Raw genomic sequence first — 288358 nt, 5'->3', positions numbered from 1 at the left:
CTAGAATATGGTAGACTGTACTGTAGAGCTAAGACACCAGTATTTCACCTGGCCTCACCTGAAGTTCCTAAGTCCTTTTTGTAGATCCACACCTATATTCACAAACATTGTCACTGGCAGGGAACAGAGTGGTGTCTTGCCACTCAAAGAACTGTGACTGTGATAGCTACACAGTCTGCTTTAAAGCAGCATTTAATTTTGGTGATTCACAGCCATGGTGTTTATAAAATATAATTCTGATCTCTCTCCCCCTCCTCTCATTTTCCTCTGAAATCGATAAATATTTTATCATGTACTCTATCTGTCATAGACTGCAAAATAATCTCAAAGCCACACCAGATATGATATCTGTAAATCTCAAATATTCATTTTATCTAGAAAATTGTTTTGTATACAAGAAGCAATCTAACACTGAGGTAAACTTTATGAAGAAATCATAACACTGTTTTAGCATGTTGCAAATGCTCTGTCAGAGTAACTTGCACTGACTCATGGAAGATCTTTTGTGGATGACTGGTTCCTCATAAAACTTTGGTAACTAGGTCCCAACTGGAATACGAGCCGCACTGTACTCTTCTTCTTGATGATGCACTCTTCTTCTTGATGATGCAGAACATCAAACAAATCCCCTAGACGCTCGCCATTACAGGCTCAGTATCTGTCTGGTGGTGGTCATGGAGACAAAATTGTGGGAACAAAATTGTAGAGCAGAGTCAGTGTGAAAAAGGGTATCTGAATACAAGAAAAATATGTAACTAAGAATGTTTGCTAGTGCATAAGTGTCTTAGATTTCACAGCTTAATTCCTATTTAAAATCTTGCATTGTAAGTGGGTGATTTTCTCCATCCGGTACAGTTATAGATCTTCCCTTAAAGGCTTTTTTCTGTGGCAACTGCATACTGAGTCTCTGTCATCAGGCTGAGGTACAAGTTCCATTCCATCCCGTATTTCAGGTTTGCTGGCTTGCCGTTTGGCATATTTCTGAAATATGTAAACAACATTTAAGAATGCTATAAGCATGAACGTATAATTCATGAAACAGAATTTTCCTCCTCCCTTCCACTCAGAAGCTTACCTTTTTCCAGGCTCCTTATGTCATTGTTTACAACCTGTTTACAAGGTGCCTCTATAACACACCTACTAATGGGCTACATTGCCTCTGAAAACCTCCTTTAATGTTTTCCCTGTCCTGTTATTAATGGTAATTTGAATACTGTCATTATTTGTGCCTCTAACCACTTCATGCAGATAATGCTGTCATTTTTGTACACTGAACAGTTCCAAACATTGTGTCAACCTGTGGCTGCTGAAGCTGAGATCTAACTCTCAGCACAGCAAAACAGGAAAAAGAAATTAGTACTTTCAGAGAACAGAAGCTTCTTTCACTAGAGATTTGCATCTCCTAGGGAAGCAATTACTGTTTGGCCTGCTTCACCCCTTATCGCTCTACTAGCCATACTGCCGGAATTTCTTTTCTATGTATTCACTGTTCTGTAATACAGTGGAATAGCTCATGATGGGATAAGTAAGAAGGGAAAAAGGAAGAAAGCTGTGTACAGATTATCTCCTATGTATATTAGAAACCACATACCAAGTGACACTGAAAACAGGTCTGACTGCGGATGGAGGCAAAAAAAAATATTAATCTGTGATTCTGTAAAACAACTATTATGTCAGGTTGCATTTTTAATGAAGTAAGTTTTAGCAAAGCTCTTCACACTGATCTGTGAGTAGTATGAACTGTGTCTGCTATTGAAATAAGTAAGGACTGAATATTAAATTTGTAGTATTGATAGCAGTAGCAGTTGGGGGAAAGTAATAAGTGATCTATTGTACTAACCTGGAGCACTTTATAATAGTAACAGTAAAGCCTGTGAGGCTGAAGTAATTCTCTTGCCATTAACTGTCCTTCTTTAGCAATTTTTCTTGCTTTTTCATCATTTTCCTGGAAAATTGAGATGAAACAAATGAAAGTTACTCAAAACCTGGCTGCTATCAGAAGTTTGATATTAAAGGGGCTATTCAAATCTGAAACTTTATGTGCAATTACTGGTAGTCTGCAAAGGCATACTTTGAATTGCAGGGTTTTTTAAGCTACTGGATTGCTTTTATGGTCACAACTGGTACCTTAGGGCTATCAATAACAACTTCCATGAACAATCGTACAATTTTGAAAACTCGGTTGATTACTGCTCACTGTTTTGTCCAAGCCACAAGCCTCTTCAAAATCAGGTCTGACATCTCCCAGACATACTTAATTTTACAGAAGACAAAGCCACAACTGTTGTTCTCTGATATGCAATGCAACTCAATGTCTTCCTTTTAAAAATAACTGCTTGAATTCATGAACTTACTGTCAAGTTTTTTAGGTCTATATTTCAAAGCTTTTAGTATTCTCATCTGATTCTGTAGGAAGAATTACAGTACTCTCAGAATAGAAACTTTTCCTATGTTTTTTAACTTAATAGCTAAATTTAAAGCACAAATGGTGTTTTCAATCACACAGTTATATCGGTTTGTTTGGTTACAGAATCCCAGCCTCTCATTCTGAGCATGTTACAGAGCAGCAATTTTTTGTACATTCAAACTGAATATGTAATGACTTCTGTTCTAGTCAGGACCTAAAGAAATCAATAGAATCTACTAACTAGTATCTAGGATTCTGTGTGTTTCTTTGAATATTACCTGCATTAGTCAGTATTCTAAGGCTCTGACTCATGAAACACTTCTGCGCATACCTAAAATGCACTCAAGTATTTCCTTGAATAGAGATGGTTACTTGAATTAAGGCCTCCCATCTTACACTGACAACAAAATGTACTTCCTTTATCCCAGGATCTCAACAGAGTTCATGCAAAATATGTACGTGGAAATACAAAAAGAAGAGAGTATTAAGATAAATTGTTTAAATGTTTATCACTTTGAACTTGAATTAGTAACAGAACTTACCTTAGCCCATTTTATTTTCTCTAGCAAGTCATCTAAGTTTCTCTTAACTGGAACATAATGTTTCCAAGGTTTTAATCCAATATAAAAGTGTTCGTAGTACTGGGAATCTTGCTTCAATACTAGGCTGTCACCCAACAAGAGGTATGGAAACCTGTAAGCTGCTACAGTCCCATCTACATTCACTTGGTATTTGTACTACAATATGAAGATGAAGGAAAAAAAAGATGAAATGTTTTGAATTGCAATAGGAATACTAACTGTATAAAAGATTATTTTCATTATCATTATCAATTCTCATCTTCAAACCTTTTTCTAGTGTTAAGCAGGTGTAGTTTCATGGTGTTCTGGATAACATAATGGAAAAAAGATTTGTTTTCAACCCCAGACTGACAGTCAGGAGCATTCGTGTCACATGAACTGGCTGATGTCACTTCTATTAAAGTGTCCTGGGACAGAGGAAGGGGTAGAGCTGGGAAGGAAGTAAAACTAATCTATACTTAAATTCAAAAAGTGTAAATTTATTCTGACTTAAAATTGTATTATTATTATGTAGAATAATCTGAAACATACTAAAAGTAATCATGCATGTACTGCTATGGCAGATGCTCTTGACTGTTACAGCATTTCTGATATATTAATCTCTGTAACAGAACTTCAATTGTCGTATATTGTAATTGGTTTTTACAGGACTCTATCCCCTTTACTTTTTATACCTCTGTTGCAGTGAAGTTTGTGTGTTAAACCACAACAAAAACACCCACCTATTTTTCTAACTTGTTACTTCAAGGACTCCTTCTGACATCCATAATGTACTTACAATGGACACAAGTTGTGTCCATTGTTTTCATATTTATCTCAAATAAAAGAAACCTTGATGGTGAGAAATGAAATTTCTCAATCTATTTAAAAACAAAAAAATCTCCAAGAACTCTCTCTAAGGGTCTCCATGAAAAAAGTATAGTGGCTTTCTTTAGAAGTATGTCACACTATGACTTTGATTAGAGATGGTCTGTCTACCCCACCTGAATCAGTGTTCCCAGTGCAGCAGAATTGTTTTTTTTACTGAATGGAATTAGCAAAAGTAAGCTTTGTCTTTTCAGTTGGTAAGAACTTGACAGCAAAATTAATCCAAGACTGTAATTTGCTTGCTACCTTAAAGAAGTCAAAGAAGCCCATCAGCTGAACCTTTCCCAGCTCTTTTTCTTTTTCTCTGAAGAAGAAATATCCTGTTATTCCAGCATCTAGTAGTTCTGGATTTTCCTTGGATAACTTTACAAGATGGAGACGTTCTTCTCGGCTGTCTCGACCTCTAAATAAAGCTCGCTCGGTTTTGTTTTCCCAGAATGGGCCTACCAGTGATAAGGTAAAAGCAAACAGTAATGAAATGTTCATGATATGTTTAGTGCAAAGGAAGAACCTGCTACGACAGTGGCATTGCACTCAGAGACATGGTAAAACAGACGTGATTTCTCATAGTGACTCTATAATCACTTACTAATGACAGGGTTTAAACTCCCAGTTCTGGCCTGAATTTTGGGATGAAAAACTGAGTCACTTATAAAAGGAAAATCAAAGAATTGCTTTTCTACTCAAGAATTTTATATTTAAATAACTTGAAATATCTTGAAAGCTACATCAGGGATTATAATCAAATTATGTAAATAAAATACTAATAATTAGAGTAATTCTTCATCCATAAATCCTGCCACAATAACCAACGAAGTAAAATCCACTTCTGTTACCCAGAAATTTAGTTAGGTCTTTGAGGAATCACTTATGATGACTTAAAAAGGAAGAAAAATGGCTATACTGTGTCCTCAAGACACTTTGCAAGAGTCTGATCTCTGCTTACTGCCTACTTTTAAAAACATTAAGTATGTCCCTCCTCATTCTTCTGCTGGAAGTTTCCTTGAAGGACCCACTAGAGTGGAGTAGGCTCTTACTGTCTCATAACTGGAAAAGCAACTGTACTAAATCAGTAAACACAGTGCTTCAAACGGATGATTTAATTAAAATATTTAATTTAAAAACTAATAAAGGAAAGAGAAACTGTGAACTATTCAAATAAAAAGAAATACCTCCTCACTCAAGTTTTACTCCTTAGGTATTGTTTATGCCATTTGTCTGATCCCTAAGTATTCATGAATTTCTGTGGGGGGTAGGAAGACGCCTCTCAGTAAAACTTCCTTCAAAGCTAAAAAAAACGATTCAGAAGATCCCACTCTCAGGTATTTTTTTATGCAGCAGTATTTTCTTATTTGAAAGAGGCTGCAGCATAATGCCAGTTTACTTCTTTCAGGATTCAAATACATTTTTATGTAAACAGAATGTTGGGCCACACCACCGTCAGGAAAAAGATTACTATTTGATTAGAAGGAACATATTCAAGTCTTTTACTGAGGAGAAAGACCTTTTAATTATATTTGCTTTTCTTTTGACAGGTCACAATAGATATCTTCTGGGTATCTTTGTTAAAATTCACCATTATTGTAAACAGGACTTCATAATTTTGGCTCTAAATCCATATTAAGCACCTGCTTAGTAGCAGTGTTGAAAGTGTTTACAATCTGTAAAGATTAATCTGCTTGTATTAAGAGACCTCCTAAGCCACTTGTGAACTGAAGACCTGAACACGTTAGTTGAATGCGACGTGCTTCTTTGATGGAATTTACAAATTCTTTTTTAAAATCCATGACCTCTAATTTACCTGTATTTCCTTGAATAGAAAGGAGATCATTTGTGACTCCACGTAGTGTTTCAAGAGTTGAGTGGGTTACATCATACGTTGGAAGGACTATATCTCTTGAATCCACAGAGCCACACCATGAAATGACAGGTATGGGACCAGGTGTATCATTAGCTTTCCGATACTCAACTGGCCAATCTCCAACATTAAGATAAAACTCCACATCAGGAAGACGAACCTAAACACATGCGCAAGAAAGGACAATAATATAAAGATAGAAGCTGTTTGTCACTCTTAGATATATTCCTCAGTTCTTTTATGTCATGCAGATTCAATAAATCAACTACATAGTTAACAAATTTAGCTGCGCTTAAGGTACGAATTTCAAATTTCTGCCCCACAAGCAAGTATGAAAGGGACACACACAGAGGCCAGGGAAAGGCTCGCAGACTCAGGCCTTAGCCCCTCCTAGCAATTTCATTACTATCAAGCTCAGTCCCTAAGATACACTGTCATCTTGATGAAAAAACAAAAGTCAGATCTTACTTCTGAAGATACACCACCAAATGCAGTATTGCCATACTAGAACAGGACTTAATAGTCTTAAATGATCAAAACTGATACCTTTCTTGCCAGTGACAGGAACATTTCATCAGAGAACATTTTGAAGTCTGTATACTTCCCTAATGAGCGACGGTAGATGTGATTATTGAGAATTGTGTAATGAACAATAGCACCTCTTGTTTGACTGAACTTTGTTGGGATTTCCTTAAGCATTCGCTGAAGGTCAATGGTGGGAAAAGAAATGAAGTCCTTTGTAATCTGAGGTTCTTGGGATGGACAAGACATAACGTTCTGCCAGATCTCAGGGTCTTCTTCAGGACAGTCACAATACTCATGATAAACTGGCCCTGCGGAAAACAAAGCACTGAGAGTCTGTATCTGTGAGTCTACATCAATCTTAATTCCCCAAACACACTGGCATATAAAAGTAGACATTACAGTGCCTTGACATTTTTTATTCCAAGTTTTCTAAAGTTTTCCTGGGAAATCATCCTCCCTACAACATTTCTGGGGTTTAGCAATGTAATTAAGAAAACAGAAACATTCTTCTCTTTTCAGAAATCAAAATACTAGATTTTTTTGTTATCAGGGCAAAATTCATCTGCAAAATGAAGCTCCATTATTGTGCTACCTGCCTACCTCATAGGGTATTCAGAATTCTTCCAACTGTCTGTAACTATGAAAGCTCAGGTATTACAGTTTCAATTTTAGTCTGATTCAGAACTTTGATACAGTAGTCTTTACCTCTGGCTTAAGGTGTTTTCTTTTATGTAGAATCAACTATTCTTTCTGTCCTTTTGAAGCAGAGAGATTAAGTATAAGCAAGAGCCTCATTTTGTGGACTTCTAATCAAAACAGGTTCTGTCCTGTGTTGTGTCATAGTTTCATGGCTGCTGGCAAATGTGCACCAGGAAAAAGAAGGCATACTACTATTTGAGGACTCATTTCTCATACTACTACTTGAGGACTCAAGTTTGAAAACACTTCTAACTTTAGGAAATTTTATTTAAAAAACCATGACCAGATTCTAGTTAGAAGAAGCAGTAGCGATCTGAAACAAGAGTCTTCAAAGAAATAACTTTATATTATCTTTTTCTTTGCTAAACAGCTGTCCATTAGAGAGCAAGTAAAGGAAGTTAGATATTCAGATCTGGAATGAGAGAATAATTTGCCTTGTTTTCCCTGCTTTTGATTAGTTCTTCCATAGTACAGCCCTGCACTGAATTAAACTGGGCTAATGGAAAGGAAGTTAAATACTGTCTGGTTAAAGAAATATTGTCTTTGTTGTTATGAAGGATCACACTTTTTGGAAATCACAGACATTTGAATTATAAAGTGTTGGGAACAACACAAACTCCTTGCTTTTATAACACAATCTTTAAGTGAATACCTGCTTGAAAACAGTAAAAATACAAACACTGCTCTCTTATTCCCTACCAAATCTGAAGAGATCCATTTCCTTATGCAAGAGGGAAGAGGAGTTGTCCAGACACATCAACTTAATGTTGGAGGCCATAATCTACATGCTTATGCATCTAGGTCCTGTAACTTGGCAATGTACAGAGATTGTCGTCGCTTACTTCTTTGTATAAGGAGAACATTTGTGAGGAGACTACAAGAGCAAGGGCAAACAAACCTGTAATTTCCCACCTCTTCCTCTAGCAGTAAATTAGCCACAGCATTTCTATAGCTACCCTCATACATTACATTAAATAAAAAAAAAATGCCCCTACCTTTCAGAATATAAGGAGATTGAGCTACATGCTGATCACCATAAAGTATTTCAATTTTTAACCCTTTTCTGACACTGCCATACATCCGATACCGCATGAGAAATGTGCCATCATTTCTATCCAAAGGGCGAGGGGTGTAAATTCTAGTGACTTCTTTTGGAGAAAGTGCTTTAATTACCACTTTAAACTGTGTTCTTCCTGAAAAGAGGAAAATAAAACCAGATAAAAGCATTTTAAGCTACCAGAATCACATATATGAAAAAAAGGTGAGAGCAAACGCTACTGAATTAAGTCCATAGAATTTAATTTAACTTTGCACTAGAAATTTTTTTATTGTACCAACTTGGTAAAAAAAATTTCCAGTAATGGAAGATCATCCTACCAAATTTTCTTGATCATCACATATCTAATAAATGGAAAACCTGTAGATGGAGATAAGTTAAATAATGATTGCAAGATAGAAAGAAAGGCTAACAGTATTCTGAAGCAAAGATTAGGTTTAATACTAATTTTTCAAGTTAGTGCTCTGAGGAACAATCATTTCCTCTAGTGTAAGAAAGACAGGAAACCAAGTTAAAATAACAGGAGAAAAGAATACTTGCCAGTTTGTGGAAAGGCAGTTGCAGCATGCAGGAGTCAGATACAAATTGTTCACCTTTGGGCTGCAGCTGACTGTCTTGCAAATTTAAAGTCCCAGCTACTGAAAAGCAGGGATAAGAGAATGATAGAGATGTTTCCTGGACATCTGTCTGACCTGTGCTTAAAGATCACCAGCATTTCATCATTAATGCACTGTGACTTTTTAAGTGGGCATGGAGTATTTGTGGACAACACAAGTATGCACGAACATAAATCTGTTATATTCCCTTATTTCTCTCACAAATGGTCATCATCAATTTTATTCTTCCAAAAAGAGGGGGACAGATGTTATAGTCTAAGCATTGCAAACCAAAAAAATATAATGAATGTTACCACAAAGCAGTATACAGAAAGAAACTGAAAAAAATCTAGATGAAATCAAAATGTTACTAACAGTCCAATGTGTCCTGACAGCACTAAATAATAGAGATGTTACGGTTAATTCTATACAATCCATATTTTAACATCCTTTGCATCTACAAATAAATGCGCTGATGTGGTAAGTACAACAGTCATTTAATGATCACGCATGTCTTCCTCAGAACACTGGATCCTGAAATTGGATTCAAGTCAACTACTGTGCAAGAGTCTCCAGATTAAATTAGAGAGAACCCTTATGATTTCAGATGTGTATTTCCTGACATGTCGTGCCTCTTGTCATGGTTTAACCCAGCTGGGAGCCAAACACCAGGGAACTGGTTTCCTCATTGTGTTGGGTTTGTACGTGTCAGGGTTTTGGTAGCAGGGAGGGGGCTACATATGTGGCTCCTGCGAGAAGCTTCTTGAAGCTCCACTGGCTCCAAGTTGGACCTGCCTCTGGCCAAGGCTGAGATGACTAGTGATGGTGGCTGTGCCTCTGTGATAATATATTTAAGAAGGGGAACCTGAGAGGAGAAGGAGTTGTGAGGGAGATGCCTATGCAAACACCAAGGTCTGCGGAAGAAAGGTGAAGGAGGTGTGCTAGAGCAGAGACTCCCCTGCAGCCCATGGTGAGAGGGCAGGCTGTGCCCCTGCAGCACATGGGGGTCGCCAGTGGAGCAGATGCCCACCTGCAGCCCGTGGAGGACCCTATGCCAGGGGAGGTGGCTGTGCCTGACGAAGGCCATGATAGTGTAGAAAGCCCACGGTGGAGCAGTTTGTTGCTGGGAGGACTGTAGCCCACTGCAGGCACCCCACACCGGAGCAGTCTGTGAAAAGCTGCAGCCTGTGGGGAGTTCTCACATCAGAGGAGTTCATGGAGGACTGTCTCCTGTGAGAGGAACACCATCCTGAAGCAGGGAAAGAGTGGGAGGAGTCCTCCCCATGAGAAGGAAGGAGTGGCAAAGACAATGGATGATGAACTGACCACAACCGCCACCCCCTGCTTCCCCTGAACTGCTGAGGTGGAGAAACTGGGAATGAAGTTGAGCCCAGGAAGAAGGGAGGGGTGGGGAGAAGGTGGTTTTAAGCTGTAGTGGCATTTCTCACTGTCTTACCCTGATTGGAAAATTAAGTGTTGGTGGTATTCAAATTAAATTGATCTTTTTCTTCCCCTAAGAGTCTGTCTTTTGCCTGTGACCATAATGGGTGGATCATTGCTCTCTGTCCTTGTCTCAGTCTCCGACCCTTTTGTTTTACTTTATTTTCTCCTCCCCAACCCTGAGGGGGAAGGAGTGAGTGAGCTGCTGCACAGTGCTCAGTTGCCCTCTGGTCTCATAAATGGTCTGCATGAGGACAGTGTAGAGCTGTAATCCAAATAAGAGGAAAGATACATTTCTTCAAAGGTGAGTAACAATTTCTGTTCTTCATTCAACTAAATACTACCAGATGTCTTAATGCAGGAATGAGTCCCCTCTTTTTGAATTAGGCAACGGATCCCATGAATGACTCTCCCGAAGGAATGGACATTTCTGCCTCTCAACGTCACTGCCAGCCACAACCACCTTTTTCAACTTGCTTTAAAATAGCCAACTTAAGCCAAGCATCCTCTCCCTATGACCAGCACCTGGTAGGTATTTGGATGAAGTAGCGTTCAACTCCAGAGTATGTCATGAAGTAGAATTGCAGAGAAAATAGTTTCCTGTTGGTATTACATCTTTGTCTCTTTCTACCCATTTTATAAACCAGCATTTTAACTGGGTATAGAGATTTCCTACCAGAGAAAACAAAGTTTTCAGTTACCATAAAAATGAGTGAATATTGAGAAATCACAAGTCAAATACTACTGAATGTGATCTCCTTGTCCTCACCTACAGGAAATAACTAAGTGGGTGTTTGTTCCCAGCTGGTTATGTACTTACTGCTGTAGAGATACACCTGGATCCATCTAAAGGATACGTTAGTTTTAGTTGGTGGCAGTATAGATGCAGGAAGCATCTGATAAGGAAAGAATGATCTGGTAACAAAACTCTCTGGAAAAAAGCTAACCCCGCTAAAAGAGAGGGAGAAGGGAGACTAATATTTAATGCAAGTACAAATTACTCATTGGAGGCAACAGAATTTTTATGATTTAAAACATTCATTGCATAATGGGGCCAGGGCCTGTAAGTACTACTACAGTATTTAATTGTAACAGTTTTTGCTGATTCCTTTTTTTAAAATTGGAGGAAGGTTACCATGGTACTTCCACTCACATTTTTCTGTTTCTCTCTGTTTCTTATCAAAGAAATGATAAAAGAAAAATGTGTCCTTGTTGAATCATTACTACTAGTACTCTGTGTTACCCTGAAAACCTGTCTGGGACAGTGTTTTAAGTACAAAATAATTTTCCAGTTCTGAAGAGAGACTAAAATAGAGACACAGTCAAAATGGGACACTTTTAAGAAATCCAGATGATGAAACTTGGTTTATTCATTTTCTTTTTTCTTGTGTAGCTTGCAAAAGAGATATTCCATGCATGGATGAATGAGTGAAGAAATGCAGGGATGGAAAGACAGAAAAGGTAACAAGGTACTGATTTATGCAAATTGCTAGAGATGAACAAAAAAACAGTCACCCTATTTCTGACATGTATGGAGAAGAACAATTAAAAGATCTGAAAAGAAGGTTTTTTTCCTCAACTGTTTTACTGAAATCATTGCGGGTTACTTTCACAGGTGGAAATTGTGAAATCAGTAGAGTCAATGAAGAGGCAACTGGACAAAACAGGTTCACTTAGCAAAATGGGCTCCTTTGAACTACTTTAACAGAGTCGGATGTGAGGGCATATATCCAGGAACAAAGAAATACAGGTCATGGTAGGAAGTTTTGTGTGTGAGCACCACAAAAGCCCAGGCATCATGGTCAACAAAAGCCCTGAAGGGAGGTCCTGCAGCGCTGCAGGTACAAAGGTGAGCATAACCAAGATGCACTCTGTTTAGCGACACTGAAATGAGTGCTGGAAGAAGTGTGCCACTTCAAAAGTATTTGTTAAAACCTGCGAGAATACCTGGGATGCTTTGAAAATATTTGTTATCAGAGTACACTGATCATCTGAAGAATAGTTAACAGCTGACTCTGTCATAGAGACATGGTGAGCAGTTGTTAAACCTAGGGGAAAGCCTAGCAGAAAAGAAGGTAAGGTGATCCAAGTACCCAAAGAAAAAATCTATGCTGTTTATATTAAAAGTTCTGTGTTTTCAGAAGTGATTTTTTAATCTTTGGAATAATTTTTCTAGGGAAAGAGTGAATTCCACATCATTTCACATCTTTCTAAAAAGACGGGCCAAAGAATTACAGCCTGTAGGTTGAAATCACTGTGTGATGTGCAATGGTGCACATTAATTCTGATTAGACTTGACAATCAGAAAACTCATCTGGATTTAAAATCAACTATTTATCCTATATAAGTTTCAATCTGGATACCAGTAACTACTGACCTAATCCTCACAAAACACAATTTAATAGGTTTGGACAAATTTTACCAAAGGGGAAGCCTTAACTGCAGCTCTCCTGCTTTGATGGCAGTATTCTTGTTTGTGCAATGGAGGTGATAATGTGGATTTATTTAGCTATCCCAGCAGGGCTATTCTGAGGTGTATTTAAGTTTATATTGGAAAGCAGTACCTTAATATTATGAATTGCAATTCTTACTGACACTTTACAAATAGAATTTGAGCATTCACAATAATTTGAGAACTGAATTTTATAGCCTGTGTCTATACATTAAACAGTGCTCGTGCACTGGAATATGATCAACTGTACTGCTAAAGTGTTAGAGGATCCTTCGCACTCTCTTAAATAATTCTTGGCACAGCTCAGCAGTTAGCGTGGGCTGAACCAACAGCTCTTCCCTGTCGGCAGCACGCGTGCATCGCCTCGGTTTGGAGGCTACAGAATGTCATGATATGAATGGAGACCGCTCCATGACAGATGGCATCATAACCTGGGAACATTCCAAAGAAACTTAATTTATTAATATAAATACTAACGCACTGAGGTCAAAACTAGATTCTTCATACCCACATCCCATCAGCTTATCTTGGGAGGATTTAAACTAGCATGAGAATCCAATGAGCTTCACACCTTTTTACCTTTAGTGACTGTTTGAACCCAAGGCTCTCCCTGTGTAGCTGAAATCAGCCTCTGTTTTGCTGGCAGTGAGTGTGCAGTTGCATTCTTCAGTGCAATTACGAAACTGTGCTGCAATCTAGCACCAAGTTGCAACAGCAGCTGGAGAAGGTCCAGACTTGAAGTATCTGGGGTTCCGTCAGACTGAAGACATAACCGTATAATACATGTCTACTCTTTAATTTCACAAGCAGCAGCCTTCTAACTACAGGACACTAAGAGGCCATGCATACTTGGTAGATATCCTCTCAGTACCATCTATATGAATAGTAAGTAATACACAGCAAAATAACTAGCTCTACCCTGTACAAAATAGAAACAGGATGCCTACTGGGTGGCTATCTCAGGGTTATCTTCATTATGAAATCTGTGATGCAAAAGTTATTTTTATTCTAAATGAAAACTATTAATACAGAGCATGTGGAATTAGCTTGCAGCAGAAAACAGCTGACTGGCAGCATACCGCTGGACTGCGAGAATAAACCCCAATTCCCACCCTCAGAAGAAGTGTCACCGGATGGTTTGTGTGTGTGCAGCGTCAACAAGAAATGAAAATTACTCCTTAACGGAGCAGCAGTAGGGTAACGGGGCCCAGAGGGCCGTGCTTACTGAGACAGAAATTGTGAGCAACTGGTGTGCGTGCAGCGTTAAAGATAATTACATTAGCCGTTCTGAGCAGGGTACTGGCACTTCTTCACATCCACTACCTCGAGTAGCACCGCTTTACTTTGAGCTTCCTGGTTTGCTGCTGCAGATCACATACTGTTCAGGGGAGGCGATGGGCGAGACGCAGAGCTCGACGGAGGCGTCCCTCGGCTGTACCAGGGGCCAGGAGCGGTTTGACCATGTGCGCCGCTCACCACCGGGCCGGCGTGTCCCGGGCGATGCGGGAGGGCGGCGGCACAGCGCCCGCTCGGGAAGGAGGGAGGAAGGGAGAGGGCAAGAGGGGAAGGGGTGGGCGGCTCCGACCAGCTCCTCCGCGGACATGGCAGCCCCGGGCAGGGTGTCCCCCCCGCGCCCCCCCGCCCAGCAGCACACACATGCACGGTACCTGGCGGGGAGCGGGAGAAGTTGTGTCCGGCCGCGCTGACCGCCTGGATGTGGAAGTACCGCACGGGCAGGGTGAGCCCCGCGTCCAGCCCGGGGCCCCACGCCAGGCTCCGCTCGGCGCTAACGGGCTCCGTGGGCTCCGCCGGCTCCGCCGCCCGCAGCAGCGGCAGCGCGGCGCCCAGCAGCAGCGGCAGCAGCCCCCGGCTCCCCATCGCCCCGCCGCTGCCCTCGCCGAGCCCCGCCGCGCCGCCCTGGCCGCGCCCGCTCGGAGCGGGGGTCCGGGGCCTCCTCCGGGCCTGCGCGGCCCCGCGCCCGCGCCCCAAGGGCGGCCGCCGCCTGCTCCCCGCCCCGCGGGGCCGGGGCCGGGCCCGGGGCCGGGGCCGGGGCCGGCGGGAGGCGAGGAAGGGCCGGGCTGGCCTCGGGCGGCTGAATCCGGCGTGGCCTCCGCTCCTCCTCCGCCCGGGCCGTCCCGCGTGGGAGCCCGGGGAGCCAGAACCTTCCCCTGCGAAACCCGTGTGCGCCGGCCGTGCCCTGCCGGCGGGGCCAGGCTGCCCGCCCCGGCAAACGGCCCCCGCTGCCGGCACTGAGCGCTGCGCAGGCCCCGGCTCCGCGGGATTCCGCAGGGTCGCGGGAAAGGGGGCAGAGCTGGTGTGCGGGTGAGGAGGGAGCCCCAGGGCCCCTGCCTGCGGGCAGGCTGCGCTGAACCCAGCGAAAAACCCAGCGGGCCAAAGAGGATTTTCCCTCCCTTGTCCTTGGGCGCTGTGCGGCCAACTAAAGAGCAGATGATTTCTCTGTGTGTGTGTAGAAAACGCGTTACCTGTGTTTTAGGGTACAGTTCAGCCAACAGCTGGACAGCTGGTCTGGAATTTAAAGAGGAAAAGATCATATTTCTCTAAATCTTGTTGTTACTGCCTGTATCACCTTATGTACAGACAGAGATTGCTGTAAGAGAAAAAAGAATGCATCATTTTAAATTCCTCCATGCTATTTCTAGGATTTCATCCAGTGACTTTGTGACTGTATTTAAAGTGAAAGATAGAGCAGCGACCCTGTTGGGATGTACTGGCACGTCGTTCCCTGCTGCTGGGTCACCTTCCAGTGCCAGGGAGGAGGCCGAGCTCACCCCCTGAGCTCAGCCCAGCGCCCTGCCCCAGCATGGCTCAGGCACGTACCCATGTTCAAGAGCTGAAGGGAGCTCTTGGGGCCTGTGGGTGAGGCACAGCAGGTGGCCCTCCTCACTGCAGTATTGCTTGGTGATGGGGAAAGAGGGATCACGGTATCATTCGCTAGAAAGTGTAAAAACAAGGTAATTTAATGGATTTTAAATGGTGGAATATGAGTGAACAGGGAAAACCTCCACTGATTTGTCTCCTATGGTTGCTGCATCATTTTTATTACAAGTTTTTGCTGCTACTAGGAAGTATTTCAGGGTGTTAGTAACTGGGGGGGCTTACAAGGCTGTAGGAGGATCAAATCAAGTTTCCATGCAAGTCTGGATTTCCACATGCAAAACAGTGAGAGTACAAATGAACGCTGCATGTTTTTGAATAACATGAACTTCAAGTCTTTGTGCATACAGACCATGAAAAACAGGTTCCTTGAAAGGGGAATTATCAAGTCTGGTTTCCTCCTTGCTTTTGTCTTTAGTCTCCTCAATTCCCTCACTTCACATAACCACAGATCTCCACTGACATCCCATGTGTGATACTCCCAACAGGCAGGAGAAAACACGTCTAATGTTAATCTGGAGTTATGGAGGTGCTTCTTGGCCAGGTAGTACATCCCTGGCTACTGCTCTCGGTGCAGGGATCAGCAAGGGCAGGTTTTCTCTCTGTACCAGTTGGGAACACATTTGAGAAGAAGGTGACTTGGAGGAAGTCAGTGTGGGTTGACCAAGGGCCAACCATGCCTGGCTGACCCAGTCGCCTTCAGTGATAAACTAGTTTCTGCAGATAAGAGGAGAGCCGGGAACATCATTTACCTTGAATTTAGTGAAGATGTCACTGTCTCACACAGCACTCTTGTATCCAAGTTAGGCTGTTATAGTCTGGATGGGGAGGAACCCAATGGGTAAAAAACCATCAGGATGCTTGGTTGAGCTTAGAGGGGTTGTCTCTACCTGGCAGCTGGTGACAAGGGGAGCACTGCAGGGACCTAGATGAGGCTTGGGATGAGGCAATGGAGGGCTCCATCAGTGGGTTTGCAGATAATGCCGAACAGGCGGACTAGTTGGTGTGCTTGAGGGCAGGGCTGCCATCCTGAGGGACCTGGGCAGGGTGGAGGAATGGGCCATGAAATTCAACAAAAAGTCCTGCACTTGGGTGCCAGGAAGAGCGAGGTGAGGCTGCTCCTTGGGGAATGGGGTTGAGGAGCACAGCACCATGGCTGGCAGCAGGGCTTCACCACATGGCAGACAGCATCTGGGGCACCCAAGAGGCCACATCACCCATCAGGCTTGTGGGGACAGGGCAGGGCTGAGGTCAGGCCGGGATGTCAATCTGCAGATCAGGATCAGGCCCTGTGAGGGGAACCGGGGTCAGGCACAGCTCTGGGGTGGCTGCAGGGCCCTGGGGAGGTCAGCCTGCAGGTGGGTCTGGGCTCAGCGGGGCCCATGGCCGGCCGTACAGGGCTGTGGGGAGATGGAGACCAATGTCCTACAGCATTGCTGGGGCAGGGACTGATGGCTCCAAGCTGGGCTGAAATGGTGTCCTGGGCCGTGGTCAGGGTGGTGGGAACCCTGGGGAGGCGAGGTGGGTCAGGGCCTGTTGGTGCTCCTGGGGCCTTGTCCCTGGGAAGGAGCCACCCCTGTGCTGGTACAGGCTGGGACCAGCTGCCGGGAGCGGCTCTGAGGGAACAGCCCCGGGGTCCGGGTGGGCAGTGAGGGGGGCATGGGCCATCAGCAAGTCCTGGCAGCAACAACGGCCAACGGCGGCCCTGGCTGTAAGAACAGCGGCAGAGCCAGAGGGTGAGGGGAGTCATTATCCTCCTCCACTCAGTGCTTGTTAGACCACATCTAGATACTGCATCCAGGTTTGGGCTCCCCAGTACAAGACATCAATAAACTGGATCAAATTGAAAGGAGGCCCCTGAGATGGTGGAAATGGAGCACCTGGACCTGTGAGGAAAGGCTGGGGGAGCTTCGCAGAGGGGATGGACCTTACAGAAGCCCCCAGTGCCCCTGGGGAGACCACTGAGGAGATGGTGCAGGGCAGAAGGATGAGAGATGGCAGAACCTGAAAGAAGAGAGGCTTGGCCTGTAACATGTTTCCTCCATGAGGACAGTCGGACAGAGGCACAGGTTGCCCAGAGGCTGTCCATTCTCCATCCTAGAGATTTTCAAGCCCCAGTTGGATGAAGCCTTGAGCAGCCTGGTCTGACCTCAGAGCCAACCTGCTGTGAGCATGAGGTTGGAGCAGAGACCTCCTGAGGTCCCTCCCAGCTTGAGCTCCCCTGTGATGAAACCACAATTTCTGTCCCTTCTTTCAAATGTCATTGAGATGTTAGAAAGGTCAAAGGTCATCTGGGGACATGAGTGACCTAATGGGTGGACAGAGTTCTAGATAGAAACACCACCTTAGCTCATAAACCATGTTTCCTTCTGAAACCAGGCCGAGGGACTGCGTCAGTGAACTCAGGTACCACATATACTGGCTGTAGTAATTAACGCTGAAAGACAGTGGTGAGTCTCGCACCCCATCACACTGCACATAGACAGCCAGGCTCCACTCAGGCCTAGTTCCAGCTGAAGTGATTTTCACGTGGAGCTCATCACCTTGTAAAACTACTCATCAAACACTACCCTTGGCCCCTACATGGAGTATTGGCTCCTCAAGGCAAGTTGTAGGTATATGACTTGCTAAGGGATTAACCCGTCTACTGTAAAGATTCTACCGCTGATGGAAAACTATTTGTGTAGTAGAGACTTGTCAGCTGGTCGGAAAGGAGAAGGCAGCCGTGTGCACTCTCTGCACGAGGCAGGCCTGAGCCATGCAGCGAGCGTGACCGATACCTACAGCTGCGTGATGGACCCAGGTTGGGTGCCTCCCTTTAAATCTATGGCATTGTTTGCTGTCAGCACCCTGGCAACAATACCAAGACGCTGGATTTTTTTTTTTTTTCCAAATAAACCATCTATAGCACTCACAGTAAGTGAAAAACACAGTCCAAACACATTTTTTCATCTGAATGCAGAATTTATTTCAGAGAAATAATTTAAAATACGAAAATCCTATAAATTATGAACATTTATAGAATATACTTCTGCCAAAGAAAAAGCTTGGAAGAGTGAAGGTGTCAAAATCTGGCTCTGCTAAACTGAATGGAGCTGATCACTATTCAAAGGGTATTTCTCCCTGTTTTCACACAATTGACTGTTTCAGAGAATACCATTATTCAGCGTAAATACTAGTTTACAGATCCTTAGTAGGCTGCAATCTTCCACAACTGATTTATGACCAAAAGCAGCTTTTACTTGCTTACATTAAACCAAGCCACTGGACTTCCTGTACATACATAGCATAGCAAATGGAAAAAAAAAAAAAAAAAAAAAAGACAACAAAGTGAGAACTTAATCCAACTTCTGTTGAACAGGTAGAAAATAGTTACAAATAAAAATATTCTAAACCATCCACTTTAGTCAAGAAAAATTATATTACTATTTACTTCCTTTGTAAACATTTACTTTATTATTCTATACCTTATGTAGGCTGGTATTCCCAATTTTGGGATTAACATATTTTGCAGAAATGTACAGCAGCAGAAATTCCTCACTGATACTCAGCTGGTTTTACTGTCTTACTTTATGGAGTCCTGTATGTATAAAATAGAGCCATTTAAAGAAAAACATCATGTCTCCTTAGAATACCACTTTTTACAAGATTGCAATTATACAGTAGTCATTTCCTTCCACCATAGGCTTATATCCTTCCAAAACAGGCATGTCATAGAGATCAATTCTGACTATAAATAGAGTTTATATTAGTCCTTCTATGTACAACAAAAGACAAATTACCCCAGTATAAAGTAATAATACTTATATATTGATACAGATTTGAACTACAAACCCACTTCTTTAACGAAGTTTACAGTATAAAAAAATAAGGATACCAGTTACCTTCTATATTTTCATCTTTTAGTTTCTTGTGGATTAGTCAGTGATACAAGCATTGCTTGTTTTGTGTAAAATATATTATTTTAAAATACCGGTATACGTCCTTCCAGTTACAAAAATATAATTATGTCCTACAGGAATCTCACTGAATTAAAAAGTGTATCAAAAATATGGATCATCATTTTAGACCATATGTGAATTTAGAAATAAAGTAGAAGTAAATGCAATTAGTTAAAAATACTATCTTCTCGCTCAGTGAGCCACTTCTGATTTTGCATAAAGAAAGAGATCGAAGCTTAGTTAGAAATTTAATGGCCAGGGACAAGTTTTGGCTACTGAGTAATAATACTACATTATTGGTGTGGCTGACTGGAAAATGTTCACAGCCGTGCAGTTCAAAGGATAAACAGTACTGTGGTGACAGCAGGAACAGTTGAAAAATACCAAGAAGGGACAGCAATTTAGCAAAGGCAAAGAGCATTTCTCACGGGTTTTATTTACTTTGTATGTAAACCCCTGCCAGTCTGTATGGCGCAGACGTGACCCAGGAGGTGCCCTCTCGGGCTGCTTCGGGTGGTGCTGCCCTGAAGGAGCCCAGCGGCTGCAGGTGCCTCACCCCGAGAGCGGCTGAGCAGAGGCAGCGGGGGAACTTTGGGGTGTAACAAGTCGTCGTTGTTATGGTTGTCTTCCCACTAGTAGGACAATTTAGGATTCAACCTATGAGGTTTATATAGGAAACAAATAGGGTAAATATTTTTACCTTTTGTGTGGTTTGAAGAGTCAGGTTATTAACCCAAATTAACCTGTTCCTAAATCAAAGCAGAAATCTGGCCATTCATCTCAACTGTAACCAAAACTGTGCTGGTTATGAATCTCCCATCTCTGAGAAGAACATTTCCAAGCTCAGCTGTGTTTCTTAACATCCTCGGGAATTTCAGTGAGTTTTCCAGTGCTGTGCCCTTTGCTGAGCTGTTTCCTATGCACTAGCAGCACTTGTGTAACTCACATTGCTCACTGCTCTTGCAGTACTGAGGAGAAAAATCCCGGTGTGGCATCCACATCAAGTGCATGGTAGAACAAGTACCACCGAGGACACTGCTGCTATGTTTCCCAGGAATGCAGAAAAACCAGAATATGCTGTAAAAATTGAACAGGTTTCATTTTGTGGGAGTGAGATAGATTGGCATTATCATGCTTGATCTGGTAAATGACAGAAACTGGAGAAAGAACAATTTATTAGCAAAGTAACCTCCTGGTTTTCTGTTAAGTCTTGTAAGAAAAAGTAGCTCACACTAGAATTCATCCATTCCAGCACGGCATAGCTGGCAAGAGCATAAGCCACTGCTTGGTGACTCAGAAGAAAGCCATCTCTGGAGCTACGCTGCCCAAAGCTTCACAGTTGTTTACCTTCTATTATTTGAGGAAGGGATTTTTTAACGTTCTTTTTCCCTGCTAGGAGAAACAACAATGATGAAGCCCATATTTAATACAGAAGCTAAATGCTCAGCTAACATAGCATGCTAACTTCTTTAAAACTAATGAAGTTGTACCAATTTATAGCAGCACAAGAACTGGCTCAAAGTATTTTCCATGTTTTCGCCTGCCCAGGAACTCCTGAGCTGTTGTGCCATTTTAGTACCACGGGCCCTTCATAGCTCTGATTCTTTATCTATCTCATCTAGGTAGTATTCATCATCGGTGGTGGTATCACTGTCTGAGTCCGAATAAGCTGCTGGGTACTCCCGGTAGGTATCAGTCGGCTCTCGGGGGGATGAAGCAGCTGATGACATTTTGCTCCCAGCAGAACTTGAGCTCAAAAGCTCAGCCCTGTTTATAGAAGGGGGGTCTCTATCTCTGAGAGCACCAGGGTTATTAAGAAAGCAAGGTCTCCACAATCGCCCTTCTGTGAGTGACCTCTTGATATTTTCCAGGAAAGCCAACTGTTGTTCTTTGCCAAATATACCAAATTCAACAGAAGGATACATCAGATTTCTAGTGCTGTAACATTTTTCATCATCCGATGCCCAGTTTTCATTTTCATCACAAGACAACAGCTCCGAGTAAGACTTAAATCTTTTCCCATGTATACCATCTTTTGGTAGAATATTGCTTCCCGAAGCAAAGGTCTCATCAGAATCTCGAGCACAAATACCCTCAGAAAGGTGACGCTCACGCTGACTTTTGGCATGACTCTTGCGCAACTGATAGCTCTGTAAGTTAGCATTTTTTAAGCTAGCAGACTGAGAGGTATTTTGACACTGACCAAGCACTGTCTGGGAAGTCAAGTTTTGCCCTGGACATATGTCTGCCTGCAAGCAGCTATTTACATATGTGTTTGAGTTTTTGTCAGATAGAAGAGGCAAGGGAGGACTGCAGGCATGACTGCTAGCTCTTCTTTTCTCATCATCCAGTAGGTCTGATGGAGCAGCAGTAGGAGAGATGGGCTGGCTTTTGCTTTCTAACCTGAGATCAGGTGTTTGGGAATTCTTATTTCTTGTGGTTACTGCTTTATCTGGAAATAGGGTTGTAACATTTGGCCTATTTTCCACATTCACTGTATTTTTGGGGGGACTGATGGCTTCCTTCCGGGTGTATGAGCTTGTAAAGGACTTCCAGTTGCTGTTCTTAACAAGCAAAGAAGGGTCATTCTGATTTTCAGTCTTCTTATTCTTAGCTGTTCTTGGTCTTGTCATATTCTTATCAGGGTCCAGACTGTGATTCTGATTTTCATTGTCCAACTGCAGGAATGGCTGATAAGAATCCACTGAAATCAATGAGTCAAGAGACATGTCAACCTCTGAAGAAGTGGCACTTCCATCATTCTGTGAAAAAATATTACTTATGTGTGGTTTGGGGGGTAAATTTTTACTTGAAAATTTTCGACTTGTTTTGTAAACAGCTGCCAGTTTATTTTTAATTGAAGGTCTGTTTTTCCTTTTTTCTATATCTTTGACTTTCTCTCTTGCGCATTCAAAGCGAAGCTTGTTCTCATCTTCAGCACTCTGTGTTGTCTTCTGATCTTGTGTAACCCTGAGGACTTTATCTTTACAGTTAATGTTCAGGCTGCCTTCACTGTGCCTCTCTGATTCCTGCAAACCACTATAATCTTTAGCTATACAAGTACTCTGTGAGTTTTGCTCTTTCTTAATTTCTGAGTTCTTTAATTCACCTGTATCTGTGCTAACCACCTCACCTAGCTGAAGTAATGGAGCAGCACTGGAAGCTGTGCTTACCTCGGATGCTTTGTTCTGAGACTTTGAAAGTACTTTGCTACAAGAGTTGAAATCATTTGCATTTTTTCTTGAACTGCCAGCCCTTAATTGCAGTCCACTACATTTATTATTATACAGAGGGGTGGTTTGATGTAGGAAATTTACTCTCTGTTTGACTTCAGTACTATCCCTGTACTTGCCTTCCCCAGGAGGAACGGGCACATCAGCACGCTCTGTGTTACCTTTCCCTCCAAGGGAACTCTTCCCTCCTGGGTGGAGGAGTAAACCGCTCAGATTTTTATTGGTGTTTACTTCAGGGGGCTGACAGCAGTTTTCAGAGTTTCCCTTCTGTATAATATTTTTATTTGTTGAAGTAGAATACAAAGGATTTTCTAAATGTCTGCCTGGCTTGGATGGGATTGATAAAGCGGACATTAGCAGTGTGGTTGTTTGTAAAACTTCCTTTTCTTTTAGGCATATTTCTGTATTTTGGCTGCTTGAAGCATCAGAAATGCCCTTATCTGACTTAGCCACTATTGGAGTGGATTGTGGACCACCAAAAGAAATTTCTTTTGTTACCATGTCAGAAAGCACATTTTCTGCTAATGAAAGATCTGAACTATCTTGGCTGTTATGTACCACACTCACTGACTTTGAGCTACATATCTTCTCAGAGTTAGGAGATAAGTGGGAATTCTCTTCTTCACTATCAACAGCAGTTCCTAAGTTCTGAGGTGTGACCAGAGATGAAGATACTTGGTCAGAAGAATATGAAGGCACCTCTTTTTCCAAAGTACTGGGGAAAAAAACATTTGCTAAACTCACATGACCTTCATTTTTCTTGTTTTGTATTCTTGATGACAGAGTATTTTCTTTGGGACAAGGTAGATCTGCATCCTCTGGATTATCTCTAAAGAGGTTACAAAATGTTCTTGAATGCCTCCGTGGTAATGTGTAATAAATTGAAACTAGTTCATGATACTTGACATGATCTTCATCGACACAAACTGTAAAAGTGCTCGTAGTTTTATATTTCTGCAAAAAATTTCCCCTCTCCTTACAATCTGAAAACACACAGGATTCTCTTCTACTTAGATGTTTACATCTGTCTGTCAGTTCGACTGATGTACTACTACTTACTGAATTACTAGGACTTTTGGTTAAAGTACTGGGGTAATCTTTCTCTTTGTTACTTGTAGCAACATTTAATGATGGTGAAGTTAAAAAGGAATGTTTTTTGTCTAAACAAGACACATCTCTTTGATTAGGATAAAAAGCATCAGCTCTCTGTGGAGTTTCAGACCTTAAATAATTGCATGTTGTTCTACTTTCTCTAGGTAAAGAGATGGGTGTACCTGACATAATACTGCCAGCAATGCTGGCTGATTTTCTAGGCAAAGTATAATAAATAACAAGTGGGTCAGGAGATTTGAGGCTGTTTCTGCTAGGGGAGCCAGTAATGCTGCAGCTACTGGTATGTCTCAGCAAGTTGTCTTGCTCATGAAGCCTTTCAACATAAGGTGAATTACTCCTTATTTTTCCACTTTCTTTTTCAAGGCAAAAATAATTTAAACTATGTTCAGAGGTCTTAGGGTCTCCATCAAGTCTATGCATATAAATATTTCCAGAATTTCCATTTTGTGGAGAACTAGCAATGAACTGTCCATTACAGTCCTTAGTAAATAAAGTGCTTGTATTTTGCAGTGTTTTCTTTGAAATCTTTTGGGTAACACCTGTTCTGCTCACTTGAGCTGTTTTTCCACATTCTGCTCGAGATTCAGTAACGGTGCAATTTACTGAAGAGCTAGTTAGTGTTCCTAAACATTTAGAACTGTCTTTATGAGAAAGTGCTTGTGGAGAGCTTTGTGAGGAGCTAGATGAACAACTGGGAGGACAGGACAACATGCCTTGACAGTTTGCTAATTTTTCAGTAGACGGAGTGGAAGCAACATTCAGCAGTGAGGACTGTCTCTTTGGAGTAGCTTGGTTAATGGCTTCTGCACTCCGATTATCCTGTTTGATGCTCTCTCTTTTTGCTGCATAACGCAGATTATGTTCCCATTCTTTCTGACTTGGAAGAAGAGGTTCCTTCCTGCTCTCATCAGCTGGCAAAATGCAGGGAGGCTGGCCGAACGCACTGTTGGGTGGGCGATTGTTTTCCTTCATTTGTACATTTCTTTTATCACTGTTTGATGTATACATTTTTGCAATATCGCCTCTGGCAGTGACTTGGGTTTGTCTCTTTGATCTCATTGTGTTAAAGAGAGATGCATTGCTTTGCAACATGGCAGAAGTAGGGCTGTTAGAGGGAAAACTCTGAGTGTTGATGTAGTTTGTATCTGCTTGTTGAGGAACTGACTGTAACGGCATGTCTTCACCTGGCAGTTTCATACCTTCAGCCTGTTCTAGTTGTGTAAAGTCTGCCTTAGTACTTCTTTGTGTAACGACAACTGAATTCCTGTTCAGTCCTATAAGTTTTGTTTGGTCCTTTGAATTAGGAAAGACTGACTCATCAGTTCTGGTACTAGATGAAGAAACTGAAGAGTTATAACTTAGCCAAGGCTGACAGCCCTCGGTGAATTCTGAACAAGTTCTATTTGCACTTCTCATTATCCTTCTGATATTTGTATTTTCTGGAGAATACATGTGAAAATCGTTCTGTAGGCGCTGTGAACCAAACTTGGCATTTTTTGTATGTGGCAACTGCTGGTCATTTAAATTAGCCATAATAATTTCAAAGCTGGCATCAGGGGAAATAAATGCTTCATCACTGTAGTACTGAGGAATATCAGCCCAAGAAGGAGAGCTGTCTTCTCTTCCATAAGGAGAATTCTTTTGGTTTGCATACAACTTGCCATGAGAAGCATCTCTGTAGTAGGATCTAGAGAGATTATTTTCTGATTTGTATAATGGATAATTTTCCCAGTTATCAAAGGGCAACAGAGAAGTAACTTTGTCAGGGCAACTAACTCTACTAAAGCAACTACTGCTTGAAATAGATCTTCTGTAGTGGTGTTTTGAGTGGTAACATGCATATTTCTTGGTTTCTTGCACAGAACTAGGATATCTACCATGGTCTGGAGCATGAATCTCCATCAGTGATTGGGTTCTAAACATTTTTTCTTGAGTTGATGTTTGTCCAGGAGAGTCTGGTGTGTTGTTCCACACAATAGAAGACAGAGGAATTCTCTTTGGGTTCTGTCGACCAAACCTTGGTACAAAACCATTGTTGCTCTCCCTTGCCAATGGATGTTGTAAACTAGATGCTGATAGCTGGTCAGAAGATACTGATGATGAACATCTCCGAAGGGAACATACAGAGTAACTTCTGCCAGCTGTATCCCTGTTCATACAACTCTTGTGCCTAAATCCACTGTTCTGTGTTATGGAAGGAGGATATAAGCTACCTTCTGAAGACCGTCCGAAAGAAATGGAAGACAACCTGCTGCTTAGTAGATGAGGATTTCCATCGACTGGATCACCATAATTATAATCTTCTTGAAAGGCTGTCTGGCGCCAGTTTATATATGCACTGTGTAATTTCCTTGGTCTGACGAAAATCTTGTGTTCATCTTTTGCTCTTATTGTTCTCAGACCATCGGGGAAAAATGTGCTAGGCATGTCATTCCAGTCATTTCTGTGTTGACCCCTACTAGCAGTCTGCCTCTTTGGAGTAGGGAGTGCACTACTGTACTGGACATTTGATGTACTGCTAGTAGTAACTGTCCTGTCCACTGGGTCTTGGGCTTGTTCCTGGGCCAGCTGGTCATCCAGGTCATTTAGAACTGCACAGGGAAAAAAAAGATACTTGGTTTTGTTTTCTTTAATAATCTTATATTTATGTTTAAAATTTTCATGTACTACATTAATAATTAGAACTGGTTTTGAAGGGAGTCAGCTTCTCAGCTTTCATAACCCTTCCCAAATCTCTCATTCTTCCTCCACAGGACCTTTCAGCAGTCACCCATTATGACTACAAGGAAAAAAATGTGCTGCTCCATGACTGATCTTAAAACTGCTCTTTATGTAAATGTTAGTCTTTATAATATTTAAAAAAAAAAAAAAAAGCAATTTGAAGTCTGAATTCTTACTAATGCTGAATATATGTGTGTATAAACTTTCCAAATCTAGTTTGTAAGCAAAACAATTCCTGAAGAGAATTCACTAGGCAAACATAGACCTTTCTGTATGTTCACAAAGCACAGTTATAATGTGACTGTAAGAAACACAGAATCCTGCAAACCATCAAACATGTTCAGTAGTCTGACATGTTAACTGTTTTTTTTAATTCAGAAAAGAAATTCTCTCTATGAAATTGTAGCTTATTACTTTAAAATGAGCACTGAAAATGGCTTTGAATAAAAAGGGGTAACAAAATAGGTAGGAACCTGTGATTCACTCTAGCAACAAAGCTGTATTTTTATATATAGACAGTCTCATGAACTGGAATTAAATGCTATACAGCTCAGTTAACCAAAATATTCAGTCATAAGACTGAGTGACAGAATTGTATTTGAAGTATTTCTATTGGCAAAAACAATTATGCCTTCACTAACTGTATTCTTTTTGTATTTTGAAAATAGCGCACATAAGATGTAAACACAAATGGATACGGCTGTTGTGCTACAGCATTTCCTAATCCATTTAAATAAAAAAGATTGACTGATCAGTCACTGCAGATCTGTGTTAATAGTACATAATCATTAAGAAAGCATAGCTAGGTATGTATACTTGGAATAAAAGGTGATACAAAGGTACTAAAATTTTCCATTTTTCTAAGTTTCTCTTCAGCACTGGAGAGAGAAGACTCCTGAGAGAGTCAGTTTAGAACAAGAAAAAAGATGAGTTGTTTCTGAGTCTTCCATTTGGAGGACATCAGCCAAGCTACGTACAGTTCTCCTCTGTCAGTGGGCAAGTGTGCACAGTTATCACTGACACCCAAAAGCAGTGACAGGCATGTGAGTTTCAGAAGAACCACTGTCACCATGCAGTGCTCTCCTCTTCCAGCGACTCACCGATTGCTTCCCACTCATGCTTTCAATCTGTGATTTCTTGTAATTTTGGGTAATAGAAAGTAATATTCATGGGCAGTTTTTTGCAAAGAGCTGAGAAAGTTTATGGAAGAACACCTCTGTACTCCCACAGGCTGGGTCTGATGTTGCCTCTCTTCCTAGCAGTGAGAAAAAAACCTGGTGCTGCTATAAGGGCTCCCAGAAAGCTACCTGAATACCATAATGCCTCTTGGTTCTGTGGTCGGAGGCTTCACAATTCATAAAACCAGGCCCAGTAATTCATCATTATCAAAATTATGCATGCAGGAAACTGGGATGAACTTCTTACATAAGTGTATGTCTGCATCTAAAGGATGCAATATGGACTCCATTCAGAATCAGCAGAGAGAAATGTATGCTTTCAGGGTGTGATTTTTCTGAACTGGATCAGTATGAGATGAAATGCACTCTAAGAGTGACCAGTGACACATCTTGAAGTCAGTGTCGGAGTAGACATTCTGCTGTCAAAGCCAGCAAAAAGTAGCCACTATGCTAGAAAGTAATGAGCTGTATCTTTACAGCCGATGCTTTTGCAGAAAATTCTCTGAACCCAGTCACCACCATCACTTCTGGTAACAAAAACATCAGAACAAAGTAAGGACACACACTTACCACTGAAAAACTCCTTCTCTAGCTGTTCATTCCATTCCTGTGTACTTTTCTCCATCATTTCATTTTGGTTAGCATCAAAAGAATGACCACTTGTTTCAGTTGACATTGGGGAATTACACATTTCAGCCTGTTAAAAATTGTAATGCAACATGATTTTAGTTCTACACGTGGATTAAAATCACGCTTCACGTGTCACAAGTCACACAGATCAGTAAACTCTTTGTGGGTCCATTAAATACTGTATTATCAAAATATACAACTGAGGATTGTAAAGTTGCATACATTTTAGAGACTTTTACACATGTAATATGGAGATTTGCTCATCTTGTCCTCATATTGTAGCATGTTTTAGATACATGAGTTATAATAACCTTATAATAAGGGACATAGTTTACAAATTTTCCATATGTATCCTTAATGCATTGTATCTCTTAATTTAGTTTTGCCTTATCACTTCTTCCTTGACAGCACATTTTAAAATTCACACACGGACCTCCCAACAGAGATTTAATAGTTCAACACCACAGCCAATTTTCGTATTGCAAGACAGCACTTTAGGGGTCTGTGATAAATTACCTTAGCAGTGGGATAAATGTCATCTGAGTTTAGGTTACATGTTAAGGAGAGGTTCCTACCCATCCATATTTCTCTCAGCTCACAGTCTCAGATGGTAGAAGTGCAGACAACTGCTGAACTGCTGTTATTTTAGCTGAGACTCTTCCTCCTTTTTTAAAATAAAAACCCTTACTAGTTTTTAGTTCTCAATATTCATAATTTTTTACTTGTCTAGCTATTCTAGTCTATTTGTATAACAGGCAGGATTCTCTGATAAGATCTTTGTTCAGTCATATATTAATATAGATTATCCCTTTGTTTTTGAAATATGAGAGAAGAGAGGTGGCCAATTTACCTCTTCTATACCTTTGATTATATACTGTATACCTTCTTAGTCCCCTCTGTGGTTATACCACACAATTGAAGAGGAGGAAAGACATGTTAGTAATACAGAGCAATAAAGTAATTAAAATAGCAAATACCATCCTTGGAGGAAATCTATTTATTTCAACAGCATGCATTTAAATTACATCAGAAATAAATCTGTTGTTTCATCCTTAAATTGAGCTTGTGCTTATAAAAATGGAACATTCAGCCAAAAAATAATTTCCTACTGTCAAAATTTACATTTACACACTAATTCTGTGCATGGAAATGTTGCAGGAGAGGCTGTAGCTTACTGCCTGGCCATGTCCGCTACTCTTTTTCACCCTTGTACAAATGAAAAGAAACAAAGTAAATATACTAGATTATTTATTCAGTGTGAGTCTTGACCTATTTGCATGTTGGTTACAGTTGCCAAAATATGTGAGGATTTTGGCTAAGAAATTATCCATGCAATTATTCCATCATGAAGGGAGAACTGAAACCTGATCAGAGCTAGACTTAGGGTTTACCTCTGAAAACTTTAGACTTGTATAGTTAACAAGCTCATTCTACTGCATTCAACGGGTTCACAACACTGACATTTTACTCAGTGTTTAAAACAAGAACTACAAGAATACTGTTTAAACAGGTGTTATATCAACAGCCTAAACAAAGGGGACTAGTTTTTGAAAAATCTGCAGTTTAAACATTGCTGACCATGAAGTGGATAAGCTACTTACCGTTGCCATTTCTTCCACTTTTGAAGATGGGCTAGCAGAACTGTCATATCTGTAGGCAGAAGGATTTAAATGTTGGCTTTGAAAAGGAATGTGATGTAATTTTACCAGGTAGTAAATACACAGCAGTTTCTCTTTAACAACTATTGAGAAGCATCTGAAAAAAGGTTGCTTGATGAAGAATCCATCCTTCCCCCCGCAAATTATCCTGCTAACAAAAAAATGCTGGGGAAACGTACCATTCAGTTTGGCCTTGTGAGCTTGCACGTGTCGTAGGTGCACAGCCAAGAATGAACTCAACCTACTGATATCTCAGTGTCTGCAACAGCCATAAAGTGATTGCTTCAGTCCAGTGTTATGATAAGATAGTATTACTCCTTTTTCCAAACAACAGTGATTTAGTAGGTACTACAAATAGCCAAAGTTAACTAGTTGTAAATCTGTAAGTGGTTTGCATCTGCAGTTCTATTGTTTTTCTCTTCCATTTCACCCTGTTCAGATGCAGAGCTGTGCTCTGCCCCTGTGAAGGAGACAGACAGCAGATTGTTTTCAGTGTGAACTTTGGAACTTGATGCTACTCACCCGAAGCAGCCTGTATTTACCAATTTTAAACACATGGTACAAGGCTCATCTGCTTTCCTAAGCTATATAGGACTTGCAAGGGCTTGGCAGAGAACTGGCTAGAGCGTTTGTGAGTAATGCAGTGGTTAGAACAAGACGAGAAGCCCTGAACATAAAAGGTATTCTGTTCTACGGGGTGACTTGCAGACATACAAATACAAAATAAACTAAAGAAACAAGAACAGGACTTGACTTCAGTAAGTCTATTTGACTCTGCAGATCCTTATTTTATAACTAAGCAAACTCAGTCCCTTCAAAAGCCCTGAAGGAAAGTTGTTCGGCTTGTGCTTATTGCCAGTTCTTCCTTGTCTCAGAAACTGTTTTTTCCCAGGAAGTTAATTCTTGAGAGAAAGTGAAGTAGGGAAAGACGGTTCTGCTCAGTCCTGTTTGTCTCAAAGTCTTTTTGAATGACCTTGTTCTTAGGCTCTTAAAACCTTCCTGTGCTCAGGCAGACTACTTTATTGTGCTTCAACAGCAAGTATAAACCGGCTTGCTGGCAGGTTCCTTGTGGCCCAGCCTTTCCTCCTGAAGTGCTTTGTCATTTGTTTGCAATGTGCTTGCAGGCAGGGAAGAACAGTTGAAAGGTGCAATTTGTTTTTGCTTCTGTAATTGTGAACTGTAAAACCAGGATTCCTCTCTGACATGGGGTCCAACTGAAACCAAAGGAAACAAGCCTGTTGACCTCAGTGGGCTTAGGATCCAACCAGACAATCTGAATCTGAAACTCCTAATTTTTCCTTGTAGGAAATGAATATGAAAGGAAACTGAATATGAACAGCCATTAATTCAGTGGGTTACCACTCCCTGTGAATGAAGTTTACTGCACCAGGACTCAGATATGTATGTAGCTCTTCCTTTAAACTAAAATAATGTTACATATGTTCTAGTGCTTCTACAACAAATTAAGAATGAAACTTACGTTTCAGAGTTTTTAACAATAATTTCCTGCAAACCAAGTTCAATGAAGCCCTGCGGATTAGCAAGTTACCTTAATTTTAATTATATGCATAACAAAAATGTAAAAGCCTTGTTAGAAGCTCTCTTCTTCAGCTTTACTGTGCAAATCTGCTCTACAGTTCTTCCCACTTAGTGCTATGCTTGGTGTTGTGTTAATTGCTCCTTGCACTGAAGCTACACGAAGTAGACATGTTAGTTAGAAATGTCTTGTGATAGTCAAGGCAAAAATTAAATTTTCATTTGCACCTCTGGCACTATTCTAAATTTCTCCATGTCTTTGTTGTCACTGTTCTTTCAGAAATAACTGGTCATTGCATCCTGCTTTGTTTTCCTCCCTGCCAACTTATACAGACAAGGTTATTTTAATCTTTTCTCTATGCCAATGTCTCCATTTCTCAAACTGCCTCACTATTTTTTCTGAACTAAGTTTTTCAGCATTTCATAATTAAAGTTTTGCTTACTTTCAGAGAAATACTGCTTAATTTTAAGAAAAAGTAATTCGGTTTCTTTTTTGGTTAAGGATATTGAGCAATGTTTACATTATTTTGCACACACATGCACCCGCACATTCACACATACTTGTAAACATTATCTATTATTCATAAACAGAAAATAAGTTAAATTAATGCTCAAGTTCAGAATTATTTGCCATCAGAAAAATACTGCTCACTATGAAAAACAAGAAGTTATATTTTATACTTTTTCACTTATATACATATGTATATTTTTTATGACAACTGAATGTAAGATTAAAAGATGACTCTACTTACTACTATCACTACTGGTAACAATAATATAAATCCATGAATTAAAATCTGCTGCCAATTAGTATTTTCACTGAGGCACCTGTCTTCCCCAGGCCATCTCCGAGTTGTCTAATGTCAGATCGTAATCTGTTTTCTTCTATACTATTCTTATCAGTCCTACATAAGAAGCCAGCTAAGCAAAAAACACATAACTCAAATATGCTGAAAACACAATTAAACAGCATTTCTTTTCCAGTATGAATCACACTTACGTATCAGAAAAGAATAAGGATGAATTCAAGAACACCGAACACCTCTGAACCTAAAAGTGATCGAACACTTCACTACCTTCAGACTACAGTTACAAACCTTTTATTAGCATCTTCTGTATCTCCACATAAGCATACTCTTTTTTGCAGGATCCATAATTTATTCTCAAAGCAAAACACCACCGCAGCTGATGAAACTGTCTCTCCAGTACAGAAAGGACCCTCTAAACAGCCATTAATATCTAGCTATTTAAAATCTTCTTCCAGTTAGTCTTATTTACAGGATTTACAGTGCTGCCTCCTATTGTATTTCACTAGCTCTCCAAAATAACTCTACCTGGTGAGAGGCAGATTATTTCAGTGCTTTGTCTATGCATAAAGAAAACCACATGCCACGGCAACACCTAGAAGAGGGTGGGGGAAGTTTTCGACAGAGAGGCGTGACTAGAAAATGTAGCAATCAGCTCAGTTACACGTCAGGATTGACTTGTTTATTTTTCAAGCTGTGTTCGGTAAGAAATCAAAGGCATCTGAGCCTGAGATACGATAGATTTGCTGTGGAAAAGCCACATAAACATGTATTAGGAAAGCTGATGCAATGAGTAGGTAGTTTATTTTTTTGCCTTCCTAAGTTAAGAAATCATTTTAATGCTTAGATTCTACAGCAAAGTCTAGACCTTCGCTTATGCATCAGCTACCTAACCATGCACCAGAAAAAAGCACCCTTGAAATCTGAGTTTGTTACAGAAGTGCCCCTTTACTCTGCAGGGAGGGCTACGGGCCAGTGGTGGTGTGTCCCAGCACAAGGGGCATTACTATGTCGCTGAAGGAAGAGGAAGGACTTGACATATATGGAGCAGTGTTAAAACTGCAAAATTCTTTTTTCTGTGCTGTGTTGCTATGTAGGAGAATTGTGACCAGTAAACATCTACAGAGTTAACCTCACAGCCTCTATTCAAACCTCTCCTTAAATCTCCTACTGCTTTGATACAAACACTCCACAATGGCAAGCTGCTGTGCTATAAAACCTATGTATCAGACTAATCATCATTTCTTTAGAGGCTTGCATTCCCTACCATTGTTTATTATAGCTGTTCCATGTTTTAGCGTCATGCCACCTAGGAGCCCCAGGCATGTACCAGAATACCAGCGGGAGACTCACAGAGTGAAAATCAGCTCTTTGTGCTAAAGATCTTGCAGCTTCATGCTTAGACTTCACAGCCCTAAACAATGCACCTTTACCTATGATTGCCAGTCCCAAGCATTACCCTAAAATGCACACAAAAATAATACTGTTTCACTCAGGAGATACTGACATTCAGGACCACACAGGACAAAAGTTAAGAAAGAACAGTCAGCCGAACTAGCCCAAGCATAGCCCCCTCTTCCCTCTGAGCAGCAGCTTTAACCCTGTGGCTGGCAAAGGAGAAGGATCCTCTTCCCACAGCAGCTCCAGCGCTGAATATGAGGCCATCTTTGGTTCAGATCCATTTGAAACCAAAGCCCTGACAAAGCATGATAGACAAAAGCACTGGAGAGCCACCCTGTTTGCTCGGCTAGAGCTAAAGCTGCAGGCCTGCCTTGAAGCTGCCTCTGGGCTAGAAACGGTGGGAAGTGATGCCACAAAGCTGCCCGGGGCAGGTACTCTCTACCATGGCCTGGGAAAGCCAGCTTTCCTGTTATATCACAGCCATAGGGCTCCAGATCCCCATGTGCCTTACACCTTCTCCTCTTGAGAGTGAATTAAATAGGATGCATCCGCTGCTAAGTCTAGGGGATTTCACAGATTTAAAGCTTTTATGCAGAACCTGAGCAAAATAGATTTAGCCAAGAGACTTTACCTATTACTTGCCACTTAGTCCTCATTCTTCTGACACAGAACAGATAAACTCTCATTACATGACCAAGTAAAATTCCAATCTTCCCAGTGAGGTGAAAGACAATAGACTGGAAAAATAATTTTAACAAAGTTTTCTATGCAAAACACAGAACAATTCATAGACTTTTTTAAAGCTGGAAATAACGTGTGTTCTGATTATAGCTTACCGTGGTTGCTTCTGAGTCTGGTTTTTCCTTGATTTTCTAAAGGAGAAAAGCCAAGCAAAAGGTGATCTGAACCCCAGAAAGGAAGCTGAAGTGTTCTTTTGTGCTTGAGGATTTGTGCAGGATGACATTTTAAATTCTTTATGATCTAAAAATATTATAAAAATTTGGTTTGTTTCAGTTCTTACTAAATACAGTATTGAAGTATACACAAAAAGTTATGTCTTCATAAAAAATTTTTTTGCTTACCTTTATGCCAGGAAAATCCAGTTTTACTGACATTTTTGGACAGACTATGACACATGCTGGTTTATAATGACTAACTAGAAGACTAAGAGAAAGATAAACAGCTCTGAAGTTTCAAAAAGTAGTAATGATTTTGGGTGATGAATGTGAGATAAATGAGGCTGATTTTCAGAAAGTAATCAGCACTCAACCATTTGAAAACCAGAGCTATTTTAAAATATGGGCAAATTAGGTATTTGAAAATTGAGGCACTCAATCATTAGTCACTTTCTTTTCACTTTTGTAAGAAATATAAATATGACAACCCTGGCTATACAATGGCTTAACAGACTGTAATATAACTACATAACGGTATGTAGCTACATATATGTAACTACATAACAGTAATTCAGACTAACGTGTCTTCTGTATCATACAATTCTTTACCATGGGATTCTCATGGGCACTGGAGTACATTTTTTCCACTACAAACTACATATCAGAACTGTATTTGAAATGCAAGATATCATGAATGATTTCTTTGGGAAGGTTATGATTTGATTTCTTCAAACGGAACATAAAGCCAATCTGCCTGTAGAAGCAGCTGGCAACTGGCATGAAGGAGAGGATGAGTATTGCTCACAGATTAGGGAAAGAAACCATGAGGTCTGCTATTAAAAATGTCACAGGAACCAGAAACAAGGCTTCACTTGGGAACAAGGCACTGCGTCTTTTTTTTTAACCATTTAAAACATCACATGCCTGAAACAATACAACAGCCTGAAGATGGCTTATCCAATGGCTGTAGGAGAAAGCAAAACCAGAAATGAGAGCAAAGTGTCACTGACAACAACAGCAAGGGGTGAATAAGAAGTGAATAATTCATGTTATGTGATTTAAATCCTGTGTGCAATACATGGCTTTCACTTCAGTGACAATCACTGAATGCTGCATCCTTTACCCCTTTCAGAGCCTAACCTCTTGGTGGCTTTGTTTCACTTGACAAGGTGACATGAGGGGAGTCCTAATAGCACTCTGCTGTAGCCAGGATGGTCCAGGGATGTAGCCAGAGCAAGGCTTGCGGGTAGAAGTAGTATCTTTTATTAAACCAACTTATACAGTTGGAAATATTAGACAAGCCTCTGAGCCACACAACCCCTTCTTTGGATCTGAAATAGAAACAGCAGCTTTCAAAGTTAAATACCAGACAACAATTACACAGAGTTTAGTTAGCTAACACATCAATTAGACCATCTCTGAAAGAGAAAAATAGCAGATAGCTGTGGACTAGTGGGGCTGCTGAGGAAAAATAGTCAGGAAAGACAGAGATCTGTTATGTCTAGGTCTGTAGTCTCAGGTAAATTAATAGGGTTTCACTTTTCTTTTTAAATACATGAATACTTCCAGTTGCTATGAAGCACAATAGCAAGAGCTCAATGAAACACATGCAGAAATGCGAATGGAATAAAAACATATATTACACGTGAAAACTATCTGGATGGAAGATGAAAAAGTACAGAATGCCATGCTTGGTACAGAGAAACGGTGTTTCTCGTGCATGTTAATTTTGGATGGGCATCAGAACCTGTGAAATGAGATCTCCAGAAGTTGCTTCCCAGTCAGCCCAACCTTCCAGGCATTGTCACCCAATCTGGTAATCAGCACTGGCATGCCTTTAACCCAGTGTTACCAGGAAAAGTTTCCCACTGATACAGTCAAACCTCTCTCACCCAAACCTAGGTTACCTACTTATTCCAAATGTCATTTCGGTGCTTCTAGCTTCTTTAAGAAAACTAGGTAAAAATGAAACAGGTTTTGTACAAAGTAAACATTACTGCTTTGATTGGAAAACCACCACTGTATTTACTATAATTACAGCAACTTCATCTTGATTAAGAAATAAATTTTTTACAGTGAGGTCAATCAATCATTGGAACAGCCTCCCCAGGGATGTGGTGGCGTCCCCATCACTGGAAGCTTACAAGATGCGACAGGGTGCTACGTAATCTCATCCAGGCCCCCCTTCCCATGGAAGGTTGGACCAGATGATCTTCTGATGTCCCTCCAACCTGGGCTGTTTTATGATTCTAACTATGGGATAAGAATATCAGGGGTTTTCTATCTTGACTCCCAGCTGCACTTTTAAGAGAATCTGCTTAAAGAAACATAGTCATTTTGAAAATGTATCTTTGGTAAAACTTTGACATGAAAAGAAACTCAATGCAATTTCGGAAACTTCTCAGCTATTAAACTCTGAAATGCTATAGTCTTACATTGGTTTGCTCACTATTATCATGCAGATAAGGAAATGGAAAAATGCAACTCACTGGTGTTTTTGCTCTTCCTTAGCTGATGCTCTAATGGAGGCTTTAGCATTCTATTGACATCAATGTAATTCTGAAATTTTTTTCTTTGTATTTCTTCAAACCATTCTCCAGTTACTCCCTGCAGCACTGTTCCAGACTTCTTTCTCTTCAGAAGTTTGCTAGAAAGGAGAATAAACCCCACAATTTATTTTTAATCCATTTTAGATATTACAGGAACATAATTAGAAACTCTCCCCGTTTTTCATTTAAGTATTTACAGTGTATTTCTAAATAGAATGACTTTTTAAAAGAAACAGTGGGACATGATACATTCACAACAATCACATAAAAGTTTTAGTGACAGCAGAATTGTCTCGCTCAATGAGATTACATGACCAGGTTAAGTGGACGACTCACATGCTTGTATTACTCTCTGCCTTGAAGAAGTGCTTCCTTTTTCCTTACAAAAATGATGTAATAATTCATAAGCATTATAAAACTAATTGAAAATAAGATTAAATTCAGCCAATAATAAAATTTGAATAAATAATACTCTAACAAAGCAATTCCTGAAATATTTATTCACTCATTTAAGCAGAAGCAATAACAAGATTATTCTGATTTTCAAGAGGAAGCTCACTGTGAGCTACCCACCACACGTTTTCCATGTAAAGGAGAATAATAAGTTGTGAATTCAGCTAACAGGTATTCAAGCAACATGTTCAACGAGTCTATCACATTTTCCCCTTTCCTTGCTGCATAGTGATTCTGCCTGTGTTTAATATGTATGGAATCAACTAACAATGAACATGAATGTTCTGCCACACAGAGGTGAAGCCTGAACAAGCTACACACATGGGGCTGCAACCGAAGAAGATGTTCAGTAGCAAGTTCAGATTTTAGACCAAGAGGTCACGGGAATAAATAGTTTATCTGGACATAAGAGAACAAGGTACAGTTGCAAGGTGTCAGAACAGTGCAACAGATATGTAAAGTTACTTGTTTTCAAATTATATTACACAAGTGCCTAAAGTACAGACGCAAACACAGCAAATCCACACACCCCAACTGATTCTGATGGCAACAGAACATGACTTTGTGCACAGCCTGGAGATGTAATACCAATGTTTCAGCAAGGCTTTCATGTAAAATCTTCCACCTTAATCAGTGGTAAAAACCCATGTCTAAGAGTACAGATGATCTCACAGAACATTAATTATTTCAGTTATCAATTTATACAAAACCACACATTCTCTGAGACAACATTACTTTACAAAACAAACAAAATTAAGTATCTAGTCTGGAAACAGATGTATTTCCATCTGGAATTTATACAGGGTATACTGTCCATACTAGCAACTACTGTTCATCAGGTGGCATCTGGAGAATAGGAAGGCAGGAGAGAGACATTTTTGGTAAATGAGTATTTCCCTTGAAGAAGATTACACAGACACAAGTAGTAGCCATTTGAAATATACTACCACGGCAAAAATGTTAATCATCACCGATATTGCCGCACCATGGGAGTGACTAAACACCACAAACGCCATCCGCGGCACGAACAGCCTAGCAGTAATGTGAAACAGGAGGAGGCGATGAATAAAGTGCTCTCAAGCGCCAACTTCATGACCTCACTGCTGTGGCCTCAGCAAGGGGGATCCAAGACACCGGGAGGAGTAAAAGCACACAGAGCCAGGCATGAGGTGCTCTGGGCGTGGCGGCAGTCACAGCGACTGCCCGGAAAACAACCCCACAGCAGTTCTGCTCAAGTCCCGAAAGCGGACCCCTCTGCTGTAACGCAGCCCTGTGGCCCTGTGAAGCGGGGCCCGCCGGGGCCCGCCGGCCCCCCCCGGGCGGGCCCGCCCCTTCCCGGCCTGCAGCCCGCGGGGCCAGGCCCAGGCGCCCCCTAGCGGCGGCGGCAGCCGCGCTCGGCCGCAAGCTGACGTTGCTCACACAGAAACACCTTCCCTTTACATGTCTGCATTCCAGAGAGAAGAGAAAAATACAAAACCCCACACTCTGACGTCGACCGTATCAGGCTTCCCGTGAACACGCCTTTCACTGAAAAATGTATTTCAAACCTTGCACAAACACTGGCATTAATATTTAAACACCGTAAAGTCTTTACTGGTACATGCTTGGCATTATCTGCAGTCATTACCTGTGAATGAGCTGCTTTTGAGTTGTGCTGTCATCCCCAACTCACGAAAGAAACCCTTAAATTGCTTGTGTGCGTTTGTATTTACACGCACATGCAGGCCCATATATTGAACCCCATATATATAGTTATGTGAGTACCGAACGTAAATGATATGTAATATGTAATTGCAGTATCGCATGACTATTAAATACTTCTCATTTGCAATGACTGCCAGCCAAACCACATTATTTCCCTATATACCTGCTCCGTCAAGCCTACATGCCCTCTCATGATACTAATGAACGACAGTTGTGAACTAGAAGCAAAGCCCGTCTCAAGAAACAATTACAGAAGATGGTATCTGCACTCAGTATTGCAATGAACTTGCCTTTGAGGCAGCGCTATTGTTACTTAGATTGCAAATTATACATTGAGACACTGCTCCGTGGGAGTGTCAAAACACCTCTAAGCCAAATGTACTCATCTTGCTTCCCTGTCTGTTCCATTCATCCTTCCTCCTCGTTTCTCTACAGCCGCTTTGGACACGCAGAGCCACTACCTTTTGAGAGGACACAACATCATTGTGACTGGGAAAAGTACCTGTAAACTGTTGCAGGATTAAAAGCAACTCCATTCCCAGGATAATTTACGGGACACTGCTCCACAAACTGGAGCAGGCAGCAATCCTAAATGACCTCACAGGCTACACCTTGTTACCTTTTCCCATCTATTATCCTGCAGAGCATCTAAACTAATGAATCACTCGGGAGCGATTCCTTTGCACTGTTTTTAAAAACATCTCTTCCTTATTGGCACAAGGATGTCCCAGTATTTCTTATACAGACATCTCCAAGGAAAAGTTAATCTAAATGTTTGTATGTACTAGACTTTCATGTCTCAATGTTTGTATGTACTAGACTTTCATGTGGGTTATCATAAATACTGTGAAAAGACCTGTACCCTCCCCCTGCCACTTCCTGTTAGGATAATAAGGAGCTTTAATTGCTACTGTAAGAGGAAAGGTATTTTCTCTACCATCTTCATCCTGAATATAAAGCAGATGACAGATGTATAAGGTAGTAGAAACTGGGTTGCCAAATAGGAGGTCTGGGGACATCTCTGCTGTTTGCAGGGGACAGAGGATTCAATCCCACTTTTGCCAAAGCAGAAATTATGATCTCTATTGATTTCAGCAGAAGTAGGATTTGGCCCTAAAGGACTCTTATCACACACCTCACAGGAGAACAGACACACAGAAACCACCGAGCACAAGGAATTGCACCAGGTGAAGGGTAAGCAGACCAGTATTTGCTCATTGGATCAAGCTCTCAGTGTCTGAGAAAACAAGGCTGAAAGGATTGCATATAAAAACAGTGCCAAAAGCATTAGATAAAAACTACAGCAGGCCAGATAATTTGCAAAACCAATTTCCTAAAATGTATGTCTTTACTCTGTTTATATTCCTTACTTTGTCAGTGAGAAAAGGGTAGAGATGTTCAAAAACAGTGCCTGAAGAACCAGTACTTTCCTAATTTCTTTGCTTTAACTTATCACCTTCCCACTGCTTTATACATTATGCCACACTGGCGAACTGTGCATCTCTATGATTTCTATGGCCAGTTAATTTTCTAGAAAACTCTAGCTGTTATCACAGTCACAGGTAGTTCTAAAATGCATATGCAAGAATATTTTCTTACTTATAGTTCCTTTTAATTTGGTAAAAATAATTTAAAGACATACTTTCAAGTTGTCATCTTATTTGAAAAAAAGAGGAAAAGAAGTATTACTGACAAAAGCAAAGACTACCACAGCTGAAGTAATTTGAAAAAATTATTATCTGCCATTTCATATAAATATATGATAGCAATAGCAACAACGTTTTGCTTTCCAAGGAGCCAGAGAAGCTCCTGTGGCAGGTTAATCCTACCAGGAAGAAAAATAACGATATGCAGAGCCAAGATACTCTTTCCTAGCACATCAGACACACAATAAATCTATTTTCAAAGGCAGTCCTTATTCTTAGTAGCTGGTATATTTTTACTCACATTAAATAAATCTTTTGTTTATGTTTCTTTCTTACTGTTTTCTGTTTGGCTAATGTCAATAAACAAAGACAGCTTCATTATTACATGTAAAACATTATGCAGAAATATGTGAATCAGAGAGGAAAACTGACTCTGATGTTTTGGTTGTACACACTACAGTGTAAAAAGATCTAAGTGAAAACTCACTTTTTTTTTTTTTTTCCCCATTGGCTTTTGTATATGTAAAATTAAGCATTTCTGCAGTAATTCTCTGAAAAATCAAGGCCTCCTCTCTTTTGATGAATAAAATATGTTGGTAATAATGCTTGAATCTAACCTGCTAGGTTGTTGCTAAACAACCACTCAGATTTAATTTTCTCTTCCCCCAAAATACTGGTCTTCTATTTAAGTTTTCATCCTTTTAATTATTATTACTGCTGCTGTCATTTTTATTATTATTATTCCTTGATTTTATAATGCCCATTAAGCCACTAAGTAGCCTTCAGAAGACAACTTCATTTGTCTGAGCATGTGACCAATAAAACTAAAGATGTGTATGGGCAAAGAGGATGTGCCACAAGACGGAAAACCAAAGAACATGTTCAGTGTTTCCTTCTGACCATGACCCAGATACCAATAAATGTAATGGAAGGACTTTCACTGTCCTGAACAGTCATCAGGTTGGGCTGCTGGAGAGTCACCTAGTGGTGACATCCCTGGATGGAAGGGATTAACTGGAAGTGCCAAGACCGGTTCACCTGAAGGACTGGGGAAACATTTCACAACCCAGCACTGAACTGTACGGGATGTGTTTTCAATCCCACTTTGACAGGCTCATCAAGTGTCCCGCTCACAATTATCCCTAAATATTTAGGTTCCAAAACTGTGCAAAGCCAGGAACTGGAAGCAGGGAGAAAGTGAAAAAGGAATTAATCTTCTCCATTTTCTCTTCCCAGACTGTATAGTTAATAGGCAGAAGTATTTTAAACACAAAGATACCACTTCTGCACATGATTTTTATACCTACCCTATAGTACCCTTTCAAGCAGCAAGTAGGGCTACTTAAGCAGACAGCTGCAAATAGTAAGTGTAATTTTGTCACCAGAACACTCTTCTGACAAAAGACAGATTCACACATTAAGTCCAGTCATGTGTACCAGGGACACAAGCAGGGAATATGGGAATTAAAGGCAAAACATCTTTTCTGCCCTTACTGAAGTTCCACCTTGTCCGCTCATGGGGAAAATCCTTCCATTTCCACCTCTATTATTCTTAATTAAAAAGTAGAAAAATCACAAAATCTGATATTATTACATTACCGCTATTCAGCAGAATTATTCTTTTAAATTAAAGCTGATCACTTGCTTTGCGATAGCCTAATACAGTAGCAATGTATACATTCATGACACACAATACACAAAGACAGCAAGACTACCAGCATACACGAAACACTCTCATCAGACTCCCACTGTGCATTGAATACTTCTTTCCACTCTATAACTCGCAATGTCTTTTGTGTCTACAATTTTTTAACTTAAGCACCCTTTGTACAGTGGCTAAAAGTTACGTCTTTTCCCAAAGCTTTAACTTCTTATATTAAACTATATGAAATTAATATACTGCAGATTACTTGCTCTAGCTGCTGTTTTCCCTCACCAAGTCCAACACATCATTTCCCCTTGAAGCTTCTGTCTGTTCCTCTCAGCAAGTGCACAGACTGACACTTCCCTTCAAAAGAGAAAACTAGGAAATGTGGTAAGGGCAAGGACAAGGTTCATTCTCATGCTGACCACATAATTCCTCTCTGCTCTGACAGCGGAGGTATCAGTTATTCTCAGTTAAAGCTCAGAAATCAGGAGCTCAATGACTTCTCCATAAAATTAAGTTTTTAAAGCAAAGAGCATTGAAAATTGAGATCACAGGGGCTGAGGGTGATTGATCACCTATCTCAAAACTGTAACAATGCCTCAAAACATCACTTTTAACAGGAAACTATCTCTTTAGCAGCTACCCTGGGTTTACAGTGAGAACATTATTTCAGCCCTGCTGGAACAAATCAAAAAGGCTGTAAGTATGCATCATTTGAGTTTATATGTACTTAGAACATGAAAGATTTTAGTCCTTTGGGCAGCTGGTCAACAAGTGAATGAGGTGCAATACCGCTGGTAATGTCACAATTGTCGGTGACTCTCCAGCTCGGGCTGACTTTCTGACATTTCCTCTGCAGTGACTGCAAAACAAGGGAAAGCTCCACTCTGAGAATGTTTTACAGATGATTTACAATCTCTCTGTACAGGCTGCAAATGACAGGTCAAAAAAAAAAGTGTTACTTTATTATGCTGTCAATACTAATGAGGCCAGGTGCAAGGTCCTGCATATGGGTTGGGGCAATCCCATGCACAAATACAGGCTGGGCAATGACTTCATTGAGAGCAGCCCTGAGGAGAAGGACATGTGGGTATTAGTGGATGGAAAACTGAGTGTAAGCCAGCAATGTGCACTCGCATCTCAGAAAGCCAACTGTATGCTGGGCTGCCTCAAGAGAAGTGTGGCCAGCAGGTCAAGGAAGGTGATTCTCCCCCTCTACTCCACTCTTGTGAGATCCCACCTGGAGTACTGCGTTCAGCTCTGGGGCCCCCAGCATAAGAAGGACATATGGACCTGCTCAAGAGGGTCCAGAGGAGGCCATGAAAGTGACTGGGGGGCTGGAGCACCTCTCTGATGAGGACAGGCTGAGAGAGTTGGGCTTGTTCAGCCTGGAGAAGAGAAGGCTCTGGACAGCCCTTATAGTGGCCTTCCAGTACTTAAAGGGGGCTACAGGAAAGATGGGGAGGGACTCTATCAGGGAGTGTAGTGACAGGATGAGGGGTAACAGCTTTGAACTGAAAGATGATAGATTTAGATTAGATGTAAGGAAGAAATTCTTTCCTGTGAGGGTGGTGAGACACTGGCACAGGTTGCCCAGAGAAGCCGTGGCTGCCCCCTCCCTGGCAGTGTTCAAGGCCAGGTTGGACGGGGCTTTGAGCAACCTGGGCTAGTGGAAGGTGTCCCTGCCCATGGCAGGGGGTTGGAACTAGATGATTTAAGGTCCCTTCCAACCCAAACCATGCTGTGATGACAATGATGATTAATAGGAATGTCCATTAGCATTAATACAGGATAATAGATGCAGTGGATATAATTCTCCATGCAAAGATTCTGACTTGTTTGCAGGGATAGATGTAGTCTTGATCCAAAAACATCTCATAACAGGAGTAAGTTTTGGGGTCCTAAATTTCTGTCCTGGCAATCTTACATGGAAATACAGGTATATACCATGTGTGCCACATGATGGGTTGGAAGGCTAGGGATCAAGTCTTCTTAGGTCTCTCAGTAAATCTGAAGCTAATGATTAACAGGAGACATATTTACTCTTCCAGGGTAGAGCTGCTAGTTGACTGTGAGAGCTTTTATAAATATTGATAGCATGCAAAGAGACAGCCATCTATGCAAGTAATTTACAGTCAGCTATGTATTATACATTTTACTGCCTTACAAACACATGCAGTGCAGATGCTGTTTCTCATGTTACTGTATGGCTTTCTTTATGTAAAACCTTTCCTAGGTAACAACACAAGGGTAAAAACAGGAAAACAGACACAGGCCAGGTAAGAACTCCGAATGAGGGGAACTGGTTTCAAATGAAGATCAAGGTCTCATTTCTGCAAGCAGGTTTGTGTATGATATCCCATGGATTTGGACAGAGCTCTGAAATTGAGAGCTCCAATCCAGTCAGGATTAGACATTTGTTTGTACAGAGCTAAACTTGAAGCCTAAGGCTTTCAAAATACACCTCTGCAATCTCAGATAACTGTGCAGAGTCTCACACAGAGCTGAAGCAAGATTCTGGTCAACAGAAGTAAGACAGAAGGTCAGAGTGTACCTGCACACTGTGTTAATGTAACACTACAAAAGCCTCATTTACATTGCTTTAAGTTAAGGAAAGCAGTCATAAGAATGAATGTAAGCTCTAAAAGCTGTCACAGTGGATGTTTTTCATCTGGAAATATAGTGCTTATATATGTATATAATATATACTTGCACAGATCCTCTGCTATAGTAGCTCAGAATCTCATAATTTATCACAACTCTTCCACTGGAAATAGAAATATTACAGTATAATAATACTTCCACACTGCTGCAGCTTTGCTTGGCTGCAGTTCTCTGTACTCAAGCCCCTATATCTGGAAATCCAAAGATATGGCAAGCAGAAGTACTGACATTCCTTGATTATTCCAAACACAAATTAAACTGTGTGTAAACAGACTGTATTTTTCATCATTTACTCTTAGCTTTTGTTTTGTGGTTTTGATGTGTTTGCTCACAGTTCGTATGGTACCAGTACACATAACTATTTATTTCCATGGTAAGACTGATAAAAAGAATATAGCTTCTAGTAGGAGTTTAAAATGCAGGCACTGAAATACAGATTATTACATTTAAGAGCATTAATATAATAATCTAGCTGCAAAGAAGGATTAGAAATACATTTCATGTGAACATTTAAATGCACAAATCCTCAGGAAAAAGTCCTAATTTCCCCCTACTTACTTTAATGCATTTCTCACATGAATTATCTAAGTTGTGAAACTTTTCAGACTGTCAGCTCCAGGGAATTAAGTCATTTTTCAATTTAAAACAAGTACAGAAAATGCTGAACTGAGGTCAGTCCTTAGTCTATATAGTCCCATGTTAAAGTTATGCAGCACAGAAGAAAATGGGGTCTCTGTGCCCAAAGCACCAAAACTCCATTAGGCCAAACTCCACTTGATTTGAAAACTAGATTCAGAGAGCAAAAAGATTTTAAAGGATGATTACATTTTCTGTGAAATTCAGTATAGATAAACCACTGACAAAAACTACACTTGAAAGAAGAAAAGGAGACAGACGCATGTGACATTTTTCAAATGCTGTCAAAACAGTATCTGATACAACCCAGTGAACGTCAGCTAAGTCTTGACATACAGCGCAGCAAACCTTGTTCTCAGCCATTAGCTAAGTCTCTACAAGAGCCACATCTACAGGAGGTGCAAGTGCTGCATGTCTAGATGGACCCAAGAATCTGAAGTACCTCAGGGACCAAATCCAGCAAAACTCCTCCAGCGTGTGGGGCTTCACCATGGAAAGCGTGCGTTGCAGCCTTTGACAGGATTACAAGACACATGTAACCTGAACATACCACGGAAGCACAGATGTGCCAGTACCAGGGGAGATGATTTCAGCCACTTTGAACATGAATCAGACATGGTCCTGTGCAACACTTTTCGTCTTTGTGTCATAACCAATTTAGTATTTGTGAAATATGTGCAAGGACTTCAAGGTGTTGGGATGCAGACAGTGTGTAGAAGCTGTCAGCACCTGAAAACATTTTTGGGGTCCTTTCAAGGCTGCTCACTGCAGAATGATATTAATTCCTTTCCTTACAGCAATGATAAGCACTGCGTGTTATATTTCACTGGCATTACCTTCCAGAGTCCCAGTGACTCTACTGCACACGCCACTGGCTTTACAACCAACTTTTAACAGACATACACAAGAGAAATGAGCTACAGTAAGAGTGACCATACTTCACTGACATTTTCAGCATTTCAGACAGTTCTCTTCTCCATGCGCCTCCATGACTCTTTGCTTGCTTAGTATAGGGAGTTGTCTTCTTCCACCTGATGGCCATTTCCAGTTTAACTAATGTCAATTATTATTTTAACTTCTGCACTTGATCTGGGGAGAAGACAGAGGGTGTTGAGAACATAGAGACATTACTATTGGAAAGGTCAAACCTGGGAAGTGCACAGACTTCCTACAAGGTGCACAAGTCCTTAACTGGGTCACAACTCCATAGAAAAACTAACAAAATTGGACTGTTCTGCAATAGTTATTCCAGAATAACTCCCCATATTGACTGTCTACTCAGTAGTTAATGCCAGCTTGCACTGCTGTGCTTGACCTATTTATTCTTGAAGCCTGTTCAATTTATCCATATAGACAAAGCTCAAATAATTCTACTTTTGCCATTAAGATTGAACTTAGAAAATGTCTTAACATTACTTAACAGTAAGCCTTGGCTTAAATCTCATCAGTTTCAACAAGTATCTTCTTTTTGGCAGCCCTAGTGACACCAGAAAGTGGGCTAGATAATAATTACAATAATAATCATCATTATTTTCATTTTTATAGTATTTTGTCACTTGAAAATGCAAACATTAGTTTGAACCCTGGCACAAGGCCTGTGTTTGAATGACCATGGGTGAAAATGCCCTGAGCACATCCTCCCCGCCCCTGCAGGTTTGGCCACCATGGCCCAGGGCCAGATTGGAAAGAGCAGAGCTGATGGCCTTGGAGAAAGCTGTCATGAAGACAGCCAGAGGCCTCAGCAAGGGCCACCCCTCCTTCTCCTGGGAGCTGCTTTTAAACAGAGGGTGCCCTACTGGGCCTTGCCCCAGCTACAGCCCCTGATGCGTCCCCAGCTCTGTCTGTGCACGGCCACTGCTCCACTGAGCCAGGCCTTGACCCCTGGGCTGACATCCCAACCTGGCCTCAGCTCACACACCCCACACCTGGCCTGCCCAGCCTTCGCGGGACCATGGCTGACCATGGTCACTGTCACTAGGTCTGACCCTGGTGTGACTTCATGTCTTGACTTTGGCCCTGCATCCTCACCACAGCCCTGCCTCGTGATCACCAGGCTGGGGTGGACCTGGTTACCCTCACCAGGCCTGATCCCAGCCCTGGCTCAAGCCCACGGCCTGGCCACACCACTATGGCGATCACGCTGGGGCTGCCCCCATCTGTCTTGCTGGGGTAGTGGGATGGTGGGACAGGCCCTGGCAGGGAGGCCTTGCCCTGCCAGCAACATGGGGAGTCCCTGTGGCCCCAATAACATGAGGAAAGAAGAAACACATTCAGTGTACTACCAGACAGGCTCTTCTGGGTCTCATTCTGCCACCGCACACACTGTAGAAAACCCTGGGCTCTCAAACACAAAGAAGTGCAAAACTTTGGAGGAAAGGATTGACCTTTCATTGACACTGAAATTAGTTAACTATGAAAAGACAAGACCAATGAGCTGGCAGCAATGCCAGTCTGGACCCTGCTCTGTAGATGTAAAACCAGAATTACACCACAAACTTCGGTTTAGTTACACCACAAACTTCGGTTTAGTTAGCCCAGGAGCACAGGGCTAAAAACCAAAACAGAAAATGGCACATGCTGTGCCCACCGACCCCCAGCTGTAACCACCTGCTCTTTCTCTGCTCACCTGAAGCCTTGGTCCTTGACTCCAGGCCCCACCACAAGATAGGATTATTAAAAAACAGTGATGAGGAAAAAACTTGATATGCAACTTAACTAACTGCCTTTGGCTACAGTACTCCCACTCGAACAAGGGCAGACCCAAGGTGGGATTATTTATGACAGTAATTGTTTACCAAACCAAGTAAAGGTTTTTAAATCACAGTCTTTCCTGCCATTTCCCCTTCTATTTACACTTCTTTAGCATATTAGTGCTTCAGGGCTTCAAGGACCTGTTTTCATAAATGTTTACAAACCACTAAACATGCTGGTGGCACAGTATCCGTAGTAAATAATAATAGTATCTCCTCCACAAACAAGACACAATAGAGCACTTGTGCCCTGAAACATTCCGGGTGGAGTATCACTTATGAAAGAATTTCTTTATTAATGCTTTGTTCAGGGAGGGAGCTCCACTGGAACGACAATATACCCAAGTGATGCTGTCCTGGTATCCTGCCTGCTCCCCTCACCCATGCATCTTATGGGTATTTTGGGGCTGATTCTAGAAATTCTTTGTAATTATAAGGAATTAGGCCCATAATCTAGATCTCTAACACCCAAGAAATGTCCTTAATCTCTAAGAGGTTGCAAGAAGATCAACAGGACTACTATTGTGAATAAGCCAAAATGAAGGCTGCAGTGTCAGACCCCTCAAACTGTAAGCAAGACAAAATAATTGCAGCACCAAGAAGGTGCTGAGTATGTCTGCACCTCTGCAACATATGCCTTCCAAGGTTCTGAGTATAGGAGAAGGTGAAAAAATACATTCCACACACAGCGTTTTATTCCTACCTTCTATTGTCAGACCCATGAGAGCAAATGTCAGCCAAGAGAATACAATAAGGAATTATTTGTAACAAATGATCTGCCGTAAGGCAGTAAGAACAGTTGTGTTCCTGTAACAAATAACTATGTCCAAATGATTTGTTGTAGATACTGTCTAAAACAAAGTAAGGAGAGGATTCGCCCCTCCCACAAAAATCATGTGTTGTTAATGGGTCACCAAAAATGAGTGGTACTGACTGTAACCTCCCAATTTATTTATTTTGCTTTTCATCTTTAAATTTTAGGATAAATTAAAACAAACCTCTGCTTTGCTGCCATCTATTCTCATTGCCATAGATCTATAAGACTAAATCTACTAAATAAAAAAAGCAAAAGCATAAATCAACCTGGAAATAAGCAAATCAAATTAAAGCGAAGAGAATGAGCGCTGTTCTCTCCCAAAAGCTCCATTTCCCTTTCCTCTTGTTTTCAGTTCTTATTCAGACAGTGTTTGATGCCTAAGATATGTCCTAGAGCTGGTAGTTAATTTTTTTCCATTCTTCCTACTGAAAAAAGAAAAAAATCCTTACACAATACAGGCATAGTCACTTCTCAAAACATGATTTAGCAGGTAAACTGCTATTCAGAGAGGTAGGTTCAGTTCCCTGTTCAGTGGCTCAGTCTCAGTTTTTTCCAGTGTCTTATTTGAAAGTGAAGATAACAGTATTTCCCTTCTTCTCAAGGATTAATAAACTAAAATGACACAAGGCTATTGTATGTAGTCATAATAGGATCATTATATAGCACAGATAAATCTCCTAAATAAAAGTTAATAATTAAAGAATTCAGAGCTCTTCTGCTCTTTTGAATACATTCCCTATTTATCCGTAGCTCTTCTGCTGTATCTCCCAACTGTTCATTTTTTGGACAACATGCAAATGTACCAGCTACTTGTTTCCATGCCACAACACCCTACCTGCTGCGTCTTTTAAGTAGTTGGCTCCATGTCTCCTGGCCCCTCTCATCTCAGCTGCTTTCTCTGGGCCCTGGTCCTGTTCAGTGGTGGAGGGGCATCTTTGCGCCCAGTGCTCAGGCAGTCTGAGGCACTGGAGCCCCGAAGATGACAGGAAAGACACCTGCTTGGGCACTGTCCGTCTCTCCACACTCTGCAGAGGGAGGAGCTGCCTCGGAGATAAAAGGCCGAGCTCCACCTCTGTGTTCCATTGCTTCATGGGCTGCCGCTGCGGAGCCTTCCTGCAGGGAGTGCCAGTCCCTCTGCTGCCTGCCAGGCTCAGAAGTGCTGTCCTGGAGAGATGGGAAGCAGGCAGCCTCCCTTGTCACCCTGCCCATCGGCTTCTTGGAGAAAGGACAGAAAAGAGAAGCACCTACAGGTTTGTTAAGCCTTTAGGACCTGGGGCTCTGCATGCAAATATCAGCTGTCAATTCTTTTTTTAATTTCTGTCCCCAGCAGCTGCAGAACAAAGCTTGAGAAGAGGAGCTGGGTGCACCCCGAAGCCTTGAAACCAGAAGTCGAATACGACCTGGAATGTTTTTATGTCATTATTTTCAAGCCTATTTCATTTAGCGTGGAAAGTTGACCTGTGTTGTATCCTTATGGAAACTTGTTAGTGAGCCACTGGAACATGATACTGCCCTCTGACCATGCTGGATTTCTCCCTGTCTCCTCCTGGGCATCTAACTGTGATTTAAATATTTGGGAGAAGGAACCTTCTTCCACAAGCATCTACAAAATCATCAGATTCATTAACCAGGCTTACTAAAATAGCATTTTGTGACTTGAGTTGGACTTCTGTATTAACATTGCAATTATTATTACGGAACAATGCATGTCTGTTGATATTGACCCTATATTCCATTTTTTCTCCCACACCAACACTTATAATAAATGAGGTTTTCTCCGAGTTGGTATTATGAATGAGACCGGATTTGATGAACAACAAAGAATACTGAAGCTGGGTGTTATCCAAATCCAAAACTAATGTGTTTTTTTCTTTTAAATTATTAAATACGTGATTAATAAGTTTCTAAATTATTGTTAGTATATAAGTCAGTAAACAATCATGTGAGTTATACCAAAGCTGACTGCTGCTGCTTCTCTGAACCCGTTTTGTGGGAGGAGTCAGGTATGGCTGGTTTGCTGTTGCTGTTCAAAGGTACTGCTGAGAGGAGCCACGAGAGGGCACTGGAAAGGAGAAAACAGGCAAAAAAATGCAGTCCTGGGAACCAGTAGCCCAGGGCACATCAGGAGCTCAGCTCCCTCTCAGTAGCAAGAACAAATAAAGGTCCAACAGGTCACACACTTCATTTCTGCATAAAATGGAAAGCAATACTGAGAGATCTTCCAAGCCAGGCCTAGAGGTTTGGAGCCTGCCAAGGGAGCCGAGAAAGGGCTGGCGGTACCCAGAGGGTGTGCTGGGGCATCTGGAGGAATGGAGAGGGACAGCATAAAGTGGGGCCCACAGCTACATGAATGTGCCCAATTGGCCACATAAGTCACACATTCCTGCTCCACACAAAAGGCCACAGAGAGAAGAAGAAAGGGAGATGAAGAGGGGTTGTATAAAGCAACTAACTTTTTACCAGAGAATGCCCCAATACGTGTTTAATTTCACGAAGGCGTGGGCTGTCTGAGTGAAGAGAGATCTGGTGGTTCTATCGAGTTTCCAGTGTAGGCAAGCAATCAGAATAGAAAAAAACCTGTATTTGTCCGGAAACAATTACGGTTACATAGCTGAGAGCTCAATGCACTTGAGGAGGAATTTGAGGAGGTCAGTATTTCCTGCTGCACTGCAATACATTTGTGTTTATGTGAAAATCAGCTCCCTCGAATCATGGTTGTCACTTGTTGGACATGATAAGACATGCAGGATGTCAAGATTCATCTTTTGATCTTATTTCTGTCTTTCAAAAATTAACTGGTATTTACATTTTTTTAATATAAGAAATGCAGCTTGTAAAAAAAGAAAAGCCCATACCTGCATTTTGATTCTGGAGTTGTATCTGGGAACGGATTTCAAGTTTTCTTTGATCTTTTAAGAGATTTGCAGACAGTTATGTGCTTGTGTATTGGGTCTGGCTGAACTGGAATCGGTTTTCCCCTATAGCAGCCCTCACGGTGCTGTGGTTTATGCTGGGAGCTGGCAGGGTGTTGATAGCACCCTGGTGTTGTGGCTGCTGCTGAGCAGTGCTTACACAGCACCAAGGCTCTTTCTGATATTTCCCCCAGTGGGACGGGGTGGGCAAGATCTTGGGAGGGGACACAGCCAGGACAGCTGACCCAAACCGACCAAAGGGATATTCCATACCACATGACGTCTGCTCAGTATAAAGCTGGAGAAAGGAGGAAGGGGCTGGGGTCACCCTTGGTCCTCCGAGGCAACCACTACGGTATGGGAGCCCTGATCCTGAGAAGGCCCGACATCGCCTCTTCATGGGAAGTAGAGAATAGATCTGTTTGCTTTTGCTTCCGCGCGCGGACTTTTGCTTCGCTTTGCTTATATTAAAACTGCTTTTGTTTCACCCACAAGGGTTAGTTTATCTTCTTTCCCCTCTTTACCCTGTTGAGAAAACAAAGGGGGGGGGGGGGGGGGAAGTGATAGAGCGACTTGGTGGATACCTGGCATTTAGCCAGAGTCAAACCATCACAGCTTGCTCGTAAGACATCAAACAACATGCACAAAATCAGTGCAGTCATTAAGACCTGACTTGTGGTCTGCCAGCAAATGCTTCATTCCTTGTCAATCCAGTCTAGATTGGTCTATACAAGGACATGCTATACTGTAAATAAAGATGGTCACTGAGCAAACTTGACCAATGAGCCCACTGGTTATTACTGACTTGCTCCCAGTCGTGCCCAGCTCCAACTAGCTTTATCCAAAACCACGCTCAAGAGCAGTTCGGGGGACAACTCACTTCAGTGACTTCATGCAAAAAAGCAGTATTGATGAAACTGCTTCTTCCACTCGACAACATCTTCTATATGCCTCATTTGATTGACAGCATAAATCAAATAGCTTCAAAATCACACTTTGAAAGCATCCCAGGACTGGGCTGCCACAGTGCTCAGGCATTATTTTAAAACTTTTGAACCGAAAAAATGTGTACAAAGTTAATTTTCAAAATAATAGTAATAAGAATGATAGAGAGCCAAGGGGGCAGGCACATGGGACCAAGAGGAGCAAATGCAATTTTGTATAAAGCCTCTGAAGCTCACTGTGGTCATATAGGAACTGCAGATTTGGCCCTCCAGGGTGATCACTGTTATTACTTAGATTGTAGTAGCACAGGGCAACACCACACAGACTGGAATCTGTCTGCTCCTGATGGGAGTCCCCTGGCCTGGAGAGTTTACAGTCTAAATTAGACCAGGTAGACAAGTGGAGTGAGAAAGAAAGTACTTTTATTAGGCTCAAGAGAGAGATTAAGAAATTTGCCCAAGGACACATACAAAGCCTTTGACAGATCTAGGGTTTAACCTAGATTTCAGTATGGCACCTTGATCATACACACTTCGCCTATCTTCTGCTCAACTTCTAGATACCTCTTCAACTGAGATTTAAAGTAGACTCGATCTCAGTAAAACATCACCAGAAACATCCTCTTATACCATGTTTATTTTGACTGCTTTTGCATAGAGACCACTTTCTATTGACAAAGTCCTAAGTACACAGACGGAGAAACAAATACAAGTTTTGGGGCAGGTGAAAGCCTTGAGTTCAAGAGTAGGCTATTGCTTCACAAGCCTCTCTACAGCACTGGAAGCCTCCCTGTACTTGCTTTGGCTTTAGTCTCACCCAGAGTTAAAACTTACAACTATCCAGCCACGTAATTCTCCACATCTAGCCAAATATTCTTTTTTTTTCTTTTTTTTTTTTTTTTTTGCTCATAATGGGACACATGGAACAGCAAGTAATCAAAGAAAGAGAGGCAATGCCAAATTATGGAAGAAAGAAATCACTAAACGTAACTCAGTCTGGGTTCACATGCTGCAGAAAACTAAAAAAAGTTTTGGGTGCAAGTCAGTGTTGACACATAATGTTTAACCATAACCATCATAAAACCCACTTGACTGAAATAAGAAATACACAGTACAAAAATCCACTTGACAGAAACGTTACTCATTAACATTCCTTCTACATCTTACATGAAAGCATTACTTGCAAAAAGTGCCCACTTGTGAATCCGAGAGGACACTGCCTCTCGCTTGCAAACTATCCACAAGGTACCTCAAGTCTCATCTAGAGGAAGAAATTATAACCTTTAATAATAAAGGGCTCATTTTCCCAGCAAAAACTTTCATTAATTCCTGACCTTTGCTTTCACTATCTTCACAAATAGCTTTGGTGATTGCACACAGGGGAGATACGAGCTAGAAACAAGGTCGAGGCTGTTCTATTTCTTCACATGGCTCATATAAGATGCTGTGACTTGTGTACCTGAATGCGGAGGGAATTCAGTTAAGTCACTTGAAAGGGTCTTGCAAACCACCTTTCAGTCAGGTGGGTGCCTGGCTTGGTTTCCGAAAGCTGCCAGGATCGGCTCCGAGATCTGCCCGGGAGCCGCAGAGCCGCCACGTTTCCCTGCAAGCTCCCTCATACTGCCCCGTTGCCGTTGTCTCCCGGGAACCGGTGTTTAGCCTACACCCCCGCCAGCGACACGCGGAGAGGCAGACGTGGCCTCCTCCTCCTCGGGGAAGGCGAGGAGCCACGGGGAGCAGCAGCCGTGACTCAGAGCCGCCCCTGTCACAACACGCGTTTCCCAAGCCTCCCGATGCTGCAGATGCCGGGGACGGGCGGCGCTGGCGGGCGGCACTCCCGCTCCCCCGGCGCCGCGGCAGGACCGCAGCCTCCCGCGCAGCGAGCCCGGCCCGCGCAGCCCCGCGGCCGGCGCAGCCCCTCCTCCGCGGGGCGGCCGCCCGCCGCCCCTTTTCCCGCCCGCCTCAGCGGGGCGAAGCCGCCGCGGGCTCCGCCGCCCGCCCAGGCCGGGGCCGTGCGCCCTCCGCTGCCCCGCCGCATCCCGGCTGCCCCGCCGCATCCCGGCTGCCCGCTCCGCGCCGTGCGGCGGCCGGGGGTTAAGCCTGGTACCTGACTCTGTCCTTCTCGGCCCGCCGGAGCTCCGAGTCCCTCTGCAGCACTTCAAAAACCGCCCTGGCTTCCTCCTCGTTTAAAAAACTGAGATCTGGCCCCTGAGGCGCTGCGGTCATGGCTTTGCTTATCTCCAGGCGGGCGGGCGGAGGCAGGCGGGCGGCGCTGACCCCCTCGGAGCCTGGAGCGACACCGGCATGGCGAGCCGCGGGAGCACCGCACACACCGGCACCCCTGGCACACGCTGCCCTCTGGACGGCGGGAGCCGGCCCGCGGCCGCGCCGCCCCGTACCGTCCCGCACCGCCCCGTACAGGGCTGTCCCGCCCCGTACCCTACCGCCCCGTCCCGTCCCGCCCCGTCCCGGCGCGCATTGGGCACCAGCCCCCGGAGCGAGCCGGCCCGCAGCGTCCTGCCGGTGCAGGCGGACAGGCCGATAGCCCTGCAGAGTGGAGGCAAAGTGGTAACTTCCACGGAGGAAGAACGGGGCAGAGCTTCATGTTTACTCTCCTTTAAGGTTTTCCCGAAGAAAGAGTAGAGACCAGAAGTCCTTGACCTGGGCGTTAGAACCACATCTCAGAAGTGACTTCACCCTGATTTAACTCTGGCGGCTCTGATGCAGCTCAGCTCTGTGCTGGCGGCAGCAGCACAAACAGGTGTGTTTCTCCAGACTACATGTCTATCTAGTACGCTGTACTAGTTGAATTGTTAGTAAAATCTCCTTTGAAATTTTTCTGTCAAAGAAGGGCTTTATTCAGGACCAAACTGCAGATGCGAGCACGGCTGTATGGAGAAAGAAAATTAAACCCAGTTTTTGTTTATGTAAAAGCGAGTCAGTGGAAACGGCACGGCAGTGTGCCACAGGAGCGGGGCTGAGCTGCACGCAGCCGCCTTCCCGCTCCGTAGTGGGCTGACGTGGGGCCACGGAGGAATGCTTTCCCACTAGGAAGTCGTGCGGTGCATGTGGAAATAAGGACCTTAGACCACAGCGGGAATAACAGGTTGCAGGATGTGCCTTGTTTTGGTGTAGCTTCTGGCATCACGAGTCTGGCCCAAAGAGAAGCTCACATGATTCCTGGTTACCAAACAGCAAAAACAAGGCTATGAAACAACTGATGAAAAAGTGATGAAAGCTATGAAGAATTGTGATGTCTGAAGATGTCTAGAGGAGGTGCCCGCCACAGATAAAAAATACAGTGAATTTTTAATAGGATACAGGAGATGCTTCTGGGTAAAGTCTAAGCATGTTGTTTCTCAAATCCATCACTGGTGCATTAGGAGCTTACAGAACTTCTCTCTAAAGGTGAACGCCCTGTCCTCCCTGTTCTGTTGCACTGAGCATAGTGGAGTGACTGTTTTACCAGGAGAAGCTGAGTGTGTGGAGCTTTTCTTGGGACTCTCCCAGGCAGTGGATTAGACATCACTGTCCCTTTCTGCCTGGCACCTGCAGGGTATGGGGAGCAATTGCTCACAGCGCTTCTGCATCATGCTGGATCTGCTCCCAGAGCAGAGGGGAAACACGATAACATTTTTTTCCATACATCCATTGCAATGAACCTCATCAATGCCCACTCTTGCCTTAAAAACAATGTTTTATCTTACTGGTGAAGTTGTGGTTTTTTTAACTTCTTATGCAAGCATTCAAGGTCAGGTTAGACAGGGCTGTGAGCAACCTGATCTAGTGGAAGATGTCCCTGCTCATTGCAGAGGAGTGTTGGACTAGTTGACCTTCAAAGGTCCCTTCCAACCCAAACCATTCTATGATTCCTTGATTCTATGATAAAAAATACATGCATACAGAATACATAGGAAAGTTGTACATGTTCTTAAGAGTTTGGAAAGGAAGTTACGTACAACAGGCCTTACAAAGAAAGGGTGACATTCCCCCATAAATTTGGTGACTTTGTAATTTTATCTACCCTGCATGTAAGTCAAGAGTGGAGTTTTATTTCTAAGTTTCTGTCATCTTATTTCTTCATTTCTAGCAATCTGATTAAGTGGCCTTTTTTTTTTTTTTTTTTTCATCACCAAAATGGACGTTAGCATATTTTCAGTGCAGAGGGGAGCAGGGACAAGATGTTCATGTAATATATGAGCAATGTATAATCTTTCCGGTAATCACAAGTAATAATTTTTTCGTTCTATACAAAGTCATGGAATTATTTAGAAGAGTGACAAGTATGTACCCTAGTGGTTTTAGAGAGTTGCTGCCAGATATCACGGTGCTTATTATTTCAATGGCTTTTATTCAGATTATTTAGAGATTCGGGCATAGCCATCTTGTATGGTAAGAAGACCTTCATTTTACACAGCATCTTTGGTGTGTCATATCAGCATTACCAAATGGGTGTTGAATCATGACTAGAAACAGCTGCTATCTATGGAGTCTTCTACCAGAAATTTATTTTGTGAAAAATAACCACTTCTCTGTATCTCTCTTCATTACTCCACCTCACTTTAAAGTTTATGTCTTTTTCATATATGAATCATGATGGCAAGGAAACACTGCGTGTATTCCAGCATTTAGATTCTCCAGCACCTGATGTATTTTAATTTCTGTTGCATAAACCTAAGACAGGATACATGCTCTAACTTATTTTCTGTGATTTTTAGCTAACAGCTGTTCCAGAAAGATAAAGAAGTGTTTTCTTGTAAATAAATAGCATTTCTTCTGTTTAGAAACCTGAAACAGAGTGCCAAAATAGCATATAAGAGGCTGCAGACATGAGACGTCTATTAGTAATGTTAATTGCCAATGCCACTAAAGAGGATGCTGACACACATACCTTAATTATAGGGCAAATTCTTCAAAAACTGCATTTCACAAATACTGTTGTACTAATGGGTGGTGTTAACTCCACTTACTCTCAGTGAAGGATTTCAAAGTGTAGGACTCCAGAAAACCAGAGGGACTGTTTCTAAAAGTTGATCTGTAGCTAGGGAATTGAGGGGAATGTGGAGGAGGGTTGGTTGAATCTTGTAGCAATTGGCCTTGAGGCTGGTATCAGCTTTGAGGCCTGGAAGAACTGTAAGGTCTTGTCTGTTCCTGTTGAACTAATTACTGTGTAAATTGTCACACAGATTAGTGAAGGCTAGTTTAATTAACTCCCTGTGCTAAGTGAAAAAGACTTCACGCAAGGCGAAGAGTATATATGAAGCGTCTTTCATTTAAAATGTATTAAATCTGCTTATTGTGTTTGAAATAAATATTTCTAACACTAACCTAGGTCAAAAATAGTTTGATCATATTACTCATAAGAACAAAAGCAGCGCCTCTCCCTCTGTTTAACAAGCCCATCATTTATTTCCAGTTTAATAGTCATTATTGATTTATGTGTATTAAGTTAACAACTAGATGTCCCGCTGAGTTTCAGGGGGTGTGATGGCTTGCGGTGCATGCCACAGTAGACATTTCCAACTGAGCGGTGCATTTCCACTGAGCAGTGAGTGTCCTCCAGGATCTGTCACTGGGCCCTCAGCTCTCACTTCAAAAGAGCTTTGGACTTTCATTTAGTCATTTTAACTGTGAAGTGGAACACTTTGAAGATTGCCTGGACGTCAACATCCAAATACTGCTCATGTTATTATAGCCGTTTGCTTGCTGCACAGCCTCTTGTGAGGCAAGGAGGGAGCCAGGACCGGGCTGAGCAGGTTGCAGAGTGTAGGCCATTGTTGTCCACCCTGAAACCGCCAGAGGCGGCAGGCCTGCTCCCACAGGGAAAGCTAATCTTCAAGGCACACCACATTCACAAGTCACATCTTGCAGCCTGTGTGGCTGCAGTCTGCTCCTTCTCACAATGTCCTCAAGCATTTCCTCTCGTCGACTCTCCCATTCACCTGCTTTTCTTTTCCTCCTAATCCCTTGAGTGTTAGCTGCTCCTTTCCCCCACTTCTAGACTCTGCCCTGCCAACATGGCAGATTTCCTCACCTTACAAGTACTGCTTGTCGCTGCTGCCTCTAGTCCTAATGTCTTCCCACCCCATACGTTGTCTATATAAACTCAGGTTTTTTTCAGTAGAGGGTTGTTTCTGCTGAAATAGACTTGTTGACCCCTTAGAATGGCAAAAGGGCAGCATGGCAAAATACGATCAGTTTTTTGCCTACCAGAAGAAAGGTAAGAGTGATGTCCCCAAATTGTATCAGCACTGGATGGCAGCAAGGAAAAGTGGCCATGAGAGACATCTGAAATATTGGCTGCAGTATGCCTCTTGCACTTTGTGACTCTACTCTCAGTGCATTTGCTGCTGCTTTGGACAATGACTCGATGACACCACTTCATCTTGCTTTTTGCTTATGACTGGCTGTCTGTCCTTTTACCTCCCTTACTATTAGGATTCAGTTAATCACTAATTTCATTTTGAATACTCATTGGGACTGCACCTTCTCCAGACTGGAGAGAAGATTGTGAGCAGGATCCATCACGGGACAAGACAGGTTGGGATTTTAGGGGGTTGCTGTAGAGGGCTGTGGCCTGGAGAGGCATATGAAGAATATGGTTACAAGTATATATCTGTAGTATAAGACCACTGCTTGGACTGGGAGGGGGAACATGTTTTGTTGAAATGATGCACAGTTTCTGCTTTATTGTAGGTCTGATATCTTGACTCTCTGAGCCACAGTTTGGCTAGTACGGCATGTAACACCTGTGCTCTTGGCAGGAACTGTGTAACCTCTTCCTCCTTAACTAACATGTGCATAAATGTAATCACCAGACGCCAATGCCTGGGACACGGCAGAATTATGCATTTAATATATTAAGGTTGTATGCCAGTGCATGCAACCTATTAAGACAGGCTTGAGTAAAGGTTAGAAGAACCAGGCATGACTAAACAGTAAGGAAGACATGTTATTAGAAGCAAGAATCAACCTTCAAAACACTGAAGTCATACTTAAACGAAGAAAATAGAAAAAGTCATATGTGCTGTCTGATAATATATAAAAATAAAATTAAGCAGACCAAAAAAAAGAAAGCTGGGAGAAGCAATTTGCTAAACGACTCCAAACCAGTACTAAATCCTCCTTCAAACACATCAAGAAGCTCATCAGGTTGATCAATGATCAAGGTATAAAAGGAGCACTACAGAGAGCAGAAGACCTTTTCTGAGAAGAAACTGATGTTCATTGTGAATGAAACTAGGAAGACCCACATGCCAGAATACTTTTCCAAGAAGAGGATCTGACTGAAACTGAACTGACTGTAAAAGAGGTTATGTGACAAATTGGCACGATGAACATTAACAACTCACCAATACTAGAAGTTATTTCATCCAATGGTTCTAAGAAGATTTACTGTAGTCTGTAACTGCTCACTGTAGTCTTGATACCTGAGGACTAGAGTGTAGCAAATAGATACCAGCTGTAAAATAGTTTTCAGAGAGAATCAAGGGAACTATGGGATTATACAACAGACTTCTTGGGCAAATTTGTGAAAAGAGTAATAAATGGAAGAATGAGTAGTTACTTGGGTTCATACAAGTTACCTCAGAAGAGTCAATGTGGCTCCTAAAAAGGGAAGTCCTTTATAATCCTCTTTTTGAAGGGTGTCAGCAGATATCTGGACAGTCAAATTGATCCAATCTGCTTGGACTTTTGAAGACTTTTGACAGTACCATCTGTCACTGTTTGAGCCCAGAGAGCAACTGAGCACCATGCAGCTGCTCACTCCCCCCTTCCCCCTCAGGACTGAGAAGAAGGAAATAACACAAAAGGCTCAGAAATTGAGATACGTACAGAGAAGGATGATTCACTCATTATGGTCATGGGCAAAAGACAGACTTCGCAGGGAAAGAGAAAAGAACATCAATTTAATTCAGACAATAACAAAACCAACACCTAACAGACAGAGCAGGACAGTGAGAAGCATTACCACATCTTAAAAACACCTTTCCCCCACCTCTCCCTTCTTCCTGGGCTCCACTTCACTCCCGATTCCTCTGCCTTCTCCTCCCCCAGTGCAGGGGGCAGGCAGGGAATGGGGGTTATGGTCAGTTCCACTGCTTCTTCCTCCTCGGGGGAGGACTCTTCACATTCTTCCCCTGCTCCAGCATGGGGTCCCTCTCATGGGAAACAGTCCTCCACAAACTTTGTCTGGTGTAAGTCCTTCCCACTGACCGCAGCTGTTCCCGAGCTGCTCTGGCGCAGGTCTCCCCCATGTGTTGCAGTCCTCCCACCACCAAACTGCAACAGTGGGGGCTTCTTCTTCCCACAGAATCTCAGCCTTCTTTGGGCCCAGTCACTTGCTCTGGCATGGGGTCCCCCACGGCCTGCAGGTGGGCATCTGCTCCACTGGTGACCTCCACGTGCTGCAGAGGGACAGCCTGCCCTCTCACCACGGGCTGCAGGGGAGTCTCTGCTCGGGTGCACCTCCACCGCCTCTCTCCTTCTTTCTTCCACTAACCTCAGTGTTTGCACAGGTGTCTTTCTCAAAGCTCCTCACAACTCCAACTCCTGCTGCCAGGTTCCCCTTCTTAAATACATTATTGCAGAGGTGCAGCCACCATCGCTAATTGGCTCAGCCTTGGCCAGAGGTGGGTCTGACTTGGAGCCGGGGGACGCTTCGAGAAGCTTCTCACAGGAGGCACCCCTGTAGCCTCCTCCCCTGCTACCAAAAAACCCGCCACACACTCAAACCCAGCACACCATCATCAACAGTTTCCAAGGAAATTTAGTAGTCATGAGATTAAATCAAAGGTCCTTTTATGGTTAAATAACAGGTTACAAGTTAGGAAGCAGAGGGTAAGAGGACGAATTACTTATTACAGTGGAGGAAGGTCACCACTGGACTTTGCAGAGCTCTGTTCTGGGATCTGTGTTGTTCATTACACTCTTAAATGACCTGAAAAAGAAGTTAGTAGTGAGGTGAGAAAGTTCGCTGTTGATATGAAAGTTTGTGATATGAAGATATTCAGGCTAGTAGGAACAAAGGCAGACTGTAAGGGACCACAAGAGGCCTTTGTAAGACAGACTGACTAAGAAATATGTGTGGAAAAAAAAATGCGAGTTTCACATATAAGCTAGCTTTCACAGGTAAGCAGTGGACTCTGAGCTGGCTATTAACATTTAGAAGCAAAGTCTTTATAAAATCCATAACCTGTGAAAACATCAGAAAAGCAACCCAAATAATAGAATTTATTAGGAAACAAAAATAAAGCCATGGTTTGCCTACAGCTTATATATGAATATGAAATTATGTATGGAATATAGATTATATTATTCATATACAATAGATTAATCTATATATTCTGAATATATATTCATATATATTCTCTATATAGATGATGGAATTAGAATATGGAATTCTATGTATTCTATATTTCTCTATGACATAGAAAGAGTGGAAAGGAATTGACTTTGGTGTTTCTTCAAATACAGGAATGATGGGCCATCAAATGGAACTAACAGAAGCTGACTTTAGTGCAAACAAAATGAGATGAACTTGTGCAACTCCTTGCCAAAGGATTTTATGGATGCAAAAGTCTTCAAGGGGAGACTGTAGAAGCAGTTAAAAGAGAGATTAATTCAGGATTATTTCATAAAGAAACCACATGGGAAAAACTCTGAGCTGAGAATAGACACATTTTGAAAGTACTTCATGTACACTTGCCTGTTCTCATTCTTCCTTAGGCATTTGCTTACGGCTACTCGTGGCAACAGGATACTGAGCTACATGGACATGTGGTCTGAACCAGTATGAGCATTTGCATTTTCTAATGAACGTACCTGGAGAGCATGTATGTGAAACCTGGGGAGATGGGCTCACAGCAGGGTACCATTGCTTCTGGATGGGCTGCGCATTGAACCAGATGTGGAGCCTTGGCTGGGAATTCTTTGAGAACAGTAATGCCTCAGTGTTAGAGATCTGCCTCTGGGATTTCAACTGCCACACAGCTAGATCCATAACTGCAGTCATGAATAAGTGTTTTATGTGGCTGCAGGGGCTCCTTGTCTTAGATAAGACATTATTCAGGTTTTTTCTTCTTTTATGCCTTCTGTTCAGCTGTTTTTCTAACGTGATCATGACCAGCTGCCATGAGATCTTGGACTGGCCATTCCCAATTTCCAGATATTTACAAATACTACTAAATGTTATATCCTTGGCAGACAAACAGATCCCTTGTTGATACCAGACATTCTCCACTGTCAAAGTTTTAAAAATATTGCAGCTTATCAACTACAGCTGACAAAGGGGTATCAGAGTTGAATCAAACTGGTGTCAAGAGACAAGGTCATACAGAGGGATAGGTGAAGCTGCTCTGTATGATGGGACAACTTTATAGGATTGAGAGTAGGCCAATTCAAATGACTCGTGCATTTTTTACATCCAAACTGCTTACAGGAATTAGGTTCAAACTCAAAACTCCTCTAGTTGTACCTTAATTCCTTATCAGGCCAGCTTTCTTGCTTATGCTAGACTCGGGCTCATGTGAACCAGTACATGAGGAATATATGCAAGGCATACAAGGTCAGGTCCAAGCTAACATGACAGTATAGACATAGCTCAAGTGTCCCTGTCCTTCCCTCTGCACGTGTTGTTATATAAAAGCTAGCCTAAATCTGACTGCTGCATCATAAAGCCATCTATAGCCCCTGGAATTGCTATAGCTGTGTAGAGTCATATATCTGTTCCTTCTTCACCAGCAAACTGACACCATTTAAGAGCAGCCAACATGGCTTTACCACAGATACCTAGCTGCCTTCAGTGATGAGATGACTGCTTTGGGGATGAGAGCTGAGCAATGGCTACTGGTTATTTTCACTTCAGCAAGACTATCAAGACCATCTTTGGTTGTATCCTTGTAACTACACTTGAGAGATAGGGACAGGATGGGTGGATATAAGGTTGAAAAAAATGACTCATCCATCAGGGTCAAAGAGTTCTGGTTACTACTGAAAGTCTAACTGTAAGACAGTTAGGAGTAGTATTCCTCTGAGTTAGATACTGAACCTGGTACCATTCGACTTCTTCACTAGTGACTTGAATGATGAGATGGAATGCATCCTCACTACATCAGCAGGTGACACTAAATTGTGGGCAAAAGATGGTGTGCTGGAGGGCAGGGCAGCTATTCAGAGGGATCTCAACAGGCTAGAGAAATAGCCTGAGAGAAACTTCTTGAAGTTCAAAAAGGCAAGTAAAAAAAGGCAAATAAAAAAAGCCAAGTAAAGCTCATCTAAAGCTCTATCTGGACATGAAAATGACTATGCCACCATACAGTTTAGGGACTGGCAGGCTAGAAGGCATTCTTTCAGGAAAGGACCTGGGGGTCGTGGTGAACAACCCAAACATGAGCCAGCAATGTGTCCTTGCAGCAACAAAGGCTAACTGCATATTGGGCTGCATTAATAAGAGGGTAGCCAGCAGGCCAAGGGAAGTAGCTATTCCCTGTGAACTCAAGAGGCTGTATCTGGAATATTGTGTCCAGTTTTGGACTCCCAAATATAAGAAACATTAACATTCTGGAGCAAGTCCAGTGGAGGAGCACAAAGCTGACTAGGAGACTGCAGCCTGTGACACATGAGTAGAGGCTGAGAAAAATGGGTTTGTTCAGTCTGAAGAAAAGGTTAAAGGGATCTAATTGTTGTGTACAACTTTCTAGTGGGTGGTTACAAAGAGATCTTCTTGGAGGTCCACCACAAAAGGACAAGGAGCAATGGACGTAAATTGCATCAGAAAATTATTATTCACCATTATGGAAAAAAAAAAAAATAGAATCAGAATGGTTTGGGCTGGAAGGGACCTTAAAGATCATCTGGTACAAGACCCCTGACAAGGTCAGGGGCATCTTTCACTAGACCAGGTTGCTCAAAGCCCCGTCCAGCCTGACTTTGAACAGTTCCAATGATGGAATCATGGTTGATTCAACAGTACAGCAGGTTGTCTAGGGAGTTGTAGATACACAAAACGTGACTGGGGAAGGCACTGAGCATCTAACATTGAAGTTAGCCCTGCTCAAGCAGGGAATTCAACCTGATGACCTCCCAAAATCAATCTAGATTATTTTATGCTTCTGTGAGTCCAAGTGGTTTATAGCATATATGTCACACTTAAATCTTTGAAAGAGAGATTTGAAGAGATACATAATGCTTCTGTGTACTGACTGCAAGATGTAAATGTAACCCATTGTGAGAAAGTTTGTTTCATCATACACATCAGCTCTTCTTTTACTAGAGAATAATAACCAGATTATCAGAGATAGTAACTATCAGCAACAGTGATTGGTGTCTTTAGATTCTCATGATTTCCAGTGTTGGGTGAAGAAGAAAGGCAGTAAATCTTGCAAAAATTATTTCTTCAATTTTATTTTAATATAGAAAGTTAAAATAAATGAAACACAATAAAAATCACACAATCTGGAGTTGCATAACAGAAAAAGTTAATGATATTTTTAGTTAAATTCTTTGAGCTAAAAGCATATCATGCTTTGTTTAAACCCTGAAGCAAGTACAGTTATTAATGCTGCAGACAAAACTCTTGTTTTATTTACATGCTCTGTTTAGGAGGATAGGGTACAGCAACTATGTTACAGCAAAATCAGAATGCCTCTCTAAATATACCAGGGGAAATGAATACATGTTGTAGAGTGAAAATGCCTTCCATTCCAGCTAAGAAGCAGATTGTCTAGAACTTGATTATATCACAGATAATGCTGTGATCTTTTTCAGTTCTTAACTCCAAGAGTGCTTTTATTGCAGGAGGATCACTAGGATAAGGCAAAATCGTTACTCTTCTTGGTTTGCATAAATATCCCTAACAGTGGAAATTGGAGGAGTAGCCCATTCACATCCTTCTTTTAAATATCAGTGACTATTGATGTTGTCAGATATAAATATAGTACATCAGAAGAACAAACTTAAAGAGTATTATTGACCAAAAAAATATTTTACCCTTGCTTTGTTTATAGCAAGCAAGTTCCACCTGGAAGATCAAGTAAAAGACACATTTGTACTTCAGTTCAACTCACTAGCTAATTCTCTTCTACATACACTGACGAGTCTAAATATCTTCATCTGCCAGAGAAAGTATTCATTTTACTAGTTGTAAACACTTGTAGCGTAGACAGCTCCATTTAAATGAGTTTGCCTAATTACCTTTATTCTCAGTGAAGAAAACCAAATCCTTATAGTACACGATTTATCTCATTCTGAAGTAGACATCTAAAATAGGTCAGATGAATCATGCCTTAAAAGAACCTCCTTTTCTCCATTGAATATAAAGGGAGTCTAGCATGACTAGCTCTGAATTGTGCACTGTATTAGTCTAAAGTTAGGTAAGAGGAATCCCATCCCACCTGTTTGTACACTTAGTACAAGAAGAATACCAATACAGTATAAAAATGAACAAACTGTCCCCAGGCTTTGAAACAAGTTGTTTTAACCTTGAGCAATTCAGCTCTTAATTTAGAGTTTGATTCAACTCCCATTGAAGTCAACAGCTGTATGCTTTAAGAGGAATTTAATGAGGCTTGTCAATTATTTTTGTTTACTCTCTCATCAAGGATACTTAACTAAATTCAATGAGAAATGGATACCCAATGCTTAATGAGAAAGGATATTCTATAAATACAGGTTATACTTTGAACAGGATTTTTTTGTAATTTTTTTTTTCTTCCATCTTTTAAATTAAATACGTGAGCAGTATAGATACATCCTTAGTGATAAATGTCTTTAATAATTCTGATTCAAGGAACACCAGAAAGTACAGATGTTATTTCATTCCACAGGATGATTAGACCTTTTATTAACATGTGTAATATATTAAAAAAAGTCCAGGATGATGTTACTGCTCTGTTTAAGTGATGACTCTGAAACTTTCTTTTTACTGTCTTTTTGTTGTTGTTGTTAGTTTGTTTTTGAGGAGTTTTGCAGAGCTCCTCAGTGCTGGACAATAGGCATATAGTACTATTTATAACACAGAGTACCATGAAGTTGTAGTTGGAAAGTGATAAAAACTTTAAGAGCCTAGTATAGGTGGTGAAAATGAATGACTATCTAAATGAACCCACTGAAGATTCACCATGTGGCCTGGGTGTAATCTGATCCTGATCTCAATGTGGTGAATTGAGGAAACAGTGGGCATGCGCTTACATGACTAAGACCGTGATATGTAACACATGAGCCTCTGCTGGCACTAATGGGAGAGATGAAGCCAAATGATGTGCGTTCTCTTTCCTCCTTGCTGAATTTATGCTAAATATCTGATTGGTTTCACAGTTCATTGATTTGCATGTGCAACTGGTACAGGAGTCTTGAAGGAGGGGAGAGATGGTATTCTGTCAAAAGAAAGAGTTAGCATCTGAGTGAGATTTACAAACTCTAGTGTTAAATTCTAAACTTCTATTCTGTGATTCAGTTTCTATTTCTACCTGTAAGCCTGTTTCAGAGTCACACAGGCTTGAGATTCCGAAGTCCGAACACTACCAGGAGCTGTGGGAGCAGTGTGGGAGAGAAGGTTATCTTTCCTGCATTGTGCATTACAGGTTCCCCAGCCAACCCTTGTTTGACAACCCTGGTGCAAAGGCAAAAGAAGTAATTTGGAAAGATTCTTTTAAACTTATTAAAAACTGAAGTAGCAACTCTGCACATTAATAACAGGATTAAATTAAAAGAACTGGATCAGTATGGGAGTGGCCGAAGGCAGAGGACTCTCTCCAGTGCACCTGGTAGTAAAAGAAGAGGATTTAACTAGGTGGGGAAATATAAGCAGCTTTGAGAGGTTAGAAACAAACAACGATGCAAAATTGAATGTCTTCACTTTTATTCTCCCCACCTCCTCCTTGTGGCATGAGATTTTTGCTAAACAAGCAGTTCTCCTGTAGACTAGCTCTGCTGTGCCATTTATAGCTTTCATCTGTTCAACATCCTGGCTACCTTTGACTGCGGCATCAAATCCAGCCGCTTATGAATAGTTGGTCTGTGTAAGCATGTAAGGGAGAACTGTGTGCTCTGCAGAGCTCTTTAATGGTGAGTACTGAAGATAATAGCACGTAATGCTAGTAGGGTAACTTCAGCACCTTTGGTGCTCTCCTCCCAGGTAAATCTGTGCTTGAATTGTTCTAATTGTGTTAACCTGTATTTAAGAAAATTTAGTGCAGGCTAACTGAATCTCTGGGTCCTGAAGGGATGCAGAATTAAGAAGTCTTTCCTGTTCCAATTGAATTAACTTCATTAGTAGTTTTTCTGCAAATTATCCTTTGTTAATGAACCTTGCAGTCTTTGTATTTCATACTGAAAGAAACATGACATTTGTGTGCATTAAAAGTAACAGTGCTATGTAATCCATTACTCTTTTTTTTTTTTTTTTTTTTTTTTTAAATCAGGAATAATGAAAAACAGAGAAATTGTATCAATAATCCACAGGGAAGGTGTTAGAGGCTGCACATATATATTAATATAGCTACAGCATTTCTGGTAATTTTTGGTACAGTGACATGGTGAAAAATTTATAGACGATCTCATTTTCCTGTAATGCCATTCATAAATTTTGTCTTATACAGCTCTATTTCATCAGACAAAAGAATTACACACAAGTTTTATAACCCTATAAAGATAGGATGAGTTCCACTTTCTTAATTACTAGCACAAAAATCCTAGTAAAAGTATTTTGATGGCACAAGAGCTGTCAAAATAATGTACTCAGTTTTAGCTTCTTGTTTTGTTTACCAGCTCACATGAGCTACTTAAAAGCCTCTTTCTTAAGAGCAAATGAAAAATACATAGTCAAGATGGCAAAGCCTTAGTATCAGCTGGGTTTTATCTGAGATTTGCATGTTCAGTAAACAATCAGGTTCATCTACTCTGCTGGATTTGATGGTGGAAGTGTTACCACGTGATCAGCATGGCAGCAGTCATTACCAAATTAGTAAAACTGCACAATAAAGATTTTGTGCCACATGTAGCATGGATACTCTATCTGGTATCACAGGCTAATTTGCAAGGCCCTGCAGGTCCTTTGATGCCAGTCCTATGGCATTATAGGGATCCTTACATAGTGGTGTTGGTATACCTGACAGCATGTTTTTGAGATCAGTTGCTGCCCCAGGAAATAGAAAATGGCCCTGGTAGGATTGAGTACCTTAATCTGGCAGGATTTTAGCATGTTAAAAATCAACGTGTTGCATTACCTGGGTGACACACTATTACTCAGCAACAGCAGCAGCTGCCAGCAGCAGTGGAAGTAGTAGTATGACTCCCAGTTGGACAAATAATTTATCTGAAGGGAGTTAGGAGCTGCTTATCACCTTTAACTTCTTTCCCTTGTATGGGCAGCCTCTGGTGATAGTAGCTACTTTTTGTATGATCTTAAAAATCATGATGTTGTTAGCAGCTGGACATGCTATTCTGGGGATGGGACGAACAGTAATGAAAAAACAGTCCATTTCTAAGGAGAAGCTGAATCCTGTTACCAGAAGATCAAAGCTTTTCCCTCTCTCCTTTATTTCCTTGGCACTGTGATGCTCAGCAGAATATGCTTAAAAAGGAGGCAGAAATAATTCTCTGAATTTGCAACTAACCTATGTTATGGATGATTAGGTCAGGGTAGCAAATATACTTTTTCATTCAAACACCTTCTCATTCAAGACGAGGAACAAAACCATTTCTTCCTCCATGCCCTGATGGTGACACTTGTACCTGTTTTCCATCAGCCCTGGTGACAAATCTGTATTAATGCAGGACAATGAAAAGACTTTGTCAGCCAAGGCCAAGGTAGTTTGAATGCTGTTGCAGGCTGACCCTGGCCAGCAGCTGAGCACTCACCCAGTCTCCTTCTCACTCCCACCAGGAGGGATGAGGGAGAGACTTGGAATAGCAGAAGCTGAAAACTTGTGGGTCAAGATAAAGACAACAGGTGAAGAAAAGCTGCATGTGCAAGCAAAGCAAAATAAGGAATTAATTCACTACTTCCCATTGTCAGGCGGATGTCCATCCGCTTCCTGGGAAGCAGGACCTCATCATGCATAACAGATACTTGGGAAGACAAATGCTTTAACCACAGAAATGCCCCATTCCTCCTCCTTGCCCCAAGATTTTATTACTGAGCACAATATCATATGGCATGGAATATCCCTTCAGTCAGTCTGGGTCGGCTGGTTGTGTCCCCTCCCAGCTTCTTGTGCACCCCCAGCCTACTTGCTGGTTGGGCAGAGTGGGGCAAAGAAAGAATGATGCTGTGCAAACACTGCTCAACAACATACAAAACACTGCTGTGTTATCAACACTGTTTTAGTCACAAATGCAAACCACAGCAGTCTAGCAGCTGCTATGGAGAAAGTTAATTCTATCCCAGCCAGACCCCAAAAAAGTGGTGATCATATTCTGATGCACCTGCAGCAAAAGTCATCATGAGAGAAGAGGAACACCTGTTCTGGAAGATGTACCTATAGAGGAGCCTGATGTGTCTGGGGATGGTATACCGCTATATCCACCTACAAATCAATTAAAAGTACATAACATGATAGATGTTTGATTGATGCTTATCTGGGAGAGAAGCATACTGCTACACCCCATGTTCTCTCCATTTCTCAAGCAGAATAAATTCTAATTGTACCTATGTATATGTTTTGTCTGCATTCAAAATTCAAGCCATTAAACACTCCAGCTTGATGGACCCAGGCTGGGTTCCACTCCTGGGTAAACGTGGGAGGAAGCTGGCAGGGAAGCACAAGGCCAAGGGTGTGGGGAGGAGCCCAGCCTGGGGCACGGCTTCACAGGTGGGGCCGATGCAGAGGTGTTTGGGCCAGGACCAGGAGTGGCTCCACTGCAGGGGTGTAGTGAGGGGTGCAGCCCCAGGCACAGCTCCAGAGGTGAGGTAGGCACGAAGACATGAGGTCCAGGGAGGGGTGGGAGAGCAGCATGTGTGCTGGCAAAATGCCCAGATCCTGGCTCTGTGCCTGGAAAATGATAAAAAAGGAAACCAGGAAAGGACCTACCAAATGACCTTATCTGGGAAGCCTAATTTTGGCTCCCGTGTGGGCTGTGGTGATACCTTGCTGGTGCACGAGATGGTGGAAGCAACAGAAAGGGCCAAGGGTGGAACAAAACAGGCTCTGAGGAAGGCAAATGAGATTGAGTAAAGGACTAGGAAAATTCCAACTGAGCTTAAAGTCTGAAGATAAAGCAAAATGTTAAATTGAAACCTGCAGCATCCCAGGCCCAACAATCACCAAGACTGATGACTAGGAGGAAGGGTAGAAGAAACTGGTGGAAAGGATGGTGAGACAGCTGTGGAGAGTCTCATAGATCACCTGCACAGAGAGGCAATGCCGAATCTGACAAAGCCTACTAGTGCATAGTTAACCCAGCAACATATTTGGAATAACTTTGAAAGAGAAGAATACTTTTGATTATGTCATTGATTTGTGTCATGAAGTTAAAGTATTATTGACCTAGTTGTAGGAGGTTTCAGCTCCACTCTAGTGGAGATCAAACCAGAGTGACTCCTAGAATGGGGAGGGAGGAGGATGTTGATTTGGTTGCATGAGATTCAGACTGGGTGAATGTATGAAAGCAACCAGGAAGTTAGAAAGGGCAATGGAGAGCGCTAGTGCTGTGGCCTGAAGGGGAACCCAAGAGGAGTAAGTTTTAGTCACTGGTTTACAGCCTTCAAACCTGCTTTTGGATTTTTGATACACATTACTTAATGACATGTAATTCTTCACTACCACTGTCATGAAATTATATAATTCTCATTTAACAGAAACCAGTAAACATGGAGTTTGTGTTTGTGCCTACAGGGATATCCCTTCACTACAGGGTGTCACTTCCCACTCAGACGAGGGACACAAGTGACTCAGATTCACAAATCCCCAATTGGAGCAGACAACAAGTCTCCAAGTCCAAACATTTATTAACTACCCACAGTGTACTAATTGAACACATGATAATTGGCTAAGTATATAGCAAGTTGTGGCAAGCAATACAATATGCCTTGCACTGCTTAATGGGAAAGGGAAAAGAGGGAGAGAGGGAATGGGGAAATACAGATCACTGGTCTGGGTTTCTGTGCTGATCCCACCAGCGGGGGTTCCAGGAGGCAGCTGTCTTTTTTGTTTGATCCGTCTTCTTTGCTTCATGGCACTCTCCAGGGCCCCCCCCTTTCTTTCCGCCCCTTGATTTATACCCACTTTCCTTGGGTCTGTCCGCTAGGTCAACCCACATACTAGGTATCCCATGTATGGGGAGGGGTAAGGTGTTTCATGGGATGATGTAATTAGCATGATAATGTTAACCCTCGTTAGCATATTGAGGGGTGTTAACTTTAATATGCATTTCATGGATAATGAAGCAAAGGTCATTCACAGGACAGATGGCCCTTGAAATTTGTCCAGGTGCCCCAGAGCAGGGCTGTCCTGTCTCCACAGGACTCCCTCCTTCAGCTGCATCTTCTGTTATTTGGGCAGCCTTATCAGCTTCGACCTCCACAAAATGCATCCTGTGACTCAGAGTTTTGTCTTGAGAGTGTTTGAGGCATTCCTTCGATCAGCCTCAACTTTTGCTTTCTCAGGCTGTTTTTCTTAGTTTCTCGCAGGCCTGGTTTCTCATCTCTCACACAGGGATAAAACAAAAAATAAAATCTGGTACTTTCAATTCCACATGGAGCAGAAATTCTGAACTCAGACCTATCTGGAAATACAGTTAGGCTTCTGAATGTGGAAGTTACTCTCCTGCTGTCACATGTTGTTACTGTGTTAGGAAGCAGGACTTTGGATAGATGATTTGCACAACCAGGATATGCAAAGAAAGAATGGGTATTTTTCTTCCAGTGAAAAAGATCCAACAAAAGATGTCTGAATACTGTCTAGCTGCTTGAGTTAAGGGTAAACACAGTTTATATATACTGAGGTATCTGCAAACTGGCTGAGTGACTTTGTTAAATGGGGATCTGCTTAACCATACACTTCATATCAGTAATTTGTTATTAACTTTATGAAAAAGATCTTGCTCCAGTGCAAAGTGACTATAAATTGGAGGCATTGTTAATAACAATTCTACTGTATTATGTTCATGTAGTGATAGTGCAAACTATTGTTCAAAGTACAAGGCAGTGGAGCTATTGAGGATTTTTCTTATCTTCTGCCTGTTCTTCAGTCCCCTGAATACTACTGTTACTTTCCTCCCACTCCTTCTAAATTGTCTTCCTGATAAAAAGATAAGCCTCGTATTTCTAGTGCAACTGCATGTGATTTTACTGTAATGCTGGATTTCTAGATGATTTGAATCTCTTTATTCAGGGTTTTTTGATTCTATTACGGGGGGGGGGGGATTGTACTGTTTAGTCTTCTGTTTCTCTGTCACCATGATATGTAGAAGCTTTTGTAGAAGACTAATTACATCAATTCATCTCACTAAATGTGGTATCAATGCAGGTATCCATTTAAACATTTGTGAGTGATGTCACTTCAACAGCTGTAGAGCTTGTATAAACAATCTACATATCCCAGTATATAGCTACGTCATCGATATTGTAGGCACCAGTGAGGCAAAAAGCTACAGTGGTATCTTATAAATTACAGTGGAACTTTATTGCTCTAATTGGAAGTTCTTGGAAGACCAAAATGACAAATTACTGAATAAGGGCATAAATACTGTAAAAGTATTTTAAAAGAAACTATCATATGCCACTGGTTTTGAAGGATATGTTTTTGAAGAAAGCAAAAGTTGGGTTTGTTTATTTTGAAACTCAGGAGAAGAGGGGAACTCATATGTCACAAAATCAGGCCTTGAGTCAGAAGAAGGGTCTCTAAAGCATGCAAATGTATGTGATATAAACAAACACAGCTTCTATGTCTGAACTCTTTACTGAAAAACTGTTAATGTTGAATTCTGTATGAGAAATTACTTTAATACTGGTATCTTGATAACTGTTGATAGGAGCCTTCTACCTTTTGGAGACAATCCAGCCTGTAAGGTACCTTCCCAACTTACTTTTAAAGGCTGCATTATGATAGTAAAATGACACTCTCAAATGCTTTTGGGTTTTGTTCCTCTCTTGTCATAATCTGTTCTTTCTCCTTTTATTGTTTCTATATTTACATGCTGCAGAGATAAAATGATGTGATTAAGTGATCAGGGTAATAAACTGAGAGTTTATGTTCAGATAATGGTCTCCTACTGCTGAAGAAAGTAATGAAGTAAATCCAAGACATTTTAAAGTAAATTTAAATTATTGGAGCAAAATTTACACACTGTTAATGTTGATTTAGACCACAGAATATGAAGGAAAATTAAACTTCAAGGTTTCCAGGGCAGCTTCCATCTATCCAGTCAAAAGTTAATCCAACACAGTAATGTCAACTGAGATACTTCAAAAATAATATACTGTGAATGCTTCTTGCACATTTAAGCTGCTAAAGACAACAGAAATTGTGACAAATTTACACCTTTACAACCTTAAAAATCTGCAGCTCATCAGAAATTTACCTCACAGTTTTAATACTCTGAGTACGGCGCAGCAGAAGAGCGGCTGTGAGCCCCCGCTCCTGCCCGCTCCCCTGCAGCCTGGTGCTGAGCTGAAGAGTCAGGGAAATGCATTGAATTTAAGCATCCCATAGCTATGTTGGAAAGCAGGGTTTGGGGCCAGGTACTACGAGGAACCATTTGCCTGAACTCTTCAGAGAAATGCTTTGCACAGTAGAGATATGAATTGATAGTTCCTAATATGGTTAGCCTATCATTCCTTTTTTTAAAGATACAATTAACTATGTCTATCACAGGATTTACTAAGGCTTTTCTGTCTTTCTAGAAAATGTTGAATTTCAACAGCTTATTTTTCACTACATTGTTTTGAAATTTGAATTGATGCTCATGTCCTTCATAAATTATAGTATATCTCCAAGGTTTTTATTTGGCAAAGCACATTTCTCCATACTGGCCAAGAACTGACACAGAATCTGTTCATCCTGTACAAGGATTTTTGGGGGCCTGAAAAAATGTTATTACCTATTCTGACCTGTAGCAGTTGTTTTGCCTGCCTCACAACCTCGAGGACTACGAACAGCTTTTGAAAACCTATCTGTGACACCAATCTGTCTCCCCTGTTGCATTTGTTGCCCATTGAACCCCTCCCTGGAGCCACAGTAATTGGATTCACTGCAGAAAGGCATCCACGAACAGGAAGTTTCTCGTTAATATTACTGCAAGGAATGGGGTGGAGTGATTAGAACAAAGATGCAAAATAGCTGCGATCAAGAGCGAGGATCAAAGAGAAGGTGATGAATGGGCCGTTTTGGTTGTTATTGCCTTTGAAAGGTGACTGAAGGAAAACCAAAGCCAAACACACACAGAGAAATTGTTTTAAGTTAAAGCTATTGGTCTGGATTGTCAGTCCACCAAGTTCACTCGTGCTGCACTGGTTAAAACAATTCCACATTAGGGAAAATAAAGCTTTTTCTTCTCCTCTATGAGAATATAAATAGCAACTAAAATGCCTCTTCCTTTTTCCTAAATTTAAACAGAAATCTTTCACTGTGTATCTTGGGTATTGTCGTCTGTTTTTTAGTTCCTTTTCAAGCACACGTGTGTTAGGCAAGACCTGTCTTTTATGTTATCTTTGTATCTCATTCAACAGCATAACATGCCATATTATGCTGATACATATTACGCCAATTTTTATGGCACAACAAACAGCAAGCACAGATTTAAAATGAAACACAGGAACAACAATAAATGGTAGGAAGAACAGAAGCTTTTCATTACTCCAAATTTGAATTAATATTGTTTTTCTCTGAACCCATCAATGCTATCCTGAGCACAGAGGCAATGCTGGATGAAAGGACACATTCTTGTCATGGTGTGCTTCTGCGAACACTCAGTGTGATTAGATGTGCTTCTTACAGTTTTAGTCACCCCTGAAAGGAGCAACTTTCTTTCCATGTCTGAAGTACTGCAGAGTGAAATATAAGCCTTGTGGACATCTACAGCAAAACTCCAGTGAGGACAATGTTTTGAGTTTTAGCTGTATTTGGGTTGTTGTGTTTAAAGGGATGCAAGTGCTCTGGGTCTTCTTCTAAGAGAAGTTAAGCTACGTAGATGTTGTCTGCTTCATTTACCCTTTCTGTGCAGTGAGGTGCTACTGTCCTGACATAAAGTTTTAGATGGTATGGAAAATCCAGACTGAACAACACAGGTTGATATGAATGAACGCATAGTTTTCTTCTATGCCAGACAATGAAAGTCAGAGCACAGAATATTTGCTTTCAACTGACACGCAGTATAAATTCTTCATAACCTGTTTACAGGCTGGAGATTAGAAAGCAAAGTACTGTTGCTATTAAAGATCTACATGTAGCCATCCAGCTGGAAAACATACACATAAACAGCATAATGGTAAACAGCAATAGCACTGGGGCTTTTGTTGCATTTTAGTTGCTCCTATTTGTCCCTCATGGGATAATTTCTAGCTAGACAGACAGTGAATGCCTAAATAAGAAATAAATCAGTTTCTTCCTATCTCTCAGTTTTTATGGGTTTGTAAAAATAAAACTCAGAGCCCGTCTTTGGTATAAAGTTGGGATGGTTGTTCCCAATGTACATAATTTCACCTTTATTTACATTGAATTTTAATTGCTGGTTTATTACCTAGCCAGTTATTCTACAGTCTTCACAGGAAATCCTTTGTCACACTGGATAACATACTGTTGGGAGCAGCAAAGCTGTTTTGCAAGGAAAGGTGAGCTGGCAGAGCAGAATGACAAGGCACAGTCTCACAAGGCCTGAGCAGGGTAAGCAGAGCAGGTCCTGTGGTGGTCACCTAGCTCAGCCACATGTCAGAGACTGCCAGACACGCAAGCCTGTGGTGGTCCAAGTTCAAGCCAGGGAATCAACTCAGCACATCAGGGACTGTGTCCAGATCAGTGAGGTGCATGGACATGCACAGGCAGACTTGCAATGTAGCTCAAAGTCCAGTACTAAGGCTTTGCTTCCTCCTTCCTAACTCCATTTTCAGATCACTTCCAAATATGTTGAAAATCATGGGCCAGAAAAGACCTACAGATTGCCAGTGGTTCCTTCCCTTTACTCTTCAAAATATTTATTTATGCAAGAGGCACTTATAAATATAGCTTAAATATTGTTCAGGAATATTTGATTTGTTCCTGTGAGCAAATTAGGAGACTGCCAAGTAACATCTGCACAGACAAGTGCATGGTTATCCATGTTTCCCTGGAAGCCTTGAACCTGAGCTCTGTGGTAGGAAGTTTATGCTGCCAAACGTTACCGAGCAGCACAGCCTGTGCTTAGACTGAGAAGCTATGGCTGTCAAGCTTCTGAATCTGGCAGGAGGAACCAATCTTCTGTACAGCTGTGTAAAGCTCTTATGGTTGGGTTTTTTTGGGTTTGTTTGGGGTTTTTTTCTTTTTTAAAATGAATTGTTAAACCTGTATCATTTAAGTCTGAAATAGGGATGCTAATTTCATTAAAGAATATTGAACATTTTCTGAATCAGATCCAAAAAATAGCCACTGAAAGTTTAGGCTTTAACTTTGCCTGTGAATCAACGACATCTGCTGAAACAACCTGATTCTTGAGTGTTATTGTTGATGCTAAAATGATTTTAAGGATTGCTAAATGAAGTGAAACTGGAATACTAATCTGCTGAGAGGCTCAGTGAAGCGTTTCGGGTCCATGTTTTCACATGCCTCTTATTGAGTCTTTACATTTAGTGAACTTTAAACTCTTTGGAGGGGGATGTGGGACAGTCCCAGCTTGTAGGCACTTAAACATTGTGTCTGCAGGTGACTGGAGATCTTGTTAATACAGCTAATGGACTCTAGAGGGGGATTCAGATGACTAAATGAGATGTGTTTTTCAAATTGAACCAAGTAGCAATAAAGTTTCCAGTGGGATTGAACGTAAGCATTAAGTGCCCTAGGGTATAGAAGCATCTGTCCAAAGCTGGCAGATATGACATGGGGCATATAGTAGATCTCTAACCTTCTGGAGAAGCAGCTGAGGCTCAGGCAGGATGTCTTAAACCATTTCAGATGACAACACAGCAACTGAACCAAGCCCCTCCATTTAGAGGTCTGAATGGATGTATTTACACACTGGAGCTGAATCCCACCCCTGGTTCTCTAACAAAAGTACCCAGAATCTTCCATTTAAAAATGTTGGGGTTTTTAAAAAAGTTTTTCTGGTTTTGCTTTTTCCTGTGTTCTTCCAATCAGCAGTAGTACAGAAATGTTACTGTTAGATTCAGAAATCCAATTATTCAGGCACATGGCTGTATCCCACCCATCGTGAACTGATCTTCAGTTGGGAAATGTAGACAAATCTGCACAGTTTCATCACCATACTGCTCCCCTGAAAGAAAATCTTACACCCTTTCCTTGCATTAGAAAGTGTGTAGATGAGGGATTTAGTGCAGCAGCTTTTCTGTCTCCATTTTTCAGAATGCTGCGATTGTGCTGGTTTTTGGAGGTCACTTGTGGTTACTCATGCTATACTGACAGTTTCCTTTTCAATCGAGTCTTGACAACACCTTCTACTTAAGAAATCTAGTACTACTGAAATACATAAAGCATGAAGAAAAAACTATTTTTATGTGACTTTGCAGTTATATATGGGATGAATTTGGTTTGACCACTTTACAGTTCGTGCAGCTTTTATCCATATGGGCCCACACTAGGTTCCTACCAGAGCACAAGTATAGGGATTGTCAGTAGGAGTGGTTGAGTGGTATGGACATGGGCATGGGTCTGGTCTCACCTCTGTAAACAGATACTACCAAGAGGGTTTATCTTCAATTCCCTTTTGCCCTCCCACATCGCTTTTCTGCAAGTGACTCCCAGCCCATGTCTCTTCTCTAAAATTGGTCTCATGGCCCATTACTATCAAATATGCGTCTACTGAGTATAAAAATGTAAACCAAATTTAATTTCTGCAGACAGAAATATGCAGATAGATAGGGCAGGCTGGGTGGATTACATTTCACTGCCACACAAAGAGGTGTTATTAAGTCATCATAACCAGGAGAGAAATGGGCACCTCAGAATTGAGTAATATACCTTATGAATAAACTACAGAATCAAAATAATAAACTATGACTCTTTCTCCGAATGCAAGGATAATCTAACATATAAAACCAAGGATAACAAGGCATAAGTGCCTGCCGCATAAAGGTGCAGTGCCATTTTTTACATATCTGTCAAACTAAATATATTGTACTGTGCTAATGGGCTGGGAAGAACAATACATTAACTGTCTCCTGAAATTACTCTGAAGTACAATGAGCCATAGAACTGTGCTAAATGCAAGTCTTTTTTTTTTTTTTTTTTTTTTTTTTCCCCCATAAAGTTATTTTCTAATTAAAGGACAGCATTTAAGTGTGTCATTTTTATATTAAGCCTCAGTAGCACCATGGTGTATACCATTCTGTTTCGGAAATGGCGTTCTTCCAAAATGTGTGATAGTCTGAAAGGTTAACTAATCTTTTGTAATTTGATTTGTCAACTCCATCTGAGTCAGGAAATTAGTTCCGTTTGCGAAAGAACTGTCAAACGTGTTCAAAATTAAACACATATTTATGGAGTTCCTTGAACTGGAATAACAGCCTGTGCCCTGAGCCTGTACAGGGATCTCAACCATTATGAAAAAAGGAGGCTTGATTATTTAATAGTTCTTTTTAGTGTGTATCTATTATGATCATAGTTTGAGTCATTTTTATTTCTACAGGTCTGTTACGGCCCCTAGTGGTTTAGATACACCTAAACATCATCGTGGTCCTGGCACCAAAAGCTCTGAGAAGCATAAAGTGCTACAGGGCAAACTGTAGGAAGCAGTGAAGTGACAGGGCCTGCAGAGCCTGGGTGTGTTTGACAGTTCTGTGAGTGAAAACAAGTTTCAGCAGACCTCGTCAAATATTTCCTGCAAGATTTGTCATGGTTATAATTTTCAATAAAAATTGTTGTTGGCTTAAAGGAAAAATGTTTCAATTTTGTATTTGTCTTAACCTCCATCCTGCATCTTTATTTAAAAAAATCCTCTACATAACATTTTGAAGAGACAGCTTGTTTTATTTAAAGACTGAAAGTATGACACAGTAAATCATCCATTTTTTAAATTACTTTCCATTTTAGAGGTGCTCACCTTGTCTGACAATCTGAGTGAAAGCTTTTACCTTGACTATGAAAGTGTTCTCTTAGGCCAGGGCTTTCATCACAACTGTTCCTATGTTCCAGTGAGCTTTCACTAGCAAAAAGTTCATTTTGAGGGCCCTGCAGACTAAATAATGAATATTAGAATCACCAACAGCAGTCCTCTAGATCACAAAAAAGTCCTTTGTCATTCCAGAAGAAATGTGTTTATTCCATCTTATTAAAGAGTTTTTGTCCTAAAGCATCCTGTTGTATCATACAATATGATCCAATGCTTCCTGACCAACAGTATAAATATTCTTTGATGTTTCTAGATACTTGACAAGCTGGTTTTGCTTCTGATTTTGAAGAAACTTAGTTAATTTTTCCCCATCGTTGTTTTTCACATACATCAAGGTTTTTTTAAGCATCATGGCACAAAGTTTAATTTTACTGTGCAAACTTGAATTTGTCCTTTAGAGGGTGGTTTTCATTGAAACATTTAGTAAGTTGGTTGCTGTCATTCTGATCCATAGAATTGGCATTTAGTCAAAATCCTGGTAATCAAGAAAACAGCAAAGCATAAGTCCTCTCTCCTCCCCCACTTTTCCAAGTCTGTTTCACCCCAGGTTTTAAGAGGATAACAGGCTTATAACCTGCATCTCCCAAAAGAATCCCAATTTGGGAACATTTCGAAGGACAGTTTTAAGAACTGAAGGCTGCTTCCCTAGAGGTGGCTACTAAATTGTCCTAGGGCCAAAGAGAATGAGTGAAGGACTGGATTGAAGTGGGCCATATTTCTCTCCATGAAGACATATTTGTCCTCTGGTAGGCCTGGGCTTGAAAAAAGACACAGCTGTTTTCTAATATTATGTATGATACTTGGCCTTTTCAATATATATTTAGTGATGTGGAAGGAAAAGGCAATTCTAGAATTTTCTGTGGTAGGAACATTTAAATCCAGATACCTCTAAGAAATCTTTCAAAATTAACTCTATGTTGCTTGTGTATGTCTGTATTGCCAAAGTTGCAACCAGTAGTTTGTTCCAAGAGTTTTTAAGCTGGATCAGGCATTCATGTTTAGAGTAATAGTATGACTACATTTTTCCAGAGCAGAATACATTTTGGAGCATTTACATAAAACCATATTCCTGCAATGTATATACTTGATAAAAGCATTTTAATTTTATTAATTCAACAAGAAGATTCCATAATGTCATCTTCAAAATCATATTTATTTTATTGTTGGGAAACAGCAGCTCGTTATTAAGAGGAAATTACAAGCTCTCAATTACACTACAGAATATTCTTGGTTGTAACTGACAATATTTATTCATCACAAGCTACCCATTTGCTCAGACCAGGAATTACTGAAACAGAGTGTTTCTACTGTGTTTTTGAAAATCAAGTTTAACTTTTAACTTTTAAAATATAATTTCTTGGGTGGTAGCCCTTTTATTGTAGGGCTACCCAATATAGGAAAATCCAATTCTATGGGTTTTCTTAATTTCTTTTTCTTGTACTCTGTCTTTTTTTTTTTTTTTTTTTTTTATCCATTACAGACATATACTGTACCTCCTTTTTAGAGTTGCTTACCCTGGGTCTGCACAAGAGTGCTGAAATCTCTCTTTTAAACTGACAGCACTGATTTTTTTCAGCTTGCAGTGCTCAGAGTAATACTTCTAGGCTGAGCTGAAATGGGGTCCTGAGCCCATGGGCAGGGGTCAGGAGATGCCCTGGGGAACACCTGGAAGGGACAGGAAGGTCCAATAGTGCCCTCAGGGCCCTGACACCTGCCTAACACACTCACCTCTTCTCTGAACAATTCTGGCCACCACACCTAATAATGATTGTTTAAAGTGTTTTTTTCTTTTTTCAAGTAGGATTATCATTTTTCTATGTCATCCTTTAGACAGATAAAATTTCATAATAATTTCATATAGGAACATTATTTCTATTAAAAATAACATACGCAAATCTGACTGCCACTTCCATATTTTTTTCAAAGCAGTCTGAAGTTACATCATAATACTGCAAATATTATATTGAAGATTTGTTCTGTTACTGTGGGTGTTTTCAAGCTTCCATGGCTTCCATGTCTCATTCACAGATACTGAAGCACAATCTTCAGATGAAAATTCTTATATTCTTTCCCTCAAATCTCCTGAAGCATGGCAACTAAGCCTTAAAAGATAAAGAGTGTCAAGAGCCTCTCGGTTGAGGAAATTCTCCTAGCACTTGTTTGTTTCATTGAGAAAGCCTTTAGTGGTATTTCATTGACAACTTGTACTTCTGGGGTTACTTCCTCTGGTTTGCTGATTTTTTATTTAGTGATCAAGATTATGTGGGAAAATGCAAAGAAAACAGATTAGTACAAAACAGTCACAGATTTAAGGGAAACTCCAAAGCTGAACTTAAGCACACACCATGTTACTTTTTTAAAAAATGAAATAAAATCAGCCTCTAGTTATCTTAAATTCCTGTAGAGAACCGCACATGGGGTACATGACATGTGAACAAGAGCCTATGAAACAGCATCAGGTACGAGAAGAAATGGCACAGCAGGAGTGCAGGGAGTGATGCACATGCAGCAAGTAAAGAGATTAAGAAAACGCAAGAAAAAATATAGGTAGGAATGGAGAACTGGCAGAATTTTGGTGTAAGGACAACTGTACTAAGTCCATGATGTGAAGAAATCCCAACAGAGATACAGAGCAACAGCAGTGTGGTACAACTCATAGCCCTCGTAGCCCCAAGGATTTGTCAAGGGAAAATATAAGAGATACCAAAGATTGTGCACCATTGTCAACCATTTAGGATGAATCCAGAAAAAGTGATGAGGGCTTGACCATTAGAGCACAGCAAGAGTTGACTGCTCCCTAAAAGCCAGGAGCTAAGTCTGGTAACACAGCCCCTGAGTGGGAGCTGGGCATGCTCATGGGTGGCAGCTGGTGTCTACCAAGAGTGCAGCTCATCAGACAGGTCTGTAGTGATAAGGCAGATCCAAGGTCAAGCTGGGAAATCAGTTCTTGGGTCAGGATAAGGATCAGGACCAGGTCTGGTGGCCATAATCAGGGTCAGACACAGCTGTTGATGATGGGGCAGGTCCTCAGTGATAAAGCAGATCCTAGGTCAAGCCAGGAAGCCAGTCTGCAGCTCAGAGTCCCAACCAGTGGCATTTATGACCAAGGACAGGCATGGCTGCGGCGGAGCTGGGGACTACCATGACAAATGACATAACTCAGTCATGGCCTGAAGCTGCAGGGTGGAGCTGGGCCAGGGTATAGGGGGAGGCCTCACCTGAAGCTGGTCAGGCGCTGAGGCCCCTTGATACTACATGCCCCTTGCCCTCCTTGTCACCATAACTAACCCTGCCCACACACATACATGTTTGTGCTTATGACTAGGAAAGACTAAGTATGCATGAGAGTGAAATCCATGGAACCCTGCCTAGACACATACATGTTTGTGCTTATGAGTAGGAAAGACTGAGTATTTGTAAGAGTGAAATCTATGGAGAATGACTACTACTGAAATATGTCTTGTTTAAAATAAAAAATGGCCGATGCCTTCTCTGTGGTCTTGTATAGAGCCTTGTTACATTTATTGTTATAGCCATACTCCCTTCCTTCATTTCTCCAAATTGCAAGTAAGCAACCGTGCTTGAATCATTTGTTTGTCAGCTCGTCAAAACAAATTTTTCTTCTCTCTCTCACTCTTTATTACTCAGAAGGCTCTCTGGTTTTGCCACAGTTTTAGGGATAGTACTATAACAAGAAAACCGACATAGTCTTGCACATTGTAAATAAATCAAATTTAACATTGTATAATTTGTTCCTGTATAAAAGGGAAACTTTTACAAACCACTGGCTGTTTCTCAGGCAAGCCCCTGGAGGGTGAGAGGACAGCAGAGAAAACAGAAAGGTGGCTCCTGGGCCTTTGCAGGCTCCTAGACCTCCAGAATGGGGCCAAGAGGCTCTCCAGCATTTTACCTTCTATTGTGGGACATGGCACAGGCTGCTTTTGACTTTCTGTTTTTCCTTTCCTGGTATATGAACCTCTTGGCTAATGAGCAAATTATTAAAAAGCATTGGAAACATATAAGCATAATTAACAGTGTTTTTCATGACAGCAGCATTAGAAGTTGTTTTAGAAATAGAACAGCAAGGTATTATTTTCCATATAACTTTTTTCATTGAGGATTTATGTCCATAGTGACTCACAGACCACTGCTGTTGTTCTGCTATGAGAGAGATGAGCCTGTAGGCAAAACATAGACCAGATGAGCAAAGACAGCATGTTCAAACACAACACTTTTACCTGTAGATTTATTTACAAAAAGGTTAAACTTACTCTAGTGCTGCAACAGCAGGAATTCTTCACAGGAGGGTTTTTGTTTGTTTTTCAATTACAGGCAGACAGATACGCTTAAAGCGGCAGCTGAAACCTGCGACAGTCTGTGTTAGACTGGGACCTTGTTTTGCATGTCAAGTGCATGTGCTCTAATTGTGGGAAAGGTGTGCCACCCCCAGAAGCACATCCTGCGGGGTGGAACAGCATCTCCTGCAAATAGTTTTTCACCAGGTACTTCTGGAAAAAAACAAGTTTCAAGACTAAACCCTTCAGTATCTTTCCTTATTCATCCTGACAGCAAAAAACCTCTTAGAGAAAACCATTGCATTCAAAGCTGTGCTGGGAAAGAGAGATCCCATTGGGGCACATTGAATGGGGATTATCTAGCCCTTCCTGAAATGAGGAACTTAACATATTTTAAAGGGAAAACGAAAATTTCTATGATCACAGGTTTCCTTGATCTCAGGGAGGAGGGAAAACATCTTCAGTGATACATTCAACCCATGTATGGCAAAAGTGAAGCTAATTAAGAGACACTCCCTTTTCCCTCAGCTTCCTGGAATTCTAAACCCTCATCAGAGACAGTAATTATTTTGGGAGTCTTTTACTATTCCACTCATCAACGTGTTTACTTCCTTCTTATGACATTTCATAAATATGTTTGTAATTCTTTCTTTCTGATGAGACACAGTAACTCTGCAGCCTGGTTTTGTTTCTGTGTGCTGATGAAGTGCTAAAACTGACTCAGCAAATGGTTTCTGACCTTCGAACAACCGCAGAGCCATGCAGACCTTCCCTTCAGGGAGGGGTTAAGAATCTGCACACGTAAAAATAGCATAATATAAATTTGGGGTTTGATTAAATCTAGTTATTTGGAGAGATATGTGCCTCTTAGAGAGACCACTCTTATACCACTGTGTAAAACAACTCTCTCTGTTTGTAGTTTTTCCTGTGATAGTCTGCCAACCCTTTGCATAGTTCAAGGCTCTGAGCCAAGGCCATTAAGATGTACTACAGCTGTATTATGAAGGGTCAAAATACACATCAGAGCTTAAATCCAGCATTTTAAAGGCAAAGCCCACCATTTCTTTCAATTGCTTTTTAGTATTTTAAAAATTTGTCATTTTTTTCCCTTGTAATGAATTAGCAAATAAAGTATTAACAGACTTATCACTGCACTCATGCCCTTGCCCCTCCAACACTGTATTTTAGGGGACAAAATTTATGACAGTACTAAGCACATCCTCCTTTTCTGTTAACTGTGTTAACTGTTTTCTGTTCTGTGGGCTTTTATTTTTCCCCCCGTTTTATAATCTCTATTACAGAGCTGCCTGCTGTGCCAAGATCATTTTTTTGGGTTATTTTAGACGAAGCGTGATTTTTCTTGAACTCTTGCGCAACCGCCGGCCCTCCCCCGGGGGGGAAGGCCGGAGCCGGGCCGGTCCCTCCCCCGGCGGCGCGGGCGGGTGACGCGCTCCGCCTGCGCCCGGCCCCGCCCCGGCGGCCGTGTGCGGCCCATGCGGGGCGGCGGGGGCAGCATGGGCCGCGCCGGCGGGGATGGCAGCGGCGGGCCGGCGGCCGTGGACCCGGTGCGCAGCTTCGAGCGCTGGAAGAAGAAGTACACGCGGCGGACGAAGAGGCTGCGGCAGCAGCGCAAGGAGAGGAAGCGGCCCGAGTGGCAGGTGGAGCGGGAGGGCATCGGCCGCCTGGTGCAGCGCTACCCCGAGGTAGGGCAGGGGCGGGCGGCTGGTGCTGCCGGGCCGGGCCGGGGAGCGAGGGGCTTTGCGGGGCGGGGACGGGAGGGCACCCGGCGGGTGGGCATGGCGGGCCGGCGGCGGGCGGAAAAGCGGCTCCTCTCCTGGTGTGGGTAGGGCTGTGAGGAGGAGGGCAGCGGGGATCTGTGAGGTGGGGGGGTCCTGGGCAGGGGTGGGGAGCCCCCCTGGTTGGCACGGCTCTTCTCTGACTGTTGGCGGTGCCTGCAGGTAACGGGTTTGTTGGGTGACGCTGCTCAGTGTCAGGCAGAAGGGCTTTCACCTCCAGGAGGCAGGGATGACCCTCCATTCCTTTTCTCCCCCTAGACAGAGGCGGAGGGGACAGTAAGCGCAGTCCCCGTGGCAGTGGTGGGGGTGGCTGCGGGCAGGCCCTGGAGCCGGGGGTAGCGAGACCCTCGGGGGGGCAGCGGGTGGTCGAGCGCAGTGACGGGGAGCTTGAAGCAGGTGGTGGGAACTGGTGTAACCAGTGGCGCCTGGCCCTTCGAGCAGGCAGCGTGGGGGGCTGGCTGCTGGAGATGGGACGGCTTTGTCTCCATAGAAGATGCCTCGCAGGCGAGAATCACACTAGAAGGGTATGTTGTTTAACCTCAGGTTAGAAAATAGGTATTTGAATATTAAAGCCAGGGTCAGTGGTGTTGCTTTTGTCACCCAGATCCCCTGGATTCCTCTGGGAGATGGCCGGCTTTTGAACCATTCTGATTAGCTAAAAGTACTGTAATAGTGAATAACGGCTTAGATGTGCTCAGCCTGTGGTGTTGCTCTATGTCCTGTCAACTTTTGCTGAGTTTGGAGCTACTGCTGGGGAGGAGCATGGTACAATAGTTGTACTTGATTGCGCAGCACTCAGCGGAGCTGATAGTAGAGACCTTCTGGTGGTTGTAATTTGATTGAGCAGAAAGTCATGAGAAGAGGTATAGAGGAAACACATCTCTTACCGTGAAGAAGTTGTGATAGTTCCTTTGGTTAAGATTCAGCAAGGCAGTATTCTGAAGCTTCACACAACCATTGGCTTTACTGGTTTAAAAGCAAATATTGCACTTCCAAAGATGGTCAAATGACTGTTTTGAATCACAGATTATTTTTAAGGAAGAAAAAAAGAAAGAGGACTTAACATTCATTATTTTTCTGATAAAAGTTAAGATGGTGACTACATAAATGATTAATACATTTTGCTGGATAAATTTTGAGTTAATTGTTTTGGTAATATCTTTCTACTCACTGTAGAAATAGAGGACTTAGATACCAACTGTGGGAGTAGATTACTCAAATTGTTAGAAGTTAGTATTTTTGAGGGGGATGATCTCTGGTAGGTTTGTGTCTTTCACTGTGGAATGAAAGACTTCCTGCATTTCTACAGTACTGTTGGACTGCTTGTTATGACCTACACTTTGCCATTTGCCTATGCACGGTCTCTGGAGGGTGCATGTCTGAGCAAGAGAGAGAAACGGAGTTAAAGCAACCTGGCAGAAGCAGTGTACAGAGTTTGTGAATTCTCAGGGTAATGGGCTTATTGTTTATATACCAAATTGCAGTGTATATATACAATAGATTGCTCTGTATTTCTGTGTATTTGAACACAGACAGGGAGATCTGTAATGAAATTAATTTTGCATATTGTCAGGTCTTAGTAGTTTCTAGATTTGATAATAGCTTGCATTTACTTGATATGCCATATGTAAATTAGGCTGCTGTGTTACTTTAGGGTGCTGTGGCAGTATCTAGCTATTCTTTCTCTCTTGTTTTGAAGTCCTTTCGCTAGTCATTTAATACTCCGTGCAGCAGTCTCATAGATAAAGTGGTCGAGTTCAGTGGATAGCTTTTCTTCTAATATGGTAGACGTGTACAGAAGCTTAAATAGTATGTTGCTCCTGTGTACTGAAATTATATATATATGGCATGGGTATATTGAGAGGCAGGATCAGGATCACCAGAATCATCAACTGGAGGAGATGCTGGCTTTTTGGAGTGGATTGCAGCTTCTATATCTGTGAGACTGAGTGGCCAAAGATGCCCTCTATTCATCTGCCATTTGCCCTTAGTTGATCTGGATTCATTTGAGGAAGATGATGACAATGGAAAAAAAAAATCTAATGGCAGCAAAAATGCTTGAAGTAGAAGATTTGTCTTGGCCATTCAGTCTTGGAGATGAAGTGGCAGAAATATTTTGAAAAATGATCTCTGGGAAACCAGAGAACTCTCCACTTGATGCTGCCTTTGCCTCTTTGTCCTCCCCATACACAGTGTATATGTTCTCCATATAGTTTTTCTGTATTTATGCTCTATGCATGTATTAAATCCGTACACACATCCCTATCTATTACTTTAGTTCATATGGGAAAATATTGCTTTGCTATCCATCATACCACTCTACGGGAGTGTATCCTTGGCAGATAGTGAGGTATGACTGTGTTGCTTATAGATGTATATAAGCGCGGGTTTAAGAGAAACATAAAAGCAGTGAGTTACTGAAACTGCATTCTTTAAGGGAATGATGTAACCCCTGCTTTTCTTTAGTGAGGTCAGTATTCCCTTATCATAAATTTTAGGGTGGTATATCTGGATTGTGGTGGGTAGATGTAAAATTCTCAGACTTCTAAGTTTAAATAGTCCTCATTCTGATTTTCTACAGTAGTCTGTTCCTCTACTCCTAGCCTAAAATATTTTGCGTAATATTTAAATGCAGTCACTTTTCCCTGTAAGGCATCCTGTATATTTGATCGCCAGTCAGAGCCGGACCTGGGGATGTTGATTGACAGCTGTCTGAACAGGAGACAGCAATGTGCCCAGGTGGCCAAGAAGGCCAATGGCATCCTGGCTTGTGTCAGCAATAGCGTGGCCAGCAGGGACAGGGAAGGGATCTGACCCCTGTACTCGGCGCTGGTGAGGCCGCCCCTCGATTCCTGTGTTCAGTTTTGGGCCCCTCACTACAAAAAGGACATTGAATGACTCGAGCGTGTCCAGAGAAGGGCAACGGAGCTGGTGGAGGGTCTGGAGCACAGGTCGTACGAGGAGCGGCTGAGGGAACTGGGGGGGTTTAGTCTGGAGAAGAGGAGGCTGAGGGGAGACCTCATCGCCCTCTACAGCTCCCTGAAAGGAGGGTGCAGAGAGCTGGGGATGAGTCTCTTTAACCAAGTAGTAAGTGATAGGACAGGAGGGAATGGCCTCAAATTGTGCCAGGGAAGGTTTAGACTGGATATTAGGAAGCATTTCTTCACAGAACAGCTTGTTAGGCGTTAGAATGGGCTGCCCAGGGCAGCGGTAGAGTCCCCATCCCTGGAAGTGTTTAAGAGTTGGGTCAATTATTTCCACAGATGCTTGCATTTATTTGCTGTGTATATGGCTATCTGAACATGTACGGATGCTTCTGTGTCACCAGTGTACGTGTCTGCATGTGCATCTATTCTGGGACATGGGTTATAATTCTGTGTCTTTGCTGAGCTTGGGGCAGCATGGGTAAGGAGTGAGTAGTGGGAACTTGTGTTTGTGTTTATAGAGGTTGAAGAAGAGAGACTGGCAGTGGTCAGGCATGTGTCCATCAGAATGAAGCCTGGGTAAATGTGTTTGTATTGGGCTAGTTTTGGGGACTTCTAGTCTCACCTCTTCTGTGGTTTTGCTGTTCTCTAGCTCCAGGAGTCTCCTTCCTGTGAACATACAGGTGGATGCTCACTTAGCTTTCTATCTTCAGTCCTTCATATCTCCTTTTCTGGTCCTTTACAAGGTTTTCCACTGGGTTTCCTGCATTTCTTCCCTATTACCCTGGACTTGTTTATAGTGGGAGTGGGGATTGTGAGGAGGTGCCATGTGCTTGGATCTTCAGGAGTCTTCAGTGAGTTCTGCATGAGACAGATCCCTTTTTTGGGACTAGGGAATTTGAAAGCTCTTCCGTAAGCTCCTGTCTGTGAGGGGCAGTGGCTGGGGTCTCTGGCACGCAGAGTCTGGATGGGTTAGGTCTTCAAGTGCTTCTGTCATCCCGCATATGGATGGAGTAGGGGTAGCATGGCTGTTGGCTGCAAGAGTTACATGTCTTGCCCTCCCTCCTAGAGTATATTGTTTAGAATTTCCAGTGCAAGAATGACTGCAATTGATAGATTAAACAAGGCAAAATTGAACAATAATGAAGAGATCCTTTGTTACTGATTTTTTTCCTTGTCATTTGTTGACACGTGATGGCGAATGTGTGGCAGCATAGATGGAAATGTGAAAGTTATTTTCAGTGTGTTCAAATCCTGGGACCATTTTCTGTGTTATGTGTTCATAGTGATGTGTTGATCCAGCAACTTTGTTGCCTAACTGTAAGGCTGTTGATGAACATTCTTTTCCATCCAGTAAGGCTGTTGATGAACATTCTTTTCCATCCAGTTGTGCTAATGACAAGCATCAAAAGCCTAACATGTGCTTGAATTCTTTTTTGATGTTAGTAAGAGTTTTCCCTCCTGTAGGCGTTGTTTTCCTGTGCAGACAGTCTCTTGGTTGAAATTAAACTGAATCCATCTCTGAGTTGTGATCCTTTAACATGCAAAATTATGACTGAGAATTAGCCCAGTAAGCAATGCTGCATACGATATATAATATCTTCAAAATTATCAAATAAATTTGGCAATATTTGTAAGAAATTCCAATTTGTAAAAGTTGAAAAAATAATGATGATTTCTGATAGGAGTATTTCCCTCTCCCATAAATGTTCTAGCTTAAAGTTCGTGCTTCTCAGTACCAGTAGGTTTATAAAAATAATTCACCTTTAAGATTTGTAAGTGTTTGGCAAAAGTTTAATTGCTGTACTAGAACACAGTGCCTACCTTGCAAGAGCTTTGTCTTGAAATATATCAAAAATGGGTTTTAATGAGGGTGTTGTTATCTTTTATCTAGAGATGAAATTCAGACATTTTTTTTTTTTACTGGAGAGAACTAGGCTGAAGAGAGTAGTGTTATCTAGGTATAAACCCTCAGTTTTCTATAATAGGCAGTGCCTGCAGAAGGCTTGGTACTTGAAGTAGATATAAGGCTGATCTGACAGCTCAGTAGCTGCTCATTTGAGGCCTTCTCTGGAATTATCACAAGTTGTCAGGAATGCCTGAGGACTATTTTTCTTGGTCCCTGTTTTGAGAGATTTCTATTTAGCAGTCTGTTAGAAATAAACTATACCTATTAGAAATGTACGAGTTGTGTAAGCTTTGAGTTTGATATTTGGAAATCTCAGTTTATGGATGCTAGTCAGTATGCATTCAAAGCTGTGTAGTCTACCTTCCTCTTCATCTGCTCAGGCTTTATAGATACAGTAGTCTTTTTTTTTTTTTTTGTGAGTTCTGTGGTTTTTTTTCTGTCCAGGTGCTATTGGTTGTTGTAAACTTTGCCAGTGGAAGCTGTCTACATCTTTTGATAATCTTCTATCTGCTAAAATAGACTTGGAGGTATTACATTTTTCTTAAGATCTCTACATGACCTCTGCATATTTCTGTAGTGCACTCAAACACATGCTTTTGGTTGTTTTGGGTTTTTTTTGTGTGCATGTGTAATTAACAGCTCTCAAGTATGCTGTAGAGGTGGATGCTTACACAGAAGTAAATTAGTAGGTGTCAGAACACCGAACTGCTTTTTTAGTATGTTTTGTACACTGTAGGACAGCTTGAAAAAAATTAAGTATACCAAATGCTAGAGGTTCGTGTATCTGGTGAGCTTCAGGACATAGGTGGACTCTTTTTGTCCCAGTCAGGTAGATGCAGGATTGCTGCAACTCTAGGTGCCCAAATCTGGGGGCTACAGAAGTTCTGATTTTTGGTGATACTGTATGTATGTGAAATGCTTAGCGTAATGTTTAGTTGCAAGTTATGTCAGGCTTGTGTCACGCTGCATTGTAGAAAATTTAGACCTTGCTTGCATACTGCAGTATCTTTTTAAAATGTAATTTTTAACTTTTTTTTTTTTTTTTTCCCCCTGAAGAATACTGCATCCAGTTTGGACCCCTCAATAAGACATTAATAAATGGATCAAGTTCAGTGGAGGGCCACTGAAATGGTGGGAGCTGGAGCACTTGCTCTGTGAGGAGAGGCTGGAGGAGCTGGGCTTGTCAGTCTGTAGCAGAGATGGCTTTGGGGTTGGGATGGGGACCTTACAGAAGCCCCCAGTGCCCCTGGGGAGATCACTGAGGACATGGTGCGGGATGGAAGCACAGAGAGACAGCAGATGGAAGTTAACACCTGAGAGGCTCTGCTTGGAACACTTTTTCCCCATGGGGACAGCCAGGCGGAAGCACAGGTTGCCCAGGGAGGCTGACCAGTGTCTGCCCTTGAATGATTGCAAGACTGGACTGGATGAAGCCTTGAGCAGCCTGATCTGATTTCAGAGCGGACCTGCTGTGAGCAGGAGATTGGAGCAGAGGCCTCCTAAGGCCCCTTTCAGCCTGAATTGTTCTGTGATGTCATGATGATCTGAGCTTTAAATTGTGCTGTTAGCCTGCATGGTTATAAACAGTTTCTGGTAGAAGAGCGATTTGGCTTAGGTCAAACTAGTATAGATTGCTTGACCAGCTAATTTGGATCTGGTCATGCTGTTAACATAAATATGTAGCAGTTCAGTAACTTAAAGAATGCTATTTAATTTCTCCATTGTATGATCATAAGCACTGATAAAACTTACTTTGTTTCAGATAAATGCAAGTGAAATTAAAAGATTTTCAGATTTTCCATTGTCAAAGAAAACTCTAAAAGGTGAGTACAAAAGTTTTTGGAAAGTAATTTCATCTGAACATTTTTTTTTTCTTTAAACTAAGTTTTAGATAAGTATTGTCATGTACAGTGTTTTCTAAATGAAGGAATACATCTCTGGACAAGACAAAAATAAAGTGTTTGGTTGTCTTTTTTTCTTCCTCTCCTGCACTCTCTCTTCTCTTCCCACACTGCAAATACTAGGATTGCAGGAAGCTCAGTATCGTGTGGTAACGGAGATACAGAGGCAAACCATAGGTTTGGCTTTACAAGGCAAAGATGTACTTGGAGCTGCAAAGACTGGATCAGGCAAAACCTTGGCTTTTATTGTTCCTGTAAGTAACTTGCATCCTTCCATTTGTACTTAAACCAAGTTAATCTGGGAAATACTGGATGTCAAACAGCTTAGGTTAATAGATCCTGGGAGAAAAGTTGTAATTCAAGTGATCTAGATGTTCCGAGAAAGCCACCATACTAATTTTATAAAGCATCCTGAGGTTCTGAAAGAAGTGTATTTTTGGCCCTAGGAATATTCTGACACTTAGAAATACCATTTTGATCCTTACATTAGTAGACACTGTGTCATTTAGGAAGTGCTTTGTTTTTCTCTCAGGAATCTGTTTTCCTGGTGCAGCTCTTGTTGTCCAGTTCTTTTAAAATTTAAAAACTAAGTGTATGAAATAGAATGGTAAAATTTCTTCAGTTTCTTAGACTTTTTTTAGATGGTTTACACCCCTTTAAAATTTTAGTATTAGGACTTTATATAGCAAACTTAAGATTAGTGATTGTAGACTTCCATTTCCTTGTTGTCTTCTGTGAATTCCTTAGAATTCACTTCTAGATATAAGTGGGAAAACAGGATGAAAAGCCGTCATGAATAACATGCATTTGACTTTGAATCAAAGTGTCATGCTCTGCATTTAATGTCTTCAAGTTGAAAATATAATTGAGACTTTTGCTTAAAGTGCATGTATAAATGGATACAAACACCATCATGTTATGATTTGATAAATGGAAAAATAAATGTTGTTTTGATGATAATTTTTTTTTTTTTGTTTAGATGTTACTTGCATTTGTGTGAGTGTAAATTTCTTTGGAGGCTATTCTGTCAGTAACTGTGAGAACAGTAGTAGGTGTTTTGAATACCCTCTCTAGTTGAGAAGATTTATGTTTTATGCTGAAGATTAAAAAAATGTATGTGGCTTCAAAGGTCATCTTGTGAACCTGAGAAGCAAAAGCGAGATTGCTCAATTAGTAAGTCTAGTAGTAGAAGTACTATGTTTTACAAGCCTTATTTTTAAACAGTTTTAGGGGACAAAAGTGATGGGTGGAGTAGGAGAGATGAAGAATGAAACAAACAAACAAATTGTACAAAGATGCTTAACAGGCCTTCAGTATTTCAGAATGTTTCCAGTATTCATACCTATGAAATTTTTGTGTTAGGATTAGCTAAGTGTTTTTGCAGTGTGAATTCATAAGAGGAGGAATAATCCTGGTCTGAGGTGTATGGCAACTTTAGTTGGAATGCTCTGTATATAGGATGTGTGGGTAGTACTGCTTCAAGTCTATAACCAGAATTAAAGCTGCAATAATTCATTTTCTTCTAGTTGCTCATTCTGTTTCTGGTTCTCACAAAATCTTAGGAGCAAATACGCTCCTATTACATGTTTTTCTACATGTGATTTCTATTCTTGTATAAATGAGTAAGACTTAATTTCCAGAATTTAGCAGAGTAGGATTAATTGTGCAGCAAAATGCTTACGATTTACCACCCATTACTATCTATCATAGATTAGTACTGGGGAACTTTGCTACAGCAAGTATCATTACCATCAGTTAAAATTGATATATAATCAAACAATGTGAAATGTATATTGATGTTTCGTTAGGTCATTATTTTAATTTGTGTGGCTTTATAATTTTTTATGACAGTTTTTGTTACAAATTTGTTGTTGTTACATATTTTCCTTCTGAAATTTTTATAATGGTAATATGGTAATTTTTTTCAGGCTTTGGAACTCCTGTATCGCCATCAGTGGACTTCAGCTGACGGACTGGGAGTTCTGATAATATCACCTACCCGGGAACTGGCATATCAGACCTTCAAAGTTCTGCGTAAAGTGGGAAGGAATCATGAGTTCTCAGCTGGTCTTGTCATTGGAGGAAAGGTGTGTCCTGTCTTGGAGTCTGCTGTATGGAAGCATAAATGAGTGCTATATTAAGTGCTAGTTTAGGAAGGAAACCCTAGAAGAGAAAAGTCAGGGAAGAGTAGTTAAAGGGAATCTGTCAATGACACACTCGTTTTCCTGTCTGTGCACTCTTTTGTCTTTTGAAGCTTTTGCATATTTACAGTCATTCCAGGTTAAATGACTAGATGAACCTTCCTGCCAAGCCTTCCAGGATGATCCTGAATTTAGATTGTTCCAGAGTACTTTCTGCTCAAGTCACAAGTGTGAGCATGCTGAAGAAATTGTGATATTTATGTAGAAAGAGCAAAGGCTGATCCTTGATTATTCTTTCTGAAAACTATCAATAGGTTAAGCTGGCCTGACTCTCACTGGTGCTGGGCTTCTTGTGTGAACAACTAGAGCTAAACTGGTTTAATTCCTTTTCAGGATCTGAAAGAAGAGTCTGAAAGAATCCACCAAATAAATATGCTAATTTGCACTCCAGGACGGCTTCTACAGCACATGGATGAAACTTCATATTTCTATGCATCTGATCTGCAAATGTTGAGTGAGTTTTTCAAGTACTTGAAAGTACTCCAAAACGTTTTGTAATGGTTCATAATTGTGTGGAGCGCTTCCTTGGTTAAAAAGTTTATCCTAGTCATGGTATGTAGATGAAATGTCATTTAAGTTTGCACAGACAAATTTAAAATAGGAAACTCCTTTCTTGTGTGTACTTTCTCTCAAAGCGATTGCTGAGCGTGTCTTCCTTTAGCGTGATAAGAACAAATAGGTGAGTTAGTAAGGAACCCAAAATCAAACGTAGTGTCCCATATAATCCTTTAGATCTGTCTTGGCTAATACTGGCCTTTCCTTTCTGGCTATGGCTGTCATGTTTTTCCCAACATGATAATTAACTACATGAAATGTCCATTATAGTGTGTGTATTTTGGGCCAGTTCTAGAAAACACTCTTCTTTGAATTTTAAGACAGAGTGCTGTTCCTTTCATTGATTTGTTAGTATAGTTAACATTTCTTTTAATATTTCTTTTCATTCTTCCAACCTGAACAAAAATTTCAGTGTAATGAAAAGGTTTGCCTCTCTTGAAGAATTGTGCATAATCTTTAGCATAGCTTGAGGAACTTAGAAGTAATTAAGAAGCTAATGAAGCTGATAAAATGTGAAATTATGCTTGCTACACTGAGTACAATTCATGGCAGTTAGACAAGAATTGCATTAAATGTAGGCCCTTTTCTTAAAGATTTGTCTCTGTGCTACCCTCTTTATTCCCTTTGTTTCAATGGTAAATTCAGTTTAGGTACAGGAGAGTCTGTTTTGCTCTGTCATGAATAGTACAGCACTGTTTAATATTCCATGCTTCGTTTCAGTAATAGAACAGGAATTTTTTAATTTGCAAATTGCTGAACTGTTTACTTGCAGTGTGGATCTTCTGTGCTTCAGCATGTGAAACTGAGGGCTGTGGTGCATAGATTATGGGAAATGCTATGACTTATATTGCAGTTTTTTAAAAAACATTTTATGGAGTACATGAATATCTAAAGAGAATCCTGTCATATACAATAATTAAGTTAATCTCTGCAGTTTTAAGTAGGCGTGGATTTTTGTACCATATGGATTTAAATGTATGATTATGTTTTTTAAAAAAATTAAAAAAGCTAAAACCAGATTTTTCTCAAATCTATCTCTGAATTCAGTTCTTGATGAAGCTGATAGAATTCTAGACATGGGGTTTGCTGATACAATGAATGCAATCATAGAAAACCTACCTAAGAAACGCCAGACCTTGCTTTTTTCCGCAACACAAACAAAATCTGTGAAGGATCTTGCACGACTGAGTCTGAAAGATCCGGAATATGTTTGGGTTCATGAGAGAGCCAAATTCAGGTATGCTGGGGTAACATTTTTTTGGGGGGGAGGGTTAAACAGATGATGATCCTTCTTAAATGTTTCTCTGACTCTTGGTTCCCTGAATCAGAAGTTACCTCGTGCATCCTCCTCCTTCCTTCCATGCCTGATCCTGTTGTGTGCCTTCCTGAAAGCAAGGAATTTCCAGATAAGGGGATACTAGTTCTGACTGATCCATTACAAGGAGGCTGAACCTGCACTTTCCTTGTGGCTCCTCAGGCACCTTCTCAGACTTGAAATTTTTTCCTTCAGGAGCAAGACTCAGAGTGGGTTATAGCTTGGGTGTCAAGCTATACACTTGTAGTGTCCTGTGTGTAACAGCATTCACTTCTGAATTTCTACTTCTTTTGTTGTTTGGCTTCCTTGCCTCCTGTGTGTGCACATTTATTGTGCAGAACCACTAGATGTATTGCACAGATACAGTTCTTGATAAACTTGGCTTTCCAAGGAAACTCTACCCTATTGGGAAAGTGCAGAATGACAGTTGTTTGTATATTCAATGTTAGGTGCCCAAAGGAAAGCATGTGGCATTAGTCCACGTGCAGTAAGTCTTGTAGCTTCCTCATGTGCTAGGTTTACTGTGCACGTGCAGGTGTCCAGCCCCATCTGCACAAAATAAATTTGTCATGCCATACAGTTTGGATCAGAATGGGAGCCCCTTGCTAGAAAAGAAGTATGTGGTCTGCCAAGCTCAGAAAATCTAATGCATCACTAAAGAAAAAAATGTAATGTTGCTTTTTGGCACATTTTTTTTTTCTCTTGAAATGTAAGCAAAGAATGTTATTTAATATTTTGCATTTTTGTGGGCTCAATCAACTGTCAAATTGCTTATAGGGTCATAGAATAGTTTGGGTTGGTTGGGAGCTTAAAGATGATCTACTTCCCCCCTTCCACTAAATCAGGTTGCTTAAAGCCCCATCCAACCTGGCCTGATCATATATGATTCTTTTTCTGATCTTCTATGAAATATGCATATATTTCCATATGTAAGATGCGGAAGAAAGGTGAAGCACAGTGATAAAAATGGCTTTCCAAAGAGCAAACGAGAAATCATCAGCAAAGTGAAAAGTAGAACCAGGTAGAATATTGAGCCAGTTCTAACTATTTGGTTTGATTATCTCTGTATTGTACTGCAAATACCTTTTCTAAATCACTATCAATGGCATCTTAAATCAGCATGATTGCCAGAAGAAATTGTGTGGTTAATATCCTCTTAGCAGAAGAAGGTGTTCAAGCCTAGTATGTCGTCTTCATTTTGAGGACTGACTATGCATCTGTTTCACAAATCTTGCATTTTTTGTGAAGTATATTTTAATGTACATTTAATTTTTTTAAATATTTAGGAGAGTGCAATTAGATAATAAACTGAATCCAAAACTGGAAAGTATTAATTTGTTTTAGAATTTACTGCCTTAGCATATAATAGGCTATTGCCTTACAAAAACAGTTTCCTCTGAAAGACTTACAAAGTGAAAGGTGCTCAGGCGTAATTCAAATTGAATAGCAGAATAAAAACAGGTGCAGTGTCTTGTAATTTCATCCTCACAAGCGGCCAGCTTTAGTAAAGTAATTTTGAATATCCTTGTTCTGTTTAGGATGAAGCAGAGGGATTGTAAGAGATGCACATTTAGATGTATTTCAAGGGCAAATATGCCAAAGAATGTTTTTTAATTTTATTTTATTTTGTAAAGAACAGAAAGGTTAGTTAAGATGACAATTCAGAGCTTTACAAAGTCATTTTGCATGTCAAGGTATAATCAGTGCAAGTACATCAGTGCTCTTTTTGTGCATGATTAGATTGTGCTTTGACATTGCCTTAAGCACAAACGATACTTTAATAGGATTAATAGACAAAACTGCATTTTAAATTAAGGCAGTTTGAATGTTGCTGCTTAGACATGGAAAGAGTTTGGTTTGCTAGTAGTAAATGAATTTAGAAGTAATGTCAGAAGTCATCTGTCCCTCCCCACTAGCTTTTACTAAGGAAATTGATTCATCTTTCAAGAGCAGCTTTCTAGTGAAGCTGCTAAGACTTGTTCCTCAAAGTGGGAGAACTTTCCATCCTGACTCGTTTTTTCTCCTTTTTCTGGGTATTTGTCTGACACTCTTGACTTAAAAGAAAGGTCAGACAGCTCTGTAGATATTGTATGCCTATGTATTCTTTCTCTTCCCTCTTTTTCTTTCTCTTTTTAATAGGAACCAACAGTATCTAAAGGTACTTTTTGGGTTGTTTTTTTTTCAGTACCCCAGCAACTTTGGATCAGAACTACGTTGTTTGTGAGCTTCAGCAAAAAGTAAACATGCTGTACTCTTTCTTGAGAAGTCACTTGAAAAAGAAGAGCATTGTGTTTTTTGCAAGCTGTAAAGAGGTATGGCTATTCCCCTCCTTTCTCCGTAACATTTTAAAACTATTAAAATGAAGATATTCATGTAGATGTCAAGGCACCAGAGAGGTGAGATTCTGGACTAATTTGCAACAGGAATTGGGGGAGGAACCAAACATTACCTACTCCTGTAGGCATGTCATGCAGGGCCTGGCTACTGGGAAGCTCAACAACCCAGGCTTGATGCAGGAATGTCCTAGAGACCTCAGTGTACTCAGTTGTTTTTGTGCTCTACTGTTAAAAATTAATTCTACAAGTTATGTCGCTAAGGGCCAGCTAATTCAGTTTTGTTTGGTAATACGTTTTGTAGTTGGGTTACAAAGTCTTTTAGTAGTTGTGCCTAGTTTCTTTACTAGCTTTTAAATCTGCATATAAAAAAAATTATAATTGTGAAATAGTGCAGGGAGAAGTTTTTCTTACGGTTATATAAGAAATAATCCTTCAAATATCTATTTGTATAAATGTCCTGGGACTGTGTTTTTGAAGTTATTTGTATATGTGTTTTTATGGCACGGGTCATTATTCCTCTAAATACTGCATGTATTGAATATTTTACAACATACAATGGCCTAGTAAATATTCATTGCCGTTCTTCCACTTGTGCAAGGTTACAGTACTTTTGGTTTGCAGTTGGCTGGTGAGTACAGTGAGGTGGTAGGCTTAGTTGTACAGAAATTCTCTGGGCTGCAGTTGTTCCTGCATTTTTTTAAACTATTTTCCTAAAAAAATATTAGATAGCTGCCTGCTACAAAATAATGCTGTGTCATGATACTGTATGTAAGAGTAAACAGGCTGCTTTTATAAGAGAAGCTGTCGAAGCTTGAAATAGTAAACCAAGACAGTGTAGACTGCTTTGAGTTACCTCCGGTATTGTCTAAAAGCAGTGCTTCTGGTGGCCTTTTGGTTCTTTGGTCCCTTGCACACAACCCTGCCCAAGTTGTTCTTGCTGTTACCTACTCTGGTTCCTTTTAGGAATGCCGTTGAAGAGCATGCCACTCTTGTGCCACAGTTCACTTCCTCTTTTAGTACCCGGGTGTGTGACAAAGTCTCAAAATAGCCTATCTTATCTCTGATGTGGAGAAAAGTATTTTATTTGATGTGCTAAGTCAGTTACTATATACTGAATACGATTTTAAATTAAACATTGCATGGTAAAATTTTTCTTTGTCCCCTGATATGTTGGGTAGGTTCAGTATCTGTTCAGAGTCTTCTGTAAGCTTCAGCCTGGTCTTCCTGTGCTGGCACTCCATGGCAAGCAGCATCAGATGAAAAGAATGGAAGTCTACACTTGTTTTGTTCGGAAGAAAGCAGCAGTACTTTTCGCTACAGATATTGCAGCTCGTGGCCTGGGTATGTACCCACAGAAGCAATAGTTACTCACAAAGTGATGATTTAATGCTGTCGAGACTTTATCAGACTTTATGCTTTGAAGACCAATCTGATTTGTAAGAAATGAAGCTTTGTTAAAAAAAAGAAATAGTAGATTGCTTAAGAGCTCATTAGGGTAGCTCAGATAATAATAACTTTTGCGTTTCTTTGCTGAAGGAGCCTGCTTCATTTGTGGTTATTTTTTTCTTTTTATCCCAGAAAGACCTACGTTGTCACTAGTTTTGTAATGGTATTTGTTACTGAGGTAGTTGGTGGAAGCTGTCTTTGTAGACAGTCTAGTTTTTCTAGCCATGCTCTGTGACAAATATCTGGAATGAGGGAAAATGGAAATAGTGATGTATTTGCTTACTACATGCTGTAAGGCAAGATTTCAGCATTTTAATGATGTACCTGTATCCTGTGGGTTATTTCAAAGGATATGAGAAATTACTAACCTGCCAGTATGTGGAAATGAAAACCTGAAGAAATTTTAATGTCTGAACTATGAATGGCATTATGGGACTGTACTCTTAAGGTGACAGAAAAATAGATGAGGGAAAAGCAAGATTGTTTTCACTTGATTTTCTTGCCTCTGGCCATTACCTGCTGAATTATCACAGAATCATGTAGGTTGGATAAGACCTTGAAGATCATCCAGTCCAACCATTAACCTAACACTGACAGTTCCCAACTGCACCATATCCCTCAGAGCTATGTCAACCCGACTCTTAAACACCTCCAGGGATGGGGCTCCACCACCTCCCTGGGCAGCCCATTCCAATGCCTGACAACCCCTTCTGGAAAGAAATGCTTCCTATTATGATTTACTTTACATTTTCAATGGATACTTTGGATTTTTTTTTTAAGTACTTGGAGGCATTTAGGTATGACACAAGACTGTTTTCAGGAGTCTACTCATTCTTCTTTCAGATAGCAAGCTCCATTGTCCAAAGTGTAAGGTTTTGTCATTTTGTCTACCAAAGGAAGAAAGATGTTATAAAAACTGAAGGTAGAAATGAAAACTGTTTATCTTACCTTCTACACTGCTGAAATCTCACTAGTGAGGCTCCAGTGTGGGAATGGTTGGTTGGGTTTAGACTATAGGTATAACTGTGGAACGCAACGTAGCTAAAGACTTGGTCAGGAAGTCACACAAACTTACTCCAGTGCAAGGCATGTTGCTGGGTGAAGTGCAGCAGTTAAAAAACGCTTATTCATAATTTCATTCACATGCAATGTTGACTTCTTTGTCAGGTTTGATCAACCCCTCCCATCTTTGAGGACTGTGATATTTTTGTACATGGACAGCTGAAATAGTGCTGTCTCGCCACAGCTAACTTCAAACCCTGGTGGTGTAGGATATTGATACTGTAGGTGAAAAGTAGGTCAGATGTTGTTATTTAATTAAATGTAGTGGTGTTCTATCATCTGTGTGACACAAAGCATGTCTGTTCTTGTCAAGTGTGAAATTATGTTCCATTCAGTGCACTGTCATAATTTAGGAAATGAAGACACCATTAATTTTAGCTTTCTTTGATGAAGAGAATGATTGTTTATGATATGCTAATACATGCAATTAATTTTATTTTTATTTCAGAGGTTGCACCCAGTGTCTGTAAATTGATCTAAATGATAGTTCTTATAGGAATTAATGCTCCATAATAATATATTGTTCTTGAATAGGAGGATTTTGAGTACAGTGTACTTAAATTTTGACATATTTTTTCACTACACAGATTTTCCATCAGTGAACTGGGTCATTCAGTTTGATTGTCCAGAAGATGCAAACACATACATCCACAGAGTGGGAAGAACAGCCAGGTTTGTTTTCACTTTTCATTAAGATTTTAATGTTTAAAACTAGGGACAGATCATTGGCTAAAGTCTCATTTGAAAAAAAAAAAATGGGAAGATGGGCTGTTATCATCAAAAGACCCCCTTGATTACTTAAGAGTAGTGGTTTGACTGAATCATTTCTTAGTGAGCTTCAGAGACTTCTTAACAGCAGACAGAAAAAAATCCCCCCAGTTGTTTAATCTGATCAGGGAAGATTAATAGAGAGGAAGCAAAAACTTCTTTTGCACGTGGCAGAATTACCTCAAAGGCTGAGCTGATCATATTTGTGGGTGGAAAAGCTTGGTTTGCTACCACCATTTGTAGATAAATAAAGCATTAGGCTGTAGATCCAATTTCTTTGTGTAATTGAAGACTCTTCAAAAGAATGGAAATATTTCTTATTTTAATTTGCAAAGGAAGAAATCAAATAATTACAGGTTAAATTTTTAATTTTCTAAGTCTTCTGTAGAATTACATTCTTAGGGATAGCCTTAGTTAAAATACTTGTGGCTAAGCCTTTATGTCAGAAGGGAGTTACCCAGATACACTGTTGAAAACCTGGTCCTTGATCTCTGAAGTAGGTTTTTAAGAGAAACAGGAGCTGTTACTGTGTATATTTCAGTAGATCAAAAACTTTATGCAATTATCTGAAGAATGAAATGCAAGACCTGGCATTATATCTTGCACATAGTTTAATTTGTTTGTAGTAGGGTTTGCAGTATAGGCGGTTGTCAAACCTAATGACAGAGCAGTTGCTTAGAATAGGACTTCAGCACTGCAGTATAGGAATTTGAAATCTATCTTCCTGGATCAGATGGCATTAAACTTTGACTGTAATAGGAGTGTGTAGTTCCAACCTTCCTTTAGAATATGGAAGTTCTAGCCATATTTTCATGGTAATTGGTAACATTTCTGCCCCATTGTGTCCTGTGCTCATCATTTTCCTCTCTACCTGTTATAATAGAAGGGAATAATAAATTTTTAAATGCTTTCAGAAAAAAATGTCGGCAAACAAAATCAACAAATATTATATATAATTAGGTAAAATGTAGGTATTTGGCTAAATTCAAATCTACATCTAATGTCATGCATGCCAACTAAGAGAAAAGCGTATAGTCTTAGTTTAGAATTCTGAGGTTTTGCTCTTGTTTTTTTTCTTTTTTTTCTTTTAATCCTGTATGGCTTCCACAGAAGGCTTGTAATTTTGTCTTTATGGCATACTGTCATCTTGGAAGGGAAAACAGTATATTTGGTACTGTTTAACTGGCAGTTTCTAGGAGGCCTGTTGAGCGGTATTGCTGAGTTAAAGCACCTCCCTGGAGTTATAATCCTTAAACCTTTTCCCAGTTCTTATTAGGTGCTGAGAAGAGCAATTGTAAGTATGTTTAGAGAGGGGAAGGAGCTACGTAAAGACAAATAACCCTCCTTTTCCATAGTGCTTTTAATAAAATGTCACTCTGACGAGGGTGTTAGCCTTGTAACCGAAGGGTCTGTCTTCAGTGGCCTCTTAAATACAACCTTCTGTGATTGCTTGAGGGACAGATGTAGACAGAAGATTGGGGAAAAAAGGTTGGTCCTGTAGGCCATGGACTGTGCTGGATGTCTGCCCCTTGTTTCACCAGGCTGTTGTTTACATTTTCTTTTACGTGAATTTTTCAGTAGCCAGCCCTTACTGAAACTGGGAGTACATCTGAACGGGTTGTTTGTGCTGGCAGGGTGGTGACTGATACTGAAAGCAAATTCCTTCTGTAGGAAAACCTTTATGGGATTTTTCTATTTCTTAAACTGATACAAGATCAAGGAAGGTTCTACCTATATTGGACTTTAATTTTTAAGAAACATAGAGGCTCTCTCTGTCCTTAAAGCAGTCTTGAAAGGAGATTCATTTAGTGAATTTAACAGCATGAAGTAAATATTTGAAAATAAAACAAGGGAGATGTCTAATAGTTTTAGATATGCACTAAGTAAATATGCTAATGCAGTTTTAGATGTGGATAACTGAGAACTTACTTCTCAGTGAACACTGTGTTCAGTAGAAAACTTTGCCTGTTTTCAATAGCTACAGTTAGTATGAGAAGCTTGTGTTTCTTCCAGAAATGTGATAAAAATGAACTGAACTGCAGTTTAGTAGTCCTTATTAATGAGGTTAGAGATAATTACAAATTTTCATGGGCTATGAGAGTGTATAATTGCATAGAATGAAAGCTAAATTAAATATCTCAGCTAATTAAGAAACTCTTAAACTGTAATTAAAACTGGGATGCCAAATACTGTTTACTTTTGAAATCAAATTATTTTGTGATACAAAAGTAAATATGAAAGTCAAGAGAGAAATTGTTTTGGGGATGGGGCTGAAAAACCTCCGATTAACAATTGTGGCTGTGTTCCTACATCTGTTTCACAGTTTTGCAAAGCCTTATTTAAGATGAAAAATAGTTTGATTTTTAAGTGGATAAGACCATCTTGTTCCCTAAGTAGCATTTCACTTGTGTTTTATCCTGCTGAAGAACATAAATGGCAACTCCTGCATTTTTGATTTATGGTTAAGTAAGAAAATCTGGGTATTGTCCAGTAACGCTTTTACTTTATAGTAGAATTGGCATATCTTGAGTGTGGTTGTGGTTTTGTTTGTATGTTTGTTTTCTTAAACTTGAAAGGTATGTTACCATTGGAGTGATTGGAAGCTGTTTCTTCCAATCTACTGCTTTAAAAATATTTATTTAAAGTCTTAACTAGTTCAGTAACAGAATTTCTAAAATACTGACTGTCATGGCCAGGCCCATAAATATTTTTGGCTATATTTTTATCACACAATATCAAAAAGTCTGTAATTTAAAATACTAGATTGCAGTGTTTTCCTGTGGGTTTTAGTTTCAAAAATTCTGAGTAAATAAGAGCTGCTTGTAGCAATTGTCTGTAGAACTAGTTTTTTCTGGCTTTTAATTTCCGTTGATGCCTTCTGTTCTGTAGCCTAAGAAGCCTACAGTTGAATATCTCTTTGATCAATTTTGTGAAACAAGTTACAGTGCCACTAGGGGACAGCAGAAGATAATAATTTTTGAAGCACACCGATACTCACTTTTTCCCCAACTGTTTTTAAACATAATTTCTAAGTTGTATGGCATGAAAAAAATATGTATTGGGATGTTTTTCTTTCTGTTGTGATTGCATTGATGAGTAGAAAAGACACGGAAAAGTCTATTTTTATCTTTCTGCTTATGTGTAAATATATTGTATTTTAGATGTACCTGTATCCTGGTTTATATCTCAGTAATTAATTTATTTCTTTCCTAGCATTACATTCCTCCCTCATCTCCATATTTTTTTTTCCCCTTCAGAAGAGACCAGTAGTAACTGTTAAGTTTATTATAACTTAAGTTTAGTGATTTTTCTGTCAGGAGTCTTTTTTTAAAAGACCCAGGCAGTGAAATGTTAAACAGAATAAATCTTTTTGCTCCATGGTTTTTACCTGTGGTATGTCCAGAATTTTATATAGGCTTTAGGTCTGACTCAGACTTCTGATGGTATTTAATCCAGGCTAGTTGGGTTAGGTTTCTTAGGTGCTTAAACTGATTTAGGAAAGTCACTGTAGTTTTGTTGTCATTAAATGTAGTGTGCATATGGGCAAGCATGTTCTGTCTAGCTCTACACATGCTTTCTTGCTTTTGGTAAATTATATTCTGAAAATCAATGGAATAATAGAAGTCCATCTTCCCAAAGCAGGAGGCTTTGTTGCCTGCTGTCTTTGTACGACTGGTGTGATGAATAGAGCCAAGAAGTATGAACAAAGACTTAACAAGATCTATATTTTTTTTGATGCCTTGTGAATACTGAAGAATACATGCACATCACATTTTGGAAGGGTGAAAGGGGTGGGTCATATAATGATCTTACTCTGTAATGAAGTGAATTCTTTGAAGCATGCTTGTTGGCTTCACCTTAAGTAATCACACATTTTATGTGTGAAGATGAGACTAATAAGCCCTTGGAGAAATCCTTGCAAGTGGCAATAAAGCATTTAAAAATATGAGTGACTTAATAGAACTTTTTTTCAGTGGAAGCTTGATTTATTTTTTTTTTTTTTTCTTTCCATTGGGAAATATATCTCAGGGTTACATGTCTTGGATCCTGAATAAACAGTACAGTCAAAATGGTAGCTCCTTGTTTGATTATTTTTTAATATTTAGGACCCATTGAAGCACTTTTACTGATGTTTTTTTAAAAAGAAATTCAGTGTTTAGACTATCGCATGTTATATTGCAGTCAAGTCATCATCCTAACTCAAGTTAAGTAAAAATAGCAGCTAGCAGAGGTCACAAGAAATTGTTGACACCGTATATTTCATGGGCAATTCACATTATTAAATTCTCTAAAATTAAACCCTGCACCCTAGCTACATTCCTGACAGGGGCCTGTGATGTTGCAGTCACACTGACTGGCACTGTGTTATCCATTAGAAGTCTCTTCATAATAGCATGATATGAATGTTCCTATACACTGAAATACTAAGTGGCTAAGGTTATTACCTGCTGATGTGAAGCTATACTGTAAGCTGTAATAAAAATTAAATAAGCACATGTATTTTAATGCAGTGGAGTGGACACAGCTGCTGTGGAAAATTAATTGCTTACAGTCTAGGCTGGAGGAACCAACAACCTCCCAAAGCCTTTTGAATTCAATTTATTCTGAGACTAGCATGATAAGGTTGGTGAGCCAGTGCCTCTTGTCCATTATTTCTTGTGACTAAGTCTGTCTGGCATCAAGAACACCTATCCAGTACTGCTGAATGAAGGGGATTATGGTTTTGTGGTATGAATAAAACCCAGTTGCATGGTTCTCAGAACTTGGCAATAGATGTAAATGGCTACTGTCCAGACAGGAGAAGGCAAAGGATATTAAGTGATCAGAGGAGAACAAATGAAACTAAACCCCAAAATAAACAAAACATGAACCAATTTCTGACTTCACAGCAGTATTTACTGTTAATTTTTTTGAATACTGAACTAAGGTCTATGCAATGGAGAAATAGGAGTGAACAAAGCATTAGAAGTAGCTAAAGCAAAATCAGAAAATGAAGCCAGTTTGCTTTTCTTTGTTTGTTTTAAATGCTCTGTGGGATGTTGGACTGTTAACAACCCATGAGAAAGAGCTCTTTTCCCTGGCTGAATTGAGGAACAAGCAGTCAACATGGGTTGTCTGCAGCATTTTCTCAGCCGTGAATAGCAAGCACTCTTTCTGGTCTATTGTAATTTTTGTTGGGCTGCTTTAGTAGGACTTAGTGTAGATGACACAGCACAGTTTCAGTTAGCAGTGCCCACAGATCTCTTGTTAAAGGTAAGTTGTTTTAAAGAAAAATATCTATTACAAAAAGACCCATTGATCATGTAATTGGGATAGAAATTCTGATATTCATGCATTAGTTTTCTGGGCTGATCTGTCAGCAATTTTTTATTCTGCTTTTTTATGTTAGGGAAGAAATGAAGAAACACAGCAGCATAGAAGGTATGATAAACAGTAGATAAAACTTTTCTTCTGGGCTTGGAGAAGTGATGTTTTCTTGGTTTGAAGCTTAGATTTCACCAGTCCTCATCATGTAACAAGGCCCAGAAGGTGGTGTAATTGGAAACAAAGTTTTGCCTGAATTGAGCCAGTATGAGAGACCTAAAGTTGTTACTTTTTTAAGAAATATTTTTTAAAATGGTAGCTTATATAATCAAATTTAATAGTTGAATTTTAAAACTATGAATTATTGTATTTCTGTGGAAGGCCTTAGGGTAGATATGGATATTAGTTTCTCTTTGTTGCAGGATGGTGTGTGGGTGAACGGATTTATTCGTATGCATATCAGATTGGAATAGATCATCTCAGAATAAAACTGTCCATTTTGATATGTTTGAGCTCTATTTTTATAGATGTCTTACATTGTTCCTCTACATACAGTGCAACACAGACAAGCATCTGGATCAATTAAATGCTTTCTCCTTCACTACTGTAGTTACTTTATCAAGGAATTGAAAATAAATTAAAAGTAAAATCTAAATTACATGCTAGAAATAACAGAACTTGACTCTAACTTTATTCTAGTCCATATTATATTAAGCATGATTGTTCAGTTTTTAACTAACCTGTAGGTTGAGAAGTCACTGTTTGTAACCTAACTTCCAACACCTAGATGTATATTTGAATACTAAGATGGTGATTCTCTCTTTTCAAGTACTACTTAAAACAGATGAAGAACTGTACTGTGCCAGGTTTTTTCCCCCTGATCTTCAAGTCTCAGTTGCAATAGTGTGTACATTATTAACAAATACCGATATATTTCACTGGGATAGTCTTTCAGTCTTTACAGGGGTAAATCTTTCCTCTAGAAGCAGGGATCTGTGCTGCTTTTTTGAATTTTACTTGTTATTCTTTGTGATGGAATTGTCTTGTTTTGGATGCTTTATGGAAACAAAGATTGTATGCAAAGTTTTAAAGAATATTATTGTTGCAAAGTCAAGTGCTCCGAAATATTTATGTTCTGAGAAGAGTGTGAAGGGTGCACAGTGAATAAAAAATTGCCTTACATGGTGAAAAATTTGGCTTCATAGTGGAAGTAACTATTAAATAGGTTTGTATTAAAAGTTTGGCAACCATATATGATGAACAGAGGGTCCAGAGGAAGAGTGAAAATATATCATTAGAGTGTGTTGTAACGCATAGCAAAACCATGCAAATTTAGTGCGCTTGGTTTTGATGCTGTTCCAAATGCTTACCTTACTGACCTTAATACTTTAAGGAAAGCAGTCTTTTGCTTACTTCTGTAAGTGTCTAGCAGATTTCATCTGGGTGAGAAAGAGACAGTCCAAGTTGATTTGGCTTCCTTGATGCCTTATTTCCTTGTCTGAAGAGATCTACTGTGGAGAGTTCCTGCAATGCTAATGTATCTGAAGGTGGCTTGTTGGCTTGGAATGCAGGACTTTTTAGGAATGGGCTTTGGTTGAAGCTCACAAGTTTTGCAGGGATACCTTCCTTCCTTCTATGTCTTTTGACAGATAAGATGACAGCATATGTTGATACTATTCATCCAGGCTAAAATTAAATCTTTATTCAAGTCAACTTGGTGAAGTCCCATTTAAGTTACAGACTAAAAAGTCCCTGAAAAATACTTGGAAAAATAATTTTTTTTTTTCACTATGGTGGTAGATGTGTGGCCTCCGCAGCATAAAAAGGATATGCTTATGTGATTGTGTGTGGTAAAGATCTTCAAAAAACATTATCACCTCTTTTATATTGAGTTTTCTGTAATGGGAAGTATTCCAATATAGGAAACTGTACTGCAAGTATCTTTATATCCACAACCCTCCTCCCCCGAATTTTATGATTATCTCATCATCTCCATTTTCTCCTTTGCCAGTTTTTAAAATAGATTTTTTTTTTTTCTTGCCAAACAAAGCAGAAATACTGCCTTTAACTCTTTTGAAATTTGGCATCAACTTATATCTTCTGAAATACAAATGTTAGGGAAACATGTTGCAATACATCTGTTCAAGACAACCTGTATAACATTTCCTGTAAGGTCTGCATATCTACACAGGGTATCCTTACAGTTCTCTTTCTATTGCTTTTCTATCTTTTTTTTTTTTTTTTTTTCTTCTTCCTGCTGGATGTCTGCCCTACAGCAGAACACTAATTCCTGATGATCATCAATCAGATGGTTCCCATTCCTGCTTTATTCTGGTATCACTATGACTCGTATGTCACTGATAATTAAAATATGGTGCATTTGACTGGACTGTATGTTACGATGGTCGTGGCAAGGATATAAAATTACTCTGTAGTTGCAGTTAGAACAAGCTCAACTCTAGCTGCATGGCAAAGTGGAACTTTTTAATAACCATGGTACATTTTCATCTATTGCCTTTGTGATAACAGTAGTATTGTTTCCTTTAATAGTATTGTCTAAGGATATATGCAGCTTTTGACTGGATCTGATCAAGGGTAGGTTAAGATAAACAAAAATTGAATGTCTGTTTGGCCTGTATGAAAAGCATTTTTTTCTTATCCTGTCCTCACTAAAATTGTTACCATGCTATTAGTTCCTTTGTGCCTGATGCCAGCTGTCAGCTCAGGTGTTTTTTAGCAGAATTTTATGATAGATTCTGTAATGATGAATAAACTACCCTCTTGATTTTAGTGGTTTATTTATTTATCTATTTTTAATGAAATGAAACTATTTGGCATCTCTTTGTGTTACTTTTCTAGGTAAATTGTGTTCTTGATGCTAAACCATTTTTCTCTTATTTCTAATTGACAGAACAATATTGTCCTAAATAATTTATCCCATTTCCTTCTTGTCTGTCCTTTGGTGCTTGCCCTTGATTGTAGGCATCCTTTTTCTTATCTGCAGTATTGTTGTTTAAGCCCAGCGGACAACTGAGCACTACACAGCTGCTTGCTCACTCCCCCACCCCTGTTAGGATGGGGAAAAAACAAACGGCTCAGGGACTGACACAAGGACAGGGAGGGATGACTTCCCAGTTATGGTTATGGGCAAAAGACAGACTTGTTAAGGGAAGATAAAAGAACATAAATTTAATTTGAACACCACCACCACTAATTTACCAATCAATCAAGGTAGAACAGTGAGAAATACCACATCTTAAAAACACCTTCCTCGCATCCCTCTCTTCTTTCTGGGGTCAACTTCACTCCCGATTTTTATCAGCCGCCTCATCCTCAGCAGAGCAGAGGGGCAGGGGATGGGGGTTGCAGTCAGTTTGTCAGCCATTGTCTCTGGTGCTCCTTCCTCCTCAGGGGGAGGGCTCCTCACACTCTTACCCTGCTGCAGCATGGGATCTTTCTCATGGCAGACAGTCCTCCATGAAATTTCTCCAACATGAGTCCTTCCCAGAGGCTGCAGCTTTTCATGAACTGCTCCAGCGTGGGTCCCTCATGCAGGCTGCAATCCTTCCAGCAACAAACTGCTCCACCACAGGCTTCCCACAGAGTCCCAGCCTTCTTTGGGTGCATCCACCTGCTCCCGTGTGGGGTGCTTCATGGGCTGCAGGTGGGCATCTGCTCCACTGGTGTCCTCCATGGCCCGCAGAGGGACAGCCTGCCCTCTCACCACGGTATGGTCCCTGCTCCAGGGCACCTCCCCCTCGCACTTTTCCTACGTTCTTCAATTGACCTTGGTGTTTGCAGAGGTATTTCCCTTACAACCCCTCCTCTTCTCTGGTTCCTTTTCCTAAATATGTTATCTCAGAGGTGCAGCCACTGTTGCTAATTTGCTTGGTCTTGGCCAGAGGCAGCTTTGACTTGGAGCCGGGGGAGATTCAAGAAGCTTCTCACAGAAGCCACCTCCAGCTCCCTCCCTCGCTACCAAAACCCTACCACATACAAACCCAACACATGCAGTCAGTGTAAATATATTATTCCTACACTTTACTTTATAGTGCTAATGATGATTTGTCATAGCTTCCTTGCTTGTAAGTCAAGATTGAGTTGCGGAGGAGTTACTTGCTTTTTTGATAAGTATTGCAGCCAATAGATGCTAGAAAACAAGACAGATATGAACTTCGAAGTATGTGATTTCCCCCCCCCCCCCCCCCCCAAGACTTTCTACAAGTAAGATGCAATTTTCCATAGGATTGGAATGAATTGTATCTGCTATCCTAAGAGACTGTTAAAATTGCAGTGCAAAGATGAATCCCCGCTCTGGTTTCTTGATCACCATGAGGAGATAAGTAATATCATCAACTACTACACAGTCCAAGAAAATTTGATTACTTTGAGGTTTTAATTTACTGTTTTTCAGCAAAGTTGGGGTGCACACTTAGTGAATAATAAATCACCAGAGTGAATTAGCTTTTTGGGACAGATGTTTGGTTTTGGTGATGATGGACAACTGATGAAGGCTGTGGTCAGTGAGAATGGAGGGAGAACTTCTCCTGCTGTTTTCTCATCTGCAGAAGTAGTCTTCCTGCTGAAGAATTGCTGTGTCTGAGGTTGACTCTTTGCTGCTTTATCGCCTGTAAAGGTTTAAAGGTTTTATCTGTCTACTGAAAATAATTACAGAAATGTTCTTTTGTTGCCTTTAGTGGAGAATTTTATTCCCTTATAATACTGAGAGATGTTATTTTCTCCCATGTTTAGGCATTGTAATGGAAACAAATTTTGAGCAGAAGATCTAAGTGTTCTTTTCTTTGTTTATGCTGGTTTTTAGTGGCTTGTTCTTTCATAAGTTTGTCAATATAGAAGCTTTTAGTGTGAAAGATACGGAAAAACTTTTGAAAACTTCATTTTTCCACTGCAACCTCTGTTTTTGAGGTTGCAGTGGAAACCATAATTTTCTTAATAGCACATTACTAAGTTATTTTCTTTTTTGAGAAATAAGATAATACTCTGTCCAAGTAAAACTGCTTTTTTTAAAATGGGCTTGTATTTTGCTTTTCTTAAGTAAACACCCACTGATGACACTTAACAGATACAAACCTTCCCAGATGGTACCTAAAATTGTCTGGTTTTCAGCTTTCTCAGTTTGGTAATTATTTCATTTTTGTGTTTAGCTCTGAAGAACAGCATTAATATTAAACTGTCTTAATTAAATCACACTTAACAATGTAAAAATAGACAAAGACTCTTTTTCCGTAGCTTCAAGTACGTTTAAAATATTGGCAATTAAAAGAGTGAATGTTTCCAAAATAGGTAAGGAAGAAGATTACACTGCATCACTAATTACCAGATGTCTTTCAGTCCCTTTGAATTTCTGGAGGCATCAGCTCTGAGAAATATTTTTCATGTTGCTTTTTTTTTTTTTCCCCCTTAGTGGTTGTCAAAAGGTGAGAGAGTACAGGTGTTTGGAAACTGCTGTCTCTTCTTTTGCAATTTTTGTGTGATTGTTTCTTTACTTAGCTGTAGTACTACTTTCTCTATATAAAGGCTTTGCAAGACATAAAGTAAACATTGAATTAGTTGTTGACCATAAATACCAGATTTAATGGTTGTTTTCTTTTTGTCATATATCTATGCAGTATGCCTTTATGTCTCCTGAATTTGTGCTTTCTGAAAAGACAACTGACTTGACATAAAATGTGTTTAGCACTAGTAACAGAAAACCACCTTTCAAGGGTCAGATTGAAGATTCATCTGATCCTGCATCCTGTTTTGAGAGTGACCTTGTGGCTACTGAGGAAAAACCTCTAAAAGCAAAACTAATATAGAATGATGTTTCCTGTACTATATCATTCTAGAGTTTGGGTTTCTGGCTTGCAGAGATGATATCTGCACTCTTTGACCCTTGATGGGTATTTCTTCTGTGATTTGTATGGCACTGACCTTTCCTAGTGTGTTGCACACTGAATAAAATAAATATAATACAGCAATGATTTAACAATGCCAAGTCAGGTATCCCAGGATAAGAAATACCAGAAGCCACAGAACTACATAAATCACTCCACGTGTTTCACTGAATTTAAGGAATCTGCAAAAATCATCCTTTGTAGGCGTTTATATAGTGTGATCAGGATTTTTTTTATCTTCATGAGAAGTGAGGAAGATTCTTACAAGACTAAACAGATACTCTTTCCAGATATTGGATTATTCACATAGATCTTTTTGGAATCCTTTCCTTTCATAGCATCTGTTTTGAAGAGAAAAGCAGAACTGTGTGTTACTCTGTACTCTAAATTGGTGAGACTGGTGTTGGCAGCAATATTATCTCTGTCTTCCTGTCTGATACAAGCCTTGGATAGATAAAAGAATATTTTTCATCCTTCTTTTCAACAATGCTCTGAGAGCTCAGGTTCTTTCAATGAATAATGACCTGCCTTGGAACTGTGATCGTTGATTTTTGCCATAAAATGCAAATCCTCTAATGTTCAGTGGCTTTCTGGGATTTCGTTCCTTGTTCAAGCAGTGACAGTGTCTAACATGTGCCCTCTTTGTGGAAATATAATCTGGAATTTGGCTGGGTTAAAATATATAGAGCTTTCTTACAAGGTGGGCTTGGCCTATGTAAGCAAGTCACTCCCAACCTTTATTAATATAAAGGGCCCAAACATTTGTGGGATGTTTGGTCAGCGGTGACCTGTATCCTCCTATGCTTTTGGTAAAGATAATAAATTGCCTTAAGCCAAGTGCATGGATTGCTTTAGAACTTTTTAAGAAAAATTCTACGAGCTGATATTTTTTACATTAAGAACATTTTAGGTCTCTAATTAAATGGATTAAAATCATGTTAGTATAGCTTTTGTATGGTATCTCTCCCTCACCCACAACCCTAAAGCAGTATTTTTTTGGGACAAAGTCCAAATGTCTTGCCATTTATTTTAATACTCTTACTAAACCATATAAAATCAGTAAATTTACATAGTGTTGGTATCAATTTGATTTCCATGTAAAATTTCGTAAGCTAAAATGTAAGAAGTCATGATGAAAGCGTTTATTAAACATTTTTAAATTATCTTTCAAAGTCAGTTCCCAAAAACATCATGTATAGTACTGTGGGAAAAAAAAGACATCCGAGAGCATTTTGTTGTGATTTTCTTCAAATTCATCAAATGAAAGCAGAGAGCTGTAATAAAAGCTGTCAGATGGTTTTAACTGCAGATTTAGTTGCTACTTGCATTGCTTACTGTGCTGTGACAGATAGTCTTTATAGTTTTCAAACAGTTCTGCAGTACTGTTTTTGCTAAGTGATAACTGTTTATACTTGGAGAAATGTGGGCTTCCTGTATTCCATATGAAATGATTTTTATCAGTTAATGGTATGAATCTTGTTTTGTGTGCCTGAGAACATCCTTCTGTGCTCTCTTGCCTCCAACTTAAAAGTTCTCCTAAACCAAGGAGTCTTGACTTTAATACTTCCTTAAATAGCACTTATGTCCCCTTTTCTGTGCAGAGAATGAACTGGTGTTTTCTTCTGTCATTAATGAGCTTTTATTGGAAAGATAATGTGACCTACCCTGGCGTAGTCTTGTTCTCTGTGGTCTCTGACTCAAAGACAAACTAATAGCATCTCCCGTGCTTGTGTGGACAGTTTATAGCTTTTTTTATAATATCCTTTCCTTGATGGTTCTCTTGATGGAGAAGAATGAATGCAGTTGGAGTAAAGACCCAACAGGAGAATATATGATGGAGTAACAGAAGCTGAAGATTTATGAAATGGCTACAGACTGAGTGGAATAAAAGTAGAGGGAACAGTTGACTTTCCTTATAGAAAATAGAAAGCATAAACCAGGTATACTTAAGATGGATGAAAGGTTTTACCAGCACAGGACAAAAAGACAAATATGACTGGAGTAGGAACCAAATAAAAGGTCTGTTAAGGTAGTAAATAATTTGATATGAAATGTCACCTGAAAAATAAGACAGTAAGTATTTTCTGTTTCAAGTAAGTGGAATACTCGTAGTCTCAGCACTTTATGTGTAGGCTTACAATCTGCTGCTGCCTAGGGACTTCCCTGTGAGTAGCTGTTGGCAGTTTGAGCTGCTCTACACAGTAACTTACCACTCTCTTATCTTGTTTTGTCCCACACATTGCTCTTATCAGTTGACTGTGGGTTGGATTCGGTCCAATTTTGGCATATTTCCAAAATTTAGTTCGATTGGTGGTTTTTATATTATGGAAGACCCTATGCTATATTTTCCTATCAACATCTATTCTTAAGAACTATTTATAAATGTAAACGAAGAAGTGATATACGTGTTACAATAGATACGGACTTAGGTAATGCAGATAAGCTAACTCATCATTACTGCTTTGTCAGTAGGACTTAAACCCATTGTCTTATTTGTTTACTAATGCTGTTGAGTACTTTTTTTCTCCATTAATGTCCTCAAGTTGCTAAATTTGCTGAAAGTAGGAACTGACATTTTCTTACACAAAAAGAAAGTGAACACAAAGAAGCTTTAAGAATAAAACAGAAGAATTTTTATTTCTTTGCCAACCATGCATTTTGAGTAATTACCAAGTCAGCTACATTTGATACAACTATTAAGTGCCTTGAAGAGTGAATACTAGATACATTCTTATATGGGATCAGTCTGATTGTATTTTTAGTTTTGCACCTAAAAACTGCTTTTATAAATGAAAGAACTCCTGTTATGCTTTTATTTCAGTGATGCCTGTGTGACCTGTTAGAAAAGTAGTAGTCTTTATTGAACATGCAAGTAGGAGTTGTTGTTTGGGATCAAGGCAATTATCCTTTCCTAGCCTTTACCTTCTTTCACTTGCAGGATGTGCAAAGGAGAATCAGTTGTTACCAGGTGTTAAGACTTACCTATTGGTAAAGGATGAATGTAAGTGACTATATCTTCTAGTATTGTAAGCTTTGATCAAGTGCCACGTGGTTACTACAGAAATATTTCTAATCCTGGGAGTAAGAGATGGACTGATCTGAATCTATATCTTAGTCTCAGATGTTTAGGGCTCTAGGTGTAGTTTTGAAATCAGCTCATGTGGAGATGCTGGTAAGTCACTTGACTGGTTTGCCTTTTCCTTTTGTGAAGTGAGGATTTTGGTCTGCTCTTTGGCTGCTTATAAGGAATTATATGTAAATTCTCATCGGTTATTGAAAACATCAACAAAAAATTGTATGTTTTGCATGTTTTCTTGAGATCTCTCTGTTATGTCTTTTTCCCTGATCAGATACAAAGAAGGTGGTGAAGCTTTGTTAGTATTGCTTCCCTCAGAAGAAAAAGGCATGGTAGAACAGCTGGCACAGAGGAAGGTACCTGTCAGTGAAATCAAGTAAGTGACTAGTGGCTTGTCTGTTACTGAGCCTTCTTTATACAGGAATAATGTGTGATGAGTCTGTGACAATCCTGATGGAGTAAAATGCTTGAATTGCCTGGAGCTGGACAAACAAGGGAGATTTTGATAGTGTTGTAGAAGGAAAAGACATTGAGAGATTACCTATTCCATCCACTTTCCCAAAGGCAGGATCAGCTGCACAAATCATTCTTATCAGATGCTTGTGTAACTTGCCAATGAATATCTTCACAATTTCCTGAAGTGATCTCATCTATTGATCAACTATCAGTTCCTTCCATTTAGGTTTTTTTCTTCAAGTGTCTGATAAGTCTTGTAAGTAAAGTGAAATACTTTTTCGTCTTTGCAATTACTTTTTATATAATTGAACATTATCACGGTACCTCTTTCTTTTCTTTTCTTTTACAGATTAAACAATTGCAATTTCTTTAATCTGTCCTTGTATGCTTTTATACCTTTTATGATTCTTGTTTCTCTTACCTGTCTTTTCTTTAGACTATTTCTCCAATTTGTCCTGATCTTTCTGAATCAGTTAGTTGAAGAACAAGAAATAAGATGTGGCTAAATATTCATTTTATGTGCTAGAAAAAGTATTCCGATGGAGACCTGTAGAATTTGTGCTGTACAAAAGAGAACTGACTTTGAAAAAGCTGCAGAAGCATATAATGATACCATGTAAAAATAAAAAAAGCACTTGTATTTCCAATTTCTATTAAACGCAGAGTAATGGACGTGTAACCCTAGCTGTAAAAAATAATACCGCTAAAAAGCATCGGTGGTAAATTCTTAATTAGCAGCTAGAGGTAGGGAGTAGTTCATTGTTTGAGCCTGCCAGTATAATGCTAAATCAAAAGAGGAAGCAGAGTGTGAAGGAAATACAGAAAAAGAAGTGAAAGCAAGCCAGAAAATACCGTATGAACCTGACTCCATTTTGAATACTTATATAGTTCGGGTTACACCATGCTAAAGATCATAGACTGGAGCTAGAAGAAATTTAAAGAAGCATGACAAGGTAGAAAATTAAGTTTCTGTACAAGTGGATATGGGCAAGGCTAGGACTATTTTAGTTTGGACAGCTGTGTTTTGAAGGTGAAGATAAAGATATCTAAGCAAGGAAGATAATTAACTGTAAGCAGGAAGTGTTTGTGGAATAGTTGTTTTTGAGAAGAAATCAGAATAGGGTGAAAATTTAAGTGGTTATTACTACCTCCTTGCTTAAACTTCCAGGTCTGCTCAAAATTAACTATACTACATTCTTTGAATTCTAGTGTAGTGAAGGATGGTAAAAACCAGCCACTACTTAGACAGTTATCTGTTTTTTATTACACTTTCCATATGCATTTATGTCAATACATAAATTAAGAAATAAAGTGAACACGTACTTTGGGACTTGTCATTATTAAAATCTACTAAATGAGAATCTTTCACTTCATTATTTTTTTTCCTAGTGTAAATTCAATAATAGGATGTATTAAAGTAAGTTTTGGGTTTTATTTTAAACACCACCACAAAAATTCATTCTTTTACCAAGCCACGTTTACCACATATGCATAATAAATACATTTAGATAACATCTTAACTGGAGGCATTACAAGCAAAGTCAGGGCTTTTGATTGATAATATATTTTAACAACCTGCCCCAAGGTCCAGTTTTTCAATGTGCAAAATGTACCTTGTGATTTTTTTGTAACGTTAATGAGAGGGAATGCTTTTGCTTAGAATTTGTCTACTTAGTGTGGTTAAGGTTTACATGGATTAGAATTGTGCTTCTAAGAGGCTAACCAAAATCATTAAAGAAGAAATCTTGTAAATACTTGTGGATTGCAAACCAGTTTAATCCTAAAAGTTTTTAACTTCATTAGGTTGTTTATTTCTAGCCAGTTTTCTAGTTAATACAACCCTGGTGTGTTTTGGCAGTTGACAAATTGTTGAAGAAGTTCCATCAACCCATGGATCACGTTCCAGGTTTTCTGTTGAAGTCTTCTGGTGGTGTTTGAGCATATTTACCTAATTATAGATTCTCAAGAATAGATTTAACTTGTGAGTTAGAAGGTAATGAGCGTTGTTCACTGCCAACACGGTTTAACTCTTTAAACTTCTGATACTCATTCTAAAAGCTTTTTGTTTCTAAAAAATTAGAAAAATCATTTTCTAAATAATTTGAAAACAGAGGGGAAGAACTTTTTTTTTTTCCTGAATACCTACTCAAAAGGCTAGGGTTTGGGCTGTTTTGTTAGTTTTCAATTTTAAATCCAAGCTGCCTGTAGAGCCTGTTAGTATGCTATTCCTTTTGAAACAGCACAAGCTGTGAATTTACAGGTAGTGCTTTTAACAGTACATTTCTTCTTCATTGTTTGAACAGAGCAAGAGAAAATGCAAAATATGCAATAATAAATATATTTTAGAGCATTCAAATATGGCAAAAAGCTACTCTGAAAGTATTAAATACTATGTATGTTTTTATAAGGAGTCTATAATTTCAGAGTTTTAGATGCAAGCTGTAAACGAAAATTATTTTTGATAAAAATAACACTACTATTGACAATACTTCATGGCATCCAGTTTTGTTGAGTAACAAGATAAGAGCTTCTTCCTAAAGGGTTATCATAATAAATTTTGTGTCTAGAAAATTTTACCAAAGGAAGTGCAAGTATATAGATACTCCCAATGTAATGCTTTCTTTAATATTATGACAAAAATATTTCTTGAAGAAAACAACAACAAAAAACCACTTTTTTTTCTGACAGTGGAGAATGCTTGAGTGTGTATTTCATATGATAGTAATATTAGTACTAGGGAATCTGTTAAAACTTGCTGCCTCTCAATTACCATCATTACTGTGGGACAGTTCATTGGTGGCACTAACCAACTTGGTTATGCCCCTGTGCATGATCTGCTGTTGTGAGGCTGGCAACTCTGAGCAGCCTTCTTTTGATCCCAGCTCTTCCTCCTCTCTCCAGCCTTCCAGGTTGTCATCTGTTACCATAGGGAGCCACGTTCCAGACTGAAAGCACAGAGCAAAACTTGCTGCTGCTTGAAAGCTAGGTGGAATAGGGAAACATTTGCTGCATCATGCAGCATGGTCCTTTTGGTGGTTGTTGACCTTTTTTGCTTAAATTCCACTTTGGAGAATATGGGGAAGAGAGGGTATCTAGTTAAAGCAGTGTTTGTATCCTTGTGTTAAAAACAAGGGAAAAAGTATCGATGAGGAAATTTGGAGAGTGCTGTCTGATCAGTTCATAAGACCAAGCAAGCTGAGTTCATATTTATATCATGGCACAGTCAAGTGTGGCCATTTATGCAACTGCTAGGCAAAACAACAGTCTCAAAGTTACATTGCTCCTTAAATACAAAATTTGTACTCACAGAGAAAGTAAAGAAAGAAACAGCCTATTTAAAATGACAGACAATATAATAAAATCCCTTTCTAGTCTTTGCATAATTGGTTCTAGCTCACTGGTTCTTAGCTGTTTAGGCAAGCTTATAAATTATGATAATTCATTTAAGTGTTTGGATTTTAGGTTTGTCTCTCTTGCTGAATAGTCACATGTATGTAATTACTGTAAAGAGTTTTATTTGTTCAGAAAGAAATAACTCAATAAAACCAAAATCCAATTTAACAATGACCAGCTTTCTTATATTTGGAATCCCGGCATGTGATGAGGATGGCAGTGGGCGGTTGTCATGATACAGTGCTGGAGACGAGAGAATCCAGTATTATGACTCTTTTTGTAATACTCAGTGTTGCAAATTTACTCATTCATTAACACAGAACCTCAAAATGTGCTGGGAGCACCAAATTCTTGGTTGACATTGCTTATATTTACATTACATTATCTTGCCATGCTTTCAACTGTAAAGTATCTTGTGTGTTCTGTCTTTTTCAAACCCTTTTCTTGCAAATTTCAACCAAATTGCTCAAACAAAAATATATGTGCTATCAATAAAATTTTGTTACATCTCGTCTAAGATAGTTGTCCATTTTGCTTGGAGCCCCAATGACATATTGTCTCCTATAAATAATCATATTTCTACAATAATAAAGCCACAGAAAATAATGAGTAATAGGAGTCCCAGGTGGGAATTAGCACTTGGTATGTATTTTGAGTTTGACAGTGACAGTGGTGAGTAGCTGACAATCCCAGCTACTCTTTGAGTACAGCTGCAAGGCCAGTTTTGCATTTACTTAAAGATTTCATGTAGACCATATTTCCATAGCTTGTGAGAATGTGCAACTGCCAGATGCTTTGCTGACATCAAATACAACATCTGCTATTTCTTTCCTATTCTTAAAGCCTGCTAATGCTGCTGTGGCAGATAATCAAACTTTGATTAGTCATGTTTTGCTTCTGATTAAACTGTCTTGGCCATTGTGTGTTTGCTCATTTTCTTTAGGTGCTTAAAAATTGTTTTTTTGGTATCAGGAAAAAAGTTTATCATTTAACTTCTCTTTTTTTTGCCCGCTTCAAAGATAAGCAGTATGTTTACCTGCCCTGTCTCAGATTTTTATTTATCTCAGAAGAGTTCTCAAGAATAGATACAACTGTGACTCAAAAGTGCTTTGACTTTCTTTCTAGTTGCTATGGAGCAAATTTCTTTTGACCCAGCTGATTTATCGAAGTACCTGTTATCCTGTGATTTGCTATTCTGGTGTTAGCTTGGATTGTGCTGTCGATGTTGTTAGCTGTCTGATTGCAACTGTCACTTTGAGTGAAGACAAGGCAAAAAAGACACTGGCTCGTTTAAGTGCCTTGAGGTCATCTCTTAATAGCTTTCCCATAACTTAACAGCAATCCAACAGTTCTCTGGGCTGTCTTACTACTAGTGTTCATGTTAATTTTTTGTTGCTGTTATTCATGCTATCCCTTCTTTACTTTTTTGTATCTCATTTTGTGCTTGCAATTCTTATTTTATCCTGGTGTATTTGTGCTATTTTTATACTTCAGTTCTATTTAAAGCTTTCTTCTTGAGTTACAATGATCTGAAAACATGTTGATTTCATCTAGCCTTTTCACTGCAGTGAAGCTGTATACTTTATACCTTATAATACAATTAAATAAAAGCCACTGCTTTTCTTTTGCTATTCTATCATTTTTCCTTTCTTAGAATCATAAATATTTTCACTGTCACCTTCTCAATCTTGTTTTATGGAGTAAAATCTCACAGAGATTCTGTTTACTTTTTCTATCTTTGGTATCTTGTGGTTATTTCATCCTGCATTGCATTTCAAAGGCTCATTGGTCAGTTTGTCCCCCACTAAATTTTTCTTGCCTCTTCTTTCTTATGTCTTTACACTTCAGAGCAAATTATGTGCTGTCTTGAAACTGAACTCGACTTTTTGATCTTTCACTAAAACTGTAGCTGAACAGCTTTGGTGTGCTCTACAGTTTTCCACTGGCTGTATGTGACAGAGATAAGAAATAGAAAGGGTGAGGGAATAAAGATTGATGTCTTTATAAATTGAAGTATTCTTTGGTAATACCATCCAACCCCTTGCTTTATTGATGCTTTCATATTCAGTAAGAATAACAGATGATCATAATGGCTTATGTTACAAAAAATGACTATCAAGTGTTTCTTGCCTAGTATTTTAATCAGAGCCATGGTTTTTAGACTGACTTACTGCTGTGTGATTTTTTTTTTTTTTTGTTTTGTTTTGGTTTTTTTTGTTTTCCTGCTTTCCTTCAGCAAAGGCTTGTTTTGTTGTATGTGTATGGGATGACATGGCACACAGCAGCAAGAACCAGATTAAGAAATCTCATAGTTGTTCATCTCTTTTGACCTCTACTTGAGGGGGTAATCTCCTGCCATGTTTGGTAGGTCATATGATACATTTGGGGGGCATTAGCAGATCAAAACCAGAAGTAGATAAGAAAAGATCTGGGCAAATAAACCTGGAATAGTGTAGATATCACTAGAATAAGTGTAAAAATCCAGAGTCTGAGAGAGGACTTATATACCTTCTTACTAGTGTTAATGGCATTTTCTATAATGCAGTCACTGTTCTTTATTCACCTGATCAATATCTTGAGAAGCTCTTAAATCTGTTTAATCTCAATGTCCTTTAATTTTTGCTCATCTGTGTGTAAGAAAGAAGTACCTAAATTTCAGTATTCCCAGGGCAATGGATCTTATTTAAGCTTTCAAAAAGGCTGAGAATTTCCTTACTAAGACTGCTATCTCAGTGTAAAGTGGCACTATAACTCATTGTGCTTTTTATGTATTTTTTTGTCAGCGTTTTTAAAAATTCAAGATGTTCTTTACTGCTGATTTTGGCTTTGCTCTGGAAGAAGTTTCACCATCTTCACTGAAAACTCTCTGGATAAAAAGTCTGAGCTCCCTTTTGTCTTTTCTGTATTATTTGTTTGAGTAGTGTATGCTTCATCCTTAATATGGTTCTTTTCTGAGCTGTTTCAGAGCAGTAATAAGTTTATGCATATTAAAGCAATGCAAAAGATGTGAATATACTCCTGAGAACTTAATAGGTGCTTGTTTTTGCATGTTCCAATAATTAAAGCTAACTTTCTTCTTTTTTTTTTTTTAAATCAGAATTAATCCTGAAAAACTTACAGACATCCAAAAGAGGATGCAAGCTTTCTTAGCTCAGGATCAGGAGTTAAAAGACAAGGCTCAAAGAGTAAGTCATCTGCTGCACTATATAGTTCGAGACATGCTTGTTGAATAGAGCTGCTGTTGGGATAACTGACCTGTTCATATATGCCCTAGCAGCAGCGTTTGGAACTGCTGATTTTAAGCTTTAAAACATGGCATCAGTAGAAACAGTAATCATGTATTAGCAGTTGGTGGTAAGTATGCCTGTATAGCCTGAGTTGACATGGGCTTGACATGGGCTCATGACACTAATACCTGAAGAGCCACTTAACCTACTGCTTTCGTGCCAAAGTTAGGGCATAGGTGAGGACATACTTATTTTACAGTCTTGGGTATGAAAGTAATTTTTGATTTAGCAGGTGCTGCTTCTCAGCTGTTTGAACATTTTTACTATTTTGTTGGAGTCTTTTCTAGCTGTTTGACACCTGAATCTGGTGAAGTGAAGCCCCATACAGGCTGGGACCAAAAGGCTGGAAAGCAACTTTGCAGAAAAGGAGGTAGTAGGTAACAGGCTGAACATGAGCCAACAATATGCCTTTACAGCAGAAGGCCAGCCACATTCTCTGGGATCCCTAGCATAAGAAGGACATGGACTTGCTCAAGCAGGTCCAGAGAAATACCATGAAGATGATCAGGGCGCTGAAGGGGCCACAGAGATGATCAGGGGCCTCACACCTCCCATAGGAGGACAGGCTGAGAGAGTTGCAGTTGTTTAGCCTGGAGAAGAGAAAGCTCTGGGGAGACATTATAGTGGCCTTCCAGTACCCAAAGGGGGCTACAGGAAAGATGGGGAGGGACTTTTTATCAGGGAGGGTAGTGATAGGACAAGGGGTAATGGTTTTACACTGAAAGAAGATAGATTTAGATTAGATGTAAGGAAGTAATTCTTTACTGTGAGGGTGGTGATGCACTGGCACAGGTTGCCCAGAGAAGCTGTGGCTGCCCCCTCCCTTCCCTGGCAGTGTTCAAGGCCAGGTTGGACAGGGCTTTGAGCAACCTGGTCTAGTGGAAGATATCCCTGTCTGTAGCAGGGGAGTTGGAACTAGGTTATCTTTAAGGTCTCTTCCAGCCCAAACCATTTCTGTAATTTTATGATTCTGGGCAGCATTATGCAAAGTGTTGCTGGTAGGACAGGGGAGGTGGCCCTGCCCTTCTCCTGTACTTTAGCCCTGGTGAAACACATCTGGAGTGCAAAGCTTGATTCTGGGCTTCCAGTGCAAGAAAGACATGGTCATACTGGAGACAAGACCAGTGAAGAACCACAGAGATGACTTAGCACTTGGAGAATCTCATATATCAGGAGAGAAGTATAAATTAGATGGAGCCAGAGTCTTCTGAGTGGTGCCCAGCGACAGCAATAGGCACAGATTTATATACAAAAAACTCCATTTAAACCCAAGAAAAAAAGCTTTTATTATGAGGGTGGTTGAACATTAGAAGTTGCACAGAGAGGCTGTGAAGTCTTCGTTATTGGATATTAAAAACTGGTTGCATTCTTGAGCAGCCTGCTCTAGCTGACCTTGCTTTGAGGAGGGGTTTGGACTAGATGATCTCTGGAGGTTCCTTTTGACTTCAGCTGTTCTGTGATTCAGTAAAGCCTAAAGCTGTTGAATCAGTACAAATATATCTTTTTTCCATCATGTATCCTTAGTACAATGAAGAATAGGACTCTGTACCCTTTTCAGTTCAGTAACCCTTTTGATTGAAGGCAATAAGTGAATTGGTAATTCTGAGAGGACTTTTATTGGGGAGCTGAAATAGAACATTTTAAAAAAATAATAAGAAAGGTTACTGAAAAGTAGCAGATTTCATTCCTTGGCTCAAAAAGGAATATAGGAAACAGTGTAGGCCTCACATGCCCATTTTCTTGTGTCTCCTGAATATATATGACAGTTTGTCCTTTCTCAGTGGTAAAATCGAATGCATTGAGTAAATTAATTTTGACTTTCACTTGTACTTAAAAGAGAAGCAAAATAGCTTAGAACAGCTCTCTTCTGGGTAAGATGGAGAAGTGTGTAAACAGGGCTATGAATGGAATTTCTTTGCTGTGCTGTCTAATGTTGGGAGACTTCATGAACAATACATGAATTTCACCAAGATTTAGCAGTTTGGGGAAGGTTGGAAAAGTTAAAGTATGAAGGTTCCTGGACTAGCCTAAGCTTGTTGTAAAAGACACCTTCCATGGAAGATGGCCTGTGAAACATTTCTGGACATTGCACTGTCTCTTGCCATGACTAGACATGTTTGCTGATCTTTCACTGGTTTAATAATATTTTTAGTTTTGGATAGAGCTTACTACTTGTGTTATTGAAGTGCTGCAGTGTGTTGGTTCTCTGAGGTTGGTTGGTTGGTTTTTAAACTGTGGATATCATGAGCCTATGAATTCTGTAGTTGTACCAAGTGTCTTCCAAACCATGCAAAATCAGGAGTTGAAATTGAGAGGCAGGGAATCAAGATGGTTGAAAGAATAATAAGAAAATACTTTGGTTCCTTTTTTTGTTTTTTATATATATATATGTCAAATTTAAAGAGTACTACCAAGGCCAAATGATCAGAAATCCAGAAATGCAAAATCCTGAGAAATACAACATTGCAGAAATTCTGGATTAGTGTAAATAACTTTTTATTTGTTTGAGCTAGTGTGGGGATTGATTACACCTGAAGATATTCTGGTAAACCTGAGTGGTAGAGTAGAATGCAAAGGGGATCATGAATGCTTTAAGAAAGATTAAGAGTTGTAGCCTTTCTCCTGAACTGGGATGTAAAATGAGGCAAGTTGCAATATTTAAAACTCAGGTTGAGGTTCATCTCGCCTAAATTTATACGTCCTATGTGAGCTAATCTGTCTGAGCTTTCATTTATAGTTGATAAGAGAGGTATAGGCACTTCTGGGATGTATCCTGGCATAGATACTTTTAAAACCCTTTGAAATTGATGAATGGCAGTTTCTTTGCACTGCAAAGGTAGGCTGTGTGACGTGACCTAGCTTGGATACCTGCAGTAGAGACACTGGGTCAGAGGAATGTTGTTCTTTCCTAAACAAGGAGCCTTAGATCAAAGTGCCTGAGGAAGTCAGTGAAAGCTTTGTGAATAAAATGTTTAAGGCAATGTTCAAGGGACAGCTCTTAAAACTATTTTTGGCATTTAGGTATCCCAGGTTTTTGTAGTGCACAAAGTATTACTTGTAGCATGTGGAATGTCAGTATAAGCTTCATCCTAATGTTGCACAGGCCAGATGTACTGCTGACATACTAAGATCATCTGCAACTACCACAGGAAGTTGCAGTTACACCAGTTTGTATCAGAAATGATAGAGCAGCTGGTTGGGGGAGGATGAGAGTAGGAGGAAGCTAGCATCATTTACTTGGAATGAAAATACTAACAAACCTCTCTGTTTCTTTTGGCTTTGGCTTTTTAATATCTCTTAAAAGGCAGAGAAAGATCCTTCTGAACTGGGTGAAAAAAAAGATAAAGTTACAAAATAGCACAAGAATAAAATCAAACATGAGCTGTCAGTGTTACAGATAAAAACTTAATTTTGCAAAATTTTTAGTTGCCATTTAATTACCCTTTCAAGCCATTTTTATTGCAATTTTTTATTTATTTGTAGCAGTGCAGTGTCATCTTGCAGACAAACTCTATATGCATTCAGTTTTTGAAAATCTTGAAGTATGGACAAGTGGTTTATCATAGAAGTGTCCCTCCTTAATAAGATTGTTCAGGCATACTATGCAAATGTGCCCCAGTAGTCTTACATCTCAATGTGAATAAAACAATAAAAGTAATGCAAATGAAATCCTGAATGCTGGATTTCTTAAAGACACAAGTGTTGTGCTGTATAGCCTGTATGTTGCAAGCTGTCAAATTCTTGACGTTTGTAAGAAATAAATTCCCTACCTGAATGGATTCAATATCAATGAAACAGTACAGCTATGTGCAGAAGTTCAGGTAGGATGTAGTTTACTGTGTTGAGGACATGAGGTCTAAGTGATTGTGTCCTCTAAGCTTGTTGATTTACTTCAAGATGCTTTTACTTTGTTTAAAAAAAAAAAAAAAAAAGGAAGAAACAAAAATTCTTGATTACCAATTGCTTCAGCAAACTTCATGGATCATTTGAAAGGACATGGTTCCTCTGCTGTTGCTTGAAAAGTGAGTGAATCAGATTGGGGCTCCTTTGAAACCTTTGCAGTTCCTCTCATGGACTGATGCTGCCTTTTGGTATTTCTTGTAATATTAATAGTCAATTCATCCAGTTCTGAAAAGCAGATTAAAAAATAATGTGTTTTTCTTGCTAGTTTCAGTGTTACTGCGTAGGGGATACTGGGACACTGCAGTGGTATCTGTCCATTAAGTGTGTGGGGGTTGCATCACCACACCAAAAGCTCAGCACTTGGAAAAATAAGTAATGGAAATTTATTTCTATAACGAAGTGTTGGGCAGCATATCTTAGCTCTACATACCTTACAATTAATAGTTTTTATTTCAATTTGCCAAGGGGAAAAGTATGACTTTATGACATTGCTTAATTTACTGTCTCAACTTTCTTTTCACCTTTGGAAATGTTTTTTCTCTTACAAGCATTTAAGGAATCTCCACAAGAGATGGATGCTCCTAACTCTTGGATCTTTTACTCCTCTGTCTCGGGTTAAAAAAAAACGGTTTTTAAAATTTTTTTTTAAAAAATTATACATGAATTATTACTACACTGTTTCTTCCACAACAGAACAAGGGTGTGATTATAGTATGCTTGAATATATGAGCTTCATTTGCTATTGTTACTAGTGTTTGCTAGTTTAAGTCTTGTGGTAGGAGCTTTGGCATGTGTTAGAAATGAGATTATGAACAATAGAAATCCAAGGAACTTTTCTGATACTTAAAATATTCTAGTATTTATGATGCTGCTAATAGGCAGAAATAGACTGTGTAAAAAATCTGAGAAGAATAAGAGTCTTACTTTTGGGATGGGAAAATGCAGCACAAGATTAAGTTTTTCTGTTAATGCAGTGCTTTCAGTGTTGTTGGTGAAGGTCTGGGATTAGTTGAATCTTCAACCTTGGGCTGGTCTTAGTAGATGTTGTATAGTGAATTTATGTTGGTCAGCTGAGTTGCATTTGTTGACTGTGTGTATATGATGAGCTGATGACAAATGCGAGGTAATATGAATTATCTTAAGCCACAGTGAAAGTCAGCTATGTTGAGTTGAACCACTTTGAGTTAGTAGCTAAGATTAAGGCAGGAAACCTCAGATTGATAGCAATGCAGACTGTTCTTGCTTCCACATAATTTGGTTATCAGAATAGCGTAATGACATTCAGAAAAGCTGGGAGAAAAAAAAAAATGCATTGGTGATGTTTCCTTTTGACTAATTTGCCATATTTTATTCCTGGGGAAAATAACATGACATACCTTTGGGAAATTCAGCCAATTAATGTGCATTTAATGAAATACTTGAATACTTGAAGATGCATCACTTCTGTAGCATTGATAAATTTTGGCTGATGGGTATTGTGTAAAAGTGAAATCAATGTTAGACCACTTAATAGTGAAATTCTATTTTATGTTTAGAGAAACAGTATAATGGTAGTTTTATGTGTTAGAAACTGAATTGTTTCTTTTTTTTGTTAAAACACTTTTCTTTTTCTTTCAGTGTTTTGTGTCCTACTTGCGTTCAGTTTACTTAATGAAGAATAAGGAAGTATTTGATGTTTTCAAATTGCCTCTAGCAGAATATGCCCTGTAAGTATGATCAACTTGGAAAGTGAAAACTGTATAGTGAGAAGTTTTGCAGAGTATGATAGCTTTAAATAGCTGTTTTGACTATATTAACGCCCAGAACTGGACAGTCTTGTATTTACAGTTTCATATTTATGTTGTGCTTTTGCACATTTTCAAGGACATTCTAAATAGTAGTTATGTGTAAAACCAATATATCTCTACAGAGAGAAATAACTCTTGCAGCAGAAGTACATTTGCTATATACAATAGAAGACAGAACTTGTTAAGTCAAAGTATAGAGAACAATAGGTATTGGGTTTTATTTTTTTCAGATTTGCCTTTCAGCCTCATAGCTAAATGCCAACTTGTAGAGTGTATTATTTAAAAAGAAACTGGAGTATCTGAAGATGATATATTGTAGCTGCATTTTGAGTGTGATTGGGACATTGCTTCTTGGACATAAATTACTTTTCAGAAGATTCAATGCACTTGGTAAAGATGAAACATCTGCACTGGACTGAATAGCATCTATTTTACTATGTCTGTTTTTGTACATATACGTGAACCATTCCACATTTTTTATGGGAGGGAAATTAATTTTGACAGGTTGACTTTACACATGACAACCATCTGAGATTGTTTTAAGACATGAAGTTTTCGAATAATCTCATGGGACATAGGGTAGTCAGAAGGGAGCAGGAAGGTGTGCAAAGATGAATGCTAAATTAATTTTGTGTCTCTGAAATTTCGTACAGAGAAGACTTAAGTCTTCAAACTTGTCAGCACATGGCATAATGAACTAAGATATGACAGATCACTAGACTGTAGAACACCTGGTCTTCCTGTGGTGTGCTGTAATTAACATGGCTATGTTTTTTAAGGTACTTAAGAAAGCATCTTTTATAATAGGCTTATTTTATGCACCGAGAAATTTTTAAAAAGGAGAACTAGCAGAAACTTGAAAAATTTCACTACATTCATTGCCTCCCCCTTTACCTGTGTGATTTGTCAGCATCTTTAAAAACTTATTGTAGGTTTTACTATACTGAATGTAAGGGATAGTGGCGGAAGATTTGTACTAAGAGGGATGACCACCCATATTTAACCAGTGTGTTGAGAAACCAACTGACAGATGGTGATAATGCTGAATTTTCAGAATCCCAGTGCCTCTTTGTGGATTTCAACATGGTGTGCCATCTAGTATCTGATACTGATGTAGACAGAATAGTCTACAGTTCTGTTCTCAGGCCTCTATGCCAGGATTTGGTCCTTCATCAAAGTCAGTTCTAATCCAGTTTTGTAAAGTTACTAATAAGTCATTCCTGTATTAAAATAGACGAAAGCAGCCAGTTGTTTGGAGAGAGTAGGAGAGGTTTAGTCAAGACTGAAATATATAGAAGTGTAATCAAAAAGTCAGAAGATAATAACTCTAGGAGATAATTTGGAGATCCTGCTTTAAATCAACAGTCTGTTGGCACTCTCCTTCCCCACTCTCCTGACTGCTAGTCTCCCTAAATACACCCCACAGTTCCCTGGCTTTCAATTCAGTGCACATCCACTGATAACAGTGGATCAGTCAGCTTAATTTATCTGAAAGGCCCTCAAAGTCTGGTATGTTTGTATTCTGCATTCAGAAGCAACCTTGGTTTATGTTCTGCACACAAACTCCTGACAAAACCTGGAATGAGAATCCTTTCTTCCCTTTACCTTCTGTGTGTATTCTCTGAAAGTATTTTAGCCTTTCTGTGGAGATTTACTGCTAAGCTTGATAGCTGTTACTCCACTAGAAGTCCTGCAGACAAAATAGGCTGCTCAGTGCCCCTTTCAGGTTTGTGTATGTCTGTCAGGCTGTTGCCCACTTTCTTCATTGCTCTCTTGCCTGGCATGTTTGTGCGCTAAGATTCTTTTAAACTCTGTTGATTGAGTGTGCAGAAAAGCAGTAGTCTTTACATATTTATATATTATATAAAAATATATATGATATAAAATTGTTATATATCTAGAAAACAATACATTAAAAAAAGTGTGTGTGTGCGTGTCTATAGACATACACATATGTATTGTAGAGACTGATCACCTTTAAGCTATGGTACATTAGTATTCTCTCCAGTACCCTCTCATTACAAATTGCTATCAAGAATAATTTGCTGGAGGAAGACTTGCACAGGCCTTGTGTGAACATAGGCAGCCTTTAAGTTTGGCAAAGGAGAAACTCGATGCTTGCATAAAAGAGAAATTTATCTTTTCATTGCGAAGGACAGCTTTGAAAACATAAGAAAACATAAACAAACAACAGGGTGGAAAGTAATAATCAGTTTGTCTGGTCTCCTGGATAAGGAGACAAGGTAAAGAGGAGGAAGGGATTTGAAATACCTTAGTTCTCAGGCACTTTATTTTGTTGAATGCTAATGTGTGTGTGTATATATATATGAGTCTCCAGTGGCAGATCTTAACAGGTGAGTGTGCTGGATGGACAGGCTAGTCACAGTTCTGAGGGGCTGCCAAGGAAGGTAATTTCCTCTGTGAAGTTTGTCATGTCTTCTAGGAGGAATGCAGCATATTTTTCTCTGTTTATCCCTGTATTGGTACATAAAGAATAAATAAATTGAAGCTGTGTTATTTGGGAAATGTCTGATACATACAACTTTGTACCAGCTAATTTTGCAAGTAGTGCTTACAGATCAGTGCTAAAAAGCACTAGGTAGCTGCAGGTGCTGTCAGGTCTGAAACGGGTGGTACCAGGATACATGATCCATCTCTCACTGACCAGGGAAGCACCCACTGCACTCTCACCCCAGTCCCTCTGGCTGTGGATTTTGGTCTGACCCTTACTGTATGGTCAGGAGAGAGGGTTTTGTTTATCTTGCTCCAGCTGCCATGAGCAAGTGCAGAGCTGCCCGTTGTGTACCTCAGGCAGTGCCCATCACAGGCTTTGCACATCTCATCATCCCTTTGCTGGTTCATGGCCCTCCTTCTTGCTGCCCTTGTACCTCCCTTTCTATGCCCCAGTCTCCTTCCAACTAAAAAGTCCACCCCTGATTACTTTTTCCCTGTTTGCAGTCTTTGTACACCTATATCCAGACTTGGTATTTCTCCTGATGTTACCTAGTTAATCTCAGCCTCATATGGTATTACTCATATGGACCTCAGTATTCCCTCCAGTGATCTGTAGAGTTTGGGCATTTCTCATACAAATCCCCTTCAACCACCTGGAGATCCAGCCATCCCTTCATGAGCTTTCTGTAAACTTCTGAGCCATCAGATCCTGCCATATAGGTATATGAACAAGCTGCAGTCTACTCTCTCAAAGTCCAGGGTTGTTACTCTCTTAGTCACTATCCTTGTTTCTTGTAGGATCTTGAACTACCTTTTCTCATTTTGCAGTAAGCCTGCTATTGACCTTCACTCAGCTTAGAAGTAAATGCACTTGCATATGCATGAGTAGCCGTTCCTGTAGAATGCCTCTCAGAGCTGGCTAATCCAGCTAAATTGGAGAATTGATCTTTAATGCACTCTAGAAATCTCAATTGCTTGTGGGTTACTGTGCGGCCCTTTGAGTGGGTGACAGGGTGGCTCAGGTATCAAGAGCATCAGGGCCTGCAACTGCAATGTGGAGGCTGCTTTTACTTCTGTAAACAAGGCTACATCTAAGTGATTGGAGTCTAACGATGACATGCTCTTTGTTGATCTTCTCTTTAATCCTGACCCATAAACTCTTGACTAGCTTGGCCCTCCTTAGTATTAGTAGAGTATCATGCATTTGAGCCCCTTGAAGTGTGGGGATAAAGCTGGCTAGTAAAATAAATAACACAGCGAAAGTAATTTCTCTGTTCATTTTTGTTACTAATCAGACCATCTGGAAAGTCTGTTAATTCAGATTTGTGTCACCTCAGTTGATTTGATTTCTCCTGCTTTCAAATGGTTGCTCATCCTGTCTTCTGAAAACATTTTAAATGTTAAATGTAGATGTAGTGCATATTGCAAGACAAGTAATACACATTTCTTCTCTTGAAATAGTTTCTGGGAGTATTTAACCTTTTTCAGGCTATTTAAATCTTTGTCTGAACCTGTTCTACAGTAAAAGAAATCACTGTGCTATGTTATGTGTTCATTCTGAAGAAGTTCACTAATGGAGTGTGTCTTATTTAGTAAATGTAGTAACTTAATATTAGAATGAAGCACTATGTTGTGTAAAAATGTGCAGCAGTTCTGTGGAAGTGGCATCAGATTCTTTACAACTGGCTCAAATTTCAAAAAGGACTGAAAATCTAGGTACAGATTAGGAATTTATGACACTTAAAAATTAAAAGATTGTACTAGTCTTAAATTTTCTGTTTAATTTGTTTTGTGCAAGTGCAGATTTTGCTCTGAGTATCTAAGATTAGATCTTATTTTTAAAGAGTTGAGAGATTCCCAGTTTTTTACCTAGTCCGAATAGAGGCATAGTGAAGTTACCAGGTTAATGTAAACATGCTGAAGATCTTTGGATAACCATAGTTAACAAACCTCAGAAAAGGCAGCATTTTAAGTCTGATACACCATTCATTTGAATTAATTTAAAAGATGTTTAGTAATGTTTGGTTTTCCTTATTCAGTGGCAAATGAAAGTGGTATTCTTTGTAAAACTGTAGTGTTCTTTTTTGACTTTTACTCTTTTAACTTATTTTAAATGTCTTTCTATAAGAGCTTGCTCCTAAGAAATCATTGCATTTCACACCAAAATATTAGAGGATTGTTTTTTTGGTTTGTCATCTGAATTTGTGTTGCCATTTAAAGGCTACCATTGTCTGAGGACTACATTGTGATGCTAGCATGTTTATAGTGTTCATTGTTAGAATTTATGAAATGTCACTAACCATAACTGTTTTGTGTGTCTTTATGAGAAAACCTTGCACGTTTCTTATTCCAGAATCGTGCATGAAATGCTTGCAGTAAAATCAAAGAATAGCCGTAACTTCAATCAGAGCAGGGCTGTGGTCTGAGTGGCATCTAATGAATTAATCGAAAATAATAGTGCCCTTTCTAATTGATGGAGAAAAAAGCTAGTTCATACAATCATGTTTTTTTAGTATAACTGTGCTCTGGATTTGGCAAATGATTAAGAAATAAATTCTAAAGAAATTGTTAAATCTGATGAGGAAACTTTTAGCAGTAGTATAATGTGTTTGTCCCAAATTGTTCTCCATTTGGAATATACTATGGAAAGAGGAAGTAAAGAGCTAAAATACTGACATTTATTTGGGAAGTAAAGTAATCAAAAGTGTTTGGGGATTGTTTGTACACAGCTTTGTTTATTACTTCCTTACCAAATTTGATCTTAACACCTTCCTTATCCGCCAAGTTGAAGGGCTGTGTTTTTTTTGTTCAGATGTCATCTGAATTCTGGTAGCACTGATCTTTTCTGGTAGGGTTGCTAAGCAGTGTAGAAAAACTGGCCAAGACTAACTGATAATTAATTTGATGCAATTATTAAAGTAAACATCAGTGCAGAACAGCAATCTGGTGGGTGCATTTTTGTATTTGAATGAGAAAAGCTGTGGTGAAGTCTCCTCCACATCATGGGCTGCTCTCTTTGACTGTTTTTTAACTTTTCCTGTGGAGAGAGTAGTTTCTTCACCCTGTCAAACTTTCCTCTGCAGCTGTGATCCTGATTTTTGATCCCAGGTCTGGAAGCACAGAAGAGAAGCTGTGATAAAGTCAGAGTTTGCAACCCTGTGTACATTGTGTCTGTCTGCATGAGAAACAAGTGAACAGATTGCGTAGTTCTCATATTACTACTTGAAGTACTTTGTCAACACCTGACAGCAATACTTTATAGAATAATATTGTGAGATCTGGAAAAGTAAAAAAGTGTTTCTCTTGCAATGGATTTTTTTTTCTTCTTTGATCCCCTTTCTGAAGAGGTTGCACATTCATTGATGTTGCAGCAGTCTTATTTATACGTGTTTTACTGTGCCTGGTGATACAGACCAATTCTAGGATTGACTCTCTTTCACCTGCTGCAGTGAAGTGTAACATCTGCTTTGTTTGGTTATTTTTGTTTCAGTTAGTCAACAGGGACAAACTTTAACACTTAGTTTTGTTGAAAAGGTAATTACTGTTAGCTGTCAAACACTGAAACAAGATTGCGGGTTGCTGTAGTTGCGGTTCCCAAATGTGTTGTGTTACCCTCTCATCTGTGCAGTGTCAGTAAATGTGCAAAATACACTGGATAAAAACTTCCTTTGATCTTTTTTTCATAAAACTTTTTACTTTATCGTTGCTGTTAATTCCTTGTAGAACAACAGTACTGGGTTATCAGAAATACTTAATTTTAATGGAAAGTTAATTTTGTTTAAGACTGATGTTATTGAAAAACTTGTTCCTCATCCTAACAGTGTGGACTGCTTTTTTTGGATGTTTAGCCACAGGTGTGGTTGTGTTTGGGTTTGTTTTTTTGTTACTTTAAGTAGGGTGCCTCTCCTGTTGACTACTCTGTCCCATTGGCAACCATTAATCCTTTAAGGCTCTGCAGGGCTTACAACTCACTCTTACTGCTCTGCTGTACCGTTTGGATGCTTCATGGACTGTTTATAATGACATTTCCACCATGGAATATAGATTTGATTTTTCTCCTGTGGCATAACTCAGGTTTCTTTATTCAGAGCTGTGTGGTGAATAGAAGACATGATGCTGTCTCCTTAAAACGAGCAGCATTGGGAGGAGAGATGGTGTATAACTGTGCATAATCTGAATCAAAAGAGACTGGTCTTTTATATGTGTGTATGCATGTGTGTATATGTAGCCATTTTAGTTGTTAAATACTTTACTCCTTTAAGTGTATGTACAAGCCCTGAGTATTAAAACCACTAGCAGCTCTGTATTGTGTGTTTTTAAATGTAGTTGTGGTCTTTGTGTTCCTTGCACAGTAACAGTGCTGTGCTCCCCTCCCCCTTTTGTTCACCTAATAAGAAGGATCGTGAGCTCTGCATGAGACTTAAATATTGCTTTTTTGAATTTGGATTTGTCAGGGTCAGGTGTAATAATAGTGAGCGATTACAAAGTTTAACTGAAGTCAAATGATCTATGGTGACAGAGTACCTGTTCCCATGCAATGCTCTCCAGTATTGTTGCTATACTGTATTTTTTTCTTCTTGGCTAATGTTTGTCCCTTCATGTATAGAGTATTAGTATAACTTTCAATTGTCATGGATAACTGAGTAAAGTAATAATATTGCTGGCATGCTAGTTGCATATGTCATGAAGGTAAAGCCTTGTAGAGGGATGCAGGCAGGTGAGATTTCCTTTAAGGGAGAAATGTCTGTTCCTTAGCTTTTTCTGCAGTTGGTCATGTATCCATACTGTGTTTGTTCTTCTAATCTCTCCATCACTGTGAGATGGTGGGGGTGATGTTCCGGGCGCACTTCTAGCAGTGAAGGACACTGACAGTTCAGTGCTCTCTCAGTGCTTGACATGATATGTGTGTATTTTCTTTGTTTTCTTTCCTAAGAGGACTTGTAACTGTTCTTGAAAGTCCTCAGTTATTTCACCTTCCTTCCTCTCCCAGTGTTCACTTGCATTTTTCAAGCTAGGTTGTCCTGTTGTAGGCCAGATACTGTTTTGTAAATATGTTAGTCAAAGTATATCAATATGAATTACCACAACCAAATCACTTGAGCCATTGATGACTGTTTCTGATTTAGTAAAAATTTTGTGTATCTGCTTTTCAGATTAATTTATTTGTTTAATTCCATGCTTATAGATCACTTGGTCTTGCAATGGCACCTCGTGTGAGATTTCTTCAAAAAGTTCGAAAACAGCTACGTATGAATGAGGCAGCTGATGGGACAGATCACTTGCAGGAGACAGAGCAAAATAAAAATACCCTCCCCTTGATAAATGAGGAAGGAGTGGAGAAACGTGAAATTCATTTCAGTGGAAAGGTGTCTGTTAACAAAACAAAGGAAAAGGAGAGAAAGAAAGAAACTGAGGAATATTTTGCTTCCAGTGAAGGTGCTGAGGAGAATAGTGAGTCTGAGGATGAATCAAAAGAGGTATCTGAAGAGGAGGAGGAAAAAGAAGTTCCTATACTGAACACGGTACCAAACCCAGACTCCATGCAGTTCTTTGAAGATGACGACGATGATGATGATACTAAAGATCTTGATTTGCTGACAGTGAAACGACAGAATGTTTTTGGTGTGGAAGTTAAAGATAATCCAGCACTGGTAAGTGCACTTTACAGTAAGGCTCGTGAATCTTTATGATTTTTATATTTGACAGTACTCTAAGGAGGGGGAGAAAACAGAAAATTCTGCTCTTGGCAGAATATTAGCTTAAAATTAGATGTGTTGTCTGTATGTATCAGAGGTCAGATTGCTTCCAAAAGATAAGTGGCGTGACTTTAAACTTTTATTAGCATAAAATAATTTTATTTGCATAATGAATATCCTTGTAGTTGCTTAAATTTATGAGTAACATGATTTGAATACCTAGGAAATTTTGGCAGTTTTAATTCTTATCACTTGCTAATTTTCTTGTACTTCTCTAAATAGCTGCCACTTGCAGTCATAGTTTTGATGCTGTACTGCAGTTTATGGCACTGGGAACCAAGTTGTAATACATGATCAGCCACTTCCTGATACAAATTGTAACAAGTGATTTTACAGTAATGTAACCTTCAAACCACGATTTTTACTTTCAGTAGTACCTTTGGTATTAGGAATTGAGCCAGTATCAGTGAGAGAGGGTGCGTAGGTTTCTTGTAAAGCATGGTTATAAAGTCTTGTTAAAAGTATTCATGTAAATGTTGCATTTCCTTGGCGAGTAGCGTTATAATTCAGGATTTCTCTGGGCTTGGTGTTCTGAGAAATGTTGCTTTCGTTTAATCTTTAAATACAGTGTTATAGTAAGGGTGTGGTGGTTTTGGTTGGTTTTTTTTTTTTTTTAAATCCTATAAGGCAGATTTGGTACATACTGTGAATTTTTTGTCTCCTTTGCTATCTAGCAACTATATCTCAGCAGTAAAGAGATCTAAGCTATCTGTTTTAGCAAGGTGTTTTTTTTCTGAACTTGCATGCAAGGTGAGCCTCCTGTTAAGTGTTTATTTTTCCAACTGGTATTTTAAATATTTCTGTGCTGTTATTTAACAGCACAGGGCACTTGTCATGAACTTATGCTAATCAGCCCACTAGCTGCATTTATAAGCATCATCTTTCCTTTAGTAAAGTGTATAAACTACTTTTATCAATTAATTTGTTAAAGATGAGCAGGTGCACAGTAACCTGACCACTGCCTGCACTCTCTCCCCTACTGTGAGGAGACTGTTGCAGTCTCAAGAACTTGCCCAAGAACTATGGGAAGAGGATGCTCACAGAATTACCATTCTGTGTTCCTGTTATTCTAAATCTGAGCTGTCCTGCTCCACCACAGTGACTGTCTTGCAGTAGTTTATATTTATTAATAAATTTCACATAGAAAAGAAATTGCTGTTTGAAAGACAAAGTGGAGTAAAAGATTTCTGCCTTAGTCAAAGAATGATGTTCTCACAGTTTTCATATTGCTCCCACTATTTTCCATGCTGAAATACACGGACAATTTCATGTTGCTTTTGTATATCCGAAAGTGAATTTTGTTCAGGAAATGGTAAAAAAAGAAACTTTGACATAAAAGGATGGACAAAAGAAATTTTATCAAAAGTACCAGTGATTTAGAAAGTAATTTGGAAGCTCTCTGGGTAACTTTTTAACAGTTTTTCAGCATTAAACATTTACTATTTTCTGTGATTCAGTTCTGTGATGATAAACTGCAGCAGGGGGTAGTGGTTTGTACTTGGTGTGCAAGTGTGGAAGACCTTGTATCACCTGAAACCTCTTGTTCATGGGGGCATAATAAAGTAGTACTTAGTTATTATTCTAATCAGCTGTGAGCAAAACCCAGAAGTTTCAAGATCTGTATCATTAAGGAATTAAATATAATTTAAGTGATCTCCTGCAGAAATGCCTATGGTAGTGCAATATATAATTTTTAGAAAGTAGAAGTGCAGAGAATGCTGTGCCTAGCTGTGGGAACTAGTCTTCATCTATGTGGTAGCATGGTGTTTATTACCTTGTTACTGTGAAAATTGTTGATAAATTGGAGAATGCTTTAAATATAAGGATTCTAGTTTTAGTAGGAATAAGAGAATAAAGCTTTCTGTCACTAACCGTATACTGTCTTTTAATGTTTTGGTATACAAATGCAAATAGTAGAAATTACATTGAGAGATTCAGGCATTGTGCATCTCATACTTCATTTGCGTACATCAGCACCACATCTCGCGGATGTTAAAGCCAAAATGTTAACTTGCAACACTTTTATATTTTTTTTTTCCCATTTGTTCATTTTCTGGGTAAAAGTTTTGAAGTGATTATTACTGCATTAAGGTATATCAGTTCATATCTGAAGAATAAGAACTGCTTCCTCTGGGGTGTGAGAAGGACCGAGCAGCATGAGTGCAGTGTTCCTGCTTTTGTGTCGGTGTGTCCTTCTAGGGAGGACTCGTGAACCAGTTTGACTACAGTATACTGGATCATTGCTGTATTTCTAGGATGAGGTGGTGCATTAATTAATAGTAATGAGTATTGCACAGAGTCTAGGAGTATGAACATAGAGTGTGTATACTCAGATACATCAATTTGGAGGTTTTTAAAAAATCTAATCTGTGTGCTAAATAAGATAGTAGTCCTGTGGAAACATCAGTATGTGATCATCTAATTGGGAGATGATGATGATGAGATTCAACCCACAAAGGTTGAATTCAGTATGCGTTTATACTTTTCACATGTGTGATTGATTTTGCAATTTCACTATTCTTACATTATGCTTCTTGTTGACAGCAAAACAGTCCTGCTGTGATTGTTGAGCTTCAGGATGTTTTTGTAAATTGAAACATTACATTCAGTTTAAATTTTTGAATAGCTACTCTTAGAGGCACCATTGCTTCCTCATCCTTGTGTCCTCCCCTGCAGTGGAAGAAGGAGCAAGAGGAGGTGTTAGGCTGGCTCCAAGTATCCCATGTGGTGTAGTGCCCTGAACTTTGATTGCAGGTGGGCGGTGGCTCATCCACCTTTGTAACAAGGGAAAGTAGTGGGCTATTTAAGCTGATGATGGGAGCAGAAGGGGATTTGTGTGACTGAGAACATTTTGGGTTTGTTGAATGTCTGTGGTACCCACCCTAACAGTGAAAGGTAGGTCACACTGTGAAGTCAGACACATCTGAAGTTAGTTCTTCTAATAGGACGACTTGCGGCATGATTCCATTGTTTCCTCTTTCCCTTTCTTACTGTGGCCCTTGGCTGCGTGTGTACTGTCACCATTGTTTTATGACAACAGATAGAAATAAAAATCTGTTCTTTGCCTTGGTGTATAAAAGCAGCAGCCTTGGATAAGGTGAAAGACCTTGGCAGATATTACAATTTTGTTATGAGCTTCTGAGCTTATTTTTTAAGAGGTACTCAGTAGCTGCCTTATTTATGAATTTTACTTAAATATGTCAGGATTTTTAGCTGGTGATATAACTCTTGGGACTTAGAAGTACGTCGTTGTTATGCATAAAAAGAAGGTCAGCTATATGCATAGAGCCATTAGCAGTATTTAGCTGTTGTGTTAATATTATGGAAATTACTAGTTTAAAGTGCATTTAACAATATTAGCAATATTGATGTTGCATGGAATTTAAGTATTCCCTGGTTACAAACTTTGTTTTTAATGCTAATTTTATGAAATTGGTTGTTGCTTTTGGAAATGCAAAGGCTATACTACTTAAGCTTTCAACATTATTTCTTTTGAGAACTAAGATTAAGCCTATAGTAGTTTTTTCTTTGTTTTGTTTGTACTTTAATTTTAGTGATCTTGTCTGACAATATGTGATATGTCTGACATTTCTTCTGTTATTGAATTGTCGGGTTTAGGGTAGAGAATATTAAACATCTGAGTTCTTAAGATTGCTGTGACTTCCTCCCTGCTCCCCTATCTCTTTTTTTAGGGTTGTCTAAAACTTTTCAAGTGCGGTATTTACTGGCCACTTAACACTGTAGTAAGCACAAGCATATAGAGGGCTGCCTTAAATAGTACTTGCAGATTCCTTGCAGTTAGTCTGAACTCTGGAAGAGTCTGCTGTTTGAATATGTGGCTGTGGTGGGAAATGATTTTATATGTCATGATTCTCTCTCAGCTAGCTGGCTTGCCTTGTAATTCAATATTACATACAATGATATTTTCTTGTACCTCTCAGGCACATAAACGGTGTAAACTCATGTATTATGACCTGGGTATGTACATGTTTATAAAAGCAGGAAAGCACAGACAAGGGTGTATCTGCCTAACTAGAGATGGTGGATGAGTCTATATCAAGAAGCAGAGTGATAGATAGTTGTAACGTGGACTTTGCACAGAAAATGGATCAAGGAAACATCATTTAACTGCACCAAAGTGAGGATATAGTCTTCTAGAAATTTGTTCTGTGATGTTGAGAAGAAAGCCTGTTACCCTCCATGGAAATCAAAATTAATTTTCAGAGAGATGTGATTCATCTTGATTGCTTCTGTTACATTGTCTTTTCCTTCTGAATGGGATTCTCTCCTTCTGCTCGATGTTATGAGAGATCTTCCCCACCTTTTTGTTTATATACTGCTTTTTCTGTGTGAGGCATCTTCTCATTCATCTTCCCAGCTCTTGCTGGCATTCTTATGCTTTCATATTAATTAATTTTAAACCGGTGACTCTGTCTTCTTGTTACTTTTCAGGGGATGGCAAGATAGAAAATACCCAAAGGAGGGTAGAGGCAGGGGAGCAAGCTGTCTGACTCAGGTAGCAGCATTGTTTCCCAGAGGGATAGCCTTCTTTGCTCCTGCTCTAGCAGTATGTTGTGTCCAAGACAAGGAAGCTGCTCTGGGCAGCCCTCTAGCTGTAAAATGGCATTTTTCCCTGGAGGCATGTTGCCGAGCTAGCATTCTGGCAGAGAAAATATAGAAGTTATTTATTTTTAAGTTAAATAAAAGTCAATAGTGTGATGCATTATATACCATAAATTCTCTTTCCTACAGAATGCAAGTGCCTTAAGTTCTCAGCCTGGTAACAGTGTGCTTATGTAAAATTACAGCAAGTAATGATTTATATGAAATACAAAATATTTGCATACAAGTGAAGCAGGCCTACATTTGGATATTAGCCAAAGTGCTTCAAGAATCCAGTTTTAAGAAAAAATATCTTTTATTAGCCAAGAATGGAAATGAAACGTGCTGACGGTACCTCAAGCTCTTTATGCACAGCAGCCAACACAGAATGCATTCCACAAAGTGGATGGAAAATTTTCAAGAAATCACATTTTCTTTCCATGCAGTTTCAGTAACTCAAATGCAACCAAAATGTGTTTTTTAAGAATGTCTGTGATGTCCAGTTATATGTTCTACATAATTAAAAAAATCTTCTCATGCAGGAGTGCTACACAAAGGACTGAGCAAAACCATTCCTTTGTGTTCTTTGACAACTTTTGTTCATTTTTGCAGGGATGTTAATTCCCCTGTCTTTAATATTTTTAAGTAGGACATTCATGACTGCTTGCTAGATTAAACTGTATAACAGAGGCTTTTCAGACAATCCTTTGTAAAAACTCATAATCCATGTTAAACTCCAGATCCGTAGATCACTTACTGTTTTAATCTTTCTTTGCTCTTCCAGGTGCTTTAGCATCCTTCTGTCTGCTCTACATCCATCTTCAAATTTCTCTCTAATGATTCTATATAAATTAATTTTTTAGCAGCTTACTAAGAACTTAAGTAGTCTATGAAAAATTCACTGTAAATATTTAGGTTTCTTGAATATTTAACTCAGCATTCCACATATTTGTGCCAATCCCTGTGATGTTTAGGAAAATTCAAGGATTAGAAAATTTAGGAAAATACTAGGATTAGAAGTCTCTCTGAGTTACTGGTAAGGTATATATTTTAAATAAATGGCTGCTATATATCTCTTAATGTATGTGTGCAGCATAAAATTGTTATCCTAAATATTTTTAACCATGTTTAAAATCTGGATAGAAAGTATAATTTAGGAATTTTACTTGAATATCTGCCCTTATCACAGATCTTTTGCTTTCTTTATCATAAACTATGGAGTACATAATTCTGATGTTCTGGGCTTTGCTTCTGTGGAAAATTTTACATTTCAAGGTTCTTTTTAACCATAGTGAGCTGTGGTATTTTTGATGCACACAGGCCATCTTGCAGGCTCTTGTTTTTTTTTCCAAATAAGAATCTGGCATAGAAAGATTCCAGATATGTAGGGGACTTGCTTTGGAAACGTTTGTTACAGCTTTTTGAAAAATACTGTCTCCTTTGAGCCAGGAAAGGCTTGTCCAGGTCTGATGGCAGTTGTTCACAAGTCAGTGGCTTTTCCAGATGGCTGCAATGTGGTGCTTGTCTTCTAGAACAAGGGATGTTCATAAGTTAGTAGCCACTGTAGCACACTCTGAACTAAGCAGTGCCACCTTTTTATTTTAGTTACTGAAGCAGTGGTTACAAAAGTCCTTAATTCAATATGCCATCTGAAGCAGCCTCACAAGGTGTCTTCACTCTTCTGAAGCATCACATCGTTTGCTGTCCTAATGAGAACAAGCTATTTTGCAAAGTATCTCTGTGGCTAACTTCTCTGAAGTACTTTGAAACTCGTGTGTAACAATATAAGTTTTGAACCTTATTTAGTTATTTAGTGAAGATATTTCTGGGGGCATTGAGGGTTTGTGCAGTACAGAGTGATGTGAGCATCTGGGCCCCTCACTACAAAAAGGACATTGAATGACTCGAGCGTGTCCAGAGAAGGGCAACGGAGCTGGTGCAGGGTCTGGAGCACAGGTCGTACGAGGAGCGGCTGAGGGAACTGGGGGGGTTTAGTCTGGAGAAGAGGAGGCTGAGGGGAGACCTCATCGCCCTCTACAGCTCCCTGAAAGGAGGGTGCAGAAAACTGGGGATGAGTCTCTTTAACCAAATAATAAGTGATAGGACAAGAGGTAATGTCCTCAAGTTACACCAGGGAAGGTTTAGACTAGATGTCAGGAAGCATTTCTTTCCAGGAGGGGTTGTTGGGCGTTGGAATGGGCTGCCCAGGGAGGTGGTGGAGTCCCCATCCCTGGAGGTGTTTTAAGAATCGGGTCGACATAGTGCTGAGGGATATGCTGTACTTGGGAACTGTCAGTGTTAGGTTAATGGTTGGACTAGATGATCTTCAAGGTCTTTCCCAACCTAGACAATTCCGTGATTCTGTGAGCAGCCTGGACTATTACGTACATGCTCAGGTTTCAGCATCTGGTGCGAACTCAAGTTGCAATGAAGTGTGCTTTGTCTTGTGACTGGATAGACCTGAAATGATAGAGATGTGTGGTCTTGTATCTCAAGAAATATTAGAGTATGACTGAAAATGATTCACTAAAATATCATTCGTTAAATACTTCTAGTAGGTTACTCAAGCCTGCAGTAATACCTCCAGTTTTAGTTGTTCTTAGTCACTGATTTATAGCCTGTTTAATGTATTGCAGCAGTTTCATAGATGAGGGTGAGTGAGCCAAATACTCTGCATTAAAACTGCCTAGTTGTAATAAATGTTCTCTGAATGCATAGGATTCGTAAATTCTAAAATGCCACAGTTTCGTTTAAAATCATTAGTGCCTGAATGCTTGTTGAGTGATGGTTTTGGAAGTATTTATAACCATGACATAGTTTTTTGGATAAGTGATTTTCTAGAGGTTGAGTGCTAAAATTGTGAGATGCTACTAGAAATTATACTTTTTAAAGGAAATGTTGCTTCCTGAAATAGTTATAAAGCAGACCAACTAACAAATATATATCCGGAGTCTCCTGACTACTTTCAGTACAGTGTGTAGTTAAAATTCTGAGAATTATTCTTTATTGTATATGTGAATGTCTTCTCTGATACAGACATCTGCTACTGTAAGCACTGTTTAACAGGCTACTCATGCACATTTAAAACAATATTGTGGGGCAGATTTCTGAATTTGTATCTGAGCTGTATAATTCGTAGTTGGGATCATTTAATAATTATGGAAAAAAAAAGTGCTTTTGGTGATGGTTCATCAGTTCTTAGCCAAAATGAGTCCCTGGGTAAATCATTACAGTATGCAGATTGTAATTTAATGACTATTTTTAAAAAGGAAAAATGTATGTAGTACACTGTTTCCAAATAATGACCTGCTGACTGGCCAGGAGCTAGGCCGGTGATGACAGAAAATCTGCTTGAACACATGGAGCTGACGCTCCTTATTTCCATGATACTTTGATCTATCCCACCTGTGAAGAGTTGTAGTGTTGCCAGGACGATCTGGGAGGGAGTCTCTTACCTTCTGCAGGCTGGGCTCTCTGCTTGGATGAAGAAACAGCTACTGCCTCTGGGGATAAAAATCTCTGGAAGGAATTTTGCTTTGAATGAGCAAAAGGAAATAAAAACAATTAAGGCCCAAACCACTAGCTTTATTTCAGTCAAAAATAAATGGAGTATAAAATGTCTTTAGGCCAGCCTGGTGGAGAAGTCTTAGGGGTCTTCCATTACCTATACCATGCTGTTTCTGAGGTAGCTCTCCACTTATTTCAATGCAAGGTTGTTCCTCTCCTTTGCCTGAACTGCGTGTGTGTGTGTTCCTCCTGCAGGAATTCTCACCGGATTAGGCAGACTGTTTTGTTCCTTATTGCCTGGTATGTTCAGTATAGACCCCTGTAAAGTATTAGGGTTGTGCTTGAGAAGTGAGATAGCTGGCAAATATGCCAGAAGAAAAAAGGAGGTGCACTAGTAAATCTCTCTGAAAAGCATACAGATAGGAAAAAGTGTCCTTCAGTGGGGGAAACACATGTGAAAACAAAATGACAAAGTTAACTTTTTGAGGAGCTAAATGGCAGTGTAATTTCTCTCAGATTTGTCCCGTACATGATCAAGACCACAAAGTATTATTTAAAACTGTGTTTCATGGTATTTTCTGTGGTAATATTGACTGTGCTTCTTGCTGAAAGACTGTGCAGGTGGGTAGCTGGAAGAGAAAAGCCAACCTCACTAGTACTGTGATTTTAAAATTAGTTTTATCTACTAGCAGTGTGGAAGAATGTACTTCTGCCGTGCTGATCTTGACATGAGCATGCTGGGAAGGGAATACAGACTAGCATGTATTTGAAATAATAGCTAGTACTGCCACTATACATTTTAAACTGGAATTGCTGAAAGGGCTTTCCTTGTTTCCATAATCTCTGCATCGAGCAAAATTAATATTAGTGATGTTTTATTTATGTTGACACTTTCTTATCTCTGAGTCAGGTTGCTAGGATCCTCAAGACACCAGCTCTGCGGTGGCAGTTTTCCACCAGGTTCACAACTGAAGGACTGGGTCTTGCAGAGCATAAAATGACAGTATGTATTTCTGTCTCCATAGGTTTCTTGGTGCCTTGGTGGAGAAATAATACATATACCTCATAATTTTGGGGAATTACTATTTTTGCAGTCCTCACTCTTCCCCTGTATGTACAGTACTAGTCTGAGTCTTGTTGCTCTGTACTTCTAGGTGATGTTCTTGCATTTATAACGCATTAATACAGGGCAGGGGGTCTTTCTGGTGAGGTCACAAATCCCAGTGTCACTTCCAAACTTTTTTTTTTTTAAAAAAAAACAACAAAGGGCAATAGAAGAACAAGCTGATAATACTAAAATGCATGTTAACAGCTGTGTTAAGCCTTTCTGTCTGAGGCTTGTTTACATTAAGATGCACTGAAAGCCAAAATGTACTTCAGCCATAGCTGTTTGCAGCTTTATGGTGCAATGGACACATGTTCTGCTGGATTCTGTTATATTCCAGCCATGAGAAATCACTGATTTGGTCTTGCAGAAATTGATAATTCCTCAGCTTGCTCATGTATTCTGGGAGTTGTGTGCTGACCTAGAATTTCAACATCTCAAATAAAGAATAAATCTCTGAGAACTGTTGCTGTTATTTCTTGCGATGTGTAGATGCAAGATTGAGCATGGGAAGAGGAAAACTTCTAAGGAATTCTGTGAAAGTTTACACATGCTGGCTTACGAATGAGTGCTATCTTTTCAAGATAGGTCTTCGCTGTGTTTTTCAATGTCCTGTTTTTTGAGATTTTCTCTTCAGGTTGAAATTTGAGACTCACTTGAATTGGATAGGGAAAGTATGTTTGCAGAATGAAGTTAAATTTTGAATCTTTGTTTTCATGGTGTTTTCATTGCCATTGGTGGAGCAATGTTAGGGTCTCAGATGAAATTCTAGGTGTTCTTTTTGTTTCTATTTAACAGCTGTGGGTTATAGTAATTTGTTACTTTCTCTAGCTTTTGGGTCAATAGCTTCCCCAACAGTGTTTGAAAAATATAAGTAAGTTCTTCTCTTTTAATTTTTATGGTGGTCATAAAAAGCTGAAGCTTTTTAAAAATAAGTATACCATCTGGAATGTATTTATATGTATGTTACATGTCAGAATGATGTGGTTACAAGAAAATAACCAGTACCAGAAATCAAGAGGTGCTGTCAGTGAGACTGTGGTAGGTCACTGAGTGTTGATGCAAAGTGTATTTTGATTAGTGGACTGAAAACAAATATTCCTCTTATTTCCAGCTTTAGGACAGAAATCTTTGAATGGGAGTTTCCAGTATGTACAGCTCTTAGACCAGTTTAGAAAGTGTTGGAAGAAGGAGGCACATTGTAAAAGAAAGCTTTGTAAGTAGCTGTGGCAGATGGGACTGTTGGGACTGATGTCAAGAGGGGATGGAAGGGAGAAAGGAGGATAAGGTGAGAGACCAGAGCTGAAAGGTGATAGTTTTGCATGGTAAAGACAGATGCATAAGGCAGCTTTCCAACCTGATCCTTGGGGAGCCTGAAGCATACTGTCAGTGAATTTCTCTCTCTCTTAGCAACATGTTTCATGAAAACTTTTAACACCTCTTTTCTGCTGATTTTTGAATAGATGTTGGTGTTGCTCACTGTCACAGTTTTTAATATTGACTACTCAACTAGTATGTGTGTGTGTTCTTTGTTTTTTAAACACCCCACACCCCTTACAGATCTTTAGTGCTATAGTAGTTGCATTTCACTGATAAAAAGGGAAGTAGTCATCTGGTCTTACTTTCCCGGATATTATAACCCGCTTATTTTACTCTGTCACTCCTGTATTGAATGCAAAAATTGAATTTTGCTTAAGTGCATCTTTCAGAAGGCATCCTGTCTGGATGCGGAGACATGAAGAGATTAAAAATTTACTGCTACTAGTAACTTTTTCCAGTTTAACTCATTTCTTTGCGTTGCATTAAAGAGGTGAGTATGAGATTGAAGAATAAAGACAGCAGAGGACATAATAAGAGGACAGCAGCTGGGAGTAAAGATATTCCAGCAAATACTACTTTGGCCTGCAGGAGAGACTTTATTTTAGCACACAGAAAAATGTGAGAAGAAAATGTGATACTGTTATGGAGGAGGTGAATGGTATGATATAAATTGAAAATGCAATGAGCAAATGCAAATTAAGGCAGCCTTTAGCTTAGGGACACTTCGTTATTGAATGTTATCAAATGTTGCAAGTAATTTGGAAGGCATCCCATAGTTCCTTAGGTATGGAAAAGATGGTGTGGGAGTTGAAGGTTGAATATTTTAACTGACTGAACTTTAAGTCAAATTTTTGCTCGATGCTGGTTCAAGTATTATAATTAGCTTAACAAGGCAAGCTTTAAAAGAAAATGAACATTTTTATTTACCATGTCTGCAGGTAATTTTTCTTTCTTTGGTTTCAAGATCAGCATTTACTCAAAAGCCAAGGAAATGTTATGTTTTCATTAGCCAGTTTTGTTCATGTAGCTTTACTTTCACAATCCTTTTTTAATGTGGGAAATTTAAAGCATAAATTACTTTGACTTCTCCATTTTCAAGAAGTATTTTATTCTTTTTAGTACAGCTGAATTTTTCAATGGGTCATTGAAGCTAATCCATCTTGACATTTCTCTGTTACTGCTAATTTTCTTTTATGCTTGGAAAAATAACATCTTCATATTTTATTTTACCTTTGGACACTTTTTAAGCACTTACGAGCAATAGTAGTCTTATAAAACATTTCATGATGTAATGTAGTAGAGCTGCTAATGATTAAAACTAAGGTAGCTATAATGGAATATTTACCAGGTGAATTGAGAAGAGACTAACAAATAAATAGTGATATGAGAAACGTTAATTTCTTCTAGTGGAGAAATGTTGGGAGAATTGAAATGTAATTTTTAGTTTTGAGTCTTTCTGTCAAGTGTGAGCATCTCATTGAAACACAGTTGTTGTCATGTTGTTTTCAATTTTTTCTTACGTTATTGGAATAATAGTTAAAAGCAATTTAAGACGATGCTGTTGTTACATACCCACCTTAATGTAGTATAAGTTCTGTGGTCTCTGAAATAGGTAAAGCTGTCCTGGCATCCACACTGTGCTTGTGTTGGGGTAGGTGGTAACTGATGTAGTTGAAAACTGATCTCACTTGTTTTTTCCAATGGGTCTTCAGATAGAAGAATTTCTTGTCTGTGTACAGGCATCTCTGATTTCCTTTGCCTAGCAGCATATTCTCGTATTCGAGCTTGACCATAATATCTACAGAACTGGGCAATTCCTCAGGTATTTTCATGAAAACAGATACGAAGTAAATTGGGGCAGATCTTACTTTACATCATGATTTTGTGTGCCAACATCAGAAGGGAATCTAAAAAAGGGCATGTGCTCTGCTGGTGCAAGATGCTCTGTCAGCTTGGTAGCTATCTCTAAGAAGATACTACCCCCTATGGAGAAGGAACTTAGGGAGGAGGCTCTTCAGGGTGTTTGAGTTGTGCTGGGGTGAGGCAGGTGACAGGCTAGAAATAGTTGTGGTTTGTTGTTTTGTCTGGTTCTCCCCTCCCCTTGCTTGCCTTTGCCTGAACGGAGCTGTGGCTGTGTCCTGTTGGGAGGACAGGAGCAGGATGAGCTGTGGGGAGCCATGCTGTTATGGATGCAGGCTGCTGCTGCTGGGAGAGGCTCCTGCAAGCAGGGCTGGGCCTTCGTTGAGCAAGTTACAACTGCGTGAAAGGTGGAAGTGCTGAAACTGGCACATGGCCTCTGCCACTAAAGGGGTTGAGGTATCGTCACAGCAGACATCTTTGCTTCCTTCTATCTCACCTTTGCCTGCTGCTTTTTATTCAGGAACAGAATGTTGCAGCATTCCCCCTGTCCTGAAGGAGTGACTTTGCATGGTTCCTGGTGGGTTATATAGTAACTCTGATACCCAGTTAGATAAAAGGAAATTAATGGCAAGGAGTTTCACGTTTAAACTGGAGCAATAGGTAGTTGTACTGTTGCTTCTAGCTCTCAAGTCTGAATATAAGGAGGAAGCTAGGTCAAATCCACAAAAATTAACAAAAGCAATTTTTATGCATGTACAACGTTGTCTAAGTAAAGCTTTTACAGCTAAAGAATTATTAGCTGTTCTTCTCAGTTATTAATCTGAGAAATGCAGTGCTTCTAAAAGACATATTCCTAACTAAATTAGTTCTCATTTTTGTAGCAGGAAGGCTGAAAATCTACATTAAAAGTATTTTTATCAAAAACAGATTAAATATAAATTCATACAGAAGTTCTTTAGAGGTACATATTCACAAGATTAATGTTTATCTTAAATATTCAGACTTTTAAATCTGGATTATTGATCAAAATGTTCTTTTCCTTGTATATATTTCAGATAGTCTTCAGTGGTACTTGTGTAGGCTTCCAGAGGACTTGGGTTGTGTTGGGATGTAACCTGGAGCTCAGTGCCTGTACAGAAGGACAATGGCAAACAGTGTGCGTGAAAAAGCGTGCCTCATGTTGGCTTTCAAGAAATGGAGTGTGTGCATGCCCAAAGAAAAGGGGAGGAGGGTAATGTTCCAGTTTGACATGGTAATGGAGATGGAAAATAGGAAGCTAGGCTAATAATGTTGACACAAAATCAGTGAAATATGAGTATTTAATTTCCAAACGCCACATCTGCTAAACTTGTTTCAAGAGTAAACCCAAACTTTTGTATTTTTAGTTCTCTTCGGTGCTGTTGATCAATGCCTTTAGAATTTCATCCTCCGGTGTGGTGGGCATTTGTGATTCGCAGAAAAAGTGCTATATGTTGCTGGAAGCTGTGAATATATTTGCAAAGAGGTGCAAAGCTCTTAAAGCTCAGAAGTATCTTTACAGATGTCAGTGACCAGTGCTTACCTTGGGAATGTTTAATGAGGTGGCTCAGCATAATAACAAACCATTTGTTTAGATATGGGTGACATGATGGTTTTTCACAAGTACAGCTGTGTGTTTGAATGTAATGACATTAACGTGGGGTGGCTCAAGCTCTTCAGTTGTGAGAGATTATATCGCAGTTAAGGAAATTTAAGGTGATGGGAAAGACCCAAGTTGTTATTTTTGACTATGAACCTGTATTTGGTTTGTTTTCCTGTATTGGGTTTGTTTACTCTGAGCAAATGCCATGTGAAAATACTATTTTTTTATACACATAGGTTGTTTAAAATTCATTGGGCAATTCTGCGTACATTAATGCCTTGTGTTTGTGAACTGTGTCCCTGTAGCCCCTGTTGCTTGCATTTCTAAAACGATGGAAAGCTGTTGGTCAAAGCTTATGTCTCATGATAACCTGTAATGTGAGTATGAACAGTGCCTTCAGGCTTTTTAAACTTATCCTTTCTTTTTCTTACTTATTCTTTCTGTATATCTTAACAAGAAAAACCTCTAGCTTTTATCTTTGGAGCACTCTGAAAGTGGGACTTTCTATCCTGCCTAGATCTATGAATTATAACTGAGTTTCTCTGTCTTGAGACAGGCTTTTGCCGTTCTCTTACCTTCAGCCAAGGGGCTGAAATCTATCATCGAGAGCAGTTTGGGGCTATCTATCATCTGCCTTTTCGAACTGTCCTTCCTGAGATCCTGCTGGAGTGTACAGCTACTGCACTTGCTGTGTTCACAGCCTTAAACGACTGGGTACACAATAGAAATTCAGTGCTTGTGCTGTGAGACCTGGGGCATCTGAATGTCAAACTCTATCTGATGAAATTGCATTTTTCTCCTACTTTAATAGGATTGCAAAGATAATATAGTTTAAATTTACAGTTGTCATAAGGATAAGGTCAGCAAGTAGATCAGAGATGAATTGACCGTGTTTTCTTTTCACTTGAGTTGATAAATTAACTTACTAGACTACCAGCTGCTCAGGATTCAGTGCATGACTAAGTTGTGTGAGAGGTAGGGGTTGTCTTAAACTTTTTTAAAAAAAGAGATACATAACATATAAATAAAATATTTAATCCATATGTATTCCATATATACAAAGTGTATATATATCAAATGTTCAAATATAAATACTATTTTTTTTATATATTTCACATATGTGTGTGTGTGTGTATGTGTGTGTACATATATGTGAAAAAGATACTGCACAAATACTCCTGCCTTCTGTGTCTTTCCTAAGAAACCTTACTGTTGAGTCCCTGGACTCAGCACATATAGGGGTTAATTTTGTTAATACAAGTGGCAACAGCCTGATGATGAACATTTTAATTTTTGTGGTATTACAGTCTCAGCTAGGAGTACCAGCTCTTAATAGGAATTTTTCCATGTTTTGTTTTGTGATCCTCTGGAAGATGCCCTGTTTTAGAAGGCAATTAGCAAAGGCTGCAGAGAAGTGTGATATAGACCTTTCAGGGAGTTTTGGTATTGAAGATATTTTATATAATGGTCATAGGATAAACTTATTTTTGTACAGGAGCTGTGCCTCACTTCATGTTCCCTTTTCTTTTCTTCTATGGTCTTTTCCTGTCATTGCTGACGATCGCAAACTCATGAGTTCACTCAATTGGGAGAGAGAATTTATCACCAATCAGTTTTCTTTGTGCAGAAAGAGAAATCTGCGGCCTTTCCCAACCTTGTATTTAGTCTGAAATGCTGGCCATTGGATTTTCAGGAAAGGGAATTGGTTGATACCATCTTGAGCTCATTTTTGTTTGTAATCGAGGCTGGATGTGAAGATTTCCTGTTCAACCCAGGCAACAGTGGTAGGAGTTCCTGAACCACTTTTCAGGAATAATTGTAATGTAAGCAGTCCTCTTTACCTTCAGGTGTAGATAGAGTTGCTGGAGGATAAGGTTTATGTTACAGTTGCGCATGGTAACGCAGAACTAGACTTGAGGGAAACTCATCTCTTTTAGGTTATTCAACCTACATGCTTTCCTTCAGTGTATGTGGTTATGGTTAGTAGCTTGAACTCTGGCGGATGCTCCCTCCGTGCCAGGAGCTATTGCTTAGTGTTAGCTTTAATTGCTTATAGGGTGGGAAAGGATTTGGGTTTTTTGGTTTTGTGCTACGCAAATTTCAGAGAAGGTATTGCTCAACCAAAAGCATATACAATGATAATATATGAGGAATAGTAGATTTTAGTAGAGAAGGCAGAAACACACTGATATATAAACAGAAATGGGAGTCTGCCCGCAGCAATTAGAATTTTTTAGTTCCTCTGGGACACGAGTTAATTTTGAATGTATGAATTGTTAATACTTCATCTTTTTATTGTATTCCTTATTTTGCATTGAATATGCTAATGAAGTTAAGCCAGTGAAATCTACTTCTGCTTTATCAGAAAGCTGCTGCAGTTGTCAGATGTTATTTTGTGAACATCTGTCACTTTTAATATTGGGTTGGCAACCCCCCAAATTATTAATGAATAAATGAATTCTAAGATCTGAATGGGCTGTGCTTGCATTAGAAGGCTTCGGTGACTAGCTGCATACACAACAGGCCACACTTAAAAATATTGGGTCTAGACCAATTAGGCTATTCTAATACATGGGTTGTTGATAAAAGCACTTAAAACTTCACTTAAAAAAATATTAAAACAAACAAGAACCCCCCAGAAAACCTACCCAGGAACTCTCTCTTGAGATTCAAATTGAGAAGTATTGCCTAACCCCAGCTGTATCGTCAGAGTATGTGCCAGCTGTCCCAGACCTGGGTTTGGCAGCTGGCTGCTGTGGGCAGAGTGACTACTGGTAGACAACAGGAGGAATCATTCTTACTGTCTGGGCGAAAAAAAAAGAAAAGCACATAATTTTTTTTTTTTTTTTTTAACGGTTGTTTAGCACAGAAGAGAAAACACTGATATGCAGCAGCATCTCTTACTCTCCATGCAGGCATTGACAAACTGCAGCAAAGTGCTGCAATGAATAAATGTGTGTTTTCAGCAGATGAACTGTTCAGTGCTTGAGTTATGAAATAGGATGTTTTTATTTTACAGTATTTTAAAGGTATTGAGATACATGGGTATCTCACCTTAGAAGGTGAGAAAAGGTAACTGTTTACTTCAGGAGAAAAAGTTTGCTTTAGGAAGTGGCGTGGGACAGGTCACCCAGTTTTTCTGGCCCTTTTGCAAAGCATTTAATGTGTGTGTTTAAACTTCAATAGTTATTCCTCTAAGTGCATTCACAGATTTACAGGTGCACATGTCTAAATTATTTTCTTTTACTCAATTGTGAAAATAAGGTAGTGGATTTTTAAGAGGATAAATCACAGCTATTTTTGGAGTGCTCAGATAATTACAGTGATGGAAGCTGCCTGAGTTCTGGTATAAGCTCCCCACGTTTTACCAGGTAGGGCCTCTGTGCTTGCTGCATTGCATTCTGTGACCAGTGGTGGCAACTGTCACATGTAAAAACTAACACTTTTAGTTGTGGGGAAAATATCAGCATACTGATATGTATTATTGTGTTTAACAAAAAAACACCCTAAATCCAGCAAAACCCAGCATCTTCTCTCTACAATTTCTCTGATATGAAGGAAGTTTCTCAAAATTTGATTTCAAGAAAAATATTTTGCTAAAAAATACCTGTTAGATTCCACAAGAATTCCAGAGCATTCATTTTTATTTGTATTAGTTACAAATAAGCGTGGAGAGAAAGAGGTTGAACAAATGCCTCTTTCAGATTTTTTTTTTTCTGTTAGGAGATACTATATCCAAATACCCCGTAGTTCTGCAACACGTAATGCATTTTTGATCAAGCCAGATTCTTGATAACTATTACTACCTGTGCATGAGTTTCACAATCTAATTATGTATTATATGAAAAAGAATTTTGTGCCTTCAATTGTGACTTTTTAATTTCACATGTCTTGTTCTTGTATTATGAAACAGAGTGCATCTCTGTTCTTATATGCGTTGTTAAATTTTTAATATATTTTTTCTTTTTAAGGACAAATATTCTTCATGTTTTTATTTTCTCTGCATATAAAAGTTGTTTTAAATGTTCTTCACCCTTCCAGTCTCTCTTCTGTGAACTTCTTGTAATTGTTTTTCAATAAGGGAAAAAACAAATTCATGAAGAAATCAAAATAAAGTTGTTACAAAGTAGTACCTTTAAAGGATGAAATTATGGCAAGTTTGTGTCTTGGTGAGAAGACTATATTATTGATACTTCTTTCAGCAGTGTAATCATTTGTTCTGGTGGTATGTATGCTGCTTTCATTTTGGTAAAGAAGTCATTGAAGGTTGTACTGCATAAACAGTAAAGCGTCCTCCTGCTGAAACTGTATGGATGGAGGTGTCCAAGCAAACAATCAAAAGTGGAAAAAAAAGTCATGCTTGACTTGCAAAATAGGATTATGGTTAGAAATGAAGTACTGGACGTCTGGAAGGAAATACATAAAATGGATAGTAGTACAGAAGGCTAGTAGCATCCTGGCTTGTATCAGAAAGTGTGGCCAGCAGGGACAGGGAAGGGATCATGCCCCTGTCCTCGGCACTGGTGAGGCCGCCCCTCGATTCCTGTGTTCAGTTTTGGGCCCCTCACTACAAAAAGGACATTGAATGACTCGAGCGTGTCCAGAGAAGGGCAACGGAGCTGGTGCAGGGTCTGGAGCACAGGTCGTACGGGGAGCGGCTGAGGGAACTGGGGGGGTTTAGTCTGGAGAAGAGGAGGCTGAGGGGAGACCTCATCGCCCTCTACAGCTACCTGAAAGGAGGTTGTAGCAAGGTGGGTGTTGGTCTCTTTTCCAAAGTAACAAGCAGTAAGAAAAGAGAAAATAGTCTCAAGTTGTGCCAGGGGAGGTTTAGATTGGATAATAGGAAAAATTTCTTCACTGAAGGTGTTGTCAGCATTGGAAAAGGCTTCCCAGTGAAGTGGATGAATCACCATCCCCAGAGATATTTCAAAGAGGTGTAGATGTGGTGCTTAGGGACATAGGTTAGTGGTGGATTTGACAGTGTTAGATTTACAAGTTGGACTCGATTTTAAATGTCTTTTCCAACATAAATGATTCTGTGATTCTACATATTGAAGTCTCAAGTAACGCTGCTTCTCCTGTGCGAGAACAACATTGTCCAGCATCACAAATCAGTGGATATTCTTACAAGGTATATTCTACTGAGTTTGCGTTAAAATGTTGTGGACCTCCTTCGGTTTATAATTCTGCATATATCCATTCGTATTCAGAACACAAAAGGTAATACTGTACCTTTCGGTAAATCAAAGCCTATAATAAAATGTGTTGGAGAGATCTACTAGAGCCCTAGACAAACTTTTACCAGCAGTTGGAGATAGGAAATAAATTGGCATAAGTTGTTATCTAAAGAATTTCCCTGGAGAAAAAACTTGAGACTTAAAATCTGGACTGTTTTACTGAAGAAACCTATATGTATTTCCATCTGATTGTGGAAGGACTGAATTTGCCCTTCTGGGGAAAAAAAGGCATACCTGAGCCTTTTAAGAAACTGCTCTAAGTTTTAGTTAGTCAACAATTAATTGTTAGCTTTCTAAACCTTAAGATATAATTTTCAGCTTTGTGTCTTAATTTAGGGTAATAAGTAGTAGAATTTGAAAGGGTTATATTTAAATTAAAAAGCCATGAAGCAAGACCAGGCTTTTTATTAGAACAAAAGTATGACTATTAAAAGTTCCATTCCATCAGGGACTGTACACTACAAAATTTATTTGCAGTAGATGCCCTGGAAATAACTGTGGGTTTTTTTGATAAGTCAGCCAGAAGCAAGAGAGAATGAAGATGGTTTTTTGGGTTTTTTTGAGAACAGAAACATCTTTCCTATGTAGCTCCATAGTTATGTGCTAGCTAGAACTGTAGCTTTTCTCCAGTCCTCAATGTTCAGCACTTATTCCATACTTCATTTTGAGCAACTTTCTCCTTTTTAAAGTTTTTGTCTGGCAAATGTCTGAATTTGGAATCAGCATCCTTTAACTGGAGAATTTTTTTTGTATTATGTGGTACCTGCTTACACATCATCTGTATTCCTGTGGGATGTTAATTTTGAGTAGTTACTTGGCAGACAAGATAAAGGAGGTACAGCACTCATCAAAGCATTCCTATTATACTGTCTGAGTGGATGCAATATTTTCTTTTTAAATGAGGAAACAGTACAAAAATCAAGTGATATAGCCAGGCTGTAATAATTACAGTGGTGCAACCAAGCTAAAGTCACTCACAGAATGTTCACATGTTGCTCATGCATCTGCCTCCTTGAGATACCAGGAGTGTGGAAGAGAGGCTGTTCTCCTTAATTTCGTTCACAGCGAAGTCTCATTTCAGAGCTATGGATTAAAATGATAAAGAATGGAGTCTTAGCTGGAATTCTGCTGAAGACAGTTAGTATACCCTCTTGAAATGCTGCTTTAAAACAAATGTTTGGTGTTCATCTTGCCCCTTTTGAAAGCAAACAGATTTAGTGCCAAAAAGCCTGTGTAGCTCAGTAGTTACTGGATGCAGACTGAGACTTGTTCTTGAGTTGTAGTGCATGGTAAAGGTGACTTGGTACACTACAGCTTGTAACTTTTCCTGGCAAAGTCATTGCTGAGTGTAATCTTTGGCGTGAAACCCTGAATAATTTCACAGCTGTGAGAAAAGTTACCTGATATGCACTGAGTGAAGAGCTGGAGTTTAAAACATAAATGGATGACTTTGAGAGTAGCTGTATCTATGCAAATCTTTGGAATCCTTCCCTACATAAAAGCAAAACCTGATAACTTCATAGGAATAGCTTCTTTATGGCAAGTTTTATGAAAATGTTGCATTCTGTTTTTAAGCATGAATCAGCTTTGTGACACAAGCTACAGTACTGCAACTTACTTGGCAAATGAAAATAATACCTTGACCTTGGCAACTGGAATATTCATGAATTGGGAAATAAATCTGATCTATATATATATATATATATATATATATATACTTAAATGCTGAGGCTGACAGACTGCTGCACATGCATTAACTTTTGCTACCAGTTCCAGTACTCAAGCAAGGTATGTTCATGTGTAGATAGCTTGAAATTTGAAATCTTTTCTCTAAACAGTGTCAAAACCTCCAAAAGTACAGCTCAGGTCTCTGGACTTCGTCAGAAAGTGTTTATTCTTGTTACATGAACTTGTGTCTTAACCTTGTTCAGGTCATCTGACCCATGCCCCATGCATTTGAAACAGAGTTGGTACTTGTCTGAAACAGCAAAGTTTAAAAGTAAAGTATGTATAAAACACATTGATGTAACCAAATGTATGATGATTCTAATCTCAGAAATGCTTCTCAGTGGCCACAGCAGCAGCCAGTTTGCAGTGGCTGTTGGTGCATTTCCTTGCATTCACTTGGGTGTGAAGTTACACTTCAGATAACCCAGAAGTTTTAAAGTACTTTGCTTGTTCAGGTTTTAATCAAATAATTTAATTTGTAATTTTGTAGCTTACTAAGACTTCATGAGTATACTTGTCTTGGCAATATGTTCCAAGAGATGCTTTTATTATTTCTTGAATGACAGTCTTAAGTGCTGCCTCAACCACAGTGATGAGTGGGCTGAGCATGTGATGGAGGAAAGGAGCTGCTACTGACAACATGTTCCCTTTAGATTTGGTTAGGGCAGTAAATAAAAGGTACATAATTTTCATAAGACTAGGGGAATAGCAATAATTTCCAGTGCTGATTTCAGTACCTATAGCTGATCCATTTACAAATGAGATATTGAAAGGGGTTCTAGTGAAAGGATAATGTGGATTGGCTTGTGGCTGTTGCACAGCAACCATTGTGGCTGTTCCACAGTGGAGAAAAGTGTAAGTCATCCTGTGAGCAGTGAGTGCCCAGTCTCATAAATTGTCTGGAGTGAATGGAAAAACGTGCTATACCAGTACTGTTGTTTGAAGAGTAAGGTGATTTCAAAGATTTAGATAGAGTTGTAAAGAGATTGGTGAGCACAGTGTAAATTACATGTGGATATCTGTTTTAACCTGAGAGTATACATATGGTTGTTTTTCTGTGTAAAATAAGCCAAAATGAATCACAGTGAAATTAGGCATCTGTTATTTGCACTGGCCTGTTAAAATACCTGTTTCACATCAGACATTTATTTGAACCACTCAAATCAAATTTGTGTGGAGAAAAAAAGCTTTTGTGCTTTATGGTTTTTCTTGGAGTGGCAGATTGAAAAAGTTTGATACATTATCCTCTTTAAATGGAAAGTTTCTGTATGCCGTCTATTTATAAAAGGACTTGTAGAGTAACTTGACTTTGTAAAAGTCTGTGAAGTGGCAAAAGTAAACTTTCCTTTAAATCTTTATATCATTGTTTCCAGCTTCTCTTTTAGGTGTCCCCTATAGAAGGCCTCCCATTGTATTACCTTACCATTCGACAGGGTGACACAGTGGTAGGGTTGGCTGAAGTTTGTGTGTGACTGTGTCTTCCCAAAATAAAAATGATTTGTTGATAAATATGTTATGAAGTAAGTGTATCAAAATTCTCCCTATTTATCCAGGGGTGTAAAACCAGTCTAGGCTGAATTGTTGAGATGCCAATATGTGCTCAAAACAGAGCTTTAACATTTGTCTAGGGCATCTCAGTAGCAATTATGTCTTTTTCGTTGTCTTTTAACACAAATGTATAAAAGGGTTTTTGGTACAAGTAGTTTTTAAAAATGTTGACTGGTGTAGAAAAATGAGCTCTAGAGATAAAAAGAGAAAAGATTTGGACTTTTTAAAGCCCCTTCATTATTCTAAAAAAATATTTGTCATAGCTTAATAAAGCAGATTTTAATTTTCAGAATAGCCAAAATGTTATTCAAAGTCAACATTAGATTGTGTTCCTAGGGTTTGAAATTATGGTTTTATTAATACTGTGTAATTAAAATGACAAGTGGAAAATTAGGACTCAACATTTGGGAATAGTTCTATTGATATATTCCATGATATATTTTGCGTGCTTATCCAGCCTGCAAGTGTGCAAAACTGCTTAGACTTTTGGCCATTTGTTGAAACTTAAATTAATGAAAGCTATTTCAAAAGATACTACAGAATAGTTAGTAGTAGATATTGACTTTGTGATAATGATTCAATCTATAATTATCTCTCGTCTCCACACACTGCAGAATATTTGCATAGGTGTCACAGAAGTGCTTTAAGAAATATACTTTGTATTTGCTGAATGCTTTTTGATTTGAAAATGTGGTGCCTTTATGCCCAGAATTAACATTTTAGATTATTGTCGCAGCCGTTCTGTGCCAGTAAAATAGTCATCTTTGATTAACTGTTGCAATACAGTCAACAGGATTGTGGTTTGTCAGCCTTGGTTTCAGCGTGGAAATTCTTGCAGCAGGAGGAGCTTCAGACTGCCAATTTGCCTGCATAGTGAAGATTTGCCTGCTGTTCTTTGTTTTAAATGGCCAAATCTTTAGAATAAAGGCTGCCATTCTTTTAAATGCTTGCTTCCTCTCTGCTGGAATTCTCAGAGTTGCACAGTATCAAGATAAAGTATTTTTGAAAATAAGTATTTTGAGAACAGTCAATTTGGAGAACAATCAGTCACTGAACACCCTCCCTAGGGATGTGGTGGACACAGTGGCCCACACTGGAAGTTTTCAAGATGTGGCTAGACAGAGTTCTAGATAATCTCCTCTAGGCTTCCTTTCCCATGAAAGGTTGGGCCAGATGATCTTTCAAGGTCCGTCTGTGATTCTATTTTAATGTGGTTATTTGACAGATTAGTAGTATACCTTGTGAACAGGTATGTAAATTGAGGAGTATCAGGAGTGTCTCAAAGTATAGTCAGGGCTCCCAAGCATCAGTTGTTCAGCACAGGGACCTTAGTTTGCAGCACAGCCAGCACTGCTAGATGACTGACACACTCAGGAATCAGCTTCTGAACATCCCTTTTCTTATGTGGCACTTAAGGGTGAAGTAACATGCTTTGGTAAGCTAAAAACCTTACGGTTATTTATCCTTTCCAGAGCCGATGGTTGAACAGCATTATACATTAATGTGACGTGAATATGACAGGCAACACAGTCAACCTTAAGTTGTCCTAAACTGAGCCACTGTCCCCAGTCATTAGGGGTCTGATAAGAAGTCATGAGCAAGCATGATACCTGGGCTTGCTCTGGAGTTGCGTAATCCTTCATTTCCTCTATTGCAGTGAGGCAGGCAAAAAGCACATACCACTGCTGATTTCAAAAGAGTTCAGGGATGGGTTCTAGAATTACAGTGTTACTCTCCTTGAGTTTTGTATACGGTTTCAAGTGGAAATTGAAACTGGTGCATACAGCTGTGCATACTGGTTTAGATGGCAGATGCAAATGCTGGAGTTGAGATTTGAGTTTTAAAAGTTAGGGACCGAATTTTGCTTCTTCAGTTTGTTGTTTTTTCCCCTATGGCTTGGTACTGTGCTGCCTTAAGGAGATTTGGAGAGGAAAAGTATATTTCAAAAAAAACCCCAAGCCCAATCAAGTCTCATTTTCTTGAAGGAATAGTTTATCTTTAAATATGGGACTGAAGACATTTTTCATTATCACTTAAATATGGGACTGAAGACATCTTTCATTCTACCTGTGGTGAATCTTCCCTTTGTTGGTGTTAAACAGCGTAACTTACTCTGCCTCGCTTTTTGTTTAAAACAAAATAATTTCCAGATTGGTGATGTGCTGATTCAGCAGAATACTCAGACTTAAATTTGCCTTTGACTTACTTGTCCCTGTGTTGAGTCAGTAAACTAAGAACCAAGTCAAGAGCCTTATACTGTGCTTAACTTTGAAGGAAAATTTTGCTTTATAAGTGCTGCTGTACTTGTTCTGAGGGGATTGTTGAGTGGTACTTCAGTGTTTTAGAGGGATACTTAGAGCTACTGCTTAGAATCACACAGGTTTGATTGTATTTTCAGAGCACCCAGTGCAATCCCTGTTCTGTTAAATGATGCCTTTGTTTTCACAGAATTTAAATGATAGAGCCAGACTGGGTCCTTAGAGAAATTCCTCAGCCTACAAGTTCTTTGTGGACCAAGAACTGCCATGTTAAAATGTTATTTTGTTTTTTAAACCTTCTCCCTTTCCCAGTATTGAACCTTGAGATATGGATGAGGCAGTTCATTTAAATTGCCTTTAGCTGTATATATTTGAGAAGTAGTGGAATAACCATTTGCGTAAAATAAAGCAAATATTACTTTTCATCCCCTGTGCCAGTGTCATTGTAAGCAGTTGCTGCCTGAGTAGTGTAATACATATTTAATTTGGGTCTTTTTCCTCTCATAAGTATTGATAATTTAGTTGATATTAAACAAAGTGGCTGGAAGTTTAACTGTACGAAACAAAACTGAAAAGTAGTTACGATGCTTTCTTTGATGAAGATGTCATGACAATGAAAATTGTTTTGAATGGAAGTTACTGATATTTAAGATTTTCAAGTAAAACTGTGGACCTTGTGATATATGGTCTTAGTTTTCCCTCTTCAGTCTGGAGCTTTTAATGTGTTTAAAAGAAAAAAGTTTTTTTAAATGTTGCTGTTTATTTTTATCAAGAGGAAATGATTGTACTGATATAGATGTAGACGTTATAAAAGCCAAGGGATCTTTTTGTTGGTCAGGACCTGATGTATAGCTTAAGTGTTTTACTCAGTGTACAGATTGCCTGCATACTTTGTGTTTTATTTCCTTAGAAACAACAGCAGAAAACCTGCTATTCTTATTCTGAATCCTTACATTGATCAGTGATTGCCCTCTCAGTTTAAAAAGGGGTGTGAATATTGGCTTCAGTACCCAAGTGTCACAGTTGCCTATGTCTTGCATGGGGAATGAGAATTTACCTGGCTGATTGCCACCTTGTATCTCTCTGCAGCTAAAGTTTGCATGCCTTCTTCAGGGGTACACTGTGCACTTTGTAGGTCACCCCATCACTGTGTGCAAGCCAAGTCCCTGGGTGATGTGGGAGGGAGAGAGTTTGGTGTGACCCCAGAGCTGTGTGGGAGCTGGTGGGAAGCCAGCTCAGCCCTCACCAAGTGCTCAGGCCTCTTGTGTGTCCCTTGTGCCAGAAGCATCAGTTGTTGCATATTTTCACAGAATCACAGAATTGTCTAGGTTGGAAAAGACCTTGAAGATCATCCAGTCCAACCATTAACCTAACCTAACATTGACAGTTGACCTGTTGGTCTCGTTCACGGGGAAAGAAGTCTGCTGAGAGGTCTCAGCTAGTGCCTTCAGTTTTAAGTAGTGCCAAGCATATTCACTGGCAGGGACGCATCTTTCAATTTCTGCAAGGTTATAAAGTTCTGCCATGCATTTCAAACTTTTAACAGAAGTATGTTTAATGTATAGGATAGTAAGGCATTGATTATACAAGTACGTTCTAGAGGCCAGTACTTATTTGGATGCTCCCCATTACTGGATGCTCATGTATAATCAGATTAAGTTTTAAAATATTTAATCTGAACTATTTTTTTCTGATTGACTATATCACATGTTTTATACAGGCAAAATGTAAATGGGAGAGTAAGAGTCTGACAAAGGCACACTATGCCCATAGAAAACAGCAGGAATTTTATTAACCTGAAATGCTCTTATCTCTTTACATTATGAAAAATGACACTTTCAAGCACCTACTCTCTAGAAGATTTTTGAGCATTCATACTCATTCTTTACCTGTTCTAGGAGTGCTTTATTTTCTTGGGAATTATTTGCCATGTTAGGAACCTGCTTAATTGAGATCTAATAAGGACATGTCCTAGGTATATCATTATCAGCCTTTCTGGCAGGGCACCCTGGTAACACAGATGTGTCTCATTTCATGTATGAATAAATTTCATCTCTAGTGTATTGCCTTTGTTTCTCCAAGATCCTCTGATCCTATTTTATTGAGTGTCCACCAATAGTGAGTTCAGCAGGCCTAATTCTTGTACACAGGGTGAATTTTGTGATGTGCCAAGTGATAATGGATTAGCATTCTAACTAATGTTGCAGTTGGAAGAAGAATCTTTGTCAGCAGGTTGCAAGGCTTTTTTTGGTGTGCACATGAATTTATCTAGCAAATACTGGGTGATACTGTCAGTGGTCTCTAGCCCTTAAATGATTGTTTCCACCAAAATACAGATCAGTGTGTTAGCACTTTCTCCCATATGTGACAGCACATAGGCAGGCTGTGTTCTGTAAAAGACTGTATACCAAGCTGGCACTGTGAGGGGAGAAGCGGGGACATATGAACTGGCAAGACACTTAAAATCTGTGAAATCTGTGGGCTGTTCTTTCTTCTTGATAGAGTAGAAGTACAGAATTATCTGTCTGTGGCTGCAGAGGCAAGTAGTGTAATACAGTAAGAGTGAATCTGTAGAGTAATGCCCATGTGTCCGCTACACACAGAGTTTTGCTCTGGAGTTTCTCTCATCTGTTCCTGTGGACCAACTGCCCATAAGCAGTCAGAGCATGTAAGGTGCACTCCTAGGGTGCAACTGCAAGTCTTGTTTCATCCAAAAGAAACCTATTTCACGTGCTCTGAGACTGCTCTAGTGTGCCTACCAAAATATGGTAGGTAGGAATAATCAGGAGAATAAATTCAAAAGCGTTCTTTCACGCAAACTGAAAAATCACTGGAGATACCCCGTAATGCTGATGGTATATTTTGTGGCTTGGTTTAAATGATGCCTTTAGTACGTATTTTTTGTTGACTAACTTTCCGCTCAACTTAATAGTGATTATCCCTCATGTTTATTCAGCACAAAGTGCCTGTGATCTACCATATCAATTTATTTTCATTCTTAGCAGAGTATAAATTAGTTGAATATGTGTGCATGCATGCCCACAAACGTGCATGTATATACTTCTGGTGAACAGTTTGTACAGATGTCACAGTCTGGTTTCTCTGACCTAGTGTAGTCCTGGTAGTGATTAAGGAAGGCATTCAGGGTGGAGAGGTGTCCCAGTATTAATGATTAACAGTATATACTTGGTAAGGTCTTTCTTGCACTGAAACCAACTGTGACTGTTACCCTCTTCAGCTTGGTGTTGTAACTGCATTCCCCAGGACCAGGTTGTCTTCCTACAAATGGAGGAGTGCTTGGACAGGCTTTGGGGTACCTTTTCATAATTTACTACTCTCATTAGTCTTTGCCTTGTGAGATTACTTCAGTGGGACACAGTGACTTCTAAATGTACTGTTGTCTTTTGCAAGGTCAGTGTTATTTCACTGCATGTTTATGCAGTTCATAATGCAGTTCCAATTTTTGATATTGAGAGGTTACTGTAATGTGACTTCTAATTTAGAGGAGACAAGGATTTATAATTGTTTGCTCTAATTTGCTTATGAAAGCTTCAAATGTAAAATTTGAATACCCAAAGCTCCTATTAGATATTCAGTTGAAATTCAGTGCTTCCATTGGGTACATAAAAAGTGGTAAGCTCTTCAAACAAGAGTCTGGGATCATGAACAAAAAATGATTTCACAGCATGCCCAGCCCTAATCAGTGCATCCAAAAGAGGGGGTTACGACATACAGTTAACCTTGAACAATCTGCACCAGTGTATTTAATGGAATTTAAGCCTCCACACCTATAGGAACCATGGCTACTTCTCCAGATGCATGTGTGGCTTCCCATGTGTGGAGCTGATATTGCCTGGTGGTATCAGCCAAATGGGGATTGTCTGCAAGGTTGGCTAGTAATGGGATTCTGGGAGCTAAGCAGTTGGTTTTCAGTATTTTACTTGAGGGTTTGCTGAGATCAAGTAAAGCTATCAAGTTGGGTCCAATGTTTGGTGTTTTACTCAGGACTGTTTGTCAGTGCTGGTGATAGGGACAAAACAGGGAAAGTTTCTGCAGCCAGTGCTTCCAGACTGCACAGGAATTGCGGTATTAAGAATCTGGAAAACTTCTTAAGGTCTTTTCTGACACTAAAATCTGCCGCAGCTTTACGAGGAAGACAAGGCAGATCATGTCACTTATCTATTCCTTCTTGAAGTATAGGTGCATCACTGGAGGGAAGGAAGAGATTAATTTGGACAGTGACACAAAATTTTAAATGTTATTAGCTATCTGATGCAGTATATAAAATAGCATAGTTTGAATTTAATAGTTCCACAGATGAAATTTAGTGTACAAAAAAGTATATTTCTAGAATACAGCTAGAAGGCAAGAAGATTCTCGTATCAGATCTATGTTGAAACAATATTGGGTTTGTCAAGCCTTTGTCTCCTTATCTCTCTGCCTGAATGTAACTATTATTTCTAGTCTGCAAGGTCACACTGAATCTTGTATGTCACCAGGATATTCGTCATTCTACAGTCCTTCAAAATTTTGTTCTTCATCTCAATTTTTCTTTTAACTCCTTCATTGTATTTGATTGGAAGTTTACGGATTCACAGCATTTTCTTATGAACTGTAGAAATATAAAAGAGTTTTATAATTATGAAATTTTTTTTAGGAACACTAAGTCTTGAAGCGCTGTCATCTCTACCCCCTGCCCCCCGCCATTTTAGGACAGGGTTAGGCTTCTTGCCTGAATTATTGTTTGGGAAGTTGTACTTTTATTTCTCTAATGACTAAAAATATCTGCTGGTCTACAGCTTTATTTTTTTTTAGATTTAATTTATATCTACCTCTTCCTGTGCAGGCTTAATTTTTAAATCTAAACAACTTAATTTTGTGTTTACTCGCAATATTTTAGGGGCATATTGTTTGATTCTATGTTGTGTGAAGGAGAATTTTTTGGAGGGTTTACTATATTATGCACCCTCATTCCCATGGTCTATGTAACATGTAGGATTTGCTTGTGATTGCTCTCAATCTGAGAGCTGCTCTGTGCTTGCCACTGATTATTTGTGTTTTGTTCTGTATCTCTTGCAAAGGGTCTATATCTCTGAGGCAAGATGATCAGAGCAGATGTAGCTATCAGAATGTAGAGTGTATCATGAATATATAATGTTTAGTTTTCTGTTTTGTTCTTGATTTATTTGCCTTTTTGATTGCACTTAAGTGGTTATCTCATGTTTGAAAAATTATGCACAATGATTTTGAGATCTTTAAGTGGGTGATACAGATAATGTAGAACTCGTAAGTGCGTGGATAGTGCTGTATAGCCATCTTTCTGCATTATTTTGTGCTTTCTGTAATTCAGTACATGTAAATAATTTGTTTATGTAAATCATTTTATTATGAAGCTCAGTATCACTGTGATCCTTCTCAATAAGTTTGTTGTCTACAGATTTTTCTGACCTAGCTATTCACTCTTGCTTCAAAATGTGTGGAGCAATATAAATCCTAACTGATATCCTTGTTAACAACCTTCCTACATTGTGAAAAATGTCCTTCACTCTTTTCTACAAATTAACTTTTTATCAACATATAAGGGGGTCTGCCCTCTCATCCTGCATTATTTTATCCTTTATGTTCTTTCCTGGTCTTTGCAGGCTGTGGCTGCCTCCTGGTTCTTTTACCTCAGAAAATATCATTAACGTAGTCTTTGTGCAAAAGTAATTAATTAGAATTCTGAAAATAGCATTGCCAAGATTGATATTTCTGTTTCCTGAGCAATAAATGTGAGTAGAGGGCAGCTGAGCAGTGAGCACGCAGGATGCAGACGCTGACTCCTCTTAGTGAAGCAGCTGCAGGAGGATGCTCGGCGGTGCCAGCAGAAGCCCTGCTGCTGTGTGGAGCCTGCTGGGAGGAGCTCGCTGGGCTGGTTTGGAGGCAGATAATCCTGAGAGCAGCTGAGGGCCTGGAGATGGCCACTGACCAGCCAGGCAAGTTCAGGTCCTTTAGGTGCATTTGCAGTTCCTTTTGCTCTCATCGCCTTTCTCAATTTTACACTTTTTTGTTCTTTTCTACTGCAAACAAGCTTATAGGACTTCGTTTTATGTCAGCAGTTCTTTCCTCCCTCCAACTGTTCGTATTTCCTTACCTTTCCACAGATGATTTTTTGCCTTTTTCTTTTCCCCTCTTATGCTTAGGGAGTCTCAAATCGCACAGTGGCAGCTGATGGTGTTATTTTGTGGTGGGATGTTCATTCATAGGCTACTTACAATTATCAGTTGCTTGTGCTGCCCACAGGCCTTTTAGGCTGTGTTTAAGGGACGTGTCGCCTCCTCTGCAGTCCTGCTCTTAAACTTTCAGTAATACCTTCGTGCTGTCTTCAGTATAGCCTGGTGACTCGTAACTAAATTACACCAGTGTGTATTCTTTGATTTCAGTAGTAATTTTCCATGTGGCACTGTATCAAAAGCTTTATTGAAGAACAGGTTTTTTCTGCATTTCTGTTCTTAAAACGGTTTCTTTGATACCTGAATAATATTGGTTTAGCCTGATATCTTTGGTCAACCCCTGCTGAATCTTGCCCTATTTTATATTTTTATGTCTTCTGTTAATGTTTCCACCAAATGTTGTTCCAGATCCTCTCATCCCACTGAGTCACCTGGTGATAGTTGCTCTATTTTCCTTAGGCTTCTTTTGCTACTATGCTGTATCATTCTGAAAGCATGTTCAGATAATCTGTAATTTTTTATTCTTCCTGCATAACAACTCCACTAATACTGTTCTTACTCTGTCTAATGTAAGTACAGTCCTAGGAATCAGTTTGACTTCAGTCCTGTTAGCTGACTTGTATGATTTTTCTTCTCACATGGATCTGTATTTCTGTTCCTTATAGGGTTGTCAGTAAGTTGTCTTGTAATGGTTATTTATTCAGGAAACTGTCTAATCCCACGGGTTTGGTTTTGCTTAGATATATATTAATAAGAATTTCACATTTGTTGGCAAACCCTCTTTCCCAGTGAAGCTGATCAGTCCTCTAGCTGGTCTCTAGTTGCTTACTTTCTCATCCTGCCCTTTCAGGGCTGTAATGTTCACATGCTCACAGTATCCAAGGAACTAGGTGCCAGAGCTCATGACACTGATAACTCCACATTTGTAAAGCATAGGTCCAGAGGGACTGGTTCCTTGGAGAGAATGAAATGCTATCTTCAGTGACTTCAGGGCAAATTTGACTGTTCTTCCTTGGGTCTTATCTCTTTAGCGTGATGTAACAGGAATATGCACTGCTTTTCCTATAAACTTTCTGTAGGGCCTGGAGGAAAGGAAATGAGATTTCTTAATGTCTGTTTCATATCGAATATTATTGACCATTAATGGCTAAGGGTGGCAATAAAGAAAACCCAAAACATGAGGAAAGTACATTTAGTAGGAAAGTTACAATCTGTTAGTTCTCACAATAAATAAAGTTTTATTTCCCATTGCCACCAAATAGCGTAATATACTTAATCCCAAAGTCTGTAGGAATCGTGGGCTGCGTTTGTTTATTACATATTTATTGAAAAGTTTATTTGATGTCATATCCCTGGTTTCTGTCAAATTTTATTTTGTTCTCCTTCTTAGTAGTTTCATAATGGCAAGCTACGTTTTATTAAAAAAATATGCAAAATAACCCCCTTTTATTTTTTACCTTAGTGTTTCTTCTTTTGTTAATTTTTTTTTATTACTTCTGACTTCTGAATGACTGCGATGGTTATATCAAAATGGTCCAGAATTGGAAACTTTTCTGATGCTCCAAGTAAGAACACATAAAAGTGATCATTGTAGTTGCCATAAACAAGCAAGCATTTTTGTCATTGGCTGTACACACAGAGATAAATATTCAACTCTGCTTTTAACAGATCATGAATCTGTGATACCAATTAATGTAGAAATTTTTAACTTTCTGTTAATCTCACTGGTGTGTTCACCTTATACTCAGTGTATTTCTGTCCCAAATGCTATGCCTTTATAAAGAGTTCATTTGTTTACCTTTTGCCTAGCATTTCTTTTATAACTTCTCTGTATATAAAACTAGAAAGTCTTTCTGTAAAAATCGCTTTACATTTAGCTTTGCACTGCTGTGTTGTTTCCAAAAAAGTGTGGGTGTCTTTTTTTCTTTTTTCATCTTGCTGTGTTTGCTGCCTGTAGATGTTGATTTGGTCTCTAATGAGCGGATGCTGTGATTCAAAACACAGCTCTACTGCTCTATGGTGCTGCATCTTAACTTTGTTCTCTTTCTGATTGGACTTTATTGTTAAATCGTTTTTACTTCCTTTTTGGTTTTCATCTCTCATGTCACTTTGTATATTTTCCCAGTTTTACTGGGATAAACTCATGTTTATAACAAAAAAGTGTCATGCATGAGAAGAAACAATAGCACTAGAAGTATTATATGCAGAAGTAGTAAACAAGCAAATGCATGAGATGTTTTGGGGTAAACTGATCTTTAGAGAATGAAAAGGAATTTCAGTAGATGCCTGTTTGGATTAATACTTTTTGTTTGTTTTTTATCAGATGGCATTTTTTCTCAGGGCTTGCTATTTATCTTCTGTGCCTTTTATTTACTATGTTATGTAACCTCTGTTTGCTGAAATGTGTGTTTCTGCCTTCATAAATACATTATTTTTCAGAAACATTTTGTGTTGATGTAAAGCTTTACTGAAATTTCTATTTATTTAGGAAATACATTTTTGGAGGTTCCAGAAGAAACAATATCCTATAGTGGTTAAGCTTTGGGTTTCTGAAGTGTTTATTGCCTTAAGAAGAACTTATAGAAAAGGAGAGTAGGAGGATATTAAATTTGCAATCAAAATAAAAATTGCTTTATGGATAGAATTTGAAGGAAATCTAAGGTATTAGAGTAAATAGCTGTCCTATCCTTACCTTCATTAAATGATACTTAGGCAAAGACAGTAGTGGATTTTTAAACATAAAGGTTGACTCAGAGGTTAACAGTTTGAATTTGAAAAAAAGAGACGGGTATAAAGGCTTAACACTGGCACTTCCTTTTTAACTGCTTATTAAAACAAGTGATCAAATGCCTCCTACCAGATTTATTGCTTGCTTTCATCTTGTATTAGCTATGTATTTCACTAATGTAGAGTGGTATTTTAGCAGAGTGATTTGGTAATGGCTGAGCAATAAGGTGGGCCTGTGCGAACCTCATGAAGTTTGACAAGGCCAAATGCAAGTCCTGCACATGGGTCGGGACAATCCCAAGCACAAATACAGGATGGATGGAGAATGGATTGAGAACAGGCCTGAAGAGAAAAGGACTTGGTGTTGGTTGACAAGAAGCTCAGTATGAGCTGACAGTGCGCCCTCGCAGCCCAGAAGGCCATCTGTATCCTGGGCTGCCTCAAAAGAAGTGTGACAGCAGGTTGAAACAAGTGATTCTTCTGCCTGCCTACTCTCCTCTTGTAGACCCTACCTGGAGCACTGTGTCCAGCTCTGGGGCTCCCAGCATAAAAAGTACATGTACCTGTTGGAGTGAGTCCAGGGAAGGGCCACAAAGATGTTCAGGGGTCTGGAGCACTTCTCCTATGAGAACAGGCTGAGAGACTTGAGGTTATTCAGCCTAGAGAAGCAAAGGCTCTGGGGAGACCTTATAGTGGCCTTCCAGTACCTGAAGGTGGCCTACAGGAAAGCTGGAGAGAGACTTTTTACAAGGGCATGTAGTCATAGGACGAGGGGTAATGGCTTTACACTGAAAGAGGGTAGACTTACATTAGATATAAATAAATTCTTTCCTGTGAGGGCGGTGAGACACTGGAGGAGGTTGCCCACAGAAGCTGTGGCTGCCCCCTCCCTGGCAGTGTTCAAGGCCAGGTTGGATGGGACTTTGAGCAACCTGGGCTAGTGGAAGGTGTCCCTGCCCATGGCAGGGGGCTTGGAAATAAGTGATCCTTAAGGTCCTTTCCAACCCAAACATCAATGTGATTCAATGATCTGGGCTTAAGGGTTCAGCATTTCATTTTCTGTTTTCTTATATAGTACAGCATCCAGAATACAACTAATGAGGACTTGCAAACTGTAAAGGAGAAGGTTGGGCCGCAAAGGAGATGTGCTGCTTCACAGTGATGCTCACCCGTTAGCACAGTAAATGAGATTTTCCTTTGCAGACTGCAACTACTGACAAATAACACCAGAGAAACTGTGGGTGAGGGGCACTTACTGTAATCACAACATTGACAATGGGGAAACAGCAGGTTAAAGATAAACACCTTGTATTTCACTGTGCCTTCCATTACTGTGAATGAAGCAATGAAGATTTTTATATGTCATGTGAACAGTGCAAATGTTCTGTCTGTGAATACTTTGGGCTGAGTTGAATAGAATCTAGTGAAGTATTTTAGCTCCAAAATGCGTCCAAGTTGCTGCTGAGTTTTGGTCTCTGGACCAACACTAATCCTTGAGATTTATGGAATGAGGCAAACTGAACACTGGGTAGCGTTGAGAGAAGTGAAGAGGCAAGGTAATAAAAAGGAGAAAGTGTCTGTCTTGAATTCTGTAGATTAGCAGTTCCTTTTCTACAATGTAATGTGAAAATTTTGCTTTTGAAGTCAAGGGAACACTACAATCTATTTCCTATACTAACTAAAAAAATATAGCAGTATTTGTGGATGTTAATAATGTACATTTTAAATAGTCCGTGCACAATCCTGACTAAATGCAATTTATATTTTGTTTAGCATAGATTATAAAATCTCTAAGTAAAGGCTGGGACTTTGTTGCAGTAGTCACTTAACATACTTCATATAGACTGTGGTAGAGTTGCGAGTTTAAGGCGAGAAAACAGGTGGATGCAAAAGACAGATGGGGAAACACAAGGTAATGGAGACAATTATGAGTGTTGTAATAAGCTGTAGTTGTGGTGTACCATCTGCCCAGCTGCAGAGAGAGATTTTGTAACTTTTTTTTTTGTAATGCACTAGTTTTTCATTCTGCCCTAAGGATGTTGCAATGCATGTGCATATGCAGTTCTATGCCTGAGCAGTGCTGGTTGATGAAGTTTATTATGGTGGCAGAGAGTTGTTCCTCAGCTCTCAGCCGCATCAACACCCAGATTTGTGGGTGCCTGGGACCTGCTTACTGGAATGACATTTGGTAAGGGGATATCAGTGAATGTTGATCTTTAATAATAATCCAATAATATTTGTTCTAGACTTGCAGTTATTCTTCTATTGCTGCATTATTGTTTAACTAGATTGGACCGGGGTTTTTAAGACTTTTACCTTGACTACTCAGCTAAAAGTAGTCATCTTTCATACGGTGCAAAAGTACTAGTGGCATAAATGAGAGCACTTCCGTCTTATATGTGGCATAAGTTTGCCTGAATTGGAGTATTCACATTAATCTTTTTTTTAAACCTATGCAGTTTGGCTTCCCTTGCGCAAATCATCCTTTGATTTATCCCCGATAGGCTAACACAGCTCAGTTCACCTAAGTAATATGTTTGATTCCTGTCTCCCTGTTGCTGAGAGTCCAGGGAAGTTAAATAGTGGGACTGCTATATCACTGTTTCCTGAAAACTGCTTTTCATTGGATTTGGAAGCCTGCTAACTAGTTTGATACTAGGTTTAGGGTCAATCTGACTGTGGTGACTAATGCAACGGATATATAGCAGGATGCTGAAAATACTTTCTAAAGGGAAAGAGGGGTGGAGAAACTACAGTTACCTAACTGTTAACATGTGATTTGGGAAGACTGGTGAAGCTTAATTTGAGTGGGAAAAATGTGAAGAAAGATTGTAGGGTTTTTAATAGAAAATATTGTTTGACACAACTGTTATCTTAGCTAGTGATTTCCTTGGCTTTTTGACCACTGTAGTAGTTGGATGCACATCTGACCGGCTTTAACCAGGCCTTAATGAAAAGGAAATTCTATCGGAACATTTTCAGGACTTCTGGCAGTGTCCTGTCCTGGGTAATCAGGGTGGTTACAGAATTCGTAGCATTAGATGCATAAATATATCTGATCCCTGCCATGAAGCATATCTGTGTCACCCAGCCTTTATGTAGAAAGTCAGATAAGGTAGGTAATAAATATCAAAATTGGTTTCTTGCAGCTTAGTATAACTTTTGTCTTCTAAGCTTTCCTAAGTCAGAATGTCATATGAATGTTTTATGTGGGGAACTTTATTTAGACTGAAACAAAATTTCTCAGCAAGAATGGAATGGAACTACATTAATGAGGTATGTCTGCTTACGAGGACAAGCTTAATACAGTATGGGGAGAGTCTAAAAGGTGGTTCTGGAAAGAAAAAATAGCAAGGAATCAAGGTGTTTGTGTGGAAAGACTTATGCTAGTAAATTGTGCCATTTGAAATACAACTGATGTTGCGCTCTGGTACTACACCATGTTTTTGCAGTGGGGAGACAGTAGTAGAGGACATGTAAAGAGTATAAAAGTTTTTAGGGAAGAGAGTACTTAGCAAGAAGCTAGTGCAATTGGGAGGGGATCCAAGTGAAAATTGCTAAAGCATATCTTGAGTGTGGGTAGGGTTGACCATAATGATAATTATAAATTTATCCTGGGTCGGCCAGTCATCCAAGAGTACTCCTGTAGTGGAGAAGGGAGGTAATGCTTCTCCAGGAGTTGATTCAGAGCTCCTAATGTTTACCTCCTGCTCAAAATCACCTCCCTTTGTGTGCAGAGATAGCTAAGAAAGAATAGTTTCTCTTTGCTTCCTTGTGTGCTTCTCTGCTCTACGTGTTTGCTTTGTCCCCACTTTGTTTGAGAGTCTCTTGTATTCTGCACTTCAGGTAAGAAAAGCACTAAGTCTGTAAAATACAGTCCTGCTCTCTGCAGAACGCCTGCTACTTGCCCTGTAGAATATTTTGAAGGAAGAAATCTATAAATATATTTACCCTGTACACAGTTGATATTTGTACTGCATTACAAATTGTGCCTGTATCTTCTAAGTAAAAATAGCTGCTTTACAGCTGAAAAATATCAAACAAGGACTGTCTGCTGGGTTATTTAGAGTGAATGGGCTAACACACTAATGAAGCTGCATAGTTGTTAAAATGCTGCTGCAGAAAATCCTAAGCCAAAACAGTTGTTGAATCATTGTCCCTTTAGATGTGGAAGTGACATAACTGTAGTTTTTACAGGATCTGATCTGAAATCTCATGGTAACGCTTTGGAGTAAAATGACTTTATAATAATCCAGATGGCAGAACTCCTAACTATCATGTAGGTTCCTGCTGGTCAGTAAACTGCTCACCACTATGGTTTTGTCTTGGGTCAGCCAGTAAGAATTGCTTACGGCTAGAGGTGCAGTGTGCCCTGAAGTAGAATGTAGTAATGATGAAAATTATTTTGTGTTGGGTATTTTAAAAATTGTAAGGAGGTTGTGTTTTTTTTTTTTTCCCAGTTCACCTTTGACAAAATATTATACTTCTTAGAGTCATTTTATGTCCATCTATTTTTATCTTTCTAGAAATGTAGTAATTTTCCAGATAAGATTTTCAGAAGATTAAAAAGAAGGCTCATGTCTGATTGCCTCAAAAATTAAGTTAATTTATCAAACCACCCAAGCAATTGAGAAGCATGCTAACTGTCTAGAATTTTGATATCCTTATCATGGTTTTGAAATCCTGTGCCAGAAGACAAATTCATGGTGACTCCTTTGAAAATCCAAGCATTGTATTTTTGTAAGTGAAGGACTTAATAGCCCCAAATCTCAAAAAAAGAAAAAAAATGTCTGTCTGGAGTCCTTGCAAATGAGCAGTTCATGAACCTATGAAGAAGCAAAACTTGATTGAGCAAACAATCATGGAAAAGGGATTTATTTCTGCTGTGGGAAGTGTGCTTGCATTTTCAGTTTGAATATTCAAATTCAGGAAATACCTGATGCCACTTTCAGCAATTTTTTTCCCCCAAAGGAAGAGAAATATTTCCCTCCCTGTTTTTTAAAAAATTTCATTTGTGGATGCCTTTTTTTCTTTTTTAAGGTAAAAGTATGACTTTTTCTTCACATACATTTTATTTTAAGCAGTGAGAGTGGGACTTAATCAAAAGACAAATTTTATTTAAGCAGTATAAAAAAGTGAGCAGATGGATTCTAAAGTTAATAATCTGTTTTACATAAGCTTGTATTAAAGGTAGATATAACATATATTAAGAATAAATACTTACTGGTGGACTGCCTCTGTGTAATTTGTAGTTTTGATTACTGGACATTCCAGTTTTATCCTAGCTAAAATATCGATCTCTTTGCACTGATGGCTCATAGCTGTCTCATCATTTTTCCCGTAGACGTACTAAATACTGAAACCTACTGATGTTCTAAACAGTGAAGTAGATAAATAATATAATAAATTATGGCAGTTATCTTCTGGGAACTGCTAAATGGATAGAAAATGTGTTATGGTTATGTCCTTGAAAGAAGCTTGCTTGTGCAACGTAGTGTGAACTTTTTATCATGCTTCTTGTCATGTCCTTATTATTGACCACTGAATACCCTGAACTGCTTTTCCATTTAAAAGCAAGTCAGTCAAATATTCCTACTTTATAAGGAAAGTTTCATGTTAGACAAAGCATAAGAGATAGTTGCACACTATGAAAGATTACGTTTTATCCATAATGATCTCTCAAACTCTGCTTGTCTATGTTAGCCTAAACTTGGATATGCTTTTTTATGTTTTTCCTCAGAGCGGTTGAAAATGATAGATAAAAAGAATCTTACCCACATTTCTGTAAATGGCTACAGGAATAAAATCTATTGAATGCATGATAAAAAGTTACTGTAAAAAGCACTGTAAAAAGCTGTACTGTTCAAGCATGGAAGCACTGTAAAAAGTGCTTGTAAAAGCATTTTAGATTTTTTTTTTTTTTTTTCCATACCAGAGTAGGAGTTAAGTCATAGTAGCTTCTCCCTTTTGAGACAAATCAAAACAGTATCTATGCAGCAGTACAGTGGGATAACCTCAGTTTCTGTAGATGCAGTAGGAAAAATTGCTTCCTTGAGTTTTCTTACTGTTATATATGATCTTTCATGATCTTGGAAAAATATATGTATGAAATGCTGTAAGCGTTATCTCAAAGTAATATACTTTGTGGTTTTAAATTGAGTGGCTTGTGCAGAAGGTCAAATGGGCTGTTCTTACAAACTAGTCTGTTTGCAGCAGCTGTATCTGACTGCATTATCACAGTTACAGAACTTGAGAAAATATTTACTTTGGAAAAGGGATTTAAAGGACTCGCTATTTCAAGTGGTTCCATCTTGGATTACTGTTTGGAATAGAAAAGATCACTGATAGTGTGGAGAGCATGGATGTCTTCCCACTCAGCAATGTTTCTCATGTAGGATCTTTTTAGGAAAGAATTTTTCTGCCAAGAGGTTTTAAGAAGGATGTTTTTATTTAATCTAGAATAAGATGTGTCAGTGTGAATGCCTATGTTTAAAATCCGTTGTTCACATTGGCAGTTGCTATGCCGTTGTTCTTGATTTTTTGCTTTCCCTGACTTTTTCTCTGCTGTTAAAACTATTCAGCTGCCTTTGCATTCTGGAGTCATGCATGTTATGTGTAAGTGGTATTTGGGATTCTTCCAGCTGTAATCAGTGAGTGGCTCCTGGCTAAATATGAAAATACTTGAAATTAAAATTGGAAAATTTTTTATCATTCTACAAATCTTGACTTTCAGACAGATTATTCTTAACTGAACAAATGTCATCTGTCATATGTGACCCATGCATTCTCTGAAGCTGCTTCAGAAACTCTTGGTTTTGGTAAGAGATGAGCATTTCCCTTATCTTTTATGCTACCTATCTAGACATTTTTTTAAAAAATTTTTAATTTAATGGAGACCTTCAGTGAGATGGTAATAGGACCATTTTTAAAGTAGTGATAACAGATTCTTAAGCTTAAACCTATTTTTTCTTGCTTTTCTCTCATCTGTTTCAAATTACTTTTTCAAACTCGGGATTTTTCACTACACCAGTTTGGTTGAATTAGAGTGTGTAAAATAGCTCTAGCTGAGATAGGTGGGCTTTTCCATGTCACTGGAGTGAGAATGAGTATGGAGCAGACCTGGGAAGGGGTCATGATTGGATTGCAGTAGCCCAGTTGCGCTAACACAAGCTCTAGGCTGTTACCTTTGGTGTGCCTGATGGCTCCAGCTTACTTCTTCATTTAGGGCAATGTAGCAAGTTGTGTGTGTGCCCAGAAGCTTAGCTCAGGCTCAAATGGGATAATTCTTTGGTGACGGAAAAGTGCGGTACAGTCCAGCCAAGAGATGTCTGTCAGGAGAGGATTTCTTAATTTAGGGAAATTTCTCAGGAGATCACGTCCTGTGAATTAAAAGAATGGGTGTTAAGCCTGGAAATGGACAACTTTCAGCTTTTCTCGCAGTATTCATAAAAATGCTTCAGGAATGGGGAATGTGTTATTTAGTTTGTATTGCTTAAATTGGTATGGTCCATCTGATGACCTGTGTACCTAATGTGTCCTGTAACAGACTTCTCAACAATTCACTGCACTCCCAGTGGAAAGACAGGAGACATCTCTTTGGATGGCAGAAGTATCTTTCATCGCCAGTTGTTGAACCTTTTCTTGCAAATGGTCTGGCACTTCGAGCTCAAATGGTAGTGCCACTCTTATCTCCTTGCTTGTGCTTTCATGTGACCTGACTGCAGTGTTGGCCTTGGCATGATAATGGGGCAGAAATGGGGATGACTGATGAGCGTCACATGTCTTCCCTTTGGTGAATTCAGCAAACCCATGTATCTCCAATTTAGAGACAAGGATGTTGTGTGGGACAGTGTCAACTGCTTTGCACAAGTTTGGGTAGATGATGTCAGTTGCTCTTCCGTTATCCACCAGTACTTGTAATCCTCTTGTAGAAGGTCATCAGATAAGTCGGGCATAATATGCCCTCAGTGAAGCCATGTTGACAGTCACCAGTCACCTTTTCATTTTCCATGTGCCCTAGCATAGATTCCAGGAGGATCCGCTCCATGATCTTGCTGGGCACAGAGGTGAGACTGACTGGCCAGATTGGATGAGGCTTTGAGCAACCTGTGTCTAGTGGAAGGTGTCGCTGCCCATGTAGGGGGGTTGGAACTAGATGGTCTTTAAGGTTTCTTCCAACCCAAACTGTTCTGTGATTCAGAGCATTCTTTGCTAAATCAGTGATGCATGTCATCAACTCTGGCTTTTCAAACTTCATTGTTAAATTTTAAGGATTTTCAGTAATAACAAGAGACATCCAGATCTGAGCTGTATATTTTGCTGAATAGCTAACAAGAAACACATTTGCCCATATGTTATCCCTGTAGACTTATTTTTCTGTCTACGCAGAATACAAAATCCCTATTTTATTCAAAAGTAGTACAATTACATTTAAAGGGAGGAGAAAAGGATGCAGTGTTACACAAAACCAATGTTAATTTATGATGATGAAATAACTGTAACAAGTAGATTTTGTACATTCTTTAATCTCTGTAAAGTCCAGTGCATTCCTCTAGAAATACACAACCCCCAGCAGCGCTACAGTCTTGGGGAGGAGTGGCTGGAGAGCTGCCAGTCAGAGAGGGACCTGGGGGTGTTGACTGACAGCCGGCTGAACAGGAGCCAGCAGTGTGCCCAGGTGGCCAAGAAGGCCAATGGCATCCTGGCTTGTGTCAGCACTAGCGTGGCCAGCAGGGACAGGGAAGGGATCTGACCCCTGTCCTCGGCACTGGTGAGGCCGCCCCTCGATTCCTGTGTTCAGTTTTGGGCCCCTCGCTACAAAAAGGACATTGAATGACTCGAGCGTGTCCAGAGAAGGGCAACGGAGCTGGTGCAGGGTCTGGAGCACAGGTCGTACGGGGAGCGGCTGAGGGAACTGGGGGTGTTTAGTCTGGAGAAGAGGAGGCTGAGGGGAGACCTCATCGCCCTCTACAGCTCCCTGAAAGGAGGGTGCAGAGAGCTGGGGATGAGTCTCTTTAGCCTAGTAGAAAGCGACAGGACAAGAGGGAATGGCCTCAAGTTGTGCCAGGGAAGGTTTAGACTAGATATTAGGAAGCATTTCTTTCCAGAAGGGGTTGTCAGGCGTTGGAATGGGCTGCCCAGGGAGGTGGTGGAGTCCCCATCCCTGGAGGTGTTCTAGAGTTGGGTCGATTTAGAGCTTAAGGATATGCTGTAGGTGGGAACTGTGCTAGGCGAACAGTTGGACTAGATGATCTCCAGGGTCCTTTCCAACCTAGACGATTCTGTGATTCTGTGAAATAATTACTAGTTTGATTTCAGCTTGACTTTCTTCCAAGGATCTTTAATACATGAGTATTATGGCTCAGATAGGATAATCAGAACGTAAGTTTTCCCAGAGACATAGGAGAGTTTGTAAATGCAGCTCAGGAGGAGAGGTTTGTTTGAGTGTTAGAATGCAATGAATTGCCTGCCATAAAGACAGTTAGTATTGTGAATGACAAATGTTTGTTCTACTTTGAAAACAACTGTCATGAATGAATATAGAAGTTCTTACAAGCTTGGAAGAATGCTTGTGTCTCAGATTTACTCTTAATATTAAATATATTAAGACATGGATTTGTTTTAAAAAAATCTGCTAAAAGGCTTTACTGTTCATAGCTACTGATACTTTAAATTAGATGTAAAAATAGCGTGAGTTCAGTAGTATAAGAGGTATATTTCATGCTGTTCTTACTGAAGACTTAATCAAACTCCCTTTTTATATAGAAGGTCATTGTAGAAGTGGAATTTATACTAGATCTTTTTTATATTATGGTGGTGCTTTTATGCTTTTACAAAATAGTGCCTGAAGACATGGAGCCAGATTATAGTCTAGGGATTTGTCTCCCACCTCAAATTGTTTAGAGATAAGATGTGAAAGCATTACCTCTGCTTTGTGGCTTATTAAGGTACAAGAAGTTGACAATCAAATCAGAAGATAGTTGATTCAGAACTAGCTTCATATAAAAGCTCATGTAAGTGCATAATTTCATGGCATGGCCAATGGAACAATTCTGTAAAAATAGGTAGAATTAAACCTTAATGCAGATTTAAGAAAAACAAATGGTCTGTTTTTTATAGGTCAGTGGAAGTCATCATCTTGCCTATGTGACAACCTTGTGACATGAAAGATAGAGTCCTTAGTATAAAAGTGGAACTGGTTCAGAGACGGGGGAAAGAAGTTGGGTTTTTTGGTTCAGTACGGAAACCCAGTGTTGCATCTGATATGAAATGCTTTTCTCTATTCAGTGCTTTAAAAGTTCAGCACTTCTTAAAAATATTTACATCTGGTGCCTGACAGGGCAGAGCTGAAATCTCCTATTCCTGATTTCTGTCTTTTTAATTTTAGTATCCGTCAAAGTTTGCTTTTGACCATTTTTCTGAGTAGTTTGGCCAGGTACAGAATATTATCATGATAGCAGATGTCTTTTAAGAATGCTGAGAATTCAGACTTCAAATTGAGATATTTCAGATTTAAAATTTCTGGAACATGCTTTAACAGTTTTTAATGTATGTATTTTATTTAGTTTTATTGTGTTCAAAGTGAAAGCTTGGATATTTGTAACAGTGTCTCCACTTAAGTTCTTAATGTGGCCAATATCAAACTGTCATTTTGTACAACAGGGATATAAGATACTGCACAAAATAATAGCCGTACTGAATCCTAAAAGCAAAATCAGTTAGTATCTTGCTGTAAAACCAGTGATTTCTTTCAATAATTCATAGAAATATTTCCTAAAAGTGTGAAATAAAGAAGTTTGTTGTAACATATGGAACATAAACATACTCTTGTGGAAAACAGAAGCATAATTTCTAATCCTAGTAGATTAAACATTTTTCTTTAATGTACTCTTTTGGTATTCATCTTTTGTCTAGTTACCGTTAGTTCACTTTCTTTTAAAAATTATTTGGAAAGTAGGGAGTGTTGTATATGCCTTTATGGAATACTAAATATATAATTTTATTGTGAAGCCATTTTTGAGAAAAGATGATAGCAGAGCTACTGTATGAAGTTAAAATATTTGATCTAAAACACTGTGGAATGTTCTTTTTTTTGTTCACTTCGAAGACAGCTGAAAAGACTGACCATATTCAAACTAAATTTTAACATACTTGCATTTACTAAAATGACTGAAGATTTGTCATAGGTTTGTTCATATATGGATTAAACATGTTTTTAAACTTTTTTTTTTTTAAATTTCTTAATGTTCTGTTGCATCATTTGTTGTTTTTAACTACAGATTGAGTCCCGATCCTTTCAGTGTCTGCTGCTTTGATTAGCTTGAGCCCAGTCCCTGGGGTATTGAAAAGAGATGTATTAAACATACCTGATTTATTTTATATTTTGGCTATTTGCAAGAGCTGGTTTTGAGGTTATTCTCTATCCTGGTTTATTTTCCTGCACATTTTCATAGTGAGTTTATACTCATTTTCAAAGATTGTTCCTAAGCCTAAAGGTTTTTTCTCCATCTCCTGTGTTTATCCCAGATATGTTTAGAAGAAAGCTGTCATATTCCCTCTGATGATGCTTCCTTTAGCTCTTTTCACTTCCTCTCAAAAGATGGGCTGTTAATCCTAGTAACTCTTCGCGGCACATACTCCATGTGAATTCATCCTCACCCACTCAGAGAAGCTAGAGGAGCACACGGTGTACCATGTGAGTTCACACCACTGCCTTCTGTAGTTGCATTAATCCTTGTCGGCTTTTACTGGCAACGGCTTGCCCGAGAGGTCTTAGGGTGTGTATTTGTCTCTTCAGTGGCTGTGTGAACAGTGGAGTTCACAGTCATCCTGTTGCCGAAAGTATCTGATTCCTTTTCTTGTTCTTTCTTCAGTTTGAGCTCTCACTTTAAATTCTAAATTCTGAATAGCCCTTGAATTTAATCGCATTTTAATGTGTCTCGTTTTCAAGTCTGTCTTATTCTTTGAGTAACCCGTTGCTTATTCTCTTGAGCTGACAGCTCCCAGCTTTGTGCCATCAGGACACTTCATCGCTTACTCCTCTGGGCAGAGCAGGGATGATGGGACTGACCTGGGAGAATCACTAGTGCCCTGGTAATTTGTCTTTCAGCACAGATCATTGTAGTCACCATTTGTAAATATTCGAATGCTTGACCTTTTTTTTCACGTAGTGCTTTCTAGTGTGGTACTGTGTTAAATGTGCCACTGACATTTAATTAGTCCCCCTATATTGGCTTTTATAAAGAGTCAAGAAAACATTTTTATTGCAAATGTGCCTTTGTCATTCCTGTGCTATAATATATTTCTTATTCCAATTTCATTTTTGTAATCCATCATTCCTCTTAAACTTTCTTTCCTGCTTTGCATCCTCTTGAGGTTGGACTGAGAGCCTGTAATGGTTTGGAGTAGCCTGTGTCATATTTCTTTTTCCTTCGCTGTTTTTTGTAAGTGTTGGTATTTCCAATTCTGTATTACCTGTCACTTCCAGTAAGAAATGTTTATTAAAAAAAAAAACCCCTTAAAATTTTTTCTACTAGTTTTGTGATTTCATGTTCTAATATTTTCAGAATTCCATGATGGGGATTATCTGATCATTTAATGCCTAAATTGGGGGAAAAAAATATACAACAATTATTTTAATTTTATTTGCTTGCAAGTGAGTAGATGGTGTTCATGTCCTAATTCCTGGAAGCTAAGATGGCTTTGTCCCTCTAGTACCTTAGTAGTCTTACTGAGAGCTGAGTTAACATTGAGGTAGTGGCAAGTTTATGTTCAGTGTCTATCACTCATACAGCTTAGCAGTCTTTTTTGTTTGTTTTCATTTTAGTTGTGTTGCTGAGGAATTATTTGTTGCTTTCTTCATAAAGTCTTTGTTTGTGACCTTCTCACTGGCAATATGTGTGCTTGGCTGGTGGTAGGAGTTCCCCCTTTTCTTCTGTCTTCTGCTCTCCATTTTGAGGTGCTTATTCTTCTATTTTGATTTGGACCAGAATTTCTATAGATAAAGATCTAAATCCTGCCTGAATGTTTTACCATAAGAACCTCTGTGCTGAATTAATGCAGTTTTTACACCTAATTATATAGTTTTTAAAAGGCAAGAAAGAAAATTACAATAAACTGAGCAGGCTTCTTGAAATCTGCACATTTTTTCAATTGTGTGAAGTGATAAAGATATTTCCACCTTTGCTGCTTTAGAAGTAACGGAGAAAATCTTAATACTTCAGCATATCAGCCTGTTACACTTTGGTCATTGTATCCTGGCAACTGAAAGTATTTTTAAATGTTTTGGTTTTTTCATCAGTCTAAAAATTGTAAAGTGTAAACTTCCAGCAAACCATGACAGAATTCTAGAGGAGTGAGAAGGTCTGAGAAAATAGTAATATTTATTTTAAATGAAACATCACCACCTTCATGAGTGTTTTTTTCTAGCAACATTCTTTATGTGAAGGCATTCAAGACTGAATTGTATGAAAACTGTTCAAGGCATAATCTCTGAGGAGAGGTGTTTGGAACCAGCTGACTGTGGCCATACAGTGCATCCTTCACTTGTAAATTTGCTCTGAGCCCTCCCTCTTGTTCTTAACAGATTCTGAACTCTCTCTCATAATTAAGCACTGGGAGTTTGGTAGAGTTTAGACTATCTTAATATATGTTGCTGAGCAGTTGAAAACTTTTAATTGCTTCTGCTGGAGACAGACATGTGTATGTTTTTAAGATAATTTTTAAAAAACAGGTTGAAAATATTGAAGAAAGGTGTGGAGGCTTTCAGCTCAAAGGCAAAATGTTTCAGAACATAGGGGAAGGCAGATTTAAACTGCAGACAGTTTTGGAGCCCGAAGACAAGTAATTGCTAATGCTCTGAGATTTAGTACTTGTTTATATAAACAGCTATGCTTAGTTATCACAATCTTTCATACAACTTTAAGTGGGCATCCTTTTCAGCAGGGATTTTTGGCAGGGGCCACACGTGAATGGCTTTTGAGGGAGAAGGAATGTCACACGGCTCATGGATGTTAAATTGTGCTCAAACTTAAAAACAGCATGAAGTGTGGTCTTCTCATCTCACCTTTTGACCTAAGATTCCACTGCAGGGTATTTTTAAGCCATGATTTTAGTGATTAAGCCTTGGCTGCTTTAATGATTATGCAGAGAATGTTGGTTTTTGTTTGGGTTTTTTTTAAGAAAAACTGTGTCTTAGCTACTAGAAAATACAGTCACATTCAAAAATAGAATCTTTATTCTTTACTTAAAGAAGCCCCAAATTGTCAGTTTATTAAATGCCAGCTCAGCATTACCTTCTTCCTGTATCATTCAGTGATTGTATTTCTCTGAATATTTCAGTTTAACTGTCTTGCACAAAGATATTAAGTGCAGCCTGGGAGAGAAGAGCAATTCTGGTTCTTCTGGAGACTGAAAAATTACAAGTTCCAGAGCCATGGCATGTTCTGGGCACACCTGACTGGCTTAAGGTTCTTTTCATCCAAAACAACGCAGCCCTTCCTCTCCTTCCTACTTGTCTCCCTTCACTCCCTTTTTGAGTGTTGACCTTGTTTCATGTTAAACATTAGTAGGGCAGGAATAGGCAGGTTCCTTCCACCTGCTGGAAAGTGAGAAAATATCTCAATGTTGTCATTGTTGGAGATCTGTAAGAGAACAAAAGGTGAAAAACAGGTGCAAGTTTTTCTAGGCCTTCAACTTCACACTAATGTGTTACAGGGTTTGGGGTTGGTTTGGTTGGTTGATTGGGGTTTTTTGTTGTGGTTTGGTTTGGGTTGGGGGGAAGTGACAGAAAAAAATGGCTACTTTTGAAGTAATTTGTAACTTGGTTCAATATCAAAGACATGTTCATGCTCTTAGTTCTGATTTATCATGTTCTGCTGGAAATTATACCTTCACAATAGCCTTCTCACAAAAATGGAAACTCTAGAATAGAGGGAATGAATAGCAGTCAACAAAATCATAGGGTTTTGCTTGTTAATTGGTGTTGTAGGAGGAACAGTCATTCATTTACTAAGATACGCAATTCTCAGTTTAGGATAACTGCAAACAGTTCATCTACTTATCTTGGTTGTAGAAGTGCTGGAAAATTTGATGGTTACTGTGCATTTCTGTTGAATTTTACGAGAGGAGGATTGTGTTGTAATGCTGCATTATCTTGTAATGACAGGGAGGGGTGGAATGAAAACATTTTATGTCTTGATCTGGCACTGTAGTTACTAGTGATATTAATCATTATTGTATACTTCTTGTATCTTTTCAGTCTGAGCCAGTCTTTCAGTTATTAGGATATCTTAGCTTGCACATGTTTTTTGGAAGTATATTTTTCTACCAACCTGAACCCCAAGAATAAATGAAAGCTATGTTAATAGGTTTTGAATTACAGTCTTCTGGAATGTCTTTATCTTCATTTAGTCAGGCATGCTCAGTTATAACTTTTGCCTATAAATATGTGAAGTAGTTCACTATTCTCTGCTACACCTTTCTTTTAAATAAACTGCATGAGAAGGTCATGGTCTTGTGTTGCTAAAGGCCTAATGCTTTAGAAAGGGATGTCATTGCTACTTATTCTCATAGGTAATGGAGATTTTCAGGCTAATGCAAGAGCTGTACTGGGAAGTTCTATGGTCCAGTGCATTAAATAGAGACATCTTTCAGAATGAGATACTATCTAATTACTTTAACTCACAAATTTCTTAAATAGTGGTTTTGTCCATATTTGATTTTATAATGATAAACCTAGTTATTTAGGGGTGGGAGTGTGTGTTATTTCATATATTCTTACAGTTTTGGAAAATGAGGTGCAGTGATTTTGCAGATCAACAGTAAAAGCTGTTGGCATATGCAGATACTAGAGTTGTGTGTACAATTACATAATTTATAGTACTCAAATCAAATGTTTGTTTTGTGGGCTGTGGAAGATTGGCTCTTAACTAAAGCATTCTTTAAAAGCTTCCTGTTCTGTGGAGGAGTCATAAATAGATATTTTAAAAAAAGAAAGCAGAGGGAGAGGGTAAGATAGGGAGAAAAAAAGCATGAAAAATTGATTGTGCAATGCTGCTCATTGATGGTTCCCTCTGGTATCATGGGATTTTGTATCAGGATAAAACATTAACATTCTTTTTTTCAATATAGAAAATGACAGTAATGGAAATTCTCAGGTATGAAAGGATACAGATGCACTTATTTTTGAGATTGGGTTTAAACTTGTAGATGGTAAATGCTGCTGTGACAATACAGGAATTATATTTCAGAAGACATTTAAGGAGTAGGAATGGTACTCAGGCATTTCTAAATTACCTGTGAAGAAATGAGGAAATAGAGCAGAAGTAGACCTCTTAACATGAATGGGGGGTAGAGGGATGTGTGTGGGGAAAAAAAAAAATAATCCTTTCATCTAAATTCATAGTTGGAAGTGCAGAGCTACTGATGGACCCCACATGTCCTGCAAAGATAATCTGTGCTGAAAATGCTGGTGTCTCTGCCATTGTTTAGATGGGTATGATTTTTAGGTGGTAATTCACAGAGTAAGCTCAGTAATTTAATGTGAATTTTGCTATACCAACAGCTTTTTATCTGCTTTTTTTACTGACTAGCTAGGAAGAGAATCTTCACCCTCTATCTCTGATTAGCCTTTACCAAAACTCCCAATTTTAAGCCTTGATAGTAGCTGCTGACATGAACAGTCAGGTATCTAATGGAATATATGTTCATTCATAGAAAAAAGTGCGATAATTCAGTAGAAAATTTATTTTAGTTGTTTTCAGCATTTTAGAAGTATTCTAGAGAAATACTGCTATGTGGTGTCAATTAGGAATGGGAGTAAGATTTATCATTGAAGAACCATTTAATAAAGATTTCTGTTCTTAAGCTTTGTTCTTATCTGTAGTTGGAGAGAAATACTGTGCATTAAGCCATTTACCAGTGCTTCTTTCTCCTTTTTTTCTGCTGTTGTAGTCTATATACAAGTAAAACGGTATTCTAAATAAATGCCTTTTTTAAAATACAAGGAATTGTAGCAAATACCCATCAAAACATAGAACCAAGCTTATCATATAAATATGTTGCAGAAAATTCCATCTCTTTTAGCAAGTTGTAAGTTGGCAAGTTTTTTAATCTTCACTCTTGCATTTTGTTTTAAATACTGAGATTCTAATACTAAGTTTAGTTCTCTTCAGTTTTCATGGCTTCATTAGTTTTATAGAAAATAATAGTATGTTGTTTGCTAAGACATTCTCTCTAACCAAACTCTTGCACCCAAACGCAAAACTCTTAATAAAATTCAGATGTAATTTTCTGTCCTAATTGTAATCAAAACCAAAGGCAAGCATCACATAAGTGTGTGGTTGCCATAGCACAGTTCGGTCTTTGCTGTGGTTTCTTGTATCTGTTGCTCTTTCTTTGATCTGAAGGGCAATTTAAATGGGAATGATAGCATGGTGAGCTGCTGGTCCTGTTGTCTTTGTCTGTAATGTGGTTAGCAAGATTGAATAGTCATTATTAGAAGCTTTTCTTATTTCCTCTATTTTTTTTTTTTCCTCCTGTTGCTGTGATTTTGAAAGGATTCCTATGTGTGCTATTTTATATTCTGAGTGCTGGGGTTTTTTTAAAACCAACCTGGATTTATCCTTATTTTCCCAACTGTTACTGTAAAATGTTCAGTTTTCTCTGTATGTTGTTCTACCCAAGAAAATGGTCTCTTTCAAATTCTACATTCTTTCAATAGATTTAGAAAGTAGATAATGCATAAATGTAGCAAGTAATTTAGCTGCCAAGAATTTCCCTGTTCAAACTGTAGTGTTGTGTAAGGAATTACCAACCAATAATTTCAACTTTGTGCTTTTTCAGTATCTTGGTTGAAATCTTGCATGGTACTACATACACGCACATCTTTTTAACTTAAGCCATGACTTGAAAAATTCAAGATCATATTGATCTTGATACTTGACTGATGTGTTTTAAAGTTCATAGAAAAGCAAACAGAACAACATGTAAGGAGTGCTGGTTTTGTCTTTTGAGTACCAACCTGACTATTTCCATATCTGCACAGCTGTCATGGTAAATGCTGTGCCCAGTAACCTATATAGATGTTATGCATGTTGGTTGGATAGTGTCTGTGAATGTAAGCTTCCTAATTTTTAATATTTAATTAAAAGAAAACCCAGAATACTTCACCAAAACAAAATTAGCCTCACTTGTATTACATTAAAAAAAACCAACACATGTTGACGAAAGAGCTTGTGTTCCTAGGAAAGGTGGGGAAGTTGTGTTGTGGAAGTGGAGACATGATTTGAAGAACTTTGCACTGGTGCTTATCAGTGGCTTCGGCTTGTTCCGGTGTTCATGACAGTGCAAAGCAGCCTGTGGTTTGTGAGCAGTCAGCATAAATCAGGAAGGACTGAAATGTTGTCATTGTAGAGAAGTGGGCTGGAAATTAAAACAGCCCACCTAGCTGCCACAGATTATGAAGGAAAGCAGTATCCATACTTCTCCATGTACTCATGCCACATCCTAGGATTTCTGCTTCTCTGGTCCCTTACACTCCATGGAAAGACAGATAGCTGGTTGAGCCAAATTGTATTACTAAGAAACAGCTTTTTGGTGTTCAGAGTTTTGTAGGTGCTTGAAGTAACCATGGACTGGACTTAGAATCAAATTAACCAGACTTTTCTCGGTGTAAAGGTATGAAGTTTGTATCTGACTGCTGCTTCTACAATTAGATATTTTTCAGGAGGAGTGAAAGTTTCTTTCCACTCTAACTGTATCTTCTTTGTAGGTAATCAAAGCCTCATAGTCTGAGTTTGGGAAGTTTATGGGGTTGAGCTGCTTTAGACTAGTGGTTGGAGGATATTCAGTCTTCTGAAAGTTTCTTAGTGCCTGCCAGATGAAAACCATGTCTGTATGCTCTCCACAGCATGAAGACGAAGACGGAACTTCTCTTTGTCCTAAGATTTGGTATCTTCAATCTGGCAAGTGTGTGTCTTACTCTGTGAGAAATGACTTCTGAGTCTGAACTCAGTAGCTTGACAGGGATTGATGTGCTTGGTGATAACATAAGTGTCGCAATAGTGGCTCCTGTTGTGGGCAGTTACTTGAAGAAACACAAAACAAGTGTGTGAAATTGAGTACCACATCGATTTTTGTTTCTCAGAGGCAGTTCCTGTTGAATTCTGGGTAATGTAATGTAATAATGTTGGGAGAGACTGAAAAATATTTCCAGGTACAGCACCATTCTTCTTAGGAATTGTAAGGTATAAGCAGGGGGGAGAAAAAAAGCCCACAAACCCCCTAGAAAATCAGTAATGCTGGTTATAGCTAATGTGACTGGAAAATTGATCATAACTTTTTCTTACTGGCATTTTACCCTGCCACAATAATATAGTCCAGTCTTTAGACAGTTTCTGTAGTGAATACACTATGCTTGCTTTCACAGGCTTGTTGAGTTGAAATTAAAAAGAAAATTATAGTTAGAAAGAAAGAAAGAAACTTCTGCATTTGATGATTTGTAACACTCCAAAGGTCAAAGTAAATGTGTTTGTCTTGGTTATGGTAGGAGACTGTAAGTGTTTTGGTCTCCGGTTACTGAGGATTACATACTCAGTCTAAAATATTGGCTTTAAAAATTGTATTAATAAGAAAAATTGGTCCATATTAGAATAGCAAAAATTTACTGACACTTGTGTTTTTGATGCCCTGTCTTTTCAGAAAAAAATTATAATTGAAAACCAGTAAATCCTATGTCTTAAACTTGTCTGTCTCTTCATTTAGAAAACCTTTGTCATAGATTTAGCTAAGAATATTAGATCTTTTCAGCCAGAAAACAAAAGCCTGCTCCTTCTTGAGAATATAAGAGAACTTGTGTATTAGCTGTATTGTTTCTGATTATATCTCAAAATGTTTGAATTTTCTGTGCTTCTAAGAGCTAGTTTTTATTCTAACTCATTAAATAATCCAGCAAGCCATCTGGCATGTGCATGTGTGAAAGGAAGAAGAAATTTAGGCTTTTGATTAGTAACAACAGAAAATCCCCCAACCCTGCAGCTGAGCCTATGTATTATAAAATTTTTATAAACTTGCATGACTTCTTAACTTCTAATGCTTAACTGTTACATACCATTTTAAAGAGGTTGATTATCACTCTAGACTTGTTTGATCATTTTAAGTGCCACATCTTCATAGAAGAAAAGGTGAGACTTGAGGGGCTATTTTATTGGGCATATGGCAAAATGTATGTGCTGTTGAGCAGCGGGTAGCTTCTTCTCATTGAGGGAAGCGTGCATTCACTGGCTGGTGCTTTAACTTGGATTACCAACTTGAGTTCAACAACAGAATCCCTTTGATATCTAACAGCAACATGAAGACCTGTGCCCAGATCACACATGCTCACTTTTTCAGATCAACAGCTTATTTGATGGTATAATTCATCTTTAGAAATGGATTTACTGATGCAGATCTTAGTTGAGCAGGTTTTGATACACAGTGTTTTCTGAGTGAGACAGTCAGTGTGGGGAGCTGCTATGCCCTCTCAACTCACTTTAAAGTGCCCAGGCCCATGGCTTGCTCTGCCATTAGGGACAAGGTCTGGTTTTCAGCAAAAAATCCTCCATTCACTCATGTCTGCTGATGTGACCATGCTTCTGCCTGCAAAGCCTGTGAGCCCAGATTTCAGCTGTTTACTGAGCAGTCAGAGAGGAGTCATTGCTTCTGTAACAGTTGTATTCTTTGCAGCACTTGAGGTTAACAGGTGGAGATCTTCTGGCAGCCTCCAGCAGCTGGTGTCTGCTGGTGGGCTGAACACATTGTGAGGAAAAGAGATGAAGCCAGGGAGAATGTGGGTTAAATGCCAACCTGCTGCTCATAAATTGTCAGGTATCTTCTAGTACAGAAGGTGAAAAGGGGAAATGAGTAAACAGAATGGCTTGAAAACACAGGGAACTGGGGGCTCGCGCTGCAGATTAGGAAGGCCTGGGGTCTGCTATCCATTGGTGTTATGCTTCTTTGAATGGATGAATCAGATTCCTGCTTGAGGGGAAATTGATGTTTCAGTGTAGCCATTCAAATGTGGGATCAAAGCAAAGACAGACAGTGGCAGTAGAAATTTTGGTGAGGACATTATTTGGGTAAGTGGGGTAACATGGGTGGGGGAGGAGGCCATCAGCTGAGGCAGATGTAAACAGTTTATCCTGTGTCAAGACTGCAACCAGTTGGAGGAACTCCTGGCTCAGATATGTTCAAGATAGAGCATCAGCCACTGGGTCAGGAGACCTCTGAAATACTCTACTGGAGACAGATGGAGGGAGAGACTTAGGTGTCAGAAGAGAGAGATTTTAGGACTATATAGGGAGAATGTGAGAGAGGTCTCCAGGAGAGGAACAAAGCAGCATTTATGGGACCCCATGGTAGCCCCAGGACTATATACACCCCATGGCTCACCGGCCTGAGTCTTCTCCTGGACCATGTAGCCTTCCCCTTGGGGCAGGGAGGCCATGTCAGGCACCACCCACTAACCCACCCAACCTCCCTCCTGTGCTGCACCACTTCTCCTGCTGAACAGTGAAGTCATATATAACTGGAACAGTGAAGTCGAGGTACAACTAGAAATATTGCCTATGTATGCATGCAAAGACAGCCCATTGGATATTTGTGCTCTAGCCAGGAAAACTTTTTTAAAACCAAATATTCTCAGTAAACAGTTGAGATTCACATTTAAATATAATTTAACAAAATATTATGGGGGCAACCCAAAAAGAAAGAAACAAAACCAGAAGCAACTGGTGAAAGAAAATGTTGTGGTAGTGAGAAGTACCATCCTACCACCTTGAAGTATATCTTTAAATTCTTCCTCTGGACAATTCCTGTTGTTCTAACTAGTCCGTATTTCAAGGTAAGGTAAGGGGTTTATGCTTATGCAGACTCTCAAACAGTCTGTGTTTGCAGGATAAGCAGCAGAAGTGAGGGAGTAGCACAGCTTTCTGAGCTGTTAAAGATGTGCCTAAGTAGTAGTAGCTGCACAGTGCAACAAAATTCATGACAATACTGAGTACATAAGTGCTGCTACAGTTATTATTTTCTATAATAGATATGGTCATTACTTGATAACACAATGCAGTAGCTGTCACAAACCATTTTTCTTGTTAGGAAGACTGTAATTTTTCTCTTTTATAGTTCATATCTCAGTGCATTAGTGTGCTGACCATAATGGTAGTAACTAAGTTAAATTTTTTTTTTTCCTTTTATACTGGATTTGGTATAGAACATGAAACTGATTAAAAGGACCAAAATAAAAAAGAAAAGTTAGAAAAAGAATTTCAGTTTTTTCTTTTTCTCTTTTTGTGCTTTGACCAGTTTCTATTATTTATCAGAAGTTTAGACACTTTAGTGGCTGTTTTTCAGGTACTTTTTCCTGAATAGTGGAGCTTTGCAGTCTTTACAGGATGATGTCTGAGTTGTGAGTCTCTTCCTATGGAATTTCCACGTATTCCTATGGAATATCTTTTGCTATAAAATACTTTCCATAGTGGTAGTTATTTCTTAAAATGTCCTTTACGTATGTTGTGTCCCGCTAGATGCCTGAACACATACGGCCTTTGTTCTTGAAAGCAGAGCTCTCAAAAAAAGAGGTGGAGATTGGGAAGCTCCATGTTCTTTGGTTTCATGATGTTTCCACCAGATATAGGTGGCTCTGTGAAACTTCTGCAGGCCATCTATGGATGTGACAATTTATTTTCCACTGCATTTTACAGAAGTAATTAAAACGGTTCTCCCAGAGTTGCCAGCTGCCTCTGAAATGTGAAAATACTCTGGATAAATCATCAATCTCTGTCAAAAATACAAGTGGCCTCTTCTTGATAATAACAAGGTTGCGCACACAGAAAATAAATGTAATTTCAGTATCAGTGTGTTTTATACAGGGATACTGTGCTGCTGATAATGTTTGCTTTTTCTGGTCAGTGTTGCTTTCTCAGTGGTAGCCAGGAAAGAACAATCTCAGCCTGTTGGAAATGGTGTTAATGTCTGGATTTCACAATCTCTGCTGACTCATTTATTAGTTTTCCTGGTGTCTTTACCACTTTGTTTCACTACAACTTTTTTCCTATGCTAATAAATTTTGTGATTCTAAATGTTGTTTAATGCTAAGTTTGGTAAACATCTCCTAGTGCTGCACCCTGATGGGACTGCAAGGGACAATAGTTACAAAATAGAAAGGTTCTTGCATGGCCACTTGTGCCCTTCATTGACACAGAAATAACTCGAAATGGTATGCTGTGGTGCTAGGGAACAATGTGATGACAAGTGAGATGAAAGTGGTATCTGGTCAGTTAAAGGCTTCAGTCAGTTATACTGGATTTCTTGACTGATGAATCTTGCTAATAGCATAAGCTGGTGAATCTACTGTCCTTGTTCCAAGAAGGTTAGTGAGATTTGAATGAGTCAGGTGTCCTGCTGCTGACAAGATTTAAGTTGTGCTGAATGCTTATCAGAGTAAATGAGTTCCTCATGATACGGCCTCTTAAAACACTTTTATGAAAAGATGTGTTAGCTCATTTTTACTGGAAATTACTCATGTGTTTTAGGAATTACATTTTAATACATCTAATTGATTTTAAGAAATTTTGAAGCATATACTCTGTGACTAGAAAAAAACCCATAAGGAATCTAATTTCTTTTATGCAGAATACGTCAAAATCGAAGAAAAAAACAACTAAAACCCAGGAAGCCAAAAAAATCTTGAAGAAGAAATTTAAAGTCAACACAAAAATAGTCTTTACTGAAGATGGAGAGGTAAGATCAATTCAAAACAATGTTATTTTGGTGGGAACTAAATTTGTAGTTTCTATAAAGACAAAAATATTTATACTTTATATCTGTATAAAAAGATACACTTTTCAAAATTGTGTGTTTTTTGTAATTGGTTTAAGTTTTGCAAAACTGTTCAGCTTCCTTTTAGAATTCAGTTCCACTGGGGACAAAGAGGAATGCTGAGCACTGATCTCACTTCACCTTTGTATGTGTGAAATACTTGTATTAGAGCTGTTCGCAGATGTACAGAACTGTACCTCTTTTCTGCCTATTATTTTTAATTTCAGGTGGAATCAAGAGTCTACTTTTTCCTTATAGAAATGTAAAGCAGTTTTCCTGTAGGTATTTGCCAAAGCTCCCACAAGTCTTCAGTTCATGTACTGGAATTAAAAGAAGTCCCTGTTTTTCTTTGTAGCATTCACTATTTCTAGATTAAAAGTTTTGTTAGAAAAGCTAAGAAAGTACCCAATCTTTGCCTAATGGTGTTGATCTATCAGTGCATTGAAATTTGCCAGTAACTTATATGTATTGATTTTATACCAAAAGGAACTATAGGGGATCCTAGTCACTCTAGGGTTTCATTGTGACAATAATCTCACAGGCAAGTCTCTATGCTCCATAAACTTTTCTAACATTTGATTTTACAGCTTCAGATATTGTGTACATTGTTTTTCCATCTCCAGCACTAAGAAAAAAGTAGCTTTTTTAAACTCTAATTTCAGTAAGGCATAAACTGAATGAGGTCACCTTTACAAGTATATAATTTGCTTTTGTGACCAAATAAAATAAAGCATTTTATATTGCAGGTGAAGGGAGTATAGCCACATAATTACTGGCTGACGAAATAGAAAAGGTTTTAAAGGTTGACCCATTGACTGGAAATTGTATTTTCAGACTTTTAGATATTTAAAAGCTGTTGTGTCATCTTAAAATATATATGCAGATGTTTTATGTATCTTTGAAATGAAGCAAAAAGGAGTGAGGATGGAAAAATATTAGCAGAAAAATTATAGTTAGAAAAGTAGCACAATAGAGAAGAGATGACTTATTTAAGGAAACATAAAGTTTGCATCTATGGACATTATTCCTGCCTTTTTTTTTTTTTTTTAAATCCTTGTAAAACTGTACTTTAAAGTCTTACTTTCCTACTCCACATGCTTCTCTTTGATAAAATAAAACTCCCTTAAGAAATGTATCTTTCTGGAAAATACAAGTATACAAGCTCCATTTTACAGAAAGAAAGTGGAAGCAGTAGATTGGGTTTACCTGTATACAGGTGACTAACAACCTGTGTGCATTGGGGAGTCCTAAACACGTTGGGTTTTGCATTTGTATCAGAAAGACATTCTGTATTTTCTGCCATATAGTTTCTTTTTAAGAGTTAACTACCAATCCATAAGCAAGAGTGATTTTTCAAAGACTACTCCCAGATAATGTCTGCTCGTACCAAAAGGTATAAGCTGTTAGGTCATAAGGTAACCAATAAAATCCTCCACATCTGTTCTCCTTGCTTCCCCCAGAACATGGACCTGCAGTCATGATTTTTCATGTACTGTGTGATGAAGGCTTATGGCATTTTCCTCACAGTTAGTATGTTGGAATATTGATTGTTTACATGAAAACATACTGATTAGAATTACTAGTATTTTGTTCTGTTGCATGTATTTTGGAGAGTCATTTCTTGAAACCAAATATGATTTTTCTCCCAAAATGACTAGCAGGATTATAAATTATTTGTTTTATTAGTCAAAGAGAGAAAAACAGGGGAAGAAGTTCAACTGAATCCATTAAACAGTAATACAGTGTAATGGAGACATTATTTTCAAATACTCATTTTTGGTTGAATATGATGTTAAATAAGGTATCCAGGTTTGTACTGTGCAAAAGTTGTGTTTGTTTCCTTTGCAAATGGCCTTTTTATTTAGTATAGGAAAAGAATGTATTGGAATAATTAGGGCATCAAAACTTTGATGTGGAAAGAAATGATTCTAACCATTAATTTTCTTGTTGACATGTACAATTTAGCTAGTGCAGCAGTGGCCACCGGTGCAAAAATCCAGTTTGGCGAAAGCAGATGAGGAAGATGATGCCAGTGGTATCAACTTAGATAAAGCTAAAGAAATACTGCAGGAAGAAGACAAATTTGACAAAGAAGAATACAGGAAGAAAGTAAAGGAAAAACATCGGGTAAGTTGATTTCTACCTCAGTTACTGAAGTGCAGATATATATACTGTGATATGGATTGCTCAGTGAGGAAAACCACTGAAATATAGTGTGAAATAAGGGCAGTACAAGTTCATTTAAATTAATTGGTTTTTTCAGGACTACATTGCACACATGAAGACCGTTGGGACATAAGTAGCTGGATAACAAAGCTTTATGCATTGCCAATTGTTGGTAACAGTGGAGCTTTATTTACAACTTTAAAATCTGGTAAGAGTTTAGTGGGAACATAACTTTGTTTTTTAAAGCAACATTCAGTGGAAGGGTTTGTTTCACAAAAACAAAGTGATGTTTTGCATACATGCTCTAAAAAATGCTGAAGATGTTTAGAGGAAAAGGGAAGTGAAGGAGTGTCTCTGAAATGTCTTCAGACTACCACTTGCTCAGCATTAAGTATTACATTTCAGGTAGGCAAAAGTGCTAACTTTTTGTGTCAGTGTTATTAGGACTATCAGAATTTATTTCATGTATTATTCAAATAATGTCATATAATTTTTGGCTATATTTGAAAACTTTAGCATCTGCAGTATGGCTTCTCTCTGACATTTAAAAAACTTTAAATTTCATATGATAAGTTTGCAAGCTGCTTCTGTATTATTTGTCATGGACCAAAGCAGAGTTTTCTGTCTTTGTCATGTACCAGTCATATGGAACACATCTGGATGTCTTTGAGTTCAAGGATCATTCTGTTAGTCATTGTGAGAAGGATTTGAATTTCTCCAGATAACAGATAAATATGAGATCCCAGGACTATGTGTTATTAAAGGCCTGTTTTACACTTAAAGCTTCTAATTTCCAAAGCATTAAAAAAATGTTGTTTTATTGTCCTGCTCTGGAGATGCTGATTTTTTTATTTTTTTAATTTTTTTTTTTTAAATCCAATTTGACTTTATCCACTTATTTTTAGTGAGTAGTGCTAGATGTTGTAGTGCTTGTTAAGGTTTGTATTTGAACAAAATAATTTGGAGGGGATTTGTGAAACTTCAAGTTACATTTGGGCGCTGAAGTATTCCAGGTAGAGTCAAAGCATACTTCACACATTTAATTTTAAAGTATATTCCTATAGTCCTGTTATAGTCATTTGACAGCTACAAAAAAACCCCAACCCTTGCCTCTTCTTTAGTGAAGTGCTGCATTTGAAAGTAGCTGCAAAGAAATAATGTTTTCCTATGCTATAGGTGAAATCGTAGTCAATTTCACAGAAAGCAATGATTTCGAATTTCAGGGATGCAGCTTCATAAATAAGGAAGGAGAGACTGATTTATTACTCTCTAATCAACTGCTATTCACTGGTAAATTCATATACTTTGGAGTGATGCTGTTTTATGTTTGACATCAGACTTCAATGATTAAATACTTCATCAGTTGGTCTGTTAACACAGCTTCATAGTTATAATGCTGAGGAGAAACAAATTACATTGACCAGATATTTACCTGCATTTTAAAAAATATTTCAACTGTGAAGATAACATGAAAAGAGAATGCTTCTTTTGAAAAGTGAGGTGGGCAAAATGAACAGGACTGGCCACATCATCAATATCACGGGGGTTTTTTGTAATTATGGAGTTTCTTGTAACTTACCTTACTGCATGAATGTGCTTCACATTACATCTAATTATTATCCTTTATGAAATGAATGGTAGTATGTCAAAAAGAAGGAAATATATTTTAAAAAAAAAAAATCTTCTGATGGAGGTACTGAGGTACTGTGAAAATGTGCCTAGTTTTTAGGGCTGTTTTACTGCATTTGGTCATTGTATGCATGTTCAGATTTTTTATTTATGGCTTAACAATTTGAGGTGAAAAATACTTAATATGGTAAATTCTCTGTACATGATGAAATAATCAGTTTTCTGATTGTCATTTAATTTTTGAAATGGTCTTAGAAACAGTTTAGTATCTTAATATCCAAATGAAAAGTAGACGAAACTTGAAAGGAGAAGAAGGGGCAGGAAGGTGATAGGTAAGAGTTCAGGATTTACTTGGGTAGAATCTCATTTGCCTCCCTGTTGTCTATCTAAGCTTATGTTTAAATATCACCCTCCACCTCACTTCAGAAAGCATTCAAGTTTGAGATACCAATTAATTTTGTGGATTAAATAATATAGATTTTATAGGGTAAGGATGCCACACAGATTGACGTTACTCTACCTTATTACTAAGTCATCCTTTATGTCTGGGATTCTTGGTGGTCAGCTGTTGCTGCTTAGGAAATAACTGTAATAGTAACAGTGGGGAAAATATGTCAAGACCTGCTCTTTTGTCTCATCCAAGTAGAGAAAAGCACAACCTCCTTTTTGTTGGGTCACGTTAAGCTGGTCTAACGATCAGAAAATCCAGTCTCCCAATGACCCATGAAGAAGCTATGTTGTTACTGTGTAGGGCAGATATTATTCAATTTTTTTCTTAACACAAAATGTCTAATTAGTTAAATTCACATTATGGGAGAAGTTCTATGGCATAATTTAGAAATCATAGGTAAGTGTCATAGATAAACATTATTTTAGCGATTTGAGCCACTGGTTTCTTACTGGTAGTTTTTGAGTATTTATTGCATTGTCAGTGGAGCGAGTCATCAGGCCTTCATTAATGAAAGAATTCTAGAGAAAAATTTGAACTGCCTTACAGTAAAAAGGAATTACTTGGCCACTTTCACAGTGATTTCCCAACAGTATTTAAAAATTCTCCTGCCTCATAACGTTTCTGTTCCCAAAAGATATCACTCAGCAGCAGATACTTAGTTGAGTTTGAATCCTTGTCTTGCATCTCAGTGATGTGATTGGTGGTTTCTATTTTTTCTTTAAATCCATTTTTGGAACATGCTAACTCTGTTAAAGTTCCTATATAGGTAGATCAGAAGACCACTGGAGACAAATGCTTTTTTATTCTGTATAAACTGAATGTAGCAGTCTGCTGCATGGTACCTCAGTAATCACGAAGTCCTCTGAAACGGAATATATACTAATACCTGCAGTCTCTACATTGGTTTTAAAATGGTGACTTAGCCTTCCATAAATTATTTTGTTATTCTGTGAAAGCATATGTTGTTTCATCCAGTGGTTTTTATCTTACACATGGCTCAGATTGTTATTTAGATTCTGAGTGGATGTAGAAAAAGCAGTGTTTTTATAAAGCTTGTCATTTTATAGGCCATCTTCCACTGAGAATACCTCTTTTGTGCTTTCCTTAGTATAATCTTGAAGATTAAAGATCTTTGGGGGAAAAAATTGAACAATTTAAAATCAAAACTTGCAAAATAGGGGTTTTTTTAAGGTGAATATGACCAGTAAGCTTAATACGAACTTTCCTTGTGAAACCATTTCTGATGAAGAGCAAAACTATTCAGAAAGTATCCACAGACCATTGCTTTTAAATCCATTTGTGAATGTCATTTAAATGAGCACAGTTTTCAGTATGATCAGAAAAATGTTTTGGTGCATTCATGAGATGCTGGGATTAGATGAGATGTGTGTTGCAGTGCCTTAAGGCTTGTGGAAACTTGCAAAGCTTTTACACTATAATTAGGTTTCCTTCATGAGTCTTACATTTCGTTATCCATTCCTTCCTCTGCAAATGCAGAAAACTTGAAAATCAGATGGATAAAAATAAATAAAATTTGAAGTATAATTGTGATGTAATTACTGCTTATTGAAGTTTTGGAAGCAATGTAAATTTTAGCAGTTGAGCACAAGAGAAAGGGCAGTAACACTGGTCAAAATGATGTGAAAAGAACTCTGCATTAATGGATATTTAATGACAGTCCAGTGAGAGCTATAGATTTGAGCTCTTTTGAAATGTGTAAAATGTTACAAACAACAATAAAGGGAGAAGTTAATAAAGTATTCAGAACATGTTTTTACACTCCATTTTTAAAGTTTTTAACTGAAAATGCACTGTTGTTAGGAGGATAATAGTGGCAGAGAGGGATTAATCTTACTTCTTAATAACTTTCTGTATACTAATTCAAGCTTAGAAAAGTGCCCATTGATGCTGAAGGAAAAATGAATAGGAGCCTTATTTCTTACCTTGCTTTCCCGCAAGTAAGATACCATGTGAACGTGAGAAGATGGCTAAGATGGCTAGAAGTATTTTTATTTTATTTTATTTGGGCAGTATTAGTAGTAAACAAGTTGAGGCTCTCTTCAGGGGCCTGATACTGCAAGTTGCATTAGTTCCATGCCTCCTTGGAAGATGGTTTTAATGAGAAGGATACACTGTGATATTCCACCCTTTGTATATTCGCTCTCCCAAATAGTATTACTGCATTAACTATTTCCAAGTCTAAGAGAGGAAATTCTTCATACTGGACTCTATGGAAAGACTTATAAAATAAGTAACTTGCAGTTTCAGTATACTTACCCCAGAGAATTTATTCAATAACTTTCTGATTAACATTCATTCTTGAAAATGGAAGATTGCAGACTGGTAAGGGAAGCCAGATCCCTTGGATTTCAACTCAGGAGGTTTCCTCTGCAGGTCTGTTAGATGGAGGCTGCTGCAGGTTACAGACCCAGCCCTAGCACACACAATACACGCATGGGTAGCTACAAAACAAGAGGTGCAGAAAAGATAAATGCAGGCAGCACTTGCATAAACATGAACAGCACAGGCAGCACAAGCTTACTCCTTCTTGTTGGCTGATCAGGGTTGATATTTGCTAGCAGAACTATGAACACCCTCACTCCCTTGTTGCACAAGCACACTCACATTCACCAATCCCTTAAAGAATAGCATGGGCCTTAAATAAGTCCAATAGCCATACCCACACCATAGGGCCTTTACATAGTCACTGGCATTGACTGTGGGTTTTTCCAGATGCTGGTCTTTCCTCTGAATCTCACAGTACCTTTCAAATTTTCCATAATAAGATTGTTCTTTCCCATAAGACTGATAAACATAGATAACCTTGTTTCTCTTGTTTTTACCAGTTACGCAGTTCTGTGTGAACCTTCTCAAGGTTGTGCTTGTGTGGTTCCTTTAGTGTTCATTTATCAGTGACTTTAGGAGTTCAGGCCTCTTGTTACTGTCTGCCTTACTGCTTATTAGGGTTAGTGTATTTGGTGTTCAGTTTATTACTTTTTCTTCTTCCTGTCTTTGTCTTACTTTTAACAGAACACAAACCACGTTATTACATTCAGGGTATACTTAGAGAGATGATCCAGGTAGATTTAAACATAAGAGTTCAAAAGGAGTATTTTCTAATAATTTTTTGCATCAGTATACGGGGGGGGGAGTAGGAAAGAGACTGTAACTTCATTAATTTTATAGTAATTCATGTACAGTTCTTTAGAATCTGGAAAGGATGCTTCCTGTAAGGAAGAAAAATGGAGTTATAACACTAGGGATGTTATAAGAGCCTCAGTACTGAGCCTAGAGCTGATGCTTAAAAAGTATGAGGATTTCTGAGAGCATGGAGGAAAAGCAAAGGTACTATACAGTTACACAGGATAGCTAGCACGCTCAGAGAGAGTACTTGGAGAATTATGGTCACCTCATGATGACTTAAAATCTGTACAAATTGAACTGATTCAATGGCAGATGCACCTGATGTAGGAACTTGAAAAAGAGATGTAGGTTCACTTTATGAAGGAAGAATTAATTTCCTTTACAACCTACAGTTGGCCAAATGTTAGACTCAAACTGTGAGTTTATTTTTAAAAGCAGTAATGCTGATATTTTTAACTAGTAGTAGAAGAATGTAGTGACCAAATCAGTTAAGATGTCAGCTGATATTTATAGTGGATTATTTTTCCTTTATATATCTTGTGCCACACTGCATTCCCTGGGGTTTACTTCCTGGTTGAGCCATGCATGGCCCAGATGGAGGGGGCGCCCTGCACCTTGCCCCTTCCTTTGGCAGCGCTGCTCCAGCTGGAGCTTTGGCCTGTGTCTCACTCCAAATCCGGCTTTTGCAAATGACTTCTGTTGATGACAGAGTAGTTATGAATTAAACATGTTTATTTTATAGTTTTATAAAATAATGTTAAAAGTACTCGTAGCAAAATGTAGTAGATCACTGAATACTGTGTAACAATTCAAGAAACAGAAAAAAACCCTCCAGGGATTGCCTTTATTTTATCAACTTTTTATTCATGATTGAAAAAATAAATTATATTAATAAACCAAAAAATACATGCTATACAGCTGTCCTGGTTTCAACTGGAATAGAGTTATTTTTCTTCCTCATAGCTGGTATAGTGCTGTGGTTTGAATTTAGGATGAGAATAATGTTGATAACACACCGATGTTTTAGTTGTTGCTGAATAGTGCTTATACAAAGTCAAGGAATTTCCAGCTACTTATGCTGCCTTGCCAGCGAGGAGGCTGGGGGTGCACAAGAAGCTGGGAGGGAACACAGCCAGAACAGCTGACGCAACCTGGCCAAGGGGATGTTCCATACTGTATGCTGTCGTGCTGAAAAATGAACCTGGGGGGAGCTGGCCCACTGCTCGGGGGCTGGCTGGGCACTGGTTAGTGAGTGGTGAGCAATTGCATTGTGCATTGCTTGTTTTGTATATTCTTTTATCATTATTTTTATTATTTTCCCTTCCTTTTCTGTCCTATTAAGCTGTCTTTATCTGGATCCACAAGTTTTACCTGTTTTCTGATTCTTTCCCCCATCCTAGTGTGGGGGAGTGAGCGGACAGCTGTGTGGTGTTTAGCTGCCTGCTGGGTTAAAACACAACAGTGCAAAAACCATTCAGTGTGCTGTGAGATAAATGCACCCATGAAAAATAGCATTTGTAGTTTGAAATCAATTGATACATTAATTCTGAAGAGAGATTGCATCGTATTTCAAAAGAAATAATCAGAAGGGAAAAAATCTCAGCGCAGTATTATGCTCTTTATTAAGTAAAACATTTGAATAGTCCTTCTCTTTGAGGTGAAATTTGTCAGATTTCAGTGAAATTGTACAGTTGGTTTAATGTGGTGTTGAGTGAGGATGATAAAATTCTCTCACATGTAAAGACTGTGCCGGCGTAGGAACAAAATATAAAGGGAAGAAGGTTGCTGCTGAGAGGAGCGTTTAGCTGAAAGGCAAAGAAGAAAATTGTTAGTAATGGAGAGATGTGTAAAATAAATCAAGAGTATTACTTTGTTAGAAAGCCTGTCTGAGCCCTTTCATGGCTATTGTGCACAGGCAATGCGGCTGTTCTGTTCCAGATGCACAGCTATTAAGATAAGGGGAATGGACACTGACAAGTGGGTTGACAGGCATCCCTTTTCAGTCTCAGCAGCAGCATCCATCCAGCCTCGCTGTGCTCCTGGCCAAGGCAAGGGCTTGCTCATTATTGGCTTGTCTTTCACTTCAACAGCTGGATGAGCTACACTTAAAGCTTCAAGTGCCCATGAATGTTTTCTAAGAGTTCTCCAGCAAAATCAGAGTTCCTGGCCTCATCTTGCTGGTGTGAAAAATAAGAAAAATAACTGCAAGTAGGTTGTTTGTGTACACCCTAATCAAATGAATGCCAGGTAAATAAGGCTGTGGGTGGAGGCTGAAGTAGTGCGGGTTTAACTTCAGCAAGGGTGGAGTTGCAGCCTTCGTACTGTAAGGGAGCTTCCCTTCCAGGCTTCTTGTGCTGCCAAAGGATGTAAGGGCACAGCTGCCCAAAATGCTGACCTCTACCTGTCATGGCTCTTTGAGGTAACTTAGCAGCTTCTGACAGGAGCTGCACCCTTCACTTGCTGAGGACTTGGGCACTGCTGAATACTGAATGCTAAATTTTTCTATCCTTAAAACATGTTTGGTGTGTTCAGATGTTAAAAGACACAGGAATAATTTTCCGTTTTCTCCACTGGTTTCCTGTGTTGGTTTTATTCTAAAAGTATTCTTTTAAGGGTCAGTTTCTGCTAGTTGATGTTTTCTTTAAATGAGAATGCCTTTTTTCCAACTGTGTCTGAGTGCTTGTTCAGAGTTTAAGGTTGTCACTGTGCTGTCTTTCACATGCCTTTGATGCTGTGCTTTTCCTATGTTGTCTTAAATAGGTCATACTAGACCTATGTGTTTCAGTTTCCCTACCTATAAAGTAAACATCAACTCTAACATCATCTCTGCAGATGAGGTTTACGTTATGTTTATATAGTTTGTTGCTTGAAAAGAATATTGAATAGATTTCTAAAACCAAATGTTGAGATGAAAAAACCCAAAACCAAACACAAAATAATCAAAAAGCTTTTGCTTTTTTTCCTGAAGACATTAAGATTTGTTTATTTAAGAGTAACCAACTTCATACTTAGTTTCTAGATTTTTTTTAAGAAAATAATAATCGAAGAAATATTAATGTTGATTCAGTTTTATGTTTCAGTTGGGAGTTTTAGTTTGTTTTGGTGGTTGGAGCATTGCTTGCATATAGATGATTTGCTAATCTCTATAAGAAGACAAATGTTAAACTACATAGCAGTACAAAATGTAGCCATGGCCAAAAAGAGTCTCTTGAAACAGAATTTTCTTATTAAACTTGTATTCAGTCCTCCCCCATTCTGTTTATTTTAAAATAATTAATAAATAGTTATCAGTAATTCTAGCTTTAATTCCATTCACCTGTGCAGAGCAAAACCACACAGAAGAGGACACAGTTTGATTCTGTGTTGGCTCATGTGTGCTGGTTGTGTAGCTAGAAGTTAGTAATCTTACTTTATAGGCTGGTGCTGTATTTGTTACAGCTGGATTTTCAGATACCGAGTTTCTTGCAAGATGAGCAGTTAAAAATAATAATAAAACCATGTTTTGCATGTAAGCGGCACAAACTTGCTGTGAAATCTGAGAGGAGACAAATGTGGCATACCACAGGGCCATTTATTAAAGTAACTTCTCAGAGCACATTTGTGGTCTGAAACCAGCTCTTGAATATGACAATGCCAGTGTATGAGAGATGCTATGAACTTTTGAACAGCTGTTTGTGTATTTTCTGCAGCACAGCTGATTGTCCTTAACTATGTCCTACTAAAATAACAAGAGATAGTAAAATACTGAGAAATTATATCAGGTACTGGTATCAACTAAGATGTATTTGCAAATGACAGCCAGATTTTTCCAGGCAACAGAGCGATTTGTTCCAGACCTTGGCCACTCTAAGATCTGTGGTGTGGTAGACCATTACCTCAGATGTTAAACAGAATAGGTTGGTAGCTCCAAATCACAGCATCAGTATGTAAAGGATCAGTTATTAAAACTCATTATTAAAATCTTTGATCAAAACCTGCAGGAGTTCTTGAGCACTTAAATAAAAAGAATTCAGATGACTCAGATGCACATGAAATTTTTACAGGAGATAGGTTTGCTTTAGTTGGATTGAGTGAAACTATTTGCCTCTAAGTAAGCAAATAGAAGACGTCAGTGAAATTTTAGGCTGGTAAAACTGTAGTAAGTCGCGTAATAAAGGAATATATTTAATGTAAGTCTAGGCACAATTTTTTTTAAGAGAAAGAAAGACTACTTTTCTTGTACAAATTGTTTACAAATTAAAAAGCTGAAAGAAAAATTACTATATGAAACAAAGCTGTTAATAATACATGGCAATAAACCCTGTATTTTTTTAATATTGCAGTTAAGCCTCTGGGCAAAGTAAAATGAATTCCTAATCAACTGTAGAATGAAGAGAGGCAAAGGAAGAGGAGATTTCTGGGGTTGGGGGGGTGGGGGGTGTCAGAGCAGGGCAGGAAAGAACTTCCAGCTTTCAAAATTGCTGGATTTAGTTTTTTTATAACTAAAAACTTGGCTTTTAAACTGTCTGTATATGCATCTTTCTCATATTTCTAGCCTTACTAACTAGAGAGAGCTGCCATGCTACTATTTTTTTTCCCCTTTTTTTTTTTTACCTCAGCATGAGAATATGGAATGTGTTAGAATATGTCTTTTTAAAATTATATTGTGGAGTCTTGAGAAAAAGTAAAATGGTTATGAATTTTTGTTTTAAAATCCAACAGTGAAAGAGATGAAATATGAGATGAAGCCAGTGGCAGACTACTTAAATTCAGACTAGTGAGTAGCTTTTCCATGTACTAGAAGCTACTTTATCTGTGGCTTTGGCTCCCTGTTAGGCAGAGCTGGTTCTGTTGTCAGTTCTAGAGGATGAAGAAGGTTTCAATAACCATAACTCTCCTTTGTTTAGTTGAAAGTCAAATGGTTTAGCCATCTTACATGATGATGACTAAAAACCTTCATCCCTGTGGCTACCGAGGCTATTAACCATCCTTGTTAATTACATGTGTAATTGTGGAGAAGAAAAAGATAATTTGCAGGAAATTTTTAAAGAGCTGATCAAAAAGGCCTCTGAGCTGTATCCTACCATTAATGAAGAACTAAGTGAAAGGAATATAATGCTAACCAGTCTGCTTTTGTGGAAAGTAGCTGTGTAATAGATGTGTTTTTTTGTGGAAGGTAGATGTGCTCTTCTGTGGTGTTATGTCAATTCCCCACTGCCATAGCTGTCTTTTCCGTGTTCTGTTGTAAATGCCTTGAGCAGGAACTTTGCTGCTATATTGGCTTAAGCCTGTGGCTATAGTTAAGACACTATATTTTCATACGCTGTAGAATTTTTCTATGTAAAATTTTATGGACTATCCAGTTTAAAAGCTGCTTTATCTGTCTTTGTAATATCTGGTGTGTTACTTTCTAGTTCTCTCACTTTTTCGGTGGTAAAGTTTGAAAAAGATCACAGTTTTAGCAGAAGAATGAGAGAACCCCAATGGTGACTCCAAAGAGCAAATAACGCACAATTAAACCGCTTAAAAACAGAGTGAGTGAAAGTGGAAAACTTAGGTAAAATCATTAGAAAAGCAAAAGTAAAAATTATCAGAAATTAATACAAATTCGACTTGGAAGAGGAGTCGTCTAACATGGATGACCATGTTACGACAATAGGGTCATGATACTTAGCTCTAGCTTGTTGGAGGGCAGACTGCTTGTGTCCGTACCAGACAGTACTTGGACCTCGTGGCTCTTTTGCTCCATATAATTATTACTTTTTATAGCTTTTTATTGCTTTTCTCTTACTTTAACAAACCTGAAATAATAAGCTGTGTTATATCTGTGTACAGTGGTGGGATTTTTGTTTTGTTTCATAGTATGTGTTGAATGCTCTGGCGCTCCGTGCGCTGAGGTGTTTGTACCAGACAGCTTTGCACACAGCATTGGAGAACTGTGTAAAGCAGAGAGACACAAACCTCATGCAGCTTTGTCTCTGGCTTTTGTGGGGGGGATGAACTTGAGCTGTTTAGTTTTGATTTGGAGAGAAGAGGTTGACTTTCTCAGAGTTTGAAAGTAAACTATCATTTCTGTAGTTTGGACAGTTGGAAGAATAGAAGATGGCACGTATCGGACACATGGCTCAAAAGAACTGAGTTTACACACCAATTTTGAAAATCGTTGCAGCTGTGTTCTTTTCCCGGGTCTGCACTCAAACACACTGCTTTTCCAAACAGCTTTGTGTGGTACCTACCAGTATGCTTTAGTAGCATTATTGTGATGATACAGCATCAGGACTGCTGGAGCTGTAGCTTTCTTGTTGCTCCCACAAGTGAGCTGAAATGCAACTGGTCTTCACCCTTCTCTGTGCTGAGGTGTTGCCCTTGGACTTATGTTAAAGTAATATGCCCTTTTATGTGGACTCGGTGCCAAATGTGCTGATGATAGGAATGGCCTGTATCTCTCAAAGAAACAGAGAGTTGTATTCCAGAAATATTTTTATGCTAGTATAAAAAAGTTTCAACACTGATGTCATCAGCATCACTAAGACAAAAGAAAAAGAGGGAGTGGTGTGCTTTTCTAAGGGACATGTGCCCTCACCTGAATTTCTGTCTTTACCTCATGAAATAGGCAATTTAAAGGGTGTTCAATTGTAAGAACCTGACAGAGTCTAAATTAGAGATAATCCTTCAGTTGATTTAAAAATAAACCAGTCCCAATAAGAGTAATATAAATAACAAAAATCAACAATAAATGTCAATTGAATTAAATATCTTGGCCACTTTTGTACGCTCAGAAATCTGGCAGGCAGCTTATGATGAATTTTATCATTGCGTTTTGCTGATCTTCCCATGTCAGAATCCGTTCAGTGGAGGAAACTTAATGTTATGGTTTCTGAGTTGATGCAATTACTAAGCAAATGCTATTATAGAGTGTTTGTTATGTATGCCTGTATGTTTTAATTGAGGTACAAAAGCTAAGGAGAACACGTTTTAGCAATTCTGAAGTTAGGAAAATGATCATTTTAGTTTGTTAAATGGATTGGATTTCATATTAAGCCACTGAGAAATAAGAAAAGTTGGATCTTTTGGTGCCATTTTAAAATCTACTTTTGTTTTAGAGACAAATACTAACATTGTCAAAATACTTAGCAGCATCATTCCTTTAAGACTAACAAGTCTTGGTGAAGATAAAATGTGAGTTTGAATCATTCTTGTAGTTTTATTTTCTTTAAGAGCAAGAAGAATGACTAATATCTCAATCAGATCTTTTTATTTATCATTTTTCATCAGTAACATATAGGGTGAATACCACCAGTATAGCATGTGTGCATTAAAAATATCTATGTGGCTCAACTTTAAAATATTAAAAGCAAAAGAACCCCAGGAGTTTGCTTTAAAACTATGCATCTTGTTTGTTTTAGGAGAAAAGGCTAAAAGAAAAAGCAGCAAGGAGAGAAGCCAGGAATAAGAACGCACAGGTAAGGATTTTTGTTGTTTTGATCAAGCTACTGATTGTGGGCTTGAAACTGTTTTTTAATTCTTCCATTCCTTTCTTTAATAAACAACGTTGTGATTTTCTTACTCCCTTACTTTGATGTGGTTATAATGACTTGCTGAGGAAGGATACTGAGCAAGCATGAATATGTATGTGTATGTATGTTTGTGTGTGTGTGTATAAATGTATAAAAAGCATGGAAGCTTTTTGGAACAGCAGCTTCTTTATTCTGTTTATCAAGTGAGTTGCGGTTTCAGCTGTGATGCTGATGCCATTTTTTTTTTTTTTTCTCTGAGTACTTGGTCACATTTGTATTGTGCAGGTAGTAGGAAGGTATTTTTGTCAAATCTCATTTGAACCTGTTTCTGCTGAACCTTTTCTTTAAACAGCAAGTATTTACATTGAAGTTTATTCCTTCCCCTTGTTCAACCCACAAATAAAGCCTTTGCTATCCTTTTCTTTATATGTACATGACTATTTCCTAGAGGCTGTTCTAGTTTTTCATGTTGCTTGGTTTGTGATAAACTGAGACGTCATTCAGCTGCAGTGATTTTCCAGAATATGGACAGAGTAATGTGTGTCATTTCTGAAGCTGCATCTTGTTATGCTACATGGTTTTTTCTTGGCAGTTAGCAAATATCTTACTCCCTTGAGAAAATCGATAATGTTCTTTGTCCGATTTTTGCAAGCTGGCCGTGCACTGGTAGACTAAAGTGTAGGAAGATGATTCATTCTGTAGTTCTGAAGTGGAAAGTAATTACAGTTTAAGATGAAAAGCCTAGTTATACTAACTATTAAGTATGATTCTGTCTTCAGAGATGGCAAGCTATGAGAGCTGTTGGCATCATGACTCCTCAATCAAGCAATAGAAATTTTCTGCATGTAATTGAATGTATAGAGATGCATACTTTTTAGTGTATTGAGCAAGCATTTTAGGAAAATTATGGAATGAATGATTAACAAACATCTTATTACAGGGAGAAAACATTGATCAAATCAGGCTGTATCGCATTTGTAAATGCTGCTTGTAGATTTTGCATCTTTTTAAGAAATTAAAAAAACCCCAAAACTCAATGTCATGTTATTCACCAACTGGAGAAATAAACCCATTCCTCTCAAAAGGATCTGCTTGCTGATACTTCTCCAATCCTTTTCTTTGCCAAGCAAATTAATCTCTTTTTCCTGTTGGAAAACAAATGAAGTTGATCTCCACTGAGAAATGATCTCTCCGTGTGTGGGGTGTGTGTCCATGGGTACAGTATGGGTTACACATGGAACCTCACCCCCAGAACTGCCTGAGATAAAACCACAGTTTGATGCATCTCTGCCTCGCTTCAGTGCAACACTGGCACTTGGAAAGTTGACTTACTAGTCCTGGTCTAGCGTAAGATAGGCATATGCTTGCTGTGAGAGTACCGACTGTGCAAGCCTGCTATTACTTAATTTTATTCCTGAAGATCACTGGCTGCAAGAAAGTGCAAGCCTCAGGAGCTGACATGTCTCCATGATGAAAACCGTTGGGCTTTTTCTCTTGTTTAGAGGCTATTTTTGCCAGAACTGTGTGCAGCTGAGTCCTGTCATTTTCGGTGGGGCTCATTTCAGGGAAAATGCTTCTGCTGGGAAAGGCTGCCAGCTTGGAGCTGGGCCGTTCACGCCTGGAAGTAGAAGGGAGCAGTAGACAGTAGATAAAGGTGGCAGTTTCCGTATGCTGGGTGTCTGAGGAATTAATTAAGAACACTCGCTGCTTCACAGAATCTTAGAGATGAAGCCAGAGTAGCTGAAGCTCTCCATAGTCTGTGTGGGATATGACTCAAGCAGCTCCTAGGAGACACACAAGGGAGAAAGGAGAAAAAAAAAAAAAAAAAAAAAAAAAAAAAAAAGGAAATGATAAAACACAAAAACTATTGAAACAGAAGCCGGTCAGAATATGGCTTGTGACCTGCTTACTCTGTCATACGCGAGTTCTTTGGCAATTTAATCATGTTTTCTTAAAAGACAAAGCAATAAGGAGAGCCAAAAAAGCAGAAAAGGTATTTTTAGCTGTATCAATGCAGTTTAGCAGCTGGAGAAAAGGGCTAAATCAACAGTTATGAACAGCCAGTCACTTCAAAGCAGCTGTGGTCATAATTTGTTGTTCCACATCTACCTGCTTTGTTCCCCTTGTTTGTTTTATTAACTGTGTGTGTCTCACATTATAAACTCCTTGGATTACTGAGTACTGCTTACTATCTTCCACTAGTACACAGCCCTCCAAGTCTGACATGACCAAACCGGCAATTTATTTTCTTGTTCTAAAAATTAAATAATAATTCATCAATTACGACTTTTGCTTCTCTGCTTTAGTATAATTCTTGTCTTGTTGTTGGTTGTGCCTTGTTACTGGCTGGACAGGGCCTTGCATATTATTCTTAATGTATGCTGTTTTTTTCCAAAATGAAAAGGGAATTTATTTGGAACTAAAACTTTATGGTTTACAATTTATTTCAGCCTTACACTTGTGGGATGTAATCTTAGTCTTAATTTAATTTTAGGTTCTTGGGTTGTGATACTTCTAGGATTTCTCTGTCCTGTCCATGTTAATCCCATTCCTGTTCAGGAATTTTGAAATTTTTCATTTACTCTACCTATGACTTTTTAACTCTAAGCCTGCCCTTTTTAATAACAGCTTTCCTTTATTTTTTTACCTCCATATTGTTTTGGGGAAGATAGAGACTATCTCTATTTTAAGTTGGTTAATTTTTTTTCCCCTTTAATTTCAAAGTTTTAATGCCTTGCATGAATACAGTTTTGTGTCTGTATGCCAACAAAAAGGAAAGGTCATGGGAGAGGTGGGCCTCCTGCTTTTGTTCAGGTGCCACAGGAACAGTTGCAGGGAAGGTTTTGCTCAGCCTTTGCTGCGGTGGGATGGGGCAGGTTCCTTGCAAGTGGAATTATCAACCAAATTCTGGCATGCTCTGCTGAGTGTGCTTGGGCAAGGGATTAGATGGGTAGGTAGCTGCAGTGTTATTGACTCCACCTTGGATAAATCCTCATGCAATAAATAAACTGTGTAAGAAGTGATGTCTCTTAAAGGATGCTTTGGAGAAAGTATTTCTTGGAATTTATGACCATTAATTAAATTTGAGTGCAAAAGGCTGTGAAAACAGAGAAAAAATGGTTTTCTGTTATATTCCTATTGAAGAAAAACTGGAAAATTAGTTTTTGGGGGATTTTTTTTTATCTTCAGATATTTGTCTACCAGTTTAGGAGAATTTGATGAGATACTTACAAATGGAGTGTTTTAAGATGAAAAAAGCAAATATTTTGTCCTCACTCAGTACTGATAAAATTGCAGTCCTCAAGCCCTCAAACAAATTTTGATACTCTTTGCTTGAAGATGGTCTAGGGAAAATTGGGCAATTGTGTTGTCTTTTGACCAAGAAGTAAAGCATTTTGCAGAAGCAGTAGCAACATGGATGGCTGTTGTGAGGCAGTAGCTTGGTGTTGGTGAAGCCAGCCTCTGGCCTCAAGCAGGACATCCCTGCATTCTCCAATGCTCCACTCTTGACGTCTAGCATTCTATCACATTTCTCAGTATATGTAAAGGATTTTATTTTAGGTTTCAACCATCATTTAAAGGTCCTTGCTCTGCAAGCATCTGTTAGCTGCAATGGAGCTAAACAGAACTGTATTTCTTCTGTTTAGTGTTTTCCTATCCTGATGCCTTAGACCAGTATTGATGTGTTAAGAATTATGAAGTGAGGAAGGTTTTGGTTTCTTTTAGCAAAAATTATTTTTGTAGAAAAGGTATTTTCTAGGAGTGGCTGAACAGGTCTGAGGATCAAGGTGGGGGAGCAGAGCAGAAGGTGCTCTTTCTTGCCCCAGCACTGATGTGCTTTGTGATCCTCAGCTTTCAGTTCCCAATATCACGTAAGAAACGATAACTAGCCCCTAAAAGAAGGGATCAGTATCTGCTAGAAAGAGTTCGGACAGCATATGTCAGCAGTGCCAGGAGGTAAAACTTGGTCAGTCATGACAGTTTGGTACATCAGTTCAGCTATTGCCAATCGTATAGCAGTTACACCATGCTGGTGTCCAAAGCAAAATAGGAAAACCTGAAAAAGGGCTGACTAGTAGACCAGAGGCTGTTTAGCCAAGGTCCGTAAGAGGAGTCCAGCCTGCTGAAAACTTAGGGAAATCCAGCTTGGAAACATACTCTTTAGTGAGAGGGTTTTTCTGTTTTAGAAAAAATTAAGAGGACAAATCATAGTAATAAATTTGAGGATGGGGATTGCTATCAGGCTGGAAAACTGACCTCTTCTGAGAGAGATTCAGGTGCTTGGTTGTTGGGGCACTTTTTCATGGGAATGAATTCTTCCTGAAGAACTGTAGAGTGTTGAAAGATCAACAACAGTTTAAGCACACTTCAACTTTTCGCATGTCCTCTCCTCCTCCCCTGCTCTCTCCCCAACATATTTTGCTATTCCCAGAGGAATTAATACTTGTGTATGAGACTTTACGTATTTTACAAAATATATACTTTATATATTTTTCACAGAGGCACAATGAAGTTAGGAATCTTTCTACTCTGTTATGAAGGGATTTATGTGAGCATATCTACAAAATACATCTGGGTGAGCAGAGGGCACATACTTAAAGATATGACAGATTTGGGCATTGATATTTGCCTGTATCACGTCACTGCAAGGTATAATCCTCAATATAGCATCCTGTTTTCTGCACCTTGTGCCATGTTCTGTTGAGATTTTAACCAGAAAAATACTTAAACCCACCATTTTCTTTTGATCTCCAGATTTGAGATACACTTGCTGAATGTAGTTCAATATATCTTTGCATTGTGTGGCAAAATTCAAACAAGAAAGGGACAGAGGCAGATCTCTTGGGTAGCTATTGCTAATAATCCCTTAGGAGAAATACAATCTTTAAAAATATGATGAAAATTCTGCATCTACTGTGTATCGTTCCTTTAGTTACTGGAACTGACTTCTGTTACCTGACAGCTGTGCTTCTGCCTTGAATTTCCTTTTTCTTCAGATCTAGCCCATGACCTGGCATTTAGGCTGGAGGTTCTAAATTTAGTGTGGATGTGAACAGTAATTTCAGGGTGGAAAGGGGTTTACAGGAATAAAGGAGGAATTTGTTTTGTGCCTCCTATGAATACAGGTTCTCAAATTCCTTTGATCAGTTTATCACTAAATGGTCTTGGGAAAGTCTCATGGGATGCCCAGTATACTGATGGTTAATGGTTAAAGGTGCTTTCGTTCTAGATCACCTCTTGTGACCATCTCATGGATGGTGTTGAGGAGTCGTTTTAGCTCCCTGTGGTTTCTGGAGCTGGAAGAGGGTTTCAGGGCTAGATCCTTCTGTTGGACTGGAGGATGTAGAGATTGTGGAGTTTATTTTTTTTATAGAAGACCTCAGCAGAGGGTTATATTGTCCTGATACAGCCTCTTGTCACTGCTGTTTGACAGTTGCAGAGAACTTAGTTGTTCTTTGTCACTAATTATTCTTGATTCTGCAAACCACAAAAACCAGCAGAAAATGAAGCAATGATGCTTTTGTTCAGCTACAAAATCTTCCAGTATGTCTTGTGTGGGGAGCTTACAACTGAAATTACTACATGAATTAGGTCCCTTTTATTAAGTCAAACTTTATACTTAAAACAATTTAATTAACCTTAGTTTAGAGTAGCTCTGATCTGTTAGCTCTTGCTCATTATAAGTTTGTGTTTGTATTGTTTTGAATTTCCTTGAAAAGCTCTGTGGATAAAAAGAGTAATTTAGAATCTCAATATTTTACCCTACTAATTTAGTAATTTCAAGCAGGTTTCTTAAGGCAGAATCATGATTTCAAGTTCAAGTTGTTAAATGGAAAATAAATTGCTCATTCTGAACTACTTGTATTCTGAAATATTTTTAAAATTAACATATTCTACAATATTTAAGTTAATATTTGAAAATGGGTATTACATTACCTGTATGGAAATGTTACCTGTATTTTTCTTTTTGAAAATAACACGTTCATAATTCCAGTTAATATAACACTTGTTGCAGCTTTACTTAAAGCAATTTGAGTCCTGCCTTTTCTACAATTAAGAATGTATATGATTAAACCAGTATTTCTCTGTCATAACCCTGAACAAGGAAGGGTTCTGATGGATTAATTTGCCAATTACGCATGCTTCTGTGAACCTTTTCATTGCAGCCACCAGCACAGGGAGGATTTTAAATTTATTTAAACCATATTTGACCGTTTAAGCTAATTGTCCATAGCAATTGAATTTTGTGAGTATAATATTCACAGCTGTTATTTTTAATTGTATGTGGTATGTGATGACAGTCTGCTTCTCCACACAGTAAGCTGATGATTTACCAGTCGCTGAGGTGATTTCTTCATAGTCCTGTCAGAAGCATAGATTAGGGGGGCAGTGGACCTGGCACATGCTCCCTTATCCCGTGAAGGTCTGCTGGCATGAGGTGGATGCACAGTGGATCAACACAAATGCACCTTCATTACAGTGTCTGACATACCTATACCCTATGCTTTGTTTTGTTTGTGTTTGCTTTCAAATTTATGGTAAAGAGAGGAGACTTCTTTTTTCTTTAAACTTTCATTGTTTTTCTTATTTTGAGGGGGTTACAGTTCTAGGGGAGTTTTTGATAGAAGATGTAATACGGATTTGTAAGAGCAGAACGGGATTTCTGGTATGTTAGCAAGTACAAAGGTTATTGTCTTACTTGATTGTAAATGATTTTTCTTAAAATTCTAGAGCAGTATTGAAGAATTTTCTCCAGCAGATAGGCTAAACTCCAGGAAGATGACACTGTTTAATTATTTAGGGATTTTTTCTTTCTAGAATGTCCATTGTGATAGCATCAGAACAGGAGCTTTGGAGTGATCTTAGGCTTCCACCGCTGAGCTTCAGAGCCTTCAACATCTTCAAGATTAATCATTTTTTGTTTATTTCAGAATCAACACTATTTTGACATTGGGGGGGAAAAAAAACCTCAGTATTTTTTTTATTAAAGGCTTAGTATGTGCCAACATATATGCATTTCTTTCTTTCTCTTACCTGTGGGTTTTGTTGTTATTTATTTGGATTGCACAGTTATGAATAACTCTTGGTAGCTGTAGAATTAAGGAGTGCTTTGGCACTCTTCTACCTAGGCTCTTGAGTGATGAACAGCAAGTAACTGAGGAGCTCCTCGAGTCACTGCTTGAGCTCTATCTCCTCTTCGAACAAGGGAGATATATCTTATTAAGCTTAATTTTTCCTCTTTGCCTGTCTCCATGGATATTAGGAGCAGAATTCCACCATCAGGTCCCTCCCTGCATATGGCAGTGTGGTGGAGCACAGGGAAAGCATTTGAGAGCTCTGCTAGTCTTGCATTGCTGCCTTCCTGAGGCTTAAGATTAAACCCCAGTAGCTAAGGTTATATATATTTTTCCACTTGATTACACACTTCATCAATTCAGCAACATATTCCAGTTCAATATATGTATCTAGAAAAACAGGAGGTATGCAAGAAACCAGACAAAAGCTCTTTGTGCACTGCAAAGTGCAAACATGTATTGAAGGGCAGAGACCTTCCCTGCTGAGCTTCAGATTTCCATTTCAGCATTGATTGAATGTTTTCATGCTAACTGTATAGCATCATGTTCTGTAAACTTAAATAGGGGAAGAAGAGAGCACTGGGACTTTGCTTTGTGATGACGGTCCGTCAATATGTAAGAATTTCCGTTTTGGATATGCTCTCTTGTAAAGGTGGCAAGTGTACAATTTGAACATAACTAGCCACTTCAGTGTGGTTTGGAATTTATATGTGAATTAGTAGCATCTTTTCATCTTGGCTTCCAAAATTTTTTGTTCCATTTCCTGATTGTTTTGATGCCCTCCTCAACAGTCCCAGTCTGAGCAGAACATAGATGATCATGTTGCTCCAGCCTGACTGGCCAAGGAATAAGAAGCAGTACTGGAGCAGCACATCACCAGTATAAAAAGAAGAAAAAAATTTTTTTTAAAAGGGGGGAAAAAAAGAAAAGAAAGAAAAAGGAAAAAACCTACCTGTTCTAAAGTGTTATAAACTATCCCCTAGGCATTTTCATCTCAGTAAACAGACCACTATATGAAGTTAATTATAATGATACTTCATTCGTTATTCTGCTCTGTGCTACTAGTTAATAGTATCTAATAGTCAATATTTGAAATTTCTCTTCCTCTAAAGCACAAAATTTAAAGCTCTTGTATCAAGCTCATTTGCTGTGTTCCATATGTGTTTTGAGCAGCAAATCAAACTGTTGTTTATTAGTGTGGCAATCTTGTTCTCTGCCTCATCACAGTCCTTTGATGCCTTAACCAGCACAGTACAGTAGAATTGCCTGGAACTGAACTTTTGGAGATTTTAACCCTCTTTTCTGCCTCTACCCTCAATCCTGAAGATATGGGAAACTCCAAATAATACAGAAGTGATGATCTGAGGGTTGCAGCAGCTTTCACACAAATCTTTTATTTAGAAAGTGGAAATTCTGTCTGGATTGGTAGGTCTTTTTCTGTTCTGTTGTGAAAAGCATGTGTATTCACATGCCTCGATTCTGTCCATATAAATATTATATGGATGGTTGCGTTTCACAAGTAAGCTATATCAGACTATTCAAACTTGCATCTTGATTTGCTCTGTTATTACTGAGCCACTTCCCAGCTTTCCTTATGTGTTTGAAACTCTTCTTAGATTATAGACTTCAGATGCAGGGACTACTTTGCTGCATATCTCAGATGTGAGCTTCTTAAGAATAAGTTAATTGGCTGATGAGCAAGGGTAATCTTTGAGATGTGTTTTGATGATGCTGACATCCTCATGCTGTAAGGAATCGTAGTTAGTTTTAAATTAAGCTGCTATTTTCTCAGCATCCCCCCGTTTATATTCTTGGAATGTGTTGCTTGCAGTATTGTATGTAGTCTGCTGTATCTACTCTCAGCAGTCGTAATTGCTACTTGTGATGAAAATTGATTTGTGCAATCAGAAAGCCATTATCTGCATTCTGACTGATAATGCTGCAGTTGCCAACATTTTAAAATTCTTCTGACAGCTGTTTTTTCAGAATAATCCCGGTTCATGCAGTCACCAGGATTCCAGCTGCTTTATGCTGAGTCTTACATGAGCATTAAAAGAAAAGGGAAAAAACTCTTAATGACTGTCTCAATATTTGGGTTTTTTCCAGAGATTTTTAAAGATGTAGTGTTTTGTCAGTTGTCCTTTGCCAGGTATACTAGATCAGGAGTAGTGCAGTATCCCATGTTTTACCACAGCATGCAGTGTTTGTAGTAGGTTTTCTGTTCTTTAGCACTATCAGCTGCATTGGTAAGCCAAGCAGTTTGTTATTAGGAAATGCCAAACTAGTAACTAACACATATGGTTATTTAACAGACTGCATGGGGAGTCTGGTAAGCCCTGTGCTTCCCACAGTTGGAATAGTAGCTTCTATTTGGAGGAGACTGTCAGGACCCATGTCTTACTGTGTTGGCTCCAGGTCTCCCTCAAGGTTTCTTTTCCTTAAAGCAAGGCACAATTTTTATTTTCTATTTTTCTTCCATTTAATGTTTTGTTTCCCTCTTGGTTTTTCTTTTCTGGTCTTCTATGAAATTTTTTAAAGTTTCTTACCTCTTGTTGTTTCTTCATCCCCTTTTCTGAACTAAATTCAAGCTGCTACTGCTTCTATTTGGTTACTGTCTGCCTTGTGGAAACTAAGAGGACAGGCAGTGGTGAACAGCAGGGAGAAAAGTAGTAATAGCATTATCTGGGTGCAAAGGCATAGGAAATGTGCTTATTAATTTTAGGGAAAAGTTTTGTGTCTTTTTTTTGTTTTGTTCTCTTTGTTTCTTTACTGCCTCATATTTTTCTGACATTCCTTCAAATAAATACATACTGGTTTATATTTTGCTGGGCTGCGCAGTTCGAGTTGATAACCTTGGATAAATTTTGATTTTTTTCCAGTCCCACCATTCCTTCATCGTAGGGAGACCTGAAAGAGGTTCTAGTCTCTATTACTCCTTGCACACATTTATTTTCTCAGAAGAAACCTTTTAGTAAAAAAGCATCAGTAAGGGTTCAAAGCTAATTACTTGTAAGCTAAGGAAAGCCAGAATTAAAAGTTGTCAGTGCTTGTTCCTTGCTGTATAAATGTAGTGATGCAGATCAGGAGAGATGTCTGTTTCTGCTTGTCTGCTCACCTGCACTTCCAGCTGAGCCAGATTCTGAACTTGGAGTTTGCTTAGTGTGTAGTAAGGAGTGGAGGAGACTGTACATTTTCTAGCTATTCAGTGTTTTCATTTGCATCTAGTGGGAGTGCCATCCACTAGAGAAATGGATTAAAAATCCTTTGACAAACAAGTACATATAAACTGTGAGCTGGACTGTTGCTAACGTCCTTATTTCTAGCATTTACTGATTTTTTGGATATTTTTTTTTCTGCCCCGAGCTTTTATCTCTTTTGACTGTATTTCTCAGAATATTCAGGCATCATTCTTTGCTAACGTTTATTTTGTAAAGAGTAGTTGGATCCAGGAAAACCCAGTTCTTTTCTGGACTAGAAATTGTGATATGTCAGTTGTGTTTTAAACTGTGCTAGAAATAGCATGGACTCACATGATGGCTGGTGTGTTTGGGTTTTGGGTTATGGTTTGGTGATTGTTTTTTTTTTTGTTTTTTCATTTTGTTTAAAGTTTTTTCTGGGAGGTGTAAATCCAGAGAAACCTCATTGGATTTGTGAAACTTTGAGCTGTTTTCATCACCCTCTGCTTATAAAGGATGTAGTAGAAAGAGGTCCAGGAAGCATGAGGAAAAACTCAATAAAGTCTGATGTTAATAGAGAAAGAAGACAGGTGAGGGGAGGTACCAAGACCATTTCCTAATTGATTGAAGTAAGAAAGTATGGCTCTTCATAAAATCAGGCTTTTGTTGCACAGCATGACATAGTATGGATTAGGTTCAATGAAAGAATTGAGCTGCTTCATGTCCTCCACCACTCCCCACCCCATGTAGATGACATTAAAAACTGGCAGAATATGTGCATGAAGCTGAACACAGAGAATATGGAGCAGTAGGGTGCTGTTCTCAAAGTTTATGCTTAAATGTAAGAGTTTCTAATCGAAGGCCATGAAGGGGTGGTTTGCAAATACTTTGTTTGCCAAACATTTAAGACTGGGTTTCTTAACTTGGTTCTTTAATGTCCTTGGTATCACTTCTATCCTTGTTATCATTGGGAAGTGCAGTTTGCTGTATTTGTAACAGCTGAGAACTGGGATGTGTATGAGTTAATGTGCAGTTGGGGTGACTGCACACACCAAACTCTACATACAGGTCTTGCAAAAACACATTGTGGCATTCCTACTCTTGTGGTTTGAGCCCATAAGGCAACTGAGCACCAGGTAGCCATTCACTCACTCCTTCCCCCTCAGGACTTAAGACTTGTCACCATTTCTGTAATGCTAGAAAGTTAAACTGGGATGAAGTCTAGTTTACATCGATGACAAGTGCAAATGGATTAATTACTCCTGAGCTGGTTTGACCAGTGAGGTATTAGGTGTAGCACTACATGATCTGAGCACACAGTGAGTGCTGGGAAGTGTTTTTTTTCTCAAGGCAGAGGCTGTAGGTGAATGTATCTTTCCTAGAGTGTAATCTGTCAGGCTTTGGTCAGAAGATACTTTATAGTCGTAGAGCTTAGTTTTTAGTCTCCTGTGCAACAGCAAGGAAAACTGAATAGGTGGATTGAATGATTATATTGAGTAACACAAGTCTGTACATGCTGGTTAGTCTTAGCTGTACCTTATTTTGAGAGCTATTGCCTGATTCTGTACAGCACTAGAAAACTCTGCTCAGGGCTTGGAATAGCTATTCTTGTGCTCTGTTACAGCTACAGTGAAAACTGTGTATTAAAAGCAAAGATAATCTAAGAATTAATGTTTGCCCAGTACTCTCAAAGAAGAGATACTGCCGTAGGTGCTTAGTGCTAAGTGACTGATTTAGCTTTTACACTCAATTACTCTTTTCTGACTAAAAATTATGTCTTTTTAGGTGTAAACATGTAAGTTTTGGGTTATTTCCAAATTAATACTGTCCCCTTTGAGGTATGAACATTTTATTAAATAACTTTGCTTTGGAGTTTCAGTTAGGCCGTCAATCATGTATTCATCATATCTATTTTGGACAAATATGGAATACTCTGTTCCTAGCTCAAGTCTGCTTTTCCTTTTTAGTATGGTAAAATATGAGCATGTTAACTATCCGTTTGCAGTATCTGAAAATGTTTCCCAGCCTGCTGTCTTAAAAGGTTATTTTGTATAGTTTTGCTTTAAGGAACACTTCTATTTATGTATTAGGTTTTCAGTAACATTAAATACTTCTATTGTTACTTCTGAGGATGTAAATGAACAGTTGCCAAATGTAAACATTATGTAATGGTTCTAGACATATCTTGGACCCACAAAGATTATTAGGAGCTTGCTGGTCACAATTATGTAGATATTTCTTTTCAGTACCTGTTTGCAGCATTCATTCCTGAACAGCACAGCTTTGTACAGTAGCAAAATTACTGTGTTATCATTAGAAGTAAAAAGCAGCATAAAGAAGGATGCTGTGGCATTAAAGAGGAGAAGCAAGTATTGGAAACTGGCTTCACTGAATTAGAAAAAAAAAACCAAAACAACTCATTGAACATTTTGGCACTCATGCATCCTCCCTTGAGGATCATGACCTCATTAAAATCAAAATCTTTTGGGTATGATGTGAAGGGCTTTATAAGAGCACCTTGCTGCTGTGATAACAAGCATCATAAAAGGTAGCCAAAATTAAAGTTGCATGTATAAGTAAAATAATATGCTATAGGCATATTGCAAGGCATCAACATGAAAAAAAGTAATTTTTTATTCTCTCTTGCTCTCCCTGTAAGTCTTTATCAGTCTCGCAGACCTTGGAGAGGCTCTAAACGTTAACACCTATTTTAGCAGAACTATCCACAAAGTAATTAGGAAAGCATAACAGTAAAAGTATGAGCAAGTTTAACTGAAATTCAGAGGCTTCACATGGTGGAGGAACCAAGACTTTACAGTTTGAGACTAGTTCTCTTGATTGTGAGTAGATCAAGTTGAGATGTCTGTTAGAGTTGACCTGGTACACTTTTTGGTGACTTCTGTGGAGCATCACTATTCATTTCTGCCTTTTAAGAGTGATACACAAAACAGAAGAAAAAACCCTTTTCAAACAAAAGAAGGAACAGGTGGGAAGGTTGATTTTTCCCCAGTAGCTGGAGCAGGAAGAAAAGGAATGCCCATCCTCCCTCTTCATTGCTAATTTTTAAATGTCCTTGTGCAGATTTCTGAGATAGGAAGGGTACTGCAGGAAGGGAATACTGTGAAAGGACATACATTTTGAGACTTGATCTGGAGCAATGAAACTCTGCTCTCAGGAACTTTTGGACTGATGGTACCTCAACAACATATGTCAGTAGACTGTGCCATTTCATGTATGCTTTGTTTCCTCTTTCTGTGTTTGAAATTTTCTATTAGCCCTATAAGAAACATATTGTTTCATTTCTGTTTCTCTCTTCGTGGTCTCTGCATGGAGTCACTGTGTTTCATGGAATCCTCCTTTTTCTTTCATTGGTTGATTATTCAAATATGAATGATTCTCTGATAATTTTACAGAAAGTGGCTGAAAGTGATGAGTTTTACCTCTTCTGACTTAAAATAAAAAATTATTTTTGTGTCTTAACTGTGAAGGAAAGGGAGCTACTCCTTAACCAGGTTGTGATCTGAATTGACACTACACCTTAGAGCCATGGTTCTGGAATTTAAGCAGTTAGAGCCTTTTCTTAAAGAATGTCAGTTCAGTGTTCAGTTGTGGTCAGCAAATGAATGATGAGAAAAAAACACAGAACAAAACAGAACATGTCTGCAACACTGCATTTCTGTGCAGCCCCGCTCTGGATATACAGTGAGTGCGACAGATGCAGAACGTGATACACAAAGGTATTGAATGATTTCCATGAAAGATTCTGTATTTGTCTTGGCATGCAGACAGTTATACCCACAGGAACACATGCACTACTGCAGCCTGTTGGAAGAACTGACAACTGATTTGAAATGGGGAAAATTAAAAATGGAAACAAAAAAAATATAAATATGTAAATAGATATAGATTTTTTTTTTTTCCAAACAGTATAGTCATGTTTTAGATCATATTGTAACTGGATAGTGAGAAATCTAAAGTTTGAATTGTGTTTAAAAATAGAACAGACAAGTCAGTGCTCCATAGCTGCCCAAATGCAGCCTCTGCTTCAAGAAACCCTGCTCTGCTACTCCCTGAAGCTGGAAAGGCGTAATGGTGAAGCACCCTTTTGGATGATCTTCTCTTGCAAAATTTGTCTTTAAACATTTGGTGTGGTTGCTGTCACAGGGCTGTTGGCTTGGCTTAGGGTGACTGTTTTCATACATTCATTTTGTGCAGAAGTAAACCCTCACACTGCCTTTCCTTTCACACTCCTGTATCACTGGTACCCAGAAGTCCTTTTTTGTAGGTTGACTCTGTCAATCAGTTTGAGCTTCAGCTGAACAAAAACCCCACAGCTAGGCTGCATTTGCTGTCACTGCGCATGATTTGCTTAAATAGTTGCATAGAGTTTATGCTTTGTTGATTGTATCTTTTACTACTTCTTTCCTCTCCTTTTCCTCCAAGGATGTTACTTTTATCTACTAGGCTTCTGAAATGATCTTTGTCCTGTTTCATTTTCTTTTGCAAATTCCTCAATTCTTTAGTGCTTTTAATTGTCTTGTTTACAAACTGTTATTTCCTCTGATAAATAAGAGAGAACATTATCAAGGTTTCTGCTCTTTCACTTTCTTGATTATGAGCCAAGGTCACTGTTTTGCTTCTTAACAGACATTGTTAGCTAATTCCTGAAAAGAATCCAGGGGATACTTTTACTTGTTGGTCCCAGACACATCAGAGCAGTTTATTCTTCATGTGTGTTTCCCCATTTGCTTTATCAGATTTACTGGGTGTCTTCATATTTACTGGTTAAGCATTTTCTTGTTCCTCGTTCTGATTTGCCTTCATTTTCATCAGAGCTCTCTGTTCATTAATGCTCACAGTTCAGAAACAAGAAGAATTGCAGATTTCAGCAGGCTGTGGTGTCACTGGAGTCACAGAGCCCTAGGTGGACAGCACACATGACTTGACTGTGGTCACAGGATGTTCATGGAGGGTAGGCAGGAGGAAGAGAATGAGTAGCGCTCTATGCTTAGGAGCTTCTTGACAGCACAGTGCTCACAAATATCATGCCAAACACATCATAACAAGCAAGGAGCATCTCAGTGTCTAAAACTGACAGGGGAGTATATGGGAAGCGGGAAGGGGCACAAGTACTGCTTTAGTTCTTGAAGGTGTAGGGGCAAAGGAGGATTAAAGCCCATCTGGAGTAACAGCTAGAGGGGGATGTAAAAGGCTGCAGGTGTGCAGTAGCAAAAGGAAGTTAAAGGAAAATATGACTGATAGGACACTGGCCTAGTGATGGACAGTATGGAAAAGCTGAAGTACTCAACTCCTTTTTTTGTGTTGGAGCAAAGTATTCTCCCAGGCCTCTGGGTGTACAAGTATGGTTTGGGAGGAAGAATAAGAGAGCCAGTGAAGAGAGAACAACAGGCTGGGGAGTACTTGAGAAGTGTAGCATATTCAGGAAAGGTCGCGGATAACTCTTATTATACTCCCTAAGAAAGGCAAGAAGAGGACTTGGGGATCTATTGGTTGACTATATTCATTCAGTCCTTTAGACCATCGTGAAATTTGTCCACTTCCAAACCTGTAAAGGATAAGAAGGTAATCAAGAACAGTCAGTATGACTCTTTGCCTTTTTGCCTTCTGTAATGAAGTGACTGCGAAGTGGTCTGTTTGGAGAGTGGTGCATGCAGTTTACCTTGATTTTTAGTATGGCCTTTGGTCCTGCTTCTGGCAGATTTCTCGTTTGGAAGGTGTGGAGGTACGAAATGAAAGAGCAGTCTATTTGTTGAAGCTCATGAAGCCCTATGGGAGATGTGCTCATGCTGACTGAGGACTGACTGGCAGTCCTGCTGAAAAGAAGCCAGAGGTCTAGAGTCTGGAGCACATGATCTGTAAGGAAAGGGTAAAGGCACTGGGCTTGCTTAGTGTGGTGAAGAGGAGACTAAGCGACAATCTAGTAACATATTAGAAGGGCAATTACAGAGGTGGTGGAGTGGAGCTTTTTTTGCTAGTGGCAGATGATGTAAATTTGCCAAAAATTGTGACTCAGAAGTTTCAGAGTGGATGCTGGGGAAAAACTTGTTCACAGGGAGAGTAGTGCTGATGTGAAATAGATTACCCAGAGAGGTTGAACCTCCCTACTTGGAGCTTTTTGAAACTTAGATGGACAAAGCCTTAGCTGACCTGATCTAGTGTTAGTGATAGTACCACTTTGGGGGGGAAATTGGCCTAGGGATCTCCAAAATTATTTTCCCACCTACTGTTCTATCTCTTTCATAGACAGCATACTCAATTTTGGTTCCTTCCTCCAATCATTCTAGTTCTAGAGTTAGATGTTGGAGCATTCAGTCAGTAGGAGGCGAGCAGATAGCAGGCAGTAGCTAAATCTGGCACTGAAAAAATGACTGTGCCACCTGCTTGTTCCTCCAGAACTCATGTTTTAGCATTACACTGCTACATATGATATTTTCTTTCTTTAAATAGCTGCATTTTTCCCAGTGAAATTATACAAAACTTACATAAAGGTTCCAGTTGACAGATGTAAAGCAAAGAAACAGCTAACATTAGAAGAGGTAAAAATAGAGGTTGGGAAGCTGTCTGAATGATCTTATCAGCAACAAATTTATGCTGAATTCTGCCAATTAAGTCTACTCTGTTTATTAGGTCAGCCTGTAGCTCAGGCAGAGTTCATAGAAGACAAAAAGGTGTCATGCTGAAAAACATGCATTTAAAATTTTATTGAAGTCTATCGAAAGTTGACATGTCTTTTAAATTGGTTGATATGGTCAGGATGTTTAGATTTTGTCTTTTGCAGAAGGGCCAAGTCCACTGTTTGAGCCTCAAGAGAGGAAGACAGATTTTTTTTTTTTTAATGAACTTTGAAGATAATTTACTTAGAAGCTTATCAGAAATGTGGAACTATATGACATACCAAATAGTTGGTGAAAGGAATTTTAACGTCATAGTGTTGCATCACAAAAAGGAATTTTCTAGTAAGTGTATTTTGTGAGGGAATTCCATCCAGTTCCCTCTGTCACTGGTGAATGCAGAGTTCATCTGTACCATGGCAGAAAAGACAGATTCTCCTTTTTAATTTCTCTTTCATGGAGTTGCCATATGGACACAGGTCAGGAAGAAGCCTGGGGTCATACTGGCATGCTGGCTTCATTGTGCAAACATCTTTGTTCATGGAAAGGCTAGATAGCCATTGTTCTTCTGGGAGTGGTCTTGATTGCCATGGGATGAAAGCACTTCATGGGTAGTCAGTGAGGAGTAATTGTGAGTTCTGATCTAGTTTACCCTGTAGTGTTTTTTAATGTCTCCATTTTCATAATTGGTAATGCCAGTGATACTGAAAACATTCAGAAAACACCTAAATGTAGACAAATACTGAGAGGATTGTGAAGATAATATTAGTGACTTCTGATCCACCAACTAAAAGACCAATTATGTGATTTAGCTTTGCTTAAAAAGGAGTTGACATACTTAGAATTCATTATTACAAATTCATAAGAATAGTATTCCAGGTGCTAAAGAAAATCTGCTGTATTGTTTTTTCTGATAGGCATTTGAAAGACAATTCCCTGTATAATTCATTAGGCATTGCATTTCAAAAGCAGTCTTCAATTGAAATGGCTTTCAGATTTTTACAGATTCCTAATTGCATTTGACTATCTGACACTAAGTGAAGAAGGCCTCTTGGTAGGAACATAAAAGAGTATGAAAAAGATCAATACAGCCTCCATATGCAAAAGTGTTTGTGCTTTGGGGTGGGTTTTTTTCCCTTTACGTTATGGAGTGAATTCACAGTAGCATCATAATATTTCAAACCTCTAGGAGGATATCCCTTTGTATGAGTGTCTAGAAGATACGTAACAAAATATCACTGCACCTGTTACAAGGTGTTTAACAGAATATTAGTGTGAGTAAATTACTGTCTCGGTAAGCAGGTATTGACGTAATGCAAGTATCAGTTTGTGACCATCTGAGACCTTTCTAGAGGCTTTCCTTATGTTAAAATCTGTGAATGTAAGGATGGATTTCTGTATTAAAGGGTGTGGTTTCTGCTTCCTATTTTTAACTTTTGACGTTAGCAAGAGGAAGCAGAACTATTTCATTCAGATCTGATTTCTCATAGTCAGAACAAAGGTAACAACTGACTCAGTAGCCTGTTGTCCACTTGTGTATAATTACTAGTGAAGTCTTTTCCAGACTGTGAACGGTACTGGAGCAAGTCTGTAAGCCCCTCTGGAGAAAGGAGGTGGACCAAAGTGACTTTGCAAGGGGGCAGGGAATGCTTCTGTCCACAGTAGAAAAGCTGCACTGTTGGTCTGACGGGGTTGTCTGTGGGCTTGTTGGAGCACTTTGAATTAACATATAGAAGCCAGGACAGTGATTTGCTCAGTCCTCACTGACGCTCTCTTTTACTAGCTTCTGCTTAGTAACTTCCAGAGAAAGGCAAAGGACAGTGTAAGCTTTCTAGACATCTTGTGTAGTTGTATAATGGGTTTTAGTTCCTCCTGTAATCCAGTAGAGTGACTCCTGCAGATTGTGCTGCTGTTTGCTATCTCATTTTAAACCTGAATTTATGTAGTCGTAACAAATTACTGATTCTCATAAACATTATATTTTCACTGTGTGTGAGCAATGCTGCTGTAGTCTTTTGGTTTCATCTATTCTGTGTGACTTCTGGCTACTCCCTGAACCGCAGGGTCTGGGAAGGAAGAGAATACTGTTTTCCTGAACAGATAATGGTTGCAAGATTTTTTCTGGTTGCTGAAGTCTGGAAGTATTCCAAAGGAGGGGAGTATTTGGTAATTATGTGTGTTGTTGAACAAAGATGATTTGGTCACGGTGAAAGTTTTATATTGTAAATAGAATTGTCCTGCAGTTTTTTAGTTTTTGTAATGTTTATCAACTAGACCTCAAAACAAACTGTAGATCTTTTCAGCATGGAAGGTGATATTATGTCTAGAATATGCACAATAGAATAATTTCAAACACACAGCAAGAAACTGAAATTTTCAAATTTGGCTTTTTTTTTTTGTTTGATCTGTGGTTTTAGTGGTGATTTTCAGTAGGACTTGTACCTTGTCCCTCTGCATACTGATCTCTACTTTTGGTAGCTAGATGCCTAGCATTTTTGAAGTTGTCTTTATATAGTACTATCCTTAGAAAGGTACCTTTAGATCCAGTGCTTTTTAGGTATTTGAATCATAAGCTCTATACTAGAGTGAAGTAGTGTTATATGCAGCATTAAAAAGAAATAAGCTACTTGCCCTGATTTGTGTTTCATTATCAAACAAAATCATACGGCATCTTTTCAGAACATTTTACTCTCTTCGTGGCTCCTAATTATTGGCAGCTTGAAATATCAAATAGATCTATAGCTGCTCAAGTTACTAATCCATTCAGTGGAAATATTTTCAGTTGCTTTTTGCATGTCACTAGTTTTAGACAGCTGTATAATGCTGAAGATGTCACCACAGAAGTCTCTTTGCCTATCAACCATTACAGCTACAATTTTTCTGTTGTTATGATACATGCATTTTAAGTATAATATTTGTAAGTGAAGATACTGAGTTGCCTATTGGAAAATTGTGATGAAGGCTGGTGATAAACTACTGTCTGTATTGCAATACCAACAACCATCTAACTTATTGAAGGAGCAGGAAATGTCCTCTGTAATTCTAGTCATATTTAACAAACTTGCCTTAGAACAGCTTTCCCACTGTAAGGAGCTGCTAAACAAAGTGAGTCTGCCTTTAGTCTAATTGAAGGTATTTCTAGAACACTTATTGCTAGTGAATATAAGCCTCATTTAAAATAGTAGTGTGTAAGTCTTCATGGACTGAATTTTTAAACTGTCATTTAGCTCTGAATTCTGAAATGCTGTTCCTGTGCATGCTACCTAGATAGGCTAATAAATTGTTACCCAGTATTTTAGCTGATCTAAATTTTGTAGACCTTGTGATTGTAGTATTGATTGTCTCGTGATCTTTTAATGGTTTTTTCCTCACATTAGTCTGTGATCAGGATTTACTTTTGTTCATGTGTGCAAGCAAAGAGCAGAGGGAGATACTGAGTGAATTCCTTAGACTTTGTTTCTGACTTTGGGCTGGAGCAGAGAATTGAGATGGTTTTCCCAAATGTCAGGCTAGTTGCTTGCTTGCTTGACAGTCCTTCCTCTCTCTTATCTGAAAAGTGTTTAAAAAGAGAGAAAATGTAAAGATGGAATTAAAAAATTACAATGCATACCTGATGTGATGATGGTACAAGCATTTCTTCCAGCTGATAAATAACTGTAGGCTAGGCCAAGTTGCCACTACTCTCTGAGTCAGTTGCCAATAACATCATCTTCATTTTGAGAGGCACTTGCAAAGGTTTCTTCCAGGCCAAGTTGTTATGTAGTGGGTATCAGAATTTCAACAGCTTTGTCAATTCTTTGGCAACAAACCGTACTGACTTTCAAATGTGTGTAGATTAGAATTAGAAACGCAGATATGGATTAATCACAGAATCAACTAGGTTGGAAAGGACCTTGAAGATAATCTAGTCCAACCATTAAGTTACAGTGGCTTCTTGAAAAAACAAATGTTTTTATAAACGTTTGTAGTCCTTTCCAGGTATAATATTGTATAGCCTTTTTAACTTTTCACGAATTGATTGCCAACATTGTTATGGCTGTATTCTTGAGTTACGGCAGTAAAGTTTATACATCACAGTGTCAGTCCAGCAAAATATAAAAAAAACATGGTATTCAACCTCCATAATAGAGTCTCATTTGGAAAGTTCAGTTGCAAAGATGTAAAATATGCTGCTGCAAGGCTTGAAGTGAATAATCTGGAAACTCTGGATATGGAGGCCCAGTTTCCATAGTACATATGAAGGAGAGGATAGAGAATGGTGGGCTATAACTTCTCCTTGACTGTTTAGCCTGAAACATTCTGAACTCTTCCTTTGGAAGATGGTTCTTTGAAGTGCTTGACAGAAATCATACCATTTGAAATTGTGGTACTTTCTTGTTTGTGAAGCATCCTCATGAGCCATCTTTTCTAGGAATGCTTTTCAAAAAAATTTTTTTAAAAAAAGGCAATGGGACAGATTACACAGAAATGTTCTTCATAATGATTAGGCAATATCCAGTAGTTTTGAGGAACAACTGGACTGGGGTTTTTTTTGGCCATTTCATATTGATTGTTTAAGTTTATTAATCTGTTGGTTACCTCCCTTTTTGTAATTTTGAAAGTTACTTAAAATGGAAAATTCTGTTCTAACCTGCTATTGGAGGTAAGGTCCTGACTTTATGTAAGCTCTTTAAATGCATTTTAAAAAAGAAAACCTGAGTATAGTTTTCCATTTTTTGTTTACCTGATGATAGACTTCAATTTTGCAGAAATCAGTAGTATTAGTTTGGACAATAGCGGGCTGAGGTTTTCTCAAATCAAAAGTCTTCTGGTATTATACATTATTCTTCTATTTAAAATATTTTAGAGTAGCTTAATACTAATAATACAGATGTCACTGAACAAAAATGTTGATTTGTTAGGTAAAAATGGCATTAAATAGTAATTAAAATTATACCAGTGACATCTGTTTCCATGGTAAAGTGGCTAGAAAGGCTATCAAAAACTGTATCAGTAAATTGCATTTGAAGGAATCAGTGTGAGATACATTGATTCTATGTTCAGGTCATTAAGTTAGGGCTAAAATTAAAAGCAAGTTGTTTGTGTATCTTTTACACTAATACTTTAATAGTCATACATTTTAATCTTAATTTTGTTTGTGACTTCTTTCTGCTTTCTCTGGAAACTGAAGTTAGAATATATTCCTGAGGATGATTTAAAGTCCGTTAGATACCTCATGGGTGCATTTTGCTCTTGGGCTCAGGATTTAACTACTCGCCACATTTTTCATTTGCTTGTTTTTTCCCTCTGGATCATTAGGGTTGAGGGTTTCTTTTTGTTTTGCTCTGTAATTAGACATACAGCATCCTCTGAGAATGTCCTTCTACAAATTCCTACTTTTGCAGGAACTAGTAAAAATCTTTTTCCTGAGTCATTTTATAGCTGTGGGTTTTAGTGCTCATATTGGATCCGAGGTTTCTCTTGTTTTGGGAAGTGTTTTAGTATATGGCAGCAATTTGTTATGGAGTGGTTGACTGCCCCTTCCATTCTTGTGTTACTTGAATTTTTGGTGCTGACTTAAACTTTGTTTTCAAGCAACTGAATTGTTGTTTCTAAATGATAAATGGTAAAGATGTCTGAAGGTTGTGTTGTAGTATTTTTTTCTACTTTTTATTTCCAGAAGTTGTTACTGTCTGTGGGGAAGTCCCTACTGTCTGGACTTACTTAAGGGCAGTGGTAGTGGGAAGAGTGAATCAGATGACACTGAAGATGGCAAAGGAAAAGGAAATTTAAACATGTCAGTATATAAAATGCTGTTGTATTGTCTACCTTGAAATACCTTGCAAACGTTTGTTGGTGTAGTGGCACTTCAGGCATGGTACTGCTTGTAAATATTCTTGCTCTGGATGTGATACTCACTGTTTGGGTGGTATCAGAGTTTAAATAAAAATTATAACCAGTTGCCTCAAATTTTCTGTACTCTAGTTTCAATTACTTGAAAATGTACTCAGAACAGGTGTTTTAATCTCTCTCCATTATATATACTATCAGATGAGAAAAAAGTTGAAATGGTTAATCAGTAGATTATTTTTGCGTGTTGGTAGGTGATTTCTTGTTGATATTCAAAACCTGAGCACTTTGAAAAGATTTGTTTTTTCAGTTATTGTGACTTTGCCTGTTGAATTCAGCTCCAGTTGAAAAGAATGCAAACCCATCAGGTCTACAGAGTAGCACTTTGTGAAAATTAAGAGAAAACGTAAAGCAAGCAGCTTGATGCAAATCTATTTAGTTGGAGGTGTTGCAGTAGCCTCCAGTCATCCAAATGTTGTCCTGAATATTTTCTGAATAAATTAGACTTCTTTTTACATATGTCCTTGTGGCAGCTACATTAATCATAACTGCACTAAGAGTTACATGCTGCCAACAGTTTTTAATTTATTTTTCTTAAATGGGGAGTTAATAAAAAGCCTACTCTATAACATTTTTTAGAGTATTGCAACATTATAAATGAAATAATATATCAACTGATTCTTGTAGCCACCTCTTCAGTAGACGCAGTGGACTTTGTAGCAGAGAAGCTTGTACCTAACACCATCTGAACAGGGAATTGTCTAAGTCACACAGTGGCTGACTAAGAATTAAGATTTCTTGAGATGTCTTTTAATTTTTTTTTTTTTTGAGTCTTAAATCACAGGCCAGAGGGTTGATTTACTGTGCCACCACAAACATTTGAACTATGAAGAGGAACAGGTCTCATGTGTACAATGTGGTTTTAAATTGAAAATGGTTGGAAGGATAGTCTATCTCTGGTATTCCAGATGAGTTTTTTGTAACTTGAATTTATTGTTTCCCTCTTATCACTCAGTAAGGACACTGAAATGAAGAAAGTGACCTGAGTTTTTTGTAGATTCAACACATTTACAAGTAGCCCATCATTTGTCAGATTGTATGTTGATTTCTAGGAACATAGCCAATTGTTTTATTTATACAAGTCGGTGTAAGTTTTGTTTGTGGCACCTTTATTTTATAGGACTGGCCTGCCTATGTGTTTACAAAAAAAGTGCTAAACTTAAAAAGCTTGTGACAAAGCCATGGAGAAGTTTGATCCTGAAGATGCCTGCTAGTATTTTTTAAGTAACTGTGAATAACTGCATACTATACTAATTAACATTTATAAATAGGATTTATTTTTAAAGTCTATACTTATTCCAGTAATTAGGTAAGAACAATTGAGCCTAGTCTTCTTTTGAGCATCATCTAAGCTAGAATTAAAGGTAGGACACTATAGATAACAATTTTTTTAAAATTTTACAGGCAAAACCTCTACTTGGATAGGCACACATACCAGCCTTCTCTGTGATCTGTAACTCTATTAGTGTGATATATGCTAAAATACAAGTGTTTTGTCTTGACTAGATTTTAGAAATTGTTTAGATTGGAAATTTGATCAGCAATGTGTAATACCTGATTGCTGATATGCCTGTTTTAGCACTTAAAAATACCTTTGAAATCCTGAAATGCTGCAAGGAGGTGTTGTTGTAGCAAGCTAACAGCATTTGGATGTGTGCAATCAGGATTAGCTTCATCTAGAAGAACATGAGCACATGACTGTCGTATTTTGGAACACATGACTGTGTTTTATGCTTTCACTTAGGGCAGATTAAAGCAAAAATGCCTGTTTCCCCCAAGCCAATTCAAACTGGAAATTGCTTACTTTCTCTTTGTAATTTACCTTGTGAATGTTGATTACTGTTGGAGATGTCAGTTTGTTCAATTAAGAATGAGTTGGTAGATACTCTTCTGACGTAAAATTGCTGCTGACCACCTCCATAGGATGGTGCTAGAATGTGCAGTAGCGTGATGAAAGATCACCTGTTGACTAAAGGTAACTGAAGTGTTTGCATATTCTTCTGCACTGGACCAGAAGAGGTCCCATCTTACTGTGGTTCTGGGCAGCTTCAAATAGGGTAAAGTGTTCTGTGAAAAGATGACTTCTTATGTTGAAAATTATGTTTACCTCTGGTTGAAAGTACTCCTGGAGAAATAAGCATGCCTGGTTTAAATAAGAGTGGATAATAAACTTAGTTTTGTTTCTTATGTGTGAATTAATTAACATATCTAGTCTTTCAGCCCTTCCAGTGTAGCCTGGATTTTCTTTTGTATGCTTGCTTTAAATATTATAAATTCCTGATTATAGGAAAACATCTGATTGGTATAGCTATGCAAATGTTCTCTAAATACCCAATATATGACAGAATAAATCACTGTTCTTATTATCAGACTAAACAGAAATGAGTTGAAATGAAAGGAATAATAGAACAGGTAATTAAAAGCAATTAAAAAAATCTTGAAAGTGTCACATACCAACATGCATTAGTTTTATTAAATGGACAAGCAAATTAATAATGATAATTTTGGAGAGGTTAATGAAACACTTGTTAAACTGCAAAAGCATGAAAGGGCTCCATATATGTGCAGCTCACTTTTTGTTAGCCAGTTGTTTTTCTTCAACATCTAGAATATTCTTCTGGTCAGTGTGCAGAGGAGTAGAGAACATCAGGCTTCTGTATGGCATCTGTGAGGGACTAGTATGCTGCTCATAGGCGGTGATTTTTGAAAGAGTGGAAACCTCACTTGACCCTCTCTCTCCAATGCTTGGTAATCCCAGCCTGTGTGTGCATACCTGCAGTGAGCAATTCCTGTTTAATGGTTTGTTTGTAAAAGTGAGAAAAGTAATGAGCATTCAGTCTCAGAAATGTCTATGACCTGCTGAAGAATGCATATATAATATTCTTCCTTACAAATTGTATTGTAAATACATGTATATATTTAAATCACAGTATCAGTGAGGTGCAGGGCATTGAACATTCACACAGGCTAGCACTACTGCTGCACTCAGATCACCATTCAGTTAAAAAAAAAAAAAGTCAGCATCCTGTCAGTCTTGGAAAGGTTCTAGAATTAACTGCTCTCAATGTCATTTTGTATGTGCCATGATGACTCTTACTTTTTCCTCTAAAATGCCAGCTTTACCCCATCTGTAGAATCATTCTGTTTAGGCCATTCATTTAACTCTTTTACACTTTTTGAAGAAACCAGGGATTTAAGACTGATCAGCTGAAGCCTTTTCAAGCTTATTACAGCATATGCAATACATTGATTCTTGCCATTCTACCTATATTGGAAAGAAAATAAAATTCATAGATAAGGTACCTGCAAGTGGAACACTTTGGAAAATCTCCATTTCACTTTTGTCTTTATTCTGCCTCAGCTTAATGAGCCACATTTGTTCAAATTCAGAGATGTCAGTGGAGCAGCAGCAAGAACATTTTGGTGCAGTAGTTCTTGTATGTCTTGCAGTCAGTGGCTCTGTTTAGCATGCAGGAGGTTTATTGTTGTTCCCTTCTCATTCTTTCCAAATGCTATGGAATATAATTTGGTGTATCTTCATTTCCAAATAAGTGTTCTTGAACACAATGAAAGTGCCTGCATTATGCAAGCCATATCAAAAGCACTGAATAGATTAGAAAGGTGAGGAGGAATAGGAAGGTAAAGTTAAGAACAAATTTGACAAATTGCTTGTCCAAAATGATCTCCAGGAAAATTCTAGATTGAAATTGTAAGTATTTCACATTTTCAAAATGAAATTAATTGATCTTGAAAATAGGGTACACTGGATGTCTGTGATAAAATGAATTTAACTTTTTAGCAACGAAGCACAAACAGCAATGTTATGACCAAAATTTGCTTTCCAATATTTGAATTTCTTCTTATGCTAAATATTTGATGGTAGTTCTCAATTTATCAGCACACATCTTTATAGCATTTTACCTCCTCTTATTTGTGCTGTTTATGTATATGCAGCATTTCATCAGCCTGTGCACACAATGTTGTAGGAATGATGTAGTCAAGAAGTATTGTGAAAAGACTCTTGACCTCTCTGGAACTTGTAACAAGTGCTGTATATTTTGTTTGTCCGCGACTGTCATCTGTGCAAAATGTTTGTTTGCATAACTGAACACACACAAAAAGTGTTGGAAGTGCTTTCCACCAGTACATGGCCATGCCCAATCTCTGGCTATCTACTGGTCTGAAAAGCAAGCTGAAAGGGTTTCTCCCACCTGCGGCTAGAGGGGAGCCACCTTTTTCTTGGCAGTTTGTGTCTTCACAATAGAGATGGCTGAGATGAACTCAAACTAGCTGTGGATTACACCACAACCTGTGGCACAACGCAAAATCAGGGTAGTGTGGCTTTCATACACAGGGCGGCAAACTAATAGTTTACAGGGCTGCTGCCATGCAGTTCTGCTGTTGCTGTTCTGGGAGACAGAGCTTCTGAGAGAAAGGAGACATTTAGGGCAGTTGGGGCTTCAGCCTTCTGAGCTTCATCTGGGTGCATCTTTGTGTTTCTTGTTTGTGATAGTAGGGAGTTAGGAAGATTCTTTAAATGTGATGTATCATGTAGAAAAACACAGAGGAAGTGAGAGCTCATCTGCTTAGTGATGAGAGACCCTCAGTACCAAGGGACAGGAGTTGTGGAATTCGAGGGTTAGTCTGATGCATCAGAGATGCACAAGAATCTCTTTGGGTTTATTTTTTGATAATTTACTTCCTGACAAAAAGGTAACCCATGCTCTATGTCACCCAGCAGTCTCATTTATCAGTCTGTTGTCAGGCAGTAGTATTTGGGGTGCTGAAACGGATTGCCAGTGAGGTGGCTGAAGCCCTTATGTTCAGCAGTGGTGCCTCTTCATCACACCTGTGAAAAGCAGCTATGGAACAGTGACTTGAATTATGAAGTCCCTTTAAGAAACAGCATCTACAAATAACTTTTATCTCTTTTTAGTTACGCATAATGTATAAAACATGATTCTATGCCTATTTAATAAAAATAGACTTAATACAAAAAGCAAGTTTAATTAAAACTCATAACTGGAGGTATCAAAATGCTGATCACAGGTCTGAATGTACTTCCTTCTAAATTTAGTTATATATTCTGAATTTCCTGATGGATATTGTGTACTCAGTGCTTTGGTAAGTCATGCATAATGTAACAAGGATTTTCACTTAACAGTACCTCTAGCAAATGTTCTCTGTGCTAATATTGTATGCCAAGTAGAACGTGATATAACAGATGATTTATTTATTTTCAATAGGTCATTAAATTTTATCCTCAAAATTTTATGAAACTGCAAGAACTTAAAAAGGAAGTGCAACCTGTTTGTTACATGCGAGATGAGATAGGTTTGTGGATATAATCAAATCACAACTGGATTTTATAATCTGCTGGCTCTACTGAGGCAGAAGTAATTTTAGTGACTCCATAAAGCTGAAATCCTAAACTTGTCAGTTGCAAAGAGTAGTAGTCCTGAAGAAAGGAAAACTATTATTTTCAAGAGAAAATGTTCCCCTTGCAAAGATATGTGACTTATGTAAAGAGAACCAGGCTCACCACTTCTCAGATGGAGAAATACTACTATGTCTCTGTAATAATGTTTAAGGTTGTTTCAACATCACCGTTCTTTTGGGTTTTTTTGTCTAACATAAAAAATAAAAAAGGTTTTTTCCTGGTTTCAGCTGGGATAGAGTTAATTTCCTGCCTTGTAGCTGGTACAGTGCTTTGTTTTACATGTAAGATGAGAGCAATGTTGATAACACACCGATGTTTTAGTTGTTGCTGAATGGTGCTTACACAAAGTCAAAGAATTTCCAGCTTCTCATGCTGCCCTGCCAGCGAGGAGGCTGGGGGTGCACAAGAAGCTGGGAGGGAACACAGCCAGAACAGCTGACGCAACCTGGCCGAGGGGATGTTCCATACTGTATGCTGTCGTGCTGAAAAATGAACCTGGGGGGAGCTGGCCCACTGCTCGGGGGCTGGCTGGGCACTGGTTAGTGAGTGGTGAGCAATTGCATTGTGCATTGCTTGTTTTGTATATTCTTTTATCATTATTTTTATTATTTTCCCTTCCTTTTCTGTCCTATTAAGCTGTCTTTATCTGGATCCACAAGTTTTACCTGTTTTCTGATTCTTTCCCCCATCCTAGTGTGGGGGAGTGAGCGGACAGCCGTGTGGTGTTTAGCTGCCTGCTGGGTTAAAACACAACAGGTTTCTAAGGGGGGGGGGGGAGAGAGATGGGTTTTCATCTATCTTTTTAAATATTAGACAGGCCAAGAATAAAATAATTATGTACATTATGTACATTTCAATCATTTTATGACAGGTAGTGGAGAAAGTAGCAGCTGAATAGAATTTTTATGTATGGCGTATATTATGGTTGCTGCCTTTGGATCTTTCTCAAGATTAAAATGGTAAACACCAGTGATGGCTAACTGATCCTTTATGTGGCTTTGTAGGTTCTCAGACCCAAATAAACCTTGAGGATGTGGCCTAACATGGCCACAGGAAATCCTGTATGTTCCTTCAGCAGTTCAGGAAAGAATTTTAAACATTTATTGCCGCCAGTGGTGAAACACTTTTATCAATATGAGTTTGGTTGGGATTTTTTTGTTTTTCTTAAGAGGTAGTGATTTGCCTTAAAACAGTGGCATGTTTTAAGGTGGATAATTGTTGGAATCCCATAGGGACCTCAGAGACGCACTAAACAGTGTATGTGCTTCGGTAGCTTGCCAGAGGTGCATAGTGTAGCACACCAAGGTGTGTGCCTGTGAGTTCGGTGTTCCAGCGGTGGGATGTAGCCAAGATCAACAGAACCTCGTGGTAGCCTGGATCCTAGCTCTGGCCACAGTTGCCAGATTCAGGTGTGTGGCACAGAAACCAAACGTGCTCTGAAGGTTTTGTTAAAGATATAATTGTATGATTTGAATTAGTTCAATATGAAAACAAATGATTTGGAGCGTCATGCATTATTAGTTTTGAGTTTTATGTATTTTATGCTATGTGAAGGCTTTCAGTGCTCCCCTAAAGACTGGAGGGGGTGGACAGTGCTGCCTTGAGCAGGGGAGCCCAGCTGAAGAGGGTGGCTGATGTGGACTTCTGCAGAGTCAGTGTTTGGTGACAGTTCTCCTCTCCCATGCTCTGCTTGTGCACTTTGCTTGTCTCTCTTTCTCCAGTTGCTACATTTCTTCTCATACATAAAAACATGATCATTTCTTGTTGGACTATCAGTAAATCTATCTCTGACTGCTGGTTGGTTGCCAGACCAGCTGGCAGATGCGTGTGTTTATTTTAACGGGTGATCCATTCAGAAAGTAGGCTTAGAGTCTTTGTCCCTGAGCAGGACAAGCAATAGCTCTGCATCTCAGTTTTCAGCAGACCAAAAACTGTTCTTCAAACCTGTACCCAGGCTGGTGAGCTGTATGATAGTTGGCATGATCTAGAGGAGAGGAACTGAGAAAATAGGTAAAATATTTTAAAAGTGAATAAACAATCTGTTCTCAGACTGGCACAACAAGTAACAGGTTTGTAACAGGGAATTCATATAGACTCCAGAAATCTGTTCCAATGGTGAGATAATCTAATTATTGGAATAAGTTTGTGAGGAGACTGTGTGATCGTCCTACTGAAGGCTTCAAGCCAAGAATGATAGAATTTGTACCTTATTCACCAGGGAGGGAGATGGAATCAGTGGCCACTAGCCCTGTTTTTCTGGATTCTTTGTTTTCTGTTGACACAGTTTGTATCAGAGAGGCTTCTGTGTCGGGATTGAACATGTCCCAGCTAGGAAGGCAAGAGAGATATTCTTTGGATTTTTGGAACATGGCCATTTACTGGGTTTTTCCTCTGTCAGAGAGCACTTAACAGTATTTGTCTGTGGATATTGAAATTACAAGGTTAGTGAGATTAACCACTCATCCAGTTGTTGTCAGTCTCAAGAAGTTATTGTTACAGCAGTTGAATTAGTTCATGTCTTTGAGCTCCTTATGGCAAACCTGAAATCCGAAACAAATTACTTCTGTTAATTTAAAACAAGCGAAGTTTCTGGAGGATAATGATACAGTGCATAGTCAGAGCCTAAGCTTCACAGAATAATGCTCATGAATATTACATAGTGTCAGGCTTACATTTTATTTGGTGTATTTATTTTTATTTGTAGCGAAGATAGTGCTTTTCATCAGTGTGACCTAAAGAGAAAGCATGTCATGGAGCTGTACTAAATTCTGTTGCTGGTGGAGGTCTGTTATGGTAATAAAAGCTTATGCCTTTATATCGGTTGTGGCCAGTGAATTAATGAGAACTGACAATATGTCTGTGCTTAAGCCAGTAGATCCTGTTTTCATGTTGCTGTTTCTGTTTCCAGTATTTACTAATGTATGACAAATCATAATTGCAAGCAGATTGTGTGATGCCAAAAAGCCAGTAGAGCAAATGAGGTGCTTGTGCTGGAGTTCATAATGAGCAGTAAAGTTAGGCTAAAATGACTTTTCCTGACAGATTTCTAAGCATGCTATGATTTATTTTTAAATCAATGAGATCAGCATTTATACTCTTGTTCTGCTTTTCCTTGACATTTTGTATATATGTTGCAAGTATTTTGGAGAATGGGGGAAAGAAACCATCTTATAATTATTAATAAAATGATAGATAAAAATTAACAGTTCACTAAAAAGACCAATCCAGTTATTAAAAAACATAATTTGTTAGATACATTCTTTTCTTTTTGAGAACTTAAAAATGGTAGGTAAAATGAAAGTATTAAGGAATGATCTACGAAAAAATTTACTAGAATAATCTAAAAATAAAGAATTCAAGAAATAAAGTTGCTGATAGTTTCAGATAGTGATGTGGTTTAGAGAACAGTCATTAACTGGGAAAGTTAATTGTGTTTTCATAACAAATTGTATCCTTTGCTGGTTCTGAAATATTTTCTTCATTTAGATATATTTGATAAGTTCAATTCAATGCACAGTTAAAGGTTGAAAAACATATTAGGATTTGAGGAACTGGTTATCTTTGTTTATTCTTACCATCGTCTTTCAGTCTGTGAATATAAATTAGGTTTGAGGCTGTTAACCATACAAAAATCTTGTAAGATCAGATGCTCAGAAGTAGTAAATTTTGTTGGCAAGAGACAATGTATGCTTTCATAAATGTTAAATTTACGATATAGAACCTGCTTGGATGACCTCAATTTTTTTCTTCCATGTATCTGCTGTATTTAAAATGGTTCTACTTAAACTATGAATTAGTAACTTTCAAATAATATACATAAGATGTATACTTTAGAAAATAATTCAAATTCTGAGTGAAATCTGTTTCAATTTCAGATGAAATAAGAGTCAACAACACTAACTATGATTTAAAAATTAATCATCACTTATCAAATAAGTGATGGATCTTTTATCATTTGCTAACATTGTTCTGAAAAAGAAAAATGGAAGATTTTGTGTGAAGTCCAGTATAAAAAAACTGTGCCTCAGAATACTGAAATAAAAACAAAAGTACCAGTGGTTACTTGTGTAAACCACTGTATGAATTAAAAGTTTGCTGATTTTAATCAGGATGATAATTAGTGATTGAAATCACTGATTTAAATTGGTCCACCCTGACTTTGCCATCTCTGATTCCTTGAGAAACAAAGGTAAAATAGCATTGTTTTGGTACAGTATGAAAAGTTCAAGTTTGTACATGCCTGTTCAATGTTAATAACATTATGTCTAGCCGTACCTAAGTTTGATCATTCAGACCGTTTTACCAAAATGTAATTTTCAGAGAGTCCAGTAGAGCCATGTTTCACAAAAGCTATTCCCACAAGAGCTAAATGCCAAGGTAATCAATCTTACAGTGTACTGTATCCTGTTGTTATGGATATAATACATGATTTATGCAGTATAAAGATTTTTCAGATGTTGTTGAAATGAACAGGCAAGCGAATGAACAACTGTAAGGTATAATATGTCCTGAGCTGAACATTGTAATTTCCTAGGTTAAAGTTTGTAAAGATGCTTTCAATGCTTACAACATATTTGAGACTGATTTGCTTCAAGTATGGACTTCTGGGAAGTAGCAAGAAGTCAGTTAGAAATCTGTAATACGCTAATTACGTGTACAGATGAATGCTAGATCTTCTACTCTTAGTATTTGTATACCACTTGTATTTCAATTGCTAAAACCAAAAGTTGTTACTCGGTCACTGGTAATAGGGTAGAACATTTTGGCAGCAGTTCAAAACCCAAAGACTGTGTGAGATAGTACAGTGTGGGTTCTTCAACGAGACATTTTGCATATAATCACCACTGATGTACTTAATGAATATAATTAAGCACAAGCTTAAGCTTTTGATGGAAAGTTGTCTTAACTTTCAATTTTCCCCTCACTGCATCGTTTCAAACATTTTTTTCTTGTGCTGAGAATGAGATGGTCACTGTTTTTACCAGATTCATTTAATAAACAGCAGTATTTATATGAGAAGCCCCAAAAGACTGAGAGAAAATACCATAGCGGTGGGGAAAAAAAATTGCTTCCATAAATGGCTACATATGGAAATGAGGGCAACCTTCTTCCCTTCTCCCTGTCAGATCTCGCAGTTCTTTCTAGTTGGTCTGCAGGAAAATCTGCAGTCGTACCTGCAGAGTAGTTTTCAAACTGTGATGAATAGATCTGGCTGAAGAGATCTGCAGCTCAGGGACTTTCAGGGGTAAAGGCACAGCACTGGTGCAGTTACTATCCCTTGACAGATTTTTTAAAATTACTGTTACCTACCTACTTTTTGAGCCCATATAAACTCTTAACACCCTTTCTATTCTTTGGTGAAACACTAATGGCTTTGCCCTTTCCTTTTTTCACTTTCCTACTCTTCCCCATTTTTTAAAGCGTTTCAGTCAGCTCTTCCTTCACTGTGGTTCCCTTTGTTGTCACTCTGTCATCTCCATCAGATCTTCTCTTGACAGTCTTAATCTCTTTGGCCCTCTTATGTTTGCCTTACAGTTCTTCCCTGTTTATCTTTGATTCCCACTTCCATACTGACTTTTTGTACTTTTCAAGCTGTCACATTTTTTCACGCCCTTCTGTTCATTTGCAATGTAGACATGTTTCAGTACTACTCAATAGACATCATCTATCCTGTGCTTTAGCAAATACTCTGATTTCCTTCTTACACAGTTCCTCTTCTCTGAGAGCCCTGGTGTTAATCAGCCTTCTTCTCTCTTGTTGGTCTTTCACTTGGCCTTTCCATATCTGCTCCAATTCTTAGGGGTTTTGCAGACATGTCTACCCTGTGTTCTGGTGTCTGTCTTCTCTAGTAGTTTCCCCTTCATAATTTCAGGAATCTCATAGTATTCAGGCGTCTTCTGTGACAACATTTTGCACAGCTCTGCCTTTTGCTTTTTTTCTCCTCTTATCTGTGGAGAAATCCTGTTCATGAATATAAATTCATGTCTATACTAATGAGTCTTATCTCAGTTTCTCTACTCCAGCTCTGTCTTTTTGTCCAAATTAAAATCTTAGCTGATGGTTCAGAAATTAGGCAATTCTCAAGAAAAAAGTTCAACCTTCTTTGCTATCTTCATACACAGCCACTGTGGGTATCACCACTCTCTCTCACTTTAGCCTGTGCCTGAGTATTGCTGTGGTCACTTTCTGGTGCTTATCTAAATCCTTCTTAATGACTTGGAAGCCCACATAACCCAGCAACTGGGCACCGTTCTGTGACCATCCGCACAGGCCAAGGGCACTCACCCCACCTGACCCCCAAGGCAGGAGGGCGGGCACTCCTCTGAGAGCAAAGGCTGCAGCTCCGGCCGGGGTCCGCACCATCCGCCCAGCGGTGGCCGATGCCTCCGGCCAGACGGAGCTGCTGAAGGGAGAGGCTGCAGTGCAGACCTCAGCGTGCAGGACGTGCCCAGACCTTTCTCCTGGGGCAGGGACAGGCGGCAGAGCTGCCTGCAGAAGGTGTGCCCAGGTGGAGGAGCTCCTGCAGCAGGTGGCTGAGCTGCAGGAGGTGGTGGGAAGGCTGCGTAGCCTCAGGGAGGCTGAGAAGGAGTTAGACAGCTGCTTCCAAGTGCAGTCTGCAGTGGACCCACAGCCCACGGCCAAAGAGCCAAAAACACACAAGGAAGGGAAGAGGAACAATTATACAGAAGAACAGAAGCTTGCGATAGAATGACCTGCAGGAGGAGGAGACTTCCCCTGAAGCCTGATGTGCCCTTGCAGAACGGCTTCGCTCTGCAGACTGAAGAGGAAAGACCTGTGACATCAGGAGAGACGCGGTAGCTGAGTAAGGCAGCCCAGTCTGCTCTCCGTGTGACAACCAGCGCAACTAAGAAAAGGCGACAGGTGATAGTAGTAGGTGACTCTCTTCTGAGAGGTACGGAGGCACCCATCTGCTGACCTGACACACTCTCGAGAGGTGTGCTGCTTACCCCAGGGGCTTGTGTCAGGGATGTCACCGAGAGACTATCAAGCCTTGTAGAGTCCACTGACTCTTACCTGCTGCTGTTGTTTGACGTGGGCACCAGGGATTCAGCCAGGAGCAGTCTGAGGAGTATCAAGAATTACAGAGCTCTGGGAGCTATGTCAGTGACCAGCTGGAGTGCATGGAGCTCTGCCTGGGGATGGATGAGGAGGTGACTGAGAGCTTATGGATCAGGATTAAAGGGAAGGCAGGGACAGGTGACGTTATAGTGGGGGTCTGCTACAGACCACCTGGCCAGGAGGACCAAGTGGATGAGGCCTCCTATAGACAGATAGCGGAAACCTCATGTCTACAAGCCCTGGTCCTTGTAGGGAACTTCAACCACCCCAATATCTGTTGGAGGGACAACACAGCAGGGCATTAGCAATCCAGGAGGTTCCTGTAATGTGTAGATGATAGCATCCTTCTCCAAGTGACAGAGGAGCCAAGAAGGAGAGGTGCTATGCTGGACCTTGTTCTCACCAACCAGGAGGGGCTGGTGGGGAATGTGGAGCTCAAGGGCAGCCTTGGCTGCAGTGACCATGAAATCATATCCTTTTTGTGAACAGAGAAGGACTGATGGATGATGTGGCGATTGGAGGCTGACTAGGGCACAGCGATCATGAAATAATAGAGTTCTCTATTCTTAGAGAAGCCAGGAGAGGTGACAAGCAGAACTGCCATCCTGGACTTTCAAAGGACTGACTTTGTCTTGTTTGGTCACCTGCTTGACAGGATCCCTTGAGAGACGGTCCTGAAGGGTATAGGGGTACAGGAAGGCTGGGCGCTCTTTAAGAATTGTCAGTGGCTCAGGCAGTCTCCAGATACTATAAGCGAAGCTGGTGACAGAGAGGACTACCCTGGCTGAACAGGGATCTTTGGCTGCAACTGAGGGAGAAAAGGAGAGTTTACAGCTTTTTGAAGGAGTTAGTGAGTCACAATGATTACAAAGAGGCTGTGAGGCTATGCAGGGCAGAAATCAGGAGGTCTAAAGCCCAGCTGGAAATTAATCTGGCTTCAGCAATCAAGGACACAAAATGTTTCTCTAAGTATGTGAGCAGCAAAAGAAAGACCAGGGAGAGTCTCCATCCCCTGCTAGACACAGGAGAAAATATGGTAAGAAGTGATGAGGAAAATGCTGAGGTGCTTAATGCCTTCTTTGCCTCAATCTTTAATAACTAGACTAGTTGTATTGATGAAATCCAGCCTCCTCAGACAGAAGACAGACACTGGCAGAACGACCCCCCCGCAATCCAGGAGAGAGTCGGTGACCTGCTGCATCACACGGACACACACAGGTCTATGGGACCAGATGGGATACACCCGAGGGTGCTGAAGGAGCTGGCTGGGGTGCTCGCCAAGCCGCTTTCCATCATTTACCAGCAGTCCTGGCTGACCGGGGAGGTACCGACTGATTGGAAATTGGCCAGTGTGACACCCATATATAAGAAGGGTCGGAAGGATGACCTGGGAAATTACAGGCCTGTCAGCTTGACGTTGGTGCCCGGGAAGCTGATGGAGCAGCTCATCCTGAGTGCCATCATACAACACATGTGGGACAACCAGATGCTCAGGCCCAGTCAGCATGGGTTTATGAAAGGCAGATCCTGCTTGACAAACCTGATCTCCTTCTACGACAGGGCAACCTGCTTATTGGATGAGGGAAAGGCTGTGGATGTTGTTTACCTTGACTTTAGCAAGGCCTTTGACACCGTTTCCCACAGCATTCTCCCGGAGAAACTGGCTGCTCGAGGCTTTGGATGGGCACACGCTTTGCTGGGTAAAAAACTGGCTGGATAGTTGGGCCCAAAGAGTGGTGGATAATGGAGTTAAATCTGGTTGGCAGCCGCTCACGAGTGGTGTCCCCCAGGGCTCGGTGTTGGGGCCACTCCTGTTTAACATCTTTATTGATGATCTGGATGAGGGGATCGAGTGCACCCTCAGTCAGTTTGCAGATGACCCCAAGTTGGGTGAGAGTGTTGATCTGCTCGAGGGTAGGGAGGCTCTGCAGAGAGACCTGGACAGGCTGGAGCCATGGGCTGAGGCCAACTGGAGGAGTTTCCATAAGGCCAAATGCCGGGGGCTGCCCTTGGGCCACAACAACCGCCAGCAGCGCTACAGGCTTGGGGAGGAGTGGCTGGAGAGCTGCCAGTCAGAGAGGGACCTGGGGGTGTTGATTGACAGCCGGCTGAACAGGAGCCAGCAGTGTGCCCAGGTGGCCAAGAAGGCCAATGGCATCCTGGCTTGTGTCAGCACTAGCGTGGCCAGCAGGGACAGGGAAGGGATCTGACCCCTGTCCTCGGCACTGGTGAGGCCGCCCCTCGATTCCTGTGTTCAGTTTTGGGCCCCTCACTACAAAAAGGACATTGAATGACTCGAGCGTGTCCAGAGAAGGGCAACGAAGCTGGTGCAGGGTCTGGAGCACAGGTCGTACGGGGAGCAGCTGAGGGAACTGGGGGGGTTTAGTCTGGAGAAGAGGAGGCTGAGGGGAGACCTCATCGCCCTCTACAGCTACCTGGAAGGAGGTTGCAGAGAGCTGGGGATGAGCCTCTTTAACCAAGTAATAAGCAATAGGACAAGAGGGAATGGCCTCAAGTTGCACCAGGGAAGGTTTAGACTGGATATTAGGAAGCATTTCTTTCCAGGAGGGGTTGTTGGGCGTTGGAATGGGCTGCCCAGGGAGGTGGTGGAGTCCCCATCCCTGGAGGTGTTGAAGAGTTGGGTTGACATAGCGCTGAGGGATCTGGTGTAGTTGGGAACTGTCAGTGTTAGGTTAATGATTGGACTAGGTGATGTTCAAGATCTTTTCCAACCTAGATGATTCTGTGAAATGGTGGATTTGAGGATCCTTGGGACAGCAAAGAGAGGCGCACAGCAAGATCACTACTCTGGACTTCAGGAGAGCAGACTGTCCTCTTCAGGGATCTGCTTGGTTGAGTAGCATAGGATAAAGCCTTGGAGAGAAGAGGGGCCCAGTAAAGCTGGTTAATATTCAAGGATCACCTCCTCCAAGTCAGGAGTGATGCATCCCAGCAAAGAGGAAATCAGGCAAAAATACCAGAAGGCCTGCCTGCGTGGATGAACAAGGAGCTCTTGGGCAAACTCAAACACACAAAGGAAGCCTACAGAGGGTAGGAGCAAGGAGAGGTAGCCTGGGAGGAATACAGAGAAATTGTCCAAGCAGCCAGGGATCAGGTTAGGAAGGCCAAAGCCCTCATACTAAATCTGGCCAGAGAGATCAAGGGCAACAAAAAATGCGTATGTAGGTACACTGGTGGTAAAAGGAAGAGTAGGGAAAGTGTGGGCCCTCTCCTGAAGGAAATAGGAGACCTGGTTACCTGGGACATGGAGAAGGCTGGGGTACTCAACAACTTTTTTGCCTCAGTCTTCACTGGCAAGTGCTCCAGCCACACCACCCAAGTCACAGAAGGCAAAGGCAGGGACTAGGAGAATGAAGAACCACCCATTACAGAAAATCAGGTTCAAGACCTTCTAAGGCAACTGAAGGTGCCCAAGTCTATGGGACCTGATGAGATGCGTCCATGAATCCTGAGGGAACTGGTGGATTAATTTGCTAAACCAGTATCTATCGTGTTTGAGAATGTAATGGCATTCTGGTGAAGTTCCCACTGACTGGGAAATGGGAAACATAGCCCTCATTTCTCAAAAGGAAAAAAAGGAACACCTGGGGAGCTACAGGCCAGTCAGTCTTATCTCTGTGCCCAGCAAGATCATGGAGCAGATCCTTCTGGAAACTATGCTAGGGCACATGTAAAATGAGCTGATTGGTGACAGCCAACATGGTTTCACTGAGGGCCAATCATGCCTGACAAATCTAGTGGCCTTCTACAGTGGGGTTACAGCGTTGGTAGAGAAGAGAAGAACAACTCGTGTCATCTGTGTGGACTTGTGCAATGGCTTTGACACTGTCCTGCATGACATTCTTGTCTCTAAATTGGAGAGGATGAATGGATGGACTACTCAGTGGATAAGGAATTGGCTGGCTGGTCGCACTCAAAGGGTTGTGATCAATGGCTCAATGTCCAAGTGGAGAACCGTGATGAGTGGTGTTCTTCAGGGGTCGGTATTGGGACCAGTGCTGTTTAACGTATGGATTGAGTGCAACCTCAGCAATTTTGCTGTTGGTGCCAAGCTGTGCGGTTTGTTCGACAACGCTGGAGGACAAGGATGTGCCATCCAGAGGGACCTTGACAGGCTTGAGAGCTGGGCTCATTAAAACCTCTTGAAGTTCAGCAAGGCCGAGTGCAAGGTCGTGCATGTGGACTGGGCCAATCCCAAGCACAAATACAGTCTGGGTGTTGAATGCATTGAGAGCAGCCCTGTAGAGAAGGACTTGTGTTGGTTGATGAGAAGCTCAACATGACCTGGCAATGTGCACTCACAGCCCAGAAAGCCAACCATGTGCTGGGCTGTGCCAAAAGAAGCATGACCAGCAGGTCGTGGGAGGTGATTCTCTTCCTCAACTCCACTCTCCTGAGACCTCACCTGGAGTACTGTGTTTAGCTTTGGGGCCCCCAATACAAGAAGGACAGGCATGCTCAGGCGGATCCAGTGAAGGGCCACAAAACTGGCTGGAGAGCTCTCCTATGAAGACAGCCCAAGAGAGTTGGGGTTGTTCAGCCTAGAGAAGAGAAAGCTCCGAGGTGACCTTATAGTGTCCTTCCAGTACCTAAAGGGAGCCTGCAAGAAGGCTGGAGAGGGACTTTTTACAAGGTCACATAGTGAGAGGACAAGGGGTAATGGCTTTAAACTGAAAGAGGGTAGGTTTAGATTAGACGTAAGGAAGGAATTTTACTGTGAGGGTGCTGAGGCACTGGAGGAGGTTACCTGGAGAAGTTCTGGCTGCCCCCTCTGCCCCCTCCCTGGCAGTGTTCAAGGCCAGGTTGGATGGGTCTTTGAGCAACCTGATCTAGTGGAAGGTGTCCCTGCCCATGGCAGGGGGTTGGAACTAGATGATCTTCAAGGTCTTTTTCAACCAAAACCTTTCTATGTTTATATGACTTTGTCCTTTCATTTTCCACAGATGACAAATTGCACATTTTCTGTTTCCTGAAGATAACTCTTGCGTAGCTTCTACCTGTACTATAGCATTTCCTGATGCTATTCCACACATAATATTACATTTTATCTGAATTCCCCAAGTAACACTAACTCAGAAGTTATTACTAACTTGTGGTGTGGGGTTTTTTGTTTTTTTGTTTTGTTTGTTTGTTTGTTGAAGTTGTTTTACTTTATTTTAGACCTGAAAAACTGTGATTCTTTTAATTAGTTGATCTAAAAGGTCATTTCATATAAATCTTCCTTGTTCTTCCTGTGTGGCATTTCTCAGATATGCCTTTCCTATTTGTTCTCATAGGTAACATTGTTATCAGTGGATATTACAATTTTCTGTTTTGACTTCTGCAGTGTGTTCACTGTGTCCCTTTATGAATTCCATTTTGCTCCAGTAGTATCCAAAATGCTGCTGCAGAGTTACCTCTCTTCATGTGTTTCCGCAGACCCTTAACTTTCAGCACTCTTCATGGCCTCTCATTATCAATTGCTATTAAGAGTTTAATTCTCATCCTTCTTTTTCAAGAACTGCCTTGATGGTTTTTTTTTGTCCTCAGCTTTTCCTCACGCCTAAGAAAATCTAATAGTGGGTGGCTGCAATTCTCCCTCAAAAGCTTTCTCAGTTTCTTCATCCAGGATCCCCTTTACAGCAATGTCTGTGGAAATAGGATAAGGCAGGTCTCCTGCTGTGTCCTGCCCATTTGCTCATAATCTTCCTCCAGGCAGCTCTTGCTTCCTTGTCCTTCATCAGGCTGCATTCATCTGTTCTCTTGTGTCTTCTACTTAACCCTTGTGCTCTTTGGGCCAGGAGTTGTCTTCTGCAAAATTTTGTAGAAAGGCATTAATTGCATGCAAATGTGCATTCAACAACAAAAAATTAATAATAAATGACCTTGCAAGCACGCAGCATCAGTCAGATGCTTTCTGATTTTCTCGTTACTTGTTTGCATATTGGAACAAATGTGAATCTTTTGCTGCTGCTAAATGGATACTGAAGGAAGACAAGGGCTTGTTCTCACAGCAAGCAGCTGAGTCAGTGCTGTGAGCAGCAATGCTACTTCTGGGTTTCTTTTTCTCAGTTCTGTATGTAGAACAACTAGTAGCAGTTAAATTAACTTTCACTATGAGGAATTAATTTGGTTCGTATTTTTCTCCCTGTAAATGTGCTGTTTTACGTACATATTTTGTACCAACATTTAGAGTATGCGACTTAAGCAGTACAGTGAAAACATTAAAGTTTTGCAGGACAAGCACTTAATGACGGTGTTGCTGTTTCTTGTGTACTGAATACAAATAATTTTTTTTGAAAAAAAGAGCAGAACTGACCAGTTTACAGAATTACACAACTTACAGGGTTTCCCTTCTGATTATTTCATGTCAGTGCTGCTGTTGATTCCTGAAAAATACACATCACTAAGCAAAGAGCAGTCTCAGCTCCCAGTCTGCTGTGAGTAGTGGTGGTGGGACACCTCTGCTGTGTCATGGCAGAGGATGCAGTTCCCTCAGGCTTGTTCAAAATTGCTAAAAGACAATACAGAGAAAATTCTCTTGTGTAGACACTGTCTCTGGACATATGCTGAGGTTCCCTGGAGAAGACTGATATGTTCAAATGTTTGAACACATACTAATTTGGAGAATTACTTTCTGTATTTAAGCTGACAGCCATGACTGCTGTGAACCTAAAAGTGGAGAGAAAGAGGGAGTGTAAACAGATAGTCCAAGGATTTGTGTGGAGAACAGAAGTTGAAAAACAGTTTTCTGCTTTGTGGTTTTCTCTTTTTTTTTTTTTTGAGGGCCTTCGACTTTTGGACATGTCTATTGACATGTTTAATTCTCCCAGACATTTATACTCATTTCTTTTTATAAGGCACAGTGAGTAAAACCTGATTTTCTTTTTTCCTGTACTACTTGTTCACTTCTAAGCAAAATGATACCTGACAACCTAGTATTAGAAAGCTTTCAAAATAAAAATTGTTTAGACTTTTCTGGTTTGAAGCCTTTGCATTATTAAATGCTTTAAATCAATTTTGTTTCAGACAGGTATTTAGTGTGCATGGTAACATCTCTGTCTAGCTGCTGTCATGACAGGTGTGGAAACCTTTATCCTTTTCTAGAGATGAAGCTAGTACTCTGTTAATTCAAATGCTGGTGACATTTGTGATACTAAATATCCTAGGTTTGATCTTTTACGGCAAATAAAGCGCCTGTGTGCTCATGCCCATATTTCATTGCACCAGAACTATTAGCTTGCACTCCTGTGAAATCTGTATGCAAGCAACCTCTAAAGTCAAGAGTATATTCAGTAGGTTAAGTCCTTCTGCTGGTCAGAATTTCATATATTCCATGTGTATTTTGCTTCTGGTGCTACCCACCTAGTAACTTAGTTTCTTTTAAGTTGTATTTTTATGTCTGTAATATGAATTATATTTAAGTTAACAATATAGTTGTTTTATGTTGACCTTTCCCACAAGAATTATATTAGTCTGCCCTTTTGTTAAATTCACATCGATAATTGTGGCTAGTAACAACTTGAAGAATCTTGTCTTCACAATAAGTATTCCACATGGGTCATTATAAGAGCCAATAAAAAGATGAAAAGCTAAGGTCTAGCTGTGAGATGTACCTGTTAAAATTCAAATGCAGGTAGGAGCAAATACATTTTTTAAAAAGTCTTTGAGTAGATTTAAAAGTTCTCAGCATTTCACTTCGAAGGTAGATGAGTTTGTAAATTTACCAAATTATATTACCTTTATATGCATTGATTATGTTGCTATTAATTCTGGTATAGACTATAAGTACTTTGTAGAGATCCAGTCTACAGATAAAACATATACTTACTACTAGGAAAATGACAGAAGCTTTACTAATATAAAAAGCCAGAAGTGAATGTGTGGAAATTTCTACATTTTTTTGTGTTTTCAATCATTCTGAACTGTGCTTGTGGCAGGAGTCATTTCCAGCACAAATTGCTTTGCTACAGTTACACAGCAAAGATTTGAATGTCAGTATATATGCATCCATGTGTCCTAGTTTGGAACACAGGCTTACCCATTCACTGACCATAAAACGCAAGGCATTTAGGAATACCAAGAAAGCAAATTAAGTATTTTCATATACATCATTTGAGACCACTGGTAAAAGCAAGAATCTGCTGGGTAAACTGAGCTAATTATGTTATTTAAGATGGTAGACCACTTAAAAAGAAATAAAGAATGACTGGGTGAAATTGAACCTTAGTGTGACTGCCGGTGCTTGGGAATGCTTGGAAGACGAAGCTAAAAGTTGTCTGCCTCTTCTACTGAAAACCAAGAACGATATTCTATAAACTGGTGTAAAAAACAGGAGCTATGGCTAACTCCTCCCAGAGCCTGAAGATCAGTTAGATCATCTTAGTATAAAGGCTATGCCTGTCTGACTAACATGCAACTTTGGTTTCTCCAGTTTTTGGTTGTAAGCCTTTCTGGCCATGGGTCATGGAACTGTTGGTGTTGTTCATGTTCACATCATCTCCTTTCTGTGGCATCCCTTGAATGCACCTGTGTGCTTCAGACCAAGAGAACAGAAAGTCCTGCCACAACAACTTGTTCTCTGCTCTTCCCACCCTTTTGTATATAACTTCCTCCTCATTCGTAAGAAACAAGTGTAGGAGAAGTGGCAAAACCAATTGTGGAATGGATGTGTATGTCACTCTCCTGGCTTAACCCTAGTCAGCAACAGCACCACACAGCTGCTCGCTCACTCCTCCCCTGTCCCAGTGGGATAGAGAGGAGAACTGAAAAAAAAGTAAAACTCATGGGTTGACATAAGAACAGTTTATTAACTAAAATAAAATATAATAATACACCACTATAATAATTATAATTATTATGAAAATTAATGTAACAAAAAGAGAAATAAAACCCAAGAAAAGACAAGTGTTGCACAATGCAGTTGCCCACCATCTGCTGACTGATGCCTGAGCAGTGATCTGCCCCTCCTGGCCTACGCCCCTCAGTTTATATAATGACCATTACATTCCATGATATAGAATATTCCTTGGGCTAGTTTGGGTCAGCTGTCCTGTCTGTGTTCCCTCCCACCTCTGTACCCACTACTAGGAAGAAAATTAACTCTCTCCCAGATGAAACCAGGACAGTCACCTATTAGGATTAATTTTCTGTGTTGATGGAGATGTCAAAGGGTAGATGACAACAGGAAGAAAGCTCATATGACTTGGTCACAGTTCATGAAGGTTAACCTTAAGTGCTACTGTACACATCTTAGAAATGTGTTTGAAAGTTGGCCTCTCCCCTCTTAGCTGGCAAGATCCTTTCCTCAGTGGAAGTGTTGTTTGGATTTGAAGGCTATAGATGAGCATCAGATAGTATGGAGTGTAGTTGTCCAATTTTGGCGTGGTTTAGACAGCTCTTTGGATGTCAGATCAGCACTTGGTTTGCTCCACTGGCTCTCAGTCAGTTTTCAGTATTGTCTAAGGCTTTGGTCTTGGTCTTCAAAGCAACTGTTGGATCAAACACCCCAGCTACATCAAAGGCTGTATTTCTATTTGTGAACTGCCAGAATAGCTGTATTCCTTTGGGGCAATGCAGATGATGAAATATCAGAGCAACCATGCATCAGCTGGGGACACAGTATTGTGGGTTGGGGGTACAGGCTATGAAAAAAGAAACCTGTGAGGCAATCAGGTGAATCCAGAGTAAGATGTTCTAAAGGAAATGCTGTTAAACCTCTCTGTGTTCCATCATAAATATGATGCAGAAACAATTCCCATTTTTATTTGAAAAATAATTGTCAAGAAGAAAATTAATAAAATTTGGAATTTTGTCAGATCATGAAAGGGATTATTTTTTTAAGTATCCCTTTATATGAGCTGTAACATACTGAATTTTTAAGTTGTGTAGGGTAGCCTTCTAGCAGTATTTAAAGCTTACCTTTTCTTAGCATTAAAGTCATAAACACCACTTACTAGGAAAGGCCATATTATCAGCAAAAGCTAAAGGGTGGCATAACTCAAAAGGAACAAAATATTATGTATGAATGTCTGTGGATGGACTCAAATCAAGTCTGATTGACTTCTAAACAAATCTTAAAAGTTTTGCTTTTAGCTGATCAGAAACATTCCCCCACTGTGCTTTATAAAGTGCTGTGGACAGAACCGATAGTGCAAAAACAATTATTTTTTCCCCTCAGCCTCGTTGCTAGGAACTCATAAATTGCTTAAAGGGTTGAACGTAAAATTTGCAACTCCAGACAATTGGGTAAAAAAATAAATACCTATTAAATTAGTTATAAATTAAATACCATAATAATAAGTATTCTATAAATTCATTCTTGGAATATAAAACATTTTTTATGTATGTGCAGGTTTTTATTATATGTTTTTTCAGTTTTCCATTTTTATCTGATGGTAATACATAATTTCACCTGAGTGCCTAATGTCTGGTAGAAGTGAGACATCATTCTGCTATTTTGAACATTTGAGTCCCCTGAGTGTCTGTTTTCATAAAAAGTTATATAAATTTCTTCATTTTAAACTTCTCTTAGCCCACCTAACATGTTTACACAAATGAGCTTCACTAGCCATTCAGCCTACTTTATGAAGAGAGGAAATTGTCACTATGTCGTGTAATTAAAACAACAAGAAGTTGAATTAGAGGTATTCTGTCAAGAAGCAGGGCAAAAGCTCAAGAAGAACTTGCCCTGTTTGCCTCATCTGGTGTGCATTTCCAAAATGACAATAGTAAGGTAGAGTGTGATCATGGTTAACTTGGTACAGTGTGGAAGGTTGAAGGCAATGAGGCTTCCAAAACCTCCAGCACAGAAGTTTTGCTGAATTTTTCTAAAATGTTGAGTTAGCATAAGAAGAATCTCCTTATACCTCAGAGGGAGACTATGTGAACACAGAAATGTTTTCATCTCAATGCCATGATCAAACCAAAAGTCTTCATGCAAAGTTTCTATGGAACTAGATTGCAAAATACATGGGGCAATCTGGTATGAAGAAAGAAAGAGCTTGTCACCCCTGAACAGGGATGAAAATAGCAAGTGATTGCCACTAAATCTCCTCCTGACCAGCCTGATATGACGTCTGAATGGGTTTCCTTCCACAGTTAAACTTTATAATAAATATCTGCACACTCCAAAGCACATTGTTGCTAACCTTGGACATAAAGTACAGGTGGTCAAAATCTGTTCTTCAGTTAATCTCTTCTTTGATAACGATTGTTATAAGAAGAATCTAATCCTAAGTCTGTAAATTGTACCCTATTTGTATCTGAAGAACTTCTATAAGTGTTATCTTGAACTATGATTTTACTTTATTTACTCCAGCTCTTGTGGTGAGTAACGTGAAGTTAAGTCACAATATTTCTTCTTCTGACTGGCTGATATAAATTTGAAGCAAGAGGGGAAAAATGATGAGTTTCTATTGTTCATCTGTGGATGGTAAACGTTCATGTTCAAGTTCTTAACAATTTCAGGGTCTTATGAATATGTAACTGGTGATAGGTATAAGAAATAAGGCATCTTTGCCAATAATTAATTTGTTATAGTAAGCATTGCCTTGAACACATCTCTGCAAATTTCTGCTGGGGAAAAAAAAAAAAAAGTAATGAAAGTGAAGATTTGGTCTGTGTATGTGTAATTGTCTTATGTGTGCATACATACATGACAAAACTTAAGAAACAATGCAGTCTCAACATTTTACTGACATAACTGAGAATATGAATGAACAGCCCAAGACTTAAAAGGTAATGTTAGTATCACAGAAATCTATTGCATAGTGTCACATGTACATATTAAAAAGTACTTTGTTCCATATAATAGCTTTGAATACTACTACTTTTTTTATTTATTATATATATAATTGGTATGCACCAGTTGTATTAAAAGAATAGATGCAGTGGGAGGGTGAAATGCTGGGGTTTCAACCCCAAGCCCCAAATTAAGGTTGACGTATGGGTGATTCCCACAGCCCTTCACAAAGGGGGGGTGAGTTTCCCTTTAAGCTTCCCTCCAGGGCTCGGCCTTGCAGACAGAGCCATTGGGTAAATGAGCCCCCAGTGTCCCACATTAGGTAACCAAAGGTCAGGTGTCCCACTGAGGGATAAAAGCTGGGACCACTTGCAGGCAGGGGCAGTGTCTGTGTGTGAGGTGGATGCACTTTGCAGAGTTCCCTGTTGGGGAAGGACCTCCTGCCTCCCTGGGACTGGGCTCCAGTCAGCTCTGGCCTTTGTGAACACAGGCTGTGTAGAGATTCAGTGTGTGGCTTCCTTGGTCTTATGTATTTGGCTTGTTGACTCGGTTGTCTCCTGTCCCTTCTCTGGGAGACTGCATTTCACCATTTATTCCACCCATTGTTGGTCGTGCGGTGTCGTTGTTGGGGTCAGTGGGAGTGATGTCGATTATGTATAAACTGACTTGTTTGTACCCCCAGTGCTCACTCATGTACTGACCCTTTTGTATCAAATACAATTTGGTTATTGGTTCATCTTTATGCTGGCTGTGTCCTTTATGCTAGGCCTGATAATTGGCAAAACAGAGGGACAAGTAAAGAGCAAATACTTGATGTTTAAAGAAATTGAAATAAACTGTAATTTAATGCAGAATGCTTTTAAAACATGGAAATTCACTAGCAAAAATGTGATTTTCAAAAGAGTTTTCTGTTGAGGTAATAGTGTTCTGTAATATTGTACTAAAAGATCAGCTAGAAGATATTTTTTGTAAGAAAAAAAACAACTTTTAAAAAGCCCAAAAACCAAAACTAACTTTGTTGTGAAGTAGCACCTGAAGTTCCCAGTAATCAACATGCTTTTCAGTTGGGGGTTATGTTACCTTAGGCAGTTTACAGTGCTGCTGATTCTGACAGTGCTTTTAGTGATTTTATATGCCCAGCTACAATTACCTTTTTAGTATTTCAAAACATTCAAGAATGAAACCTGTGTTTAGTATGGGTTTTTTTCTGCCTTCTGATTGAAAAATCTGCCTTTTACCCCTTCCTTCTGCTTGCTTTCAGAGCACTGCAGAAGTGTTACTGGACAAGCAATACGGGGACTGTTGCTGTGGTGAATAATCTTACCCTTCACCAGCTCATTTCCTTTCACTCACTCTATATGCAGATATAAAAGGGACCTTTGGTATGGTTTTATTTGATTTTGTTTTTTTAAAAATTTATTTTTACTGTGGTGAGGTGTGTGCACATAAGGACAGTGTTCCTTTAAAGCCTGGTGATAGATGGAAATGGTGATAAATTGCAACAGAAATGGACTTTAGTGATGTGATGTTATTCATAGAATGAAGGATCATTAAAATGGGTCCTGTTTTGGAAACTGTGTGCATGCTGATTAGATACATAAACAAGAGGTAGCAGTCTTTAATTATAGTTTCTTCACATTTGTTTTTGCTTTTCTGCATAAATATGTATTGTTCACATTGCTTAGAAATGCCTGTAAACTTTTTGTTTGCATTTTTTCTGTGCATATACAATTGCATATGCCCTCCACTCTGTCTGCTTTCATCATGCCTGTTAGTAAAAATTTACAAGTGGTGCCACTGGTTCAGGACTGCGTGGAGCAGAACCTATATCTGCAAAAGCAGTCAGCTTTATTATATTATTTAAGACTTTCATGGAGCAGCATCTTCTGTGCCCTCTTCATTGAGGAATTAGTGAGACATCCCCTCACCCTGGGGAAACTTGCCAATGCCAGGAGCCCATCCTGAGACGTGCTGCAGGGTTGGAGGGAAGATGAACCCAGAGAGGAGGGATGAGGGAGTATAAGAGGAAACCTGAAGAACATGCATCACTTGTGGTGGATGGCTGAAACTCCCTTAGAGCAGTTCATTCCGCTTAAGCAGCATTTTTGGTTTTTAAGTGCAAGGACACCTGGATGAGTTTTAAATCAGAGTATTTAATGAAATACACCCTACAGCGGTGATTAATGTGTCCATAAGCCCATATCTCTTTGCCACTGTGTTTCTGAGAGACAATAAAGCCTCATGTTACTTAAACACTTGCTCTCAGATAGCTGTTGATTATTTGCTGCCCAAATCTCTCTTACATTTGGTAGATTTAAGGTGATGATATTGGGAACGTAGAATTTGAACATAAATTCTTGTGCTTCCTTTTTGAATAATATTTCTTCAACCTTTAACAAAGAGCCTTGGAGGAGAGCACTGATGATGACAGAAAATGGTTCCATTTTCCTGGCTGTAATAGCAGTGGCCTTTGACTGCAGTTTAGGACCGTGTTTTTTGTTACAGCACTCCTATTATAATTAGGTTGTGGCAAGTAACATGGACTTGTTTGCATTTCTTGTAACTCTTCATTTGTCAACTAGCAGGTTGAAGAGGAAACAGTGGCCTTTCTTGCTCACAGTGGAAGTGACGAAGAGTTTGATCCAAGTACTCTTCCAGATCCTGACAAATACAAAGATTCTGATGAAGAGCAGGATTCAGAAAGCAAAGATAGCTATAGGTATGTACACATCTTCCATGTTCATTTTGAAACGTTCATGTTTTTTAGAAATTGTTTTGTTTAGATGTTACGGACTCATTTTACAGTCATCGTCTTGCTCCTGGGAGTATTTAAGTGTGTGAGGTAGGTGCTGAACAGAAATCTGTGCTAAAGACTATTATTTTCTTTTGTGAAGCTGTATGAGAAAGATTTTGAGTCAGGGTTGAAGGGATCTCAGTGAGACTGTTCCACATGCAAAAACCTTGACTAATTCCCTCGAGGTTTCATGTGTTTCTGTGGTGAGTTCATCCTGACTGAACACCAGGTGCCCACCAAAGCTGCTCTATCACTCCCATCCTCAGCTGGATAGGGGATAAAAAATACAACAAAAGACTTTTCTGGGTCAAGGTAAGGACAAGGAGAGATCACTCACCAGTTACCATCATGGGCAAAACAGCCTTGACTTGGGGAGAAATTACTTTATTGCCTATCAAATCAAAGTAGGGTAATGAAAAAATAAAAACAAATCTTAAAACACCTTCCCCCCACCCCTCCCTTCTTACTGGCTCAACCTCATTAATAATTTCTCTGCCTCCTCCCCCTCAGCGGCACACGGGGACAGGGAAGGGATGTTGAGGTCAGTTTATCACACATTCTATCTGCTGCTCCTTCCTCCTCCGGTGGAGGACTTCTCACACACTTTCCCTGCTCCAGCATGGGGCCTCTCCCGTGGGAGAGAGTCCTCCACAAATTTCTTCATTGAGAGTCCTTCCCATGGACTGCAGTTCTTCATGAACAACTCCAGCTGAGTCCCTTCCACAGGCTGCAGTCCTTCAGGCACAGGCTGCTCCAGCGTGAGTCCCCCACAGGGTCACAAGTCCTGCCAGCAAACCTGCTCCAGCGTGGGCTCCTCTCTCCATGGGTTCACAGGTCCTGCCAGGAGCCTGCTCCAGCGTGGGCTTCCCACGGGGTCACAGCCTCCTTCAGGCATCCAGCTGCTCTGGCGTGGGTTCCTCCACCAGCTGCAGGTGGAGATCTGCTCCACCGTGGACCTCCAGGGGCTGCACCACGGGCTGCAGGGGAATCCCTGCTCTGGTGCCTGGAGCACCTCCTCCCCCTTCTTCACTGACCTTGGTGGGTGTCTACAGAGTTGTTTCACATAGTCTTGTTCCTCTCTTTGGCTGCTGTTGCACAGGTTTTTTTCCTCTCTTCTCAAATACATCATCACAGAGGTGCTAGCTCTGTTGCTGATGGGCTCAGCTGTGGTCAGTGGTCTTGGATCCAGCTGGCATTGGCTCTGTCAGACATGGGGTAAGCTTCTAGCAGCTTCACACAGAAGCCACCCCTGCAGCCCTCCGCTACCAAAACCTTGCCATGCAAACCCACCACAGCTTCAGAAATACATTTCTCTACTGTGACGTTACAGGTTCTGTTTGAAAGGAAAAACATTGAAGGCATTTCAGGATTTGGATGAGCCCTCTGTAGCTGTGCTATATTAAATAAATTTGTGCACAGTGAAACTTGCTAAGTGTTATGATTTAGTGTTGCTCAGACTCTTCAACTCTACAAATGACATGGAATCTGTGTTAGAAGTAAATATATAATAAAATCAACAAGGTTAAACTTTTCTTCTTAATTTAAAACAGTGTTTTTAATTATATTAACAGAGAAGCACAGGGGTGGGGATGAGAATCCGTAGTTGATGGCACCACACTGCAGTTCTTCAGCACAGACGGTGGGAAGATGGAGGGATACTGCATGAGGTCCTATGTGGTTTTTGTCATTGGACAAGAAGTCCAACTAGTGTGTTTCTGACAAACAGCCTGTCGTGTAACGGATTCAAAAACATGATCTTGACACTTAAATGAGATCTTTATTTTAAATGAGATCTTTATTTTTCTCTCTTCTAGATGTTTAGGTTTATAAATCTCTTGCTTTTCATGTCTGAATCAGCTAAATTTTAGTGGCTAGATTGTCCCTAGCCCCTACATAGCAGTATGTAGGACTCAGTGTTGGGACATGGATTTATGGACTGGATAACTCAAAGTTAACAGACTGGTAACCATGTCCCCTGTAGCCCATTCAGCAGTGTTTTGATCAGTAGAACTGACAAGGATGGGGGAAGGGGAAATACATCCCCCTAATCACACATGGTAATTGATTTTAAAAAATATTTTTCTTGTTTTTAGTATTCTAGGTTTACACATGTAAGTTTAATACCACGTAGACACCGTTTAATCCTTTTTGGTTTTTCATTTTATTGGACTTGTCCTTACTTGAGTTACTTTTCAGGGAATATTTTCTTGGAACTTTGATGTCTATAGTATAATATTTCAGTTAACCAAAGGAGTTCAGTGTTGAATGTAATTTGGGCTGAAGAGAGTAAGTGAGCACAAAAAATACGCTCTCTGTCTATATATATGTATATGATTCAGCTGGAGTTCAGATGGATTTTTTTTCTGCCATGTATTAAGGCTTGTCAGGTTTTAATTTACTGAATATACTGTAAATATGTTGATTGAACTATGTTTGGAGGTGACTTTAGAACAAAGTGCACCATTAGAACATTTTCCATAGTACACCACTATTTACAGTGTATCTGTGTATTTGATAACTTAAAATTCAAGAGTGTTCTACCAATGAAATTTTCTTTTTTTAAATTACAAATTTTGCCTTGACTGGCAAAGGGTCATTTATTTGGAAGGTTGGATTTTATTTGCTCTTTGGAACATAGTCATATGTGGAAGCTATTTTGTCTAAAAATCATATTTCAGATTTTTAATAAGAGACACCATGGCTCATCAGATAAAATATTTTCTGTTACAATTTATTTAAGATATATGAATTTAAGGTCTTCTATGTATTTGAAAACGTAGTTGATGGTCATTTAAAATCTCAACATTATTCAGTTCTTTAAAAGGTGGTCTTGCAAAGAAACTGTTAAAACATAAATTTTATGATTTTTCACATACAATATCAGCACATTCTTGCCCTGCAAACCCTGCTGCCTTGCACAGTTACATTTTTTTGGCATTAATTTTATGTCGAGTTGCAATTTGGTTTTGCTTCCTTAAGTAAAATGTTTGTGTAAATGTGTCATATCCATTTAGTGCTCTGGGGGGTTATAATCTGGCTGGGTCACTCTTTTGGTATCAGTTTTGGGCATTTAAGCTTTCCCTGGCTAGGAGCAAGATATTTTTGGAATAACAAACGTCTGAAGAACTGCTATCACTTGAAGCTTCATAACCAGCCTCTGTCATCTTCAGGACACAGTACTGGTCTCAGTTGTTTGCCCTGACTTGACTTTTGGTTGACTTTTTAATAAGCAAGTTCCTTAACTTCATCCAATGGGATTTTAAAAGATTTTTGTTCATTTTTCCATCTTTGCACAATTCATGCTTTACTGGTTTTCTGTCTTGTCTGTGTTTGCTGGAGGATGAGGGCAATGGATAGTAAATGTTTTCAGCCTGTGTTAAGAAGGCAAGAGGACTGAAATTTGCAAAAAGTGAATCAGATTGCTTCAAGTTCTTCTCCAGCATTTAAGCTGAGCAGGAGTTAAAAAGGGCCCAAAAAGCAGTTTCAAACAGCCTAGCTAGACCTGACATACAGAGCTTTCTAGAGGAGGCCACATCAGTTTAGGCACTGCTCTGATGGGAACAGTGCTACAGATAAACCTGAAACATCAAAGACTAGAATTTTGAGTTTATTATCAGCAGCGATTTCCAGAAGCAGAGACACTGATATTGTATTATATTATAGCTGGGGAGAGGCTGGGAGTGAGTGGATTTGTCAGTCATTGCTAAGGATAGTAATTAAATTGAAGTGATTGGTGAGAACAGCCAGGGCAGGTATGCAAAAAGAATAGGAGAGTGAAAAACTGTGGGGTGCTCACAAGGTTAAGAGCAGTGGGTGACAACATACTGATAGATAGATTTGGAAGATGACTGGGTCCAGGACAAAATCACATTTCTAGGAGTGCCTGAAAGGAGCGTGTTAGAATTAAGAGCCATTGGTGACTACAGTGCAGCATGTGGCAATTAATCCTGTGCTGGCTTGAGCCTGCCTAGGGAACATCATTCATGTCTTTACAGGCTAAATGGATTTGGCCAGGTGCGGGTTTAAGTACTGGCACATGATTGTCCATATTGTCCACAACTGCTGTGACTTCGGATGGTGCCAACTAGAGCTCTTCTGGGCAACGTCCCAGCGTATTTTGGTGCAGTAGGACAGGCCAAGGACTGTTTCCAGTAGGCAGTGTTGATGTAGCCACATTTCTTTTAGGTGCGTGTGGGTAAAAAATGCAGTGGTCTGTTCTCTAGCTCAGATGTCAGCTTTGAGACTTAGTGTAGGTATGTCTGGAGACTTGTGAGGATTTTGTGAAAGCAGAGGCACAACTGAAAGAGGAAGATGCAGTGAAGGAAATTAATTTAGGGCTGGATAAAGATGAAATCCAGACAAGGAAGAGAATTTGAATGATCAGTACGCCTCTGGATAAAGGAAAGTGATAGCTGAAGAGACTAGTGGTGAGTATAAGGCCATGGAGAAGTAGTATCGATTTTGCATGAAGGAGGAGAGAGGTAGAGGAGATGTACGCGTGAAAAGAGGAGGGAGGATGATGGGGATCTGGCACACCAAGAAGAATAAATGTGAGAACAGGCAAGAAATCTTTCTGTTAGTGGGAAGGAGGGGTTTCTGCTAAATGCCTCATGCCTCAGGCCACTCACTTAGTGCTGTCACTGAATTGTATGATGAGTTGCTTTTAGGGCTGGGAAATATTGACTTAATGATTTTAACAAAAACAAATCAGCTGAGAGTAGCACACAGTGAAATTAGGCTTTGAGATTAGAAAATACAACTATCTTCTGGTTTATATTTCCAAAATTCAGAGATACTGCACAAAATTTTGGATTAAAACAGAAATATGTTGGGCTATACTAGCTGCTGCTTGCTTTCAGGAAAAAAAAAAGCTTCTGAAAGGGATAATTCAAAGCAAATGTATGACACCTAGAGTAACTTCCTTCATAAGTCTTTAAAAACAGACCATCTGTCCATGGTTTAATAAGTTAAAAACATTGTTAATCTTCTCCCTCTACCCCAGCATTTTTTTTTAAATTGGGGGAACTATACAAATCATGAGTTAAATTTGCCTTTGAAAAAAATTCCCTTCTAGCCATACCTCTACAAGTAAAGTAATTAATGACTCCAAGCATGTAATATGAGATTAATTTTTGTATATCTAGCAACATTCATCATATTTGGTTTAAGGCTATCAATGTAAATTGTTAATGAGGTGAAAAATTTAAGTGTATCGAATAGGGTGGAAGAAAAGCAGCTGGATTTCTTAAATATTCATTTTGCAATCAAACTGAGTTTCTGACATTTCTAATCCCTCAACCTCTTTAAAATAAAAATGTTGAGGAATTTACGATTAACCTCATTGTTACCTCCTTTAAATATTTAATAGGTGTGACTGACCTCATTAATTCTTAGATCAGCAGGGAAAACATCTTGGACATGAGGGGAGAGGAGAAATGTCTTAGTTGTGGTACTGTTTTGTTTGTGATTTTGCAGCTGGTCACCAGCTGATGGGTGTGCAAGTCAGCAGTCGGTGCTCCTTGGTTGTGTACCTTCCTTTATTTATAAAAATTATGGGCAAATTGCAGTTTCTTATATCTTCTTCTTAAACCAGTTAACTTGTTAAGTTTCACGTGATTCTTGGTGTGGTTTTTACATTGTCTTTTGAGATGATTCATCTGCAAATCATGGTGCTCACTATTATTCAGGTCGTATCTGTGACTTTGTGAAGGCCGGAACTTAATGTTGTGATGGCCAGAAAAGCACCCTATGACAGACATTGTAAAAGGTCTCTGTTTAAGGGCTTGATCATGTAGTATAGCTGCAAAATTGGACATTGAGACATTGGATTGTTGTTGACAGACATGTGATATTCTTATGCCATGAAAATCTTTGTAATAGTTATACTCTGTCTCGCTATATGAAATGGATCTGATGGTAGAATTTCCTAGTGAAATTTGGTAACCTGTGCTCTGCAGATCAGACTAGATCTTGCTGTGGTTTCTGTAAACTTGTCAGCCACAGAAATTACCTTTAAAAAAAAAAAAAAAAAGTTGTATGTCATTGGCATGTGTCTGCATGAATAAAGGAGAAATTATATGAGTATTTACTGAAACTGTGCAGTTCAGAAGTTAACTATCAACAACTGGAGGATGATAGTGGTCACACAAAAGGAGAGGAACAGATTTAAGAATGTCAGTGTCAGATGAAGTTGAGGAGGAGTGAATGCATTGCAAGGGTTAGGTAGGTGGTTACCAGCATCTCCAAAGGCAGCAGCACATTTCAGGGAAGGTTAAGCCTCTGACAGAGGGACATACAGCAAATCAAAATAGTTTCATTGAAGCCACAGTCACCTCTAGCTGGAGCATTTTCAACCCAGAGTATTGATATTATATTTGATCCGCATGACAGTCAACCCCTGAATGAGTTCAGGTTTTGGACTGGTGTATAAAGATAAAGCTAAAATTGCTTAGCCCAGATACACTGAATGGAAACTCCTGTGGTTCAGGTCTGTGTCAGGTACTGCTGCTTTATGGTGAGCAATGTCTACAACGAGAACAGGAAAGAAAAGTGTTGTTACAGCTTCAGATATCTGATTTGAATCCGCTGCCACTTGTCCATGAGAGCCTTTAGAAACTAAAGGTGAGCTCAAAGCAGAAGTGATATGCTGATGGTTGGTTTTAGTGCATCAAATCTTCTGTATACTTCCCATGCAATAGTAAGAAACGTTAAGCAGACGCTCCTGCTGGACTGGTTTCCGTTTAATTTTTTTTTTTCTTCCAGATTATGGTACTTTAGCTCCAAGACAGACTTGTCTTTTGTGTTTAGTACCATTGCACTGGTATTTCATTACAAGTAGATTATTTGTCCCTTTTCCTGCAGTTGTTTTTTATAAATACAGTTTATATCTGTTTTGATTTACAGCAGTGGAATGTCCAGTAAGAGAATCTTATAATCATAAAATAATGGAAATAGGTTGGAAAAGACCTTTAAGATCAAGTCCAATTGTTAGTGTAGCACTACCAAATCCACCACTAAACCATGTCTCTAAGCACCACATGTACACATCTTTTAAATACCTCCAGGGATGGTGACTCAACCTGGGCAGCTTGTTTGAATGCTTGACAACCCTTTCAGTGAAGAATTTTTTCCTATTATCCAACCTAAACCTCCCCGGGCACAACTTGAGGCCATTTCCTCTTGTCCTATTGCTTGTTACTTGGGAGAAGAGACCAACACCCACCTTGCTACAACCTCCTTTCAGGTAGTTGTAGAGAGTGATAAGGTCTCCCCTCAGCCTTCTTTTTTCCAGGCTAAACAACCCCAGTTCTCTCAGTTGCTTCTCATAAGACTTGTGCTCTAGACCCTTCACTAGCTTCACTGCCTTTCTCTGGACATGCTCCAGCCCCTCAATGTCTTTCTTGTAATGAGGGGCCCAAAACTGTATTCAAGGTGCAGCCTTATCAGTGCCGAGCACAGGGGGACAATCCCTTCCCTAGTCCTGCTGGCCACACTATTTCTGATACAAGCAAGGGTGCTATTGGCCTTCTTGGCCACCTGGGCACACTGCTGGCTCATATTCAGCTGGCTGTTGACCCAACACCCCTAGGTAAGCCTGTAATGTTGCATGGGATTGTTGTGACCCAAGTGCAGGACCCAGCACTGAGCCTTGTTGAACCTCATACAATTAGCCTCAGCCTGTGGATCCAGTCTGTCCAGATCCAGGAAATAACACACCACGATACATTTTCATTACCATTTCTATGTGCTGTAGCATTCTGACAGCAAGTAAGAAAGAAGCTGCACTGGGCTTTATGGAAGGGACTGCAGTAATTAATCTTCATTAGGATTGCTGCCATGGCCTTGTGAATTAAAATTTATTATGTGGAAAAAAGGTTTGTGGCACAGCATGTTTGATTAGTAGAATGCGAATATTTATGGGATAAATTATTCCTAACTTTTCTGAACTGTATTTTATTAGCAGGTTCATTTATTATTCCTGTGCATTTCTTTGGGAAAGAGCTCATGTGTGCTGTATTGCAGCTTGGAAACTTGACTCGTGGCCTGCAATTCATTGTCAAGGGTGGTTTGTTTCCAGAGCATTGCTGGTAAACCTAGGCTCCAAAGTAAAGTCTCATAAATGTTAACTGAAGCAGAGCCTGTCTAGAGATCTCACAGAACGACATTGTTTAAACAACAGCAACTTGGCTGTGTGGTCACACATTGCAAATGGCTGACTCTCAAACACTTAAAATCTAAACCTCACAGCTTGTCAAGACATACCTTGAAGCCCAAAAGCAAGTTAAATACTAAGAATTAAAAGCTTTCTATTTTTCCTGGTATATCCTCAAAAAACACTTGTGAGATTATTATTTAGTAGTTGAATCAGTTTCTTGGCGTATAGCTATCAGTCTTCGTTAGATCCCCTCTTTCCCAAACGCCATTCATATGTGCTGGCATTTACTTAAGGGACAGGATTCATAAACTGTGCTTTGGTGTTTGAGTAATAAATATTACCTATCAAATGGTAGTATCTTCCTGTGTTGTTACAGCTGTGCAAACAGTGACCACAGAAATTACTATGCCTGTTGGTAAGTCGTCTGTTAGTACCTCCTTGCTTGTGTAAACAGAGCCCATCCCAGTAAATCCTTCCATCAGGCAGCTTCAGACCTCATGGGTCATTCAGGAGGCTGAAAAGCTGAATTGCACCAGATGGTAAAAGGAAAGAATTGTAATCCAGCTGCACATTCTACTTTCTAAGTGTTATAAATAGAAAATGAAAAGATGCACTGGCTTTGGTTTGGATCTGAATTGTGGGCTTGCTTTCTAACTGCATTGTTCTGTTAGAAAATAGTTCACCTTTGAATAACTTTATTTTTTGGCTATTTTTGGACGCCAGCTGGTAGTGCATCAGTTTGTGTGTTTGTGAGGAATAAGGGGCCATTTATGTCCATGGGAAGTGACCAACAATAAAAAGATTGGCTCTGCAGGGTGGGCTGACAGGTCTTTGGTCAATGGAGACGAAGGAGGAATTAATTTGACAGTAAGTGCCGTAGTCATCCTTGTCTGCTTTCACACACGCAGCCTTCTTACATGTGCACCTGAGAATTACACCTGTTACATCTCCTCCACAGAGCTTTCTGTCCAAACAGCTGACAAGAAGCACCCAGATGGAGTACAGGATACCCTTTGGCATCATGATGCCAGACATCTCTCCTGGTGATTTTTCCCGGTTCCTTTTAAAATTGCCACTTTCACCCTTTGTAAAAGCTACATCTCTGACTGATCCCCCAGAGCAGTACAGCCCCTCCTGCATGCCACCCAAACCACTGCTGGTAGAAATCCATACTGCAGGAAGAGGGTTGGGAGTTGGATTAGCTGATCTTTAAAGGTTCCTTCCAATCCAAACCATTCTGTGGACAGGCACTGTGTGTCTTCTCTCGGCATCTTAAAATTATGAACATCTTATTTGCACATTGCACATGACTCTGCTTTCCTTCATAAGTTGCCTTTATCAGCTACTGTTTTGCTTCTAGTTTTTGTGCATCATGAAAACACAAGCCTTTAGCTCTCGTCATTGCTTGGTGGCTTTTCTGCTGTTGCTTCTTGTGTTATGCACTCCTCCTTATTCACCTCTCCAGCTCTTCAGCCCAGTAGGGGTCACATTAGTGTGAAAATATGCCTGCTAACTTGTGTACATCTTTAGTATGCACTAACAATGCATCATGATCCCGCAGTAATAATAAGAAACAATTTGACTCAGCATAATCTTCCTACAAAGCTTATGATGAAAATTAATCACAATTGTGTTGATGTTCTTTTGTGGAAAAAATTAGAAATCTCACAGTTCCTTCTGAATGTGTTTTAAATTTAATTGTTACACCTTACAGTCAGCTGGACTTATGGGCCTCTGAAATTCCAAAAATGAATATAGTTTTTGGTATTTAGTCTGCTGTTTCATAACTTGTGAGATTTCTGCATTGTTTTAATTGCGAAGATGTTTTGCACTAATGTCCTAGATGAAGCATTAGTCGATTATGAATGCAAACTGGGCTTCAGAGTCCATTCAAATGCTGGAAATAATTTGTTCTTCTGCAAACAAGCTAAAATGCTTTTACTTAATGAGGCTTCAACCTTTTGAAGTGCACCCCTATACTTTGTTCTGATCAAAGTGAACACCACAAAACTCCAGCCCAAATGCACACCGGCCACTTGGAAAAGTGGGAAGTCTTAGTGCTTTAGAGTAATTTCATATACTGTCAGTATAGCTTCAGCATTTATGGAACATCTTAAGCCCTATGGAGAGAGGGGGGAAGTCCTTTCCTCAGAAAAGGAGTAAACTGAATGTTATTAGCAAGCACTGAAAAGCCAGCCCCATGCAAATAACAGTTCAAAGCCAACAAAGTTGTTATATCCTTTGAAATGTCCCAGTTTTAGGAAAAGTATTTGGTGCACAGTCATCAGCTATTCATAGAATCATAGAATGGTTTGGGTTGGAAGGGACCTATAAAAATGGGCATGGGCAGGGACATCTCTCACAAGGTCAGGTTGTTTTACACTATTCCTTTTGGATAGGCAGGAAAGGGCAATATAAAGGTAGAGTGTGTTTTTTGTTTTAATTGTGGGAATGCAACATGTTTCTTACAGGATTTGCCTCCTCTCTCTGTGTTGTAATGAGTAGGCAGGAGTTGGCACAGTTCATCTGTGAAAGGTGGGATGGATGACAGAGGGAGGCAGGTCACACATCTGCCATCCAGTGCAAGGCTACAGGATCTCATGTTACTCCTTTGTCTCGATGGAGAGGCAGCCAGGAAACACAGTGTACAAGCCAGGAGGAGGAGGAGGTGTTGTGCTGCTAATCCCTCTCAGACAGCATTCAGGAACTTCTTGCAAACTGCCATGTTTTGGGGTTAGTGTTTGGGTTGGGCTAGTTTCCAGTGAGTGGTGAAACCAGTGTTTCACATACTGGTAACTGGTCCTATTAATGGAAAAAGACAGTGGATGGCTGCATTGGGTTCCTGTGCTGTGTGGTTTGAAGGACAGAATTCCCTCATTTAAGCTATTTCTTATAAAAACTGTTTCTATTAAGTGTCTAAACAGTGATTCTGAATGAAACATTTCACAAACATTACATTTACACTTAAGCAATTATAAAATTAAAGCAATTAAAAAATACTTCATAGAATCACAGAATCATCTAAGTTGGAAAGGACCTTGAACATCATCTAGTCCAACTATTCATGTAACACTGACAGTTCCCAACTACACCATATCCCTCAGCACTATGTCGACCCGACTCTTAAACACCTCCAGGGATGGGGACTCCACCACCTCCCTGGGCAGCCCATTCCAACCTCTTCTGTAAAGAAATGCTTCCTGACATCTAGTCTAAAGTTTCTCTGGCGCAACTTGAGGCCATTCCCTCTTGTCCTATCTCTTATTACTTGGTTAAAGAGGCTCATCCCCAGCTCTCTGCACCCTCCTTTCAGGGAGCTGTAGAGGGCGATGAGGTCTCCCCTCAGCCTCCTCTTCTCCAGACTAAACACCCCCAGTTCCCTCAGCCGCTCGTACGACCTGTGCTCCAGACCCTGCACCAGCTCCGTTGCCCTTCTCTGGACACGCTCGAGTCATTCAATGTCCTTTTTGTAGTGAGGGGCCCAAAACTGAAGACAGGAATCGAGGGGCGGCCTCACCAGTGCCGAGGACAGGGGTCAGATCTCTTCCCTGTCCCTGCTGGCCACGCTAGTGCTGACACAAGCCAGGATGCCATTGGCCTTCTTGGCCACCTGGGCACACTGCTGGCTCCTGTTCAGCCAGCTGTCAATCAACACCCCCAGGTCCCTCTCTGACTGGCAGCTCTCCAGCCACTCCTCCCCAAGCCTGTAGCGCTGCTGGGGGTTGTTGTGGCCCAAGGGCAGCCCCCGGCATTTGGCCTTATTGAAACTCCTCCAGTTGGCCTCAGCCCATGGCTCCAGCCTGTCCAGGTCTCTCTGCAGAGCCTCCCTACCCTCGAGCAGATCAACACTCCCACCCAGCTTGGTGTCATCTGCAAACTGACTGAGGGTGCACTCGATCCCCTCGTCTAGATCATCAATAAAGATGTTAAACAGGAGTGGCCCCAACACCGAGCCCTGGGGGACACCACTCGTGAGCGGCTGCCAACTGGATTTAACTCCATTCACCACCACTCTTTGGGCCCGGCCATCCAGCCAGTTTTTTACCCAGCAAAGCGTGTGCCCATCCAAGCCTCGAGCAGCCAGTTTCTCCAGGAGAATGCTGCGGGAAACTATCAAAGGCCTTGCTAAAGTCAAGGTAAACAAAATCCACAGCCTTTCCCTCATCCAATAAGCAGGTTGCCCTGTCATAGAAGGGCTGAAGGACTTGTTGAAACCCTTTTTTCTTTTTTTTTTTTTTTTTAACATAAATTGAATCTTCTGGGTAGTCGAAGTTCCATTTTTATTTTTGTTATATTCTTTAAAATACAAACATGAAAAACTGAGAATGCCATTTTGTTTCTGTTAACTTGTTTGGAGAGAATGGTTTGGGGTGCAAGGGGTTACATTCTCCCTTTTTTACTATGAATTCTACCCTACAGCATAGGACAACCAGCTCTCTATAACCTGGTACATGGATATTGTATTTTAGAATAGATTTTGTTAATTAGATTATTTTAATCTTAGATGAGATGATTTATAGCAATTTTTCTATCTTATGGACAAATACCACATGAAGATAAGGAGGAAAGCATGGAAAAACATGAAGAAGGAAAGCTGGGGTTTTCCACCTGTTGCTGTCATGTGATAGAATTCAAAGAATTAAAAGAGATATGCAGCCATTTCATCCAGATTGAAGATTGCAGGAGAAGAAATAGGAATTCACTAGGGAAAATACCTGGGTTTGGGTTTTTCTTCCTCCTCTCATGGCAAAGAGGTAGTTAATATATTCCAAGGAAAGCTTTTCAAAGAAGGGGAAAGAGTGGCTTGAGTGAGATGAACCCACATCAAAACTGTATGAAGTGTAGGATTCACCAATGAAATGACAGTTCTCATATTTTTATTTTTGTTGCGTATTTATTTTAGACAAGGTCTTGAATGTATGTCAAGGTCCACAGACACGTCACTAAATCAGTTTTGTCAAGTTGTCTGTCACTCTATAAGGCAGCAAATACTAGTTAAGACTGATAGCAATATCTTGATATATTGTAATCAATTAAGACAGCAGAACATCCACCACCACCTGGGCCTGAAAGCAGTTCTAATTTAGACATTCAGAGTTCATCGGCTTCTGTTGCTTCCCCCTTCTGAATTGTGATTTTGTTTGCTCTTATCTTGACATAAATTTGCCTTGTTTAAAATGAACTGTTTGATTACATGATGATATTGATTACTGCAGTTGTTAAAAAGACTAATTGATTTGTTTCTGCAGTGAACTTGAGAAGAGTGAAAGAAAGAAAAGAAGCTATAGCAACAGTACTGCAGCAGAAGAAATTCCAGTAAAAAGAAAGAAGGCGAAATTCAGCCAAGAGGAGGACCCCTATTTGCCATTAGATACTGGGCTTTCTCTGGCAGAGGATGAAGAGCTTGTACTACATCTGCTCAACAGTCACGGCTAATTCTTTTTCTGTGCATTTTCTTTTCTGGGATGTCTCCACAATTTTGTCAGTAGTCTGCACAAAATGAATTTGGCAGCTGGGCAGCTGGGTACCAGTGGACGTAGATAAATGAGTTCCATGTGCAATGGGATTGCCTTAGATTGTCTCACAGATTATAGACAGTATTTAGTTTGATTTATAATGCTTTCTAAATGAACTTTCCAACCTAAATCCCCAGATGTCATTTTGCAGTAACATGTTCATAATTTAAAATCTCCCAAGTTCTGAAGCAATTATCTTTTTTTATTTTAATCTTGCCTTAAATAAAACCAGGATGCTTCTTTCTTGACTGTGTCAGGTTTTTTTATTTTAGAAGATAAATATTTACTAAAATTATTAAAGAAATACGGTTGGCAGCTCAAATCATACTACTTAAAATGCATTTTTTCTTCTGTGTATCATGCACATATTTAAAAAATATTTTAATAAAAATTTCTGAAGCCTTGGTGTAAACTTTTGGTGTCTTTCAGCTTTGTTATGAAAGCATTTCTTTATCCTTCTCATTTCTATTAGGAATCTGCCACTGATGTTAGCTAATTCAGAAAACCACTTCTAGAAGCTAAAACTGAATCTTGTATTTGAATCCCATATGAATGAGAACACAGTGATGCCACAAAAAGGTGGAGCATAACACTGCCTGATAAAATTGGTTACAAGGTAGATTTTGTGGCAGACTTACAACTAGAAGTGAGCTACTTTTTTTATGACCAAATACAATGAAGAAAAATAATTCATTGTTCAGCATATTTTCACGTTTCATCCCATCAGACCATGGTTGGTTATTGCATATTTTGTGCATGCTTACCTGTAACTACTGCACCTTGATGATCAGCAACAAGATGTATGGTGTGCCGGTCCTTTCTCAGGAAAGGGAAGAAGCAGGTATTCTCTCTGAAGCAAAACAAAATATTAATACGATGCCAAATTCTTAGTTATTTAAGTAGATTTTCTTCTCTTTCTTGCACCCAAGTGCCAACTATGTGCCAAATTTGCTGTCTTTTTGCTTGCATTCATGACTACCCTCCCGAGAATGTTGGCACACCATTCAGAAAAAAGCATGGTAAACCCTTGCAAGTAATATGGAGAATGATGAAGACTGCTGAGTTTTACACATCTCTGAAACAACCTAGGCAAAGGGAAGGCTGCTGTGCAAAAAAACAAAGGGGAGCAGGAAAATCCAGTCTTTTGTTTGCTGACGCAAGTTTTTTGACAGCAAACAAGCATGTAAAGTGATGACTGTCTGTTTTCAGCAGATCCGTGTCTTAGTGAAGTTTACACGGCAAAATAGGGAGTAAAACAGAGTAGGTACAAATGTCTCTGCACTTTCCCTCGTTGCTTCCCTTCAGCAAATCATAAAGTTGTATCTGTTGGTCTTCCCATCACTCAGATGAAGAACATATTAAAGTAAATACTCCTTTATTTTCAATATAACTTTTTCCTTTTTTTTTTTTTTTTTTTTTTTTGTAACAGAAATCTATCAACACCAATTCAGTACAAGCCTTTCTTCCTTTCCCTGTGCCCCATGCTATCTTTTAGCTCAGTTACCCAAACCTGAAAATATACTGCAAATTCTTGTCTCAAAATGTTGCTTCCACTGTTCTGCCAGCAGGCAGGGTATCATAAAAACAATATTATAGGCAGAGCACGTCTGCCATCTGCTCCTTCCTGACAATGTGGAACGAGAAGAAATGACCGAGTTTCACAAACAGCTAAACATGAAAGATGGGACCTGCTTGGCAGCTGATGCGCAGTGTTGTTTAGTCTATGGTGCTACAGTGGGCCTGGAAAATACTGTGATCTGATAATAGTATTGCTGATGAACCTGTTAATGAAGAAGGATCTGCTGTGATGCTGTTGTGACTGTGCTTAGGCTCCATCATGTGAATGGCTTCAGTGAACACAATGAGCGGTGCCAACAGATTCCTGTGCACTGGGATAACAGAGGTCCTGCTCCTGCAGTTGTGGAAGAAGGCAGTAAATTTCAGTGAAAGAAACACCAACAGCAGAGAGTTATTCAAAGGTGAGCTGGATGTAGATGATAATACATATGCTGGTGTATACATCTTATTCAGAGGTATCTGTAGATTCATAGTGTACTTTGTGGTGATCAGTTGTCTTATATCATCTGATGTCTCTCAAATCTTATCTCTGAAAAGGTTGAACATTGTTTGGGCAACTAAGTGAAAAACCAAAAGATTTATGGTTTCTTACTGGAATATTCTCATTCGTATGTTGGGGTGTGAGAGAAGTATTCTTTCCCAGTGAGCAGTTAAGACGAAAAATCAAATTATGTATATTGGAAGGACTGTGCTGCATTTCTATTCTTGTGATGTTTTTATTGTCTGCATAAGATAATTTTTAAAGTGCTCTTACTTTTGTATTTTGGGATAATGGAGCTTCTATTGTATTTATGTTGTCTGATATAGAGCCATTGTTTCTTGAATCCTTACAAAGTTTGCCCATCTACTTCAAATGTGGCTGTCCTTGAGGGGATGGCGTGTATCTGGAGTGTGACTCCCACAAGAATGGAGCCTTTGTGAAAAAGTAGAGGGAAGGGACTTAAGCAGATGCTTCAAGTGATGAGTATATCTAAGAACTGGGAACTGCTGTGTGTGCTGGAAAGAAGACCAAAAAAAAGCCAGCATTGAGCATTTTGAGGCAGTGGCTGTTGTTCTGGGTTATCATTCCTGTCAGCTGTAGATCTGGTTTAAGAGGCTTCTCACTAGCCCTGCTGTTAGCTGTGCTTCTGGAATAAGAAAAAAATCGCAAAGCACACAGAACAGATATTAATCTCAGAAATCCAAGGACTGACTAGACTGAAGGGTGTTTTCCAGGGAGCTTGTTTGCATTTCACACCCATGACTGGCATGTGTGTCCAGGGCTAACGGGCAGGTGGAGTGGGGCCAGACGGGAATGCCACCCATCATCTCCCTTTCTCTTGGTCCCAGGTATGTCAAGTGCTGCAGTAGCATCACAACAAATCCCAAGCTTTTGCAAGTTTGTACTTCACATGCATTATAATCCCAGCTTTACACAGGAGAAATGGAAGTTTGGAAACCATTTGGCTTGGCTGTAATCAAAGGTTTCATTGATGACTTCAAGTGCTTGAATTCGTAACTCCTTAATCATTTGTGATTTAGCAAGAGCAACCTCCCACTTGGTCTATGAACTGCCTTCTGTGTAGGACCCTAACCTTCAGGTGTCATGGTGTCTGGTGCTGTGAGCACCCTGGGATGAGTTTTAGGGTTCTTTTCACCCCATAGGCTGCAGCTCTCCACGAGGAGGGGAGGGAAAGTCTCCTCTTGGGATTCCTTTAGGAGGGGTAGCAAGGTTTGTGTATGGTGGTGTGTATTTTCCAAGGCCATCGGCCAGGAGATATCCTTAAATCACCAAGCAGGAAATCTTACTCTAAATAATGAATTTTCATATTTAGATTTGTACTTTGCATTTGATTTCCTTCTGCTGCTAGAATGGTTCCAGTGTGTTGATTTATAGCTGATTACAGTGTTAAGACTGAGTCTAGTACATTTAGCTAATTCTGAAGACATGCATTAGGCAGTTATATAACAGTATAGTTTGGTAGGCTTTTATTCAGAGACATTTTCTCTTTGTTGCATACAAAATAATAGACACATTTGTTTACTGGATAATTTATTACAATTTGAAGACTTTTGGATGGAAACTGGAAGTTAGGTAAAAGTCATGACAGCATTGAAGACTTTGGGGTTTTTAGATTAGTTAAATAGACTGACACTAAATGTGCTAGCTACTGAAGACGGCCAGCTTGCAGTATTTTCATGAGGCATATAAAATATGTTGCTGCAAAGATCCTGTTCTGCCTCAGCATCATAGAAATTTCTGTTAGGTGTTCACTTTGTAAAGACCTTATTGATGCAGCACATTAAATTGTGTGAAGAGTATAAGAAATTTAGGCTCTGATATAAATGGCTGCAAATTAATATTTAACATTTTAAATGGGCATTTATCTTTAAATATTATATGAATAGAAATAAAAAAAATAATTTTTCTTCCTCCTACAACTGACTGAGTCCAGCTAGGGCATTGACTGGTGTGTCCTGCTGTCTGGCCAGACTCATAAAGAGAGAGAAATGCCTGAAGCAAAACATTAAAAAACAGAGAGCTGTGGTAGAGAACATTCAATTCAGACTATAAAAAATAGTATGAGATCTGAAGATACTGAAGTGACCCTGTGGGTTCCTATAATCCTGGATACATATGATAAAACTGATATAAAAACCAAGAAGAAAATGTCTCTTTAATGTCTCTTAGTAAAAGTTGTAAATGGGTATTTTTCCTTATCATGCTGCTCTCTAGTTTGACCTGACTGATGCTTATTTCTTGTGAGAGATTGCGTCTGCCTTGTAGCGGGGCTGCTAAGCTGTGGTAGGCTGCTGCTGCAGAAATGGCAACTGTGGTTCAGGATGTTGCTGCTTTTATGCTAGAGGTTGCTGCCCCAGCTGTAACCTTCCTCTGACTAATAACCTGAGCTTTAAATTAAGTTGGTTGTGTCCTGAAACAGATGAATCCTTATGCCATCCATTTTGCTAACTGGACAGAGGGCTGGTAACAGGCAGCTGAAGGACAGTAACACATTCTTGTGCAGCAGCTGCTTTTGCTGTTAATTTGATAGGGACCTTGAGCAGACTGTAGCCAAAAATCTAAAAATCTAAAAGATCCAGAACACATCTTAACTCCAAGAGAAATACAATTTCCATTCAATAGTTTCAGTAAGAAAAGACTATTACCGTTACTTTTGAACCACATTTCATCAGATTTCTTTGTTTTATTGCTCACTTTTCTGGTGTTTGCAGCTCCTCTGAATTTAGTCTCATCCTTTCAGATTAATGTTTTATTCTCAGAAGGATCTGCAAGTTTTATCTTTAAAAGGTGGAGCTAGATGCCAGAAAATTGCAGTGCTGTCATCTTTGTAAATCATAAAAATTGCTGTCAAGGCTTTAGTCTATACCATGTGAACACTTCTATAATGAAGTACTCCCCAAACTTCAAAGGCAAATGAGTCAGTCAAGAACATCAACAAATTAGAAAGCCTAATGCAAAAGAAGATCCTTTTCAGGCCTGTTAGGAGGCATTGCTACGATTAAATCAGTAGAGAGAAGTCAATCTGTTCCAGGAATGCCTTGTGCATTGCCTATTTTTGTCCATGTCAGGCCACAAGCCATTTTTCACAAAGAAAACTATTCATCAGATTCAGTCATGCAAAAAGGATTGCTTAAATTACACTGGGCTATCAGCTAGCGGATTTACCCAGAAGTGGAATCTCTTGGGTAGATGCTTTCTGTAAGTTTTGCACATAATCTAAGATGTGTTTTGTCTATAAAATATAGATAAATTTAATTAAACTAAATTAATTTTGTTGAGCAGTTTTTGAAATCCATTCGAGTTGAAAAGTAGCCATGCTGAGAATTCAGCTACATTAAGAGGAAACTAATGAACATTGTTTTCCTAATCATATAGGGGATCCTGGAGGAAGATAATGTTCCTGGCCATGGCCTCTCCAGGGCTATAGAAGTCCTCTCTCTCATGCACAGCTTTTCCCTCTGATGCTGAGGCTAAGCTGTTACAAAAAAGCCATGTGTAAGTGCAGCTTGAGCTTATCACAGTTAAGGTGAAATGAAATTTGGCTCATTTTTTTGCAAGTCCATCATATATACATTGTGCTGCGCTTTGTAAGGAAGTTAAATGGTTCCTCCAATATGTGTGTTTAATGGTCGTACCCATGTGATCCTTCCCACCAACTGCATTTGATTATACTTAAATGCAACTTGATTTTATTCCATAAGCTCAGTGAAAGCTAATGAATATAGCTTAGGAACTAATTTAAGCTTGCTAGTCACCACAAATGTCTTACAAATTGCATCTCATCAGGTTACAGGTTTTTTATGCCACTGCCCCGAGTAGTTTTTATTTATTTGGAGAAGTTACCAGGCCTTTGTCGAAGACACTGGAATTTGGTTTTGCTTTTAAGAGAACTTTGTGTTCCCTTCTTAAAGCAGATACTAATGAATCATTTCCCCTAGCAATGAGGTGAGTCTATTCCAGTACACACACTCTCAGTTACACTCAGAAACTTGCTGATGTGCTTCAAATGGATGCCCTGACTAAAAGGGCAGTTCGTGAGTAGGCAAGTGTGCCTTGCCCTGGGTCTGAGACAGTGCAAGTTCTTCCAGCCCTGGGCAGGCTGACACAGTGGCTGTTCCTTCATAGGGATCTTCTTCTATGAGTAACATGAGAGGTGGTAAAAAGCTTCTTGAACCCTCCATGGAGCCTGCTCTGACTAAGGTGACAAGAGTTATGGGGCTTAAGTTGTAAGAGAAGTGTGTCTGTCGAGCTGGGTGTCAGGGCTGTGCCAATATGCACACCCAGCACATTAAGTGGTTGGTTCCTTGGGTGGTCCAGGCACCCCCAGGCTGTGATCTGCAACAGTGAGGTGACGCAGTGGCTGGAGCCCATGGGCTGACTTGAAATGAGACAATTGACTGAACCTTCACATTTTAGTATTTGACTGCAGGTGGGAATTTCGGACAGTGCTGGAAATTTTCCCCAAGGCAACTCCTGCTGTGTCCAGCCCAGTCTGCCCGCATTAACATCCTGAGTGAAGTGTCCCAGAGACCTGCCTAGGCTGTGGTGTGCAGGTAAGACATCTGTAAATAGTTGATAGAAACTGTTCCTGCAAAAACGGTCACACAGGGCAGTCTTTTGTATGTAGTTAAGATATTTGAAGGGTGTTTTGTATGTAGTTAAGGTACATCAATAGCAATGAATTATGCATGTGGAAGGATGGTCACAGGACCAAGACCAATTGGATGCCAAGAACCGAGCAGAACAGTGCTTTGAGGGGTCTCTCCTCATCCAGCTGAAGATGCTGCCACAAGGACCCTTGTAATGAAGACTCTTGTTGCCGCCAGAAAACAGATTATCATCCAGTTGGGAGATTTGATTCCCCATATGAGTGTTACCCTGTGCCAACTTCCCAATAATTTAATTTTTTTCACTTTAACAAACACTCAGAGTGTCTGTACAACCCTAATCTGATGGATTTTGTCTGAAATGGTCATTGGTGGGTATGGAGAAAGCAGAGAAATGCTGGGAATTCCATAAATGTTTTGGTGTCATCCCACACAATATTGCACACTGAAATGACTGCAAGTCAGCTTGCAGATGGATCCTGTTCCCTTAAGGGAAGCCAGATGTCCTACTCACAATTCCCAGGTCATGGTAAACAGCACAGTTCCTATATGGATGCTGCTAAACCTGCCCTCAGTGGTCCTGACCTGCAGGGATTGTTGTGTGACGGAGACCTGGGACATTGTTATGAAACATAGTAAATAACCAGTGAGATTATGGTGAGCAGCAAACATCCCGTTTCACTCTAACACTGTCTGAAACACACAGAGCAGTGCACATGAGCCCCTTTCTTCCTCCAAGAGATAAAGAATGATATTTGCCTTTACCTGACTATTTTTAGAGTTTTCCTCTGTAAATCTCTCTATCCTACATCAGGAAAATAAGAACATCCGATAGCCTTGTAGGGAGCTATCAAGCTTGTCTTTGGCACCTTCTTGCCAAAATCCTCCCTCTCTTATCACAGGGGAGCAACAGTCCCAAGCCGAATCACAGGGCTCTGGCTGTTGTCCCTTGGCAAACCTGTGTGTTGCAAGGTAAGACAGTGAATAGGTGACATGAGGATGTCAGCTGTCTGGGGCTGGGCCAAGAGCTTTCTTTCAAGCCTACATCCTCACTGACGATTTTTTTTTTAACTCCATAAATTAGTTTTCCTAATCTTACACCTAGTAGAAAGCCAGTGGAGCAGATTGCAAGGGATCAGCATGCAGGGGAAACTTAGCATGCAGGGGAAAGGCTCCACCACTGCCTTCCCTCCGATTATGCTCTTGGCCAGCATCTGCTCTGTGGCTGTGGCTGCTGGGATAGATGGTCCTTGACCCACGCAGCTGTTCAAATAATTGTCTTCTTTATAAAGATGGGTTCACCAGTGTAAGGAATCAAGTGCACTGGGTAGGATGAAGAGCTTGCATTTCTTAAATATATGTAAGAATGAGCTAATCTAGTTTCTTGTCTAGTGACTAATTAAGCCCATTTACTCTTTCTGCCTCTTCTTGTAGATGCTGATACATTTTTTTGCAGACTGATTTGCTTCTTCAGCACCTAATTTCAGCATAAACAATACCAAGCTGTTAGCGCTGCAGAATTGCCTGGCTAAAAGAGCAGCTCTCCTTCAGAAACTTGCTAAATAAAATCAAGGGAGGGTAAAATTCTGCATTAAGCTCTCTTTTCTTTCCCCACTGAAACTACCCTGATAAACATCTGAGGTTCTTGTTTCCATCCTCTGTTTCATGTGGTAGATGTGAAGGATGGGAGTGCAGGACTTGGCAACCTTCAGCCTGCGGCAAACCCCCTCTGCCTGGGGCTGAGCAGCTGCCGCAATCCCACCCTGGTGGGACCTGGATAATAGCATTGCTCTGCTAAGGGAGGGCATCAGCAAGATGGCTAAGCCCTTAATGGTGTCTGCAGCAGTATGGGATCCACACAGAACCAAATGGCACAGAAAAGAAAACCAAGTGCTGGGGAGACCCTTGGCAGGACTAGGAGTAAGAAACACCAAGAAGAGCAAAGCCAGAAGGGGTGAGACATTGGGGCAGGAGGTGGCAAGTGTTTTCTGCCTACTGAAGTCTGGCTGGGCCCCTCAGACGTGGCTTGGGTAGGTTTGGCCAGGGGAGATGTCCTCTCCTGGCCATCAGCAGTTGCCTGCTCTGAGCAGCTGTTCCTGTCCCGTGGGTGCAGCCCTGGGAGACAGGCATGTGCAGTTGTCCCCCAGGGCTGCCACAGCAGCCAATGCCAACACAGTCCTTTGGTCTTTTCTGAAATTTGATTGAATTCTTTCTGGTTATTTGATGTGTGACTGGCCAACTTTTGCAAGACTGTGTGCTTAATATAAGCTCTTTCATTGCATTAGCTACTCAGAATTATTTTGAATGTTCAAAATATGACTGTGATAACATAAGGTCTTACCCATTTAACAACAATTCACACTCACATTTCTGATGAGTGATATTCAATATCTCACCTAAATTTTCTCCCCTGTATTGTAAATATTCATCATTTTCCTCATCTACTTCTGACTGCTTGCACAGACGCTGCAATTTTTTTTCTGTCAGTCAAGTCATAAAGCATTAAGAGGGGCAGTTTTTCTCAACTAAGTGAAAATAAGAGCTTGTCTATTTACCTCTGCAGCGATGATAGCATCCATTCTGTGTTCAGTTAATGTATGTGGCTACAGCAGCCACAGCTTCTGCAGGAACAAGTAACTCCACAAAATCATGTGCTGAGTGTTTTATTAGAGAAATACAAAACTTGGTGTTTGATCCTCTATGGTAAATCATCTAAAATACCCTCCCACCCCTGGTCTCAGCTCCCCTAGCCCCCTGTTTTCCTAGTCTGCTGCGTGTTACTGTGCATTACTGCCCATTTGACCATTTTATTGCCCATTTTGCTCTGGAGCAGCCTGGCAAACACCTGCGATCCTCATCAGCAAGGGGCCAGTGGTGGTCTGAGGACTGGCAGGGAGCTTGTGTTAGCCCATCTGTCGCAGCCGTGGTGGCTCTGCCCTGCATCTTGCAGTCATCTCCATTACACCCGCTTCATTCCTGCAAGACATCTCATCTCCTGCTACAGCCTCCCAGTAGCAAAACCTCCGTGGACTAGCTTGGCAGTCAGGCCCAACAGGCAGACTGTCCACCCTCTCCAGCGTCTGTTTACCACAGCTCTGTCTCCTCTTGGCTGTCTGGTTTTGTTCCCTGAGCAACTGCCATGTCCCCCTCCAAGCACAGCACTCGAAGCTGGGCTGAGAGGTCCCTCTGAGGATGACTGGGGCCTTGCAATGGAGAGGATGATGCTGCAAACCTCCAGCAACGCTCCCATATATGTTTGTCTGTGTGAGGATGATCTTTTCTGAAATGTGAGGTTGCTGGCTCCCAGGTCAGGTATGTGTACTCTTCTTTCACCAGAGGCAAAGTTTCCCCCACATTAGTCCTTGCACACTTTAAGGTCAGAGTCTGTGTCCAGGCAGCTCTTGTGGACCATCTGCAAAGTACTAATGATTAGTATCTATGGAGGGTGTCTTTGATTGTCTGTGTGCTTATTTTATAACTACATAAAACTTCTCAGGTACATCATGGTTCATGTGTGCTTGAATTTAGGAATGTGTCACCTCTCCACTGCCAGCTCTCACTGTTGCCCATTACATGTCATCTGAAAAGTGCGTAAGGTTCACTGAAGCAGAAGCTAATGAGTGATGGAGCAGATGTGCTCCCTTACACTCAGTGTCTCCTCCAGCTGGGCCACTGTCCTCGTGTGGTCTCTCGTCCACTGTGAGAACTGTTGAGAGAACACCCTGATTTTATGGTGCAACAGGTGCTCTCTGGACAAGTGGTGCCCTACATGGATGCTGAGCCTTCTGGACAAGCATCGAGTAAATGATATGAGTTCTTAAGAGGCTGATGTTATGCACAGGGTAAGAAAAATTACTATGAACAGAAATGAACAACGATCAACTTGGAGAAAGAGGAGAAATTTTTCACTTTACTGAAAATGTTGCATTGAGTTGCCACCTCATTAAGAAAACCACGATCATGATCAGATTAATGGATGATTACCCTATGAAGAGTAACTTTAGTATTATGTATGAACACTAATGAAAATCTGTCTAGCATGGCTCATTTCAATTAAAAATAGGTGTTTCAGCTGTCATTTGCTAGTCTGGGATTCAGCTGCAGCTAATGGAAGTGCACAGTCTCTGCTGAGTCTTTCAAGGATCCTGTTTTGCAGTGTGTTACACTCATTTTATAAGCAGGACTATTGACCCGAGGTGAAAACTGAGCCAGCGACTGAGCTGGGAAGAGAACCCCAGTCTTGGTGCAGTGGTCTTTTGAGTGCAAATCCGGCAGGTGCCTCTGGCTTTTGCTCCAAAAGGAGACACCAAGTTTGTTGTGTGCCTTGTGAGAGTCTCCTGTAAATTCCCTCTTGTGCACATCAGTGCCTGAAGGATTGCTGGCATCAGCCTACTACCCTCATTTGAAAATGGCAGGAAGAATAAGGACCTCTGTATATTCATGATAGTGCTTTAAGTACTACTTGAAGTATCTGAAAGTCACTGGATTGACTCTGAAATGTTTGACACTTTCTGTGCCTCAAGGTCAGCAATAAAAGTCCTACTTATTTGTTAAGAGAAGAGGTTGCCTCAGGGCTGATGTTTCTGAAAAAAGCCTCACTTTTGACCCCAGTTCCAGAGAAATGATTTCCCAGCTTGTGACCTGTCACTTGTGCTCACGCAGAGCAGCATTTACTGGTTGGAGCTGCATTCGAGGACCTATATTTAGCCAAAGCATGAAAAAACAGACAGTGAGGCTGTCTTGGGGGCAGCTTTGGGGAACTGCTTTTGTTTTCTGGGCAGTGGTTCATTGTATCAGCAATGGTGGGGAGGCCCAGGTGGAGGGCAGAGCAGGATTTCATCTGTTGATACCGCCTTAAGTATTGGTGCAGGTTTCTTAAACAGTCCATATAGGTGATCCCTGCATGGGAGGGGGAAGGGAGGATAGGTTGGTAACAAGACTTCGGGAGAGACTTTTTCCTTGTCTCAGGTTTCTTGCAAAGACAGTCAGGAGAGTGAACCCCGCAAAGAAAAAAGCAGAGCTTGTGGGTGAGGCTGGAAAGGGGGACTGAGAGGGCTGGATTCCCTGGTCTGTGAGGGAGGGAGGAGGGAAGAGCCACACATTTCACTGGAGACCTGGTGTGGGCTGAGTCCTGAGCACATCCTGCTGTTGCGCTGAGCTGGCGTGATGGACGAGGTACACTATTCTAGTTCAATAATGCAGATTGGCCTTTGTCCTTCTAAATCACACTTTCTCCCAGCTTTACAAGTTTTGCCAGTGGACTCTCGCTCATTTCTCCCTTCCTTGGAGCCCTGTCCCATCTTCAAAGGAGGAAGCTGCCAGAGCTTTTCAGCAATACCAGTGCTGCAGCATAATTATGCCACCTAGTCCCCCTCGCATTTGGATGAGTTCTTGGGGTTGTCTCATTGCTCCCTTGCTTCCTCCAGGCAGCTGATCTTATTGGAGAACATGACCACAGAAGCACCAGCACTTAGGCAGGATAATGGACATTTAAGGCTGTTACAGCCGTTGTAGCGATCTGTCCCCTTCCAGTACAGGTTGCTCATCCATGGCATCCTCAGAGCTGAAGAGCCGTGAGAAGCCACTGGTGGAGCTCTGCAAGGGTGTGTTAAGGCTGCTCTGCCCTCATTACTGGGAGGTGCACAGAACTGCTGTGCTGTGGAGAACTGCCCTGTCTCACCAGTCATGGTGGCAATCTCTGCCCCCCACTCCTCCCCCCTCCAAAAAAAGGATGTGGAAGCTGAGCTGATGATGACGTGGCCAGCTGGGATGCTTTGGGACAATTTGCTTGTACAACAAATCCTCTGTCTTTTTGGTGTTCAAGAGCATCAGCTGTGTAGGGATGGGGTTTGCCAAGCTCTAGCGTAGCTGAGCCCAGTCCGGAGGGGACATGTGGCCATTTCAGTGAGACAAATTGTGCTCAAGTGAGGCACTGGGCAAGACTGGGCTGCAGCCTTTTACTGCCTTCTGGGAGGCTATCTATCTGTCCTGCCCCAGAAAATGTAGTGGTTGATATATGGGAAAAAGTGTTTTTGTCCACTTTAGATCACTTTGAAATTTTTTCTCTACAGCTTATAAAGAATAATCTATTTTATAATCCAAATTCTGCTTGAATAAGGCTTCTCTGTTTAATATGTGTATCTGAGCAGTAGCAACACCCAGGTGGCAACAGGCTGTATGAGGGCTATTGGAAAGAAAGCCGTGTGCTGTGTAAATTGATTCATTAAGTGTGCTCAGGGCAGGCTGTGTGTTGAAACTCTTTGAAGTTTCTTACAGCTTTGCAAGAATTCAGCAATAATCAGCCACTGACAAAAATAAATCTGTAAATTAGCAGGGACAGCATCGATTGCTTTCTCGTCACTTGACTGGTTGCCTTGCAAAAGCATTTTCTGAATTTGGGGGAGAAATCATTTTTAAAGGAGGGAAAAGTACTTTGCTGTTTTCTGGCACACTGACCATAACTGTACATGCGGAATGAAACTGCGAAGGTGACTGGTTAATTATACCAGCCTGTACCTTTTATTTCTGTATCTGTTTCTGTATCTGTTATTCTTTCAGGAATTTGCACTTGATACATAGGCAGTTCAGCTGCAGAAGTAATTACATAGAGTCACGAAGGGGTTATAATTCATTGTAATGTTAAAAATGAGAAGCTATTCAAAGGTGTCCTATATTCAGGAGAGAAAGCAGAAAGTTCCTTTGTCTATGAAGCAGATTTGATCATGGTCTGAAAATATTCAAGGCAGTGCCTTGCTCTCGAGCTACTGTAGGCAATAGCAGCATGCATTAGCATCGAATGTAGCCCCTGAGCTCACTCCAAGTTCGTTTAGCTTTCTCTCCTGAAGCAAACAACAGGTTTGCCATTGACATTGGCAGCTGGCAAGACAAGAATGAAGAAACTTTCGGAATGAGGCAAGGGACTGATTTTGCATCTGCAAAACCTGAGCTCAGATGTGAAAAACCCATCCTAATCCCTGCTCTGGTGCTGGTCTTAATTATTATTTATTAAACATAAGAGCGGCTCTGCCAAACAGAAGACATGGATCCAGGCAGGCTGTTTCTGGGCCCATCCTCCACCTAGAAGAAATGTGCAGGGCAGGTGGCACCACTGGCCATGTCCCCAGAGGGGTATTTCCAGTCTGTGAGGACTAGCCTGGGAGGAAGGGCCATTTGGAAAAATTTACAGAGGGACAAAACCGCTTGCCTGGACTGAGAGACTCTTGTGTTGTCCCTTCTATGTCCAGAAATGTAGCTGGTGGCTACCAGCATTGCCCCAGTGGAGCTGTGTCAGTTTAGACCAGCTGTGGGTTTGTCTACTCTGTATGTTAATGTGAAATGTGAGCAAAAACCTGGAGTCTTCAGTGCAGGAGATGAAGGTACTGGAAATCAAAACAAATACGAGCAGAGGGAGGTG

At 39.5% G+C, this 288358-nt stretch overlaps 3 protein-coding genes across 9 annotated transcripts; 1 reads left to right on the top strand and 2 right to left on the bottom strand.

The window, feature by feature from the left end:
• Nucleotides 1-332: 332 nt before the first annotated feature.
• Nucleotides 333-14417, bottom strand: POGLUT3 (protein O-glucosyltransferase 3). Of its 5 annotated transcripts, XM_074916014.1 has the most exons (9): nt 14150-14228; nt 8531-8629; nt 7933-8126; nt 6260-6546; nt 5657-5873; nt 4102-4298; nt 2950-3144; nt 1841-1945; nt 333-981 (listed from the first exon to the last, which is right to left on the bottom strand). In XM_074916014.1, exons 3-9 carry the CDS (start codon nt 8027-8029, stop codon nt 856-858), a joined length of 1224 nt encoding a protein of 407 aa, XP_074772115.1. In that variant the 5' UTR covers nt 8030-8126; nt 8531-8629; nt 14150-14228; the 3' UTR covers nt 333-855. The 5 variants fall into 5 exon arrangements, with proteins under 5 accessions (XP_074772115.1, XP_074772087.1, XP_074772106.1 ...); XM_074915986.1 differs by lacking the exon at nt 8531-8629 and having other exon boundaries at nt 7933-8130; nt 14150-14417; XM_074916005.1 differs by lacking the exon at nt 14150-14228 and having other exon boundaries at nt 8531-8946.
• Nucleotides 14418-18416: 3999 nt separating this feature from the next.
• On the bottom strand, nt 18417-55439 carry EXPH5 (exophilin 5). Its single transcript, XM_074915974.1, has 6 exons — nt 55321-55439; nt 36980-37137; nt 34431-34575; nt 29795-29843; nt 28134-28260; nt 18417-26255 (listed from the first exon to the last, which is right to left on the bottom strand). Exons 1-6 carry the CDS (start codon nt 55437-55439, stop codon nt 20908-20910), a joined length of 5946 nt encoding a protein of 1981 aa, XP_074772075.1. The 3' UTR covers nt 18417-20907.
• A 30791-nt stretch (nt 55440-86230) lies between these two features.
• On the top strand, nt 86231-274669 carry DDX10 (DEAD-box helicase 10). Of its 3 annotated transcripts, XM_074932213.1 has the most exons (19): nt 86231-86466; nt 93155-93215; nt 93417-93547; nt 95222-95380; nt 95828-95948; nt 97097-97286; nt 99550-99676; nt 100879-101041; nt 102796-102880; nt 117528-117629; nt 124200-124287; nt 129910-129998; nt 137719-138184; nt 140004-140009; nt 195685-195792; nt 197836-197997; nt 210646-210702; nt 260378-260511; nt 273991-274669. In XM_074932213.1, the coding sequence occupies exons 1-19, from the start codon at nt 86257-86259 to the stop codon at nt 274175-274177; spliced, it is 2646 nt and encodes an 881-aa protein (XP_074788314.1). In that variant the 5' UTR covers nt 86231-86256; the 3' UTR covers nt 274178-274669. The 3 variants fall into 3 exon arrangements, with proteins under 3 accessions (XP_074788314.1, XP_074788304.1, XP_074788297.1); XM_074932203.1 differs by lacking the exon at nt 140004-140009; XM_074932196.1 differs by lacking the exon at nt 140004-140009 and having other exon boundaries at nt 260375-260511.
• Nucleotides 274670-288358: the final 13689 nt, after the last annotated feature.

Source organism: Athene noctua, chromosome 1 (assembly GCF_965140245.1).
Source record: "Athene noctua chromosome 1, bAthNoc1.hap1.1, whole genome shotgun sequence".
Taxonomy (NCBI): domain Eukaryota; kingdom Metazoa; phylum Chordata; class Aves; order Strigiformes; family Strigidae; genus Athene; species Athene noctua.
The sequence above is the reverse complement of the archived record's forward strand: the minus strand, read 5'-3'. Positions and strand labels throughout refer to the sequence as shown.

Coding starts and splice junctions, on each gene's coding strand:
- POGLUT3 (XM_074915986.1), bottom strand. CDS start 14,360: ATGGGGAGCCGGGGGCTGCTGCCGCTGCTGCTGGGCGCCGCGCTGCCG. Junction 6,547..7,932: donor ATCTCCTTATATTCTGAAAG/GTAGGGGCATTT, acceptor TGTTTTCCGCAG/GGCCAGTTTATCATGAGTAT. Junction 1,946..2,949: donor AGAAAATAAAATGGGCTAAG/GTAAGTTCTGTT, acceptor TCAATTTTCCAG/GAAAATGATGAAAAAGCAAG.
- EXPH5 (XM_074915974.1), bottom strand. CDS start 55,439: ATGACCGCAGCGCCTCAGGGGCCAGATCTCAGTTTTTTAAACGAGGAG. Junction 37,138..55,320: donor GCCGAGAAGGACAGAGTCAG/GTACCAGGCTTA, acceptor TCTCCTTTCTAG/CAAACTTCTGAAGAGAAAGA. Junction 34,576..36,979: donor AAGGAAGAGCAAAAACACCA/GTGAGTTGCATT, acceptor TAATATTTTTAG/ATCATAAAGAATTTAAAATG.
- DDX10 (XM_074932213.1), top strand. CDS start 86,257: ATGCGGGGCGGCGGGGGCAGCATGGGCCGCGCCGGCGGGGATGGCAGC. Junction 93,216..93,416: donor GTCAAAGAAAACTCTAAAAG/GTGAGTACAAAA, acceptor TGCAAATACTAG/GATTGCAGGAAGCTCAGTAT. Junction 195,793..197,835: donor TCTTTACTGAAGATGGAGAG/GTAAGATCAATT, acceptor TGTACAATTTAG/CTAGTGCAGCAGTGGCCACC.